The sequence below is a fragment of the Falco punctatus genome, assembly GCF_963210335.1.
Source record: "Falco punctatus genome assembly, chromosome: 11".
Taxonomy (NCBI): domain Eukaryota; kingdom Metazoa; phylum Chordata; class Aves; order Falconiformes; family Falconidae; genus Falco; species Falco punctatus.
The window spans coordinates 29,399,545-29,687,902 of NC_137591.1; the positions used below are offsets into that span (position 1 = coordinate 29,399,545).

The window sequence follows — 288,358 nt, forward strand, 5'->3', positions numbered from 1 at the left end:
TATCAGAAAAAATTTTTTGCACTGCTTGTAAAACACTGTGAAGTATTTTCAGAAATAATGCAGAACAAAGCAAATCTATCATGTCTTTTTTATTCACAGTTAACAAACCTTGTCCGAAAATCTAAGCATGTAATGTCTACTGGTATAAATAGGCGCAGCTCCACTGAAGGCCTTGCTATCCATTACTGAAGAGCTTTGCCATGAAGTAGGTTGATAGACAGTTCAGCTTTAGATTTAATAAATACCATTGCTTAAATTGCTAAAATAGATAAAATACACTGTTTTATAGCCAGTATTTTCAGAATTATTTATATAAATCTCTTGGGAATACTTTTGGGATAAGCAGAGCAGCAAGCCATCATCTGTTGTAGTCTATGTGTCTTGCTAAGTCTTTATCTGCTGGTAATCTCTTTGGTATCATGCTCCTGCATGTAAAGTGGCTTGTTGGGAGCTGGAGTTAGACTGAGTAAGTACTCTGATGTTATGCTCTACACCTGCTCAAAGGAAAATTAAGAAGCCAAATTATAATACAGTTGTTGTAACTCATTTTCAAATAAACAAATGTCTCAGGTACTCCATGTTTTCCAGGTACTGCATTTTTTCCTGTTTATCTCAAACATTATCAGAATGATCAAGTTCAGTTACAGAGACAGGACACGTAGAAAATGCTGATGTTAGGACTTAGCAAACACTCTTCAAGATCATTTACATAGAAAGAAAAAAGACAAAACAACATTTAGAACAACATCTACATCAGGTTTCAGTATCCTTTACTAGAACTGAGAAACCCATGTGTGAAATTAATTCAGCTTTCTAGATCCAAATTATCTTTTGAGCTGTGAAACACTTTCCATACCAATATAAATATTATGGGGAATGTAGAGACTTCCAAAAATTTCATTTTAAACAGAAAAGGTAATAAGGACATTTTCACAGCCTCATAATATCCATGCTGGAAAATCACTTTAGCTTTCATCAGAATAGTTTCTTGAAAAAAGAAAAAAACACAATCAGTAACTATATTTTTTAAAGTAAATAAGAAGTCATTCTGTATGGAGGCAAGGCTTGTTTCTTGAGAAAAATCATCTGACGTGGAGCACTTGGACTGGAAGGTCTAGTGTTTACAAATGTGTCTCAGCTGGAGACAGCTGCTGAACTTCTGAAATTTTGAAGAGATTTTTCCTGTATACTCTGGAAGGGCCTCAAAGTACACTCAGCAAGCAAATTCCAAAAATACAATGGGTGTATTCTAGCTAGTGTTCACCTAAACTTTTACTGCACCCTGATTGATTCTGTGGCTAAAACTGACATCTGTAAGCTAATTTTCATTTGCGTATCATCCTTTCCCACTGATATTCTTGGGAATTTGTCATTTGAAGATTGAAACCCGAGTCTTACAAATCTAAACCAGATGCATGCTAAATACATGAAAGGATGAATTCTCTGTTTCCACAGTTTTCTTTTAATTTTAAAAAGGGGACCATATATCATGAGGACAAGGAACTCAATCCATGGAATTATTTTATAAAGAGAGCTTCTGACTGTTAGGTTTAATTTTGTGGTTAATACTTTCTATAAATACACAGTGGTAAATTCTAAAGAGGTAAAAACATTAGAAGTAATCATTCAACACTGCTAAAATGTAAGTATGTTGCTTTACAGTGTCCTCTCCACCTATTGCTATATACCACGATACCTGAAAAAAACACCTGTGACTCAGAGGAGTATTACACCCTGAATAATTACTTATCCATTATAAATTATCCTTTGAGAGCTGCATGAAAAAACACTTTGCCACCTATAATTCTAACAATGTAGAATTGGAGTATTTTAGTCTATGCTACAGCTCATGATATCATTTTTGCCGACACACTGTAACAGCAACAAAAATTGGACAGATTTATTGTCTTGTTCTCTCCCTGGAAGAGAAGTGTAAATAAGCTACGCTGTTTTGCTACACTTTGTGTCTTAGATATACCTACACTTCACTTTTACTTTTCACTAGAGAAGATAAAATTGAAGAGGTACATACTGAGCTTGAGTCAGAAATTACAGAATTTCCCAATGGTCCTTAATTCTTACAGGGGTCCTTTCTAAGGTCTCACCCTGGCCGTCTCTGTCTCCTGCATAAATAAAATGTACCTATATAGCAGAAAGTTCCTTTGTGTCTAATAAGCATGGTACATTTTGCTTCCAGGACTCAGGTTTTCCTATAGAAATACTGATCTTGGATCGCAGAGTGACCTCAGCTAAGGACTAACACTTTGAACATGATGTAATACTCTGCAGAAAGGCAAATGCAGAGAAAGTTTGATGTGCTCCTTATTGCTTACTTTGTCCATGACACGTTTTCTTTTTTTTTAATAGTTGGCATTTAAGAGCCACTAGCTTACAACATTACCTGTCATAATTAACAGTCCCCGTTCTCTCAGCCTGATAATTTCTTCCTTTCATGAAGGCTGCCAGAACTGAATGCATGTTATACTTGGGATTCCCAAAAAGTTACACATGTATGGTAATTTGTGAACCCTGGATAGCATTTGGATACCAATTAACCAATGGGGCTAGAAACAGTACAGGGATGAGGTTTGGGACTGTCCGTGCAGGTCAAGGCACGATGCTGAGAACAAAAAGAGGTATCAGAAAACAGCGCAAAAGCCAAGACAGGGATAGTGCTTCAGTAAGTGTGTTTGTATAACAATGGGGGGATAAAGATGAAGGAACAGGAGATGCCTTTGCCCACATGGAAACTAGTACAGCTGCTCAGAGCAGCCCAATCGTGACTTCTGCATACAATCCAAGCAAACTGAATTTGGGAACCTCTGTCAAGCAATCTTCTCAATTATGGGCATACTCCAATAAAAATGGAATAGGATACTAGCACTGTACAAATAAACAAAGCATATGGAAAACACAGAAAATATGATAGCATTTTCAGCAATAGATGCTTAGCTTAAAACACTAATCTTAAAATTTAAGATATTTTTTATTTTTTAAATATTTATTTAAAATTAGAATTTTAAATATTATTTATTATTAAATTTAAAATTAAAAATAAATTTAAAAATTGCATTTTCGCTTCTAGCTTAAAGAAAATATAAAAAAATAATGAGGATTAGGAAGAACCACAGAATGGTTTGGGTTGATAAGGACCTCTGAAGATGATCTAGTCCAAAACGCTGCTAAAGCAGGTTCATTTAGAGCAGGTTGCCTAAAAGAACCACAAGAGAAAACTGTAAACCAAGAGAAACTAAAAATAGTGCGTTTAAGTGCTTTGATCTACAGACAAGAATTACAGACAAACTTCTTATCTGCATTATCATCATCATCCAGTGAAACCAGTAGGCCAATGCACTTGTAGGTACATAGAGTCATAGAGCGTGACAGTTTCTACACCAAAGATCAAAACATCACACAGGATTACTGATCTCCTGTAGCAGCGTGGTGGGCTTGCTGAGGGAAGAGGGGGCACCAAGGCCTTCAGGCAGCACTTGCTCCCCAGCCTGGCACACCATCACAATTCCCTCAGTCAGGGCCGTGTTCTCCCAGCTCTGCTCTCCACAAGTGAGCGAAATACAGCTCCCAGCACAACTGCTGCTGCTTGGCAGCTTCCCAGCTTGACTGAGGCTGGAGTGAAGATCTGTCCCACCTCTTGGGAAGGGAGGGCTGGCAGCAGAGCCCTGGAGGAAACTTCTTGACATCTTTACACAGCAGGGAGGCTTAGGTGAAGCTGGGAAGCAAATGAAACACATCTAACACCCTGTCACATGCTATGAGAAAGAGAAAACACCTTGTCAAATGAAGAGACAACAGGAGCTGGCATTAACTCTCCTTAGATGCATATTAATGCAGTGTACTGCTTCAGCTCTGGAACTCTATGCTAGAGAACAGGTAGTTTAGCAAATGAAACAAAATATTTTTTTAAGGAGTAGACACATACATGTATAATAGCAACATGCTGACAGGGAGAACAACTGCAAACATTAGCGTCAGTGATGCTTCACAGAATAAATTGATCACTGACTGGAGAAATTTCTTTCTCTTACCTATTTTGCATACAGTTCAGGTACATTATGCCTTCTGCTGTAGCATTTAATATAGGCTACTGTTGGACACAGAGAAGATCCTCAAGACTGACAGTCCTTGGTTCTATTCTTTGGGGGGTTTATTACCAGTTATTTATAATATTATGAATAAGTCAGACTGTATCAATTTTGTTTTGAAGCAGAGGGTGTAAGCATGTGCATATATAAAATTTATGTTACTTTGTATTTGGTAAAAGAACATTAAGAAAGGATCTTAAGAAAAAATTCTTCTGTTTCTCCCTTGTAACCTCTAATCCCATTTGAGTTAAGTGCTTATGGTTTAGATTCATACAGGTAGCAGACAACTTTCAAGACTTTTCCATTTCAATTTAATCAATTTTATTTCGGTTGGTGTATTTCTATTAAGGAACTGGAGACAGGTATTTAAACCTATTGCTGCACAATGAGCCATGAGAAAAGGGAGCAGGTTGGATGGATACTTATAAAGCAGGAGGTTTGAAGCGTACTGACAAGATATTACCCCATTTACAGCTCTTATCTGTCAAAAGCAGCCAGAACAGAATGAGGGCAATTAGTCTTACTAGCTGGTCTACTGACCTGTAAGAATAAAAGGAATAAAAATGCCAGTGTGTGATAAAGCAGGCAACACTTGCAAACCAGTAACAGAATATGCATAATAGCTCAAGAAACATCCTTAGGGGAAAAAAATAAAATTAACTTTATACTTCTGTTTTCATTATGAAAAACGTAAAGGGAGAGAACCACCAGCAGCTGTGTGGAATAGAGCTTGGCTTTTCAGGAAAATACACAGGGCCAGATCTTGCCTCCTAGTTCTTCACATGTTTTCTGCTCTTCAGGCCCATGGAAACAGGCCAGGAAAAATTAATCGGCGGAGAACCGTATTATCTCTTCTGCATAGTTCCCATGTAGTGTCTCAGAGAAAGACCATGCAGCTAGGGAGCTGGCTGGAAGAGCTGTCTGCCTGGGGAAAACTGTCCTTGACTCCCACAGATCCCAGAGGACATGCTAGATTTCAGTAGGACATCTCTTTTTTGTTGATCTGAGACGATCTGAGGAATTCCGTTGCTGAGATTTCCTTCTGTAGATGCAAAGCAGGGGCTGATTTGGGTGTCAGGGTTTTTACATACTGTGGAAGTTCTGGGCAGAAAGATGAACACCAATATAATGACAGCTTTCCTAAACCGAGAAGTACTGGCAGGTCACTGATTGAATGCTAGGTCATTGAGTCTGCAGCTGCCTCAGAAATATTGTAGAAGAGGATTTGATCTTGGAAACGGGGACAGTATAAAGCCCTGGCTTGCTCCCACACAACCCACTCCCTCCCCTATCTTTCACTGTAGGAGTTTCCAGGTGCCCAGGGAGGAGGAATAATGTCTTTAAAAGTAGGTGATCCCCTGCTTTAATATATTATGAACATAAAGCTATGATCCAGCCTGCTGATTTACATAAGACATATCAACCGACCAACCTTCATTTCAGTTTCCCATTAAGCAATACACGTCCTTCTGCTTCCTTTCCAGTGGAAAAATCCCATGAAGTAGGAGAAAAACATTCTGGAATTCGCATTGATAAATTACTTAAAGTGTCTCTCCAGTTGGGGTCTGGGAGGCATGTGAAAGGGTCATCGCCTTCCTGTCCTCAGCCCCTTGGGGAACTCTGCATGGCTTCCATGAAGTATCACTGGGGCCTCTCCCCTCCTGCATCATTTCCTGCTCCCTCTGCCAGGGCTCACCGAGACACTGCGCTGCCCTTAGCTCCCTCCCATTTGGCTACACACGAATCCCCCCTCCCACAACATTCATGCAAAGCGGAGAGGAACTACGGATGCGGTAGAAATGCTTCACTGTGCAGCACTGTCTGCTATCAAGATTATGTCTGGCAATTAAAGGGTGCAAAAGAATCATGCTAAACAGTGTGGCTGTTTTCCTCTCCACTCTGCAACATCTGCAGAGCTCCCAAGTGCATGAATTTGCAAAGAAAGATTTATTTTTTGGGGGTGTGTGTGGGGTGGGGGGGGTGGGGTAGTCTTAGTATTGGGAGACAGCTTGCAAATTACCTTTCCTCTCCTCTTACAATAAGGTGTTTTCCACAAGATTTTTAATTATGCTTTTTGCTTCCTTGTTTATTCTGTTTGGTCAAAAGAAAAATCCACCCTGGAACTTACAGAAGAGCAGGGGAGTTAGGGGAAAAAAATATAATTGAAATTGAATGAGATTTAGGAGACTTAACTTTTTGAAAAAGCTCTGCTCCTATTTGTATTGAAGTTGTTGTTGTTGTTGTTGTTTGCATCCTAAGAAAGAACGTCAGGAATCTGTCAGGTGCTTGCCGTAGCGAGCTGCCAGCTCACTGCCTAGCAACTCACACTGCGCAGGGATATCCTGGCATTACATACGCTGTCACCTCTCATCGTCTAATACTTGCCTTGATGCCGTCTCACTGGCTGACAGCATGTTGTTACATCAGGTTCCTCACTTGGGAAATACTGAGCTGCCCTTCTGTGTCATCTGGCCCAGTGAGGGCACCTAATGACACCAATATGAAAAGCAACATAATGGTTTATCTAGGTAGCAGATTTGCTATACTACAGAAGTCACAACGTATTTACACAGAATTTTATGTTAAGTAGAAAAGTCACCGTCAGCGTAAAACAAACATCAGGCTCCCTGAAATGTCAATAGGTATTTTAAAACTTATTTCTCAAAACTAGTTAGTGATTCCCTGTGAAAGAAAGCTATAAAGTAGAAAAAGACCCCAAGTGTATAAATAAAACCCTTTTGCTTTACTCACACAACAGCAGCTTGGTAGTGTGATTTGGTGATTAAATGGGGTAGGAAATCTGAGGTTCCAGCCTCATCAGTGACAGCAAGTCACATAGGGGATCTGGGGCCTCAAATGGCTGTCAGATGCTATTGATTGTCATCTTGCAGGTCATGGCTTCCCCCTCCCAGGGCATTCTGTTTCTCTGTTGTGATACAGTGGAACAGGAGGAACAAAACCAAGGCTCAAAATCCTGTATTATTTAAATCCTTTAAGAGCACATAAAAAAACCCTTGACTTGAACTCAGTAAATAACAACCAGATCTCAGAGGGCACAAGAAAGTCAGTTTTGAGGTGAAGGTCTTTGAAAAACCCACTGTGGTGTTTTCAACACAGCTGTGTTAGGGCCTTTTATTCCCAGAATACAAGCATCTCAGTAAGACTTGTAACTGTGACAAACAGCTAATGCTTTTTTTACTTAGGTCAAGAGTTTTGAAACACTGCCTTTAATGTAACACTGAAGAGATGACTTAAGTAAAAAGCATGCTAAATGAAACGGAGGCCTTCTTCCAGCTGCCTCTTTTACCAAACAAAAATCAAGAAATATACACTAAGCTTGTGAATTTTATGTACATATACAGCTTGGAATTGTTTCGGTGCACGTACATTTTTAATTGTCTACACATTTCTAGACAACTGTATCGGAAACGGGCAAGAATACAGAACCTTTCAAAAATGCAAGTCTTAATGCAGACTGTACCCAGGGGTGGTATTGTGTGCAAAAAATGGAGAACAAAATCTCCAGTTAACTAAGTTTGATGGAAAAAAAAAGCATCACAGAGTTAAAAATGATAAATGATTACGGAGATTGAGCAGCCCTGACACAGAGGAGGTGAGTTCGTTCAGAGCAAAAAGAGCCTAGCAGTCCCTGAAACCTCTCTGCTGTTCAGCTCAGTCACAGGCACAGTGGTTTTGCTGGTACGGCACAACTGGTTCCACACACACGCTAGACAAAAGAGGCAAACTGATTTAGTTAATGCCTGCGGAGTTCTATACAGGACCCTCAGACCTGATCAATAACTTTTCATCGATGAAAACCCTAAAACTCCTCCCAAAGAACACATGAAATCACTCTCAATGATTTTTTTGCTAGTTTGTGCATTGGGAACGGTATCAGTAGTGGTCAGGACCAAGAAACAAATCTTGCACATCAGAGCAGAAGACCGTCTGAAATAAGTTCCTCCATTCTTGCTAAAATACTGTATGCTCCAATGGGGCATGGAAAGCTAGGTAATTTTTAGGAAGCCAAAATCTACAGAATCCTAATTAGAAGGAATCGTCCTCCCCACTAATTATTTTGGAATTACTCACATATGTGCATAAATTATTTCTCAATAAGATGTCTTTAATACCGTTATTCTGATGAATGTCATGTGCACAAATAGATTTTCCATGGAAAAATTACATTATAGTCATAACTTCTGTATTAATTAATACAGTAACACAAATTTGTCAGTGATTGTGGTTTAATCTGATCCATTTTATTTAAGTTTGCAACCAGGCAAGTGCATGCGCTTGGCTAGTTATCATGTCTTAGCTGAGGCTATGGTAAAAGTTTAAAGAAAATACTAACAGGACCCTTGTGAGTATAACTCTGGAAATCAATACCCTAGTTCTGCTAGAAAATGTACCTAAATACCCTCTAATCAAAAAATAAAGCCAGATAATATAAGAATTTTCATTTTTAAACAAAGCAGAAACATGCTGTGATGCTATTTTTATCAGCATGTTCCTTCATTTGCTTCAGGAAGGTTTCAATGAGAACCCAAACACTGTCAGAAATGCATACTGTACAGCATTCGATGTACTTGGCACATCAGCAGCTCTGTAAACTCTGCATCACTTTCCCGAAGCCTACTTACCCCAGAGTATGCTAAAAGCATTTGAAGGGGTGCAGGAAATCATTATAGGAAGCGCAATTCTTATGCTTAACTACATACAAATGTGGTAGTTCATGTTTCATAGTCTTTGAGTGTGCTGCATTTAATACCTCAGGTACTTAGCTGTTTTTTTGTTGCAGTACTTCTAGTTCTAGACAGAAACTGATGTTAATCATTGCGCCTTTCAGTATGTTGTAAGTACATTCATATAGATGGCCGTTGTATGGTATATATTGTGGCATTTCTGGGAGACACATGTGGACATACACATCACCATTTGCAGTTCAGTTTGTAACCCATCACCAACATATTATTTTTTTATCAGCCTTGTTTTCAACCAGGGACTTGGTGGTACAAATAAGGGAGGCAGACATACTTGAAACACATAAAGGCTGAAGAATTATCCATGTAAACGTATAACATTTGCCAGAAAATAAATGCAGACGGTACTTGGACTCCAAATGACAAATGTGTCTCAGGGATTGTTCATCATTGTGCTGACTCAATTAACCTTCCAGTTCCGTAGAAGTTGGTTGGTTTTGAGCTTGTTAGTTAGAGAGGCCATCAGAGTTGGTACATCTCAAACCTGACCCAGCCACTGCATTTCAGCAGGCAGCCCACCATACCACCTTCCAGTCTCCCTCTCCTCTCCGCTCACAGGAGCGGGCTGGGCATTGAAGAAGAATTTTCCGCCTCAGAACCCTTTGGCATCACAGTGCCTTGCTGATGAGCTAAATCAGAGCACAGCGAAGTCCAGCGGCGGCTTGGCACTTGTCTAGACCCCCCAGGCTCCTCACCCAGACCCTGCCACGCCGCCCGGTCTATCCCCACAGAGAACAGATAGGCCTCTCCACGATTACTTGATTCCTTGTGTCCCAGACAGCAGATGGGACCCAAGGAACAAATTAAAGTTGTTTTAGCTGCAGCGGCCCCAGGGGATCTGCAGAACGCAGCAGCGCTCCAGCCATGCCCTTTTCACTGCCTGCCCTTTCCTGGGTCAGAGAGACGAGGGTAATTCCCAGCTGTCTGCTCAGGCTGTACGCTTTCCAGGGCTCTCCTGACACCTGGGAAACCTGCCTACAGCCAAACGGCTTTAGAACCGCTTGGCTTTGTCCCGTAATACAGAGGGTCTCGGGGCAGGATTACCCCTGCCGAGCTCTGCTTCCCACATGGCGTCTTCGCCTGTGGCTAGCTGCTAGCCTGGCTGAAGGGGGAAAACGTCTACACACGCCGACAAAGAATCGAGGCCGGGATGTCTGCTGTGCTCTGGACAGCAGGGTGACTCTGCTTATGACTGGCAGAGGAGTGACAGCTCAGGCTGGCGCTAAAATGCTGTGCTAGTGCATTAATAGATCAGCCACAGCCGAGCGCAGGCTGAGGTGTAAGCGCCAAGCTCCGGAGGCGAGTCAGCGCCTAAACGCAGGCTCAGACCTGCGCTTGGCAGAGCCTAAACCCAGCTACGTGGCTTCAGCAGGGACAGAACGTGGCCATTAAGTCTACCAAAAAATCCTGTAAAAATACCTGGCAACCTCTTGCTTCTTAGTTTAGCGTTAACCAAAAGAGAAAGAGGTAGTACATGTCTCTGTTGGCTTTTGCAGCTTTTGTTTTGTGCAGCTATAAAATTTTCCAACACTTCCACAAAATGGTATGAGGAGAGAGGAATACAAATATTCTTAAGCCATGCAACAGTAAGGACGCTCGTATGTTTATGTAGCTTTATGTATGACTCCTTGCAGTTTTACCGAGTAAGCTCAGTTGAAGTCCAGTTGAAGTCCGGTGCCCTTGGCTACTCCAATTGCTAACAGAGCTAACAGTTCGAATTGGGAAGCAATTTCCTACTGATTTTATCTTCCAAACTCTGAGTCCTCACATAGGTTACTGTGCTTCACCTAGCTCAGGTTTCAGAGATAAGATTTCCCAGGGTCCTTTCAGTTCCTGAAGAATCCACACAATTGGGACTACACCATGTTTAACTTGGAACAGTACAGAGCAGATTTTATACTATGTGGGTCACTCCTGTGATTTTTCCAGTTTGGGTTAACCCAGTTTTCAATGATTGCTTGCTTATTATAGAGAAAAATGCTCTATCATGAATAACAGTAACAAAAAGTTCCTTTATCTAATTTCTACTGCACTTTTAAATAAAAATGAAAGCTTCACAAAGTTCAGGTTCAAATAGCTAGTATCTGTAAAAACAGAAAAACGGGGTTTTTTTCTGTTGATCTTTTTTTCAAGCTGATCCAGAAGTGGTCTTCCCTGGCATTTTGTCCATGACTGCTTGGCTCAGAATCATGACAGGTGGTGGATCTGATGGCTTCTGACAGTGGATAATCTCTAACTCTTAGAAGCACAAGGATTTCTTAATTGCATAAATCCTTTTTTGAAAAATAAACTATAAATATTTTAAACAAAAGTTAAATGAACCGAAGCAACAAATAAGGAAATACAGAATAATAACACAGTAAGATTAGGCCTTCAGATGATCTTAAAGCTGTATGGTAATACAAGGGCTTTAACTGAGCTGTATCATATTAGCCCCCTTTTAACTCTGCTATGCAATTGCAATTACAAATAGTCTTAGAAGATGCGCAGATGCTCCAGGAACAAACTGGATTTTTGACTTGCAAAAAAGGATATTTCTTTGGCTAGTTCTGTATTTGCCATGCACTCTAATCTGGACCCGTAGCTGACAGGAGATAAAAATAATTGCATAGCTCAAAAAAGTCTTTTTCTGTATAGAGGAATCATCAGTTCACTAATGTGAAGTGAAATTAACAATTTGTCTTAATTATTTGATAGGGTTTTTACACTGTAAAACACATGACCAGAGCATGCTTGTTTCTCCAACCTGAGGTAATGCCGGCAGGCACCTCCTCAATAGAAGAGGTCTACACCGCTGGCTGCACGCCCTTTATGTGACAGGGAGAAGGCTGACATCTGAAAAATATCGCTGGAGAGATCAAAGAGGAATTTGGTAAGATACGTTATCCAGAACTAATGAGACTTCAAGACAGATAATACCTCAGTCCAATATTCTCGCTTGTAGAAGTTATTGAGCAATTTTAAAAGCATACATTCATGTTCCTTATACATCACAGCCATTCACTTTTTCACCTTTCTTAATAAAAAGGGTTAAAGTTGCCAGGGATGTTTAAAGTACCACGTACAATGCCACATTTCCTGTTGATTCAGATCCTGCCTCAGACAGGCATAAGGACAAACTGGACACAGCTAAGAACAGAGCACATTAGGTGGCTGCAGCAGTTCCATAAAAAGTATTTAACAAGAACCAAGAGAACAACAGTGTTTCTCGTTAAAAACACGTAAGTGTGTGAAGGCAGAACGCAAGTGTAGCTAAACAGAGGGGAGAAGTTTTATTTTGCAATGCAAGTGAAAAAAAAAAAAAAAACAACAAAAAACCACCACACATGGAAAGGGATGATTACAAGAGGTTCAGTGCCACGCCTGCAAAAAGCAAGCAATTTGCAGTAATGCATTGCACTCACTACAAATTAGAAAAGAATTTAAAACCAAAACAAATGCATGAACATACCATTTTCATAGTCAGAAAATGCTCTGTTTACAGTAGGTAGTATTTCTTCTTGGGTATCCTAAAATGTTTACAAAGTAGAAGAGGGGAAAAAAAAGCTTTAGAACCATGTAAGTAAATGAATGGGAATGAACTGAAATACAGCTACTCTCATGAAATGCAGAGTAATTATATCAAGGGTATAAAAATATTACCAGGGGCCCTACTTTAAAACTAAAGAAGCTCTAATACCCTTTCAAATGTGAGCATGTGGCGAGCCACACTCCCAAGAGCAGATGTACCTCCACAGGATTTGTAACGGCAGAACAAAAAGTCCCACATGTGCTGAGGTTAAAAAGCACTCCCCAGATAAAAATGATCAAATTGGTATACAAACCTGCCTACAGAAGAGGATGCAGAAGATAATCCTAAGGAATTTGATTATGTGCTTAAGAGCCTGTAATGCATTCAGGAAGTAATATACTACATTATTACGGGTACCAGTGTATTTATGTATTACGCAAACCCTCTTGGCACTGAAAGTTAACTTCAGGAGTGAGGTTGACCAAATGCTAAAATGAGGCTTTATTGAAACAATATTGATATTGACCAGATAAATTAACTGTCTGGTTCCTGTAATAGAACGTATTAAAAAAATGTTCATAGTTCCACTACAATAAAACCAGCTGGCACTGAGTATTTCTTCACAGGGCCAACTGAGAATACTGGTATTTTAAAGAGTCATTCTGGTGTAGCCTTTTTGACAGAGAAGCTATGAAAGTTGCGCTCACAACTCACTTTCTCAAAACCTAGAAAAAAAGCATCTCAATTATATATTGCATACAGTGGTACTAAAATAACAGTATGGTTTAAAAAATAAAAACATCCCTAAGATCTCTATCAATCAAAACACATATGTTTGGGGAACCATCCAGCAGGATTCCTGCCCACCAGCATCTGTATAAAACTGAGGTTTCTATAAAGTAGAGGAATACTTCCTGCTGTTGAGAAGAACCAAGGCTGTAAAAGCACATATCAGCTGTGAAATACAGGAGCTTCTAATGGCTTATACTTCCCCATAGTAAAATCCAAAAGCTGCAGGAAAAGATATTTATTTTTTTTAGAAATATGACTCAATACTATTATATCTTTCCTGAACACAAAGTGGTATGATAAACTCAAACACGAAATATAAAATGACTCAAGCTTATCAAAGCCTGGGAAAATAACTCCTGATGCAGTTACAGATTGCGCTGGTTTAGGTGATGGGGTAGAGGGAAAAACTCTCCGTGATGTGCTCTTTTACCGCAGGAAAAATGCCCCCTCCTCTATAAGGGAAAGATGATAGGAGTTGGCCTACCTACTTAACCTGGTCTGTCTCCACACACCATTTGCATTTTAGATCTCTAGTTACAGTCATTGTGCCATCCTCTTTTTATTTAAAGAATAAAAACCTCACCACACTAGTACCACTCCCAGCACCAGCCTTTGTCTGGCTAAATACTCACCCTGCACGCACTTGAATACATACAAACTTCACATTGCTGGGATGCTTCGGGATTAAAAAAAGTATGTGACTCGTCAACACCTAATGTCCACAGAAACAAATCCAACTGATCAGAAGATGAGTCTATTGTGTCCTGTAAGGTGCTTCCAACTCCTTTTCCAGAGATGGACATGCTGCTTTTGTTGTAGAGGTGAACGCAGAGTGAGGAAGGCATGTGGCTTCTGTTTTGGTAATAAGCGGTTTGATAATATGAGGTTTGACAGCTTATTTTTCAGACTACAACAGCCCCACCGACCACGAAGCTCGAAGGGAGCAGTTGCAAAGGTCCTCGAGCTATCCAAGAAAAAATGTATCACATAAGGCAGGGCAATTAATTGGCTGCTATATACATGTTTTACTGCTATATACTAAAAGTTATCAAGCATTTTTATTTAAGAGCATAGGTGTTTACTTTTAAAAGCAGTCTTTCCTTGGCTAGAATTGTAATGATATTTTTGCAAATGCCAAACACACACCCCCTATGTCACAACTGTTCTTTCCAACTTGGCTTCCGATTCTAAAGAGTATTTTTAAATATACACAATAATAGTGCTCTCTTGAAAGTGATTTTAAAGACCCATGAACCACATTGTCAGCCTGAAGGGAGATGAGGGAAGTAAAACTGAAAGAAATATTCCAGTAATAAAAGTTACAGTAGAATAGACAGCACAGAGTGCAGCACCCCAACTCTTTTTAGAGCTTTATCTGTCACAGCCTATTCAACTGTGTATCAGCACAAACCTTCTGTAGTGCTAACATACCCTTGCTGTCTCACAGGGTATGAGTATGTGCGTGTGTGTATCAAATACTTTCTTTTTCTTCAATACTAAAAGCAGAGAAAAATAAACTTTGAGAAACAGTGTTTTAGGATGCTGGCTCTCGAAAATTACTATCAGAAACTAAACAAATTGATGCCAGAACACAGCCCTGTGGAATTATAATCTCTCTCAGCCAAAAGGGTAAGATAAAGATGACCCTTCAAATCACCACAGAGAGACTGCTAGCACAGGTGCTCACCCACCAACTGACCCTCCTGCCGAGTGTTTGTGGGAAGCATCAATGATTTGTCAAGCCTAGAATGATCACGTGTCATAAAGCTCATCTGTTATGGGTACCTACTCGTGTTGCACTGCTAGGCAGAGAAAGCGTTTTCTTCTTGCTAAAAATACTTCCTTATCCTCTATAAAATGACAAAAGTATAACTTTGCCTGACCTATTTTTCATCCTTACTCATTCTGTGGAAAACTTGCAAAATTGACACCTAATTTCCAGGTGCTGTTGCTTAGCTTCCTAAATTATTAACAAGTCTAATTATTATCCCTTTTCATCATCACGTGGGACAGGGAATAGATGCAAAGGTTACAATCACATCACCCCTCTCATATCTGAACGTGTTTGATATCAGATGATCCCTCTACCAGTTTCAATCAATAATAAGTATTAAACATGCTTTTTTTGTCACAGTCTAATGGCAGAGTATGCTGGTCTACTCTAATTGTATCAGCAGTGGCCCAGGGCAGAGCGTAAAAAGTACAGAGGAAACATGGACCAAAATCAGGGATGTCTGACCTGTTTACTGTGTTCCGGGGTGGTGTCGGGTGGTGCCAGAAGTGGTTGGGGTGCTCTGTGTGTGCTGATGCTGACACAGTTTTACAAGAAAAAAGAAATGAGAGGAGCAGAGACGAGTTGAGACTGGTAGCAAGGTGTGTCAGGGAACCACTGATTAACAGGAAGAATTCTGACATCTTGAAAATACTCAGAATTACTTCAAAAGTGAAAACAAGGGATATTTGCATGCCACGGTATCTTCACAGCTGGACCTGGACCTGCAGAGCTGTGTCAGCAGGGCTTCCTATTAGCAACGTGGCCAACAGGAAGAGCTTTTCTGCCAAATTAGCCGCCCCATCTCCCAAGGCATGACAGACATCCTCATCTAGCCCTTCTGGCTGAGTTGACTGAAGATGTTCTGCTTCACAGCTGTTCATCAGCACCTGCCAGCTGGGACTTACCACCCCACAGATGGGCCCACAAAAGAAATTCTGTGAGTGTTCTCTCACCCTTTGGACAAAGCTGGAGGAGTTAGTGCTAACCACTTTCGTCAGTGCTTTAAATCACTTGATGGACCTTGCCTCAAGTGGGCTGGGGCACGATCTCTTCTGCATGCACATAAAGGGGGCTACATCCTCCAGGAGAAGAGCAAGCCAGAAGAGGAGAATAAGGCCTTCCATGGTCACAGCTGTTGGCAACGTGGATGTCTTTTCATGGCCTGAACGACGTAAACCCAGGTAACAAAAGTACATGCTGGTCAACAGTTGTACATCTATGCCTATTCCTGGCACAGCTATCTTAGCAGACCTTCACGGTGCTAGAGCCTGAAGCTGCAGCCCCTGATGGATCCAGCTGTAGCTGAAGATGTTTTTGCTCTCAGAGCTGTGGGACATACAGACGTTCAGTCATCATAGCTAAATCCAGCAGGGATCATTCAACAGAGCTCTTCACCACCAGGATTCCCATCTCAGGAAGCTCGGCTCACGAGTGTCACAAGCTGCTGGATTAGGGGGTGATCTGTGGCGTGCACAGAACAGAGGAGACAGCCCACCGTTCTGCCTTCGCTCTGCATCGGCCACTCTCCAGCAGAGGGGCGACGAGGACAGGTGGGGGCAGAAGGCTCTTAAGTTGCCATCACAGAAATGGCTGGACTTCAAGAGACTAGGCTCTGGTCTGAGCCAGCTGCAGGAAACCAGGGCAGTTCGCAAAACACCAGAAAAAGAAAACAGAATGAGATAAGGGGAGTCTGCAGGTGGAAAACAGGGAACTGGAGCCCAACTAAACGAGACGGGACAAAGAACGAGTTCGGAGCACCAAGTGAGCTGGATAACCATGTTTGCCCTCCTGCTGCCGTGCCCATCTGCTTAGAATTAGCTGTCAAAACAAGCCCTATTTTCCTTACGTCTGTCCCGATCCAAGCTCCCCTCTCGTCCTGTATTGATCCGGTGCTGTCACTCAAAATCATTTAGAGCAGAAAAGCCGAAGTGAGAAACAAAGCAAACTTACTCTTCAACGTACACATTCATCACCCTGATAAGTTTCTTTCCGCTGTATTTTGCATTCACTTTTATAGGTCAGAGCCTTCTGGCTGGTTTATTACAGGCATCTAATGACTAAAAAATGATTTTATATGACTGACTGCATTACAAATTCATCACAAGTCCTGGCTGTGTCTGACATTTAGGTCCAAACAGCTGCATACCGTTGGAGAACCCCCATCCCCCATGAAATACATTCGCTGACCTCCCCTTCCAGCAGAATGAGGCCATCAGCATAATGAGCTCTCCGAATCGATCCGTAAACAGCCCGATTCACAATTTTTCTCGATGAAAGGGAAGCTACGCAAGGAGCGGGTTGAACAGAAAGGCTTTCAGCTCCACCAAGTGGTACGGAGAAATTCCCAAACCATTCCTCTGCCATCCTGCCAGGGCCGAGTACACGATTTTTTTAAGCTGAGGGACTGGAGAACCTCTGCTTGGACACCGACGTGGTAGGGCTTGAGCTGTTACAGATCTGAACAGGATTGTTTCCTTAAGAGCCCTCAAAAGCTGGGGATTAAAAGTTACTTGAGATTATATACATCAGCCATCACCATCCTCTTTGGTATTGGCAAATTTTGAACTTTTCTCTTCACTGCACTAAACATCTTCCAACGAACCAGCTGACTGGGCATAGCACCATGGCCACTCTCCCTGCGGTGATTTTAGGAGTGATTAAGATTTAAAACTTATCTTTTCTAACTCCTATCCTGCCTTTAACCATTTATTTTTTTAATTATTTCTCTGATAAGACACCACTTTCCGATGTTAAGTCTTGAAACTACTTTTAGAATTGGGGATGCTTTTAAGGAAGGTTTTTCTTGTCTAAGTTTTCTAGAGCAGAATGGCTCTCTAAATGAACTTTACAGTTTGAATGAAAAGGACCTTGAGAAATTCAAAGCCAGCTCCAGCTCTGTTGTTTGGCCAATAATTAAATAGTTCACATCTGACCTAATTAATGCTCAGTTACACATCAGCAACTCTTAGGCTCTTACAGCATAAATTTGTGACAAATGAGGCTCAGGCAGATACCATCACCTCGCCCACCCCCAAATCCGCCTCATCCCCACCACCAGCTGGATGTGCTATGCTTTTTGGGAGGCACCGACTCTCTGGGAAACAGGTTCTGGGTTAGACGGACTCAGGTCCTGTAACTGTAAAACATTAGAAACCTTTATTCTATTTCTCATCACTGTTTCTGTCCTTCCTGACTGCCCTGGGTGCTGTTTCCTAATTTTTTGGAATTATTTTGCCTGTCTCATTTTTACCTCTTTATTACCTCCATGTCGGTATCATTATTGGGTTTATATTTACATTTCAAAGTGTTGAGCCTGTAGCATTTGTCCATGAGTTTTGAGAGTATAATTAGATGCAGTGCCTCATTTTCAGCTAAATGATCCAAAACATATACAAAATCTGAAATATGTTTTAAACCAATGTGGGCTGCATGTAAGCAAAACTGTTGGTTTTTTTTTTCCTGTCTGAAAAAATTCCAAACCTATTCACTTCAAGCATTCCCTTGTGTGCTTTCTCTCTCACCTATGTATAGAAGCCCATATTTATTTTCATTTTAATAACATTTTCACGACAAAACTGGTATGATATGTTTAGCTATCAAACGATATCACATTCATCAATTAAGGCTTGAAAATTAAACAAGAACAACACGAAAAAAAATTAGCCAGCCTTTCTTGTCCCACGCAAAATCTAACTTGTAGAACCGGTATTTCACATTTTATGGCAGCTATTTAATTGTTCAGCTCATCAGTGACAAAACCAGATAAAGCTAGTTTTATGTGCAGTAACGATTTGTACAACACATTGAGTAAAGCACTATTATGGTTTTACTTACAGGAGGAAGGGAAGTGGCCCATTCGTGCAGGCTGGAGCACACGTGCGTGAATTAACGTCAGTCTGCGAAGTGGCAGGAAGGTGGAGAAAAGGTGGCTTGTGCAGGACGGGCGAAATGAGGCTTCCCGAGGGAACCTGGAAGAGAAGGCTGTGCCCTGGCTGCAGCCATGCCCCCCATCCCCGCGCTGCTTCTGCTGCCAGCATCACCACCGGGAAGAGGCAGAACTGCCCCAGCTTGAATTCAGTGGGCATTTTATCATCAAAATAACTCCACTGCTAGCACAAATCTGTAATGCCAAGGGAGTCCGGACACCCCGCGCTTTGAAATAACACTCAGTTATCAAAGAAATCCATTTTCGTTGCACAGGCAGCCTGACTGCTCCAGCTCGATGCTGGGGCTCCGAGGCCTTGCTGTGGGACACCGCGCGGTGCCTGCCACCCTGGCACAGAGAGGGCACGTGGCTAGACAAGCTGCCTTCATTTCTAACAGCTGCATTCCACGTGTAGTACCGCCAGGTGAGTTAGCTTGGGGGTACCCGTCCCGGGCTATTCCCTGTGTCTTCTTTTGAACCTCTGCCCTGGCTGGATCTGGTAACCAGCTGCGTGGGTGAGACTCCCAGCACCAAACCGGCAGCGAGGCAAGCAGCTGCTGGAGTATTGCTTGGGGGAACCGAATGTGTGCCTTCTTGCTGATCTCGCCCTTCTTCTGCATCATTTAGAGAGGCAGGATCCCTACCCCTAACCTTTCTCTGCAGATACAACCAGCTGCCCATCAATTCGGGGACAAAGAAAAACCAGGATCACTTTCTGCATGTTAACCATGCCTTGAGGGTATGGTGAGCAAAGCCAGCAGCGTCCCTGTAACCCTTTCTCCCTCAACCCGTACCCATCTCCCTACCCTCTGATTAGTGCCGTTGGTGGTTTGGGAGATTCTTGTCAATTTAGAGTATTTTTATAATGCAGGAATTTTATTTTTATGGAAGGGTGTGTCCCCTCCTGTTGTATAGGGAAAACAAAACATGTAAGATACGGCAGGCAAATTTCTAAGAAAAAGGATTCTCTTTGCAGCCAAAACAGTTATTATTTCAGTCCTACCTTTTCTATGTCATATAGCAAAGCCAGAAGATAAATATTTTGGTTTTTACCCTTCTGTCACTAGAACAAACACCTTGTTTCTGATCTTTGATGAAATCTTTGGCAAAATACAGCCTGATGACAGCTCCAAATATTCCTTTAACACCCAGGAGAATTTTCAGGAAGAAAAAGACATTCAAAGCCCCCACCTTCCAAAGACGACCAAAACCATAGTTCATATTCCACTTGAGTTCTACCAGGTAGATAAAACCCTGGATAGAAACAAGCATCAAGCTGCCAAGCAGATTACTATTAGACCACAACTAACAAGAAAAAAAAAACCTCCAGCTTTTTTACCAAGTAGAAGTGAAGTAAAGCTGAGGGGCAGAAATGCTTTCATATTTCCATGAAACATTAACCTTCAAACATAATTACTACAGGCACTGAGATTGCACCTGAAGGCTGCACTGTTGGGGAGAATTGCTGTATAACTGGCCTGCAGGGCAAGAACGTGGCAGGTAAACAAAAGTAATGTCTGTGCAGAAATAATGGGATACAGGGCAGTGCATAAAAAGCGTAGCTCTAGGGGATGGAAGTGCTGTTAATGACAGGAGATTTTTGCCACCTTCCACGCCGCAGCAAAGGTGATGGTGACTTGTTTGACATTGCACGGTCATCTTTGAAAACAGACACTGCTGAAGCATAATAAGCTGGATGGGGGAGCATGAAACCAATGCTGTGCCTGCTTTTAACTTGTAATGTTGCGACTATTTTAATATCTGAAAAAAATAATTAAGCTAGATTTACTCTGAACACTTAACATCTACGTTCCACCTTGAGATCTGAGATTGAAGGAGCAGATGCCTCAGTCTCTGCAAGATTTGCAGCCCTATTGTGCAGATCCACGAGTTGAGAAACAGACAAAAAGATAAGCATCCAAAAATCTTGTGTGGTTACATGGTCCCTACCTCCTTCCTGTATTATCTGATATCTGTAAAACACAGTGACTGAGATTGTGTGCAGTTTCTTCCGATAATACGGCATGGGGAGGACAAGGCAGAACAATGGAAGCTAAAAATCAGCTTTGGGTGGCTCTGATTTCTGGACATTGCATTATTCAGTGTGATGCCCTTCACAAGGCTGGTACACTTATACGTGTATCAGGTCAGTATCTAGCCCAAAATAATTTCTCCTTCTTCAAGTGTCCAGGGTAGAGACACCTATCTAAATTCCTTGCACTTCACTACTCAGCCTGACCTTTAATATTACTCTACCAGCTCAAAAATGTCCAGAAGGTGTATGCAAATATAAAAGATGTGATTGTTAAAGCTCACATTTCAGGGAATGCAAATAAGAGAGAGAGGTGGAAGGGGGCCAGGTCTGTTTGGGGTGTGATTTGCAGAAGCACCTGAACTGGAAGATCCCTGTGCTGGCAGGCACAGGAGGAATGGTACAACACAAGTTGTGAACTGCAGCAATTTCCACCAGAGCTCTTCTTGGCCTTCCAACCTTTCCCCTCCTGGGATAAGTTTTGGGGTATGTGTCAGGGATTAAGGGCTCTGGCCAATACCACGTCAAAGCACAATCTATTTGAAAACTCAGTTCCTAAATCTTCTTAGTGAAAAATTACAACTTACAGTGCGTCATCTCTTCCCCAGCTTCTCCTATTATTTGAATCGTTTTTTAAATACAGGAAGAGAAGCAGTAATTTAACCAGTGCTGATGATTTCTAATCTGCTACAAGGAAAGACACAGCACGGGCTGAGCCTTCCCTCCCAGCCAGCAGCAGTCCCACTATCCCAGTTGGAATTTGCTGCTCTCCACATAATTTTTACTGTTCCGAAAGGGAAACACTTGTGGAGGGCCAGGCTGTAAGGTTGGGGCGCTCTGTACTGAGCGAGGATAGCTGGAAGACACCAGAGCACTACCTCTGAAAATAAACCTTGGGCCAGGTCGCTGGGTCTGACACAGAGGGACGTGAGCCTGTAGCTGGGATGTCCGAGGACACGGGTGCAGCACTGGACAAATGAAAGCATCAGGAAATACTGACTTGCTGTGCAATCCTGAGCAGGTCACACTGCCTCCTTGACTTGCTTTTCTGCCACTGTGAAACAGAAGCACTGTGGCTGCCAAAGCTCCTTCCCAGAATACCTGGTGAATACATGGCTCTGGAAACGGGAAGATTATATGAGCGCATGGAAGTGCTTTTAGTGTTTTAGAGGCAACATTACAAAAACAAGCTTTCTCTAATACTCCATTGAACAGAAAGGATTTCTGCTCATGACAGACCGAAGCTGCGTGTTCAAGGCTGCAGGGATAGCGCAGTGTCGCTTTGGATTTGCTTACGTCATCTCAGAAATCTGCATGCTCTGATGACTAGGATAAATTTGTGCTTTAAAACTGCTAATGCATCAGTCAGAGCTGAGCTCAGGGGGTTTATAGCGCTATTCTTGTCTGCCATTAACTCTGCAGGGGACTGTTCTGGCTCCAGAGACCCATGCTTGATGAGAGAGAGAGGTGCCGGCAGGAAAGGCTGTGACTCAGGAAGGTGTGTGTCCTACCTAATTTCTTACCTCCACAATCTGCAGCGTACAACCACGAACAAGAGTTTTGCTTCCGTGTTGATGTTCTGTTCCTGGCAAACTGGGTGCCTCGGGAGGGAGTGAATATACCGAATTCCCAAGAGGATGTCACTGTATCGTAGCTTAACAGAAGGTAAAGGTAAACCCCACAAAGCCTCTGCTGAGAACATACCACTAAAATCCTCAGATGCAGCTAAACTTCCTTCAGTCACGTTTGGATTTGTCCTGCTTGCCTGGCATGCATTTTAGGCTGAGCTGCAAAGGCCAGTCTTCACAGGGTCCTGCCCTCTTCGAATAACACACTGAAACGTGCGGTTGAAGTTCCCAGCACAACTGGCACCCTCCAAAATGTTGCCTGAGGTGGCACAGAAGCTAGAAAGTGTCTTTTTAGCCCTGTTTCCAGTGAACAAATAATCCAGCCTATGTGACTGCATAGTTCATTCTCCTCAGCATTTCTGTTGACTTAGAGCACATGGGAGGAATTAAAGTACCCAATACGGGTAACAAATCTCCATCCCTGCAAAGAAGATGCAAATTGCATAGTGTTCCCATGGCTCCAGTACGGTTTGCAGGGCTGCATGCAGAGCAGCCTTGCTATGCCTACTGTTTGGCTGGCTGATAGGCCAGGTGGGATTCCATCACCCATTGCTACACACCGGATCATTAATTATTGCATCCAAACCCAATCACAGTATTCTTACTGTATGTGCTTTTCACCAGTTTTCTTCCTCCCCTCCCCCCCGCCCCAACTGAACCCCTGTTCTTTTTATCCCAGCCTATTCAGTTAATTTTGCAAGATATTCTGCTCCTCCCGTGTTTGAAGGCTCCCAAATTTGCAACCTAAGCAGTCTTGGTAGCTCTTCATCCCGAGATCAAAATAAACTCTAAACAAGATGTCAGAACTGCAGGTTGTGACAATTTACTACCCTCCTTGTCAGACAGATTGTTACTCGCCTTCCAGTCTGGTAGGAATCTTCTCATCTCCGTTTTAAGCAACAGCTTTCCGTGTCTTATCCAGGATTTGTCGAAAGCTCGATCTGCTGCACAACCCTTATGAGAAAACCCCTGGCTTCCAAGCGAGAGATATTACTGCCCCTCGTGCACAGAAACACAGAGTTCTTTACTCACAGTCTCAACGCTTGATCTTAACTTGTTTGTTGGGTTGAAAATTTGTCGCAGGAATGTAGGTTGCGTGGTGAAGAACCTTCAGAAACATGGTGTGTGAAGGCTACAGACACAAACATTATCACTTCTTCCACCTCTCAATTCTTGAAATTTTTTCCTGAGTTCCAGGGTGATGGCCTTAAGGGCCCAGTAGATGAGGCAGGTTTTCACAAAGCAAGCGGGGACGAATTTGGATTCATCACTGGTCTATCCGTGTGGATCCTTCACGTTGTTATCTTGGTTGCTGAGATCTGCAGTCTTGGTTTAGTCAAAGCAAGAGAAGTCAAAGTAGGCCAAGAGTTAATTTAAAAAAAAACCACCCAAACCCAGAAACAAATGTATAGCCCAGTATCTACAAGGCATGGTAGAAACGCAACGCTACTCGTGTGCAAGGAAGAGCAAAGCCTAATGGTTTTTGCTATGTCTGTGTGAGGGTGGGAGGGGTGAAGTGGAGAGGGTCAGGCGAAACAGCCACCTCCACGGCACTAAACAGGCCTCTGTGTGGAAGCAGCAGCAGCCGATTTACCAAACCTGCGGGATTACAGCGGGATCTAGGCAGACACCTCGCCAGGACAGCACGACTTCCGCGGAATCAGCAAGAAAGGAAGTACACAAAGCAGCCAAGCCAAAGATAGAGCAAAACCAAAAAAGAGCAAACCAAAGGTGAACGTGCTGTGTCCCTGGGACAAATGCTGTTACGCTTGCAGGTCAGCTCTCCAGCTCAGCAAGCGTGCCTGGAAGGTGCTGTGTCATCCAGGAGAACGTTGAAGCAGAAATTATCAAGCCCACGTAAAAGTCCTGCCCAGTGATATGAAACAGAGATTAAAGATTGCTGCTGCTTCCCTGTGGCCTGCAGCAGCACGGCGTGCTATTGCACCTGGATCCTGGACTTTGGGATTGGGAAGATCTTCTGCAAGCATCACCTTCCCTCATCTCCCAACAGCAAGAAAATCTTTCTCCCTAATGTACCCACCCCGTGCAGTTTTTCTAGGAGATCTGGTAAAAAGATTTGTTCTCTGCACAGATGTGCCACTGGGAAGCTCCATTTCTTTGGATCTTTTTCCCTAACAGTTTCATACAGCTCCTCTTCAGGTTTTTCCATTTCTCCTTCCTAGGATATCTCCTCAAACACCCCTAAATAGCTGGGGGTAGGAGTCAAGCGTGAGGAAAGGAGTGGGAAAAGGGAGGTCAGTTGGAATACTGGATGCCTGTTGACTCCTGGAGAGCCCAAGTTCAGAGTGACTGGAACCCACAGTATTACGTGGTCGCTGTCGGGCAGCCCAGGCGCAATCCTTCACCACAGATCCCACTAGATGGTCTTCCCCTACGCAAAGGCTGCTGCTGCTAGGGGCTGTTTTGCTCTTTGTAGGAACAAGGATTACGACGTCCTTTAATTCTCAGCATGGTTTGTCCAACTCCTCCACGCTGATACGAGGACAGCCTGTTATTATTGCTGTGCGTGCACTCCTCATCTTGAGCTATTTATATACAACATCAGTGCATTACTGCACAGCTATTAATCATTAGCTAATTTTTCCTAATATATATCACTTCTGTAACAGAGAAATATTTCAGACCAGTCTGTGGGTGGGAAGGAAAGATTTGTTATTTAGCTAGTCAGCGGCTGCTTTGTCCTCCTTTTTACCTTCCCAGTCCTTCAGTAGGGCATAAATTAGAGGGCAGCGCGGGTGGGAAGTCTACGTGGACTTTGTCACAGTGACAGATCTGGATGTGGTCTCAGAGAAGACAGGCAGTTAGCAGGGATGGCCTAAGGCTTATGGGAAAGATGAGCATTTTACTGACTGCAATTCAAAGTGTATTGAATTGCAAACGCTGTCCCTGAGCCAGTTTGCTGATAATGCTTGTAGCTCTGGTAGCATCTGCACAGGTGGTTTTGCCCGAGATACTCAGCATACTTGTTTTTCATGCTGATAAGGGAGCAGTGGTTAAAGAAACACTTGTAGCAATGAGTGTGTTCGTTCCTGTCATGCATGCGTAGGACTCATTTATCAGTTTCATTCCAGCCTCATGCTAGTCGAGGCCTGTCCGATAGCTGTGGCACTTACAAGCCAAAAAAATGCAGTGGGAACCTAGAGGAATGAGAAACGAGTGGCCACACAGCCTGGTACCAGCGTGGTACGTACTCAGCCAGCCACTTACACATCTATTAAAGAGACTACAATGAAATTTTAAAACTCACAAATTACATATGGAGTCTTGACAATGAAAGTGCCAATCCTCACATGGAGTAACCACAGTCAGGTTGAAATAGTAACTCCGAAACTCCTCACTCACCAGATTTTCTCCCTTCAGCTGCTGGGGTGACCTTTCCCATGGGGAAGGCAGCCAGCTTGCCACAAACTGGGCTGGGGCCAGCTGTAAGTTAAGCAGATTCCACATTGTTGGACTTCTCCGTGTTCATCAGCAGCTGATGCAAGACCTCTGGGCTGGCATTCTGACAAGTCCACCGGAATGGGTTCTTTAGGATGATGCACATCCCGTCGTTGACCAGATTCAACTGCAAATGTTGTACCGAAAGGTACAAAACCTTAGTTGTCAAGATACATTTTCAAACTACTTAATTGCATCCTGCTTTGCGCTCGTGGGGTCGGCACTCAAAGATCTGCTGATGCCCCCGGGACTGTGGGGCGATAAAAGCCCTTTTACCTTACACCAGATAGCACAACGAACAGATCTGGAGCAAAAGCTGCTTTTGTTGTTTAGGATCAGGAAGAGGCTAAGTTAGCATTTTACTCCCTTAACCTGGAAGGGCTTGCATTGCATCACAGAATCATAGAATGGTTTGGGTTGGAAGGGACCTTAAAGACCATCTAGTTCCAGCCCCCTGCCCTGGGCAGGGACACCTCCCACCAGACCCGGTTGCTCCAAGCCCCGTCCAACCTGGCCTTGAGCACTTCTCACCACCCTCAAAGTAAAGAATTTCTTCCTAACATCTGAATCTATCCTCTTTTAATTTTAAACCACTACCCCTTGTCCTACTGTTACAGGCCCTATTAGAAAGTATATATACCACAGACCAATCCCCGTTAGAGAGAATAAATCTACACCATCATAGTCCCACACCTGGGAAAACTGCAGAGAAATGTGTGAATACAGGAAAGCTGCACAGAGCAAAATCACCAAGGAAACACCCGCTCAAGCCTTAGCCTCCAGAACAGCAAGACTGAAACCAGCCAAATACTCACATCCTAAAGATACTTAAACACATCCGAAATCAGATGCCCGACTATTTTTGAAGCAAGGCCTAGCCAAGCTCCTTACCGAGGGGACAAACCTCAGGGCACAGTCTCATTTCTGATCTTTTGTCTTTGAACACAGGAGCTGCAACCTGGGACAGACAGACACCCTCGGTGCAAGGGGGCTGCCCATCCGCTGGTGCAGGTGGCCTGAGGGTCTCCAAATGATGGGGCACACACGTTCCTGTCAGCTCATTCCTGTTCTGGGCAGCCACAAACAGCTCTTCCTTCTGCACCCAGCTCCTTTACCCCTCCTCTCAGCATCTCTGTGACTGATGGTGGCTGCTCGCTGAAGAGCATGGCATCTGGGCAGGAGGCAGCTGACTTCCACCCAGCCCTGCCAGTGCAGCCCATTCCTGACCCACAGCACTGCAGCCACTCCGGCCCGGGGCTGAGCGGGCAGGGACCAGCCCCTGCAGCTGGCTGACACGGCACAAACATCTGTGTAAGGTCTGGGACTGCCGCCCAGCGTCTTTTAGGAACTGCTGTAATCAGCACGCAGCTCCCAGAGGTTAGTGGCTAACAAGATAATTTTAGTAGTTTTGAATGGCACTTGAAAAGCCACTACCAGCACTAAACCCGTAAATGGCTCTTTTTACCCAGGATTTCTGATCTCTGAGGCAACTGATGCCTGCTCTTCACAGAATCCTCTGCTGCCCATAGATTTTAGCAGCTGACACAGGCTTCTGTCCCTAACCAGAACAGGAAATGCTTTGCATACAGGTGGGAGCATTAACGCCTGCACTAACTCTCGGGAGGACAGTCATTACAGTAAAAAACCCAATCTAGCCCTTCAGGAACATTTCCTAGCAGCTGTGAGACCACCAACGCGTTGGCAGAAGTCTCATAAAACCACGTCAGCCGTGACTGAACAGAGCATGGCTGCGCACGCAACGGCGAACCGCGAGCGGGACGGAGCAGGCTGCCTCCCGGGTCTCCCCGCCTTTCCTTTCCAGGCACTCAGCTTCCTCCAGCATCCCGGTCGTCAAGTCAGCAGTCAGGGCAGATGGACCTTCCGTTTTAAGCTCCCTATTTTGCCAAAGCCACAAATCTGGAATCTGCCCGCAGGAAATTTATTTCTTTCAAGACAAAAAACAACAACCAACCAGCCACCACAAAAAAAAAAAAAAAAAAAAAAAAAAAAAAGTTACTGCAGGAGAAGCAACCTCTCTGCCCTTCAGTCACCGCCCGAGGAGATGGATGTATTTTATCAGCTTTTCTAGCCTTACGGGCTGCTGTAGCAATAACTTTCCAACTGCATCCCAGCAGAGCACAGATCCTGGCATGGCAGGGAGTGACCTTTCACAGTTTCCCAGTGACGGAGAAAAATCTGAAAGGTAGTGCTCCACTCAGTCCTAGTTATTAAAGTCTTAATTGGGCCTAACTTCTTCAGCGATTCCTGATCCTAAAAAACATCCTGCAATACAAAAGAACAATTTGCGGTGGTTTCTGGTACTGACAGAGAAAGGGAAGTTGGTCCTCCTCTTTCATTGCCTTCCCACCAGGGGAGCCCCGAGTCCTGAAAAGTCCTTTAAAAGTGCTGGAGGAAGAACTGGTGCACACAGAGGTACTACTGGAGAGCAGAGCTTTGAGTGGTGAGACACAGCCTATGTAGCCACACCTGAGGTTAAGGGGAAAAGGGACACACATCCCGGGTACGAGCTGGAGGGCAGAGCCCTGTGTCCAAGGGGATGTACACTCCCCTGGATTTCAGCTAATTTGGAGGCTGAAATAAATTCTCTGGCTGTGATGAGAACCGAAATGCACCCAGCACCTTTTCAAGGCTTTCAGAAAGTAGGATTTTACCGGACATTCCTAGTTAGTGTCCCCGGTAAGGACAACTCCTCCTTCCAGAGACAATGCTGGCTCTGCAAATCCATTTTCTGCACAGAGTCAGCTGCTGAATGCGCACAGGGTGTCACAGTCAGGCTACCTGCCAGGACAGCTCCCTCGGAGAAGGCTTGCCCTCTGGGGATAAAGGGGGAAACCAGCAGGCAGCACCTTGCTCTGCCCCCCCTCCCAGCTGCCAGGTCCCGGATCAGGAGAGGCTGACCCAAATGCCCAGACCTTTCCACGGAGACAAAACCAGCCCCTCCGGACGGGAACTGTGGCTGCTGCTCCGCGGGGCGAGCTGCCGGTTGTTCTCCCTTATCCTGCCAAGGGCTCAGAGCAGCGTCTTAACTCTGAACGAGCTCGTGCCACCCTGTTACCCACACCCTGCTTTTGTGTAGCGGGTCTTGTTCAATCTCCTCTCTTCTACATCTCCGGAAGAGACGAACCTTTCCTTCTGCCTCGACCAGCACAAACAAGGGCTGTAACATCAGAAGCAGCGCCGGTGCTGAGCCTCCCGCCAGCAGTCTGCAGCCGTGGTAGGCTGTTCCAAGGCAAGTGTCTCCCAGGCAGGTACCCACTGCAGCTTTGCTGTGTTCAGCTCCCTTCCCCGGCAGGTTTCGCTTGCACCTCTAAATGCAAAGCCGTTTTGCATGACAGCTGCCTCTGGGAGCTTTCTAACAAGTTACACACTGGCACTGCACATACTCCCAGGAAGGACGGTCCCTGCAAGATACCACATGCTGTGTGTGGTACTTTGCATTTGTTTGATTACATTCATTAGTATTCAGATTTGCTTGTAAATATACTGGGCCCATAGTTCTGAAAATGGGTTTTCTCTCATGTGACTCTGAAGATCAGGAGATATAAAACAATAGGTAATTTAGAGAGGCGAGATGTATAGAATCGTAGAATCATTTAGGTTGGAAAAGACCTTTAAGATTATCATCAAGTCCAGCTGTTAACCCAGGACTGACAAGTCCACTGCTAAACCACGTCCCTGAGCACCACATCTACGTGTGTTTTAAGTGCTTCCAGCGACGGTGATTCCACCACCTCCCTGGGCAGCCTGTTCCAGTGCCTGACCGCCCTTTCAGTGAAGACATTTTTCCCAATACCCCCATCTAAACCTCCCCTGGCACAGCTTGAGGCTGTTTTCTGTTGTCCTGGTACTCGTTAAATGGGAGAAGAGACCGACCCCCACCTGGCTGCACCCTCCTGTCAGGCAGCTGTAGGGAGCGACAGGGTCCCCCCCCCTGGGCGGGGGATATACGCTATTGATACAGCTCCCATCAACAGAACAGCCGCTCCTACAGCAATAATGCATAAATCGGCAGTTTCAGGCAGGGTCCGTCACAGCACCTGCATGTTGTCCAACTTACGTGAGCTAAGTGAAGGGAGGGAAACAACAAAGGGTAGGGGTGGATAAACACGGCCTGCAACTTGGCTGAAACTCTTCCTCCTTCGCTGCATGCAGGACTTCCTCCTTGCCAAGGAAAATAGGAACTGCTTCCAGCATCTGTATCCTGCTGCAAAGAGAAGCCTGGAGAGTGGAGAAAAGGGGGTGAGGAGCATCATTCGCCTCTGCGCAGATCACATTTCATCCTGTCACCACTGTATCATCCTCCACTCCTGGTGTCAACCCCAGGTATCCGTCCCTCACGACCCCCCTCTCCCCAACAGTAACACAACAGCCCTTAGGGTCGTATTTTAGCATAAAAGCTGGAAGAACCCAGAGGATGCAGGGGACATCTACCCCAGGTGCCCTGCTCCCAGCAGCTACCTGAGGTCTGCAATATCGGCAATAATTTCCTCTCTTTCAGCCAAGGCTGCTCTGCTGCCGAGCTGGGCTAAGCAAGGTGCTGGAAAGGGGGTTCGGGTCCACGGAACTCGTGTTTCCAGTCGCATCAGCAGGACCGCACGTTCCCATGGAGCTAAGGACAAGGTACCCATACTTGCTGCAGGAAGAACTGATGGGTAGCCAGGTTTCGTGCCTACAACCAAGATATTTGATCTACCTCTCACAGCAAAAAGCAGGAATTTAATACATCTTCTGGAGACACGAGGATATTTAATCTGTGGGACCAGAACAAAGGTGAAGGACAGCAATGTGAGATGGGTTCCAGTCCGAGCAGAGACTCTCTTCTCATGAGACTTGTATCTCAGCCTAAGCAAATTGGTATTCCATCTGCTAATGGATTTAAGCATCAGCTGCTGCTTACTTAAAGCAGCAACACATGTTCTTGTGCATAGGAAATGATTAAAGGTTTTACACTTCCATCCTTTGGGCAGGAGGACTCTTGAAGGGGAGACTCCCCAGAGGAATTTCCCAGCTGGGCTGGAGCAGGTGAACTGCAAGAGCGACAAGGACAGGCGCCAGAGCCCCGTGCGCTTTGTCCAAAACGGCCAGAAATGGGGAAAGAACTTGCAGAAACGGAGAAAGAATTCGCATATTCACATACAGGATTTTTACTCGGTGGCACGAAGGAGCACACTCAAGGTAAAGGGGAATTCAGCATCCCCAGCAGGACAGAACACTTGACCATCAGTTGCTTTGGGACAGTCACCAAAAAGCCCAGAATTTCCACAGCTTTAACTGTATTATCTCAGTGTCGCCCTAACTGGCATTTGTGCAATGCTCTGGCTGCCTCGCGTCACTCAGCATGCCCTCCGGCCGTCTCCTTCCCCCAGCCCTGCCTTCCCTCGCCCGTCCCTCTGCCCCTTAGACCCCCCCCACGCCATCCCTCCCCAAAACCACGACAGCAAACACAACACTGATGTCACTCTGCCTGCTAGGGTCTGCATCCCACCCTCCCCCTCCCCTCCCCGGCTCCTGCCTTGCCTGTTCACACCCAGGCAGCTCCCTGGGCAGCGCTTAGCATCACCCCGGGGAGTGGGCGACTGGTGGGCGAGTGCCGAGAGAGGACGGGCCATGGGTGTGGGAATTTGCAGAGCCACCTCCTTCAGGGACGCTGCCAGCGCTGCCCTCGTGCCCAGAAGCATCAGGCACCCGCTGTTTCGGGTTCTGTATGGACATGCAGGGAGGCAGCTCTCGGCATGGAAAACTCACAGCCTAAGCAAGAACAAGGCAGAACATGCAGGGGGACTTGAACACAACAAAGCGTCGGGCCAGGGTGGAGGCACACGGTAACAACTCCAGGTTCGCTGTGTGTATTTTGCAGGCTTCAAAGCGATGGGAAAAAAAAGCATCACGTGAAATGAAAATACAAAGACTTTTAGCAAAACATCCCCTCGAGTACAGGTTTCACGCTATGACAGAGGTCTTCTCACTCGTTGAGATACAAGATTTCATACACGTATGAAGAATAAATATATATGGCTTAGAATCCAGCATTTTCTGTGAACTCCTCCTGTGTGCCCATGCCTCAAGCACCGCAGCGCTGGGCTGGTGCATGAGAACTGCAAACCAGGAGCTCCCCGAACACGGAATGTGCTGGTTTGGCATGAGAGGCATAAACACATCACTTAATACGAGGTAATTCTCTCTTTGCCTTCTTAGGATGTTATTATTATCCGAGGAATCCCATGCCTAGAAGCGGCAGAGAGCAATTCTCCGCGTCTCCACAGCTTGTCGCTCTCTCACTCCGCAACGCCAGCGATTTTCCAGGACAGCTTCGGAAAAGGCAGGCGGTGACCGGGGAGGCAGAGCTGCAGCACACAGCTGGACACCCCAGCAAACCCACCCAGCTGCAGGAACACCAGAACGGCATTAATTCTGCTGCTCGGCTCAGCCCTGCACCCCCGGGGGTCACTCTGGGAGCTCCAGGCGCCGAACGGGAGCTACTCCATCCCAAACGTAAGTTACACTCAATCCCCCACCACCCTCTGGAGTTACACAAAACCCAAGCACAACCCGAGGGCAGAAAGAGCAGAATTTTCAATCAGCATAGGTTTACTGAGTCCAAATTGTTTAAAGTTAAAGTTTATTTGTATTCTTTGTAGGAATATCAATAAAAGACCTCAAATGTATCTATATCTGTACATATTACAAGAACCTTCAAAAATTATTCACAGAACAAAAATAAATCTTCTTTAGAACAAACCCAGGCAATGAAATGCAGAAATGGATCTCAGAGACCAAACAGTCCAGTGCTACTAGCATAAAAATACGGCTTGAAAAACAAGTTTATTACTTTTTAAGATGTACTTTGTTGAAATAAAAAATAAATTATTTAGAGCTATCATTGTAAAACAGTTCTGTGTAGTAACACTCTTATTAAGGCCCTTGAGACAGAAAATCTATTTTTACAGGTAGGATTCCTGGCAGGCATGATCTGTAACGACATGCTTGCTCTCACGGGAGTTAACTTACTGTGGAGAAGGAAATACCTAAAAGCATCAGCCTAAACTTAACTCTTTTTGCTTTGTCAGACTCAGCCGGATACCTGTGCCTGACCAGGCTCCTCATGGATGGCAACACAGCTAACGGTTCAACCCGGACAGGGATTATTTGCCAGGAACGACACAGACATTTTTGCAGAACAGACAGAACTCATACACACACGGTGACCTTCGCAGATAATTACTGCTGACACATTGCACGGGCACTGCTGTAAAACCGATGGACTTCAATCATCGATGTTCAGATGAAGTTAAAAGCTGGTGGGTTTAAGCAAGCATTAAATCATTAAATCAATATATCATATTAGAAAAAAAAAAAAAGCCTAAGCCAACCCAAAGCAATTTCAAGAACATAAAATAAGACCCATTTCTTGGATGACTTATTAAATGGATACAGAATTTATTACTGGATACACCTCAGATTCTCTAACTAGAAAATACCCACATCCCTTCCCGCGCGCCTCGGGATCGCCTGCCTGCGTTACGCCACCGGAGAGGAATGTCGCAAACCGTGCAGCCGTACAAATCTGTGCTTTTATGTGTAGCTGCCCACTTTTAATGCACCAGAGGAGTAACTGTTGGTACTTCCTGGATGTGAAATCTATTTCCCTTAAAAAAAAGGTCCGAATTCCCGGAGTTGCAAAGGATGGGCAGTGACGGGATGCTACTGCTCCCTCGCCGTGCTCCCTCACTTCTCCGCCAGTGCCCAGCCCACACCATCCGGGCCACCCCTGCTGCACACATGCTGCAGGTGCCACACGCAACGTGGCAGGTGGCCATGGCGCCACAGAAGGCCCCTCCATCTCCCACCCTGCCATGCTGGCTCTGAGCTTCTAGCGACAACTCGGGAGCCCAGCTGCTTTTGGGGGCTGGGAAAAACCATCCCAGTAATTGACTAACGTGGCCAGCAAGGACCGAGACGCCAAGATGGGCAACTTTTCTGTTTCAGCCTTAGGAATAGATGAGAATTACTGCTACAGGCTATGAATTTTTTCCTGCACTACTTCAGCTGTTTCCAAATGAGAGCAGCAGCTCCTTACAACAGCATCAGACACAGCCCAATGCACGTGCTGGAAGTATGAACCAAACCCAAACGTCTCTGATGCTCATCGTCAGACGTCCTGCTAGTTGCTACTACCCTCACTGCTGCAGGGACCACGGGCTACTAGTCTGAAACCAAATGCTCTCAGGCCCCGTAGGGCCCTTGCTCCTAAACAGACAGGCCTTTTGGCTGCCACGTGGTTTAGTGCCACTTGGATTTTGTCAAACTGGATGAAACAGAAACTGGCATTTTCACATATTGTCGGCTTGAGGCAGCTTAAAATTTCTCTAGAAAACCGCTTGGTAACAAACCAGGAAAGACAGCTGCCAGCAGAACTCAGGAGCACAACATCTTGTGCTGCAGCTAATCAGTTTTGGTCTTGCAGCACTGCGAGCCTGCAACCTTCACCCCCTCTCGGGTTGACAGGCAGCTTCTCCTCTACGGCGGGAGTTAAGAGAGGAGCACACGTTGTACTTTAGAGTAGAAACTGAAATAGGAAAGAAATAACCAGCCTAGCAACAAGCTATGAGGACGACACCGATGGCTCAGGCTGTTTTAGACTAGCAGCTTTTCCCTACAAGCATTCTACAAGCTTAAGAAATACAGAGGAGAAGGTGTATTTTAGAAAGATATGTTACTGAAGACCTTGCCAAAACATACTGATCTTGGAGCAGGTATTATTTCCCCTCTAAAAATCAGGGCTGAAATGTTGCCCCTGCTGCATTTCTCTGCAGAAACCAAAATGGATGCTTTGGAGTCTTCAGCATCAAACCGCACAGCTCAGGCAGTGACCTCTGATGGATTACCAGACAGCTGGGGAGCTCCGGTGAAATGCACTTCCCCAATTAATGTTAGACCAACGCCACCAGAATGATGTATCTGCTTCTGCTGTGTCCTAGTCGATGCACTCCTACAGCCGCTTGCTCTTAGGTCCCCATCACAGAACACCCGTCCTCTTCGCACCGCGTATGAAGTGAGCAATGCACCTACCCATCTGAAAAGGCTACTGCTGGGGAACAGATTTCGCACAATGAAGCTGTCTAATTAATGTACACAGCGATGGGGAGATGCAGATCACACCAAAGTACTCAACAAAAAGGGTTTGCAAAGGTTTCTTGTAAAAGAGAGCTACTCACAAGACAGATCAATACAAACTCGATAGACTGCCGACAGCTGTGATGCATGAAGGGAGAAGGAAAGGAGGAGGAACTCAAAGGCACAGTTTGAGGAAGAACGTATCGGAAGCCAGCAATGACCCAGAGCTGGAAGACGGTTTGGGAAGTATGGAAAAGTGATCACTACTCAGGACACGCAGAGCACAGCCCCAGGTGCGCCAGGCAGCGCTGCCGCGGCTGTGACACACCGGGAACAAGCCAGGGATGCTCCTGGCCCGCGGTACCAAGGCGCATTCGAGCGGCCGGAGCAGCTCTCACCTGACAGGCTAAGCAAAAAAACGCAAACCCCAGCTTGCTGCAGCCAGGTCTTCTCCAGAAAGCCTTCCTGGGAGAGACGCATCCACGTTTCTCTTGTACATCCTACAGTGCAGGAGATGCAGTTTCTGTATTGATGCACCGTTAGTGACGTAACACACTCCTGTGATGGTGTTTAACTGGAGTATTGTGACACAAGAGTCGGGCTGAACAGTGACATACCGCGACAGTTTCATGGAGGCGAGAGAAATGCATCGCCGCAGACCAAACCAACCTGACCACAGGATGCCGAGCTGGGTCCTGGGCACTGCTGATCCTTCCTGGTCAAGGCAACACGGGTCACTTTCAGGAGGTCAAGAAATTGGTTTAGGAACGGTCACCTTTGTAATGTAGGGCAATTTTAGAGATTCAGAAGCCAAGGCCAGCAAGGCCGACCAGCTCCCCCACTCTGACCTTCCCGTACCGCAGGCTGTAGGGGTTCAGCCAGGTGCCCCCCAGCCACCTCATTAACTCGCGGCCTGACTGTGCCAAACACCCCCCGTGCCCAGGCACCTGCTCAAGGTCTTGTCTCGCTCTGCAGCCCTGCAGCCAACTCTTCCAAGCTCTCATTTCCATAACATGTTTGAATGGTTCATCACGCTCGCTATTATATTTCTACAATTCTGAAGTTCAAGTGCTGTCGCAATAATTTCATTCACTTTGTGAGTTTGGGGGCTAGAAACGTACACCAAAAGGTGAAAGTGAAGATTCACGCACTACTACTTGCTTCCAGAATCTAGGGCTTTAAAAAAAACAAACAAACTAAATATTGTAGCATTTGATGAAATCATGAGAATGGACGATACTGTGCCATTTACTGTTAATCTTTTACAGTTTGAGGACGTCTTTATCTTCCATGAGAAGGTCACTTTGTCATTATATATGCATTCACATACAGCCTGTAAGTATGCTTCTATGAAATGCAACTGGAAGTAATTGGAGATGAAAGCTTAGTCAAAACTCCTTAAGAAAAACCTGGTGTGTACAGAACTTCAAAATAACTCCTTTAAAGTATCCAGAAAAAGGAAAAAAAAATCAGTGGAAATGAAAGAACTTTTAACACAAATGTGCAAAAAGTATCTTTCATTGGAAGTAGACTGGCTAAGCTAGCAGCTGAAACAATGAAATTGAACAAGAGTTAAAAGACAGAAATCCGCTCGGAAAAAGGAGATTTTGCATACTTTGCTGGGCGTGGGCGCCTTGGGCCAGCCCCTTCCTCAGAGCATTAACCTGGCTGTTCCTGACGGAGCGCAGGGAATGAATTCAAGGTGCCACCGAAGAGGGGCATAGAGTGGGGGCTGGATAGAAATTTTTTTAAAAAAGTATTTACAGGTCTGTAAATTCTCAAAACAGAAAATATAAAACTGCATTAGAACTGGGGTAAAAAAGAAAGAATCCTACCTCGAAAAACTGCAGATTCCCTGTTTGATGGGAAGCCTGACTGTGTGCAAATGCAAGGAAACACGCTTGCTGCTCCAAGTTTTCACCTTGTTCAAAGAGACTGGCAATTTTTTGCCAGAGCCCTACTGAAAGTAGGTACAGGATCCAGCAAGAGCCCATTTTCTTGCTAAAAATGTTTGCTATCGAGTTTGCATTCAATTAAAGAACAGCTGGAGAAGAGGGGAATAACACCAGCAGATGAGTTTTGTTACAGAATTCATTTCACTGCTATTTCACTCCACTCATGTACTTGTATCAGCCAGCCTGATACATACAGCCGCTGCCTAATGTAACCCACTGCTGCTCGCGCGCTCTCGCACCCACAACACGCATGCACTCACACCCCCCTCCCTCTTCCTCCTCCAAGGACTGCAGTGCTTTCAACAAGAGAAAAAAAATAATAATAATAAAAATAGCAATAATTAAAAAAATCTACAGTATTCACTTCCTTTTGGTATATTACATCGGCATTTTCTGTACATGACCCAAGAGCTCCCTCTATTTACACAGTGATATGGAAGGACTTGCGGTCGGGAGCCCAGTTCTCCTGGCCTTGAGTGGGGAATCAAAGCCCACCTTTCAGAGTTCTTCTTGCTCTTTTTTTTTTTTTTTTTTTTTAAATTTTGTTAGCAGCATTATGTAAACCTGTAAGGGGAAGGGGGGGCTACGTTGAAGGTTTCTTGAGTCTACTCCCTCTTGCCCTTCTGGGGAGATGGCCGGCAGCATCTGCCCAGTTAGCAGCTGCTGTTTTTGAATTCACCATTCTCCGTGATGGAAAGCTTGGTGGGATTGGTGGGGGAGATGCCATTGCGGACTTGCATGCTGTAGCGCTCCTTCACCTGCGTCAGGGCACTCATCAGCCGCGTGTTGGCAGAGTCCAGGGACACGATCCGCTTCTCCTGCAACAGACACCCCACAAAGTCAGAGCTCCCTCGCCAGCGAAACGCCTTTGCCCCACAAGCCTGCTCCACGGGGAACCTCCAGGGCCCGGGGCTGTGACAGTGTCTTCAGGTGATTTCTAGGCAGAGGCAGCTTGGCTAACATTCTCCGCTAAGATGGGATGTCTGCCTCTTTCTGTTTTCTTGGGGTGACGCGGCCCCCACGTGCCACGGGCTTTCCCCCGGCTGGCCTGGCCCTCCCGGCCTTTTGGCGTGACGGGAGGTGACGGCGAGTCACAGTTACATCGCTGAATTGATCCGGTCACAGTGGCTTTGTCCAGGCAGCCTCCAGCCGAGGCAGATGGACATGCGCTGTTCAGCCAGCGGAGGGGAGGGGAAGGGCGTTGGTGTTAATAACAACGATAGCCAATTTAATTTTTTTTTTAATCTATGTTAGAAAAACAGAAACAGGCAGCAGAAAACAAAAGTGGTGGAGGTTTCATCTGGCAGAGAAAAGTGCAAGTGGTATCTAACGGCCACTGTCTCTGTACTTTGGATGGAGTGTGCTCAGAATAAACTCATGGTATGCTTGAAATAAATAAATAATAATAAAAAAAGCAGATAATGGCAGCCTGCAGTCACCAGCAGGAGTGAGGGTGCAACAGCAACATAGAGAAGAAGCAGCCAAAAGCTAAAACTAAGGGGTTATTTGAGGTGAAGGGGAAGAGGGCGGTGTGGGTGGAGGGGAGATGCCATCGACAGAACACAAGAACAAACACTGAACACACTGCTCCTAGACCCATTCCAGCTCAGAGGGCTCCCGGGCTCCGCCGAATCCAGGGCTCCCACACGCCCGTTTTGATTCTTCTCGCTCACAAAGTGCTAGCCTCTACTTTTAGCTGAAAGCTAAAGGAGGTGTACTAAATTTATAAAAAATAAAAAAAGCCATCAACAAAACCCAGCCTGCTAACAGCTAGATTATCTGCAGTGGGGTAAAGCACTAGGGGGTGGGTCGAGCCCAAGAGTTGGTGATACAATCAGAAATGACAATTTTCATCTTCCCTCAAAAAAAAAAAAGAATAGATGCAGCAGCCAAACAAAGAAGCAATAGAGATGGCAAAGGGTAAATATGCTCTCCATGCTACCGGCTGATTGGCTTTTTTTCTTTCAGAAGGAAAAACGTCTAATTTCTTTGAATGAAAAAAAGCTGCGTGCAGGAATTTTATTCCCAGTCCAGCCCACTGAGAAACAAAATGGAAGGAAAAACGATGCACAGGAGGCACAGACATGAAGGGATAGTTCAGACATACTGCTCAGGAGACCTAAGTGCTGCAACAGCCCCTTGAGATTTTGATCCCAGCGTATCAGCTGCGTGGTACATCAGTAATCGAGTCATGTTTGCTTTTCTCAGCGGGCTTCCCCCCGGGGGTAAGCGTCAGGGTGCAAAAACAAAGCAGAATTTAAGTACTGCTTGTATTACAGCCCTGAAGAGACCCAGCTCTGTAGAGCAGAGCAAATGGGGGAGGAGGCACTAGAAACCAACAGCCAGGCAGGCTACAGCCTGCCCCAGCACGTGCCCTGACCCAGCCGATGCGAGCAAAAAGAACAGACCACGGAGCAGGAAAAGGCCGTAGCATTCCCTCCCATGCAGAGATAAATCCTGCAAAACACAGCTCCCTGAGCAGAACCGTGCTCTTCAGCAACTTAAAGCTCCTCCTCGTTGGACTACATTTCAGTGGAACATAAAATTTCAAATTAAAATTTATTTCCAAAGAATACAGCTTTCCAAAGAGTTAAAAATTAAAGGCTGGTTATTTTCTGGCACTGATACGTGCTCACTGTGCCACTGTACAAAACAGCTGGAAATCTACACTTGGAAAAATCAATCTTAAAAGCGTGAGCTTGGTGAGTAGAGGCACCGTCTGGCTCAAAGGAAAATACAACCTAGCGGAGATGTCTGTAACGCACAGGAATTGGGCACACGGAGTGGGAGGAGCTGGAATGGGTAGGAGGTCAGTGCGCTGGGCCAGGACTGGGTACTGCTCAGCTAGAGAACTGATTGGGTTTACTTGCCTGTTGGAATTATCTCATCCCCATTTATGACCTGTAATTTAACACAGCGGAGATGTCACTTGCAATAGCAACTGGGCTAGTAACTCTTTGCAGCTCCGCTGCTCCAAGGAGAGCGTAGGCAGACCTAGCCCCTGCTCCCAGCGCCAGCCTAGGGGTGCCCAGCACGCACCAGGCGCTGCACGCAGACGGAGAACAAGGCTGGCCTCGTGTGTCGGCGCGGTAGCGGGTGCTGCACCCGACCACGACACGAGAGCAAATCCCGAAAAGCATCTTGTGTCCATCGATGTGACTGAGCACCAGAAGCCTGGGCTACCGCTGCTTCCTAGCAGCCACTGAACTCTTCGGGCAGGTGTGATAAGCCAGGTTCCAACTCCACTCCTGAAGCCTGACGTACAAAAGGCCCTCTCTTTTCTAGCTGCTGCCATATCCCCCTGCCAAACAAATCACAGACTAAGGAAAACCTTCCAAGCAAACTTAGATTGCTACAGACCCCAGCAGACGCTTGGGCTCCTCTGGTGTGTCTGCTCTGAATCCTTCAGCATTTTCCCCTTCCGCTCAGGTGCCCATGGAGGGGCGATGGCAGCTAAGCTTCCCCCATGAACTGCTTGGCCTTGAAGCAGTTGAGGTTTGCCGATAACCTTACCTGCCCTAGCGGCTAACAGCACGTTGGAAGAAAAAATGTCAGATTAAAAGAGGAATTGTTAACGCCACTGTTTTTTCAACAGTTTCCACTGCAGGGGATAAAGGATGCACCATTTGATCAAGTGTGATCAAGGAGCACACCCTCCTGGCCCTGAGGGTCTGACAAGCCAGCAGCAGTCTCCTCTGCCAGCTGGTGACACTGGGGGATCAAGCTGGTCCCTAACCTCACACCGAGCCTGCGCGCCTGCTGGCACAGCCAGCTAAAGGAAGGGCAAGGTGCTTACTGACACTCTCTCAAATCCTCCCTTCCAAAAATCACCTTTTGTGAGTTTGCTCAGTGCCCCTTTCACCTTCTTGAGGCAGCTGCAAAAGGCATCACCCACCTTCAAACACCAGGCTGCTGTCTGGATGAGCTGCCATTCCATCAGCAAGGTGCCCTGACTCTGCCCATCTCCAAAAAACCCAGCCCAGCACGTCCAACTTCTACTTCTACAGCTTACACTTGCCATGCTCCTTGATCAGCTTGGAGGCTGCTGTACTGTTCCCCTCCACCACGAAAAGTAAAAAATACAGTACCTGGCTACGTTCCTGTTGACCCCCCGGGACTGGGCTCTCCCACTCGGCATTCCGAGTGCAAGCCCTCACAGCCAGGATTTCACCCTGAGCTGCACCTAGGAAGGTTGGCTACACCGGAGCCTCCATGCAGAGCATCTTGCACAAGAACTAGGAACTACACATGGTGTAATTCCAGTAGGCTTTCCTTTTTATCCTGCAAGGCTAGGTAACAGAAGTGCCATGTAATTGTACACAAGTGATTTATTCAGATTAGATGGCACGGATCCAAAAATCCAGCTTTCATGAACAGTCTTTCTAAAGAACTGTGGGAAAACGGGCAGAGGCAGCAGGAAAACCAGAACTTTTCAAAGTATCAAAAAAGGAATCTGCTATAAATATCCTCCTGGTGTTACCAGGCTTTTTAAAACACAGCTTTTTTCTGTATTTTTTTTATTTTTCCCTACAGTTCCATGTGAGCTCCAATGTTTCTATTATTGCTGGCCATTCAACAGGAAAAAATAAGAGCGGCTGAAGGATGCCCTTTTGTGCTCACTGACACCTCTACTCCAATCCACCATCTTTAACAATGTTCAGCTGAGGCTCCCCATCCTGCCACGCTGTGGAGGGAGACAACTTTCTGAAATAACCTGGGTTATTCCTGAAACAGGTCACCTTCTTAAGGTGATCCTTCAAGGAAAGTTTACAGTTGGAACTACTGAAAAGCCCAGAAGCAGGGAAGACGCCCTCCAAACGCAAATATCACAAACATAACATGGCAGGCAGATCTCAAACCAGCCTCGGGTTCTCTCGACCAAGCTTTGCTCTCTGGGATCAGCACAGACACAGAAGAAAAGCTGGAATGATCCCACACAATACACCCGCATGCATTGCCCGCTGGGTCCCGCTTTCCACAGCTAACTGGTGTCGGCTGCGGCAAGCACTGCAGGGTTGTGGCAGCGCAGGCATTTCTCCGGGCCTGAGGGGGACGGTCAGATGGGGTGAAATGCCACACAGGACATTATACAGGGCAATGCTCCATCGCAAGCATTCTCTTTTCTTGACTCGAACGTTCAAAGCCATGCTCTTAGCTTGCATAGCTGAGATGCATGCACATGGCAATTTATGCTGGGACGAGGCAGAGCTTTTCCAGAGTTCCCAGCCCCACGCTTGGAACAATGGCTACACAATGCACCGCTCTTCCTTCACCCCCTTGGGATCTCACAAAACAGAAAAGGTTTTAGAGAAGCCATCAGTCCTGTGATTTGTTGTCAGGCTGTCTCAAAACCCAGTGTCAGACAGTGCAGCCTTTACGAATTCAAAAACCCAATTCTCTCCTCGGAGGCAGTAAGTCACATGTGCAACACCATGGGCCAACACTGGCTTGGGAGTTAGATACAACGTTGGGGGCGGGGGCGGGGGGGGAGGACAGGGGAGAAGAATGGGGTCCACGCACAGAACACTTGGTTCTTGGAGATCCTGAGCTCCTTACCTGCGCATCAATAATTTTCTGCTTTGCATCGATGACAGCTTGCATCTCTGCATGATCCTTCTTCAGCTCCTCTTCAACTGCCATGAGTCTGGTAAGCAAAGAGGTACAAATTAGGACAGCTGAACACTGTTCCAGTGTTTCAGGTACTCTGGCCTGTTGGTTTGACCTCTCTGCTTGTCCTGGCTCTGCAAGAGAAGAATTCTGCCGCACTCAGAAAAGCTTCTCTATCCATCTGACACTCCCAATTGCCTAACTTTGTCATTCTCAAAACAGACACTGCCAAAAATGCAACCGCTCTGAAAAACTATTGCCCCGAGTACAGATTGCAAACAAAGTAAGTAAAAAGACCCGTTATAAGTCCAACAGAGACCAGGGTTAAAAATTCCTAAATCTTTTTCTTTGCTCTCCTGGCAATCTAAGGCAAGTTTCCACACCTGCATCCCCATGTCTTCACCTCTAAGGCAGGACGGTATCAGTCCAGAGACGTCAGGAAGGTCACGCAACTACCTTCCTCAGCATCAAGGCAAACGCGCGACACAGGGGAGCTGCCCATGCTGCGCAGTCCCGAACTTCCCAAAGCCTCACCTGCTGATGATGCTTTTCATCTGGCTGTCCTTCTCCTCCTGTTGCCTGCGCAGTCTCTCCTCACTGTCTTCCAACCGAGACTTGTACTCCATCAGCAGCTTCTGCATTTGCTGCTCTTGCACCAGGAGCCGCCGCTCGTACTCCTCCAGCCGGCGGCTCGACACCTTCAGGCGCTCCTTCAGCTTCGCGATCTCTTGTTCATACTGCAGGTGGAAGGGGAAGAATCAGATGCAAAGGAAAGAGTCCGGATCCTTATAATCTGATGCTGCTGTTCAGAGGAGGACACTTGTTTTTTTAATGAAAAATAAATTGATGGAAGTAAAGGGAATGCCAAGCAAACAACCGTGGGCAGCCACGGACACGGAGCACGCAGCTCCCACGGCCGTTACGGTTTTCCCACCGTGCAGGGGGCTGCTCTGTAGCACAGGTAAAGCAGCCAGAGGGCTCCCACACTGCTCCTCAGCCCTGACCAGTAACATCCCCAGTTAGTCCAGACTCAAGCAGTTCCCAGACAGAAGCTGCCAATGCTGCTCAACTGTAAATATGTCCTGGGCAACCAGATTTCCAAAATGGACCAGTATGGCACCCAAACAACTCACTCTTCAGTACCTAATGAAGGTGAAACCACGTGTGAAGACAGAGCAAATCATTCACTGCAGAACAGAACCTGGCAGTTTACTTGGCTGAGGCTTTGTTCTACTTATGGTCTCTGTGGACAGTCACTTCTGCAGCAGTGCAATGAATCTCAACATATTCCACTTTGGTTTGGGTTCATTTGCTTTTCCTAACAATGCTGCGTTCCTGCTGCTTGTCCGCCAGATGTGCTCCTCACTCTCTGCCTTCTCAAAATACCAAACCTCTTACTAAACTTCGTCACCATAGCAGCATATAGATGTAACCGTGTTCGGAAAAATGGTATCTACTCCTGAAAGAAAATACGCTTTAAAAAGAGGGATCATGGACGTTTCTGTGTAGCCCAGAAATACTGTCCTACCTCGATGACAGGGATTTGCTGCAGGGGAAACCCAAGACAAAACCTGAATGCAGCTACTGACAAAGCCTGGATTGCATCTACAAAGCCTTGTACAATCACTGAGCATATCCTAAGCTAGACTCAGTTAGGTTAACAATTGTGTGTGTTTGGTTTTTTGTTTTTTTTTTTTTTTTTAAATGGACTTTAATGATCATAAAATGTTTTGCAAACATAGGAGAAAGGCAGTATGCTGTAGCTATAGTATTGTCATAAAAAAATAATGATCTGAGCAGGATCTAATACACTTAGGCAGTGTGACTCACGATGCACCTAAGTGCCAAATACCAGCCTGTCATGTACAAACTCTCAGCTGTGTCACTCTGCACCCATTTGACAGGTTACAGCCTGTACGTGGGTTAATCTACAGTATGGGATGCTGTACTACAGGTATGTGTGTCAGCAGGTACAGCAGGAAGTTACGCCAGTACAACCCGTGTTGGAAAGCACGGCTGTTGCAGCAGCTGTTCTGAACTCAGCTGTAGGGTGGACAGGACCAGCCCTCGAGATGGCTGCATACAGAATAAAATCTACCTTCTCAGCATGCTTGACTTCATCTGGATTCTGCTCTGCGTCCTCCTCTACTTCTTCGTACTGTCCATTATTGAGAACCCACGCAGCTGTCCTTTCCACCGGTGACATGGTGGCAGAGTCCACAGGTGACTGAACCTGCAGCAGAGATACCCATAAGCTTTTTTCACAGAAACTACACATAAATCAGCTCTAAGATCCAGTATATTTGGAAGAGAAAAACGACTGTTAATCCGTCCATCTCAAAGGATTCCCCCAACCCTCTCCTGCAGAGGTGCTTCATCCTCCCTCGACTTGGGACCTGCAGCCCCTCTAAAACCCACACGCTGGAGAAATGTTTCTTCCTTTCTAAATGAGCTTCTCTTTGGGAAAAATCCTTGTTTCCAAACCCTGTTCACATCCACCTTTCCCCTTTGCCAGACTTTACGTAAGGCTTTCTCAACCTGTGATTTCTCTCCCAAAGCAATCAGAGCGGCCCAGCTTCGCCCGCAGCCCGTTCAGGTACAACAGATGGGCTTCTCCGGAGCGCTGCGGAGCTCAGCGTGGGAGCAGCCGCCCCAGCCAGGCTGCAGGCAGGCTTTGCAACGCAGTGGGGGGCTGCAAGGCTTGCACGTGAGGCAGCACGGCAGTGCTTAAAAGAGGCAAAGAGGTGTAACATCAGCATTGGAGCACCGGTGAGTTTTTTACGTTTTTATATTTAGCTGGTCTGTTGTAGCACACACACCCAGGCAAGGCTGCGAAAGGCAGCCAGGGCCAGCAGTGCTTCCTAGGAGATCCATAAAGCATCACCGGAGGCTATCTATCCTCTAAGGGAATCCAAAAAGCCAAGGACGGAGACAAGAAACCCTCCGCCTGGCTGGGGAAAATATGGCTTGCTACAAATTCCAAGCGATTTTCATGGACAAAGACAAGTTTATAAGCACAGGAATTAGCATAATTACCGCTGAAAGAGCGACACTGTCTGAACTTTTTGAAAGACGCAAAAGATCAGCTTCCCCCTCAGTCCCAGCTGTGGCTTTTTTTTGTGCTGGAGCAGCTCTCCAGCTCCCTGCCTCGCTCCAGTACTGTACCGAGTGACACGGGCTCCCTGGGCAGGGCAGTTCTGAAGTCTGTTTCGGCGAGGAGCTCCTTGTGGGGCAGTACCAGCTTCGTTTACACCAGTCAGGCGAGGGATGGCATCGGCCTCCGCTTCGGTTTCTCTTGCTGGCGAGGCCAGAGGACCTGCCCGCAACGGCTCGGCTGCCCCGCGCAGGGGTGCCGACTCCAGCACGGGAACAGGCCTCAGCAAGGACGGGTGTAAAGGCCAAGGTGTAGGAATTAGGCAAAAATCCCTGGATTTCGGCAGATGCCTTTTTACTAGAAGGAAGTCTTCACAGCAGAAAGGCTAACAGCCCCTCTCCAGTGCAGCGTGACAGCCCGACAAAGTTCCTTCCTTAGGTTGTTTGAGGTTTTTTTGATGTTATTTGCTGTCAGGCAGCCACAGCAAGGGAAACTGCGGAGGGTGTGTGGCTCTGCCACCAGCAGGCTCTTCTCGGAGGTAAATGCTTTGGCTCTAGGAAATGCCAACAGCTATGGATGAACGGTGTCACCGCTCGTTGGAGTTATGGAGGGCTAAGCAGAAGGGTGACTAGAAATTCCATGGCCGGCCTTGTAATAGACTGCTGATCAGCAGCAAACCTTGCCAAGCAATCCTGCAGGCTGTAGGACGGGATACTTTCAGCAGCCAAGCTCGGAAAGCCTACAAAGACCAAGCGGATGGCAAGCACTTCACATGCTAATGGGTTATGAGTTATACTCTAATAAAGGGGGGAAAAAAGAAAAAGCCTGCTAGGAACGTGTATTAATTCCTCTCTTTGCCTCTCTTCCAAAGGAACACACTGACATTTCTGTTCCCACCTACCTACTAAATGGAAATGGAAGGCAGAAAGTGACCTCTCCCAGCAAACAAAGGGCCTAGCTCTATATTCAGAAACAAATGGGACTTGTAGAGAACAGAGTCCAATAATTATAACGCCCACAAAGCACGCCTAGAAAGAACATGCCCAGAAAGAACATGCCCAACTTCTCTTTTCTCCTTTTCTTTTTAAAATCAGAACAGAATTCCACAACATAATTTGCAATTAAAAGGACGCAATGGAATTTGCCTCCAAAAAATTCTGGCCATTCGATTTGGCACACTTCAAGACATTTCTCAAGGGTGTGGGGAAGGAAAGAACAAATTGATTTCTCTGAATAAAGTAGGAGCAAGTACTCTAATGAATCCAGTGGAAACAATTAGTATGGAAAGTAGAGTGGAAAAATAAGTGGAAGCACATTGCCTACAAGGGGGGGGGGATGGAGACTGCCCTGAAGCCAGTCACAGTTGCAGGCATCTATGAAGCTGAATGTAAAGAGCAACTGGAGAAGAGGGAAGTCTGAGACAGCCACTTTGATGCTAAACGAGCAAAGGTAACCGCTTTTCTTGGGGGCAGTTGGATAATCAGCAATTTCAGACAAGAAGAGCCGGGGGTTTGCAAAAAGCAACCCAACGTTTCTTGTAAACACACGCAGGGCAGCAGCCACCCACAGAAGGTGCACACACAGAGACTGGAAACACACCACCTGGGCTTTCTCTTCCTTATCCTCACGCCTTCAAAGCGAAGCCTTCTTTGCCTATTTGTATAGACACTTCCCCTAACAAGCCCTGAGGAAAGACACCAGCTGCCCAGGGATGCTGCACAGAACCACAGAAGAAGACTCAGCAGATCATACAACACAGGCTCACACTGGACGCCTGAGAACTGCAAAGGGAGTTCATCCTTCAAATTTATCCTTGTTACTGGCCTAAAAATTTCCTAGCACCTCCACACTAGGCTTAGTTGTATTCAATACACTTCATCTATCAACCCTTCTACACCCAGGTGTAAAACACACACTCCAAAGGAGGACACAAACATATACACTTCAAATAACATGCAACTACTTTTTTTTGGTATTCCTAAGTTGGCATATTAAGCTTTGCTTTGCGATTCAGTGTTTCTGGTCTCCTTGTACTTTAATGAACCTGAGGTATCAAAGTAGTTTTGAAGCCCCGATTGCTCCTGGGTTCCCAGGCATCATCCAGATTTTCCTCCTTTCGACTGTAACGTTCAGGAGTTTGCCAAGAAAGCTACACCAGCAGGGGTACGGGCAAAACCTTTGGCACAGCAGGAGCTCACGCTGGCAGCCAGGTTCCTCCAGCTTCACCTTCCAAGCCAAAAGCTTTTCCCCTTGCACAACCATGTCTTCACCGGCGCTTTTGCCAACAGGGCTACGTCAGCAAGGAGGATCACAACCTCCTGCTCCTTGCGGAGGAGTCTCAACCTCAGGGGCTACAGCCTTCTGGAGCGAAAGCCTGCGTGCAGAGCGGCATCCTTCCTAGAAGATCTCGTGGAAAGCCAGAGCTTAAAAATTTTCCTTCTATACTAGGTAAGGTAAATCAAACGTCACCACCTTTACCCTCACAGTAACCACAGAAGAACACACTTAAGCAGCAAGAAACAGCATCTGTGTCGCCTTCAAGAGCCTCACCTTGCCCCGCCAATACGTCTGTACGCACTTATATGACACTTCTAAAAACAACCCTCCGACCTGCAGATTGAGACATTTTCTATCTCTGCTGTAGTGCCAAGCGTTTAAATACTCATTTTCTCTTTAACATCAAACTGATATAGAAAAATATTTAGAAAAATATTTTCACACGCAGCAAATCACGGCAGGATTTAGTTTTAAGGTAACGGAATGCTGGCTTTTTGACAAGAAAATCTTGATTTACAGTCACCTATGAACAACTGCTAAAGTGCATTAGGAGTTGGTACATATAAGCATTCCTTTCCAGAAAGTGTTTGCATTATTCATAGTTTGGGATGAGTAATGAAAAAGCAGTACTTACCTGGGGACCAGCAACGGACTGTTGCTTCATGGTGAAATATAGATTTCTCCACACTTAAGATGACTGTACTACTTCATTATTTCTGCAGCAGTTTATTCTATGATATTTTATCTTTATTTCTGGTTTTAGGTAGCTATACTTATAAATTAGCACCACAGGGCAAACGCAGTCTCACTTGGCAATCTTAACTATGATTTGGTACAAAGCTGCTTCTGGTTGTTTTTTTTTTATTCAGGGAATTTTTAAACTTTTGTTTCTTTCAGCAGGCTTGCTGCTGTGTTAGTAAAGAGAAAAAAAAAATTTTTTGGATGTAATACAGAAGCATCCAAAGAATAGGTAAGCTAGGTTTGCCAAGCTTGTAAGGATAATGGACATGACTATCTCTTACACTTGCTACTGGCCACTTAGTGCCAGTACTCGATTCAAGTCCAAGGTCAAAAAGCTTTGCAGGTCACTGCAGCTATCAGCTCAACACCAAAGCAGAACGCGCCTGGAAAAAGGCTTCCCTTACCTGCTGCGTCTGCTGCCTCTGAATTGCCCTCACCTTCGGGACAGGGCTTTCCCTGGAGGACGAGGACTGCTGCCGGGACCGGCTCCCGTTCTGCATGGGTTCGGTCACCACGGCCCCCGACACGGCCGACACGCTGCCCGTGCTGCGCAAAGAAGCGCTGTGCGGCAAGGACTGCGGCGCTTTGGCCCTGGCGCCCAGCCCCGCCTGGTCCATTTTGCGGATCTGCGCCTGGCTGCTGCTGTTCTGGCGGGGCAGCGCGATGGGGACGTGCTTGTCCGGCACCGCGTGGCGCCGGGAGAAGTCCTCGCTCTGCGTGCTGCGTTTGGTGAAGTCCTCCATGCTGCTGTTGCTCGGCCCGCTAAGTTTGAAGTCTTCGCTGTTGCTTCGGCTCCGGGAGCTGGCAGTGCTCAGGTTCTCCAGGCTGGAGTCCACAGAGGCCTTGGGCAGCGGTGGGGTCGGGTTGTTGAGATGATAAACCGGGTTCTGGAAGGACAGAGGTTGGAGGCTGCCCTGTTGGTTCAAAGCGGGGTGCAGGGGTCTTCTCACCTGGGGAGCGCTCTGGGGTGTGCTCTGAGTTTCCCACAGCTGTTTGATGTTTGCCACCTGTGTGACAGAGAGCTGGCTGCCGGCCAGGCGCAAAGGCACGTCGTGCATGATAGAAGCGTGGTCACTGTGAGCCGTGTGAGGGTCCTGGAGGTCCATGAGCGAGATGCTACGTCCATTGGGCAAGATGCTTTCCCTTTCATCCTTATCTGAGTAGGTCATGCTCTGGGTGGATGCCTGCTGAACCAACAGTAAGGTCTTGCCCCTAAAATATCCATCTACGTTTTCCTGGGTTGGAGACTTCAGCTTATGCAAGTCACTGTGGAGTGGAAAGGAATCTGGTTAATTTTTAAGCAGCCAAGATCCTGAGAGATCTGTCCCAGAGAAGTCTTCCTCCCTCATTTAACCTCCCCCCCAGCTGAAAGCTTCAAGGAACCAGATTTCCTTTTACGAGCTCTCTGTGTTCGAGTCAAAACACACTCTTCCTTAATTACCGCTTCTCTTTGAGAACTGCATTTCATTCAAGGAGTGCTTCATCTTTATTTTTTTCACAGCTGAAATGCGAACCATTCCCACCGAATCCTCCCCCCTCTCTTCGAATCCTCCCCCCTCCCTTCTGTCTCCCAGCAAGACTTCAGAGCGGTTTGGATCCCATTTAACCCTTCACCAGCACTACGTATTGTGGGGGCCTAAACCTTCAACAGGAGTTGTGTGAAGGCTCCTGCAGATCTAGGTGTGAGCTGAGAGGGCGGACACTTCCATGTGTCCTGGCCCTGACGCCTGACGGCACAGGAACAACTGGGAGAGCCCAGTATCCAAGCTCTTTGCCAGTTCTGCCATGTCACAGCTTTTTGCTTCTGATTAACAGCTGTTACAGGCTGAGAAATGCTGCACCGAACCGAGGAGGGACTGGTTTTGCTGGTCTGTTAGTAACAAATTCCTCCTGAAGTCCAGTTTTTTCATGAGCAGTAATTAAGCAGCCCCATCACCAGGAGGAAGCACGAGGGCTGACTGCGCATCCAGGCGCTCAGACTGGCAGTAAATCGCAAAACTGGTTTTTCACAGCTGCAGACCCCAGCTCCCAGGGACATCTCCGAGTCCTGGGTAAGCCACAAGCTTCAGGTCTCCAGTGCCACCTTGTGCATGTCTTACTGGGACCCGTGACAACAGTCCAAGCTTCCCGCTCCTACTGGGAGCTCCTACTGGTCTGGGCAGGCAGCTCAGGTGATGGAGCACTCCACTCCTCACAGGCTTAACCACCCCCTGATCCCACATCACCCCTCGAGCTCTGGCTGTTACATACCCATCAGTGGGGTCCTCAAATATCTTCTGAAGCCCTGAGGAGAGACTGCCACTGACGTTTGGACTAGAGCTGTGCTCAGTGAAACGCCTCAGCTGCTGCTGTATCGGCGTAGGGTTGGCCATTGATTTGGTGATATCGGCAAGAATACGAGGAAGAGGTCCCAGTTTTGCCACGGTCGCCTGTAGGAAGGAATTTTCACCCTAATTGGACAACAAGCACCGCGACATCCGCCAGTTTTTTGATAACGATGCACAGAGGCGGAGGGGTGGAGGTGGAAGGAAGGAGGGTGGGTGGTTGTGTGCGGGTGTGCCAGGACCGTAATGCAGTGTTACGGAGCAGCGTAACCACGGCGACGAGATGGATGGAGGAGACGAAACGGGGTGCAGCAGACATTGAGGAAAGAAAAGGAAATAGAAAAGAAATTAGGATTGACCCCCAAAATTAAAAATCATGCTTAATAAAACAAAACTATTGCCATTCCAATGCAAAACTATCATGCAAAGCAAACTAAGTCCAGGGTGGGTGAGGTCAAAGTGAAAACTACAGTATCTACTCATTAAAGGGCATTCAAAGACTACAGGTTCAGCTAGTGGGGGAACTTTCCAGGCAAAGGGTGTCATGTGGTGAAGGAAATGCATGCCAACAGACAAGGGGATGCGGCATTCAGGGGGATCATGAGAGAAATCGCAAGGGTTGAGGGTGATGGGGAAAGGGAAGGTTTTCATTTCATAAGCCTTTTGCTTTTGGCATCCTACACTGATGCCGCCTTCCGCAGCACCTTTACAACCTTTGCATTTGGAGAGCAGCTCATGGTAACTAACACCAAATCCAAAGATCCATTTGCAGTTCTAAAGACCGGAGCTGGGCTTCTCTTGACCTACGCCTGACCGGCCTGGAGGGAGACGGCCACATTCCCTGCCCTGCTGGGTTTACAACAATTTGCAGAAATGGAGGATCTGGGTTTTTTGAGTGCTCGCTTTGCCTGTTCTGAGGCTGCTGACCCATCTCTGTAGCTGACTTTGTTGCTGCCTGTGACATTTTGAGTGTACGCATATGAGGGAAACGGAAAAAACAGGATCATAAATTGTTATCAAACTAAGATTAACTAACATGAATATATATTGCCTTTCTGAGTCAAGGACATGTCACTTTACTCTGATGCAACTGGCTCCGTTTTTCTTTTTTTATTTCAAATAATGTACTGTGAGAAAACAGATACACAACAAATAACTATTTTGGCAAACCTTAATGCAATAAAAATATTAGGAGCGCATTGCAATTCACCTCACTTCTCCAGTTTCAAAAGAAAGAATAATATAAATGGAATGTGGACGACATAATGCACCTCTAAAAGTTGAAATATGGAAGAGTTCCAAGCACTTACAATAAAAAAAAAAAAAAAAAAAGACAGACTTGCAGCTCCGCTTTTCTGGGTCTTATCAACTATCTTTGCTATCAAGGTTCTAATGATTTTGGATCCTGCAAAGGCACATAGCTAAGGAAATGCAAACTAGGGCCTTTTCTTATTCTGTAGCCAAACGGAAGCCATGCTTGTTGTTGGCAATGTCTATCGCTGCAGAACAGAACCTGGACAACGCGTGTGACCCCAGCACAACGCATGGCAGCAAGCACTTGGCTTGTGTTACAGGATAAAACGGAGTGGATCCAAGTTTTTACATGGCATCCTCTATGTATGCTAAAAACTAACGCAAAGATTGCGGACAGGAGAACACCTCAGCAGGCTTTGGATCAGGTCTTTAGTGAGAACAGTTCTGCTGGGCCAACACATGACCCCCCCGAGCCGGGCAGGGCAGGGCCTGGTGGCACCTTCATCAGCGTCCAAGAGGGCACCGCAATGCTTGCATTTTCTGCGCTAACACCCTCCCTTTTTTCCAGCTCGCTTACAAGCAAGGAACGGCTGCTCAGGGCATTCCAGGTCTACTCCTAAGCGCTGCCCTCTCCACCATTGAACACCCAGCCTTACTTAAGGCTCCGCCAAGTGTTTGCACGGCTGCTGAAGCTCAACCACTTCACATGCCCTGCTTCGGGCCTCGGTCCGAAATCAGGGGAAAAGCAATTGTGCAATACCATGATCAAACATTCCTCTCCAAAGCTGTTGAATAAGCTCTCCCCAAAGCAGGCTTCAGCTGCTCCCTTGATGTTTCCCAGTGTTTACTGTTGCTACGGGACAATCGCCGGATTCGCCCCCCGGGCCTCCAGCCTGCTTTACCTTATCGAGTTGGGACACAACCTCCCACAGGAGGGAATGCAACACCGAGAGCTCTCTGCCCAGGTCGATGTAGCCCTCAAATCCAGGCATGTTTGAGATGGTATCTGGATTAGAGATCTCCAGGAGAAAACGCTTCATTCCTCCCCACTCGTGTTCCAAGAAGTCATTCATGAAGGCCATATATTCCTCCTTATTACCGAACCTGCAAGAAACAGGGGGGGTGGGGTGGGGACGGGGGACGGTGCCAGGACCCCGTCAATAACCTCCATGCAAAATACAGAGCCCAAGTGCTTACAGACAATTACTTAAGTGCTTAACTTTAGAACTGCCTTTCTGAGGTCTGGGAGAAAAAAACCTGGATAATTTAAGAGGTTCATTGCTTTCTTGGAATTATTTAAATACTAGTAATTTACTGTTCATACTATGATCAAGGGAACAACACATCTTCCCCCGCCCGCCCCCGCCAGACACCCTTTTCTCTCCTTCTCTGCATCTCCTCCCCTGTAAAGGACATGCCGTGCCGTCTGTACCATTCAGTTGGAAATTTTGGGGGAAGAAAGGAGGAAAATCATGATCCTTGGTGGGAACGGACTTCTTTTCTTTTGAAATCGCATACACACTGACATGCTAATGGACGACTCCTTGATTTTATACTGTGTTCCCTCTACCGGATTCAACACAGCCCAAATCTGCACGTGAAAAGGAGAAGGTACCTAGTTCAGCACTGAGGTGTCTCAAGGGGAACAGAGTTCACATATAAGTGAGAAGTTTCCTACTTTCCCAGAGCTGACTTCAGCTTGCCAGAGGATCAGCTGCCTCCCAAAGCAGGGCTCGCCTTGCTCTATAGCAGCCCGCAGCGACCTGCACCCCTAAAAGCACAGACTTCAATTTGATTGCCACCACCTACTTAGCAAAATTGGCAAGATTCTGAATGACTTTCGCGATAAGCGTGAGCGTGCGAGATGTCTGGTCGTCGGGATACTCCTGCATGAGGCTGAAGAGGCTGGGGGACATGATAGCGGGACAGAGGAAGCGGAGGAAGAGGGAGGCACTGATCAGGCGCTCGCTGATGTCCTGTTTGCCCCTGCTCAGGCACTGCTGCTTCCAAGATGCAAACACTTCCTTCAGCTCACGAGGGAACACGCTGAAAAACAATAAAGCAAGAAATAAAATTTGTACGGGCAATGAGATGCAACAAGTTGAACTGGTGATCGATCACTCAGAAATAATTACTGGAGGGGAACATCAGCTTCTTCTCCCATCCCACCCCCCCTTCTCCCCCTTTTCCCTCTCTAGGCTAGGAAATGTCATTACGTGTCTATTCTTAGATCCCCATTTAATCTGGTGATACTTAAGCAGTCTTTGAAGCATCCCTTGTTCATATATGTTAAGTGAAGCCGTTTTCAGACACACTGATTTGCAAGCTAAGAACTGCTTATCCATCGCTACCCTGGAGCAAACAGCGGGTTAGAATATTAAAAACAAACTGAACCAAACCCATCTCCATAATTGAAATTTTTATTTCGCTTGTTAAGCTCTCTCAGTGCTTCATTCTGAAGCAGAAAGGCCCTCCTTTAGTACTGCTCTGAAACAAAGATGAATAGAAATCTCTCTGCCAACGTTTCCTCCCTGTGATCTCCTGCTCAATTCTACAGATGTAAAGGGTCTGAAAGTTTTCTATACGCATCAAAACTTTCAGCTTTTCATCCCAAGTTCAAGCTAAGCTGTTATCTTCTCACTTTATTCCCTCCTTATTTAGTCACAGCTCAGTCTGTGTTCCCTTGGCAGAGTATTTCAGCAGAAGCTCCTGGCAGGTACGGTGTGTGGGACTGGAACCCTTCAATTCGCACACAAGTGCCACCTGCAATATGCTGTCACACGTAGGAAGAAGGTAGCGAGGAAAGGAAATTAAGGCAGTCTCACAAGATAGATGGGTCTATGCTATTTCCCTAGACAACTGCTGTGTTCTCATCCTCTGAGAAGGAATGGGCACCCTCTAAGCCTATGACTTAATGGAGGAGGAGGGGAGGGAAGATGCCTCACCAGTAAGAATTGATAATCTTGCAGAAGGCCAGCTCACAACACATTTTCAGGTTGCTCTGATGATCTGCTAATTCACTGGATGAACATTTGCTGGGATCCACTTCACAGTTTTCATCTGACTCATACAAAGCCTTGATAAACTCCCCTGGACAAAGGGAAGAGGGTGACAAAACCAGGGTAGTTAGATGAAAAGCCTCCTTGATACACCTTTAAATCCTGCTTATACCTTTCCTTATGCCCTTTCCTCAGCAACAGCGTCTTCTGTTCCCTGTGTCTGCCATACAGCCTCCAGACACCAGATGTTGGGGACACGGCTTCCCAGGTCTTTCAGAACAGAGCACTCGCCGTACCAGATCAGACGACCGGTGTTCTGACGCTTCAGCCTCCCGTGCCCTCGCTGCCCCCACATACAGGTGCAGTAACAGGATGGCTTTGCTTACAAACCCTGCAGACACCTCACTTACAGCCTAAAGAATAGGATTTGACTTTTTATTCAAATTGTATTATCCACTATAAAATTATCCACAGTCTTAGAAATGAAGCTGTGCTCTTTTGTCTTCATAATTTCCCCAGGAAATGCACTTGATGATGCTATTTGCTTTTATTATTTCTAAATTTACCTTTTTTTAAAATTTTAAAAAGCGTCACCTTGCTCTTGAATACGAGTAATACCTGAGCGCTAGCTAGATACTGCTGATTTTCTCAACCTCTTTTATCAACCTCTTACAACACTTTTAGACTTGCGTGTCTCAAAATCCTTTGCATTTCTGTCATCCTCCTCTTGCAGCATCCCAACAGCAATGGGACACATAGAAAACCAGACAAAGTTTCCTTTGCTTGACACACTGGAATGAACTACTTACTACTTTTCCTTCTACATATGCTAGCACACCAAGTGATTTCTCAACTGCCCTTCACTAGGAAAAACTCTTTATTCATTCATTTAATGATGCAAAGTCTTTTAAGTTCATCTCCTCAAATGATCTTGCTGGCTTCGAGCTAACGCCACAAGGTTTGTTTGCACAAAAGGGTTTTGGTTTTTTGTCTGCCTTTTCATAAAAACCCTTAAACACCTCCCACCCCCTCTCCCCAAACCTTAAGTCAGCAGTGTTCTTGCAAGCAAAGCAGGCAGCACATTTTCTTAAGCTTTGTTTTTTATTGGGGTCCAAGAAATTTCTGCTGAGGGCATCTAGATCGCTTATTTGCAAAACTCTCAGCATCAGTTCTGTTGATCCAATTCTGTTTTAACTGTTGTTTACCGGATAATTTTTTTCCCCTTAAATACATTTGAACCTTACTCTTCGTGGTCCACAAGACCCTGCCTTAATCATATATTAAGATGCTCTGGCAGATGTATTAAATAGCTAACACCAAGCGGAATGTCGTTAATCCTTTCAAAGAACAGGGCATCAGAGGAAAATGACATTTAAAACTTGACAAAGAATTAGGCGGGTGTATTGTCACGAGCAACCTTGCCCTGAGCTACAGACAAGCTGGATGACCTTAGCGGGATCTTCCATCTCTCACATCTGTGATTTACAATCTTATCACTCAGCTTTAAATGATGTATTGGAAGTCATTATTTTTATGTAATTACTGCACATTAAGAGACTTGCAGTCAAATGTAATATACTGGTCCCACAGCTGATCGTTCAGTCTGCTGAAAAGCACAGCTCCGAGTAACACGCTGCTCATTTCTCCACACCAAGCAAGAGCCTAGGACTGTGACTTCTGCTCCGCGGTTCCACCCATGAGGATAAAACTACCAGAACAGGCTCATGACACTTAAGAAGCGGACAAAATGCACATAATCACAGACCTGACTGTACTGACCCTTGGAGCACTAATTTAGCCAACTACCTCCTTGATGGCTTGCCAGCATCTGGGATTGCTGAGGACAAGCGAGACTGCTGGGAAAGCAAGCTGCTTGCATTTGTGTGTGTGTGTGAAAGGATGTGGTGTGGGACTTGGCTTTGGCTTCATCTTGTTTCTCTTGTATCAATTTCCAAAGCTTTCTTCATCCAAGAAACAGGGGGATGGGTGGCTCATTGTGCAATCGTGGGTGACAAGGATTGTGTGGAGCTGGTAAAAGCTAACTGTAGCCAGGCTGCGAGTTTCTTCGCAGTGTGCCTGTTTTTGGTCCTCTTCATTGCACTATTAGTTGCACGGACAGTAATTTCCAAAGCGGTGGCTTATGACTAGAGCAGAACCTTTTGGTGGAGAGGGGACAACAATATGATTATCAGAATCCACCCTGGCACGTAACCACGAACATGAACACCCTGCGGGGGGAACGGAGGAGGACAGCACAGGCTGGCCAGACAGTTTTAATGAGGTGGTGAATAAAGAGCGCTTTGGATAAACACAGGCAGGAGGCTCCCCAGACAGTCTGCATCTTGATCTCCTGCCCTGTGCTGCTCAGGAGCCCTGCAGCCTCGCTCCCTCTGGCTGTGTGCATCCAAGCACTTTTGTTGGGGCAAGGTGTCAGTTTGAAAGGTTAACACAAATGTTAATGAATTAATTGCTCCGTGGCAAAGGTAAGGGCTGAGCAAGTCCAAGGGTCACTCTGGAATGTGCCAGCATTACCAACAGTCGTAGCTGAAGCATCTGGACATTGGTTTTCTTGTACTACCTGTGTTCAACCCAAGCGCTAGGGTGGGCATCTCACACTTAACACGTGTCAACACCACAGCTAACATTTGCTGTTAGCTACGACAAGTGAAAGAGCCTGACCAGAGATGCTTTGGTTGTCAACCAGATACCCCTGAGTATATCTAACCCCCTAGGTGGTGGCACTTCAGCCTAAAGTGAGCGCAGGAGCGTCTCTAGCAGAGAAGATCAGTGAAATACACGCTTCACATTCATAACGCTTTCTGAAATCTCTACCTAATTTCGCATTGCGCATCACACCAGATTCACTTCTGACACCACGACACAAAGCACTGGTCTCTATCCCCACTGGTGAACCATATGTCAAAATCCCTTTGTTTTCTAAGCCTGTTCATATACCAGATGGAACAGTCACCGTTGCCCACACATCAATTGCAGTATTATACCTCTTTATCGCAACTAGACACACAAAAGAAAGTTACCCGGAAAAACATAACGTGGTGATAGAAACTTTAAGAGGGACTCAGCTGTATCAAATTAAGTTTGCCCTGCCTTGGGCGCTACTCCTGCAGGCACCCAAGGGCATCTCCCTCTGCGTGGGGGAAGGGCTTCAAGAGGAAGCCAGCATGTATTTTTCTATCTGGATACCAGGCACCTGGGCTGAGTGCTGAGGCAGCTCCTTCCCATCCCACATACCTAGACACACGAAGCACCAGTCATGTGGCAGACAGTTTGGGATTAGCCCCTGCAATGCAAACAGGTGACAGACAGGCACTTTCTTACCTAGCGCATCGTGAAGATACTTCTGCCCTACCAACTTCAGGTATTCCTCTATAGCTTTGGTAGCAAGCGTGTTCTCCCTGAAGATCAAGACATCATGTTCCCCACAACGATCTACCTCGGACATCACCAAATCCGTCAAGAAGTCCTGAAGAAAAAGGTCAAATGGCAAGAAGTTATTTTAACCAGACTCAGTCATGCCAGGCTAACTGCAGAAGCCAAGAAGGAAGGATAAACACGGGAGCGAAAGGATTACCGAAACAGTTGCTCAGCTTGGGACAATGGGTGTTGATGCTACATATAGTATGGGCCAAGCAAACAGCCAGGGCTCCTCTTGGATTTATTATACTTGTAAAATGATACAGATCACAAATTATAAAGGGAGAAGCAAAAGTCTCTAAAACCTTTACGGCCAAACTTGTGTTTCAGTTTAGATCCTGAACAGAACCCCTCCCCAGTTTGTCAGTGGCTTTGTATGCTTAAAGAAGCTGTGATATTATATTTATCTTTTAATGCTGAATATTCCATACAAACTTGGATTTAAACACCCAAAATGGAAGTTACGCAGAAGTTCTTATAGCTTGGTGAAGTTTAAATAAGAAGAATGGCTTATATAAATTAAATTCACAAGCCAAAAGTGGTTCAAGATTTGGGAAAAAAGTTAACGTACTTGCTGTGGATCTACATGGCTTCACTTGAACTACATTCAAATGCCTGGGCAGCAGCTATCAGCAAGTCTTGGCTACAGCGAATAACCTCTTGATACAGGGTCTAATTCTACAGTAATACTTATTTCCTGAGTGATAACTTCATGTGAATCAAGGACACTCAGCATTTCACAAGAAATACTTGGTTGTTTGCAAGATCCAATTTCAGCCACTATAAAGTTCTCCAAGAGAGGAAGCATATTTCTCCTTTTATTTTATTTTTTTTTTTAACTGCTACAAAACAATAAAAAGGAACCTCCAAAAGCCAAAACCAAACCACCACCCTGAATTAGGGCTGAGTGATAAATGTGACTTGCTGGTTCTGCTGCAAACAGCAGCACCCTCCAAACAGCTCGAAGAGTGCTGTAGCAGGGTTTCATAACCCCATTAACTGCAGAAGCCATAATGCACTGCCTGCACACGACTGTAAAATACGTGGAACAAATTATATATGATAAATATAGATCAAAAATGCATCTAGTACTCTTGGTTTTTTCAATCCACTATTGCTGTTTCTTTTCAGCAAAATCTGAGAGAGTAATTTTTCACCTGGTAGAAACTGGGAACATCCAGCTGCATCTCCACCGATACAGGGAGAACTGGAAACATACTGTCTTTGCAGCTTTGGGTTATGGCAGCCTAGACTGCTCAACACCTCCAGTAAACAGAGGTCCAAATGTTCAGGCAACAGAAAAACGACGCTGTAACGCTAAGTTATCTACCCGTTGCAGCTAGTACTGCGGGAGTCCAGAACCTGTTTTCCAGCAGGATTTCAACACAGCCCTACAGAAGCTGTCTCAGCTACCAGCTTCTCTCAATCGACAAGTGACTTGGTAAGGAACGAGGTCCTATCACACACACTGTCACAGAGCACGAGCCCTCCCGAGACGTGTGGCAAGGGGAGAACAGTAGAGAGTGGATACGACTATGCCAACACGAAAGGATCTTTTTGGAACAGTTAAATTAGGCTGACCCTTGGATGTTGCTTATGGCCACCCTTCTGCATCTCTTACTCTCTAACTTGTGCTTGGTTGTGCTTAACTTGCTCTAGCTGGCATTACTGGAAGAAGCTGACTCCAGCTCGGTACTACTCACACACCCACTTGACAGGCAGCATCCTGATAAATCAATGCTTATTAATGCTTCTCAGAATTTCCCAAGACCTACAGGATTATTCTCCCACGATCTATTATAAGAAACTGAGGATCGCTCCAACTGCTGCCTCACAGAGACCCATCGGTGTGCACCAATTCCTACTAACATCCTTGGGGCAGGTGGGACCATCATTAACCGAGTATAGATTCTCCAAACGGCTGTTCAAATGCTGACTGAATCAATGTCAGCATTGACTAGCTGACTTAGCACCCTGCTACTCATTGTAGCAGAGATTTATTTACAGAAGTAATTCTCTGGTTTACCAATCTCTTGCTTACTTATCTCTTATCCTGTATCGTGATTTTAGAAATACAGAAAAGGTTCCTGAGTGAACCTCTCTGAAGTTCTCTGAAGAACCACACGGCAGTGCAGGTCCTCATTTTTAGAATAACACGAAGACAGGATAATAATATATAGTCCTCCTACTTGCACTATGTACACAGCACCTTTAATCTTTGTCTTCTCTCTCATTCATTGTTGGTACTGTGCCTGTCTACATGCCCTCCCAGTAGATGCAATTGCCCAAGTCTCTTCAAAGACTTCCAAGACCTTTTTCTTAGCCTTACCCCATCAGGCACCTTCTGCTGCTGCTTATGGTCGTGGGCTTCCTAGTTTCTAGCTGAAAAGGTATCACCTGCCAGCAGTGAGAGGGAGTCGTTTTGACCGGAGGTTTTTCTTACCTTAGCTCTCCCAGTGCTCTGCAGGATGTGCACCAAAGCACAAGCCATCTCCTCCTTGTTCCTGACGCTGATCACAGGTTCCAGCACAGAGCACAACATGGTGTAGTTGCTAGTAACAAACTCTGCAAATTCTTTGTACTGCTCCATGGGCAAGATGGTGATGGTCTGGTAACGGGATTTTATTCGAATGGAAGGTCCCCCCGATTTCCCTTTGTTGGGTGTAGGTGTGCTGACTGGGTACCATTTTTCCACGAACTGGCGCCCGGTTACACTAGCCATGGGAATGTTGACCAGGCCTACGTAATTGTTCTTGTCCTTTTTCTTCTTCTTCTCCACGTCCTTGTAGATGTGAACTGTGATGCTGTGAAGAGGAGGAAGCCCGCAGAACTCAAAGTGCTCTCCCCAGAAAATGTTATCTGCTTTTGTTTTGCTGGTGGTGCGGGCAAAGAGAGTGTCATCAAGGCACAGCTCACAGAAGTATTTCTTCTTGGGGGCCAGGTCCTTTGCCTCAATGATCCAGAGGCGGAGCACATTTTCAGCTCGACGGCAGTTGTCCTGTGCAGAAGAAAGAGCTCAGCTTTCATTCAAAAATCCCTAAAAATTGACTAATTTGTCCTCTAAAGGAGCAACAAAGGGCTGCCTTTTGTGCCCAAGGCAGGGACAGAGTCAGAATTCAGAATCAGATTCTTTGATTTTCAGAGATTCAGAATCTCTAGAAAACCAGACATTTTCTAAAATAGAGGCAAAGGGCTGTATTCTGTACGTCAAAGGTGGGGACGAGAACATTTTGCTTCTCAAAACACTGTATTTGAAACGCATTAGAAAACAAACACTCTGCACAGGAGCCCCTCCAAAGCTGCCAGCCTGGTGTGACACACGATATTGTTGACTCTTGCGAATTAGCTCCCAGAGCACTCGCTGTTGGCCTCTCCCTCGAAGGTTACTAGTATGCCAGCTACGGAGGTGACCTATCAAATATTTCTAGCTGATCAATAACTTGACCTCTCTTCTCACTCCGCCTCAAACTCCTTTTGGTTCCACCACCCGCCCCCCCCCCCCCCCCCCCCCGCCCAAAACTGTGCCCCCACAGTAAACCATGAAACCTAGGAAGCCACGTCCCATCCTTCTGAGACACACGGTATCAGAAACCCAGCCTGAAACACCAGCAGGCACCGGGGCAGGGATCAGGAAGCACGCCGACAAGTAGTTATTCATTAAAGGTTTGACCTACTGCACTCACTAAAATAGTACACAGCAGCTTTTGAGACACTGACGAGTGGACATCTCCCCAGACTACATTAATTGAGGATGCATCTGTGGGAAGCCCTGGTAGGCTGCACTTAAATCCAATCATGCCATCTCCATCCCCCCAGTAAACTGATTGCTGCAGTTTCTATTACCTTATTCGGCTGCACCGTCCTACGTAGGTTTTCCATCCACTTGTCCCTCTCTGCTGCGGAGGAACAACTGAAGCATTTACTGCCGCTAGAGTAGGTCACCTGGAACACACAAACAACAGGCTGAGTTCAGGCAAGCCTAGGAGACACTTAAGAGGCTGCAAAAGACAGGAAGGCAGATACACACAGCTTGAGCAGCAAAGTAAATATGAAAGAGGCAAGAAAAACAATATGGGAGCCTAGAAGGCAGAGAGGTTAAAAGGCCCACAAAACGCAGAGAGAAAAAAAAGTCAGTTCAAATTAATATAAAAACACATGAGAAGCACCAGAGGCTCCTCTTAAAGACTTTTAAACCAGGCTTTAATCAACCAGTTAGTTTATTTTTTTAAAAACACTTGTTAATTGATCCATAGCTATTAAATGCTTGCAGTTTTCCCTGGTAAGTCCCAGAGGCAGATGATTTGGTTACTAACAGTGTAAAGAGAGACAGAACTAACAATGTATTAATATAAGGCAAAACACACTGACAATGGTGTCTTCAGTAAATACAAAATATTTCCAAGGGTCCATACATACAGCAACAGTCTAAAACAAACCGAAGGAGTTGTGCTCTGCTCCGGCCCTGACACTTGATGCCATACACAACGCTGCTTTCACGCAGGAGGGAACCACCTGGGTTTCTTTCACTTCTATGTGGCCTGACAAGCTTGGTTTACTCTTTCCATTCATTTGTGCACACAATTAAAAAGCAGTTTGAAGCAACAGCCTCAGAGCTAAGTCACTGCCAGTTTTCTCACTCAACTCTCCAGACCTAGGCAAGCTGGAAAGCCCTTCCAACCAGAAGAACGAGACTGAAGCGAACAGGAACAGCTCCTGGATACATCCCGGGGGAGAAGAGCCAGATACGCTGGTTTTCTGCCAGAGCAGTTTTCCAGGTTGTAAAACAGATCTTTGTTCCAGAAGTTTAGATGCATCTGACTAATCCTGCTGAAGACAGACTGGCACCCACCCCTGCCACGATAGATTACGACGGCCTTAGATGCATCCAAATAGCACACACGAACATGCTGCTGGTCCTGCAAGGTCAGGACTGTGCTCAGCCAGCCTGTTTCTGAAACAAAACCAGGAGCCGTGTAGTGCTGAGCCGCAGTCTGGGCTGAAACAAGAGGATCTTTGCATCCACAGTGCAACGGATGCATCTGCAGTTACTGGAGCTTTTCCTTTCGCAACTGGAAAGCAGGCTGAGCTAATGGAAGGGGGCTCTGACTGGAAATCCCATTTCTCAGTTACGGTATATTTTCTAAATTTGATTTTAGGTGAATTTGGAGAGGATGAATACACAGCTTATCAGCAATGGTATGTTTCAACCATACATTTGCATGCAAACTACAAATGCTTAGGTATTTATCAAATTAAAGAGATTTTTTTCAATTAGAAGACGCGGTAATTGAGAAAGATTTCTCTCCATGGAGAGGCTGATGCCATTAGCCTCAAGGACTTGGAAATGGCATGCTGGTTAGACAGCCCCCACCCAAACCTCGGGATAGCAGCGGCTGCCAATCTGTTCTCCAATTACAAAGTCCCAGAACAGCGAACCCGCAAGGACTGAGACCGACTGACAGCATCTAATCGGCAGCGTGTTTGGAGAGCCTTCTTTACCTCAAAGCAGAAGTCTTGTCCAAGGATACTGCTGTGAAGTGGTTTGACAAAGACTTTTTCTTCTGACCCAAGATCCAGGGCCTCCACGGCGCTGCCTGGGCTCAGTAAAGACTCGTGGGAACGGGACTCTTTCAGCTTCGGCAATCCTCGTGACCTGCAGGAGAGCGAGGGGGAAAGGAAACATCATTTTTTTTCCTCAAAATTACCACAAGAGCTGGCAAGATCCCAGAGAAAGCTGCAACTTGGTGGTGTTGCTTCGGAGCAACTTCTACAATTAGTCTGTCAGCCTTATGAAAATAACATCAGGCTGGTAATCCCAGACTCCTAAGGAAATATCCAGCTACACCAGCCTAGGAAGTCCACTCCCACCAACCTAGAAATTGGAGCTGCCGAGCCATCAGTGAAAGAACAGCAGCACACCAAAAAGTGCAGAACTTAACTGCTGAAATTTAAAGAAAAGCCATAGATACGTTTGGATATGTTACTGAGAAGATTTACTGCTGTCTAGATTACCAAATAAACGTTGCGTATTAAGAGCAAAAATCACACCAATCTCTAAGCCAATGCAAAATGATAGCTACTCTCATTAGAGATGACACTCCGTCCCACAATACACTTGATTTTTCATAAAATTCAAAGCCTTTACACTCAAGTCAAATACACGAATAATTTCCCACTTCACAATGCTCAAGTCAGTTACCTTATACACAAAATTTAAATTTTGCATTTTCTTCTTCAGTTGCTTCTTCCAGTTTTAACAGTTTCCAATTTTTTTTTTTTGTTGACACCTCCATTCTCTTTTAACGTCCCCTCACTAACACGTACCGCTTCTTCTCAGCCCTCTGCCCTGTAAATCCCTGAGCTTCACCTGAGCTGGCACCTCCCAAGTTCACAGCACCTTTTCACCAAGGCAGTCTTCTCTTTGCCCCCACCGGTTTTCGAGTACTTCTCCAAGACATTCCCCTGCCTCCGCTATGCCGTCGCTTTTTGTGACCAACAGCCACGGCATAAAACGCACTCCAACACGTTCTGTACGCTCCCAATTCGATTCAATCCAGCATTTGTGCATAGCAGGGAGCTCTGCTGTCAGACAGCATTCTAAAACGTGCTCCGTTCATAGGTGACAGTGGTTTCACCTGTGCTCCTTTACCTCCAAACTGACACCTCGACTACACGCTTCTGCAATCAAGTCTTGTGACTTGACCTCCAGGCACAACCAGCACTTCTATACTTCAGAAAGCAAACACGACGCGCACACGCATCTTGTTTTTCCTCCAGCTGGAACTTGGTCAAGGCCTTCACAGATGACCAACAAGGAGGAAGAGCACAGAGTCCCGGCTTAGCAGAGAAGGAGCTGTTTCTTTAGGTTTTGTTAAGATACCGAGGCTCGTGCTGGTCCCTACGCCTGTTCTGTGTTCCATGAAAGCGTGTCCATAAATACGGCTGTACACCCAGCAAGGAAGGCTGAGCACGAGGAACAGATGTGAAAGTAGAAAGGCATCAGTTGTCTACACGTTACGCAGAGAAAAGTGAAGCTCTGAAACGATGCTCTCTCTCCTGTGTTTGTTTTCACAGTGTATCTTCTACTATTCAACTTCGAGTATCAAACAGAAAATGTTTAAAAATAATATATTTATGGAGGAGTAAAAACCACAGCTACCTCCAAGAGCTTCCTTAATTTTGAAAAATAAGTATTTTTGTATACCTCCTTCACATATCTTATACAAAAAAAAGTCCTCGCGTTTTCTATTCTTAGCAAAATCAAATCCCTCCTATCCTTGCGCAATTCTGTGGGGTAACAGAGAGGAAAAAAAAAATAACCCCGACAAATATTTGGAAAAGGCATCTTCAGTACTACTAAGGCTGCTTAACAAAAACCTGGGTATCACGAAGGATACATGTAAAGCAACAAGCAGAGCTCATTTGACTGCTCTTTTGTACAAAACAAAACGCCGAAGGTATCCTAGTAGATTCACATATGATAAGATCTATTAAACAGTAAGGGAGAACTTTGTTCCCATTTAATATATTGGATGACCTAAGTGCAGGCAGCAGAAACCTTTCATAAAAGGAATATTACAAAGACATTGATTTCAAATGCAAAACAGCAGCCCCGGTACAAACGCGTTGGCTGCACTGTGCATGCTTTGTTATAACAGGTTACAGCAGCAGCTGCTCCAACGCAAACCTAAAACCTCAGCCCTGTATAATTGAACACTCGCTGCAGTGAAGGTAGGGCAAGTCTAAAATAAACACACCACAATACACCGCTTTAATATCATCTCTGCAAATCCTCTCTAATTTCTCCTCTCAAGAAAGCACTGCTGAGGTCACTTGGCTTCTGTCCCTTGCCCAAACTCTCAGCAATTCCAGTCCTAACAAAGTACTTTGGTGCACAGCGGAGGGGAGCTGGCTGGGAGCCTGCAGCCAACTCCCGCCTTAGCTCCTTGTCAGGGAAGGAAAGCATGGAGTGGTCACAAAGCAGGGGAAAAGTAGGGAAAGAAAAATAATTACCAGGTAAAGGAGAAAGAAAAAAAGAGATTTTACAAATCCCAGTTAAGCAGCGGCTGCGCTCGGAGTAAGGCAAATCAAGCAGACCTACATGAAACAATCGTACAGCCACTTAGCAGCGCAGCCCCAAATCATAGCGGTGCCACATGTCACAGCCCTCCCTTGCCAGCTCCGTTCTCTGGGCTACATCTCAGACAGTAAATCCTGCCGGGAGAGGAAGAAAGGCACAGATATCCAGGAGGAGTTCTTCCTCAAGCCTTAGGTTACACATTTCAGGTGAGCATCATGCCAGGCAGATACGCTGGGACAAGAAGAAGAGTCACAGCTGCGCGGCGATGGAAATCTCTCTCCTCACCGGCTGTGCTCCCACCCGGCCCCACGGGTGACACCACCAGGCTCCCGGCTGCGTGTCACCATGGTGCAGCCTCCCGTAAGGAGATTAGGGGGGCCAGCAGACGCGGCAAAGGTGACCTTTCCAGAAAGAAAGAAGTCCCTCCTCTTCTTTCCCTATCAAGACCCGGACAGTTAAAGAGAGCGAGAGCAAGGGAGGCATCTCCCCAGCATGCCTGCGCACAGCTCTGGGGACAGGGTGTGGGCACAGGCAGGCAGGCACAGCCATCGTACCCCGTGCCTCTGCAGCCCGTCTCGCAGGCTACATCTTTCAGTAGCATCTAGTCTGCTTCACTGCTCTTCTAACGAGTTAGCTTTGCACGTCTTGTTGGGCTGCAGATCAGCTGGAGCACGGCTAGTTTCCTTGACTCACAGTCCTGGGGCAGAGGAAGGTCTATCTGTTTGAGCGGTCCCTCGAAGTTACCGTATTTAAAACAGCACAATGAAACGATTAAGTGGCTTAGAATTGGCACTTTATTATCCATAAACACCATGGCAGTGTCGTAAAGTTGTTGGTTAGATGCAACCACATGCATTTCCAAACGCAAGTACATGCATTTGTAAGCACCGTGGTATATATTTGATCTATTGATAGATCTGCAAAGCAAATCATTGACTTGTGCCTAAATCAGCAGCGTCCCAATCAATACAGGCAATAATTATGCAGAAATAATAGTCTTCTTCTGCTTTAAAACCTCATCTGATATTCTGAAGCTTTAAGTAACAATGAAAGAAAATTGCTTGCTGGCTTTCCTTCTGCATAGATGCCACTAACTTTCCAACGTCCAGCAAAGGGGCTAGATTAACAGAATCTTTCCTGTATTAGGTACGAAGCTACTGATAAAACGCATATTGCTTGGAGTCTCTGTTAAGAGAGAGGTAATCCCAGAGAAGCAGATTACTGTAAACAGGAAGATCACACATGCAAAAGGTGGGGGAAGGGTTGTTTGTACAAATCTGTTTCTGCTAAACAGCTCCATTAACAACACCAATCCTGTTTTAAATTACAATTAACCACCGATGATCAATTTTTTTTCCTGCTGCTTTTTCTTTCTACTACTGCAGGCAAGAAAAAAGATTGTAAAGGAACGACATACAATACAAGCTCAGAGCAAATAGCTACCAGCAGCACCAAACAATTCTTAGACAGGTATTCTCCATAATTTCTTTCCCATAGGAAAAGCAGGCGGAGGAAGAGCATGTCAGGGAACATTTTAAACTTCTCACCTCTTTTCACATGTTTTGGAGCACTGATCTTCAGAGCTGCATAATTTCCTTCTAAATCAGAGCCCAGGCAATGCCCCAAACCACTGGCCTGGCAGCATCACACCACTGCTACTGAAAAAGATCTCATCCACACCACCATCTTGCTGGCCCAGCCACAAGCTGAGCCTCTCTCCTTGCCCACCATAATTCAGTAATTTTCCACTACGGGAAGATTTTGGTTGTAAGCCGGGAACTAGCAACCTCTGTCTTTCAGTGGCTGCCCATGGCATACAGCTGCCTATTAGCCGACTTCTGTTATGTTCTCCTGTCTATAAGGCATGTAGGATAAAGGGTTAAAAATCCCAATTGCTCTGGTTATGAAGCTCTCCTGCAGATTTTGACCTATTTAAAAGCCAACCTACAAAGCACAAAAGACTTTCAATTACTGTGCTTACCAGGGAGAGCACTATATTGCTTGGAAAACAAGCCTGTGGACATCAATAATCAAAAACATTTTAAAAAAAAGTCTAGAAATGAACAACCAAGGAACAGAATCCCATAATCTGTTTCTTTTAGCGAACTGGTATGAAGGCAAAGAATTCTGAAAAGCATTTTTTGTTCAGCCCAAGCACCCGGCTAAAGCCATGCCTTCACTGGTCTTACGCGAAACTGTACGTCTGCATGCTTCAAATAATTCCAGCACAATACGCGTGTGTTGAGAGACACACCCCGAGATCAGAAAGCTGAATTCAATACTTAGCCACTCGCAAAGTCACAGGAGAGAGCTTGGACTGTAACGCAGTGAACTTTCTGCTCAGCGCTGGCCGACCTGGACCCTAACGTCGGCGACATCATCTGCAATACAGGTGCGCTCGAACCAGTGCTGCAGCATCAGGTTTCCCCATGCAAGTGTTCATTTTGCAGGCACCACACCCCACTTCATTTTCCAACTGCCAATTAGCAGAACATCCTATTACTTGGTCAACAATTCTACAAGTTTAACCAGTTTCATTATTAATTTTTCTTACAAATCATAAACTTAGGGTAGCTTATTTAGATGCAAGTTCTACTCCGCTGCAATTAAACGCTGGCTTTTTCCGAGCATGTTGCTTTAGCCTTCCGTTGAGATTCTGGTCCTTTCTTGCCAGGCCCTACCCAAAGCCTCATTGTCTGAATCCCGGTTTTGCAAAGCCCTTCCCTGCCTGCCTCCTCTCCCTACAGATCACAGCTTGTCTAACAGACACCTCATACGGCGCAGCCAAACAGGCTGCTGAATTTCACAGTGGTAGCATTCCCCTCACCCTACTGTAACCATGGCCTCTGCTATTAATGTTTCAAATTCTTTTGTTTTGCTGGACCAGAGATGCTTAACTGATTCTGTTTCATTTCACTGCTAAGCAATGTATAGGTGAACACAATGTGGAAGAGCCCGGGGTTTGCAGAAAAGCATCAGCCATGAAGAAGCGTGTTCTTATAAAGGGGTCAAGTGAGCGTGCAGGTGGGACAGAGGCATCTAACACCTAAGGTGAAAGTTTGTGACAACAGGCTTAACACTGAGAATCAGTTTTCAGTGAAAAACAAGCAACTGAATGAGGGTTGAAAAAAAACGGCTGAAAGAAATATGTTCACCAAAATAGGAGTGAGACGTCTCTCCGGAAACAAACCACTCCTCCCCTCTCCCCACACTCCAGTATGCAGATAGAAACAGATACGCTGAATGAATACAATCTCCGAGTGAGTCAAGCCTTAATAACGCGTTGTGTAACAAAGATTTTTATCCTTACGTCTAAATCAAGATGAAAATCACCACCCTTTTTTTGAAAACCGGTGTTAAGTTAAAATGAATGAATATGAAACACACAGCGAGATTTGCTTCTATTATTTATACGGTCTGTGCTATTTTCATACTACAAAGAAATCAGAAGGAAGGAGCGAGAACTTACCGAAAGTAGAAAAAGCTGTCGTTGGAACAGCGATAGCGTTTCACCATGAACCCCAGAGCCATGGCTACCCGCTTCCCTGCAACCTGCCGGAACCCATTCTGAGCGAGCACACAGCGGATCCCGTGCTCGTCTACGACTATCTGATAATGCCATAAAATGACTTTTAGTAAAGCAGGAGGATTCCCACGTGGCACTAAATCCAACAGGGCAAAACCCTCCCAGCTGTCTGCAGAGCTTTATTGCAGTCGCTGAGACCATATGCAGCCCGTCTCGACCATCTTCGCTCCCTCACCGTAAACAAAACTGAGGCGAGAACTGTTGGTCCACTTGGAAATACTCTCAAATTCCTGGCTGCAAACTGAAAAATATTGATTTGGTCCCTCCTTTCAAACGCAATTTTCCTTAAGTCTTTTCTCACGCTTTTTTCACATGTTTTATATATTACTGACACCGAGAAGATGTGAGAGACAAATATGTGGGTTGAAGAGCTCAAAGAATGCAGTGGGAAACAGGCTGGAAAAGCTGTAAAAGATGATGCGCTAACACGGTGCCAGATAGCCTCATGGTGAGAGCCGGGGATAACCTGGTGCGGTGCCGGACTGGCCATGTGTCTGAAAAGCTTCATTCACATCTGGCACCGGCCACAACCGAGCAGAGTCTAAATCTTCTCACGTTAGTGCCTTGTAAAGACAAACGTGGGTTTTCCAGTACAACAGACTACCCAGCAAACAAGCTGAGCCTGGAGCGACAGACGCGATGGGAATTACGGATGAGAGGGTTTGGATTTCTACAGGATGCCTGGCTGCTGACCCACAGCAGGCTCGTTTCTGGAGGGGCACCGCTGGTGTCTCCTCTCCCCATCCACTAACCTAGTCACACTGAAACAAAGTGAAGAGCCAAAAAAAAGTAGGTTGGCCAACTGCTTTCTGCTGAAACAGAAAATCTGATTATGAAAAAAACCTGCAACTTATCTCCATCACTCCTTCCTACAACATTCCTGAATCCTTTCTATTTTAAACCAACTCCAAACGGACAGCACCCATCCTCTGTCACCATCCAGCACGGCACGCAGTGTTACAGCATCCCAAATCTTGATGTGCACCGGGGTAACTAATCTTCCTTATTCCAGAATTTTTTAGGTATTTATCTATAAACATCTCCTGTTTCTTAACAGGATCCAAACACCTCAGAAGCATGAGAAAGCAACATGACAGCAGCCTCTATTTCCTTCTAATCCTTACAGGGTTTTCGTTTATAAAGCTGTATAATACTTTCTTTGAAGGCAGGGCTCTTGTATTTGTCAGAGCAAGAAAAAGTAGATGCTATCAGTTAACCTGGCCCTGAAAACCTGTATAACACCATGACATCACCTAGCATCACCTGCTTAAAATGGGAAAGGGCTGACTCACCAGCATAGGACAGGAAAGTTTCTACTGCAACCGATTAAGACTCATGCAGAAAGCAGGGAGAGCAGAAGGTGAGAGAGTGGCAATTCCCTCTCATGAATTAAGAGTCAGCTGCTACATGTTATCTTCTTTCAGGCAGAAACAGTTGTCACTGATTTGTCCCATTGGAAAAAATTCCAAACAACAGCAGAATTCTGAACACTAATCAATCTTTTTAGCCTCTATTTCTTCCAGCCCATCTCCTCCCAGTATACTAATCTGTTCCTCATCTTCAGCGCTTCATTCCCACATGGTTTCCGAGTTGTTTTTCCTGCTGTTCTACCCACCAATTGCAATTTCAGGCACCCTTAGATACAGAGTGAAACATATGGGAGGAAAGGGAGAAATTATTGGCAAGTTTCCCTTTACAGTGGAACTGAACTTCCTTTATGGTTTTATTTATAAAATACCATTAGAAAAGTAGTAGCTTTAACCCCCAACTTTCAAAGTTGGTATATTCAATTGGTGTGCTGTCTGATTAGACCACAAATGCAAAGAGAACTCCATTAAACCATCAATCTTGCCAACAAAAGTTAACTACAAGCTGGAGTGGTGCTGTTCCGCTTTCTTTCCAAAAAGAACTTTGCAGCAATTTGTGATGCTCACCCGCAGCACAAGGCTGCAAACAGAGCTTGAGGTGAGGCTCATGTTTCTGAGCATCAACACTCATTTGTACAAAGATTTATCTCCAAATAAACTTAATCTCCGCTTGCTTTCCACATAGCTTGGCTACTCCCAAATGGTCCTCCCTGCCTCAAAACTGTGCCCTCTGTTTACTTCAGCAAACGTACCTCTGAAAGGAGGAAGATCACATGGGCTGGTATCAAAGATGCTTTGTTCCATTAGTAGCAAATGATGGCATCAGGCCAAAAAAAACCCACAACAGTGTCCCATCTCATGCCCTGATGATGCAAGATGCACTGCTATAAGGCTGGCAGTGTAGAAGGCCTAAGGAGGAGGGTGACCAGATGGAAAGTAAAGAGCAACCGCAGGTTTGTCCCTGTCTAACATCCTGCACGTCGCTGCCTTCCCAGGGCTCTGTCCCCCAACCCTCTGCATGAACTCTGCCACCGGGACTTCTCAGCTCATTTGCATCTGGATCCTCCTTTTTAAATCCATGCCAAGCAGACTTAAGAGGACTGACAGAACAGACCAGCTACGTCTAATGCCACCACCACATGCAATGGATTTCATGCTTTGCAAGTCATCAGAGAAAATCCGCGTTTCATTCAAGTCTAGTTGACAGTTTGTGCCCACACTGGCAGGGAGCAGAGGGGGACCTGGTTTTAAAGAGAAGGTGGCTTTGCTGTGTATAATATCATGTCTTAAACCAAAGCTGCAGGGCTTAATTGTAGCTAAATTTACTGGCTTTCCCAGAATGACAGCATTTCCCTTGCACTGCAAAGGATGTATCATCAGTCCACATCCAGCATGAGTACCAAGGTAGGGAAAGACAAATACATTATTTAGAGCAAAGAGATTTTTTGCATTACAAAACTTCAGGCAAAGCTGGTTACAAACAAGGGTAAAAACAACAGGTACTTTATCATGTGCTGGCATTATTTAACACGCCTAGGCTCACTGAGTTGCTTTTCATAGCCACGTTGCAACTCCCCGAACATAGGGTTTTATAACAAAACTTAACTCAAAATAGACCGGGTGGACATTACTATGACTACAGGAGCAACATTATCCACATGGTTAGTTATGTTTGGTAGGCAGCAGTCTTTTCTGTAACTCGTGAGCTTAACAAGACCTCTAACATCCGAAGCCTTGCTATCTCCATGATTTCATGGTGCTGCCTTTCAGATGGGGAAGATAGTACAACTGATTGAAATAGCACAGCATGACAGATACAAATAATGAATTCAACTCAGCCAAAGGAGAAGGGAAAATGCACTAAACAATGCAAAAATCACAGAAGCCTGCCGTGGCCTTAAGTACGGGCAACCTATTTTTCACTCAGTCTAGTTCTCCTGCTGAGCTAGGTACATGCTCTGTGGCATGTAACAGAGTAATGTTTAATAAAAACAATTAAGAGACTTCACAAATAGTTAGGAAAAACTGCATGTGAGAGCTTTTGCTTGCCTCATATACAATCCATTCCCAGCCTGAACTGCCAGCCAAAAACTAAACAAGCAAGAATATACCAAATGGAGCACTAAGATGGTCTGAAGTTACCGTGATTTCCAGTTTCCTGAAGAACAGACCATCTGTTCATTGTAGTAACACTGCAGTAACTATACAATTGACTGACAACAGCAAGGATTCTTAACGAGTCTGAACTGCACTGCAGATCTCTGGGCTTCGCCAGTGCTAGCTGAACTGATCTGCTCACACCAGCACAATTCCTCCTATTCGGCCACTGCACTGATCTGCAGATTAAGTACTGCAGATATCAAGGCAAGTTTCTCTAAAGCTGATCAATCCAACGGTTTTGTATCATGAAATTTAAAGTCTGTGGCTTATATGAAACAGATGCAGAAAAAGGTATTGGATTCCATACGCTTAACCTGAACTTTTCGTCAGGTGTTAAGAACAGTAAAAGTTTCCAGTCCTGTGTCAGCAGTAGACTCTAAATAACTTCTAGTATAATAAAGTCAGCCCAGAAAACTACCCATGTGCCTGTAAATTTGCAAAGTAGCTCTGGATGAGGAGAGATTGTTTGGGAGATGCATTGAACCTTACCTGTCATCCGCACTGCGGAGAGATGGGAGACGAAAACTTGTGTTCCTGTCCAACTTTGACTGACTCTTTGTCCTCTTGATGGACCCTTTCAGACGTTTACTGAAGAAGCCCTAAAATGAGAAGTTGCAGAAGTGAAACAGGGAAACTGATGCCAGTAATAAATCAATCAATGCACTGTCATCAAGCCCAAACTCAGCAGCGATTCCTGCCGACAACGATTACAGAACGTGCTGTACTGGGATTCCCCTGAGCAGGAAGAAAGGCAGGGCTAGATTGTCAATGACAGTTCCAGTATGTGATAAATTCAGATCGCAGTAATTAGCACTACTGACATTACAAGTGCACTTCAATGAATTCCAGCTATTATACAAGACACCCAAACCCCCGCAATTATCATTTAAGAATTAGATGTCAGCATTTGTTCCCACTTCCCCTTTACAGGCCATGTTTTTAATTATTGGTCATATTAAGGGTACAAGATGTCTTTTATTATGAGCATCTATTGCACCCACAGTTGCACCCAGATTTCCCTTTTTGATTTAGATATAGCATGCTAAGTCTTACAATAATTGTAATTTCAATAGCCTCACTACCCAAAACTGAAAATTTCAAAAGATTTCACATGCTAGTGACTTCACATACCTGTTCTGGTCTTGCTTTGAAGCAAAGCTCAACTCAAAAAGCTACTTATGATCTAAAAATACTGAATCTTCAAGTCATCTGCCCTCTGAACTACAATTGTTCATCAAACAGTCGCAGACCAAAGCCACGTTAGTCGGAGGGAGCCGCTGGGCATTACCTAGCCAGCCTCCTGCTTGATGTGGGCACCTGCCAACAGCTGGTCAGCCTAACTCTGACTTCGTCTAGTTCAGTCTCAAAAAACCTCTGGCGCCGGAGATTTTGCCACCTCTCTGGGTAACTCAGTCCAGTGCTGCACAACCTTTCCAGTGGGGGGGGGGGGGGGGGGGAGTCCTTGTGTTCAATAAAAACTTCCCAAGCAGCAATCTTCAGCTGCTGCCTCATTACAGCATCTGCCACTGTGGGAAAAAGTTTGGCTCTGTCACCTTCGTAATTCCCCTCTCCGTTGCAGCAGGCTGCCTTATATCATCCGTTAGCAGCTTCTTTCCCAGATAAACAAGTCCTCAACCTCTCCTGATAGTTCTCTCTTTGTCGATAGCAAGAGCTACTGCTGCGTTACCAGTAGTGAAACACAGATACACCTGACCACTGAGATACAAGGGCTGCGTGCATCTGTACATGTGGGGGAACACGGAAATATTTCAGCACCTGCACATTTTGATTTCCTCCTATAGCCCTTTAAGTTACTTCGAGCATAATACACATTTTAAACAAACCAGACATACATGCACATACATTCTTTAGCATAATCAAACGCAGAGGTTCTTAATCCAACAGGGATTAAGCAACATTTTACTGGCTGAATGAGTTCTGCTCCTTCACGCAGAAGAGCTGCACCGGAGCCACCGCACACTGTGGGCTGCTGCCAGGAGACTCAGCAAACTCACCTGAGTGAAACCATGTTTGTTAAGAATATTACACACTGGTTATAGATTGGTAGAATCTGCTTAAAACGAATGTTCTTTTGGTGTGGGTTGAACCAGCAGGTTGCTTTAGTAAGGGTCTAGTAACAGCTATATCCAGCTGGCGCCAGCCCTCTCCCCCATCACCCGTGTTTTGCTAGGATAGCAGTCAAGTACAGCTGATTTCCAACACATCTGCAAGGCAAACCTCCACAAACTGCATTTGGGACAGGTGACAGATGCTGCCCACAGCTGCCTCCTGTAATACAGATATCAGCAAATTGGAGACATACAAGGTCTCCTGTTCTTTCCTGTGCAGGACACTGACAAAACAAGAGTGTTTTATTGGCTCCAGGTGACTCAGCCAGGCTGAAGTGTGTGACGCTGTTCATCTCAGACTCCTAAGAATTAGGCCACCACAACAAAAGATGACTTCATCTGTAATCTTTTACTCTGAAAAATCTCACATCTCTTTCACCTCTTCAGGAAGAAAATGTGGTTGATGGATGATTGGACAGGGTGCTACGTGATTCCTCTAGGCTTCATTTCCCCCAGAAGGCTGGGCCAGGCAACCTTTTGAGGTCCCTTCCAACCCGGGCTGCTCTATGATTCTCCAGTACTCAAAGGAAAGGGCTATCACCCTCTTCTCATCAGTGCATGATGCCAGGTTAATTGCTGGAAAATAAGTTGTTTCCAAACAGCAAAGCCTGCATTTGGTCAGGTTCAAGACACGTACAGTGCAAGCATCCCTAACCAATTTTCCAGTCCCATATGTGCCTTTATCTCCCCATACTTTCAGTGTTCCTTTTGCAACAAAATGTATTCTCTTCCCTTTGAACAAGCACACCCTTCAACCCCCCCCCTCTGCCTTTACTCATTCTGTTATGCTTCATCCCTTTACATTCAGTTTGTCCCTCCTTTCCTATACAATTCAATCCTGTATCCTAATCCTTCTTGAAACTGCACAGTTCCCCTCTCTGTACACACTGGTAGGTGGGTTCTCTCCCTCCTCGCGCTTGTTCTCACTCTGCTTCTCTCCACAAATGACCAAGCAAGTCCTGCTCAGCTGTCACTTGTTAAAATCCCACCAAACCCAGAGTTCCTCAGCCCCCCGCCACGTGACACCTTCAGCAAATGCAGCATGATGGCCCGGCTCCTCTCTTGCACGGAGATCTGGATGGCGATGCACTACTGAAAGCCTACCCATATCCAATACTGACTGTAGGATCCTTCCAGCACATGCAGATCATCCTCTCCCAAGTACCTATGTAGGAAACAACGTGCTCACACACACCAGAGCCTGCCACGCGCCTGTCCAGGCAGCACAGAAATTGGGATGCCCTGCGGGATGGTGCTGCAGGGGACAAAGGAAGAGGGAATCTGTTTGCTGCATCTGAAGGCAGTGCTGCATTTAAGGCTGCCCTTCAATTCCTGAGGCTTGCAGCCAGCTGGCTCCTCAGGGGTGAAAGCTGCTATGTTCTCCTGAAATAGGAAACAGAAGCGGAAAAGGTATCTTTTTCTAGATATCTAGATACTGCAAAAAAAGCCCACAAATCTACATAGCGTGCTGGGTGAAAAGGTACTGTCAAAAGGGAAGACGTGTTTTTAGCTGTGTGCGCCACTCAAACTGTACTGGTATTCCTGCACTTTTCTTGGTCTTGGTATTGAAAAAGTGCCTTTGAAAGAACCCTGTAATCAATAGATGCTCTTGGGCTTCTCTTGGGGCCATTGCTGGAATTCAAGCAGAGAATGTATAGCACTTTCAAAGGCACTTTCATATATTCTGACCTCTCAGCATAAAAAGTAACAAACCCAACTACAGGGATTCAGATCTGGTGGACCCTGGCTTCGTTCCAGTACCTCTCAGGCTACTCAAATTGCAAACACGAAATAACATGGTTTTCTCCCCTAAAGGGCAAATAAGACAAAGGTGACCCAATTCAGCAAGGGTCCAAAAGTATTTATATTGAGTCATTCCAAATCCCACTCAGAGAGGGACTGTGAATATTCATTTCTGTGTGCATGCACAATTTTAAATTGGCATTGCTTTAACATTAGTGAAACACGTTCTTGGTTTAAATGAATATAATCTACTCCCTTATGAAATAAATATACTATCTGGGGTTGAATAAGGCTATCCAGAGTCAACTATACCAAAAAAACCTGAAAAATTAAGGAAAAAATATACCTAAGGATAAAAATTATTCCAAGAGCGTACTTATTGGTCATCCTCAGAAGACTTGAAAATGTTTGCAATATTTGCTCTCTGCACCTTGCTGGCAGGTCATGCGGGGCCAGTGCTTACAGATGGACAACCTGGGAGCAGCATGAAAAATTCACGTGTGCCAGAACTGAGCAGTTTTTCGACTTCCATTTGCCAAAGGAAATGCTTTTAAATACTGAATGCAGATATAAAAAAGATGTAGTGATGAAAAATGGGCAACAAAACCATGTAACTGGAAGTTTTATTTCCTTTTCTTCTACAGAGAAGAAATCCCTGCCAATGCCGTTCAAAGGACAAAAGCACCCTTACTTCTTTTCCTGTCGCCTAGGTATTTCTCTTAAGGACCTATTTCAACACAAAATACACTGCTGTTTGATTCCAACACCTAAATGAAATGAAGTGCCTGAGCTTTAAGAACCATCATGGAATATTTTCAAGAACAGTGTGCATTTTACTGCTTAAGCAAACACCCTCAGACAGAAAGATATAAACTTATTACCCAAACTGGCAGAAGACGACTAAGTTCTTAATAAAAAAGTACAACATATTTGGGTAGGATAAATTATTTAGCTAGGATGAAACCTAAAAAGATCAGTACAGTGTAAAAGCAGTATTTTAAGAGGAGTCCAGCGAGAGAATAACTGTAAAAAAATTGCGCCTTAATCCTTCAAGAGACAGACTCGATGGTCCACACCTAATGGGTTAAAGCTCAGTATAAATTCCCCTCAGAACCACAGGTTGAGGTGAACAGGAATGGAAGAGAAAGCCAGGGAAGAGAGCAAGCGAGAGCACAGAAGCGTGTACTCAGCCGGGCGTGTGGAGTAGGTTCAGAGCAGGTTCATCATCTCAGCCAAAAGCATCAAACACTGGGGTAAGAAATCCCAAGGATACAACATCTAAAAATAATTCGATCCCACTGAGAATTCTACTCATCTCATTTGTAAGTTAAGCAACTCAAACTCTCTCCCTCTGCCAAGAAGAAATCGCCACAGGAGACGCGATAAATTCGGCAGGCGTCTGTAACCCCCCTCCACAGCTGCGCGGGGAAGGTACAGAAACGCCAACCCCCAGGTATTTTAAACTCAGGGATGGCCCTTGTTCAGGGCAGCTTCGGCTTTAGGGAATGCTGACTCCTTGCCAAAGATGACAACTGCGTGTCTGTCCTCAGCCTCAGCAAAGCGGCACATGAACCTCCCGACAAATGCAAAGACAGCCCAAACATCAACTGCTCGACTCTTCAACTATCGCTCCCCTACAGATGCACCGATTCTTCGCTCTGGAGAGAACAGCCCATGCATAATAAATAATGATTGTCTTTGCTGTTTTGAAAGCGAAAGGTTAATTCAGCCATGAACTAATAAAACTATATATAACCGTAACACAAATTATCCATCGACAGAATGCAACGATATTAGTGGCAGTTTCAAACCAGGGGAAAAGGGGCGACAGTGAAGGTCCATCTTACATACAGGGCTGTGGTTTGCAGCACTGCTACCTACATTATGTATTTCTGGGGAAAAACACATTGCCTTTTGGAGGCTTGCAACGCATCTTGAACAGCTATAATTCCAGATGAGGAGCACTGATGTATTATTAATAACAGCAGGTGGGTAACTTCATTTACAGAGTGGTGAGACTTGTTCTCTCTGAGGGGAAGGACTGGGTGGGTACAAAGATAACGCTCAAGTGACCACGGACGACCGCAGAACTGCCTCCCAACTACTGCGCGTTGTTGGTACACGAAGCATTTTATTTCTTAAGTTGCTCACAGGCAGCTATCAAGAAAAAAAAAATAATAATATCATAGCCAAGTGGAAATGCTCTTCTGTGCCAGTAACGTTGTAAAGCTACGGGAAGCAAAGAAGCAGGGGAAGATAGCCAGGTCATAAAATTGAAAGATAGAACTAGCAGGATATTCCAGGGATTAGGAGCAAACATGGTGAAGTTTACTATCCCCTGCAGAACAACAAAATGCCAGTGTAACTAGCAAAGAGGCGGAGAAGTTTGCTGATGAGCCCAGTAACGGTCATTACTAAAGTATTAGCAGTGACTACCTTTGAAAAGGCTCTCAGCCACTCACGCAGTAGAAAAGCAGATGAAAACAACCTTACGTACACCTTGGTGGCAATATAAAGAACAAGGCAGTGACTTACAACAGTCAAATTCCACCATCAACTCATCCAAACAGCGTGGCACTATGTCACTGAAGAGGTGGTTTATGCACCGGCAGAGCACAATAAAAAACATGTTTGAATGTATAAACAAAGGATAAAACACAATAAAAGTCAAGTGGTATTATGTAAGTCCGCCACAGCTTTCACACTAATGCACCACACTCTACTGATCTTTTCATCTCAGCAAGAAAACTAGAACAAAACTAAAACTCCAGAAGTATAAACTGATTAAAAGCAGACAAGAGGGGGGGATTTACAAATGATATGCTTTAAAGACCGACTATTTATTTTAGAAACAAAAGCAAGAAGGGATTATAGATGAATAAAACAAATAGCATGGAAATTAACTAAGCTCCTCATGCACCCTGTTACATAAGAAACCCAAGGGGCAATTTAACATGAGAGGCAGCACATTTCCCTGATTGTCAGGAGACCTTTTCTAACGCTATCTATAAATCAGCCCCTAGAATTCTCCACCGCAAGATATTATACAGACAAATTTTTTCAGCAAGATTAAAAAAGGATTATGTGTTTATATAAGGAAGAATAACATATGTAGCTGCATTAGTCAGGTTTAAAAATAACAAGCGTGAGCAATAATCATGCTTCAGGACACAAGCTGATCAACAGCAAGGATCAGGAAGATATTTTTCTCCTGATGGGACAGCACTGCAGATTTGGCCAGATAACAATTTCAACTTTCCAATGAAAAATTGTCTACAGCCACAGGAGGGAAGCAGGAGAGGATGAACAAGTTGAAGAACAGTAATAAGAAAACCAAGGAAACGGAAAGGACACCAGAACAGGGATACACTGATAATACATCTATTAATAAAATGGATCATAAGATTGCACGTACTCTGCATGATATGTAGTCAAAAGCACTAAAGGAATCAAATTTCCAAGTCACTGGGAATCATACTAAAATATTCATGAAGAAACAAGAGCTACCCGATAGCTGGGGAGAGCTACCTCAGCTTTTCAGATCACAATCCAGCAAGGTGTCCAGCACGGATGCGACCGGGAGCACCGAGCCCACCCGCCTCCACAGGGGCTGTCCAGGCACCAGCACAGGAAAAGAGCATCCTGAAAAGCCCCTATCCAGGAATTAAGGAAGAAAGGTCAGAAGCCTGTCTAGAGAAGAACAAAACAAGGGTGGCAAACAATATCCTGAGACATGGGCCACCTGAGTCTATCAGAGTGTTCAAGCAAACCACAGTTACCGGCTGAAGTCCGTGGAGAAGTGATGGCCTCCAGCCTACCTCACCCCGACTCCAGCGGCTGCATTTTTGCCTTTCCCTCACGTCAGGAAAGAGGCAGTTAATTTTCATGACCCCGGCTCTTTAGTGCCCTGGCACGCAGCCAGTAAGCAGCTCAACACTTCAGAGTACCTTTTGATAATACACCACATGCACTAATTAGAAAAATTAATGGAAACGAGCTTTGCCAAAGCTAGTAACACAAACCTGAGAACCGGCTGCAGGAATATCTAAAAAGAGTAATTACAACAAGTGATAAGGTATCAAGGTAGAAGAAAAGGTCCAATGGGATGCGGTAGGGATAGTGGCATGACTGCTTCTGTTTAACATCTTTGTTAATGATCTGGAAGAAAAGTTAAACAGCACATTAATTACACTGAGCTATATTAAATTAGGAGGTGAAGCGAGGGCCAGGGAGGACAGAGAAATAACACAAAGGGTTGTGAGCAATTAGAAACTGATATCACACATTCCTGTGAACTTTAGTACCAGAACTCGGCGAATCAATTGAAGGGAATTAAAAACAGAAGAGCAAGAGAAGTGATAAAGGGGCCAGAAGGACTGATTTGCAGAGGATGCATTAATTAAACCCCTGCATAACTTGAGTAAGCCATGATTTGGAGGTGAAGAGTAGAGTGAGTTGGTACAAATTTAAATACTATTAAACCAAGGACAACTGGAACGTGACCACTTATTTTTGTTCAAAGCTATATGCATTCATAGTTCCCCTACATTAATCGCAGGGGAATTAGATACTAAGTCAAGTTCACAGCAAACACGAGAAAAACATTCCTGCTGTTGAGGTCCACCGGATGGGGTCACAGACTGGATATACCCATCGTCTGACTCAGTGCTGTAGTTTGATGTCATGACCAAATCCTCTTTGGCAGAAAGGTAGTGTGAAGTTTATAGAGCCTATGAGCTGTATTACCCCAGGAGAAAGATGCAGATGGGAACTTGGTGAGCATCCCGGAGATAGCCAAGCACCCATTTATGCCTTTGACACAAAACCTGCAGCATAAGAGCCAGCATACCTAAGCAAACACATCACAGGCAAATAAAAAAAAAAAAAGCAGATTCAAACAAACACGTTATGCTAAGAAAAGAGTGGAAAGCGGAAGGAAAAACATTAGTCTTACAATAGGGAGGCGAGATTTGAGCACAGCCAGTTTTTCATGAAGGATGCTGCGCTGCCTCACGCTAACGTAAATCAACAATTCCATCTCTGCATTGGCGCTGAAGCAGAATTAAAAATATGTACTTGTGTGCCGTCAGGTCACACGGCCAGGAAAGATCAGACTTGTCCTAACCTGGCAGTGTGATGGTAGCGGAGCAGTGCTCTGGAGAAGCAACAATCTTGCTGACTGCATAAAAGATGAGGCTGGGCAGCCGCGAGATCTCATCAAGCTTTGACCTTCACTTAGGCTGGCTGCATTGTCTTCTGTTCCATTTAGCAGTACTCTTAAAGAGCAAAGAGGCAGACAGTATTTCTATAGATCCAATTATACTCTTGACTAGAAACAAACCATGGAAGGCAATCTGTAAGTATCAGCCTTCCCATCAGGTGCACACAGGGTTCCTATAAAAATCATTTTATTTACTGCAAAGATTGTGTTCTGGCTTTCCTATCTCATTTGCACTTGTTTCTTTGCCTCTTTCTCATGCTTTTTTTTTTTTTTTCTTTTTTCCCCCTAATAGCCAGCAGACATGGATGAATCATTTATTATTTGTAATAACAACTCACTAACTACCCTACCCCAAAGAAGCAAAAATCAGAGAGCACAATCCAAGGCTGAAGACTGGTTTAGCAATTCCTCTCTACCCTGCCACTGCAGGAGGTTTGAAGATTTTGATCTTCTCATATTTACCCTCGTCCCTCAATTCCAATGGTGGAGCGACAACAGAATACGGCAGGGTGCAACAGTGCAACCGTAGGGAACGGGATGCGCTGAGACTGAGATGCTCTGCCAGGACAGAGTGTGTGTGGGAAGGGAAAAGCTGGTTCCTCGCCCACCTATGCGTCATGATGCCTACTTCTAGCCAGTTCCGTCTGCCTTCCTATTTGTTCAGTCAAATGCTCATTATTAAAAATATGACTTTTCCTATCTATGCGTATCTATAAACATCACACATCTGTCTGTATGTGAGAAGACACACTTAGATACTTCCTCATTTCAGTTTTCCTAATTTTCATGCCCTTCCACGCTCTCCCTCTATATTCCAGATACACTTGGAAATTGTCAAACGGCAATTAACGCAACTAAACCTAGGTGGAGGCTAACGTTTAACTGCAGACAAGAATATTTGGGGAAATGGGGAAGAAAAAGAAAGGACAAGCAGCAAGAGCTCTTTGTACGCATGCCTTCTGCTATGCCATGTCAGCATTAGCAGAATCCACTTTATTCCCCTTGGTGGGAGATAACCAGAACACACACATTGCACATGCTGGTCCATGCGGTGGTTAGTCCTGAGAAAAGAGTATGTTTATAACCACTGAGATACTACTTTTCACACAATAGTAAGTTTAAACATTTGTCTTTTCCTCCAGTGCACATGCAGGAGGTAGGAAGGCAAATTTCCTGAATTTTACACCTCAGCCCCTCAAAATAAATCCTTCACTGACCACTGCCACTGAAGAGGCTACTTAAAAATGTCTCGTCAAGGAAATGTTCGCTTAAGGGCCATTAGGCTGTTATGAATCAAAATTCCAGATGCTAAACAAATGCCAATTAGCAGTATTAAAAAAGCAGATGCCTTGTTCTGAGTAAGTACCACTGCCTGGTGTTTGAAAGGAAAAAAACCTGCACAGAACATGCTGGAAGCCACCGTCCTATTGAGAAGACAGCTTTTAAATAGCATTTCTGAGAGGCAAACTTAAAAAGCTGTAAAAGCAACTTATTATGAAAGTCTCAGCATAATTTTCCATCGGTATGGAAGAAGGTTAAGCCGTCCCCTGCCTTAAGCTGCTTTCTGTTAGAAATCCAAGCAGTGAGGAGGAGAGGTATGGCACAGAGTCAGGGCCACGGCAAGAATAACTGCGACAGCACGACACTGCAGCTGCCTAGAGCCCTCCAACCTGCACCGTACGTGTCAGTGTCGGGAAAAATAAAAACACAGGTTGTCTTATTATTAGTCTCTTTTCTGTGTATGGACATGCGTGATACATATATATGTGTATGTATCATACATCCCTGTCAAATAAAGATGACCAAACACACATGTGTAAACCATTATAGGCACCTCTTACAACCTTCACCCAAAGCCCTTTCTTCTCAGACCGCTGATCCCAGACCTCCTCCATGAGGTGCCCAAGTCACCCCACCTGCTTCTGAGAGCTGGGAAATTCTCAACTTAAATCAAAGGAAGAAACACCATTCCTCCCCACCTTATCACCCACCTCTTAGATGTATGCCCATCCACAAAGTTAACAGCGTATTTTATTTCGGTAGTTTTGGCTTGAGCTCATCTGTATTCTTAAGCGACCTGATTGCAGTTGGCTCTTTTAAACAGAGCAGAAGTTGGCACGTTTGAAAACGGGGTGATCTCAAACCCCCACCTGCACTGCAACCTGCTAAGGAGTAACAGCATACAAATGGCTTCTTCAGAGCAAAACCCCCAAAGCCTGGTGCCCGCGAGGAAGGCAGGAGGGTGCATTATGCTCCTGGGTATACAGGTGGCCAGGCGGACAAAGAAGTGCAATACCAGCCACGCGTGGCACAGATAGCTTCTAGTTTTTTTTGCTGGTTTATGCCCAAGAAGGGCAGCCGTATACTGCTTCCTCAGCCTATTTGCCAGAGTCCTCAAAGTCCTGAAATACACTGCCAGGGGAAACGAGAAACATTTTGCAAGGTTCTTGCTTTGAAAGGGAGCAGGAGCTAAGAAGTATTAAGAGGACTGTTAGAGAAGAATTAGAGAAACATCAAAACGTTACTTAAAAGATAGGATCAACATTAAAAAAAACTGTGCAAAAATGAGGAACAGAGAAAAAAGGAGGCATATGAAATAAACAATACAGACAGTAATCAAACACTTCTGATCTGTCGCTTGCAGTTGTTAGACAAAGACTGTGACAATGTATAAGAGGCTAGGGCAATTACTTACAGATGAAGACAAAGACGACAGAGAATTTCTTACAAAGGAAGAGTCCTTAGCTAGGACTTTTGAAGGCTCTCAGAGTTCAGAAATCCTCCTGGAACTGTGTGGACCATGGGCTCAGCATAAAAAGCTCAGAACTTGACATAACAGAATATTCTTGTGACAACTTCACATGCAACTAGACCAAGACCCTTTTCCCCCACCAATTATCACCCAGAAAACAGGTCACTGAAGCGACAGAGGATAGATAGTTCACAGAATCGCGAAATAGCAGAGGTGGGAAGGCACCTCTGGAGATTGTCTAGTCAGACCCCCTGCTCAAAGCAGGGTAAGGGTAAACGAGAGCATGATGCTTAGGACACTGTGTCCAGTCTGCTTTGGAATGTATCTCCAAGGATGGAGACTCCACAACCTCTCCAGGCAACCCATCCTGTGTTTGATCACCCTCACAGTGAAAAAAGGGTTTTCTTCTGTTTGAACAGAATTTCATGTATTTCAGTTTGTGCTCACTGCCTCTCATCCAGAGAGCCTGGCTCCGTCATCTTTATTCTTTTCCATCAGGTATTTATACACATTGCTAAGATTTCCCTTGGAGCTTACTTTTCTCAAGGCTAAGCAATATATTCTGCTTTAACTGCTACTTCAGGTATTTTTTTGAACTAGAGGAAAATGTGATTCGTGGTATTTCAATAGACATTAGAAGTTCAAGTTTTATTCTGACAAGAAAGTCTTTACAAAAGAAAAATTCTTCACAATGAGGATAGTCAAACGTCAGAACAGGTTGTCTAGCAAAGCTGTGCAATCTGCATCCTTGGAGGTTTTCAACACCTGACTGGAGAACACCCTGAGCAATCTGATATAAATCGGTCCAGCTTTGAAGACAGGGATACATCAGAGACTTTCAGAGCTCCCTTCCAATCTATATTATTCTATGACTTTGAAAAGTGACCAAGTGTGGAGACCCTGCACATCTAATTGCTTCCTCAGTCCCTTTTTCAATTCCAATAAATCACAAGTTTACTGGTTGCTTTAAACACCATATATTCTATACACTCTGACCAATCTCAATCCTTTTGTAATTTAAGTGGCTGTCATTAAACTCTTGGCTGTTTTTTATTTTATTTTTAAAATGACACAATGTAGTATTTAATGAAATCCAAGTTTCACACACATTTGGATCTCAAGTGAGCTAGGAAGTGTACTTAACAGGGACAAGTGCTATCTAAAGCAAAGCAAGAACTTACACACTAAAGTACAGAAATGTACTCATGTCCACAGAAAATATACAAAAACCCCCAAGGTTCACTAGACAATTCTTCTCCTGTTTTTCCTCAGGTTTTAAACTAGGCAGATGACTTGCCAAAAATAAAAAGAGGGGTATGAAAATATTTGTAATATTCAAGTTAGATATTTTAAACCACAAATATTGTTAAAAAATTACCGAGCACCTCATTTTAACTTGAAGCATTTGCCCTCAGTCTAATAATAGAAAGGCCTTTGTGCTCCTGGATACACTGACCAAAGAGTGACACAAGCAAGAAAATCCAGACCCCAGCTGAAATTGCCTCATGCAGACCCAAAGCCAACCAAATTAATGACAAAAGCTGAAGAGCTAAAGAGCAATTACACACCTGCACAAATTTCATCAGCTTCTGAATAAACGATAAAGCCATTTCAGTTTTCTATGTATTTCAATGGCACAAGGGAAAAAACCCCAACACGCTATCACCAAGCTAAAGGAACTTTTTTCCCTAGTCAAAATTGAGTGTGTAACGCAATCCTTGGCAGCAACCTCAAAAGTATTTATATAGGTCGCTGCCCACATTAACAATGGTGTTTCACTATTTGCAATTTTAAATCATGGCAATGAAAATAAGCAAGTTACGGATTTACCAGAAACCTCATTGATAATACATGACAGTTGATAACAATACCTCTTGGTCAACTGGAAATATTAACTAAATACCCTTCCACCCCGCCCCCCCCCCCCCCCCCCCCCCCCCCCGAGCTTAGTTGTACACTGTGATATTTTAATCTCCTCCTATTCAATTCAAAAAAATTCCTCTTTTGCAGGAAAGGCACACTTACTGGCACTTTGAAAGGAGAAGTATTCGAAGCATCCATGGAGTTGGTTTTCTCAGAAGTGCTGGTCCCAGAGATGCTCCGTCTGCGAGGAGATCTCTCGGCTGGGACCTCTAAGGAAGAGAAGAAAAAGAAGGTGAATGGGTGCCGGGGGGTGGGGAATAATCAGGTTTTATGCTCTATAGGACAGACGCTGCAAAGTTTCAAGTGCATTACACTAAACTGCTGAATGACACACACCTATTTTTCTGTCTCTTATTTACTTCCTAAATCACAATGGCATTTCCACTGACATTCAAGGTTGTGAATCTGACTTGACTCTAGGCAACAGGCAATTAAAATCAAAAAATGCTGGTAAAGATCAATACCCAAACATATTCAGTATTCTATTGCTGTTTGTGAGAGAGCATTTAGAGAACTTTTTTTTTTTTTTTTAACATAAGCAATGCAGTAATTAACAGGTAACTAAAATCAAGACCCAGGGAAGCTAATTTTAGTCACAGCTGAATACAATTTGACAAAGGTCAAAGTTCGGTCTTATATGATCACACTGCTTGCTCAAACCACACTACCAGCAGAAGACATAACTGCCCGGGTAATATGACATATAACTCTCTGCAGATCAAAAAAAAAAAAAAAAAAAAAAAAATAGGTCAACTTCTCATTCTGGCAATATGACCTTACTAAGATACGACTTTGGCATCTTAAATCCATGCAGGCTGATGTGACTAGCACAAATATTCATCAAAGATGCACTTACATCTTTTTCTAGTGCAAACACTAGCATAATAGCATAATAAAGTATACACACTATTAAAAACCTCTACACATACACACATATGCTGCACATCCATGCATTTTTGTATCTAGCTAGAAACACATAGATATACATACAGATACCTTTATCGCAACTGCTGCCCATCTCCAGCTCAACAGCCAGACTTAAAGGAATCCAGCTTCACAAAACATCCCCCAACGCGGGGAGGGATAAAAAAAATCACTTCCTAGCAGAAAGTCCATTGTTATCTTTGGAATCTTAGAGAAAAGGAGTAAGCCGTGACTCCAGACAGTGACATTTTGACTCCTGCCGTTTTCCTTTCAAGAGACAGATGCAGCTTAAACTTCCATTTCTGGCCGCCTGGCCCTGGGGATCCGTGCTACTTCCACTTAAGAGAAAGCTGGGTCTCTGCGTTCCCCCTCCCTTCCCACAGCTTGCAGAGAGCGAGCGAGCGAGCGAGCAAAAAAGAAACACACAGGACTGCAGCTATTCAATCAATCGCTCCGACTGCACATCCTCATTAGTTACTTTCAGGCTATTAACAGACGCCCAACTGCCGGCTTCCCTCTGCTACAGAAAATTTCACCGTATATCCTGATTCACAGCAGCAAAAAAGGTTTCCAGAGAGAGACAGCCAGCTGGTGCCACGAGAGTAGTGTTTTCCTCAAAATAACCGAAGAAAAAACGAGAAGAGCCTTCTTCGGGGATAACATTACTTGTGATGTCTTTGCATACCGGCTTTTGATTTCACCAGAGTTATAATACGTGTCTCCCACGGATGCGTGAGGCACGACAAAATGGAGCATACTGAGCGAGAGGCTAAGAAATCTGGACCCTGCAGTATTAGTGTCTCACTCTGGAGATATTTATCTTTTAACAAACCAAGCCGCTAACGTTCAGCCTCTTCATCTGCTTGTAACCATCCATAGGGAAAGAACCGCTAAGAGGGAAACAGCCTCCCAAACTGGGCAAACCAAGTCTAACGCACAATGTAGTTGCCACTGGGAAATGGGCAGGGCAGAGCGGCTCGCTGCCGACCCCGAGGGCAATGCACCAGTAAATCCCGGGCTGTCAGAGCTCGCCCTAACTGCCAGAGAGCAATACCACTTTGGGGGAGACTTCTCCTTCGGGCTGACGAGCAGCATCAGGCACTTTTACAGCCAAGGAGGCAGCGCCTGTTCCAGAGCTGGAGGGTAAGTCCCCGTCAGGGCACCTTTAGAGAACAAAGCGCTGGAGCGGGGCCAGTGCTAGACCAAGGTTTTTGAGTAACGGTCAGTCCCGCCATCTCAGGGGCCTTTGCAGAGGCCGCTGGTCTTATCTGAGGATGCTTTCTTTTGTACCACCAGCCTCCTCCCCCTGCCTCTACAAAGGGAAACTTACTTTCTGCAGCACCTGTAAGTACTGCTCTCCCAGAGAGCTGTATTATGTTGGATTTAAGTGATCGCTTCTGCTGTTCTCACTGTAAATGCCATGAAAGCAAACAGCAGTGATATATTCACTTGGAACTGGGGATAAAAGCGAGCATCTTTTATTTTACATCGAATAGTAATGTGTAACGTAATAGGTTTGGCTTTCTCCACTCCTCACACACAGGAAATCACATCAAAGCTGCTTCAGTCATTTAACACAGTCCGTTAACTTTGCTGAGTCATAAATGAAAACAGGAGCCTGAATTCCCCACTATTTCCAACAATAGGTTCTGCAGAAGGGGCAGTTTCGGAAAAAGTTTATGTTTAAACCACATGGAGTTGAAAAGCTACAACAAGGAACACTCCTGGCTCTCCTTGCCTTCCCTCTTCCCCCCACATCCACCCAGCAGCAATTCAGGTTCTCTGCAAACAAAACACTGCCATTCCGTCGATAAAAGGGATTTCTTCCATTCCCACACCATCACAGACATGTACCAAATGGGGACGGGAAAATGAAATATTCACAAGGTGCCTCCAATAAACTAAAAATAAAACCACCTTTCCCTCTCTTCTCCTTCCAAAAAACATGAGAAAATAAACAACATGCTCAGTCCCCAGGAAAACAAAAAAGACCTAGATATAGCAAAATTGTCGAGACATGTTAACTGGAAATGAAAAACTAAAGCAGCCTGCTTATGATGCCTGTAGAACAGCATTTTTGCTGAGTCGTGCAAAAAAATCTATACTGTCACCACCAGGCAAAAAAATTAGACAGTTCCCTCCCCTGCTCCACAAGTAATGCTAGAGGCTACTCTTGCATAATCTTCACCTGCTGTAAAAATCGATGCACCTCTCATCGGCTTAGTATTAAATTACAACTGCTTCCTCCATTGCTCACTCTCAGGGACCAAGACTACAGATAAATCACATTGTTTCGATGGATAAACAATCTGAAAACCCTTTTCACCCACTCTCAGTTTTGGGGAAGAAAAGGAAAAAAACCCAAAGCACAAACGCAGAAGGCAGGCAGACCTTCCCCTCTTCAACCCTAAACAAATAATCCATCAAACAAATTCTAAACATCCCCGTGGGACGCTTTCTATTCATCACCTCATATATTGGTGATAGGCAGTAATACTTAAGTAAGTAAATATTTATGCAAATAAATATTTACACACTACATAGTAATAGTTACAAATTAGCTGAGCCAATTACTCAGCAATGGCAGGTGCCTCTGACGAGGGAACTGCCCAAGGATATAATGAAGGTAGGTCTCTCTTCACATCATATTGCATCACTCTACCCTCTGCAACGCCAAAGCCTGTTTTGCTGGCCAGAAGGCAGGTTTATGTGAGACAGTTGCCACTTACTACTCTGAGTAGTGGTGATCTGCCACAGTGGCATAGCCTCAACGACCTCCAGTCAGTATGTGGTTCTTGGGCTTGATCTGAATTCCCTACTGCTGGGTGCTCTGCCCATTGGAAGTCCAAAACTTTGCTGTTGTCAGAATTTGCACGCTGCTGTGAAGAGGTTTTTCTCAGGGTGGGAGAAGCAGAGATGAACCACACCTCTCAGCTTTGCAGTGGACAGTGCTTGCTACTCTATCTCCTTTTCTCTGAATTAGAAATGGATTGGAAAAGAGCAGGAAAAACAATCAGGAGCAAAGAAACGTCCTCAGGGGTTAGTGTGAAAAGAATTAAGTTACTGAACTTGCAAATAAGGTCACAGAAACAAAGACTGCAAAATCACGGACATCCCTGTAAAGGGCAATGCAATGAAACTACTGCACAGTCTCAGCGGGACTCGCATGAAGGCTGTGGCATCTTCCAGAGCAGGCTCGTGCTCCCCCAGGACCGGCAAGAACATCTCCAGATCCAAGTTTCTGGACTTCGTAAGCAGGAGGTGACCCTAAAGCAGTCCCAAAGACCTACCTGGAGATGCAAAGAAGGGGTAAGCACACGGGCACACAGAATTTGTCTGTCCTTACTCATAAGGGGCTGGGGCTGGTCTCCGTCACAGTGACCAACAGATCAGACCACCTACTCCAGGCTGGCAGGTCCTATGTTTCTGTGATCAAGTTCTCAGCCCGGTCATGTTCTGCACGCCACCCTTTTTATCAACTGTAACTTTTAGTATTTTATAGCAATCAATGAAAAGTCACAATCAATAATCAAAGTCATCATTTTATCAGTTGTGACTTTTAACAGTTTATAATAATGCACAGCTTCGCGCTGCCCCATTACCTGCTACAACATCCTTTGCTCTGATGCGCAAGAAAGATTCAGATTTCTGAAAGGCTACATTTACCATCCACTGGGGAAAAAAAAAATCATACTACTGACAAAAAAATTAGTATTTTTTGCCAAGACATAGCTTCTGTTGAGAAAAAAAATAAAAATAACCCATCCTCAAAATAATTCTCCAAATACCTTCCTTTGATATCTGTGTTATCTTTACTAGGAAGGGGACAGACCGCTGCTGTGTATTATCTGCTGGTTAGGAAAATAAAAGAAAGATATAATCACATCTCAGGGATTAGGAGTTCCTTGTGTTTTGTCTCCACGCATCCCAATATGATGGGCCTGTGACTAGATGGGATAAAGAATATGAATCATAAAAAGAATCAACTCACTCTGCCTCTCAAGTCTACCTTAATTACAGACACTGGCAAAGTACGGAACCAGTTCAACACTACCAGCTACCCAGCCAGAGCCAAGCATCCCCCAGGACTGCCTCTCAGGTGTACTCGCATTGAAATTTCGCCAGCTGAAACCAAACAACCCCCACCCAAATATTTTCACCCCCTGTATAGAGCTAACTGGGTACTCCCCAGGAGAAAATGGTAATTGCTGCTGGTCAGAGCACTGGCCAAACCATCAAGCAACGCCGCCACTAACCTCTTGCCCGAAGGAAGGCTCAATAAAATACACATACTATACGCCTTTTTTTTTTTTTTTTAAATACTGTTTTAAATGTGGTAGCACTTAGGCAGCAATAGTTAGCACAGCAAATAAAAGATCTAAATATTTACCTTTTAGCTCTGCCATTTTAGAACGTCATCTGCCTAGCTGGGTAATTATACATTTCAGATAGGGTGATGCCACCAGGATGCAGCACGCCAGACTAAGCAGTGAGAGCAGTGAGTGGGTACCACGTCTGCCCAAAGGGTTCCCAGTCTGAACTTGGAACAACCAGGCACAGCCAGTGCGACAAAGCCTGTGCGGGCTGCAGGAGGGATGGAGGATGTTAAGAATAAGACCTGCAAATTAAGTGAAGTTACCCTTTACAGGCCTCTGGGGTATTATTTTTTAAATACTTAACCCCAGATTAATAACTGAATCCTAGGCGGTGAAAGTAAGAGAGTATCTTGAAGGAGTATTTGGAAAAAAATAACATAATCTTAGATATTGAAGATTTGTAAGAACAGGAAAGATGAGTGTTTCTCCCGAAGGTGACAGAGAGGAGACACACTGCTGGGAACGTGGCAACGGACTGGAGAGGACTGAAGGATTTCCAGGCCTCCTTCAGCATTATTTACTACTCTGTCAAAAGGCCAATTAGTCTCACAGATTAACTACAAAAGAAACACACAACAGAAACCTGCAGCACTTGACTTCTTGTGACTTAGTATTTCCTTTACAAACAGGCTTACAGAGTTAATGGGCTTGAATCTAAGCTTGGAAGAAGAGCTGGGAGCACTGATGGGTTTGCCGGTGCAGTTTTTGAAGTTTTTGAAGAAGATATTCATACATGTAACCACCAGTCGAGTGGTTTACTGGAGAGACAAACAGAGATTCAATAGTTGTTTCAAGGGACAACAGAACTACAGAGCTTGTTTCTTATTTTACAAAGACAGTACATGAAAACTTTTATAGCTTGTAGGGCAAGAAAACAAGCCACAACAAAGATACTGCCTTTCTGCTCTGCTACATTTTTATTAACTGTTTTTATTAACTGCATTGTGAGTTGCTGATCACCTACCACAGCACATAGTGAAAGTTGTGCACTTGACCCTGATGGTTTGGTCTCATCCTATATGCAAATATTAAAAAACCCCTAACGTACATAAGTAATTAAAAACTATAGTTTTATATGCATGAATGAATGTTCATCAAGTGTGAATATTCAGTGCGCTGCAAATTCAAGTACTTTCATTCCAAATAAAGCTACTGCATTGAGCCTGTTAGAAAGGGAGTATCTAATTCCCTTTTAAGCCTTTTAAAAAGAAGTGGAAAAATAAATAAGCATTTCAACAAGTACAAAAATTGAACATTCTCCAAGGCGGTTTATGATACATCAATACAGCATATACATGCAGTAACATTATGGCATTCACAGCTTCCTTACACAGAAGAGACTATTTTTGTCTCATTGTCTCTTTAGGGTTGTTTCAGAGCGCTCATGTGACAGCACTAACGAGAAAGAGACCTCGTTGGGTGCCGTCAGTATTTACTGTTTACTTCTACCCTGGTAAAAATACATACCAGCTGACAAAATTAGAGACGGTAATGAAAAGCAGACAGAGAGAAAGCATTAGGAATAATAATAATTATTATTATTATATTAAGAAATGTCTGAACAGCATCTTTCAGATGAGTACTTCTCAATGAAATAGGAAGCCTCATATAAAAATAAACAAAACCATTAATATTTTATCTGGAGTAACCATTTTGCTCACTTAGGGAGAATTCAGACTTGGGCCCAATTTACAGACTGTCATAAAAATGTAATTAAATGCCGGTGTAAGACGATTAGGGCAAAAGCAAAATAGACTGGGGGGGGGGGGGGGGCGGAGTTTAAGTCCTGAAGTCCAAGTTGATGTTCTGACTAGAATACATTATGCAAATTCTGCAAGGTATAACTTAAAGGAGAAAACTGAAATTTGAAGTGACAGGTCTTTCCCATTTATTAAGACAACTAAGATGGGGAAAAAAAGCCACAAGAAGATACATCAGAAAGAATACAACCAAGTCACATTATACTGAAGTGCACAAAAGCTACCAAGCCCAGAAAGGGAAATACAAAGGAAACTCTGCAAAGCTCGCTGGCTATAGAACTCCATCATCAAACAACTGTCAGATACCAATTACGATCAAAACCTCTCCCAGTCCATTAGCAAGGATTTTAAAAGAAGATACAGTGCTTTACTAGGGATTGAGTTGATCAGACAAGTCTTGCGAGATGATCCAAGTAAATATCAAAGATTTTTAATTTACAGACAAGTAATTCTGTTGGTGTTAGACACTTGCATTGTGCTGGCATATAAAAAAAAAAGTGTAATCGAATTAGTGGCCAGCTCAGAAGATGCATAGCAAGCAACCTAAATGACGGTTTAAGTCACTTAAAAGACATTTAAGTCATTGATTCCTAAAGGACTTCACAGTCTGAAAGACAACATGCAAAGCAAATGAATACACAGAGAAGGCTGGAAGAAAGGGCGTGAATGCCATAGGAGATGATAATTTTTGGCCTTCAGGTATTGACTCTTACAATTTCTTTTTGCAGAATGTTCTGAGGAAACTGTACGTGGCATTTAGTGAGTACAGCATCAGCTGTTATTACACTGATGCATTCGCTTTGAGGTGGGGGAACGAATCCTCCAGCTCTGCAAACCTGAGTCAGAAACAAAACAGATGCACGTCCCTAAAGTATCTTCTGCACGATGAGTGTGGCCATACAAAATTTGGAATAGTTGCCCCTTTTTAACCTCATCAACCTCTGAAGCCTGCTTTAATGTTTGACTCTACCCACGGCAATACGAATTGCCTGGACAACTGCACCAACACAAAAGCAGACACCAGGAGCTACTGCACGTGACCTGGAGACACTGATGTCCTCGTTAGTTCCTAATGATCTTGGACTGCCTCTGCTAATTCAAATTACCTTGTGTTTGCTGCAGAGAGATTGCACACAGACAATTAACGCAGATCAGCTGATGCATGGTAACTTGTTCCTGCAACATAATTTGTTTAGAGGCTTACGACTTAGAGACACACATGAGCATGATATCAATATTTATTGTTATCATTATTGAACAACAGCCTTGAGCCATGGCTTTCAAAACCAATCTTTTTACCCTCTGCTTAAGGGCTGTGAGTCGAGGCATTCTCTAAAAAGCGATCCTTTGCTCTGGTTATCGGGATATTTTCACAAGTGACTGGCTCCTGGATGCGTCAAAGCTCAACAGCTCTTCCCCATTCCTCTAAGGCTGCTCTAAGCTTCAGCACCTCTTGTTCACTGTGGCAGGATTTTGCCCTTCAGCAATAGGAATTATTGTTATAAACACACAAGAAGAAAGTCCCAAGGTACTGTAGGCATCTGAGGGATGTCACTGAACAGGAAATACGGCCCCAGAGTTACACCACCATTGGGGAATAGATTTCTCTTTAAGATAAAAGAAAGCAAGAAAGAAAGAAAAAAAAAGATAACTTAAGTACTTGGAGGCAAAAAATGCTACCTTAAATAGCTCAGCTTTATGACACCCTTCATACTCCGGTCTGAATAAATACTTCCTCCTGGTGTTGCTGGGGTGAGATTTAGGACACATCTTGAGGATCTCTTGGTTTGGAACAAAATGTGAATGCAGGCGTAAGCGTAACGAGAATAAAGTCAGTCTCTTGAAGAGCAGCACCAGTGCCCAGCCCATGCATACTCTCATCCCAGTTCACATCTGGTACGGTATTCCCAAAGACAGCCACAGCACATCGCGATGTGGTGTTAGCAAATCCAAACAGACTCCGCGGGAGTCCCTCACCTTCCGCATCCTGTACTGTTCTGGACCTGTTAAGTAAGAGAACTACTTACTGTAGAGAGACTAGCGTAACCTCCGCCTACTGAGAAGAGCACAGCCACACCAGGTACCTGCCCGTGGTCTGGATGGAGGACAACACGGGGGAAAAAATGGCATCTGGATTGGCCGTCACCTACTTGACTTACATAGCCCATAATGCTGACTACTGTATCAGGGGGGAGGGGGGACAAAGACGACACATGAGATGAACATATTACAGCAGGTATTATACCAAACATCATTTTAAATAGCCCATAGAAAGGAAAAGGGGCATACACATCAAGCAGCCCAGCGGAGCAACTCAGTACCTAAAAATTATCAAAACAGAACGAAAACAGGCTGCATCCTGAGAACAACAGAGACCGTTAACGAGAGAGACGGAATGATTTGTGAAGATGGGATTAAAAGAACAAAAAACAAACAACAACAGCTTGACATAGCGACAGCTCGAAGGAAAAGATGAAACAATAATCAGCTTCGATGTGTGAATTCTGCTTAAAACATTTTCAACCTCTTAGTGGTATTTAGGCTGAACTATAAATAAAAGAATAGTTTTATTTTCTACCTGAATGCCATTAAACTAGTGTGTCAATATGCAGAAACAGAGCACGGGATTGTCTGATAGTGCTTCCTAGATTTAATTTCTAGGCTACAGAAGTACTTGATCCCTTGGCTGAAACTTTTATTCTAAACGCATCTAAATATTTCTCTTCAGAGGAAAAACTTCCAGCAGTCTCCTCTGCTTTATCTTAGTACCATCACACAGTTGAGAAGTTGTAGGCAAGCCGACAGAAATGAGTGGAATAGCCTGAACACAGGGATTGGCTCATCAAATGGCACAGAGAAGAAAAACAGACCGGTAAGTAACATAGTTCAGTCCAGAAACGATTTTTCTGCATGGCACATGCTCATTTATAACTCGACCTTTAGCCCCGTATCTTTGAAACTATTTCAGACAGGTTGTACCCAAGTTTAATTAACAATTGCATACCACTCAAAAAGCTTTTAAAAAGAGTAAGGTCAGGTAACTGAAGGACTGAAGAAATCAAGCACCAGTGAAAGCAGTAAAGGCTTCCCAGTAAAGTGTTAAAAAATAATAATAATAATACAGTTAGTACCCTACCGTACCAAGAAACGAGAGAAGGCTTTTCTCATCTTCTGTGCTGCTATCCAGCCATTCGGCCACATCACCAGGAGAAAGAAGACTCATTCTCCAGCCAGAAAACTTTTCCATACAGAAAACAGTAAGTGAGCGAAGCAGGGTAGGAAGGGTGGGGAGGAGCTGATGGTCTTGGGATTCCAGTACTCCAGTTATTGTCTACACTGACAATGTGGGAGCGTGATCCTGCCCAGTTCCCTCAACCCAACACCTGACAGCCCATACTGACCAAGCAGGCATGGGTGGGAGCAGTAAGTGGGATCTGCACTTGGTTGTCCCTTTGTGTCAGGTTTCAGTCCAAGCAGGAACAGAAAGAAGGCAAAAAAGGGGAGCAGGGGAAACAGAGGCTTTAAAATCCAAACGAGGTAGCAGGTTATGATAGAATCAGGTTAAGTAAAAAGAAGAAATAGGTGTCAGTGCTGAAGAAGCTCAAATAAGTCAGCACAATAGCTCATCAGCTAAGTGTAATATATCCCTATCGTTCCTTGTAGTGTTGGCTTTGTTTGGAGGCTCAGGTATTATGCTTTATGCCAAAAGAAAAAACAGCCAGCTTAGAGACAATTTAAATACCCTCCCATGACTGAAGAGCCTGCATTCCCCTGTTTACAAGCCCTTTCCTGCTCCAGCTATTACAACAGTATCCCAGCCTTTCTTACAATGAATTTGTTCATGCAATGGCAGGTTGATCAATCTGCGACTAGGAAGCTCCCACCCCTCCCTCTCCCCTCCCTCCTGCATGGCGGCGGCATTGATCGGCAATAATGGAATCTGCCGCTGCCTGCCAACAGCAGCATTAGAGCGGAGGGAGCTGCTCCTCTTCATCAGCGCCAAGCGTGCTGCCTCCGCTGCGACAGGGCAAACCAGAGAGGCAAGGGCAGAGCAGCGCTCTTGGGGGCTCCGAGAAGTCACCAGCGCTAACAGCCGGTTATTTATTTAACAAATACAAAACGCAAAAAGATAAATGGGAAAGAATTCTGCTCTGTCTAGACAGCGAGCTTGCTCCGCACAGCTTTGCAACGAAGACTTGTCATTGTGACTAGGAAGGGTCACATTTAATTGTACAGGATTTATAGCATATGATTTATTCTACACAAAAGAGCGTTTTACAGGTTTACACATGCACGAACAGAGACGAATCCCGGTAAGTGAGGGACTCCTGGGCCCCACAAATCAAAATTGCCTTTGTCCTCAGGGGATGGAGCTGATGCTCTGATCAAACTGCACTCTTTAAAGAGACAGCTGCCTTTTGTTCACCATTTTCTGAACCTGTCTTTATTGTAAATAATTTATACAGTTGCCAATCCCTATTACAAACAAGGACACTTGCTGACCGCTGGCTAAAACCCAAGCCAAAATGGCAAAACCAAAAAGCCATTAGATCTGCAAAGCAAAGAATTAGATAACAACCAACAAATGAAGAAAAAAAAAAAAGAGCCATCAAGTCCCAGCAGGGAAGAAAATTCCAATTACTAAGACAAACTGTAGCAAGTATTGTTTGTGCAGGACAGATATTTTCATAAAACACCTGCCAAGAAGGGCAGATGCTCTACAGAATTCACAATTAACGCGGAACACAGGAGAGACAGTTCAGGAGAGAGGTACCACAGCAGCATGGAAGACTTCACTGAGCAGTCCTCCTGTTCACACTGAAAAGGTACATGCCTCCACCCTCAACATGAACAGAGGGATGAAAAACCAGAAACATTTCCTACATCATGTAAAATGCCACGACAGAAAGACATCACTGATATTTCCCATCTCTGCAAAAAATAGCTGGGTTTTTTGACAAAATGAGCTTTTCCAACAAATTTTACTGTGCGTGTGTGGGAGGATCACATTTTGTCCAACTTCTACAAGTAGAATCTTTTTCTTTGAGTTAATACTGTGCAAATTGATGACATAAATCTACTTGCAACAAGAACGGAATTAAAGAACTTTTAGAGAAAGGATTAGACAGCTATTTTATTCTGCCTGGATGGTAGAAGAAACAAAAATTTCACCTCCTTCTAGTTTTCCTTGAAACAAATACTGTGCCCACAACCTGACTATCCTTCCTTTAAAAACCAGTGTAATTTGCGATGTTAACTATCAACTCCATAAATAATAGGTTCTAGAGAAAACAAAGTTATGAGTATTGATTTCCCATGAATGCTTACCAATTTTGCATCATTTGTAAGAGTACAGATTGCGTACAGATCCTGTTTTCCTTCCTAGCTGCCTCATCTTATATCGTAATTTAGCTTTATTCATCCTTTTCAATGTTTTCTAATGTACATGATAAACAGGGGGAAGTATATTAAATATCTAGTATGAAAATGGCTTACGGGAGTATTTTAAAATAGGGGGAACATTAAAAACTTTGTGAAAATATGGAGGCAGAACTGGCAAAGACTTTAGTCAGGAGGACATAATGAGGAATGGAAAGGGCACTGAAGGTCTTCATCTGAAGACTCCTCCTGTGCATTAGAATTCCTGGGGCAACACACAGAGGGGAAAAAAGCTGCATAAATACTTCCCTACTATTTATCTCCTTTTTGTGTGGTTTAACAGGTCAAAGTATCATGCAGGAAGCCTGTCTGCAGTGGACCGTCAGAAGGTGGAGACAGGCATCAGAACCAAAGCATGAACTGAAAAGTCCTTGTAAGAAAGTCAGTCATGAACACACCCCCGTCACAAATTCAGGAAATTTAAAGCAAAAGATAGATGCAGAAGAACCAGCAACATTTAGAAACCACAAATCCATCACCTTTAAAAGCCGAAATAATGATTACAATAATCTAACTTGACTTGAAACACCTTTAGAACATCACCCAGTGACTCATCCATTCACTGCATTATGTCTAGTTGAACACAGGCACATCTTCCAGGAAAAAAAAAAAAAGAAAAAGAAAAAAAAGAGCGACACATCCGATTGTAAACAGACACGGCAAAGACATAAAGAGCCAGTCTGTCCTCTTGGTAAGCTGTTCCAATGGTTAACTCCACTCATCCTTAGCAATTTGCCCTTAGTTCCAAGGATTAATTTATCAAGCCTCATCTCCCAACCACTGGGCACTAGCTGACATTTGTACGCGTTGATATTCTCTGTTATCAAACTCTGGTATCCGAAATGTCCTCCCCATTTACATCCTTCTAATACCTAGTTTCAAACAATCACTTCAAAAATATGTTGAAACTCCTCTGTAGTGTTGATTTTATTTTTTAAACCTTTTGCTGTGCAAGAAAAGCAGAGACTGGACTTGCTCCACAACTGCAGGAGGGATGTAGGGCTGGTCTCCCACTGAAGCTTGCCACAGGCAGAACAAACACTGGAAATAGTTTCTTAAATTTGTCTTTCTCCATCCTAAAGCAGGTCTTGTCCTCTAGAGCTTACCAAAAGCTTTCAGTCTTGTCTGAATTTTGGAGGCCAGCCAGGTTTTGAGATAAGCTGTAAGTAAGTATGAAAGGAATATTCAAAACCTAACTTACTTCCATGCCGTGAGACCCACCTACACGGAAAAAAAAAAGTTTGTTGAACCAATGCAAATACAGATTCAAATTGCTCAACCAGAGTGGAAGCATGCAAAATGTGAAAATATAGAAAGGTGGGGAGATCAGTAAAGCAGTAATAAAAAACAAAACAAAAGCGAGGAGTAAGCAGCAGTTAATCTCTGCCCTGAGAGACTGCTGCTTTCCAAAATTAGCACCAGTAGCCATACAGAACATCAGGTGAAAACATGAGAAAACTCCTTCAAAGTGTTTGAGTTCACCTCCCTCATCCCCGAGTTCCAAACACAGACGAGTCCACAAAGCTGAAAATTAAACCAAGCCCTTATGTTTTCGAACCTCTTACATAAATGAATTATTTAAAACTTGTATACATCCCCAACTGGTAATTCTTTGCAATACCATCAGTGAATGAGCTTCTGCTCCTTTCTGCAGTTGCCAGAAATGTCACCCTCCTACAGTTATGATTTTGAAACCTATGAAGCTAAGCAGCTTTGCCATCCTGTGGATTTAAAAATTAGCATTCTTGATAAGTGAAACTACACAGAAGCACGAGCGCTCAGAGTTTTCTACAGAAATTTTAGTAAATGGTAATTCATAATATATGCAAATAATAAAGCACAGATGCCTTCTGATGCAGATGCTTTGTAAGCACAAAGTCGCAGCAGTATTATAAATCATAATGTATTAATGTTCTCTGCATGAGGCACTTAGAAGAAGAGGAAAAATGGATCTTCCTTGCACTAGGGACAGACTGATGGACTGATTGATGGATATTGCTATAGTCAGTAGATGATGTCTTCGCAGCAACATACATTAGACATTGTACACCCAAGTCATTCTTATTAAAATGTTTTACACTTAATTGAGGAGTGGATAAAGACAGGATATTTGTGCACTTGAAAAATGAAATGCTTTCTTCAGAACAATGTTTTTCACAAGAAACAGGCAGGCAGAGTACATATCAAATAGCGTGCTGAGGCTGCAGCACTAGTTAATCCACAAGAAACAATGAACATCCACTTCTCCAACTCCTGGATCAACGTCATATGCACCAAAGCTGTTCTCCTCTATACCTGTCCGTTCGGAAAAGTTATCCGAGTCACTTTGCCCCAGAAAAACGCAAAGCAGTAGTAATGCTCCAATCCTATTCAACGGCACAGCACGGAACAAGCAAGCTAGCTTGAAAATAAGTTTCCCAGACATCTAAAAATGTCAATTCTATATGCAAAAGGCTCTGTTTCCTGCATTAAATGATTTTAAATGCCTTTCTGTAATGAAAGTCATTTTGCTTTGAGAAGTGGTATTACAATACAAGAGCCTTCCAACCACACTATAATCTAGTTCCAGTGCATCCAGATGGACAACGCCAAGTAACTCATCTTGTGTTATAGAATCATGGTGGAAGGATTCGCAATTATTCTGTGACATAGATAACTTTTTGGCTTAAGCTATGTAAGCAAATCCAGTGTGTAATACTGTGACACAAACCTATGAACAAGCGATGAATAGCAGAACAGAAACATTCTGTTGCAATGTAAATCAATCGCAGATTTACGTCAGACACAAGAAGATGTGGATAGTCCTGTTGCAGCATGGCAAAGTACACGCACAGCTCTTTTTATCAGAAAAGAAAAATAATATTGATGGACACTCAGGCGTCTCTAAGTAGTCCATTCTGTTGTGGAAAGTGAAACCGTGCTGATGAAGTACCAGCCCACACATACACATTATCGTCTAGTACTTTATCCTTTCAGATTGCTTAATGAAGTGAGTTTAGCACAGTCCGTGATCTTTAGCACTCCCTCTCAACAGCTCTCATCTAGCTGAAGATGACAACCTCTACATGCCACAGCACTGATGCAATGTTATCTTTTACCAGGGTGATAGCTCTCCTTACTTTCCAGCGTGAACACCACTAGCCTTCCCAACCCAACTGAGATCAGAGATGTTAATCTAGTGGTTACTCAGGAGGGAGGCAGAGCAAAGAATGTCCTAAATAACAACTGCTGGAGCAGCGAGGAACCCAGGGGCAGGGGAAGCTGGGCCTGCTGACAGCCTGTAAAGGTAAAACAGGGACAGAAAGGTTTAAAATGAAGGTGAGAAAAACAAACCTTGATGTTTTCTAGCATGTAACAATACAGGCAAGAGCTCCCATGGACAAGTGACATCAAATAATGTCAGGAAGCTATTTCCACATTTAGTTTTGACAGGACATTGGAGACAAACAGGTCAGCAATTGAAATGAAAATTTAAACTAAACCCAAAGGGGCTAGCCTTTATAAAGCTCTTCCAAGTCCATGGTGCCTCCCTAGCAAAATCACCTGGCCTCTTGGCTGGCTAGTCATTTTTCATCTTTACGGAAAGCAAGCACCAAGTCCCTACCACCAACTCTTCAAAAAAGGCTAAATACATAAGTCTAGTCACGGGCCTCTCAGACAAAATTCACTTACACTCACACAGCACAAAAGCTGGCTTATACTTCCCTTGCAATACAAAGATACACCTAGCTGCCTACATCAATGCTTCAAAATCTTTTCCATAATAGCAACCTATGTCTTAAGGGGTCTCTCATTACATTGTGTGTCCTTGGTGCATATAAACTATTCTGAGCGTACCTTAGAATTACAGACACGCTTTTCAGGTTAAAGAAAAAAAGCTGTCAGAAACCTATGAAGCTACTCGCTAAGGAGGTGAATTTTAAACTACTTTGAAAACAGGTCTTCAGTTTTTACATAACGTTTTCCTCCTGAACATTCTAACACAACATAAACAAGGTGGCTTTTTTTAGAAGGATGCGTGCCCCGGTTCCCTCTCTAGATCCCAGTACCGTGTTTTCCTGGTGAAACTGATGCAAGGCTGTAATGCTGTAGGGGCTGGAGATGAATCCCTCACGCTGCTGACTGTACCTGCCCACAAAATCAAGTTTTGCTGAGTCTTAAGAATATACACCCCTATACTTTCTTCCTTCAGGTTGTATTAATAAGGAGATACTTGAGGAGAGCAGGAAGACAGGGAATCAAACCACTAGCTGAAGATCAGAGTGAGCGAGACATGTACCTGCACCCACATCCCAGAGAATGTCCAGCACATTACAAGGGAAGAAACTTGGCTTTATCTAGTGGCCGAGGAGGCAAGCACAGAAGAACCCAAGCACACTAAGAACCATCATGCCGCTCATGTACAGCAAGAAAAATGCAGTCCTAAAAGATTTTAAAAATACTACTGTAATTGAAGAATAAGCAAGTTACTGTGATTTTGGTTCTTGGGCATGGTCACCCTAAGCAAGCCAGTTCCGAGAATCAGACAGGGAAGTTTTACTACTGTAGGTCAAACCATCCTGTTACTGTTGTCCACTTTCCCATGGAAAAACACTTTGCCAGCGTTACAGAGCAGTGACCCAACCAGAAGTGCTAAGAGCTCTGACTCAAGTGTTTCTGCTGGGGAAGACTGTTGCATTTTCAAAACTTCACTGATGAAGCAACCATGCTTAAAAACATATTTTTGTAGTCAATCCAGCTTCAGGTATCCTCAGCATCGCCAAGAGATTCGGCCAAGTTATGCTGCTAGCAGGATGGTAGTTTGTAAGTACCTATTAATGACTACTCTAAAAACATTAAGCTAGTTTAATTCCTAATTAGGGACAAGACATTATTTACAGAGTCATCCAGCCTGAAGTGCCTTTCCAAACTGTGCACCCTATGCCTCATACGAGCAGAAATCCTGTATTAAAGTATGAATACATCCAGCTATATATTTAACGAGTAGTATGTAAAGACCACTTAATTTCTGATGCTGGTATTCACACGATGACTTTTTCCCCCAAGAATGTGTTCATGAAGAATACCTTCTACGTTTTTTCCCTCCAACCAAAACCATTGGGTGTTCAGAACAAAGAGCAGACTGAAAATGTCCTGAAAACACAGAGCTGTGGAAACAAAACAACCCCCACACTTTCCCAGGTTTTCCAAGCACAACGACTGATATGGAAGCCCTTGCTCAGTAACTGTAGAACTGACAGCTTGAAATGAATTGAGTCTCAAGCACTTCAATTTAAAAAAGGATTTCTGAGCTAGCATCTTTGCTAGAAGTGTTATGTTAGCTCTAAAGCTATTTAGCATTAGAAATGTTACTTTAATGCTAAGACTGAAAGAAAAATAAAGAAGCCCCGAGAGGTGCCAAACCTTCAAGAATGGATGAAGAACATTAAAACGATAACATTCAGGATCTGATCCCCTGCCCACTGAGCCCAGTTATATCATCTGCTCCACACGTCTGAAGATCCAACCCAGAAATTCAAGAGCTCTTCTGTCTGTTATCTTAGCATGAAAGAGGAATGGGGAATGATTTTTAATTATTTTTTTCAAGTTTGATACTGTGAGGACTAAACCGGCCAGGGTCTCAAGGGATGTTGTCATCACTCTGGTTTTCTGAATAAGTATTTCCAGGAAATGCAAACTTCAAGTACAGCTTAAACATGACCAAAACAACAGTCAACAAGAAGGAACACTATTTTTGTAGAGCTGCTGGAAGGAAAATAGCAAAACACCAAATACAAACATTTGCTGACAAAAAAAGCTTCCTTCTATTTCCCAGACCTGCATCACTTAGCAGTAAGCCTAGAAAAATCAACCTTTCAAGGAAGGAAGCTTTGCTGGCTGTACTTCCAAGTCTCCCAGGTATTAAGAAGAAGAAAAAAAATTAACAAACTGCCCAGAAACCACACAGTAGGCAGGCAGCAAGCTGATGTACCCGCTCCCCCTGCCCTGTCTCTTAGAAAGGCACAAGTCTTGCTTTAGCAGTTCAGGTACAGCACCACTGCTATTTCACTGACAATCTTAAGGAGCCTTCAGATTTTATCTGTTATAAATCATTGTAAAGGGGCTTTATTAGAAAGACAGACAAGGAGAAGCACTTAACATATGATGGGTTTATTGGAAATTATATTGGAACACCATGGAACAAGTATCTTATATTACAAGCACTGGCAAGAATTATTTAACTGACAGGGAGAGGCACGATACAAAGGGTCAGGAACGTGACAGGTTGTTACTATCCTTGGGGACTCAACTGCTTGATCCTCTGCACTTCAGGACGCTGACGTGCTATGAATTGTCAGAAAGAGAAAACAAGCAGGCAGGTTTTTGTGGCAAGGGGACACCTTGCACTAAGCTACCCTTCAAGTTCCTACTAGGACAGCAAAGCACTTCCCCATGAATGCTGCGGTCAGGCATGGAAAAGGAAAACAACTTCCCTTGCTCACCCTGCAGTCCCCATAGTTTGCACAACTCGCATCTGCCGATTTTTGCCCGAATTCAGAAAAAGGTGCCAGTGAAAATTGATTAAAGGCAGTTTTGTTGGAACACTACCACCATTCATGGCGGTCTCTATTATTACTTTCCGACCTACTGTTTCTCCTTGGGCATATACTCTCAAGCAAAGCAGGGGAACAGCCAGGAATGATTTTTCTTATTTAGACTGAGTTATTTGGATGACACCTCCAACAAGCAAACAAATGAAAGAACCAATTTAGTGAGGGCTGGGGTTTGGGTGGCGGTTGGCCTGGGGTTTTTTGCCTTCTACGACTGGACATGATCACAGAGATAATAGAGAACTTGAATTTTGAGAAAAACAGTTTCAGATGAGAGAGAGAACTAAATGTCTTATCATCCAGTCAGCAACATTCTGGTGCCATCAGAACGTGTAAGACCCACACAGATGGCTTCAAAGGATTTTGGGAAGTGATTCAACATGATCAGTATATGATGTTCTACTGACCATACGACTTCTTAAGCTTCTGGTCAGATCACGTAGGAATTGCCACACCACCCCATCAACTTAAGCATTAGTTACCCTCTTCCTACAAGGTTTAGTACAAGGTAACAACTTTATGTAGCACTCCCACAACGAGTTCAGCCTGCTTGTTTTCAGCACAAACTAAACACCAGCGATTCTTGCAGAGCAGGGTTGAGGGTGCTGTGCCAACAGGGAGCTTTACTCCACCCTGAGGTCACTGCTTGCTCCCTTTAGATGTCAAGAAACCGCAGCTTTGCCGACATCATCAGGTGGGAGTTAACTCTCCTCGATTGGCACAGACGCCAAAAAAAAAAAAAAAGGAAAGTAAAAAAGACTAATTCACAATAACCTGCGCTTCTAACACCAGATAATGAGACAGAAAACAAGTCTAGTAGCCCACAAGCATGCAGCTTGCACTTACCAGGTATGCAGCAGCAAAGCAGAACCATTCTGGAGAAGGAGTGATTACAACCAGCAACATGATTTCCTACCCCTGCCTATGGATCATGTGGTCTCCCTCCCTCTTACTACTCACTTCCACCTGTGTTTATAGGAATACTACGTTAATCTCTATGTAAGCATCAAAATAAGGCAACTGCCAAAGCCCAAGGCCTTTGCAAACACTAGACATCAGTACAAGAAGGGCAGTACATGAGGGTTTGTTGTTTTTTTTTTTTTAAACTGTTCCCAAATTAGGGACCAAATTGAATGGTGCAACAAGGAACCACAGCAATGTAAGACACTGTATAGTCTGGGGAATTTTTACAAGGACATACCAAGTCCTCCATCTTGTGGACATGGGCTTAATTTCTGACTGATGCAATATCTTAAAGATTCTTCTTGGACAGTCTGGTGAGAGTTGCCCTGGAGAATATAGCTGACATTTCAGAGTGACCTTAGGACATACCAGGACAAGGCTTTCACATGCTCTGAAAGCTGGCATTAGAACCACGCTGCATTTTGTACCTTTGGCATTTTTTCTGTAGCCATTATGCTGGATTCAAACAGATGTGGAGACCATTACAGCCTCTATTCAAAAAAAATGACCTGGCCTTCACAGTTTGAGCGTGACTGAGCTTGCAAATCGGACTGAAGTCTGCTCTGAAAAGGATAAAACCCAGGAGGAAAATAAACCAAAAAAAGTTAATATTTCCACCTCCTCTTTTCTAAGCCAGACTTGCATTTTTGAATGCTGGTGGTTGATGGCACTTTTGAAGGTTGCCCGAAGCCTACTGTAAGCAAGGCAGCAGCGGAGCTGCTTCACTTCGCTTGGCAGGCATCCCAGCACAGCAGTGCCCTCCCAAAGTCCCTGCTGAGCATGCTGCAGGTGCAGGAGAGGAAAAACGCAACGCTGTGTGTCATCCCAGCAGACCCACTGCCTGACTAAGGATTCAGCTATGGAAGGAAACCCTGCACAGGCTCACCATAGCTATCTGGCTGCCATCACCTGCTCAGACAACCAGCTACTGCACAACTCTGCAACCCAAGTTTTGCAGTTATGTACCACAATTTCGGCACTGTTTCCCATTAAATCCGTAACATATACAGTCAAAGTCTGACGACCATTTAACAGTGGGGACGATACTGTCAAAACTGTAAAGCGCTGACTGCAGTTGCATCATTTGCTTGCTGACTTCTTATGCAGATTTCCCTCTCTCTTACTAGAAGCAGTCACCCGTATATGCAGAATATTAAATGGAAAGGGATCATTAGGTCTCCCTTCTGCCATTGGCCCAGTTTCAAATCCCACCATTATTAGCTCTCCTAAAAAACATTTGTGCTGTCTGATGCCAATTAGCCAAGAAAACTAGATAAAAGGAAGTATTCCCTTTGTGGAGAACTAACGCTTTGAAAAGGTACATACCTCTACAGGCTGGAAAATTAATCTGTCTCTTGATGCCCACAAGCCATTTACAAATGCTGTCCATAGCCTGGCTGCATCACAGAATTCTCCGACTTCCAGTATTTCATAGCTGGTGCAACGCTTACTCCCAGAAAACGGCAAGGAGCAGGTCAAGCCTCAGTATACCAGAACGCCCCTTCCTCCTGCTAATGTATAAATGAAGCTGATTTGTTCCCATGAGTTTTAAGGACCTGTGACAGATCTTTCTGACAGAAGTCGCCTCAAGTATCCATTACAATTACACCGTTTTCCCCTCCCCACAGATTTTAGAGAGAGAAGGAACGAGAGCACCCATGGAGCATCGGATAAAGCTAGGCACAACATGAAGAATTTGCAGAAATGTAAGTTGCTACTCACGTTTGCCACCGAGAACTCCCCAGCATTGTACTTTTAATTCACTACCCTATTAACATGTTAATTGTATGCAAGAGCCCCCCAAAGAGGCAGGAAATTCTAAAGGGTACCTCCTGGTAACCACCCCAAAATCACCTCAATGAAACTTGGAAGGGACCGGGATTGTGTGGCCTTGAGCTTTTCTGATCAGTTTGCCAAAAGTTTTCTTGTTTTTGAAAGAAACACGTTTGTCCAAAAAAAACTAAGGCAGAAGGTTTTCATTTTCTGATCATGCAATTCAAAAGCAGCTGCAGAACAGCCTCATTGGTTCAGGCTAACAAAAACACTCTCTCCAAGTTAGCAAATTAGTATTCTCCCTGGTCTACAGATGAGGAGGAAAATGACAAAGCAGGACTTCATAATTGGTACCTATTAAAGAATGTTTCCAAGGTAGAAAACAAATTTCAGTCGAGAGATTCCATTCCCGGTTTTCTTAGACAAAATTTATTGATTTTGTAGCTACTAAAAGTGTTTCTATCAAAAGGCATGAAATTTAAATGCTTTCCAGCTTTCTATCACTTAACAATACATTTTAAGACAAAGGCTGCTAGAAAAGCAAGCAGCATTACTAAGGCAGTGCCCTTTAGATTGAAAAGAAAAGAAAAGAAATCCTCTTGGTTTTGTGAGCAACCTGTAGGATTCCCTGAGCTGCTACGATTTATCATCACTTGCTGGAGGACAGGAAGCAAGGTTGGCAATATCATATGCTGAAAACACCACGCAATGCCAGCCACAAGTAAACACTGAAAAATATTCCTGCAGTGTGCCCTTGAAGAATGATGTCTGGCCTTACCCAGAAATCCAATGTCATACAAAAATGTACTGACTTATGTTAGGTAAGTAAAGGCTTTTAGGGAGAGGAAGAAAAATAAACTTAATGATTTAAGCAGCAATAAACTAAATCTTTAACTTCGACAGCCATTACAAAAATTTGTTTCTCATCTTTGCATCTACATGAGGTTTGAATACTAGTATCTGATTGCTGTACCAGTGAGCAGAAAAGCACAATAATCCACTTTTCCACTGATAAGATTAAATTCATGTAAGTATCTCTTTAAAAACCTGGGTATAAAACTGAAAGAACAAAGAGTTGATAAACACATGCAACACAGAAAAAAACACCTTAAAATGTCGAAGTTGCTTTAAGTCTTGTCACTTTACATTTCCAGCAAAATACCTACGTGCCTCCTACCCAGTCCTGCCTCACTGGAAATCCTGCAGCAATTCAGTCCCCTATTTGCATGGACCGTGCCAGGAGGGATCTCTCTCACCTGGGAACTGCATTCTGCGGTAATCCTAATACCTCTACCATGGTCCTGCCACCATGCCAACCAGAAAGCCTCTTGCACGCTTCACTCCCGCGCTCCGTGTTCTCTGCCTCAGCCGGTTTGGAATGCAGAAAAGCCAGAGCCGAAGCCCGTCAGAGGCAAGACTCTGTTCAGCTCCTTGGCTCAAGTTGAACAATAGCCGCCCTTCGGTCGCTCGCCTTCCCTCGCAGCGCCTGGGACGCACGTCCTCCCCGCGACCAGCGACATGATCGAGCCGGGATGGGCAGCCACTTCATTTTTTCCTGTCCCAAGGGAGGCGGGGGGGGGGGGGGGGGGGGGAGCCGAGAGGCAGCGCAAGCACTCGGGGTGGGGTGGAAGGGGGTGTGGGCAGGAGGAGACTCCTGTTAAGCAAAAATATGTCCGATGCCGAGAAAATCCAGCGATTCCAAGCAGCTGACTTCAAGTCTAAAAATCAGTTAGAGGGAAACTTAGGAGGCTGGTAAAACTGCATACACTGTCCGGACTACATGCAGCCAAGTCAAGATGAAAACACAGTTTTGCCAGCTGAACAAGGAACTACGTCTGAACGTGCCTGATAAAACTGCACTTTATTTGAAGACCTTTTCCCACTGCAAATGTTTCTACAGTTTAGGAAATATGCAGTACCAAAACAAGCCCTGGAGAGTCACTTCAACAATGAACTCCCCCCCCTCCCGGCTTTGTTTCCTGCACTGCCTTCCTCCCCCCCCTTTAAATTCAATTTAAGATCTATGGCTTTGAAAGTGAAATGGTGAAGTCTGATACCACAAGTCTTTTCCTGAGCTCTGTTCTTTTTTATTTTAGCAGTGCTGAGAGCTGAACTTCCAGGTATAGCTCTGGTCTAAAATAAAAAGACAAAAGCTGCTCTGTAAGGCTCCAAAGCAAAAACATACAGAGTTTGGTTACTGCTGCCATTGTAACGTCCCTTATCCATTGTAATGCTCCTGCTGAGAATAGCGTGTCAAGTTGGATCAGTTTAAAAGTCCACGGTTTTGATTCCCAGCAGATCCCACCTGCCAGTCGGGGACCAGAGCAGACAGGCACGCACACAGGAGGAATGCAAAGTTGTTCAGCCTGTTGCTGAACAGGCTAAAATTGCTCGCGAAGAGCCGAGGCTGCACGCTCCCTCCCACCTCCTGCAGTTCGTGAGCGTGCATGCGCCTGTGGGGCTGAACACACCTATCTTACTCTAATTTTGCCACTTGTTTGCAATAAGGTATTCTCCTCTGATTTAGTCCTTTTGTTCCGCTAATGCTACCCATCTCCTTTTTTTCTTGCTGGATTACTTACGATGAGCTTCTGCACATTCTCTTAGGGAACAACCTCCCACTCCCTCACAGCGTTTCCCCGGAAGAAACAGCAGCTTCGGTCACCCTAGCCCCTGCCAAGGCTCACGTGAGAAATCTGCCTGAAAAGCACAGCGTAACCCTTGGGAAAGAAACTTGTTGAATGCATGCTCAAACAATACCGACTGCAAAATAAATAATAGAAAATTATACTTGCTCCCTTGTCCTCTAAAGCTGATCACTGAACTATACGGAGGGATCTTGCACCAAGATTAGCGCTAGAACAGAACAGCAGCTCAAAAATACCACCACCCCCCTGCAAAAAACCCAACCCTGTCTAACAGCAGTGTAAAAAAATAAACAGACAGACAAATTGGTTTGACCTGCTGCTTAGAAATGGCCAATTACCGGAAACGGTAGGGCAAAACGGTCTCATGATCTCAGTTGAGCCAGATTCTGCAAAAAAGCAGTTACAGCTTATAAGAGATCGCAATCTCCTCTCTCTTACCACCCTTGCTCCGCAAAAAACCCAAATACTATGGTAATTATATAGAACACCTCATTCCAGAGCGCTGTACCACCTACATTCGCAGCACCACAGAAAAGCATCTTTCTGGAGGGTGGAGCAACATCAGACAGTTTATGTATACCACAGAGCATGATAGAAAAGATGGAAAAATTAAGGACTGGGACATTCAAATTAGTCTGTACATCCCTTCAAAGAGTTCTGATTCTTTTATAGGCAAACCCTGGCTTTTTTTTTTTTTTTTTTTTTTTTCTTTGTCTCATTACATTTCTGGGTTTTGTTTCCATGTTTTGCTTTTTCATTTCACATCATTTATAATCCTTCATGTTTTAATCAGGTTCAAACAGAAGGGTTAAAACTTTGGATCCATCTCTGAAATAAGGCCATAATGTGCCTATTTCTTCCAAAGAAGCCATTTTTAGTGATGTGGGAAGATTAAGTCCTGGTATCTATTTTTGTAAACGCTAAAGCTTGCTGTATTGACCTCAAAAAAAGATTTCTGAAATGCCAAAGGAGCCGTCCGGCTCAAGCAAATACACCTGCTGAAGACTTAGGAATAGACACTGAATTTGGAAGATACTAAAAATAAATAAATAAATCAGGGTGTGGGGTGTATGGCGTCGGGAACACAAACCATACAAGTACTCTAGAAACCTACCCAGCCTCAGGAATTTGAAATGCAATTTGCGAAGTCTAGGAATAAAAGTTATTTCCAAAAGACCATGACACTGAATAAGGATTATAAAATGAAGCCCCTGATATTACCATGTGACTTTTGTTCAAATAACCAATCTTCTGACAAATGTTAAGATTCCACTTCTCATAAAAAAAAAGGCCTGTTAAATTGGAAGAACAGGAGGTTGCCTCGAATATCTCAAGAAAAATGTCAGTGCAATGAATTAACTAGTTCCCGGCCAGCTCCACCGCCTCTGTTCAAACCAGGCATGGTCACAGCTTGTGACTCCGGAGGCGGCTGCAGAAGAAACCTATTAGCAGAGCAGAAGCACTAGTGCAGAACAGATAAAAAGAAAACAACTGAGGCTTGGACCTTTTTTTTTTTAAATAAAATCTAAATTTTACATGTAAATCCATTTCTTTTAGTATAAATCATTTACAATTAAAGGCAAGATGTTGACTTAAGGTCTGTCTTCCTATGATCTAGCTGAACTGCTTAAAATTAGAAATACGTATGGGAACACTCAGCTTGCAGAAAATTTTAGAAACTGCAAATTAGGCAGGGAAAGAAGCTACTAGAAAAATGTTTTAATAAACATTCCCTTCATATATCCAGCATATTCCAGATTATCTAAAAACCAGCTGTCTGTATTCAGCAAAGTTTACATTACTTTGATGCAAAGGACTCAGAAATTAATTTAAAAACTAAACCACATCATTAGGTTTTCTAACATCTTAGAGGACTATATTTAAATTTTATATTTAAATTTATAAATACATTTATATTATTGTAATACATGCTGACTATAGTGTCTTTATCAGGAAAAAGCACTGAATTCAGCTTGTATGCCTGTATTGATCACATTACCACCAAGAGCATGAGGGAGAAGTGATGCGACATGAGGATGGTATTTCAGTGTGGATCCTCTTTTTTCCACAAATATTGGGACTGCTGGCAGCACAGAGAAAAGCGGTGCTTTCTCTACATGCCCACGCATCCAGAAATGCCACACTGAGCCCCAGCTGCCTCCAAGGTACCCTGCATAGGTGCTGGCAGCAACTGGAGGCTCTCTGGGAGGAGAGACTGGGGCTGCCCCAGCTCGGTAATGAAGGTGTGAAGGTGTAAAAAGGGGCAGGGGAAGGTGGTGGTTCAGGTTTTGCTCCTCCAAACTTGTTGTAATTGGCAATAAATGAAACTAATTTTCCCCAAGTCAAGCCTGGTTTGCCTGTGACCATGACTGGTAAGTGGTTTCCGTGTTGTTCTCTTGACCCATGAGCTTATCGATCTTATCTTCTCCCTGTCCTGTTGAGGAGGGGGGTGAGAGCGGACAGCCAGCAGCCAGCAGCTGGCCCAGGTCAACCCACCACCAGATGCTTTGCCAGGAGCAGGAATAAAACATCTCTTCCAAAATCCACGTTCTCAGAAACCCACCAAAAAAACATTCCTTAAATCCTTCCTGTTTGCTCGTGGGTGGAACGGTTAACACCTCACCCTCACTGTCAAAGCAAGACCAGAGCACTAATCCAACACCGACCAAAAGTGACCGTCTGCTAGAGGCTCCGTGAGTTTCCCAGCCTTTAGACCAGCAATCCCCACCACCACCTGCAGCCAAGGGGTGAAGTAGTCGACTGTAAGAGCAAGCCCTAGTTATCTGCACCACATTGGCATCTTTGGGTCAGCAAGCTTGGTGACCACCGCTGCTCTAGACCTTCCTGCTATCGTTTCAGCCCATACATGCTACAGAGCAGTGGGAAAAGACCATCGGTGAGGAATAAGTGAGATGACCGGCGTTTTCAATGGTCAGATTCTCACCTAAATGACATCTAACTTGCTGGGAAAAAAAAGGTTGCTAGGTCAAGAAAATATTTACAGTTCCATCTGAGATTTTTTCAGAAAAAAAAAGGGGACGAAAATTCAATTCTTCACTGGGTAATGCACAAGATAAAGCAGTCTCAAATATGCATCAAGAATTATTAGCTTGTAGCCAAAAGCACTTTACTGGACACCGAGTTGAATCTTAATGGACACTAATCACTGCTAGAACGTACGGTCCTCTCCATCTCCAAGGCAGCTTTTGGGAATTGGGGATTTGCTTGCGACACAGAGGTGCCTGTTAGAAGAGTTTCTGATGAACTCCAGCAGAGTTCAATAGCCCACTTTTCCTCTGTGGCTTTATTATTTTTCTTTTAAGTAAATTATCTCTCTGCTGTGCTGCCAAAACATTTTTGTCTGTTTTGCAGATAAAAATCACGGTTATAATTCTTTCCTCCCCTTGCGCTACGGAAGAGTGATCACTTACTAAAGGGGGAGCAGGTTAGCAAAATATACAGTTCATGCTTGGGTAAGTCGAATTTAATACCTAAGCCACCTCATACATTATGAGCCTTTTTATTTATGCATCAATAAAATGTAGTTCACCCACAGGTGTGTCACCGCCCAATAACGTGTAAATATCAAAAGATGGTACAGGAAATACTGAAAACTCTGCTTCTTTTATTTATTATTTTTTTAAAAAACTCTGCTTCCCAGAGGTGTCATGGAGATTAATTAGCTCACGTTCATAGACTATTTTGAAGATGTAAAAATATTACTGCCTGATGGAAAACAAATCTCCTGAGGTCTTGCATGGAAAAACCCAATATATAATTGACAATGGATTTCTTACCCCACTACAGCAAGTTCTACCATCCTCAACCAGAATTCATTAAGAAAGAAAATCCCCCCCGAATTTTGGGTCTTAAGGCAGCAACGACAGAAAGTTCTGCAGTACTTCTAATGCAGATGCACAAACCCCTTTCACTGCATACCTTCAGAGACATTTCAGCACGGGCAGCTCAGATGGAAACCTGCCAAAGGCCACAACAATCCATAATGCCAAAACAAAAATACACGGATTCACAGCGTTTCAGCACTCCAGAGATAAGATACAGGGCAGCTCACTGATTATTATAAGTTCAGTACCTGCCAGCCCTGCTTGTCATAAGAATATCCAACATATCATGACATGGAGAAAAGGGAGAGATATGAGAGGAGGAAAGACCTGTTCAAACCTCCTAGGAACAACACAAAACCAAGGGGTGGGGGGAAATACGAAAAAGCAGAAGTGACAGTCCCAAACTTCATTAAAATAAAAACATGTCGTGGTTTTACTACTCAGCATAGTGCGCTTATTTAAAACAAATCTATTTCTTTACAGTTCCTGGAAGTGTGACTCGAATGGTCCTCCAGACGGTCTCCGTGTTTTTCCCACTGTTTGTACAGGCTTGTCCATCAAATATTGTGCATGTATTTTTCTTGAAGTTTGGACTACAAAAAGATTACAGAAACACATGAATGCTACAGAAGTGGATGAACTCGTAACACAATGTATGCATCGCCAGCATGAGATACGGAACTTTAGGCTGTGCCTAGGACAGAAGAATGTGCAACCCTAATGAAATAGTATTCAAAAGCGAGGCACGAGCCCTAACTGCAATGCACAAAGACATACCAGAAGTAGTTCAAGTAACAGGAGCTTTAAGAATGTGAGAGCACAAACTTCAGCTGTGGCAGAAGTGGGTAGTAACCCAAGCTCTTCTGAAAACCTCACACAGCCCTTGTTCAAACCTCTGCTGCCCTGGCTCCACTGTTACCGTAAGTGCACTGGCTAGATCAAAGCTAACAGAGCAGCTTCAGATTACACCCAAGTTACACTCCGGGCTGCTACTAGGGGTGAGCCCAGAAGGGGAAACCATTTGGCTCTCCTACTGTCCCCTTAAGCAACACGCTGCCACCACCTCCTTTGCGTTGGAGCCACCACACAGCTGCAGGGTTATTTGGAACACCTACCAGGTCAGATTCAAAACTAACCCTTCAACACTTACTGGGACGTGAACATGATTTTGCTGCGCTAAGTCGAACCGATTCACCTGGCAAGCACACAATGGAACCAGCACCAAGAAGGGTGGCAAAGCAGGGACACAAGAGCGTGTACACTCCGGTGCAATGGAGATAATTTTGTATATTTAATTTCATAGAAACTTCAAACTAGATGCACTTAATCCAATTTCACAAATATTTACATTATCAAGCATCAGATTATGCTAAAACAATAAACTGATCAGCAACTAATTCCATAACCAATACCGAAGTCTGAACCAGATTTAATTACATCAACATTTTAAAATTTAATTCAACAGTTCAAATTAACTCCAGACAACCCTTAAGATAAGGAAAATCAGGCTGTAGGAAGAAGGTTAATTCTCCATTAAGTGTTAAGTCGGTTGTTACTGAAGGAAGAAAGGCAAGTATACATGGTTGGGTGAAGTGTAATTACTTCTTACCACAAGATCAAACAATTATAAAAGAGAAGCTACACAATTTAACAACCCGCAGTAAAGTTCATGCATGATTTGAGGTAGATTTCTCTAAAGAATTTCATAAATAAATTTTTATTATTGTTTTGAGAAACCAAGGAAAAGGATAGCTTCCTTCATAATAAACCAAAGTTTGGTTAGAACACAGTCAACAAATCTGCCCTAGATGGTCCAAAAGCTTCCCGTTCTCAGCAATTACGCCATTGCACAGCATACTCTACTTATAAAGTGTTTCTATGCTCACATAACAACATTTTAAAACCTCTAAAACGATTTTTTTGTGTGCTGGAAGTAGTAGGCAGGGATGTAATAATACATTTCCAAGAGGAAAAAAAAGAAAACCCTAACGGATTACGTGTCAATACTAGAAAGTTACGATTATGTGTTCATACCCCTGTTAATCCCTGCTCTAAAAAGGTTTAAGATCTAAACAGATAAAATTTGCTTCATGATGAAACTTGGCTTTCAGTACAGATGATCTCTGTGCAAGGGAATAAAGTTTCAGCAGTGTTCAGAACAAAACAAAATTCTTTGGCTTCACTTGTGTTATAGAAGAAGAAAAAGATAGCAGCTTGGCGATTTTCTGTAGACAAATAACTTCAATTGCCCAGGGGGAATGTCACTGAGATCCAGGCATCCTGTTTTGTTACATCTAGCCTCCCTGGAGTCAGTTTTAATTTCAAGCAGAGTTGTCTAAATTCTTCATCCTTCCAAGGCAGGCAAATTGCACTGTACATTGTCCAAATTTCAGATTACTTCAGGGCTTTCCCCAAAGTTTCCTAACCTCTTTTTTGGATGCAAAAGATAGCAGGACACTTTTCACACAGTAAATTTTTCCCTGTGTAGACTTTTGTTCTTTAACAATGCCCAAAAGCAGCTGTATTTCACAAGAGATTTTTAAAAATGCAATTCACAGTTTGCATTTATTTGCATTTTGGGATAGAACACGATGGGTAAATAATGTCAGCTAAAGACAGTTAAAGTTTTGGAATTCCAATTGATCTTGGCATAGCTACAATCCCTACTAATCATACCCAACAGTCGCAGCACTAAGAGATGGTAACCCAACGCACTAGCACAGAGGAGCAGGCAAAGGATAAAGTCTTTAGCAAACCCTGGTCTGCGCTGTGATGTGAGCCAAAGGCTTCAGACCTCAGCTCACAAAAGGCTCCCACGCATGGCTTCTGGCAAGTGTCAGGGCAGGGCTGAAGAGCCGCAGGGCTAAATGCATGCAGTGCCCACCTCAGCCTACAGAAACACAGCCAGCGCTTCGGCCACCGCCAAGCAGGGTCAAACCACACAAGTGCAGAACGGTGCTTTCCGTACTGATCTCATTAGAGCATGGTACAAAGCACTTACAGGTCAAAAAAAAACCAAAAACAACAAACCTTAAACCGCTCATCAGGGGTTGCTAAATTAAACAATAAAGGCAACGGACAGTAACGCGCCTGATCCTTCAGACTCCCGGCTCTGCAGAGAGGCTCTCACACGTGTATATTGTGGACGTATATACAAACATGCTTGTGCAAGCCCGAATCGGGCAAACCCAAAGACTTGCAAACAAGTCAGCACATCTAAATCCATCTTCCTGCCAGAGATACTGCTATACAACACACCCCTCAATTAGAGGGCTAAACCCAGAGCTCTATTTTGCATCCCTGCCATGCATAACAGTTGACAGGAGACGGCTATTTTGCACATAGTGACACAGTGAAAAAGCAGACAGTGCTATTGGGAAAATTATTTCATCAAGACACATCATAAATCCCTACGGCTGAGATACAGGGAGCTGTAAACTGCATTTGTCATCCTCACTTTCTAACAAATATTCTTTGTAGGGAAAGTTCAGTGGTGGAAGGTGAAAGGACAGCCCTGTTTTCAGCCCACAGTTTTGTTAGGAGTTACAGGAAGACCATTATTTCAAATTCCTGCACTTCCCTCAATAGATCTTTACCAAATATGTAAAGATTGGTGCATTGCAGATTCTTTCATCAACCAGGTCACAAACAACCTCTCTTCTTCCAGAACAGACTATCCATCCCCACCCCTATCCTCCTCCCCTCCAAAAAAGTAGTCGCCCTTTTCAGGTATTCATCCTAAAACATTAGCGCAGGGATTGTAATTATGTGGTGAGCACACAGTAAATCTATTTGTTCTTTCATCACTAAGTGCTCATTCCAAATGGAATGCACAGAAAGCAAGGCTCAGCTTCCATTGTTTTAGTTGCAAACAACCTTGTCTCAGAAGCAGCAGTTACTGAAGTAACTTAGAAATCTTTTTAGCTAATGTTTGTTCTCTCCTGCCAAGTTTTTACCTGAAGGAAGAGCAAGGGCTGTGTATCTTCTTGGTGCAATCCCCACGTAGGAGGGCTCGGCAGCAGCTTGCAGGAACTCTTAAGAGGTACATGCCAGACAGCAATGAAACCAGACGTCACTTCACTAACCTTCTGTCGCTCACTCCATTTTCAAGCCTCTGGACGCAACCTTTTAAAACAGTACAGAGGCAGGACTCCTGCACAGCTAACGGGTCACCTGATAGCAATGCAGCATGGATCTGGCACCAAAACAGACTGATGCTTCATTTTTATCACTTCTTCCCTTGTTTGTGTGATCAGAGCATCTTCTCTATTCAGTGGAATACTTACTGAAAAAATGAGCTTGAGGGAATGCAAAGGGGGTGATCACTAAAATGAAAATCTATCAACTGTGCAATGAAGCCAGAGGATCAGGAAGTTAAAAAGTCATGTTTGAAGATCAAAATTCCATCTTCACCAAATTTCAAAACTGTACATGTAGTTCACCACAGTACGGAAGGTATATTTTGTTTATTGGCTCTAAAGTATACTCCTGAAGATGCTTAGAGATCGAAAATTAATTTTAGCAGCCTCGGTCTTTCTGAAAAAGGTAGCGATAGCTGAAAACTCAGTTTTCACAATAGACTGAAACTCAGTCCTCTCACTTAGGTGCTTAACTTGAAGAAATTCAGGTTTGAAAAAAAAATCCGACTTGGGTGATTTACCACCGAGCTAGAATTCCCAATTAAGTGCCCCCTCTAACAGCTGTGTGATCAGGAAAGTCAGGGTGGCCAGTTTCCTATCTATTTGCATTTTAGTGCTGATCTCCCAAGCAGAGGACATGTTGCAATACTGTTTTCACCAGAAGTTGTGCAGTCTCCCTCCCGTACAACCACTAGACCATGCGTTTTTATGAAAGTTGTAGCAACTCAGTACCTCAGAGATCTTTATCTCTCTGAAATTCAGTATTTCTTGGCTGGGAGAGACTAACTATGGGAGAAAGGGACACACACAGATACAGCATCAGTTTTACTTCATTCAAATAACAGGCTGTAAGCAACCACAGAAGCTTCTGCACAAGACAAGCTACAGTTGCTTTATGACGATCGGCAGGTAACACACATGCTGGGAAGAGAAAGTCAAAAAGTGATAGAGAGCAAAACTGAGAACCAGTGAAACGCTGGCTGTAAGGAACTCCCGGTGGTTATCTCATCCTGTTTTCCACCCAGAGTGGGGCATCACCTGATGAGGTCAGCTGTGGCTTCGTCCAGCTGAGCCATGAAAGCCTTGAAGGATGGTTTCTACAACCTTGCTTTAGTGCTAGATTACCCTCCTGGTGCCAAACTTTCCCTTAATCTCTCAATCTGAACCTCCCAAACTTGTGGCCATTCCCCCTTGTTTTATCATCTACCACTACCGGGAAGGGTTTGGCTGCATTATCGCTACCTCTTTCAAGTAGCCATAGACTATCACATCACTCCCTTATAGCCTCCTTTTTTGCCAGCCTGAACAAGTTGAGCTCTGTCAGCCTCTTTTCATGGGTCCCCTACTCCTGAACAGAATGACCTTGGCAGATCTCTGCTGGACCGTCTCCAACCTTCTTCAAGTGGTGGGCCCAACACTGGACCCAGTATTCTCGGTACGAGGCAGCAGCATGACCACTCTGCCATCGCCACGTTGCTGGTTGCAAAGGCGATCTCCACAGAGACATCCTGAGAATGACAGCTCACCAGGGCACGCAAGATCTGTTCCAAGGAGGAGAACAGATGATAACAGCAGGTTGCATGGATCAAACTGTACCAAAGGATGGCGAGAAGAGCTGCAATGTGAGTCAGCAGCTGAGTAACAGCTATTAATGCCCTGCAGAAAGACCAGTTGGTTCTCTGATATGAAATATGAAGATGACTCCAGCACAAAAGTTTGGAAGATGAGCTAGAGACCTGTGCAAGGGTGAATAGACACTGACATGCAGTAGACACTGTATGCGCAGAGCTGACTGCGTAGAAGCTCCTGACAGGTGTAAGTCTTGCTTAGCCAGATTGTCCTCAATCTTGGTGGCTGTTCTCTCTCCAGCCAAGAAAGGGGAGTATATTTTCAGGGGGGCAGGGAAGGAAAGGAAAAAAAAAAAATAGAGGAAAATAAAAAGAAGTGGCTGCTTTAATTATGTGCTTCCCGACACTTTTGTCAGCAACAAAGTAGTTTAAGGAGTCCCTGCCTTCTCTCCTCTCACCTTCGGCTGCTTGTTTCTATTGCAGAACCATTCCAGCAGAGCTCCTCATCTTCATGCCCCATTAATACTGTTTAGGACAATTAGATCAGCGAGGGCAATAGTCAGCAAGCACACTAGTATTGAGTGTGGGTAGAGGGTACAAATAATGTTTTCCCATTGATTAGACCAAGTAACTGGACAACACAACCCAAAATTTCTCATTGTTAAGTGACTCAAGGTGAGGACAAAACGAATATTTGCAAAGAACATCCTCACCTCTGACCTGCTTTCAGCAATCTTTTCTCAAGAGCCTTCATAAGCAACAGTCACAGATGCGACTGAGAAAAAACAGGGTTAACTAGTTTCAACAAGTGAAATGGTCTTTATTTTCTTCTCAGGTGACTTCATCTCCAGATGTAAAAAGAAAAACCCATTTGCGTCAACACTAGCCTTTCTAAGCATCAGAGAATCTCAAAGAAGTCTCTCCCTGATGACGCTCTTTCCTAATCATTTAACAATAAATTAAAAAACCAAAAAACAAACCCCAAACTATTTCCCCACTTTCAAACTCTCCTGATAATTTCACATGGGCAGGCGAAAAATCCCTTATTGATGCCACAAAGATGCACTCAGATACCAGAATCAAAAATTTCACTAGACATTCTCCTTAACAGGTCTTATTTAGTGTGAGCAGGTGGCGAGAAGGAAGCAGAGTAAGAGAGAAGAGGATTATTTTGGGAAAGGAAGCAGTAACTGTTACTAGTCTGTCAACTAGCATGAATGGTGGAAATCTGAATCATGCTTTTACTGCATGAATGGTTAATTCTGATATGCTCTTAAAAATGTGATCCTTTACAAAGGATGTAATCTTCCTGACACAAAAAAAACCCTGAAGAGCAGCAGGATCCGAAGCAGAAATGGCAGCGATAGAGTGATGGACAAGCTTCAGTTTTCTTTATCTTAACCCCTCCCTACAACATTTTAGGTGCTGGTCTCCAGGGCCTGGATCACACTTGGTAACAGAATTAGCCCATTGAAAGAAATGCCTGAAAGAAGGAAGGAGGCTGTCAGCCTGGAGTTAGGGAGAAATTACAGCTGCGTTTCTAGCTTCCCTGAATGGAAGCACCTCTGAATAAGCACTGCCAAGATGAAATCCTAGCAAGTAAATGACATATCTAGAGCGTGCCTATTCACTCACAGAGAGGTATTAATACAATGGTACAGATTACACACCATGGAAATTTCATGGCATATCTTCAACGTACAGCTTGCTGACACAACTCTGGGTACACTGTGCCTTCCAGACAGGAATTAAGAACCTCAACATCAGAAACAACGTCTCCACTGTGCAAGCAGAGGGCAAGTTCCTAAGCTAGCAGTAAATGGTGAGTATCCTCTGGAGTTACAGTTTTTAAATGATCTTTTCACTGTTTAAACAAGTCACTTTCTATCTTGTGTTGTATCTCTGTGTCCACCCCTCCGGCTCTCATTCAGGGGTGACCACAGTGGTTTCTGCCTGCATGGAAGGGATGGCTCAGCTGCTCTTGCAGCAGCTGCTGAACCATTGCAAATTACAGTTTACTGTACTGAAGTATATGGAAATTGGTGTCTATCTTAGTACGTGGACTGTAAACCATGGTGGTTCAGCAGCTGCCTCACGAACAGCTGAGCCAACCCTGCAGCAAGGGTAAAAATGAAAGAGACAGCAAGAATGACTACAACAGCCCTTGGGTAAAGCACACTTGACTTAATGTTGACCTTTGGTGAGTTACACATTTCTTGCTTCAACTTCTCAGCTGTAGCGTGGGTAGTTTCTCTCCCACACACTTCCTAGGAATGGTGCTGCAAAGATGTGTGCACAATGCTATTAAAAATGCCACAAAAAAGAACGCAAAATGGGTGCTACTGCTGATTATACAAAGCCCCTGAAGAACACACACCATTCCAGTTCCTCCATTAACAAAAAGACTGACCTTGTACAATACTCTATATGTTTTGTACAAGGTATAACTATAGCACTACAGATGCAAACGAGTTCCATCACCTGATTTTTCCCCTATTATTTTTTTTTTTTTTTAAATCAATATATCACAGTAAGGTTGCCATACCTCCCTTTAAGGAAAAAAGGAAATGCCATTGCTACGCCTTAACCTCTGCACTACAGCCAGCCCTAAGTAGTTCTTATGCAAGTAGTAATTTCAGATATCATCATAAGATGCAAGGCCTGCTGTTGCCATGTTATGCACATGCTTCCCTAGGACAAGCTAGATATTCTTATCAGCTCTGCATAGCAATTTCTCAGCTAGATATTTCAGCTGCCTCTGCTGCGCTTTTCAGCTTTTGGTGTCCATTCCAAAGCTATTTTAGTCCAGTTGTTATCTGTACTGCTGGTGATACGTCCTGGCTGCCACCATCTGTTTCTTTCTTTATAAAGATGTTCAATGGCTTCCTTCACTGGTTTGTCCCCTGGCTCAACATCTTGACACAAAGCTATTCCCCCTGCAACCTACTTTTTTCCATTAGCAGGAATTCTGTAATCATGCAAGAAACATTTCTAACCAGGATGTGAAAACAAGGGAACTACCTAGGGTGCTGCAATCAGAGATTATATATAACCTTCCCTCCTGTTTACCCTCATCCTTCCTCACAGTACAGGCATTGCTCAATTTTTTCTCCAGCTCTTGTCTGTCTTCCCCTCCCACTGCATGCCCACTTCCTTTAGCTACACACTTTGTGACATCTATATTCACTGAAGTTGCAGCTCTCATATGGAGAGGACCACGCGGATACAAGTTTTCCTTGTACTTTTAATATATTCTTGTCAGGCATACATGAAGTAGCACACTAAAAGATGCCACATCCCCCTTAAACTCTACCAAATACACATAGCAAGGCATATACCCAAATAGCACAGTCATCCATTCTGTATGGAAATTCAAGAAAAATGAAGAAGGTTACAAGGTTACATTTAAAAACGTAACAATGGGATTTCCAGCTATTCAGATGCTCAGGGAAATCTAGAAATTCTTGTACAATTTTTTTTTTTCACATGGTATAGAAAAAGAAGGCATTTAAAACCTGGATTTTACAGGTCTTTCTACCTTGCAAATAATATTCATTGCCTAGTACAGACTGGTTACAATATGATTCTTTATTCATCTCACTAGCTACATACTGGAGTAAGTACTTTGCCTATAATTCCATGTAAACATGTTTAATACTGGTTTTAGTTCCAAACGAGAATGAGTATTTGTTATATGGCAAAAGAAGATGATAATTTAGATAATTTAGAGCTGTATTTGAAACGCCACACACAAATCCAATAGGAGTTCTGTTCACAGCACTCATCCGCAAGTACTTAGCGGTTTTCCCTCCTAAATCCCCAACCTGCCCTGTTTTTTTTCAGACTTCTAACCCAGGAATCAAATAAATCCAAAAAAAAAAACCCAAAACCAACCAAGAATGCTGCCTGCCTTCCTCAAATAAGGAAGAGTTAAGTAGTGTTATTGGCAAGTATAAATAAGCAAGTACTACAGTTTCAATGTGTTAATTAGTTATCTAGAAGAGCAGGACTTTAATTACTTGTGTGCAATATACTCACAGAATAAAATTCTTTGGCATAAAAACCAGCTGAGCCTGTGAAATGAAAAATACTATACCTGCTCTTCACCTTTGTTGATAATGTTATCAAGGCTGCTTTACTATCTAGAGACACGCTGCTTTTTTCCTTATAGCTCACTCTCTCCCAGGATTGGTATTCTTTTACAGCTGAACTGAGGAAGAATTGCTCCTACATTCAATCAGGCTACGTCAAGGAAACCTTCTTGCATAGATTTGGAATAGAAAGAGGAATTCGCTTGTGTGTGGTTGCTGCCTCCATTCACTTTTTGCTTCTTCTGGAAAGAGCTGGAATAATGCTCTTTACGCAACCACAGGTGGGGTGGAATAAAGAGGGGGAAACTGGGCCAAATCTGGACTTGGGAAACTACTGTAACAGAACTTTTCTTTGTCATTTCTAATACCTGCCCTTTCTTTTGCTTTTGCTAGATTTCAACATGTATAATTACAGCCAACAGCAGCAGGCAGTTGGTCAGTTCTTTTAGGAACTGCGCCCTGAACACACATGAGGTAAGTTACAGAAAAACCTGTTACCCAGTACTTGTTAGGAAAATATGAAGCAAAGGACATTCCAGAGAGACTCAAAAGCGAGGCAAAACATAACCAACCTAATAGTTCTAAAAAACCCCAGTGGGAACCACTGATGTCTATCTGCAAAGCTGCATTCCTATTGACCTGCGTTCAGGAGCTCTCCGTTGCAAACCCCAGGGCTGCCAGGTATACCAACACAGCTACAAACCTTCCCGCCTGCAGGTACCCTAGAACAACCTCACCGATGGCTGGATAAATCCTGGTGTTTGGAAATTAATTTTGCCAGAGGCATTTACAAACAGCACCACCGTCACAGGACCTCCATCACCACCACCTAGCTGCCACGCCACCCACCTCTGCAGGCTCCTTTGCAAGGAGGCTGCCTGGCAAGCAGTGTCTGCTGATAGAGCCGGCGGCTATCAATTAAAATTAATTTATTGCTGCCGAGGTTTGGACTTACCGAGTTTGGCGGCCCCCTCTGGTGGGTACTCGGGGAACTGGCCCTCGGAGGGGACACTCACTGTCCGGCGCAGGCAACGGCCTTTGGTAGCATCTGCCTGCGGTTCCTGGACCCCATCCACAGGCACCTGCACAAAAAGGTTGACGACAGCTGTTAATTTGCTAATTTTTCATCATACTGATAAAAACCGGCTGGTTTTCAACTCATCCAGTAATAACTTCCAGATGCAGTTCAGCCTTCCCACGGCATCGCTGAGGCTCACCGGGAAAGCACCGGAGCGGTGGGAAGCGGTGGGCTGGTGCAGGTGTGCAGCAACCCGCGCCCCAGCAGCACCAAGTCAACGCAGCCGACCCATCTGACTAACAAGGCAATCCCTGCCTTTCCAAACTGGTTCTCCAACGCCAGACCCACTGCTATCCAGCCTTGCCCACTTCCACGCTGGGAAGTCAGGCGAGAGGCTGCTGGTCAGATAGCTACATGTGAAACTTGGAGATTACAAAATCGTTTTTACAGCCTTGGCACACATTCAGCAATCAGCTACAGCATGTCAGAGGAAAACGGGCATTCTGCTGGTCATACTGGACACATGGAGAAGGGGGATATCTTCTATGATTAAGTCAAACTCATCCTCAAAGTGGGACCTCGGAAAGCTCTAACAAGGGCTTGGGGTCCTCACTATTCCACAGTAACAAAATTCTGTACGCTAATTCTCTTTAAAAGCACTGAATGTATAAAGATCTTGTTTCTCTTCCGAAATTCTGGCAGAACTTAAGCCCGCAGGGTTTGCTCCCTGCCTGACTTTGCCTTTAAACACCTGCCTGGACAACTGCGTTGCTCGAGAGGTGCTTATGCTAAAAAAAAAAAAAAAAAAAAACAAAAAAAAACCCAAAAGTGGTAAATTACGCTACCTATCACTAAGGCTGCAGGGCATTCAGACAACAGCTAAGAGCAATAAAAGAGCCTAAGCGATACAGTCTCTTTGTCCAACAGCACATATGTCTGGGAACAAGAAACAAGCCTGCTGCACTCCTAATCCAATCCCAAAAAACTTACAAAGGGATGTGGAGGGTAAGGAAGAGAATCTAATTATTTTTATGAATTTATATGGACACCTTTGTGTATCCTGATTTTGTTTCTATGATCAGCATGAGCTAAATCAAGCATCAATTAACTTGCATACAGAAAAACAGAAAACTTCAGAGAGCTACCTGCTCGCCAGAGGTGCGACTCCGATTGCCCCAGCATGCAGACCACCGCCTTCCCCGGGTGGGCAACATTGCTGCCCAGCAGGAGGAACACTTCTGCTTTACCATTCTGAAGATTGTACACATAATTCTGAAGAAGTTTCCAAGTCAAGACAGCGAAGGTCTTTCAAACTGGCGAAAGGCTGGTCACCAAAGACTGGAGACTGCAACTCTGGAACTGTCTGGCACACCAGGTTCTCTGCCCCTGGCAACTACTGTTTCTCCAGCTGGGTGGCTCAGAATGGGCAGGCAGCTGGGGCCAGTACTGTCTTATACAGTGTTTCTGGGCCCCACGCAGCCCAAACTGGCACGGGGAGGGGGGCAGCAGTGGGATATGATGGTGGATTAACAAGTCCAGATTGCATTTCCATCTCTCAACACGAGGACACCCCAACCGGGGAACTGGGAATTCCCCGAGCCTGCTGGCTGGTCCGCGTGGCTGTTGGGAGGAAGCCATACCCTGCTTCTTGCTGGCCTGCCTGATAACCATGGCTGTGACCATGGCTTTGCAGGTCTTTACGTGTTCAGATATTAAGTTTAGCTCAGTAGTAGTGAATTACTCTGCTGTCATTTTGACCGGGATAATTGTGCTACCGAGTTAACTGCATTTCTTGTTTTAACAACCCGAATAATTATACTCCTGATGTGTATTTGTTACCCCAACATTATTTTGAGCTAAATTGTTTATCCCTGAAGCTGTTAGACTGGTCTCTGTTACTGTATCTGGAACCTGTAAGTTGGCGGGGCTGCCTTAAGCCTTCGTATTCAACAGCTGGAAAAACCCCCAAGGATGAAGGAGAGATGTAGCATCCAGGGGCTGGAAGCAAGCACAACCCCTCAGCGCCCAAATCATCGCAGCGCACTTTCGACGAGGACACTGGCTTCAACAGTACAACTGCAATGCATGCAATTCGGCTATTTATTTTCATATAGGTACGTAAAAGACAGCTTGCAGCTAAAGCAATAGAAGCCCTTGTCTTATTTCCTGTGCTGCTTATCCTTTCATATCTTCAATCATCTCGGAAGACCAAGTATTAATAGCAAACAAAAAGTTATTATTCATTTTTACTGAAGGTTGAAAAAGATGCACAAGATACTGTACTATTTTAGAAACAGGCCACACTACAATGGCTCTCACAAACTAGTTTCGGCATTTCCTGACTTTTAAGCACTTAACATTCTCTTAAGGTCATTTTTTAATGCTATTTATTACCAGGCTGGTCTATTTGTCTCCTTCAAGCAGTGCTCATTTTTCAAAACAAGTTTCCCAAATCCCTAGTGGTTATTCTGTTAGGGCTATTTTCTTTGCTGGTAGATTTTTACAGCAGCTCCTTTGCCGAATGATCTCCGTGCAAAAGCACATTAGGAAGTTAAGCAGAGACTGATTTTGTTAGTTTGTGCCACATTCATTCCATCAGGTTCACATTGTAGATTTTCAGTTATCATCTGGAGGCTCCATTTAGTCTTACTCCCTTTTAAATGCTCTTCCGCTCCATCACGTCTTCTGCCTCTGCTGATTTCCTTCAGAGCAGTTTTTTGGTGGGATGCTGTGAGCTGTGTTTCCAGAACAGGTATTACCAGTCACACCACATGCTTCAGCATACCTTAAAAGCATCGAGCTACCACCCCGCGATCCTCCTTTCGCAGTGAACTTGTTGTATCTACACCCAGCTGCTAGCTCTACACCAATACAGCTCCTGCAGGGTAAATTTCTCCACTGTTAGGTATTTTTTTTTTTTTAGCTGAGAAATTAATAATAGTCCCTTTTCTTTCAAGTATACCTCTTCAGTATCTGTGTGTGCTGTCAGACAGGTGATGACACATTCTTTTAATCCATCAACATAAAAAAAGCACTACTACCACCCTGATAACAGAGTATGTAAGAACAGCGACAACAGCCAAGGGGACGCTATGGATGTACTGACTTGCTGCTGAGGGTGAGGAAGAGAACGGTGAGTGAGGCCACGCTGTCCTTTGTGTCCTTGGGGAAAGCAAACAGGCTGCAGCACACCGGCATCGGTGTCAAAAACAAATCTACTTCTGCATACCAGAGATAGGATTTATCTTCAAAGAGGAACTGAGCCATTAACAGGAAGACTGACTGAGAGCTCAGGTCCTAATTCTGGGTCACTTGGCCTTTTGTACTTAACATTTTGCCCAGACTAGGAAAACACCGTTAGGTGTTTACACACCAAAAAAGGTTCACGGGTGTAGCTATGTTCACCTAGCACACGACACTCCACTCCAGCAAAAGATCTGCTTTTGTTCGTGTATTTACAGTGGCTTGAGAGAAACCTGATACTGTTTTATTTCACTCAATAATTCTATAAAATGTACAAGGAGCAACATTTTAATGCTACACAGCTTGACCTACACCAGAGAATATGCAAACATCCCACAAGTTTATTGACAAGGTTAAAATAGCCAAATAGCTAAAAAAGATCTCCCTTAAGCCTGCCTTAAGAGTGCCGTGTTATTTTAAGTAACACTCCTCCAAAACCATAGTCTCAGTCTATATTGATAAAAAAGAACTAACTCCAAGACTGCAGGACCAGTATTTATTATGTAGCATAAGATAAGCCTGCTCTTAGAAATACCACTTCATGAAGATGGAAGATGAGCTGGGCCAGCAGCTCTGCACTCTGTGGGGCTGGACCCAGTTTTAAACAGGTGTATGAAGTGCTCCAGGAGAGGCCAAACTGATTCACAGCTGGGGTGGCACCAGAACACAAGGAAGTGCACAACTAAATACTGTGTAAACACCAAGTCAGACATCTGCAATCTTTCCGACCCTCCTCCAGCCCCTGCCATTCCAGCAAGCACTTCAGCAAAGGATCAAAGAGAATACGAAGTCTTGCAGAGTCAGGACTCTAACAGCAATTCAGGCTTTCAGCTCTTTTTTTATCCCCTCCATCCACGTTTGTTACCTTGTTCTTTGCCCTGCTGAGGCTTCACCACTTGGGATTCATCTGACCCTGAGCCAATGTGCCAAAGATGCTGATTCAGGGCTGGACTCCAAGTAGCGTCACTCTGGGACAAGAAGGTACGCAGGGACAGTCCAGCTGCCGATAATTTTGGCAATCCTGACAATTTTATCACAGGCCACATTTCACTGGCCATTTTCACAATTTAATGAGCACAGGTTCAGAGCTCAAACTCTAAATTCTTGAACACCATCACAGCTCACCTGCCACTTTGAACATGCTTTGTAAGTATAAAATGCCTTTTTTATAATATTATTTATTTATATATATATATATAAAACAAAATAAACATATAATAATAAAATTCTGGTAGATGATGAAGAGATTTCAGAAGAAATAGGAATAATAGCTTTACAAGCATGTAGTGCTTCTTAAAGGCAAACAGAGCTAGGCTTTTTTAAAAAAAGAAAAAATTTCTTCATTGCAGATAGATTTTTCAAGATGGGAAAGACTATCCAAGACAAAAACTTGAGAACTGGCAACCTCTTCTGATCTAATAGTCGGGAACTTTGGAATCTTGTCAACAAAACAGTTAAATAATTCATTTAATTTTTACCTTCCTCCAGAAAGTTGTAAGCTGGCTAAAATTTTGACATAGAAATCCCCTTTAAAAACATTGCCAATGAGCATTTAATTTGGCCTTTTGGAAAATAAATAATTAAATTCATTTGGGAATTGAAGCAAATATTTTCTTACAACTGGGTTAAGCTTTGACAAACTCCTAGTTACAGGTAAAACATACCTGCTCTAAGACACCAATGTGACGAGCCTTTTGAGAACGGTAGTGGGCATTTCTGAAGACGCTCCCCTGGGGCCCCACGCATCAGTGTTTGCTCTTGCTGTTTTCTCTTGGGATCACCGCTGCCACTCCACTTCTGGTGTCAGTCACGGGAGATGGAAGAGCAGGAAACTGCATCAGAGATTACCTGCTGCTAGCCACTGTCACAGCACCAGTAGATCTTGTCACAGCAAACGTAGGTCTTGACTATCCTTTGCCCTCGATAAAAAACACCTCTAAATCCCAAGAAAGATGAGGGTTTGGGTACAGGGAGAAAAAAGGAGTCTAACACTGTGAGAAGTGTTGCTCATCTTCATTTCCAACTGAACATAAAATTAAATGATTCTGCAAGATGTGAGCCAAGCTAAAGACAACTAAAAAGCAGCCCAAAACCAGATGCGGCTATTTGTCACATCCCTCGTGAAAGTGCTGTGCCATGGATTATCCAAAACTATTCTTCATAAACACTGACTCATTCCCTCTCCCTGTTTACATGGCACTGATATTACAGACACTTTTACTGTGCCCTCACAGCTCTTACCCTATGGAACAGATTTCACAAATGATGAAAACATCTAAGTCTTCCTGACAGCAGGAAACTGTCTTCCTCGTAAAAAAAAAAACCCACCTGATCTGCAAATGAATCAATCTAGACCTGTTCTCCTAGTCTTGGAAGATGGTGCTAGGTATTACCACACCATGATGTGTTGTAGTAATTGCACATCTCCTGTCACTCATGATACCATATTTGCAAAATCATCTCTCATGTCCTTACAGAGATTCATTTTCTTTCTACTTACTTTTTGGGCATCACTCCCTTCCCTTCATTAATTATCTCCATTATTCAGTCTCACCTATTTTCATCTTCTAAAGTTGACAAGGTGTCAAGTAATTAATATTTTTCTACACTGCACAAAGTGCCACTGTCAGACTACTGTTGTCTAAGTAATTACAGATATTTCTGAATCAAGTTGTACGCCAGAATTTCCCTGATTTCCAGCCTACTCTTGTGCTTGCACAGCACAAAAATCTCTCTTGCACATACTCCATCTGAACTGCCTTGACAATAAATCCATAGTGGTGGGATGTTATAAGAATAGAGTTTTCTTACTGCTCCATTTATTTCCTTCCGTATTGTTCCCTCAGTCTTAAAAATCCATGCAATTCATAATGCTGTATTTTAACAGCATGAACTGAAAGAAACCAAACTTGGCATTATACCTGAAACAATCAAGAAATCCTTCATGTACCTGTTTGCATTTTGTAAATGTTTTCCTACTCTCTGGCTTTGACATACATACTTGCATAATGATTTTTAAAAGTATTATTAACATAAAACATTTCTGCTCCCTTTCAATTTCATACAGGCTAAGCTTCTTGGATTTTTAGTCCATGAAGTAACAAAGCAGATGCACAGAGAATAAAATGAGATGCTTCAGACTTGAAGTTTTCAAGTTACACCAGCCTTGTGATGATGCAAGTGCTCTCCTTCAGCTGCAAGAGCATTCTGCTGTTAACATCTCTTCCTTCTTCCCCCACACCCACCACCCTATTGATGGGTATCATTCTGTCCCTCACATCGTTCCTCAGATTTCTCAGATCCTCTTCAGCTGTCCAAAGATATTCTGAACTATCCACTCTATCAGCAATTTCCACGTTCAGAGCAGGAACCTCTCCATCTTCAACTTCTGCTGCCTACCACCTTGCTTTGGGTTAACAAAAAACCTCCTCCGGCATTACCTTTCCAATAATTTTACTCTAAACATCATCTCCAGTTTTCTCCTTTAAGGAACCTTCCCCTTCCTCATTCACCTGGTCTTTTGCTTAGGCTCCCTGTACCTGTGGTCCCACCCACGTACTTTTTGTGATCCCCTTCCTACATACTTTTCAATCATTATGTTCTTCCCAAGTGTCTCTCCCCATTGCTGCCTTAGGCCTTTGTTGATTCTCACTTCTAGATCACATTTCACAGAGCCTCTTCCAACTCTGAATGACTCGCCAAGTAAAATTTAACCAGGTTGCCTCCTCTTCCCTTTCTCAGGAAAGCTACCAGGGAAACTTCTGTTTCAGAAAAATTAGAAGGAGGTGCAAATCCAAAGGATCAGCTCTGTGCCTCTCTCAACTTGCAGTTCTACTCCTATAGGTTTAGTGTTTCTAGAAGGGATTGTACGTACACTGCCATGTGCACAGGCTCAAGGTAGGACGGCCTTTTATTTTCCTACAAAGTACTCATGACTCTGCAAGGAGTTCCTTTTTTCCTTTCAGTTAACAGTAGTGACAAATTACTTGGAAAATCAGAATGGCAAGTCTGACTCCAGCTACTAGCTTCTGAAACAGATCACACTGTCAGCAAGCGGAGTCACACCTGCACCAAAGGCATGTCTGCTTGGCCCATCTGCATGCAGCATTTCCCCAAACAAGTGGTTCCTCATTGTGATAATGCGGGCAGGCTCCTTTGAAAGCACGCTGCAAAGATTTACTCTACTGCTTGATTTTTTGGCGCTACTCTGTACTTAAAACCCAGGTGCTGTATAGCCTGATACTGAATTTCTCCAGCTTCTGACAAAAAAACAGAAGTGTATTTAAAAATAGTATATAATGACTTAATACACCAGTGATGTATCAGACTTCCCATATTTTCTCCTCAGGGTCTAAGCAAAAGACTCATCTTACTCCCAGCAAAATGCTTTCAGCTGTACATAGCAGGAAAAATTAAAAACCCAGAAGTGCCTGATTATCACCTTCAGTTAATTATTTGTGATATAAGCCAGTGTTGTTTTCAATTGCATTTCTTTAATAAGATGCATTCTCTTAGCCCAGCTGTGCTGGTACAGTACGGTTAGGAATAATTCTCACATGTCCTTAAGTTTCTTGAGTATATATTTTAATTCATTAGGTGACAGGCCTGTCAGACTAGGAAAAGAATTACATAGTAAACAAACATCATGATCCGGGCCTTCCATTTTCCCTGTGTTTGATCACCGTATCTCCTACATATTAGCATTGATGTTGTTCCCTTCTAATAACTCAAGTCCTTCTCTAAAACCATTTCCTCCTACTCTCCCTGTACCAGGAAATATTTCAGCCTTTGTAAATAAATCTGATCACTGATGAAGATGAATATTTAGTGTTACACCAGAAACAGGTCTCATATTCTCAAGCCTGCACAAAGCCAAAAACAGAAGCTTCAAAAGAATCAAGAAAAACCAGAAACCCTCAGGTTATCTCCAAGTGTAGGGAGCCATGGTATTAGACCCAAATTCACGAGCGTTTACATGTAATAAAATCTACTTCAGTAATCTGAAAAGAATCCTATTTTATAGCACCTCCTGAAATATTTATTGTTAAACAGGGTAAATCTACAGCAGAATAATTAAACAAACAAACAAATCTAGGAGCATTATCAAATGCTTCTAAAGCTCATGTATTCGTGGCAGTCTGTAGACATCAAATATCACAAGAAAAAATATGATAGCGTAGTCTAGGAGAAGGGGATTATCAGCATTTGTTTGTTCAGCATTGCAATTAACTAAAACATTCCTGTTCTTTAACCACATTGACACTACCTTCATGGCTAGGCACAATGCCAAGTACTACATGCTACACACACATACCCACCATACACACATTAATTTTATAATTAAAGCAAAGATGGTTGCAATAGCTTTGAGTATCCACGTCAGGAGGCACCCAATCTTCCTTGCTGCATCTAGCAAGGGAGGGCAAAGCTCTGCCTCAAACAATTTACCCTGTGACAGCAGCAAGGTGAAGGTAGCACACACCTTCTCTGCCCAGCAGTCCAACAGAAACACAGACAGACCCCTTTTTCCCTACCTTTATGTCTGCACCGCCGCGAGGAGGTAGGTTTACATAGTTGTGGTAACTTTAACTACTGTTAAAAGCAGCAATAACACAGGAAGATGTAGCGACAGACTTAAACACAGGCTGTAAAACTCCAGGAGGGAGTTCTGGATGCACACAGTTTGCTGTCACCTCTTCCATGCAACCAGCATCTGGACCAGCTGGATTATAACCGTGCACGCCCTGCCATCCATACATGGAACAGGTTAGCTCCCCTTTCCCCTCCTTTCACATCTTCCGCTAGACTCACAAGCAAAATAAAAGGGAGATGAAAAAAGCTGCCTTTTCATTTTACCGATAAAGGCCAGAAAGTAAATTCTGAGTAGCCAACGTGAACTTCTCTCACCTCTTTCTCCCTGTTGAGCAGTACCAGCTGGCTGTCTGTCAGGATGCAGTACTTCCTCTCCCATGTTGTCGTTTCAGTGTAGGGGGACTGGCCGCAGGACAGTCGGTGTGTAGGTGGTCCTTTCACATCTGTGAACAGAAAACCGTGATGCCAGAAGCGTTAGCATATGTCATGAACCTCCTCCTTTGCTTTTGCTGTTCTGCAGCTAGATGCGAAGCAAAACTGCAATCCGTACTTCACAGTGCCTGTTTCAGCACATTAAAAGACAAAATGCTAATCCTGGGAGGCACCCATGTGGAACGCTATGTGAGGTACACTATGAATACTTATCTATAGCATGGCTTACAAAAATGGCAATACTCAAGATGAATATAAATGTCTTTGTCAAAGACTGAAATACAACCAAAAGACAGGACGAAGAGCTCTCGTGAAAACTTAATCTTCCCTCCGCTCCCTTCTCAAAACCTAAAAGGGGTAAGGGCTTTCAATGTGCTTTAAATCTTAACAAACTAGGTTATTTGAGACTAAGTATAGAGAGACATAGGAAAGCAGATGGGGGTCAAGGAAGGCAGACTTGTAAAAAGGGGGGGGGGGCAGAAATTAAAGGGATGAAAGTTTAATTGAGAAGTGCTTACTAGCATCCTTTGGTAGGGAATCTCTTTGACTGAATTGTGACAGATAGGAGCCTTCCAGCATTTTCATTTAGCCACAGCCACTATAGTGAAAAAACCTCGAAGAAACCAACCAACTAACCTAAAACAAACAAAAAAACCCACCACACCACCCCCCAAAAAAATCCCAAAAAAAGCCCCCAGAACACCACAAAAAACCCCCACCATAACCCAAACCAAAATCCAACTTGTTTGGCTCTCAGCGCTGATCTTTTAAAAATTATTTTTAAAATCAATTTCCCTTAAGTCTCTGTCTTGAGCTACGTATCACATCGCACCTCTCGCTACCAAGAAGTTTCCTCCAAGACTGGGAGGGGGAAGCACATGAACAAGCGCAGCAGACAGACCGCACTGCCCAGCAGCCAAACCCAAAAGCAGAGAACGCCATGGAGCAGCGAGGTACTGTCACTGCGATGAGAGGACTGGGTGCAAAGGCGGCCACCCTGGGAATTCAGGTTGTCAACTTATAAAAATCTCTTTAGAGCAGATAGCAATGCTACATGAATAATAGACAAAAGGTGGTATGCAACAGAGCCATGGGTGGCACCATTTAAATACATTTAGAGAACAGCTTCAAGTCATCTCTTTCTGTTTGAGATTAAGTTCTGGTTGCTTTCTAACATTAAGTTTCGTTTTTATCTTGCATTTTAGTTTTATACAACTTTACTTGCATCGATCTAAAAAGCAACCGTTCTCAATGTACATGCTGTAGACTCCTCAAGTCCCCGGACGACCTCTAAGGGGTCTAAAACAGACGCTACAAAAATCCCGGGAGTTGCTGCAGAGGCACCTGGGCCCTTCTTCACGTATTTCAGGAGCCCGTTAGGCAAAATGGATGTTGAAAACCATTTTAAAACCACGTTAGCTTCCTTTTAGTATGCAGGCTAACCCAGTACTCGCACAGAGCCAAGCACAGCTGCTTCTCGTACCTTCTACCCAGCTTCACCACTAGAGGCCAGCGAATCCTCAAACACCCAGCACCTCCCCGGCTGCAGGGAAGAAGCGGTACGTACTAAGTCCAAACGCGAGCATTAAGCTTTGAGTAACCAGCCCCTCCAACCGACCGCACTCCTTGCAGACCTGGTGTATGCCAAATCCCACTTCACTGCTAAAAAAGCTGCAACATCTTCATGCTCTTTTGGCCACAGCAGCTTTTCCTCTGCATGTAAAGGAACGCATCGACTTCTAACGCTGGAGAATTAACTCAAAAGATGGCTTTCAGTACCTGTTTCAGCCTGGTATTGCATTAGGATTTTTGTGATCACTCAGAAAAACGCTTGAAGCAAGCAATCTCGTACTTTTAAGCAAGAAAAAGAAGAGGACTGCATGGCTAACACTGCTCTGAATAACAAATGCACCTTTGCTCCCTTCATTTCACGTGAGATCGTTCAGGGAAAAAGCTGCAAATCAGAATCAGGCTCCACACTGCTACCCCTCCTAACAAAGCTTGTGTTCCGATAGTGACAAGCAACACCATGTGCCTTGAAATTGCCCGAAACTCTGTTCAGGTGTAACCACGATTAAGGGAAACCACCACAATCTCTGTGAAGCAAAAGTGGATTTGTGTAAAATGCTGGAACACAACTTTCTCACAAGTTACGTTATTTGTCCATCTTACAGACATTAACCCTCCAGGTAGATTTCTGGCACAACTGCCACTCCTATTTATCATGGCATCCAACCAAAACCCTGACAAGACACAAAACAAAACCACTGTTGTTCCTGCTTAGACCTTGGTTTCCCAAACAGCAGCTCACAAACCCTACCCATGCCTAAGCAAGACAAACCTACGAGCAACGGGGCTGACAGAGGGAAGACGAGCGAGCAGGATGAAGCCACGAGCTCCCAGCACAAGTGCGCAACAGAAATGGGAATGCCAGAGCTCTAGGGATTCAGTCTTTTGGGTAATGAAAGCACATGATAAATCACCAAGGGAATAAAAGGATGAAGGCATGCCCTGTCCTGCTTATGTGGGTGGGCTAGCAGCAAGAGAGTGCCTCCAGCTGCTATACTGAGCGACAACCACGTAAACTATATTTTGAACTGCTGGTAGACTTTCTCATGGCAAAAACCCAAACCTTCTGGACCATTAGCTCCAACGCAGAATCTACAGTCACGACTCACCCAGCCCCAAAAGACTTTAACATTATAATTTCTACTAACTACAGGCCTTGGCAGGATACCATCCAACTGATCTACGGGCTGCACAAAGGAATTAAAGAACAGAACGACTTCTTCCACTGCAATAACAACTCCAGGACTTAAACTGAGTCATCAGGCGCTGCAGGCCAGCCACGACTCTGCTGCCAAGTGGGTTGGCTACGTTGGAACAGCTTTCCACAGGCTGCTGGCAGAGTAACATGCCATCTCTGTCTGGAGCTGTCTATCACCACTAGAGAACACACAGCGTTAATATTTTGTGTTTGTATTGGTATCCTTTTGAACACATGTTGGGACACAGCCCCACCACCCCTGCAGGCTGACCAAGCAATCTCTTCAAGAAAGAGGAGCACTTGCGAGCTGGTTTTCTGATGTAGCAGATCCCAGGACTTCAGTCCTCTCCCCAAGGCTGATGGTGCAAGCCCATCTTGAAAACTAGGTGGATGTTGAATACACATTACAAGAAAACTCACTGCAACAAAAATTGCAGGATAACTTGGGTGCATTTGTCCCACCTATTTAAACTATTTCTCGCCTAGCCCTCCTGCGTGGTTGACCTCTTCAGAGCCTCTCACAACAGCTGTAACTTCAAAACTTACTCTGAAGTATGTTACCAGTTTAGACTGAAGACTCTTTGGGACTTTACACAGTATCACATATACACTTGGTCACTTCACAAACCCTGTTCTGCTTTCCGGTACTCTTTATCTTCAGTTTTCAGTTTACATTCTTGGCTCCAACTTTTCACGTGAATGCAATAAAACCCACCAACTTCTTCCACTAATGCCCCATAAAACTAATTTACCACCACTGTTTGAATTGCTGCGGAAGCGAATGGCAAAAGTCCATGTGTAACTGGGACCCCTTACGCTTTTGGGAAAGGCCAGAAAAGTCAGGGCTGTCCTTTCCCACCTGGGGGCTCATATAGGAAGGCTTGTGCTTTGGAGGGTAACTCACTGATGAATGCAATTTTGGGCAGGAGCTGCAGGAGAGATCAGGGAGGTGCATCTGAAAGCTCCGAGTGTGCAGATGTTACACGTGGGACAGGCTCATGTAGCCACACACCTAAATATGCAAGTTCTGGTGACAGAAGATTTCTTTCTCTGGTCTGATGCAATCTTTTCCATTCTGCATCACTACAATGAGGCATTCAAGCAAGCAGATCAGTTAGTCTACACACAGGATTAAAGGTCATGCCTTATGTGCCTTCAAATGCTAATATCAGTTAAGTAACAGCTTGGAAAAAATCCCCTTTTCAGTACATCCTCCCCTGCTTGAACTGAGAAGCGCATCGCTGCCCGCCTGCCACATAGCTAGTTTGGAAACTGCATTGTTTTTCCTCAGGGGTCTGAAATACTATTAAGCATGTTATAAATATTCACAAAGCTCCATTTCTCTCAGCCAAATGACAACTCGTACCTTATTATTCTTTAACTACAGAGCTTATTTAAAAAAAAAAAAAAAAGGGGAGGGGGGGGGGAGGAACAGTTATGCCATAACCACCTAACAACAATAAAAAAGTGTTGACTGGTGCAGGGCAAGGGAACAAGGGAAGAAGCAGCCAGCCAGTTCCAAGCTGATCCCAACAGAAAGACTAAAACATTTTACAAAAACCGACAGCAGTTCAGCAGCATTTAGGGAGTAGTACTACTGCTATCAGATGGGAACATCTCTGAATCTTCCATTGCAAGTATGCAACAATTATTTTTATAAAAATTCCAAATCCATTTGCCAGTGGAGAGTATTTTCCAAAAAGCAGGCAATGGGCAGAAGCGGAAAATTTCCAAAAGATGAGAGGCATTTCAGTATCATTGAGTCCCCATTTAGCTGTCGCTCTTCTACAACCAGAAGAGCAGCATCTCCTCTCCTCTTCAGAGCTAGTGAGAAGCACAGAATTAGCCGAAATCAAGCCAACAAAACTACATTAAAGGTAAATTTATGCCTTCGGTCTCTTTGCCAAAAAGTGCTCTCTACCTACCATCAATAAAAACACAAATAAACCTCTATCCCAGTGATGACAAGCTCAACCCCTGGCACATGTCAAAGCTCCTTTTTTGAACCACACTCTTCCTACGGTGAAATCAAGGGCTTACTGAAGTACTTGCCAAATTTTCATCAACTTTATTAGGGTCCGTATTATGTTCCTAGTATTTCCAAAGAGGAGCTGCCAAGCAGCTGAGTAACTAATGCAGTGGCCAAGTCTGTATGCAGGGAGGTTTTTTCCCCCCCAAAGAGAGATTAGTAGGAGCCCTAACACCTTTTGACAACAGGTCTACTTGCCCAATGTCTGTGTTTCCATGGTGTTTTATGTCCTTACCATAGAGACAGGACTCAGAGAACTTTAGGTAAGTGCTGTTGTCTGAGAGCTTGTCAGTACCCCAACCTACCCAGCTGTGTGTGACCACGCAGTCCAGCTCAAATAATCAGTCTGAACCTTCATCAAGCAGTTGAACAGAAGCTGAAACAAGCCTTACTATTGACACGAAGCTTCAAAGACTAACAGCAATTAGAAGTCTTCCCCTAAACTTAGGTCTCTAAAAGCTGACTAAACTCATGACTCAAAGGAAAGACAGGGCAGAAAGGGAAATATACCACATCTCAACATGGTTCATTCCCTTAAATCTGCATCTTGTAATAAGGCAGGATTTCCGCAGAAGAAGTCACTAATGTGTGTGAAAATAAACAGCAAGAGCACAGTTACATGACATACAGCTGTGTGTGTATATGCAGCTATTTCAGACAGCTGCACGACACTCGGATGATCTGCAGGATCTGGATTTAGAACAGAATACAAGCGCCACTGCCCTCAGAGCAGAGGCAGGCGGTGGAGCAACCCTGGCTCAGCTAAGAGAGGGACAGTCTCTCCACATTTACACAGAGCAGATGACGACAGAGGTCAGTTACTGAGGGTCTGCTAGGAAAACCACAATCAAGACAACTTCCACTTTTCTCTCATGCTGATATATATAGCTTTTGTTTACATTTCTTACTACTCAAACAACTCCCAGCCATATGCAATGGTTTCTGATCCAAGCAGGACTACAGACGAGACGCTATCAGAAACAACTGTTTAAAGAAAACCTATCATGATGCACAAATTCACTTGGGAGAAGGAGGGGACACTCACTCATCCTCCAAGTTTGTACAGACAAGCATCACAATTTCCCAACACAGAACGTACAACAGTCACGAATAATTGTACAATACGATAAGGAAATTTCAGCACATACTCTGTGTGGTAACGCAGAGACTCACATGCTACAGAGAAAACAGGCTGCTCTTAGGGTTGATTTAATTCTCCTCCGAAGCAAAACACACTTAAGAGACTTGACTAGTACACATTATAGAAATAAAACCAGGAATCCTGCCATTTTATTTCAAATCACAACATGGGCACAACAAAACACAACAACTGTAGGTGTTCTAGGAAGCTTCTTGTGGCTACTGTGAGATACAGCATTGCTCACTTGCCCCTCTAAATCACTGTGTGGCACGGCTCCATTTCATTTAAGAGGTACCTACATTTTCGTGGTCAGCAACAGATCTCTCGGCTGAAGTAGGTGTTATTTTAAGTGTAGAAAGCATGAGCAGATCCTTTGGGATGAGAGGCACGCTATTTATGTAGGATGTTATTACAGCGGTAAGTATCTAGTGTGAATTCTTTCTGTTATATTTAATAGCTGCACTCAACAAACTTCATTACACATGCAACGACTAGCCCTCAATCCAGCTGAACCCAGTTGCTCTCCTCTGGCAGCTGCATCCAGCGATAACCATATTCTTGCGTGGAAACCTAATCTTGCGTGCGGGTAGGAGGTAACGAAAGCCTAGTCAAACCATCAGATTTCAGAGATCTCAAAAGCTCTCACGACAACTGGCTACAGCCAAAACGCTACCTGGAAAAATCTGTTTTGCACAGATTAAAGCCATAAAAGGCTTAAGTAGGTGAAAATGGTATTTTAGAAGCTGGCAGAAGCCATGACCGGCACCATGACTTTCTCAGATCCCAACGTATTTGGCACCACAACATGAATTCTTCACAAGATCTTTGCTTCTTCTAGTATAGGCCAATGTTGCCAATCTAACCTATTAACTTTCTGCTACTCTCTTTATTGACTGGCAGTGATCAGGCACAGCCTAAAAACTGGTTTTCCATTATCCCAGTAGAGAACCTCATAAGGCACAGACAGATTCACACAAAAAACCTGCTCAGTCAGGTGCAGTTGTCCGGCCCTGTACCCTCACGGAAATACCACTGTGACAACTGTTCTGCTTCTTCTGTGTGCTTCCATTTCCCTACCATCAGTATGCCAACTCTGGGTGAAGGAACCTCTTTTAAATTCAGAAGTGAGAAGTCTGAAGCTTTCTGCTGCTCACTGCTGGGTAAGGTTTTGAGGGCTTTTTCCCCTCCTCTGAATGAGGACTGTATGTCTCTTCTCCAAACAGGTAAGGGCACAGCTTTTTTCCACCAGCTGCTGGAAAGCTTTGATGAAATCTGTGGTGGGATGGGAGAAGGGTCGCCTTTCTGCTCTTAATTTCTCAACACAGAGAAAACAAGATTAACCTTTAAAGCTCAAGGAGTAAGCATCAATGTTTTGCCTACTATCAAAGATACCAGCCAGATTCTTAAATTTCCTACAGATTTTCAGCATTAAAAAAAAAAAAAAAAATACTGTCAGGAGCAATTTTTATGTGGGAAGGGCTAAGCCATCAGAGTAGTGAATATCTAATAGCCAGCCAAGGGCTGTCTCCTTTGCAACTTGCAGGAGGCAAAATACAGAATGCTACTGTACAATGAGGCCGGCATCTCCCAGAAGGATGAGCTCTTGCTGCCTCTCCTCTCTGTTGCTGACATCATTCCCACTCCTTCGTTCCTTCGCTAGGAGAGATCTGACTTGTTTGTACAAGAGACGGCCAGCAGTGAGCAAGGTACAGCAGGCTTACTCCCCCAGCTGAGCTCCCAGACAGCTCTGCCAATTTAACTTGGTCCCGACTCAGTACATCTGCCCCATACTTGCAACGTCACCACTCTGCTCAGTAGTTTTCACACCAAGGCTGAGACTATGGTAAAGATCAGCCAAGATCTCCCCTCTCATTTCCCTCTAACACATGCAATTCAAAACCTAAACCTTTCCCAAGACCTGTGCTATCACATTTACCACCCTCAGCCCCTAACATTTGCTAAAAGGGCTCAGTGTTCCCCGGTACCCAAGCGCTCTGCAGAAGCTCAAGAGCACAAATTCAGTTAGGCCACAACCATGCAAGCAGTTTCACCACAACTTACTTTTCAAAAGGGAAAATCATGGAGTTGTTCCAAAAAAGAAACCACAAGTCTTAAAATCTTACGAGTAGTTTAGCAAGCAGATGCTGAGTGTGCCAACAGTCTTGAGCTTTCTTGCAAAGGTCCTGAAAAATGAAAGCTAAGGAGCTAGCAACAGCAGCAAAAATTAGGTATAAAGCTAAAATTGGCCTGGCAGGGTAATTCTGATTAGAAAGCAGAAAGCCACACCAGCACACTGTCACCGCACTGTCACCGTGCAGCTTCTTTGAGCAAAAGGTGTGGGAGCTCTTAATAGCAGTTTAACGCTGCCAATTAGCTTGAACACTGCTGAGCTCCTCTAAGCTTCTTACATGCCACATAGCTGATTGCTAAACTTACAAAGGGTAATTGATCCTCACTTCCCTCAGCTGCACCTCTGTCCCTGTTCTCATGGTCTGTACCCAGCCAGGTTTGTGAGAGACGGCGTGAAAAGATGTGTCTATCAGAAGACATCAGCACCTTCTTGAATGGATCAGTGCCAGCGGGCTCAAATCATGCAGTCACCCCCGCGCTTCGTAGCTCGACAAGTGGAACCAGAAAACACGAGCCAGTCAAGGTGGGGACCTTACAAAACATGCAGGTGTGCTTCATGCTCAGCCCAGCCCTCCCATGCGCGCCTGCAAACAAGCAGCTCATTGTGCAGCCCTGTAAATCGCATGACATCACCAGAACAGAAGCTGCTATCTGTGTAAAAACACAATTTGGTTCCCAGGATACCTAAGATTTCAAATAATCCACAGTTGCTCAAAGCCATCACTGTGACCCTTCCTACCATACTAAGCAGGTTTTCCTTCCTTCTTATTCAGTTCTCGTTCCCTGCCCTGCTCAGGACCACTCATCTTTGCTCCTGAATATTAAGTACATTTTTCTCTCACAGTTAAATTCCCACTTGGCCTACAAAACACTTTGGAATCTCCAAACAGAAATGGTTATTACAAACCTGCAGAGAGGATTATAAAAGATTACATGTCCCTATTACATAGCTGCCAAGTTCTGAGAAGATTCTCAAGTGACACTTCTCCCCAAAGCAAGGAGAGGCTTTCGTGAGAGGTTCAGGAAGCAGAAAATAGAGAATAGCAAAAAAGTTAATTATTCGTGGGAGAAAATAAATCTGCAGTCTTTCCTCTTAATTTATGCGTGGTCCTTTTCTTACCCAGCACTATACCCTTTCCCCTATTCTTTTCTCCATAGCGCTCGCTCTCACCATCCCCTAATCTCCATCTTACAGCCTCTTCAGCACCAAGCACCCAGACTAGGCTGTTCCCTCTTCATCCTTTGCAGCAGTGCAGGAAGAAGACAAGAGGGAAAGCATCCTGAACTTAAAAAGGACCTTGGCCCAAGGCAGCTGTGACAAAACCAAAACAATTTAAGACCAAACACTGCTTAGTCCCTGCACATTTTTTGGGTGCGCAAAAAAAAATGTACTAGTGTACTTGCAGTCAAAGCTAAACACGTGTACCACAAGCAGCACACAGAGCTGCTTGGCAAAAGCACCACTACCGAAAGTTCACAGACAGCTTTACCCCCCTCCCTTGCCAACAAGGCATCAACCAGCTGACATTCATCTGTCACAGACCAGTTTCAAGTGAGCAAGACCCTTTTGCCTTCATCTGCCAAGGAGGGAGCTATGGGAAGAGCAAAGGCAGAGAAGCATTTCTGCTGAGACAAGAAGCCGCCACAGGAACAGCCAAGGTGATGAGATAGTGACCACAACAAGTTCAAGATGAACAACTGAAAAACAAAACCACCATCTTTCAGGCTTTCACGTGCAGTTTGGATTACATCATGCAGGCTATTTCTTTCAGACATTGTTATCTTTGGTTTTCCTTCAAGAAAACCAATATATTCATTGTTACTGATCTGAACAATCTCAGCCCATAAACTTGAATTTCTCAGAGCAAGGGCAGGATTGCTGAATCCCTCCTCCCTTAAACCTACTTCTACAGAAACACCGTCTCTGTGGTTTCAAAAAACCAACCCTCTCGGTGTGTGGTGGTTTTCATGACGAGAGAGAAGAATAAAGGAAAAATAAAGAACAAAAAAATCACAAAGCTCTCGGGTGATACTCTCCCCTACCTAGGGGTTTTAAATGCTTGGTCACCCTGCCATCGCTGCACAGCCTGTTGCTGCCGTACTCTGTCAGCTCTTTTCAGCTCGAACATTTCTCGAAGCCTGAGTGTGCACACAAGCTATTAAGTGCTTCTTTTGGCTTTTCTTTTGTTTTGCTTCAACAAACTTTTGGGGAAAGAGAATACAGGAGTTGTGACCACTGCTGTTGTCTTAGACAAGTTTATTTCCCTTGTTGAAGGGTTCACAGGCCACTAAAATCTACATCTACTGCAATGATGTGCTTTTTGGTTTTTGCATATTATCCAGGCCATCCAGGCATATAGACTAAACTTAGCTTTCTTATTTTAACCACTTAAAACAAATGACTTAGTAAGGGACCACCTCAAGGGATTCAAATATAATGTAAAAGAAGCCCTCCAGTACTCCCCATGCTATTGAAAAAGACCCACGCTCCTTCCTTCTGGCATTTTTAAAATGTTTTCAGAAGAACCTGGAACCAGCTATTACACACCATTTCGTTGATTTGACCTACTTAAAAACAAAACCCCATACAAAAGCACCAGAACACTCCTCATTCCATTTTTCTCCCTAATGTCTGAAAAGTCTTCATACATCTCAGTAATGCAATGCTAATATACAAGGGACTGGATATTTTTTCATCCTTTAAAGGTAGTTCAGACACAAAACTTTAGAGGAAGGAGACCAGAGCTTACATAATTGCAGTGGGGATTCTTAGCCATATTTAGATTTATGCAAAGAGGTGTCTTATTGCAAATAATCTGAATCCTACATTTAATCCAGTACAGCAAGGTAATGACCTGTAATACCTCTTTTATCAGCTCTACTCTTTAACCTTCAGCTAAAGGTTATATGAGGTTAGCTTCCCTTTGTAATTTAACCCAGCTATTGTACCTGGTCTTAGGGAGGGAAAGCTGGCTTTAGGAGAAAAATCCACTTTGGGTAAGTGTAAGGAGGTCACCACCAATGTGGTCAAGGCAGGACACCGAGTCGCTGGCTCACAGCAAGGTTCAGGAGCCTTCCAGCTCACAGCTCTTTGCTCTCCTTATTGCTACATGATGTCAGTATTCGCAAATTGAAGTTCAATTTTGTTCTGAAATCTCTGAATACAGCAGGTGATTTCTTTCTTCTTGCTTACTCTATATGGTGTTGAGGGAAACTGTGAAAGAAAGAGGCAACGTGGGAAGAAATAACAGTGCCAGGGCAGAGAAATTGCAAGTGCTAAGCTAACACTGTGTCAGGGGAAATACATTCTCATAGGCCAGCTCGGTTTGGACACCGTAGCCATGCCGCAATCAAGGCTCCCGAGATACCACCAAAACAGGCGGAACAGGTTTACTATGCTTTTGGCAAACCCAGGTAAGCATGATTAATGTATCCTTTGATGATGGGCTAGCTAATTAAAAGGATCGGTAGCTAGGGTGCAGTATTTCAAGTATTCTTCAACTGGGTTTTCCCTCTACTTGTTTCCTTCTCTCTGCAGTCGGCTCAGCTATGAAGAATAAAGGCAACCTCACATCCTCAGCCCAAACACCCAAAAGCCCACACCTACTTAGTACTCCCTCCTTACTCCTGCTATGTTAACCGAGACCTGCAAAATACAAAGCTTGTGAGGACAAACCCTTTTGTTATACACTATGCTGCTTTTTAGCTGACTTATCTGATGCTCGGTGGTAATGCCACAAACCCCCTAAGCGCAAACATACACTTGTTCCCAATGCCTTCCCTGCCATGTATTTTGCAAACTCACACCATGAAGCCCCCCCAGCAAACCCAAACCCCCTTCTATCAATCAGAAGGGTAAAGCCACAAGTGCTCATCTCCAAAATCCTAGAAGAACAAACGAACCCAATAAGGATAAATAACCAGTGGGGAGAAAATGTCTTTCCTACAGCAATGCTAAACAGAAATGTATAGGTCACAACCTTGCACAAACAGGACTGATAGCATCTAATTAGCAGTCCTGCTGCGCAACTGCATTTTGTAACAATAAATCCAACCAGGTCCGGAGGAGTGGGAGAAGGGAATCTATATATAAATATAGTAATTTTCATCCAGTTTGAAGAGATTTGCTTTATGTTACTGTTCTGTGGGTTCCCCCCCAGTAGGAATAATCAACCCACACAAGTGATTCTATGAGTTATTACTGAAATTAATTTCGCTCCTATTGGGAAACAATTTACAAGGAGAGCACAGATTTTTATTAATTAATTTACTTTTAAATCGAAATACTAAGAATTCTGTTTGCTGCCAGAAGATGGGTGGAGAAGGTAAGGAAAGTTCACATACCCAAGAGACTTATTAACTAGAACCAACTTGGACAATACATTTGAGAAGCATTTCCTTCCAGCTACTGTAGATAGCTCTCCTTAACATGCCTTTACTTAAGCAGCCAATTTTCCACCACTGAGTACAATGAGATTTCAAAACACACACGAAACCAGAGTATAAACAGACACAAACAACCACTTGGTGATATAACAAAAGAACATACAGGGCGAAAAAATCGAGCTTCTCTATTTTCTGCCCATTATAAAGTATCTTGGCATTGGAAACATATTCCACTCCACACACATCCACCTTTTTTTTTTTTTTTTTTTTTAAGTGACAGCATTGTCACAAAATACCCTGCTTAGCTGTCTTTGCAATGGTGTTCTTGAACAAAAATTAATTCTGGGGGTTGAGGGATAAATTCCACCCAATATTATCGTACAGGGAATCGCATTTCAGATAAAACAAGCAGCAGTTGATAAAGCATGAATGAAGCTCAGCAGCAAAGACAGCAGGAGGGAGCGGTGAATCAGGCAGAGCTAGTCCACACTAGCAGTACAAAGCAAGAACATCTAAAATTCGTATGAAGACCTTGTCACAGACAGCAGGAATGACAAACAGATGAGAGGCAGCACCAAAGAGGGAAAGATTAAGGAACAACTCCCTTTTTCCAGAGTTTTAGCTTGGTAAAAGACAGGCGGTGCTGCTTCCACATCGTTAAGAGCTGGATGGTACCCTGCCCCCAAACCCCTGACGGATGTCAAACTTATTTTGGTACATCTCTGGCGATAAAAGCCACGCATGGCATCTTGTTCATTTCCTCCTTACTACTTAGTCTGCCAAAAACTTTAAGCTCTGCCTTCCTTGCCACTTCTACAGGCCAGTACTATTTATTCTGCTCTCAGTGACTAATGATGATCATGCACATCCCTTGTCTTTGTAAAAGCCTCTTTTAACAATGGTACAAGAACTGAAAATGGTATCTTGGTACCTGGAACTAGTTTTGCTAGCCCTGAAGCAATCAGACACGATGATGAAAAGAAAAGGAGGGGGTGGGGGGTGGGGGAATCAATTTTTCTTTTCCAAACTGTCATGTGATTAAAATCCATTAAAATGCAAACAGGCTTGAATTTTATTTTATCCATCAGTGGCCACACTTCACCGTCCCTGGGCTACGACTGTCTCTTTGTGAATTCTCTGCACATAGAGGAGTCAAGCTCTAGGTTTAGGAGCGATCAATCTAGTAAACCTTGCTAAATATATATGTGTGTGTAAATTTTATAATGACCTCCATTTTTCATGTTGATTTACATTGATCATTGAAAAGTACTTTCAGGTTCATGTTTGCTCATCTCCGAATAAACAAAGTGAAGGCTGTTGGGTATCCAAAGACAAATGAGACATTACAGATGTAGACAAAACCCATCATCACCCTGAAAGCATTTCTCTCTGAAATTATGTAGCCATGCAAAGTTATTCAGAGCAGAGATTGCTATATGTGTTTTCAGTTCAGCCTGGGCCTGCTGGGGGCAGGGAAGGAGTGTGATGAGGCTCTATGCTGTCACTTTTTTCCCTTCCATGTACTCAACAATTCAGAAATATATGACTCAGTACGGATGTTTTTCTTCCCCTTGCATTCTACGGTTTCCATTTCTCAGGACACTTCTCCTTAAGCCCATATGTCTAAGTTCATATATAGCACATCTACCCAGAGTTTTCCCATTAAAATAAATTCATCTACATCCATTTGAACATGCGATTCCCCATCAAGCACAACCACGTAAATTAAATACAGTCAGTGCACCAGCTGGGTTCATCCTGCACAGGAATACTTCTTTTCTCATCTGCAGACTCTGTCCCCTTTTTCCTCAGCAGAAAAACAAGCCCGTTTCAGGGACATACAAGTCTGGAGATATAAATTATAGTTTCCACAGTAACAGTAGGAAGGTGTCAGAAGTCTGGGCACATATGCTGCACAGCACGGCTAGGCTGTTGTAGAGCTAGCATCCACCAAATTCAAGATGCTACATACGCACACAATGAATTGTTTTGGTTGCTGCACAAACACAAATTTCTCAATTAGTACATTTGGGCCATTCATGTCTTATGTTAAAGCAACTCAAAACTCCAGCTCTACACATATGACTCCCCTCAGACAAACCCAATGGCATTTTATAATTACATTTAAGGGCCCACGCTTCTTTTTATAGACATGTAGCATTCACAGAAAGCTCAGAAGAAACTCCACAATGAAGAAGGAAAAACATATTTCCTGGAAAGAAGTTCTCCCCTTTTGCAGCTATTAGAGTATATCTAAGCAGGAGCTAACGATCCATCATTGGGCAGGTTTTGTGGCAAAGTGCATTGAGCTCGCTGCCGCTGGGGATAAGTCAGCTAATAACTACCTTGTTAGCACAGCTAAAACAGTGGCTGCTGCACCCACATCTCTGTATGTGGAAGGGAAGGGAAAAAAGAAGGAAAAAAAAAAAATCACCAGCAGTGCAGTGTCAGATATGGGTGAGCCTAAGAGCTAGGCCAGCCTGGGAACAGTACAGGGAGCGCCTGGTTATCATCAGTGCGGGGCTGCCCAACCCTGCCGTGTGCTCACCAGCATCCAACGCGCGTGCCCGAGGGCACCAGCCTGATTTTGGACACATAGAGGATTTGCGTCTGCAGGACCAAGACAAGGAAAATTTTGTACCATCCCTTACTGACATACGTCGGCTTGCTCTTTCCCTATTGTTAATTACGTACACTGCTACTCCACTGACTTTTCTGAAGTACCAGCGTGACTAGCTGAGCTGTTTCCTTGAGATTATGTATTAACAGCAAAAGATATATAAACCTCTTAATGCCTAACCCCACAAAGTCACAAGGGCCTCACCTCCCACCTGATAAAGCATTCAACTTTCCTAGGTGCCCCGTGCTTTCTACAAGTCTGGATTAAAAGGCTTTTACTGACATAGGTCATCACCAACATTGAGACATCATAAATAAGAGTCAGATCTTCATGACAGTTACACATGCGAGTGGGGGTGGAAGTCACAGTCAGGAATCATGAAATCCAACCTCAAGACATGATTCAGCTCTGGTGCGGCAGACTCGGAATGATTATCCCTTCCTCTCCCATTCCTTTTCAAAACATCATCCTATTTTCAGTAAGAAGTCTCGGTATCATTTAGTACCACCTCAGTAAAGGAAAGGACTTTCATTTCAAGGCATCGGTAGCTTGAACTATACTCGTTTTATCAAGGTACAGGAGGGCTGACAGGAAACCTACCGCCGACCGCACTGCAGCCAGACGCCGGCCCTTGCTCAGCACCACACACACTCAGCAGCCCCAGCCTGAAAATGCTAGCGTCTTAGCATATTAAGCATGCAAGCCTTCATTGCTTTATAAAGCTCGCAGAGGAACTGGTTACTAAGGCAGGCTATTTATACAGGACACAGCCTATATACTTGATCAGTAACATAAAAACAAAAAGTGTTGCTTGAGTGAAGATGACTGTAGGCAACTGGGACCTATTCAGACCTGGGTATTCACCTTCTTCCCCTCACATGCAGCTCATGCAGTGGCACTACCTGGAGCAGTGTTGTTGACAAAGCCTCTTCTCATGTACAAGTGTAGCCAGAGCTAACAGCAGTGCTGAGGTAGATGGAGACACACCGCAAGAATTTGAAGTTTGGCAGATTTTTTGGTAGCAATTTATCAAAACTGCTTGCCAAAGCATCTGTGTTACTAAATGACTGTTGGAGCAAAATTGCTCTTCAGAGTGACATTAAAAGGGCTTTTATTTTTCTATGAAAACGCATTGTAAACTCGTAAGACATAAGTAGAAGAAAATCTACAGTGACACATCTTAGGATGAGTGAGATGCAGCTAGAAGTCTGACCATCCCATCATCACAGAAGTATGCAATAATCTCAGAAGATTTAAAGGTTTTACTCGGGAGTAGTCAAGAGTATGGGATGCAAGAAACTACTTCAGCTCCTACAAAACATGCAAAAGCAGCTAAAGTCAGACATAAAATGAACAAGCAGGTCTGCTTACAACTTGCCATTGGACTTGGCAGTGTACTTTCTTGTATTTCGCTTTTTAGGAGAGATTTGTCTGTGGCGAAGGGAGAGGGAGGATGAGGAGAATCAAAGAGCTTTGCAACATAAACAAATCTCAAAAACTAGAATTCGAAAACCATATAAAGACAAGAAACTATTAAACCAACACATGACTGATCCCCTAGGTCTCAAACCTATAGACAGCTTCAATAGCGATGTGTGGTGATAGCTGACAGAAATGCACGCATTTGAGCTGGAGAAGTGTGTTTGCTCACTCCCTGTTCTCACATACCACCGTCAATAACCTGGCTCCTCTCTGCATCAGTTTTTCAGCAATCTGTTTTTGAGAAGGACGCTCCTATACCAAATGCATACATCAAAATGATAAGCACGTTCCCTGCAAGGAATAAGAACAGTGAATGCATGCTCTCTAAAACATGAGCTTCTTTGAGAAACTAGCTATTTCAGTAATTTTTTTCTCTACCTTCTCTGTACAAAATATTTTCTAACTTCACTTGAAAAAGCGGTCCCGTAACTCATAAAAAACGCTTTCGCCCACAGAAGACCAGATGTCTAGCTTCAGTTCTCCTCATAGTAAGAGCAAAACCACTGAGAGGACAGTTGGTTTCAATGCTAACATGTCAAGAGTTTTGTGCTTTAGCCTGTTGTTTACACAAACAGCTTCCTTTAAACAAGTGATGTTTTAAAGGATTATGAAGTATTTATTTCAGAAAGGTCTAAAGAGTCTCTTGAGTAACTACCACAGAGAAAGTATCACCACAGAAAGCACAAGGCTAAACAATAATACAAGTTAATTAGTTAAAGCAAGCCATCAAGTGACTCTGTAGTAGAGCAATGGTATAAATAAGGACACAGATATAATCTTGTGTGTTTGTTTACTTCTAAAATGCCATTGCTTTGAGTCCTAGATCACATACTGTTAGCATTACAAATCTATACCATTCATTATTGGGTGAGTGGGGGGTGGGGGGGAAGACCTAAACCCCAAATAATTTGGGTTTGTTATTTCAAGGAAAAAAGCGTCATCGTGCCTAGGAAGTGCTCGATGCATGCAGGCAATTTTCATCTCGGGCCAAGTTCCATTACGGGCAGCATTTGTGGAAATGCAAAACCAGGAAGCTTTGCCTGAAGAAAATTCTACCACGGCAGAACTTACCCTCTCACTGCAGTCTACAAATCCATGAATCTCAAGAATTCAGGTGCCCATTTCCAGTATCGAATAAGCTTAGCAGGGACTGAGCCTACCAGCACAGCTGAAGCCCTGGGTACAGTTTCCCTTTCTGCACACTGACAGCTGTGTTTTAGGCCTATCTTTAAGATGAACACAGAATTTTGTGAAAAGTCTAACACAGTTTCTTTCATACTTTCTAAGCCTGGGCTCGCTTACCCCTCAAGGGAAGCAGCAGCGAGCAGCTGCCCTCCGAGGCTGGGGGCTGGGTGCTGACGTGCCACAGCCAGCCCCTAAGCCCAGCGATATCTCCCACTGCCCCCCCAGGATCCTGCCCTGCTGGGTCTCGCAGTGAAGTTTCTCTTCCCAGAGATCCAACAGTCGAAACGTGAAGCTTTGCCAAAGACTCCAGATCCAACTGCTCCAGACATAGCTCCTCCTCTGAAAAGCAACAACTGTTTTTTTCCTCCTCCAGCCATTTCCTTCTGACCCTGTCTGGCCTGTTATCAAAGGAAAAGCTTCTCCCACCAAAACCCCAGATCTTTACTTCACCAGGAGCCCTTTCTCCTAATCTCCACGCTTTCATACTTTGGCTGCCTCTAAGAAAACTGCATCTCTTCAAACCCCTATCACCCTGCAAAGAAAATACAGGAGACAAGTCATCTCTAGGACACAATTAACCCCTTTTCAGATTCATTCCCACGCAATAACTTCTCATGATCAAGGTAAATCGCAGGTCATATTCTCGCATGTACCAGCTGTCAGCCTCCTCTGCACAAGCAGCATGAAGTCCAACATCCCAACAGTCCCACGGATACGGACCACAAAAACAACAAAAAGCAACCTGGAATGCAAGACTCTGCCACTCACTTGTATGATTTCACGAGTCAGAAAATAGCTCTTACAAATATAAATGTCCTCATTCATCCCACTGAATGTTAATTTTTGGATTCAGAATGGTCTGTGGATTAAAGACATGAAAATCAACAGGCAAGACTAAAACGAGTACAACTACCTGCTTAGACACACCATTCATTAAGTGTAATTAAAACCAGATAAGCATAATTTTATTAGCTTCAGATATTACGGCTAATTATTTTAAGTTGTGTTCAGAAACATTCAGCTGAGCAGTATTAACCTATTGCTCACATTAAATGTTACAGTGCTTGGGATGAACCAGGCATGGCTCCCCAGCAAGGGAAATCCTCTGGGGTGCAGGGTGGTGGTGGGGTGTTCAAGTGCTACTCAAAGCTGCCAAATGCCAGAAACGCTCCCCTGGCCATTCCCACCCCCCTGTGACTATCAATATACCACCTAACACAGTATTTACTCCCACAAAGCCACACTACAGATTAAAAAAAAAAAAAAACCAAAAAAAAAAACACACAACAGACCGATACCGGACCACAACATGTTATTTTCATAGTTACGACTCTATAACAACAACAGTCATTTTAATGCATTGTAGGGATTAGGTATAAGCAGCTGTCTTGTATCTGTTCTCACAATTAAAAGTGAATGAGTTTTAACATTAAGACTACATCTTGCAACAAAACACAGGGGATCGTAGCAGGAGGCAAATAAATTGACATTTGCACAGCACTTCAGCAAACACATGAATTACAGAGTAATGTAATTACTCGACTGTGTAAAAGTCCCCTAATAAAAACCCCACCAAAAATCAACTACTGAAGAGCAAAAGAGACTTGGGAGTGTAGGAACATGAGTCAGTAGAAGGGCTTCTAAAATGAGAAATTGGTTTTTAAAATATGAAAAGAGTAAATCTGCTCCTATGAGTAATAAATACTAAATTCCCAACTCAGACAGGAAGAAACAGTTTTGTATTTTGGGAATCACTGAAAGAAACTGAATGTGGTACTGCCTTGGCTTTAGTTTGAGTTATAGATGTGAAAAAACAAACCTCTAAGTAAGTTTATATGGAAAGACATAAGAAATAGAATGTAATTAATCTATACCGTAAAGATAATAAAAAGAGTATATAGTTTAAATACTTCAGTCAATTATTAAAAAACCAAAATTAATTCCAGAAAAGCAAGGATATAAAATATTCTCTCTGACTCTAGGCACAAAAATAAAATGAATTAAAGCATTAAATCAAACTTAAAAGACTGAAGAAACATATCTTTACCCAGGTGAAGAAAGAAAAGGAAAGAATTCTAAAGAAATGTCTTCTATGATAAAAGTTGTAAAAGAGAAAGACCGTGAAAGCTAAAAGTACACTCAAGTGAAAGAGGTGTTTACCCTCTCCCCACCCCAAACCAAAAGAGAGATACCCAGGGAAGATATAGGTAATTGATTCTACTGAATTATTTTGTCATCAATCTACAATTAAACACTGCCCTGAGACCCAGATAAGAAGGAACAGTGAAATAAACGTTACCTGAGAACTCTCTCACAAATCCATTCTCAACAGTGTTAAAGGGTCACTGGAAATAGTCAGAAATAATCCAAAAGGCGCAGCAGCTCACCTGCAACCTTGGATCCAAGGCTTTGTCTGTACAGCCCCTTCCTTACCTTGTTTCTACCAAAATCATAGTATGTTCACAATCAACACGTTTATCAGAACGACACTTCTCCTTCCTCCAGCCAATACATTTACTAGAAATTGAAATGCTCTCAGATTTCTTAACTTACAAATAATAACAACTTCATACTGAGTATATATCCTTTTACTTTCAGGCTTTGCATGTGCTAACGCAAATTCTGGTTCAAAATGCCAGGCTCTAGAAGCTGTCAGAAGTCAGCACATAAGCCCCAAAAGCTCTTCATTCCCACCCGGACCGGCCCAGGCTTCTCCGGTGGAGACCCCTGGAAAGAGCTCTGCTCTTCCCACTGACTGCCCACTCCATGTCCTCTTTCTCCTAAAACCTGTGCCGTAGCATGTCGCAGAAAGCATGCTACATGCTTCAGGGAGCCTCTGCATCTTGCCAAAGCTCTGGGCAGAGCCAAAGGAGGCAGCTCGCCCAAGGTTCAGCATCCTTTCATCGCCAAAGAGGATGCCTGAGTCCATGCAGCAGGGCTTTCTACAGCCAAGAGCCGATGAAGCAGTGTCTGAACATGCTTCCTAGACTGTGAGACCAAGTGGAAAATATTTATCCTGATATTTTTTTCCCCCCCTTTTCTTTTTAAATCCCACTTCCCTTTTCTCAGGTTGCCAAAAAAACCCCAACTGATCCTCTTCGGGGAGGGTACAGCTCCTTGAAGACAGGAACTGCCCTTTCGCTAGGCTTACAAAGATCAGTAGCAACCTCCACCGATCGCGACACAAACCCCTGCAGACAACTCAGCCTCTGTAATTCTGGTGCAGAGATGAAGCGAGAGGCCAGGCAAGTGTTGGAAGGAAGATAATCTTTTAAAAAGCTGATAATCTGCAAGTACTTCAGAGGAAAATGGAAATACTTTCAATGAAGTAAGCTTGTGGAAATAAAGGGCTTGGCCCCTTGCACAGAAGGGAGACAGAGAGCATGCCTCTAGGTTCTCCTGGATAAACTCCAAAGCACGCCTCTCCCACTGGGTATCTAACAACATGGAAAAGGTCCTCTGGGGTTTGGGTTGTAGTGACAAGAACTTCTGTCCAAATAAATGTTTCCTGAGAGACCTCTGATCAAGCTCTTCCAAGCCAAACAGTTTGCATCCTTTGGAGAAACCCCATGCCTCACACCATCTCCTGGCTAGTAAAGTGCCTGAGCACTTCTACCACAGACTTCAGTTGGATTCCCAAACTCTGCCTCTCTTGGAGAGGAAAACAGAATCCATTTTCCTGGGTTTTTTCCTGAACAGTGGACAGGACTGTAGGCACGGGAAGATACCTTCTGCCTGCCCAAGCACCAAAACTGGTGGTGGAGAGTTAGTGACCCCCCTCCCTAGAACTAAACTTGTGTGGTTGTGGAAGGAGAAAAGATCTGATCGCTTCTGAGCATCTAGACTGTGGTTGAAGAACATGATAGACTAAGCATAGTTCTCTCACTCCTTCTGCCTCCAAGCTATCTCCCTCAGACCTGAGATCTTACCCCTAGGAGCTCACAAGCGGTGCCACTGTTTTATCAGGTCTCAGCCTACAGCACTGGAGATGCTACACAGCAGCTCCAGCCAATTCTGGCAACAGCAGCTCTTCTTTAAGGAAAGATAAAACCAGCGGTAAGCAATTAGTTGTCCTATGGCTACATACCCCACATAGCAACACGTCTTACAAGGTGAACTAGTTCTCTTAAACCTAAGCTGTTGTCTGCTTGAAGATCAGAGGCTCAGCCATTGAGAAGGCAAAGGCTGAAAAGAAATTCGACAGAGGTGTCCAACTCACCAAAAGCTCTGTGGTCCTTGACAGCAGCCCAAGCAGGACCTGGCCGATTTTGTGGGTGATTGCATCAACCTTGTTTCCCCAAACACCTTCCCAGCTACGACTTCCTCCCTTGGGAGAGTTCTGACTTTTAATCTAGTCTTACTGTTCTTCTCTCAGTTCCTGAACTGTGACTCTCTCTGCAAAACCAGTCTTGGCAGGCTCAGGCAGAGGTTTGTCTGACCCCAAAGAGCCAAAAAGCTCTGACACTGTCCCATATAACCAACATGAAGTATTTACCAAGTGGTAATAATACAATACAAATAAAACAATACAAATAACCCTTTTCCTCTGCTTTACTTTTCACGCTACTAAAAGCAAAGCATCCCAGTAATCTAGTCGACTGACAATACTTTGGAATTATGAGAGAATCTTTTGGTATCAAAGCATATCAGAACTGGGGGAGAAGGAAAGCACAGCATGCTCTGCCCTTCACATGACGTGACATTTTGATCTAAAACGCTTATGTCACATAGAATACCCTCCCAATACTGCTTGCTGACGTATTTGGCGGGCAGAAGAGAGCAAACAGAACGTCCCAGTCTGCCATAGCAATTCGGCCTCCCAGGAAGTCTCAACACCAGTGGAAGCCTGCAGCAGAAATTCTTGTCTCCCCTCTAGTCATTCACGTTAGAAATAAAAACCCAAACCAAACAACCCCTTAACAAGAAGCCACCAACAGAAAAAGAAAAAGAAAAAAAAGTAGTTCTATGAGCTCTTTTCCCCCCCTATGTATTCCACGCAATTTAACAAGCATCATCAAGCCGAATTCCAACTGCGAAAGCTCTCGGAGAAAACACAAATCAGTGACTGTAGGTACTTAGATTTGAACAGATACCTGAAGCAACATGACTGCTTCCAGCACCAAACGTAAGCTTGTCAGGGACATTCCACTGTGACCGAAAGACTGAAACCCCTGCAGACAGACCATATTATTCTTTCACTACTACTACTACTAAACTGAGGGTTTTTGAATAGTGATGACTTGTCCAGCAGTTACAACTGGATCCAGATGTTACTGAGTTTTAATACAATAATCTGGAGGACTCTGGAAACTTCTGAGGTTGTGGGAAAAAGAAAGGTTTATTTTTTGGTTTTATTACAAATTTAAATTTTGTGGAGTTTTTCAGAGCATCATCAGTTACCCTGTTCAGGCTGGGTAGCCCATTAGAAAGTTCCAGGAAAGACCAAGAGAACAGAATGCAAATTTCTCTCCTTTTCCCCCTATTTTTTTTCTGCTTTATGAGTATTGTTATCAACAAGGTGCATTTATGAAATCTCAGACTAGCATCTTGCTGACCTCAGTCCCAGCTGGCTAAACCTTTGCAACACCGCTATCCTTGGCATCTACCAGAGACCAGACTCTGGTATTTGGTTTTTATTTTTCCTTAAAGAAAAGCTGCTCTTGCCAGAATTTAACTGGTTGATTACAAAATGGTGAATCTAAGTATGAGGAACTAGATCCATTTCGCTGTCTTGAACACTGTTTAACAGACAGCTTGATTTCTCTCTCTTCCTGGTACTTCATTTACAGTAGCAGGCTGCATATCCCAGTCAGGGCACTGTAATGCCACGGAGGCTACCATGCCTGCAGGACTGCACCCCACACACAGGGTGCATTGGAGAGAGAAATGCCACTGCTTCCACCTTGCTTTAAAGATGCTTGCTTTAAAGGCAAGTCCGAGTCTTTAATCACACACCCCAAAACATCTCACACCACTTCCTTACCAGGAAAGGCCCTTTTTCAGTCGCTTTTTAAAAAGTCAGATACAATATCAGAGCACTGCCAACGCCATGTTAATAAAACCAAGTTAAAAACCAGTTTAAATAACTATCATATGTCTCCTGTTACACAAACAGAAGTAGAACAAAACAAAAATGAGTTCATTACCTGTACTCAAATCAGTATCATTATCGTCTGTCTTCCCTTCATGGACTGACTCATTGCCAGGCTCCCCTTTTCGACTCATTATCTTTGAGAAGCCACTTGAGAGAGAGGAGAAAATGCCACGGATGAAATAGCCCTGCTGTTCAGAGTCCACTGAGCGCACGGCTTGCAGAAATGGCTTTGCATGCCTGTTTCCAACATGTGGCATGGGTTCAGACAGAGAGCGGTTGAAGGGAACACGAAATGGTCTAGTCCTTGCCTGGAAAAGCATCTCTGTTGGGTCTTTGTGGAGATCATCAGTGCTGGTAGCATCCACGCTTGCAGAACTTTTGGCAAGACTTGGATCACTGCATTCCCCTTTCAGCCTGCAGGAGCTCTCTCTTTTGCTTATCTTCCAGGGAAGCCGAGGATGCATCTGCCACCTGTATGCTCCGAGAGGTTTCTCTGGGTCAGAACTCAGTTGTTTATTCATCTTCTTGCTTTTCATTTGGTGGTACCAATGATAACCCTTCAAAGCAGCAGTGCCAGCATCTTGTTCCGACAATGATCTTCTGAAGGTCCTGGGAGAGAGACTGTGGTGCTTTTTGAAAGAATTCATTTTCCACCCCTTGAATTTCAGCTCTTAACTTACATTCCTTGTTGCTTAATAATCATATAGCCGTAGTCCCTCACCATTTTAAAGCCCCGGTCACTCTGCTCACCACTGTGAGCCACAAGCAGAGGTTCTTCCTGAAGATCTTGACCATCAGTCCCAAAACCAGGTCTTTCTACATCTCAGCAAGAAGGACATGCCCTCACCTACAGCAAGCTGACTTCTAACAGTACATGAAGCCTTGCTAAGCTTGCTGATGCTTCCTGCACTGCCACATTTCTGCACCAAGCTTTTTCAGGAAATGACTAAAAGAGCCCAGCCATGAAAACCCACAGTGGTGTTCTGCACCAATCACACTTCGCTTTTTTCAGTCTACATTAAAGATTTGGTTAAAAAAAAAAAAAAAAAAGAATACGAAAGTACTTCTCTCTAGAGTCACAGCAAAGTCAAAAAAGCGTTAAAAAAATTACAGTACTCAACAGAGTCATGCATGTTATGTTCTTCAGTTAAATAGTAAAGTACATAACTACACAAATAGTTAAGTATAAAGTAACAAACAACATAAAGATGATTCCTAGAGTTTATATTTACCACAGGTACATCGTATCACTTAAGAAAACCTCAGAGTTGCCTTTTAGAGAGAGGTAAAATGGGCAGAATCATCAGAAACGAATGCTGGAAGCCCCAGAGAGGAAGGCAAACAGGAGGAATGGAGTAAGGAGAAGAAACACTGCAACTTATGTAGGAAGAGTGTAAATACACTGAAGGGAAATAAGTAAAGGGGAGGAGAAAAGGGACAGAGAGGGGTGGGTGGGACATCACCAAACACAGACCAAAGCAAAGGGAGGGTTTTGAGGCACGATCCTCTCGTAAACACAACAGGACAGCACGCAGATTTTCATTTTTCTCCTCCCCCCCCCCCTTTTTTTTTTTCCTTAAAAACAACATAATGGGGCTTTATTTTTATGAACCTAGTTGGAATACATGAGATGGAAAAAATAGTCCTATCTGTTTAACCAAGAGGGGAAAAAAAAATTCTTGCCTTCTCCACAATTTAAGAAACAGCTGACTATTTTAAAATCTCATAAAGAAAATATCCGCTGGTGAACTCTGATCATGTTTGCCAAGTTTTAGACCAGAACACTTAAATCTCAAGTCTACTCAAATCCCTGAAAATAGGGGGTTTATAATGGAAATGCTGACAGACCTTTGGCAATCAAGTGACAATGAAAGCTACTTCTCTGCTTAAGGAAAACAATAATCTGGCCTGGCAGACCAATAAAGCTTAACTGACCTACTGTGGGATCTGCCTTTAAGCTAGGCTGCATTTGTCAGCCAGAGTACATTCCTGACAAATGCAGATGCAAAAACTTCCTTACCTACGTGTATGCATGGAATAGGGTGTCACTGCTCCCCAGAACAGTCATGAAGTTACCCAAAGACTTCCATCACATCAAGAAGTAATTTCTCTATTCAGCAGCAAGTTACATTTTACAATTAGAAGCAAAAGAAGTGACTATCTAAAATCACCATGTTCAAGAAGTCACAAAAAATAACCTCAGAAGCAAAAACAGCTCAGACATCGCAATACAAATTCTGTATCAAAAATAATGATGCTGACTTTTGTGCTTTGTAGAAAGTCATGCTGCTCAGAGCATGAGTCTTAAATGACAAAATACACTTAAACAAGAACACTGCTACAATTTCCATCCAGAGCAACGATCTCAAGGATGCACAAGGAGCAGTGAATACATACAGAGATACAAGTACTCCCATCGCAAAAATGAGACAGAGAATTCACCAGGAAAAAGTTAGCTGGCTCTTGTCTTCTGTTTCTTGATCCCAGGGGACTTGCATGGGTTGAGTTCTTGTAAGTAATTACTGACTTGCCTCTCATACGCTGCTGGCAGCTTTTCTCCTTCTCGATCCTTTTCACAAAGCAGAGGCCTGGGAGTGCTAGTTTCTGAAGGCTGAAGCAAACACAGCATCGAGGACACCAACTTTAACTGGGTCTACTGCTACTAGGTCACCCACCCCTTTCAGCAGCGGGTCCTCGTTTTCCACGTTAAGCCTTTTACTACTAATGTGGCAGCAGTGCTTTGAACAAATGCTTTGAATTAGCCAGTCTGGTGAAGTAGGCTTTGTGGAACTTCAGAAGTAAGTATGAGTAAATACAACAGATGATGATGTGGTTCACTCTAATGGCACAAGCCATAATCAAGCAAAGAAAACTGAGAATGTGAGGCAGGTTTCTGGTCAGCTCTCTAAGCCTTGCTTGTACAAATTTCCACTAGCACATCTACATCTACTTTTGATTTAGGAGCATGGAAGGGCAGGAGAGGACAGAAAACGGACAGACAGTCTGTTCAGCTCAGCAAAAGTCCTCCTGGGATTTGCTTGTTGTAGGCTTCTAGCACACTTTCTAACTCCTGTTGAAATGTAACAACCAAGCTGAGCACCCATACGAACCATGTTCTGAAACAGCGTTTTGAAAGCACTTATCTGCTGTATCAGCAGACTCAGTATGATCAACAGGAATAGCTCAACTCTGATAACATAACACCAGCTGCGTCAACATTATTCTGAATCCGGGATTTATTTAGCACAACCACACTTTGGACAGAACAAAACTTCAGGTGAGACGCTGTCTTTGCATGAGCACAGAGGTGAGCACCAGGCCTGCTACTATCCTTGTTCTTTTTCACTGCCATCCCGTGGACACCTGGCTGTATGGAAAGATCATTTCATCTCCTTCCCAATACAGCTTGCATTGACACCAATTACTGACTTACACAGACCACCCATTTCAGCAAGGGAACGCACAGAAAGATTAACCATGTCTCAAGTTACAGCATGAAGCGAGGTGCAAAACCAGTTACGGGTTAACTCTACTCAAAAATATTTTTATTGGTGTGGCCAGGGATTGGACCACAGTTCTGTGCAGACCTAACAGCACTGAACATGAAGCCCAGGAACATCAAAGTCACAGTTTAGTTTAAGTTTGAATAATGTTAAGAAGGGTCTTACTTTTGACTTCTGATTTCACTTTTGATTTCACATTACCGCTGCTCAGGCGCAAGTTTTTTGTGATCAGAGAAAACGGTTATCCAGCTGCCTCCACTTAGCTGAGGTTTCACAGTGCGCTCTCTACAGAGGGCAAAATGGTCTTTCTTAAAGTGCTTCCAAAAAGGCATATAAGGCTTACATGTTTGTTGACATCAAATCACTGATACACAAGTTTGCTTAGTCTACCAGTAAGACAATTTTTTTAATTTCTACCTCAAAAATTTTAGACTGGGCTTTGAGTCAAACTGGACTGACTCTTCCTTATATACACAGCAGCAGCAGCAAAGATACTGCCCAAACAAAACCCCTTTCTCTATACTAATTCTGTGCTGCTGAGTTAAATTGGTCTCACTTGGCTCCAGCATTTCTTGTACAGATAACACGCAAGAGACTAATTCACATAGCAGAACTTTCTCCTTGACCCGCAGTTCAGCTACTTACGCAAAAACTCAAGCCCTTTCAGAGCAGCAGTTTAGCTTGGGAAGCATTTATACAGTCTCACTTTAACGAAGAAATCAGCTTACAGCAGTGACTAACATATTGGTTATGCAAGATCTCTAACCATACAGAGCCACCCATTCAACTGTCAGCAGGTAGAATAATTTCAATGGAAGAAAAGAGCTTGTCAATTAATTTGAGAAAGCCTGGAGTATCTTCCACTTACACCTCCTGTTTTTAATACCTACTGCATAAAAATGTGATCCTCTGCTAGGAAATTTCCTTCAGAAGTTATTTTTTTGGTAATGTTTGCAGTTATTTGTGCCAAATCATTCACTTAGCTTTTTCAGAAAATTACTATTTTCTTCCTAACAATCTAGTCATTCAGTTACCCACTTTGACATGTTTAATAGCATATATTTCACTACTCCTAGATATTTAAGTAATTTATGCACAAAATGCAGATTTGCTATGTTGGAATATAATTGTATTTCAGCTTTAGGATAATATTGGAAAACAATCTTTCTTAACTATATAACAATATTTCACAGAAAACGTACACAAGCAGCATTACATTTTCACCGAGCATATGAAGATAATTCTTTGGCAACAGCCCCCTGCGTGGGCAGTCTGCTTTCCACCATTCGGCTTTCAAAAAAACCTACCCATCTCTGCTGCATGAAGCTTCAGAAATTCCTCAGAGTATCTCTTGTTTAATAAATACTATCAGCCAATTAACAAAAAAAAAAAAACCACAAAACCCCCAAATGCTTCATTGCCAACCAGCTGGAGGGAGAACTTGTCTCTGATGATAAAAATTAATGTTTAATGCTCTCTCTCTCTCTCTGAAAGCTGTCTAGTGCTTGAGTAAAGGCACTACAACATGTAAAATTTTAGTGCATCTTTAGCACAGCTTATATTGAGAAAAAGAGTAATTGAAACCTCCCGTGACTAAACTACTCCATTTCAAATTAGTTTTGGACCAAACACAAATGTAGCAGCTTCTCATTTTTTAAAACATTTGCCAAGACATGAATGGGGAAGGGGCAAAGAGAAACATGTTTTAAAAAAAAAAAAAAAAAAAAAAAGGAGCAAAAACCCAACCCAACCCCCACACAACCACCAAGACCCACAACCCTGAACATTTGTGCAGCACACTTGGGTTTTCAACTGTCTTCTCCTCTAAATCATAAAGACAGCAGGTTAAGAAACACCGGTTCTACGAAGATCCCAGACTAAGTCACCAATTACCAGCCATCAAGTAAGTTCTTTAACATGCAGAGAAGTAAAACAAATTGCACCCTGCACCCTCCCCAGAGAAATCAGAAGGGATGCAGTCATGCAGGGATCCTCAGTTTTGCAGTCTAGCTACACTTAGCTCTTTTCCCCTTCAAAACTAGCCCAATGCTCGCTGCACTGGAACAGGTCACGAAGGAGTAATCAATATATAAAGCAGAAACCATCACAAAAGTCTTCCAATTGACCCAACTTGACATGGAGCTAAAGGGCACAGAAGATGAAAGATTTTTCCTTCCCTTTACAATAGGGACTTTTAAAAATATTAAGTTTTGTTTATGCAAGGCTAAGTAATTAATGACCTAACATCCCCTTCCCATCTCCTATCACTGAGATTCATCTGTTTCCCCCTGCAACATTTCCTGCAGGTGGATATCACTTTTCCTCAGCTCGGTACAGACCAGTGCACCTGACTTACTCGACCGCTTAGCATGTTGTGCACAAAGTTATGCCGAGGACAAATGAAACAGCACCTTATCAACTGTTGCGTTTGGGATTAGAGTGGCTGGAAAAGCAAGGAGTTTGCTGGAGTTTGGAATTGGCATGGCTGGAACACAGATAATTTAACTGAGCCAAATTAGAGTTTCTCTGAGCAAAGCTGCCCCGTTTATCTCACAAGCTTTGAGCTGGCAATGCGTATCAATGACCACACAGAAGCTCACCTGCCCCAGATAAATCAAGGAGGTATGCCGTCTTCACCATCACTATGCTGAGAGCGAAATGCATTTATGAACAAGCTAAATAGCGAGACCAAAGCACTTAAATACCAGAGAGTACCGCAATTTCCTGATCCGAAATTGCTGTGCCAAGACACGTTGTGCTGTCATTGCCCTGTGTTTCCAAGCCTTTTACCTTTCCCTATAGGCAAAGCCGCAGTGATGCCAACTGACTCGGCTCTGCATTTGTGGTGCTCTAGTTTCTGAAGGCAGGTACTGAAAAACTCTTCCAGATTTCTGCCCCCTCATTCCATAGCAAAACTTCTACAATTTCTCTGCTGATACAAATTCCCCGCTTGAAAATCTTCTGGCTTCATTTTTCCATGCCATTCCCGTGATCTGCATGAGAAGCTGCTACAGCCCTGACAACTGAGCAAAGCAGTGAAAGATAATATAAATTTATGAGATGCTGGGTTTTGGAAGGATGCCAGGAAAAGTTAGCAAGAAAATCCCATTTCAATACGTTGCCAATAAACCTGTAGAACAGCGATGCCAGATTTTAATTTCACTAGCAATCTTTTGTCGTTGTTGTTGATGACAAAACGCAGCTCATGCCAAGTTTGAAGGGCCATAAAAACATACATTTAAGAGCTAGCCAAGCGCGTACAGCGGCTGAGCGAGCCCACACACAGCTGCGAGCAACGCCACCCTGAGCCAGCCAAGTATTTAGCAACATGCACTGGTGCAAATAAACAAACGTATAACCTGAAGGTAAACACTCTGGCAACTACTTCATAGCACAGAAAATCCTAACAGTAAAAAGACCCATCTGCAGCGAGTGGCGACACTTGCCTCAGAAATTTGTAGACACTTGCAGGTTTTCCGTCAGGCAGGCAAGCTGTTGGCCCCGACCTGCGACACTGCTGCTCGCACAGGTCTGGCTCCTCCGTGGGCTTACCACCATGCCCAGCTGTGAAGCCACCGACACATACAGGAAGCTCAAGCTGAAAGAAACCCTCTGGAGTCACGGCTGTAGCTCCTAAAGACAGACAAGTGCACTGACCTACTTTGCTGCCAACTTTTGCAAGACTGTCCTTCAACTATATAAGTAAAAAAGTGCTTATCCCCACTCCAACATCCATTTCTTGATGATCAGATGTTGTTCTTGGCACCATGTGAAATACACGCAAGCTACTGATTTAAGTTTTTAATGCTGTTTTTCAGCCGGTAAAATTACTTTTCCATCACCTCATTCCTTTTCCAATTGAAGTTTTCTGGACTTTTTTTTTTTTTTTTTTTTTTTGGGGGGGGGGAGGGTGGAGGCAGCCAGGGGGGAAGCATTATTCCCAACATCTTAAAGCAGGGGGTTACCAACAGAACACAGTTTTATTGCTAGATGTGATCCCTGCAGGCATCAAACCAACTGCAGCTTAAGTATTACCAAGAGGAAAAATAGTCATAGTATATACGCATGTTAATGGATAAACACCTAAAAAATGGTCTTGGTAACTATGCCCAAGTAGCAGGTGCATATATTCAAACTTTCCAGGCATTATTTTTATGTAACTGTAAAAGAAGCACATCCTTGGTGCAGACTGTTGCAATAATAACACCTACCAACTCTACTCTCCACCAATGATATTAGGCATTGGGTTTATAATTTCATTCTGCACGTTTTTTTTAAAAAAATAACTGTTCTAACTCTGTTGGCCTTGTTTTGTCATGCTCTTCCCTACAACAGAGTGAATAAACTACTTTTATTTTAGCAATTCCTTCATGCAACACTTGCTTTGTAAGTGTATTTTAAAATGTAGTTTCTCAAACACTAGAAATCCCACTGCAAAGCCAACTAGCTGCAAAAGATAACCCCCAATTAATTGACAATACTTTCCAAAAATCATTGTGTATCAATGTACTCTTATGGTATAAATAAGGAACAAACTTCAGCAAAATCCATAATTATAATTCTGGCATTTACCATATAAACACCACAAGTAGTAGAAATAGCCTTGTCCCCTGCCATGACTCTGACCCTTACCCTGCACTGGTGTTAAGCAGCAAGACTTTGTGATAGCTGGGGTGGAAAGATGGGTAGCAACAGGACATCAGAAGAGAGGTTTTTCCAATGCCCTGTGCCAAGCACTTACTGTTCTGGAGTCTGGTTTACTGTTAGAAAATGCCAACAGGCAGACCCGGGGGTTTCCATGGCCAAACTAGCAAGACTTAAGTCTAGCCTGTGACAAGAAAGTGAACTGTTAGCTCACACGAACAGAACTATAGTACATTTCTGAAGTACCTAACACCCAAGATGTTTAACGCGTATGGAATCCGTGTGTGAACAGAAGGAACATGACTAAACAAACTTTAATTTTTGAAATCACCAAACACATACTTGAGTTGCCGAGTTGGTTTTACATCCAGTCTGCATAGGGGTTCACAACAGCACTGATATCCAGTGGGGTTTCTGCCTGCGAGACCAGACAGTGTTAAAAGCATGAGCCATGGAGATGGGCACACAACCAACCAAGAGCAAGAATTCACAAATCGAGAATTATTTTAGGCTCTGAATTTAGGCAGAGAAATACCTTAAGCTGTATGAGAACTAGCCTAACACCCACCCCACAGCCTGTCCAGAAGACTGTATTAATATTAGCAAACTGAAGCGCAACAATTGACAATAAATCAGCGGTGTGCAGGAGTTTAAATCAAACCTTCATCTAAATGGAGAAATGGATCACAGGGAAGAAAAATAAAAGATGCCAGTATCTCAAAATGCCAAAAGTTTGCAATGAAAACATTTAGTACCAGCTTGGAAAGACAGTCTGTGTAAAATTCCAGTTGCTGTAGCACTAACTACTACACACCGCATGGAGAAAGTTTTAAAAAACCCAACCAAAACAGAAGGAAGAAATAAAAGGGTGGGGGCACGATTATTACATGTACATCACCTTCTAACCAGAAGAGTTCTTTCTCCACAGGTTGTCTGTCAGGAACAGTCTTGAATCAGTGCAAAAGCCAGAAGTCTGGGACAGTGATGAAGCACTAAGATGAAGATATACCTTCTGCCAGCCCGAGCCAACTGTGAGACCAGCGCGCCAGGGCTGGAAGCGGTTTCACAACAGGCAACAGCGTGCAGAGCCAAAAGATGAAGCAAGGTGACCTGCAGGCACCAAAACCAGCACGAGACTGGGAGAAAGGAGCACACCATCTCTGACTAAATCTGTACCTGTGTTTGTAGTTTAAAGAATGATTAAGGATGTCCAGTATAGGACATTCCTTGTGATAGCACCACATGATCTCCGAGTGATTGATCTGTCTGTCCTACTACTGAGCCTGAACTAAGAACTGAAATGAAATCCCTCAAAAGTTAATAATAAAATGTGTCTGATGGCAACATGTACAAAAGAGGCTTTCCCAAAAAAAGAAAGATATCAAATAATTTCAAGCTTTGAAGAGCGAGGAAGGGAGGGAGAGAGGGAAGGAAGACAATTTCTCTTTCAGAGACTATGTAGGGAACAAATCTATGGCACATGCACACACCTCCTCACTGCAGGAGAAAACAAAAACCAACCAACCAAACAAAAAAACCCAAAACAAAACAGAAAACAACCTGAACGTTGTGAAAAATGGATTTGCACAAAGCAAGAGTTATTGCATCTCAGGCAGAGTTCCCACCGTTAAAGGAAGGAGGGCTGCTCTCTGTGTCAGCTGGGCAGGGAGGCGGAAGCTCAATCTTCCAACTGCACACAACAGCGAGCCATGCCCACAACACAAGCACTTCATTTGTATTTTGTGTCTTCTCTTTTGTTATTACTGTACCAGAGACTACTTCTCTTTCAAGTTCCAAAATTACTTTGGTTTTGTTTCATGAGGTGTGAATGCTGGCTTACCGGATGACAGAAGTGCCTATTTCTGAGGTCAATCCTTTCTAAATTGAGCATGCAAAGTCCCATTTGTAAGTTTGCACAAGCAGCACTTCCAGTAGACAACTACTGTTCAGCAATCTCTTCAAAAATAAATAGTCTCAGTTATTTCCAGCACAAAAATTGGAAACTTTAAGCAAAAGGTTTAACTGGACCAGGGAAAAACCAAAACCAAACCAACAAAAGATTCCCAAACTGCATGCTCTTGCTTAGAGCAAAACCCTCTCCAGTGGGCATCTCTTAAATGCTTTTTATTTAAACCCACACACAGTTCTGTACAAGCCACTTTAGGGTGCTACTATCACAGCCATCACACCTACAAAGCAACCAGCTTTCAGAAAGAAGCCACTAATTGTCCACAAAAAAATTACTGCCAGTCCTACGAAATGACCTGCCAACAGCCAGATGCACCACGGTCATGGGAAGCAGCAGCTTCACTTAAGTTTTCTCCCACCCTCTCAATGCACAACTACTATCAAAAAGTTACTTGATCAAAACATTCCTCCTCAAACTACTGCTTGAGTGCATTTCAAGACCTTCAGGTTTACTCACTTCATCAGCAAAAGGGAAAATGAGCCGCTATTTGTAGTTTTACCTTGACCACGCTAGCATTGCTAGTAAACCACGCTCCATCCTCATCGAGCGGTGCACAAGTGCTGCGGACAAAGTCCGATTCTGAAACTGCATCGTGAAGTTTCAAAGCAACCGGCCAACAAGTCCAGAAGTATTTGCTCTAAATATAAAACACAAAGGCACTTTGGGTTTTATAAATATGTAAGCAACGACCAAGGCTAGACTAAACTAATGAACGTGTGTATTCCAATTCCAACAGACAGGACAGCGCTCGTATGGCTTCACTTAGTTACTTCTTACAATCTATGACTTATAAAAAGGTTTTTACACATATGAAACACTCATATACCAGTGAGACATAAAATCAGGATGTAATCAAATCTCTACAGTTTTATGTACAAATCCTTCAGGACTTCAAGCTGCAAAACTTGAATGTGAATAATTGCATCTATTTTCTAATAAAGACCATGTGCCTCAGGAGTCAAGTACGCAAGTTTAAGAGCGCTGCATAATATTTTTGGAGGTATTTCTATTTCAAATAAGCAATCCAGTTAAGCAGAGATAAACAGGCACACACATCAGGGACCTTGTTTAAACAATGCACCAATTATTGTGATAAATCTAGCTGCCAAATCTAAATATAGACTTTTAGGAAAAAACAATGGAGTTTGAGTAGGAGACAGACTTCTCATATTTACTGTTTACCTAATTATCCAAATGAATGTGCAATTTGGCCTCTCTCCTCTTTTCAGACTGCATGACCACTCTCCCACTCAGAGCCAAGAGAGCTCTGGCTGTTACTGGAAACACAGCGTGATCCGGCACATTTGATGCTACGAGTGCACTTGGTGCAATTTCAAAGCTTGCATCACGGTTTGGGTATGTGCGTACTCCGCTTCCCCCAGACAGCCCCATGCCTGACACAAGGCAGATAGGCACCGCAGGACTGAGTCACAGCTACAGAAACAGCCATTTTTAATTTTTTTAATATATCTTTTATTTTATTTTTATTAGATGAAGGCATGGGGGGAAAGAAAAACCCCATTCCAAACCCACTCGAATTTTCCAACTTTGGGTGTCCAAACAGGAAATGAGAGGAGGAGGGGGAACAAGGAGGAGAAAGTTCTTTTATTCAGGGTTGTATTTTTAGACTATTACTAGTTTTGTTTTGTCATTCTGCTACAGAAACTAGACCTGTGTGAATTAATGTAGCATTATTCTTTCTAATTTTTGCTAAGTCCATGCTGCAGTATTAACCTAATCTCCTTACATGGGACATGGCTGAGCATTTGCTCCCCCAGCCCTGCTGGAGCTGGTGTTTTTCCACCACAGATATTTCTAACTGCAGCATACATCCACCCATACATTCCCTCTTCCCTCAAACCATGTAGGAACAAGTAGAATTCACTCCTTCTGTGTTAGGAAACAAAATCTACATATTGTGGACACTGAACCCAAAATCTTGAGTTGTTCTGAAGCATACTACTGTAATGTGATTTATAACCATAACGTATAGAAAGGAGCGCTGCTGAAATGCTTTTTCTCCTTGCTAAAAATACTCCTGACTTACACTGCCTTTGCCCTTCTTGATCTATTGATATTTATGAAAGCAAAGCTCAGTTTTGCTGGGCAGGCTGAGGCTAGAGGAGAAAAATCTGTGCCTGCTATTGCCCGCTCTTATTTTAGTTCTTAACAGTTATGTACCACATTTATTCTCATTGTTTCTAAACAAGTTAAAACTAACTTGTGTTTTTTTTAAACAAGTTTCTCTCCCCAGCTGTCATTGCTAGGGTTATTGTCAAACTATTTTTTTATTTCCTTTCTCCATGCTTGCACAGCACAGGCCAAACCCATTTGCAACTTCCCTCCCTAGATGCAAGTTGCCATGCTTAGATCAATTATACAGAAATACAATGACTTACAGTAATCATTGGGGAAAAAACAAACATATGGAGCTCAACTTATTTATAAATATCTTCAAAAAGGAGCCTGGAAACATTCCACCCTGGGCTGGTGATGCGTGAGGCAGAAGTGGTGGGGAGTGGCAAGGGAAGAGGCAGACAGAACAAGGATTTTTTTTTTGTGTGTGTGTGTGTGTCTTAGTTTTGTTTTCTTCTTTCCAAAAAAACAAGAAAGGCCAGGAAATCCTCCCAATTCGGTATTCCCTACACCCCCATGTTAGATGAACACAAGACCTTTGCTTCCTGTTCCTTCCTTACTTCACAGCAAGCCGATGTCAGATCTCCCTGGAATGCTACAAACAGAGAAAAAGCCCCGTAGGTCAAACCCTGCGTAAGGGTTATACTATTTGTTTGGGTAACGTGCAACTTCTTTTCCCATACTAGTGCATCCATTGTTTTAACTATGAAAACCCAGGTCAGGTCTTGAGGTCTGTAAAGCTCCTCCTACACGTTTCATCTTTAAAACAAAGATTAACCAGCCAAATCACCTGCAAAAGCCACAAGGCTCTCCTCTTACCACCGCCAGCTGGAAGAATTTCGGGGTAGAAATGGTTAAAAGGGAAGGAATGATGGAAGGAAAAGACTCCAGAGCTCAGCACAACTTTCTCCCTACTTGCAAGCCCACTGTACGGGAGGTCAGACGGACAGGGGACCCAGTTAGATCTGCTCTTGCTCACACCCGATATGGAAAGGTAAGAAAGGTGGCAGAACACGCTTCAAAGCCTCCTTGCCAACCCACACCCTGGGGTCCCGCTTCAAAGCGGCTGTGCCCTCTGGTACCCAAAGGCACACTGACGCACAAACAGCTTCACGCTAAAAGATGCTGGTGGCACAGGATTAACACACCGTTTTGAGACTTGAGGAGAAGTTGCGTGGTTTTACCATCATGTAGTTGGCATGATTTCCAGCAACAGAGGCCAAAAATCACCTCCCTGTATAAATATACGTGTAGGGATGCGAGGACAACTACAACCAAAACAAAATCAAGTTTTTCCCCTCTGAAAAGCTGTCAAGCATATCAGGTCCTTCTTTTATCTTCTTGGCTGTCTAAAAAAACTGACAGAAGAAAACTGATCCTTACTCTGGAATAAACTGGAATAGAGGGGGGGGAAAAAGGTGTAAGTCAGAGCTTATCTTCTTAAAATACAAACCCCTGAAGGAATATAATTTGCTGCAATTAAATATAAAAAGACAACCCTCAAGATAAGCCTTAACAAATCACCTTAAGAGTTTAATAAGTTGGGACTGGTTTGGGGGATTTTTCAACTGACCTGTCAAACCCACTTTTGAACTTCTCCCGACTGATGAACACAGGAGCCTGAATAGAAAGTGTGCAAGACAGTTCCAGGTGCGCTGAGATAACTTTTTCAATAAATAGGTTTAGAATATTTAATTCTTAAACTAGCACAGGTCTCAGCTTGTATCATGCATAACTACTCTAAACTTCTGCAGAGCGTGATATACTCATCTACCAGACACACTGACATCCACGGCAAGTTGAGTATCCTGCCATCCAACTTACTGACTCAGGCTCTCACAGATGAAATTCTTAATGCCAAACGGCTTGAAAAGAGCTGATAATACTATAGGTATTTACTGTCCTACAGTAAATACACCATTGCTTCAAGACTGGTTTAATCGCTGAGATTTAAAATAACCCTTATGCACTTTCATTAAAAAAAAATATCTAAGAAGCTCTCTTTTGAGTTTCTCTTTCTTTTTTGAGTGACTAAAAATTCAGATACAGGATCTCCTTCCCATGCACAGAAGAGAAGCTCTTTTTTCCTGTATTTTCTTACTGGCTTTGTTCCATACACAGAAAGATGTTCTCTCCAATGACCTGAGAAGTGGTATGTTCTGTTGCCAGAGTAGATACCAGGATTCATTGTGTACCCAGAAGACAGGTTGTATGATCTCCCATGCTTTCCCCCCAAATCCCATTTTGCATTTCAGTGTGCCTAAATCAAAGCAGAGGGTTTTTGTCAAGTGAACAAACACTCGCATTTCCTGCCAAACCACTAAACCGTGTTCAAATCTTAGAACGTACACCCAATTTAGCATGTCTTAGTGGTTTGGGGGGAAATTCAGGTACGCAGAGGCTGAGTTTGCAAAGCTGAAAGGGTCTGCTTGACAGAAGGAGGATCATTAAGACTGTCAAGTGCATGAGAGAATCAACGTGATATTTACTACCGCATCCTGGATTGCAGAAGTACAAGCAAACACAAGCAAATCCAAAGCTCATCGCTCACGCCAGGCTGCTGTTGTACCCTGCAGAAGCTCTGGCTATGAGGTGACCTTGTGAAGCATTTTGCTGTTCTGAGCTGTTTAAAGGCTTTCTCTTTGGCGATTGTGGGTTTGTAACTCCACAGTTTAAGGTGCCACATCCAAGGAACCTGTAAGCAAAGATGGGGAGAAAACAGGCAAATACCGCTTAAGCTGAATTTGTTACTGAAATCAGTCTACAGTAGAATTTCAAGTCCACAAAAAGTTTTCCAGAAATAGTGCAACAGAGATGATTGCACATCAATTCCTTATTCAGAATCTTTCTGCCACATTCACTGGAAAAACAAGTTAGTTTTATTCCTATTTTCCTACTCTACTAAGTCTTTTCAGTTAATTTTTCCACTCATTCTCCTCTTTGCTCTTCCCATGTGACAACCAAACACAACCAAGAGATGGATTAAATCACACAAGCTTTCTTGTTATACTCCCTGGTTTTTTCACAGCTGAATAATCCATAATCGATTCCATTCCCATTTAAAGGGATTTTAGGAGTTAACTTCAGTGATAAGTAATCAGGAGAGTTCCCCCACCTGCAACTCTTCTTTCAGTCCATTTTCAAAAGTCCTTCTTATAATCACAACTCTATAGACTATCAAATTAATTAGTTCGGATTTAACAATGCAAAAAGTATCTATTCCAACACTAATTTAATTTTTCTCTTTTTAACGCTTCTAAAAGCTGGCAATGAGAGGAATATTGAACTGAGACCTTCAGCTCCTTTACCGTTAAGATCTCTAAGTTTTGTACGAGACAGTTAAGGGAATTTCTGAATGAACAAGAAAGTGGCAATTTCTAGGTAATCCTAACTAAAGCCAGGGTGGGGAAACCACTGCTCTCACATTCTTTTTCTATTATTAAATGCAATATAATTAAATGCAAGGATTCCTAGTAAAATAACTGAAGCCAATCACCACAAACTACACTACTGGGAAAATTAAGCAGAATGAAAAACCAATGCAGCAATACAAAAGAGGTTAGAGACACACAGTTTCTCACTAAAGAAAAAGGACTAATGAATGTGTATTTAAAACTCAGAAATTTAGAGCCTGGAATAAGGGGGGGGGGGGGGGGGGGGGGGGAAGGGAAGGGCATGACATAGAGAGGAAGGGGAAGGGAAGGAAGAAACACGAATTATCTCAAGATCTTCACTTCAGAGATACCAGAAGCAGTGAAGAAGCACCAAATAAATTCCACTGCAGGTTCTTCTGACACAGATAGGTCTAACGCTGCCCTTACCTGGCCATAGGAATTTGACGACTGATGCAAAGCTCTTGAAATCTGACAGCTAGAAAGCTGTAATTCAGCAAGGGAAGTTATTTTTGAGCACTTACTCAGGAAAAAGCTGAATTTAGCTCAGAGAAGAACTAGCTGTTGCCTGTGATTGCCCCAGAAAGTAACTGGTGATGTCAAAAGATGCATACAGGGGTTTTTAACATTTTGAAATTTACAGACACAAGCAGGTAATTAATGTTTGCACTTTTTCTGACTAGCCTAATTATAACTTTCAGCCCCAAAGCAACTTTCAGTATTAACAGTACTCCAAGTTTAAATTCACTCTTCCTTCTACTTAAACTATCATCTAAATGTTCTCTCTTCTCAGGCCCAACTAAGGCTGGAAATCTAATTTTCAAGACTAATTATCCCCTTCACTGCTATCTGATAACAACCCTTAGGACTGCAAATTTAATCATGATAATAGCAGAATATACTGACAAGAGAACCTAAATGCTTCCAGTGTTTACACCAGCAGCAATAATTGGTGTTTATTCACACTGTGGTAGTAGTGGAGAGCTGGTTAGGGGAAGGCAAAATAGCTTCATGCCACAGCTGATACTACAAACTTTAGGTGGATTAACATGGCAATATTAAAAATAAAACCACCTGATTATATTTGGAAATTAAGTTAATTTAACATGGATAATGAAACATTTAAGAAAACTTCCCTGTTCAGAATGACAATGGCTTTCCTCTGGTACAGCTTAATTCAGTTCAGAATTAATTCTTTGGAAAACATCTATCAATCGTTAAAAAAGCCTGTCCCAAAACAGCTGGGATATCTACAACCTGTGATGGAGGGGAATGCACCAACCTCCAAAACTCAAAAATACCCTTGGCAGAGTGCTCTGTCTACTGAACTCCTGAAGCAGAAATACAGGGAGGATACTAAAGAGTATTATTAGTCCAGTTTTTGAAGCTGGAAATAATACTACAGTGTGGAACTCTTAACTATCCTGTGGAGAATCTAAGCCCGAGTCTCCTACAGAGCTAAAAAGGAAAGCATGGTCTGCAGATTTGTCAGAGAATACAACATGCACTCTGAGAACGAAGAAATACCCTGTTTTGTCATGTCAGAAAGGGACTGCAAATTTAATTCCACAAAGAAAAGTGATGATGAAACAATATAAGTAGTCTTGTTGCAGTCCCTTGGTTATTTGTAGTGGAGATACAGAGATAAAAGTTTACTTTTTGTATAAGGCATCTTCAAAGTCAGTATTAAGTGATTTATTACTAATGACCACTTTGCTTTTTAGAGGCTAGAATGTTTTAATTATTTAAAAAAAATAAATATATTAAGCTCCCAGTAAACAGAAATAGGAACTTACACACACTCTTTAAGATTTTGTACTTAAACTGCTTAATTTCCTCTCCCTCCTGCAATTAATCTGTCTGCAGAGGAAAGCACACACAACATTCTGTGCTTCGCTAGGTTGATAAGAAGCATGAATATACAATGTAATGCCACATTATTTTTAAACAGGTTTTGGGTTTTTTTTCCTTTAAGAATATTAAACGACTTTCTGAAGACAGGATTCTGATGGCTCCATGACTGAAGAATACAGTATTCCTAAATCCAAACCAGGCTTAGAATACTTCTGACACCTGTATGGCAAGAATTTCATTAAGCAAGATGCTTTCGTTAGTAATTATGTTCTACAGCACGCTCACTTGAATGGGCAGCGTAAGTGTCACTGCACTCAGGTGATTCAATTAATACTGAAGCTCCCTTAGCCATGGTGCTCTGATACGGCAGCTTAATGGCTACTATCTTTAAAAGTGGCACTATTTTACATATGGCCATTTACTGTAAAGGTCCCCAGTGTATCACCCTCAGTAGTCTCAGATATAAAAGATATTCCTCATGCTTAAAAAAAAAATAATCTTCTGAGGTACTGGAGATGCCTGTTAGACTACTGTTATTTACCTGTCCAAAAAAAGTAATACAAAGATGGTGCAGCCCTGAAGGCTGTTACTTTTCTGCTATTTGAGAGGTTTGATATGACAACTTTAACTTCTTCTTAACAGCTTCTTGCATAACCTTCAGGTAATACAGCATTTGTGGTGATGCAGCTGAAATAATGGGTGTCACTTCAAATGTTAACTAAAAGGAAATGCAGCATATAGTTAGAAAACAAAGGATACTGCTTAGCTAAAGTCCTTCTTTATAAGTTTTTGCAACTTTATTGTAATTTAACGTGTTGAAATTTTATAAGGCAAAGATGTTAAAGAAAAGCCATTTTCAGTGGATACAACCATCTCTCCAGCTAGGGCATGGCTCAAGCTAATTTCAATTTATCTCAAATCCAAAAAACAATTTGCATTTTCTCCTGCAGCTGTAGACCAACAGACAGGCAAATTAAACAGTTTTTAAAAGTAGCAGAGATCTCAGGAGAGGAGAGATAAACACAACCGCATTTGTTAAGCTGGCAAAATGCCATTTGCCTGCTTTGACCATGACTTTTTATAACCTTTCTGTTTTAAATAAAGATCAAAACCTTAGGAAGTTCTGTTTCACCACCACTTCACAAAGTGTTCACAAGTTCTTTACTATAACCAACCTTAAACATATCTATATAGAGGGACCATTAAAAAGCCCCACCGTCTCCCAGTAAGCGGAATGTAACTCCTGCTGCAATAGCCTCTTGACTATGTCTGCTCTTACAGAGAAGTCGCCACTTAGAAGTCCCTTCTAAAAACTGATGTTCCTTCCTTTAGTTAGTTAATCTCAAAACCTCTGAAAGCTGCTGCGAGTTCTTGGTGGTAAAGCAAATACATAAATTTGAAACATACAGATCCAAGATCGCTTTCAACTACCCTGTAAGTAAATCTCTCACTAGGAAGTAAGACTGAAAGAAGATTATTTTTTTCGATGGTATGAGAAGAGTGGTAATCAGACACAGACCCTACACAGTAAAGGCAAAATGCTTATCAGCCTCTTCTCCTGCAGACTTTTCTTCTGCCAAAATTACATGCGATAACACAGAATAAAGTCTAGATCTATACCCTTGCTGCTCCTCATAATTTACACACCGGAAGATAAATAGTGGAAGTGTCCTTTACACTGCTCTATGTTTTCTTCCTGTGCCATTTCTTTTCCCATCTGACCGCTCATTGCAGTGTTCCTTTTATCCATGCACCAGTATGAAGATCTGGCAGCAGGCTGGGATTATGGAACTGAGGTCTCAGCATCCAGCCTTCCCCAAATGAAGAAACCAAACTAGCTTCAAGCACACACTTTCCATGGGGCAGAAGGTGTGTTTGTATTTCTACACCCTGCCCAAATAGTTTTTCAATGGGTATGCCTCCTCTGGGGTCACCCTCCCATCAGTTGTGTTTCATACCATTCTCCTAGCATCCTAAATTTCCTAACATCCTGCAGGTATTTAGAAAAAAGCATTTAACACATCCACACAGTGTAAATAATTAAAGTAAAACAAACAAACAACCCCCCCAAAACACCCACAACTCCAGAGACTCTGAAATCATGCTAAAAGTAACCGACCCAGAACTTACTACGTGTTTCCCTATGGGCTATGTTTCCCTCATCAAGGAATTGTGCTTTCAAACGCTGATGGTCTGCAACTTCTCTGAAGAAATCTATGCAAGGTAAATGCACGTTTCAGTCATTTAACACCTGCTAGACTTCCCTACAAAACCCCTTCTACATTAATTTGCAGATTGCCTGTTTTTCAAGTGACATTTCAGCTAGAATCATTCCAATCTCCTTATCTCCGAAGCAAGGAAATGCATTTATTTATTTTTATCCAGTTTCTTTTTGTAAAGACTGGTTAATTTACCTGAAGCCCCAAGTTATTTACAGAGAGATCTGGGAGATCTCCTCTTCAGTTTGCTGTATTTGTCACGCCACCTCTGTCACAATGGAATGAAGGAGATTACTCTGTTTCAAGTGGTATCTCCATTTTTCCTAGAGGCAGAAATTCATGGTTTCTCAGAAGTCTTGGGTGAGCAAAGAGAGACTAGTAAATTCGGGGCTAGGAGGGAACAGATTGCCAACGAGATTTCTTCCCTAGCAAAGGCCAAAGCAATACTTTACACATTCAGCCTGTAACTTCTACACAAGAGACGCTGCTTACATCTGTGTCTGCACTGTCCCCGCCACAAACACAGGCTCAGTTGCAGCCTTGGGACAAATTAGCAGCAGCCAATAACTCACACAAAAGTCGTGTTTTCCAAGAACAACATTTCATTAAAGTTTATATATTACTAAAATCGGCATTGCACAACCTTACCACATGGTTCCAGTTGTGCCCTCCTGTCCTTACCAAACCCTGGAGCAGAGAGAAGTTGCTCTGCTTGGGGAAGGGTTGTTTCGGTCTCCCGTAACTCACCAAATCAGTCCTAATTAGTCCTAGTTATCAAAGAGCCTTCTGCCCTATTACAGATTGATTCACTCAGAGATGCCACTGCCAAAATTGTTTCCTGCTGTGGCAGTTTATGATGTTTGCTTTGCAGTACAGCAGCATGAAGAAAGGATGCTTGCACCAGAAAGACACAAGGCTAATAAAATAAATTCCTGAAATGTAAGCCAGCCTCTTAAAAACACTCACCGGGTACGCATATAATCACACTCTATAATTACTGTAATTTGCACAATTAAGAGCTGGATAAACACCATAAATTTAAATGAAAAAACCTCAGGCACAGGCTGGTGCTGCTACTGGAATATTTTAAAATCCAAAATATACAACACTGCTGACGACGATTTCTGTAACCACTGCAACATGAGAGCACCTTGCTGAAATCCAGTTAGGTACTTGCCACCACTTCAAAAGAATAAAAATAAAGCAATAAAATTGTTTCTCCTACAGCTTACTTATGAACATTGTTTTCGTCTCAATCTCATCTTTTGGTACAGTCACAACTGACGCAACACTTTACACGATGCTGGTCTCCTGCAAGCTCCCCACTCCTCCCCGAACCTCCCAAGTTAAAAGCCATCCTACTTACACGGATCGCTGCTGTTATTTAGCCCAGCTAAGACAGAAATCCTGGGGCTGGCTAAGGAGCAGACTAAAAGTGACCGTGCCCCATAACTAGCACATTCCTCTGGAGAACCACCTTCTCCACAGACAAAGGTTTTGGCATTTCCAGGTAGCCATCTCACACTGGAAATGGAAGAGGAAAAACAACAATACCCAACAGCTCTCTGCCTGCTACCACGTTCCTCCTCCTAGGCACCTAAACCAACACTTTCTGATCAGTTATCTTTCCCATCAGGCAAGATGTTTCTCATACTCACCACTCAACGGCTTTGTCTGCACTAGCACCTTCCTCACCAGGCTTGCCATACTGGAATTTTTACCCGCGTTGTCTAAACCTGCTCAGGACCAAACTGGGTGGAAGAGTTAAAAAAACCCGTCTGCATCTAGTCCTTGCGTCTCCACTGGCCCCTTGGCTTTTTCTACTGAGGCTGCACAGCGTCTGGATGAACAAGGCTGAAACACACACACACACACACACACACACGTGTGCACGCACACGCACAGGAAGCCTGGAACCGAATCAGTATTAAACTTAGTGACTTCCTTCTTCATGCTCCAGTATCTCTGCTGTAAACAAGCACTGCATATTAGCTGAGCGAAGCCGAAGAGTCCAGCGGAGAAGGACAAAAGAAGGGAGAGGCTCCAGCAAGGAATAACTATTTTAAATACACAAACGTCTTCCCATCAGATTAAAACTAGCTTTCAAATTAGGCAAATTCTGAAGCCATTGTTATGACAGAATAAGTCAAGACAAACAGGAGACGCTGCTTCCTCCTCTGGAGAGGTCTCCTGGATTTCCAGTACGAAGCGTCCTGTAAACTTTCCAAGTGCCTGAATGAAGGACTTCAGAAGCATCTGTATCGCTTCAGGGACAGAACACAAAACGAGGGGGAGACAGACGCAGAAATGAGCCCCAGAAGAGGCACCACCAGCTGTAACTGCTGCACCTTGCAATGTAGGTGCCATGAACGAGTCAGGGGGGGGAACCTGGCTCATGTCTGTGTCAGACCACACGGCCAGGACTACCAGCGCTGCCCCACAAGGCAGCCACCAGCTCTCAGGAGCAAGGTCAGCCTGGCAGGAGTGTGTGTGTGTACAGGGACTAGACCGGAGTGAATTACATCCTCTCCGATGGTGTTTCATGAACAGCCTGCTTCTGTTTTGAGACACCTTCGCCTCACCCCACAAAGCTTCAGGCTCCCTTAGTCTTCAGTAGGCTTTCCTCCACCATTTTGAGGCATTTAATTCATGGCAGCTCTACCTCAGAGCAAACTGGAGAACAGATCCACCAGTGTCCATCAGACATGCCATCAAACCCTTCTGCACAGTCCCAGAGGGCACTAACATTTGCCTCACTGCTGGCCACAAATGCTCTCTTGAGAGATAAAGACAGCAGGCAGGTCAAGTTCTCCAGATGCAGAACGCTCCAAACACAGACAACAATGGCTCTGACTGCTCTGCTGGATCTCCAGCAGGCTCATGCGCTTGGCAGGGAGGATGAACAAGGGCAAGCAGAGCCCAGGAGAGAGATGGCAGCAGCCACTTCTGCCTACTGCTGCGCTCACATATGTCCTGCTGCAGACTGTGCCAAGCTGGGTGGCTCTGGAAAGCATCCTACCTGGTCTGTGGAAGGAGCCAGCCAGACACAGACCACTGCCCATCCTCCCCAGCTGCAACAGGCTGCAGCAGCAACCCTCCAAACCTGCAAGCCTGCTGCCATCAAGGAGGCTGGCTGCATCCAAGCATCCTTGGAAAAAGAGAAAAAGGAAGATGGACTGGGCAGCTTTGGTCCATCACCAAGTGTCAGCCAAACAGTGACCATCCTCACCCTTGGCCAGGACACAGCCATAGTGGCCTTTCTGCTTGCAGCAGCCCAGCTGCTGGAAAATGCAAGCCTGTTGGACTTCTTCCTAGGGCAGGAAAGGCCGAGTTGCATGTGGCTTCACAGCACGCGAATTTTTCCCTTGTCTCTGACAGTATACCGAAGCTATAGCAGTTCTTGGTCTGGGATCTTCAGCAGCCAGTAGCTTTATTGGTAACACTAATGAAATAGTGTCTGACCACTGCGGGCTTTCTCAAACTAAGTCACACAGTGGCCAGCACAAAAGGCTGAGTGAAAAGAAAGCTGACAGCTTGGCAATACTTGGGGCTAGGATGCTAAGTGCCTGTCTGAAAAACCTGCCATCTTATGCCTTTTCAGACAGACACGGTATTTATCTTTCTGACAAAGACCACTCATCTCACAGAAGAGCTTTATTACATCTAAGCTGAAACACTGAAAGATCTGCAACTTCAACAAACATCCTTTTTATTACCATCTTGCAAAGTTGGCTACTAAAAGATCCCCCATTTTTTCTTAATATGGCAACAGCAGATTCCACAGTCCACCTCTTCTCTTCTTTCCACCTTTTCTTTCAAGGCAAACCAAATTCTCACAAAAATAAGCTAAAATTAAATTCCTGATATCCTTTAAGGCCTGTGACTGCAAGATCCAGGGGTTGGGGTCAAAAAAAAATGAGAGCTGCTCTTAAAATCAGACTTCACATGAATCTTCCCAGGGTACGTGGGACAAGTTTCACAACAACCCTCCACATAAGAGAGAGAAGTCCGATTACAGAGAAGCAGGGGAGCACAGGGCAAGCAGTGTGCAAGCTCGTCAGGCCTCTGCTAAAGGGTGGCTTCTCCTTCTTCCACTGTCCAAGCTGAAAAAGCAACGCATTTTTATGGAGAAACTGCACACGGTTTCAAACCTTAATTTCCATTTAACCAGAAACAACGTGCTAGCATGTAGGAGTTTGACAGAGAAAGCCTCCCTCTGTGCTTGCTCCCCTTGGCCAGCAGCAGCCACCCTGCGTGCCACAGCTGGCCCGTGCCCTGCCAGAATTCTTAACCCAGACGTTGGCTCACTTCTCACTCTTCTCTCCTGACAGCTTCCAAGATACAGGCAGGGAACTGGCCATGCAAGTTGTTATTCTGGCAAACTCTTCTTAGCTAATCTTTCAAGCGGGCCCTGTGATCAACCTCTATCTATAACACGATGAGTCAAAAGAGGAAAAAAAACCACCTAAACCCAGAACATTAACTGTCTCCAACAACAAAATGTGAGTCCACATCAACTGGACTTAAGACTGCCCAGCCATGCAGACATATACCATGCCATAGGACTGTGCCTGGATACATACGTGCACATCCAGGGACAGCACAGGACCATCCCCATGGTCTTGGGTAGCCCTTGAGAGGTCAGGAAGCTCACAGCTCACCTTGTGACCGGCACCAGCGCCAATACCATGCAAGTCTCATTTGGGAAACTCATCTGTACACAAGATAATGTGAGGTTCGTGTAGTCCAACATGCCAGCTAACTGCCTCAATACAAGTGTTTATGTGCACATCTACCCAAAGACATCCAGAATTTCATTGTTCAATTGTAATGAAATCACCGCTACAGTGCAAAACACAAATCATTTCTTTAATAGGCGTCAGCAGAAGAAGGCTTCACATTAACGCCCTCATCTCTGCCAAGTACTGAAACAATTACTGCATGAATATTAACAGGGGTTCCTTGGCAGGATGATGCAATTATCACAGAGAATCTCAGGAGACACTGCAAGACTCTGCACGATGCCTCAAATTTGTATCAATTTAAAGAGCGATTACTTCAGGCAGCAGAGGCTCCTCAGCCTGGTTACAGAGGGGGTTCCACGTAATAAAAATAACAAGCTCCAGGATGAGATGGCTTGGGAGCAAGGGAAAGAAAACACTGTCACTTCCACCAACTGCACTCTGAGGAGACACAGCTCTTCATGTTTTCAGAAAGGGCAAAATAACCATAGCAGCTATGCTGCTTCTCACAGCCCATAAGGAGAGGAAAAATTATTTTGAATGTGGTATTTATTTAAGGTCACATAAAAAGAGGAGTCTGGCCAGTTAACCCCTTGAACGGGTTTTCTGGGATAGACCAACACTGTAACATACAGAGATGGGAACGGAGAGAACAAACAGCAGCACCCTGACTTCAGACCAACAAAACTGTGCTTAAACCCTTCCGCTGACTTTCACTCAGCCCCGCTTCCCTGGCATTAGGGGCTTTCACCTGTTACACACCAACCTGACCAGTATGTTGTACACTCCTGTGCTAAAAGCTGATTACAGCTTCTCACCTCATTCCAGAAACACAAGGAGTTTCCGCAGCTGAGCCGGCCCACGTTCATGGCTCTCTTTCTTGGCACCTAGGATTTTCAAACAATCTTCAAAGATTTAATACTTTAGTTTAAAGCTTCACAAGCAGCACGTTAAACCTGGGCATCTCCCCTTCATTTGCCATATGATTATTGAAAGTTGCAGTAAAAGCTTGTTCCTAACAAAACATACCGTCAATCATATTTTTAATATTACATACAAAAACTGAAATTAGAATTTTTGCTTCAATTACAAATATACTCAAAACCAGAAGCTATCACCTTGGGTAGCTTGGATTGCAGGATACATTTTAAGCTTGGGATCTCATATTTAAGATACGTGATTCTGGATCAAAACAAAGAGGGTGTTAAGATTCCAGGTCACATTTGTACTAAGTATCCACTAGCACCTCCAATTTTACAGGCTTTACCAGAAAGGAAGGACATCCTCTCCCCACCCTTGAATACTGCTCCTTCTACAGACTCTTAAAAAAGAAGAAAAAAAAAAAAAACCAAAAAAGAAAAGCTGACACCCAGTACAGTGACCTGATGTTTTCCATGCATTTGCCCTCTGATAAGCACAAAAATGCCTTCTGCTGGGCGTTTTCCCTGTTAACCTTCCTGACCAAAAACATTAATGCTCAGAAGAAAACAGAACCTAATGCAGTAGGTAATGATACTAAATATAAGCAATGAGTCAAATTACTTTGTTTCTCAGGCATTCAACTTCACAAGTTGTTTCAGAAGTTCAAAAACACAGTCCCTGCACAGACCTAGAACAGCCGACCATTTCCCATTTTTACCTTTTTTTTTTTTTTTAGTTAAATTTATTCTTAAAAACAGAATCATTACAGAACTCTGTGAAACAGATGCGGTTCAGGCCATTTTTTATAGCAGTTGTTACTATGAAAAAAGCCTCATCACCAGCGACCATCTAACAAAACATTATTACAACTGGCTTAAGTAAAGAGAAAGGAGGTACAGAAAAAAGGAGGACAGGGAGCATCCAGGAGACCGCTGCGAGTCCTTTCAGAGAGCTCCAGCCACGGGTTTGGCAACGAAGCCATGGGATCATCGCGTGCACTGCTGAGGCAAGACAGGTTAATTTGGTTCAGATGGCCGTGGCCGGGCACAAAGCGGAGCATGCAATGGGGGAGTCTGCTCCCTGACTCCACCAGCTCCAGCACAAGGACAGGAAAAGTCCAAGGAGTTCAACCACCCTGGAAAGCAAAGTCTTGAGGCTGGCAAAGTGACAAAGCCAGCAGGAGATGCTTCCCGCTATGCGAAGGACAGTGGGAGGCTGCTTTTGAAACCGAAAAGCACACATATTTTAAAAAGGAGAGATTAAATACCTAACAGACAAGTCAAAGGAGGAAATCAATGATGCATTAATAGTTTCAATCATTCTCAAAGTATTTACACAGTCTGCATTCAAACACTTTCTTTTAATAAACAAAACAACAAAAAAACCCAACGGATAAAAGACCTGCTGGATTACTTAAAAAAAAAAATAAAATTCACATTCACATGTCCTTTTTTTTCCCTCTGAAGTTTATCTCTAGAGATATTCACCAGTTCCCCAGCTCCCAGCCCTGCAAATTGTGTCCAACATGGAAAAATCATCTAATTGAAAAATTCAGCTTTTTAAGCTTCTTCAGTACCATGTGTCTCTGCACATTAACTAGGAATCAAGACAGCCAAGGAAAAGAGCACTGAGACTACATAGACTGAAGATCACTATAAATTTGTCTCCAGAGATGGTCTTTATTGGGGAGCAGAAGTATATTTATTTTTACGTCTAAATGCCAACAGCAGCTCTGTGTGTCTGGTTTGCTTTAGCAAAATTTGAAACACAGGAAAATTATCAATAACTGCAGGCATTACTAATGCTGCCATGACTGATATAACAATAACGCTTTACAAGACATCTATAGCAAGAGGCGGTGTGTGTGGGGAGAACCACAGACGCTTCCAGAAACGTGCTGACAAAATGACATTGTTTTCTTGAATCCAAGATGTCAAAACCAAATGTCTCTAATAACCCTTGATAGGGAAAAAAAAAAACCCCACACTGTAGAGAAAGTTGCAAACATGGAGTCACCCTCTTCTACATGCAGCATGAATTCTCTCCAACAGAGCCCATCATTTTACCTACATCTTACTGTCTGCACAATTGAACTTTACCAGCAGCTCAGCAAGTTCTCAGTACAGGGCTGAGGTTCATCCTCCCCCCAACAATCATGGCTTCACCATGGCTGTGGAGGCCTGAATGTGTGTGGTACAGTTCTCGCCGAGGTTTCCAAGAGCTGTTTTGCCTCTATTTTTTCAAACTTCAGGCTCATTCCCAAAACAGATCTCCCTTTCTTCCCCGACAACCCAGCTCCTCCGGAAGAAGTCGCCTTCTCCCTGCAGCTTCTCTCACCCATGCTTTGCACCCTTCATAGTAGGAAAAAAACCAAGAGGCCAGGAAGATGAGGCCAGGTCCTCTGACAGCGGGTTGTGGAGGTCAAGTACAGTGAATCTAGAAGAGGGGATCTCATGTCTGTCCTTCGAGAAGTTGTTGGGATCTGCAGGGCAATCTCTGCAGCTACAGGTGGCTGCAGAATGGAATAGGCAGTCTGCTACTGCATGCAATTGCCTGTTCTGCCCACACACAGAACCTGCAAGGATAAGGCAAGAAGTTCTCCCCCAAAATATATGCTACACTGTGACAAGCATTTCTCACCTCTAGCACATCATCCCTGATGAACAAATTAGGTTTACCAGAGTTAAACCTTGAGTGAATGACCCAGAATCAAGACAACTTATTGGAATTTTAAAATTAACAGACATTTACTGGAAACTGAACAACTAACAGCCAGTGGTTCATTCTGCAGGTTAAGGTGCTTTTAAGTGAAATGAACAATGAAGAGATTACACCTTCCTAATCAAGCCACACATTAGAAAAATGTAAGGGAGGAAAGAAGGGAAGGGGAAAGTCAGGGAGGCTGAGGATTGGAAGCTAAAAAAAGATCAGGTATCTGCAATAGATTAAGTGGGGAGAACACAGAAGAAATGTGCACTTCAGTTTTGTCTTTACGTACTCTCCTGGTCCTCACACAGGACTTTGCAGTCCTTAGCCCAGTGTAAACAGATGTACATAAGCTGAAAATGGACACAGCATCTCTCTAGAAAAGCAATTTGGGGTGCGTTTGAGACAAGTGTATTTCTATCACCCTGTGTTCAGCACAGGGAGGAAATGCTGTTTGCACCTGCAGAACATCCATCTCAATTCCGATTGCTGTTACCACAGGACTGTTCACGGTTCTTGCCACCGGCTCTGCTGGGAGGCGAGATTAACAATTTTGTTCTCAGCCCCAGTGCAAAGAAAAACACGTCAGACCTTGCCTTACCCTGCACTCCTTTCGGAGGAGGATCTCCAGCCAAAGGATTCTAGAAAGACAAAGGAACAAACCTTACTTCTTGGTGCTCCACATACAGAGCACACAATTCACTAGTATGCTAATAAATTACCGATTTTATTACAGAATATTGCCAAGTTAAAATAACAAAACAGCACTATTACTGTGTTAGTAAACTACCTTAACTTTCGTAACCGTGCATTTTGTTATTTATAAAGTAACTGAATGTAACTGGAGCTTTCTCTACTCTGCAAGGTAGAAGAGACTCAAAGATATCTACCTCCCTCATTCTCAGTCACCCCCCCAGTGGTATCAGACTTAATCATTTGCAGTTTTATTGGTAACTCCTGAAGCCTGGAATAGGATATCGACATCTGCAATAAACCTCAGAGAAGGAGGCAGATGTTAATTAACATAAGGATTTTCTTTACCAAGACAGCCAGCCAACCCAAAAAGAAGTGCCATTTTTTAAAAACCTTTCTCAACACCTAACAATTTGTCTCCCTCTCACCTGCTTAAAATAATTCTCATGGCTCTTAAAATATTAAAATACTCCCCTAAGCCTTAAGGTTAAGTTTTAAACATGCAAGAGGTACAAGCCCTTTTGTCTCCACAGCTCCCACGCTTGTCACCTTTCCAGGCAACTGCATCCCTGAGACAGCTCACGGCCACCAAAAGCAGGGGGAGGAAGAAAAAACAAAACAAAACGAAACAAAAAAATCCAAGTCCTACAATCCGTGCACCCCACCAGCAGTTGCAGGTCACTCCTCAGTACTGGAGCATCCCTCTATCCTCCATCTCCAAACCTTCATTAAAAGGGACTACTGAGCTATGGAGCCAGTATAAAAGGGGAAAAAATTCTGGTGGCAGGGAGCTGTGATGCTCTTTAGTTATTATGAAACTGCTCCAGCACATAATAACCATCAGAACCACACTCAGGATGTGGTCCCCAAAAGGGGCTGTGGGCTTACGGCAGAGGACGGTGCAAATCCACCCTCCACCTAGAGTGATCCTCCCAGCAAAAATTTGGCAGTGAGAGAGAAGCCAGGGTGTTTGGGTCCTCCAGGACAGGAGAAGAAACTGGCCAGTCTCTGCCTTTCTCCTCTTGGGATCTCCCTCCTCCCCCACCACAAACCAGACATTTTTAATCGCTGCGACTACATATGAGATTGCACGCCTTCGCAGTTGGCAGACAGCTGCCAGAAACCCATTCTCAAACCCTAAACTTAAGCACGCTCATAAGGAAAACAGAAGAGTTCAGAACCGCATGAGAATCTTGTAATTTGCTCTCTGAAATAACCCTAAAAGCCCGTGGCAATCCACGTGCAAAGGAATGTATTTTTCCTCATAAAACCTCAAATGAGCATTTCGATCTCATGTCATCATGGGAATCAAAACTGCCATTTCTGAAAAATCATGGATTTATATACATTGGCTGTGTGAAAGTCCAAACGTGTAGTTAATGAAGCAATTGCTTTTCCTTTAGTAGAACAGAAAGGCAGTCATTTTCAATTGTTTTGCACACCTCTTCCTCATCTGCTTTCCTGCAGAGATCTTCACATGAGCACACGCACACTCTGCCACAGGGCAGGCACTTGTCTTTTAGAGTAGGCAAGAGGAAAAAAAAGCTACAAGATGTTGTAGCCCAAAAAGTAAATTACATCTTCACACCAGACTCTAGCTGTGTTACCAAATGAAAATTAGCGAATTTTCCCCTCCTCTATGCTTGTCATCCTGGGCTTTTGTTTGAACTACAATTCAGGAAAACCCACTGACCTTCCTCACTGGCCTCCTCTTCAAAAGTTTGTCTGGAGAGGGTGAAAGCATGAAGCAGGAGAAGTATTTATGAGATAGACGCTCATTTTACTGAAAAAATTAGGAATATCTTTATGCATGAGCAACAGTTGACTCGACCACAGTCATTGCTTTCTTGTGAGTCTAACTATGAGTCAACAGTTGGCTGAAAAACTTCAAGGTGCAGCTGAGTGTTATGCTGAAGTCGCTCAAGTTTTTCTAAGAGGGGCTATGTTAGACATTTGACAGGCTGTGGGACTGCAACCAGTGGAAGTGGTACACAGCTCAAAATTTACTTACCGAGAGAGAAGCCTTCCCCACAACTGTAAAACACCTCTAGGATACCATTTTCATGAAAGGCAAAAGGCACTCTGGACCCTCAGAGCATGGTTTCAAATGCTAATTCACCACTGACATGTCAATAACCAGCTAGAATAATTTGTGCAAAATAGTTTTATGCAAAATGGTTGTTTTAAAAGATCGGGGTAGGGTGAGTGAAACCCACAAATCCTCTCATGCATTTATTCTCCTGAGTAACGCACAAACTTGAAAGTTGGGCAAGGGGACCAGAGAGATTGTCCCTTTGTCACAGAGAGAAGAGAAGGCTTGGCCTCTTGGTGGCAGCTGCTGAAAATCTTTCCAATTCTCCATGGACTGAAAAAGAGCACAGGTGAAGACATCACCGTCAAAAAAATATGAGTTTTGAAATAAAATTCAGCAAGAAGGCACATCGCTCCATGTTAGGCAGCAGTAAGGGAGGGAAGCACACAGACAAAAGAGACAAGATAGACCATGGACTATAGAAGGAAATGAGAGAGGAGGAAGAAGAGCAAGAATAAAGCCAGACTGGTTGTTTTGCGGATGGGAGAAGATATGAAATATAGGAAGTATAATAAGCAAAGTGTATATAACTGTTTCTTTCCTATAAAACCGTATGGGACAAGATCATACAGGTATTTTTCACCACAGCTAACAAGCACTTATCCGCAGGCTAGTAAGCATCAGGTATATTTCTCCAAGGAATTAAGGAAATACTTGTATTAAAATTAAAAATAAAAGAGAATGCTCACTTAATCTGCTATGTGATCTGAATCCCCATTTATAAATGGCAGGGACTGGAGACAATGAGAAATTGCTAGATTACACAGTCCTCTGCAATGCAGTTAGCAACAGCTGAGGGGTAAAGTTGGAAAAACACCAACGGACTTAAGAATGCCAAATTAAGTTTGCTTGCACAGTTGCTGCTAATAAAAACCACAAAGCCTTTCTCTCTGTCTCTGCACTGCCTCATTCATTCCACAACATAATACTGAAACAGAACTAAAATCATGGAAAAAGCCTAAGAAAAAAAATCCTGTCTCAAACATCGCCAGTCTTCACTTGACTGCAGGGAATGGAGCCGCTGCAAAGCCAGGTACAGCTTCACGTATGATCCTTCACCAAGGATTTTCGGTGAAGCCCGTTCCCAACACAGGCAGCAGTTCACTTGTTACTCCAAGTGCCAAAGACAGAAACACACACATCCCAGCAGGAGAGAGGCACTTCGGCTTACAGCACTACATGTCATTTCAAGCCAATGAAGTCATGACAGAGAATCAGACAGGAAAATATTTTCCTACTATCTCACAGATAAATGGAACTTGCTAAAAATTTATTAGAAGGTCTGCTGGGAGCTACAAAAGTTTCTTCGTTTTCTAGAGCCACAAACTCCTCACCAAGCACGAAGGTGAGGTGAATGAATCTGCGATTCACAGAGAGCGAATGTAAAGAGATAACGCGCACTGAGCTACAGAAGCCACCCTGTCGGAGCTCGGTAATTACATGAACGAACTGATCTATTAACAGCGAGTCTAACTACAGCCCCCCAAGGGGCTACAACTCAATCAATGGTATTTTGAAAGGAAACGTTGCTCTTGCAAGGGAACTGCAATGGCAGAAGGGAAGACTAGCCATGTGGTTATCAGCCACAAGATACTACCTACTCATGGAATAATACATCGTGCTATTAAAAAAAAAATAAATACAAATTACACTACAAAGAATTTTATTTCCAACAGGCCACATTTAGAAGTACATCAGTGAACTCTAATTTGCCTTTCCACAGCAGATTAGAGATAGAAATTCTCAGCTTGCATCTAAATCAGAGGGTTTCCTAACTGCATTAGCAAAGTAAGAATTACAGAGCTATACTTAACAGTTTTATTGTTGTGAAAATGATTCTGACTTCAGAAGGCAGCTTCTCCTGAAGTAAGGAAGATGTGTCAGTGAATTACTCATACCAACAGCCCTTCGACAGTTAACCCTACCTCTGGCACGGGGAGAGTTACTACAGCAGCACAATGAATTTTGTAAAGCAAACTAATCCCAGGAGCCCCCTAATAAAATTCCGATGTAGCCTAAGGAGTCATCCTTCAAAGAAACACATTTCTGACTGTTTTCTTGTGGAAATGGCACTGTAAAACAGATATTTACCTTCTCAGGTCAGGCTTACTGCAATTAGTCAAATATCTGCATGTTTCTACAACTTCAGATTAATTCAGTTTTATCTTAGTCATACACTTAAAGACCATGGTTCTGGAGAACAGAAAATATTTGGGAAAATATTTCATTTTTCTAAATATCACAATTCCTTCTTTTTATAAGTACCCAGTATGTAGATATCATCAAGTCTGCACATGGCTATCATCCCTTTTCAAACACTCCATGGCACAACATACTGACTGATCTTTCACAAATAGCAGTTCTATTTGCATCCTGGCCATGCTATGTATTGCTCTTTTTCTAACAGTGGTTAGAGAAAAGGAAAAGCTTCTCCATTACTCCCCTTTACAATGGGGAGAAAGAAAAAAAAGCACCTATTAGGAGCTGCTCTATCTATATTACATGCAATTCAACACACAGGAAAAGCCCTTTGAAAAGGAGGAGGATTATTTGCATGTAGCAGAGACCAAGCTGTCAAAAAGCAAAGCTAAGGAAGGCTGCACAAAGATGTGACGCTGCATTCCTTGGAAGTGCTATCACTTTATTACCCCTCTCTTCAAGGAATTTGGCAAAGCTGCAGGACTTACGAATCCGAACGAAAGGGAAAAGGGATAAAGAAATGAAGGTGTGGCAAACAATAGTCAAAACCAAGATTATTTGCAAAGGAACTCTCATAAATAAACATGCTTTGTTGCCTGCTTTTTATTTTGCATCTTTCAGATACCTCTTTGCTTATATTGGTGCATATGTTTGTTTTTTCTTTATAAAAAAACTGAAAACTGCACACAGCTTGGACTGTCTCTATGACAGTGTAATGCTGTATGAGCAGTGAACAGCCACAGGCCAACAGTCAGCAACTTTAAACACAGCTGGCATTAGGGATTCCACAGACTGTGGCCTTTTTGTTACCAGAGCTGAAGGACATGAAATATTTTATCTCATTTGACTAACACATGTTGCTCTAGCATACTCACATCTTACGCAGTCTAAGCTTTCAGTCTGAAATAGAAGTTTTAAAAATTTGTATTTTTATATATCCAAAGCAAACAAGCATTAAACATTAGTCCACTGGGGTAAACAGCCTGGAATGATTGCTCTGATGATACTTTTAGGAAGCTAACATTTCATCGGGTTTGTGGTGAAGCAGGATACTTGAATTATAAATTGGGGTTTTTTTTCAATCAACTGTTTTTGTCAGATCTGCTCCAAAAGAAAACACAGGCAAGACAGAAAAGCACCCAAAGAATCTATTTGAAAGATCAGGTAGGAAAGGAGTAACAACAGGTGTTAAAGAGAAACCTTTTCATTTCCCACATTGAGCAATGCTGGTTGTAAATAAAAACAAAAGTTTAAAAAAGAAAAACATTGCTCTAAACTGTCAAGCATTGCTTTATTCAAACTGACATCAGTAAGAGAATTGTTGAAATGCCCAAGTCAGGGCTGTGCTCATATATGCCAATGCACCATAGCAGTAGGTGCCTGCATAGGAAGGAGCTCCACTCCATGTTGCCAGTGGAAAAACCACCCTAACACCACCTCCTCCCAAACACACTCAGTCTTTTTTGAGTAAATAAACTCAGAAAGTAAAAAACCACCGCAGTCTAGTTTTTTGAGTAAATAAAATTACAAACACAGCACCCACACCTTATGTTATTGAGGATGACCATCTCCACATACAGTTATTTGGCACATGGAAGCCACAATCATAAATTATGCTTTTACTAGACCTGGTTTTCCTTTTATCTTTAGTTACACTGCACCACCATCCAGGGCTCTCTGGGAGGCTCAGGCTCCAAGATCCAAGGGACTGCCTTACAGTCTGTAAGGCTTTTCTCCTGCATAACACAAATCCTCGAGCTTTCAGCCAGTCATCCTTGTGCCACAGCCAGCTATTTTATTCATCCCTCTAAGATGAGCATCAGTAATACGCTTACACCAGATACACTTTAGACCCCATACACGGGTAAAAATCACAAAGCAGGACATGGATATGCATAAGCACCTAGCCTACAAACCTTCTGGGACTAGTGCCAGTTAAGAAATGATAGTAAGAACAGTTTTATTCAGCAAGGAAACTTAAATCAGGTATACAGGAAGCCTTCTTGCCTGGTTCGCTATTTAGGCACTAAGTCTAGACTGGGTATTAATGCGTAAGACTGAATTCTGCATGGCATCATGTTCATAAAGTCCATAAGGAAAATCCCAGTTTGAAAACTAACAATCAAATTCAAGATAGTTGTAAGCATGACTGTAAAACAATAATGCCAAGGAAGAGAAAGGGATACAAACATTTCTCTGAGGCTAAATATCGAGAAAACTGTCAAGGGAGTCTCTCCTTCAGTGAAATCCCTCCCTTAGTGTAGAGGACCACTTCAAAGCCAAGCTACCACTCGCTGAAATTCTTCAATTAAATTGGCGTAGATACTTCGAAATATGCTTCCAATAATAGAAACTGGCCCTGAAGGCTCCCTGTAGAATTACTTTATTCAGATAACCAACAAAATAAAGATAGGTGAAAAACTACCAAGAGCAGCACAAATATCCTAACTTTAAAAAAAAACCCAAACCCAACACTTCAGCCTTCAGAAGTCATCTTTCTGCCTGCTCCGAAACAATAGGACACTGTTCTCTTTGTACTCCTGACACGTTTTATTTCAACCACCACACCCAGTTCTGGGAAGGGCACTACGATAGCGCTGATTTGTTTGCAAGATGCTGCAAGGTGAAGTCAAAGTTAATGATCCCATATCCTGTTTAATTTCTTTCTGTTTCCCCCCCCCCAGATTTCACACTAGTAAACACAAAACCAAAAATTCACTCCCATATGTGCTAAAAGGAAAAGGGTGAAAGGGGTAAAAAAAAAAAGCTATCCTATACTAGCCACTGATTAAAAACCAAAAGTAACACTGAAAAGGAGTGTAGCAGAGCTCATGAATAGCAACGAGCAGCTGCAGGCAAAAGAGACTCAGCAGAGTCTCTTGGGATCCATGTACTCTCCAAGTTAACAGGGCACAGGGTACGGCAGCCCAGGGAAATACTGCAGCAGAGTTTCCACCACACCGTCTCACCAGTGCATCTCAGCCTCAATTGTCACAAGCTTCAAAGCAAGGAAAAATTCTGTCCTCCATACATTTGAGACTCAACCTTTGCAAAATCTACAACCGTCACGTAACTCTTGTTCAGTAGGGAACAAGTCAAAAAATCAGGTTTGCTTTACATACTTCTGATGGTTGTTGGGTGTAATACCCTGAGCTTATTTTCACTGATGACCTAGACAGACAAATTAGACTGACACAAATCCAGACTACATCAAAATAAACCAGTGCACATATTAGGGAGGGGTTGGGGGTAGTGGTGTACAATATTTAAATATTTAAGTTACACATTACAATGTACATCAGGTCCTCCACCTAAACTGAGGACTTGAAGAGGACAAGCAGGTAACTTTTTTAAAAAATCTGTTTTGTGTTATGATCACCAAGCTGGCTACTCAGCTAGAACAATAAAAGGATTCCAGCCAAATGAGCATTACTTCCTCCAGCCCGTCTTTTAAAAATTAAACTCTGTGAAGATAACGACAGTCATGCTCAGTGCTAATTATAGCAGAAACATTATAGTGGCTAAAAAGGCTAAAAAGAGGTGGTGGGAAAGGAAGGAAGGTAGCTTAGAGGAAAAAAATACAAACCAGGGAATGGCAAACCTGTCACGTGTCTGTCATGCTTCGCCTTCATGCAGTGCTCACAGTAAGATGGAAGGTAGGAAGCGCATAAGCTTCCTTGGGACAATGGAAGTCCCAAACCCTGAGGAGCAGTCAAAGACTGAGTGAAGCCCCACAAACGCTGTGAGATGCAAAAAACCAGCAGAAGTCTGAGTAATGTACAAATTAAGTGGAAAAAATTAAGGAAAGCTTCTTACCCTGCTTTTTATCCCAGCTGAGCGTACAAGGGGAGAACTATCCTGCTCCCACACTTGAGCCCAACTTCTCAAAGGCCAGCCTGGACAGAGGACAAGTACGAGGCTGTTTTATTTTAGGGTAAAGGAGACTGTTGCCCTCAGCAGTGATTTTAGCAATAGAAGCAAGTAAATGATAAACCTAAAGAAATCCCAAAGCCAGCGAGCCCTGTGAGGACAGGAGAGCATGCCGCCAGGCTCCTGAAGCTGCCGAGGAAGAACCTCATTTTCACATGTAATGTGTACTTGCATTTTCTTGTTTTGTGATTTTCTTTCTAACCCTGTAATCAAATGTTTAGCAGCTACTTTGACAGTACACATACTACTTTTTCCTTCTATTCCTAAACTTTGGCTAGTAAACAGGTGATCCAACAAGGAGAGACTACTCATTTCTTTGGGAGTGGCAAACTGATGAACGGAGTAAAATTCACAACAGCCTTTGCCCAGCACTAAAAGCAATGTTACTACCTTTCCTCCCAGCATGACTGGCTGTGCCCTCAGGCTGTATCTTGAAACCACCTCATCCCAGGATCAGCAAGTGACAGAAGCGATGTGAGTGTAGTCCCTGGCTCAGAAAGCATCCCTTCACAGCAACTACCTATGGCATGCACATGTGGTACAGCTCTGTCTCAAAGTCCAGAGGACAGGATGAGAAGCCTCTAATTAAGCTTTCCAACACAGCAGAGCATGTGCAGAAACTCCAACTTAAAACCGTCACTTACAATCTTCCCAAACCGACCAGAGGACCCAATGCAGGCTGTGTTGTTCAGGATGACAGTGCTGCCCAGTACCTGGAGGATGCAGAGGAATCCAGCAGTGTGAAATGAACATGACTGATATGCGCCCACCCCAAAAAAAAAAAAAAAAAAAAAAGTGCAAGCTATTTTTTCCCTGCACATACAAGTGGCTGGGAATTAATAACTTCTCAAACCTACCCACACACTAAAAACTGTCCTTGTTTAAAAGATTCCTCACAGTTGCTACAAGGCAGCAACAAAGTGGATATAAAAGTATTGCAAAAATCACTGTAAGAAGAAAAACTGTCAGCAGAAAAGATACTGGAAAGCTACAGAAAAGGTTTCAGTCTTATTCATACTAGTTACACAGTAGGAGATTTCCCTCCTAATATTTGTAAAATTGGAAAACAGAAGTTTCACCCATCAGTGAAATCAGCACAAATACTAAGGACTCTAATCTTTCCCAAGCTAAAAGAAGTTTAGCTCCATGCCAGCTAGGTTAAAAAAAAAAAAAGGCAGGTTTGGTTCAAGGATGCCAAATCAAACCGTACAGCATTCAAACAAACATGTGTCTCCAAGCTGAATCACATTATTATTTCTTATTCCCTACCGGGGATGGGGAATAATGCTCAAGAACAGAGGGGAAAAGGAGTTGGGATAAACATTTGATCCCAAAAATAAAACTCAAAATTCAAACAGACACCTCAATTTAAGAAAACAATAATTTATAAACACATCCTTTTGAGAGAGAGCGCAATGCTAGCTCTCCTCTGAGCCTGTAAGTCAACTTGCTCATTTGTTCCCTGCACTTTGCCTCAAACAGCAGGTGCAGCCAGGTGGACTACTGGTATGAGTCCACAACAAAATGCCATTTATCTTTGCAAATCCTAATATTCACCAATCCACCTGCAGATGAAGCAATAAATTTTTTGCTTCCACAAACGGAGGGAATGTTATTTAAATCATGATACTATTCAAGTAAATCCAAGACAGATGGGCCAGGATTCAGGGACAACTGAAGTTGCTGTGTTTATGATAAGGGAATTAGAGTGACAGAAAGCCTCTTCCTGGGAAATGTGGGATCTGGTAGATTTGCATTTGCTGCATAAAGGCAGCAAATGCTCTACAAATACACCATGCAGGGTCAGTGAGCCAGAACAGTTTGGAGGTAGTGGCTCAATCCTAGAAGAGGGCACCCAGATATCCAGGTAATTGTTCTACAAAGCACCATCCACCAGAGTCTGGCAGGTCACCGCAAGCCAACCTGAAGGAAGTTTTTGACATACCTTGTCTACCTCTCGGTTTCTAGAAGAAGTGAGAGTTTGGGGAGGAGACAAGTGGGAAAGAAAATACCCCAATCTCCCAGACCACAAGCATAAGAGAGGAAATACAAGTATTTTTTCCTTTAGCATGTTAATAGCGATACAGCGTGTGTGTGACCCATCTACACCAAGCAGACACAGAGCAATTAAAATGTTACCATCTCATACAATCAAAATACTGTTCAATGAAGACAGGATTAAAACATGTTGCATCTGTCTCTAACTTGGCTACAGGTAGATGACTTCGTTAGGGATTTTTAGCCAGGAGAGTCAAAAGTGTTAACAGAAAAGTGGACCTGGTATCCTGTGACCAAGGAAGCAAAATTTATCCACTTCAGCAAATGTTGACAGAGCCATTACTCAAGCAAGGCTTCAGATAAGTCACTACTAAAATCTTGAGCCCGAACAGTGAACTGCGGGGGTCCCTGCTCTTGGTTCATCTACCACAGCTGATAATACACCGGGGGTGGGGCGCATGTGTGAAGGCAAGCTTGTATACACTATTACTACAGAAAGTAGATGCACACAGGCTATATTAAGAGGACATCAGAAAACTGGCATTTTTCTGATAAGGCTGCTTTTTTTAATGATGCTCTATGAAAGGGCGATCAGATCAACAAGGCTGCAGGGCAAAAATGAAGACACCAAGACACCAATCGCATCTACAGTAACTTAAGGCAGCTGCCAAAACTTACTTAAAATGTTTAACTGGACAAGTAAAACTATGGTAAAATTTAACCCAGTTCACTGAACAGGTCTGTACAATTTCAGGCATAGCAGCAGACACCGTGCATCTTTTCTGTCAGGCTGTCAGTCTGCTCTCTCACTATGTATCTTCAAACCCAGACATTGGTGATTGGATGCTTACTGAACTTCTAACAGGGCATTTTATTTTCCCACTTGAGAAAAAGCTTTGAGCACAAAACCAAAGCAATTGATTCCTTTACACTCTGCCTGTTTCTTGCTTCTCACTTAGGCATCACCCTTTGAACTTCAGCCTGGTGGTAACAGTAGCATCAGCATTACTAAAGGCTTAGAGTTTGCAAAGAGAAAGACAAACCTTTTTTTTTTCTGGTTTTCTTTTTCATATGTGGATGTATTCAGAGTAAATGAGGAAGAAGCTGAGATATTGCAAGTTGAAACTGAGGACAGAATAAGCACGGAATGAATATCTGTTGCATAGCTTAAAATAAACAAAAAATGTAGCTGCCTGATGGTCAATTTTCAAAACCAAGCAGATTTTGTCTTCACTAGCCACGGATTTCTCTCCATATTAGGTTAAAAAAACCAACCAACCAAACAAACAAAAACCCAACATTCATTTCTATAGGAAATGAGGGTCAAAACCAATAAAATCAACAACTTTATATTTGAGCATAAACATACTATTATTGGTACTCCAAAAAGCAACTTTTAAAAGCACGTTCCTCAATTCCACATGACAGCTACAAGGCACATAACACCATCCAGAGGGGCAGGGTCAACAGGCAGTGGCTGCTTCCTACCCCAATCGCTAGGAAACAGGGCACGTTTAAAATGCTGTAATACTTGTACCTATTTGTATGCCTCCACTGTTTTTACATGACAAAATTACAGCTAAAATAAAAAAGCAATGACAGCTCAAGTTTAGCATAACAATCTTCTAAACCTGCTTTCATCACATCTCCTGACTTAATGGTTGGCGTGACATGCCAGAACTAAAGGAGCTGCTTTGTCTAATTATCACGTCTCCTACTGCGTTTTCTTTGTCTTCCTCAAACACTTCCAAAAAAACCTAACATTGCTTAAAATTCCAGTGCAAGAAGCATTTCACCTTCGCAGCAAAATCTGTTTCTTCTGGTCTTATCAGTATTGTCATTAAAGGTGCTTTTAGCTCCTATCTTCCATCTTCACTGCTCGTATCCATGTTGATGTTGAAACACTTGAAGTGTGTACCAGGTCACAGGCTTACGCATCGCTCAAGTTTCTTAGAACTTAGAAACAATTTCTTCCTGCAGCAACGAATGTGTTCCTCTTTGCATCAGACTGGAATTCCAGAGCCTTTTTGTTTACTTCCTGATTTGCACACTATCCTCCACCCCCCATTTTTAAAATAGTACAGTTCTGGGAATACATAATTTCTTAACAAGGTGCCACTGAAAAACCTCAATATAGCAGCATTACTGTCACTTACCAAGAACCAAGAAGGAGCTTCAAAAAAAAGAAGAAAAAAAAAAATCAAAGCATATCTAGATTTTGCTGTCTATCCTCAGTACTAATGAATGTAATCACCGCAAAAAAAAAAAAAAAAAAAAAAACAAAAAAAACAAACAATCACACATTTTATCCATGCCTTATTTCTATTACAGAGGGTTTGATAGGCGATTTTAACAATTACTAACTTATTCTTCTGCGGTTTTCTTAGGTCAGTAAATTTAGCTATTGCACTTAATGCATCTTGTTTTCAAAAAAGGCATGCACATGTGTGTGTCTCAAAGCATAACAGCAGGCAACAGCAGGGCCAGACAAAGGATGGGGGGGAGGCAGGCAGGAACTAAGGGTGGAAGAGAGACAGGTTAGAAAAAAAGAATAATCAGGTTTTACATAACTGGCATTCACGATTAAGCTAACATTTTGCTGGGAAATTTTAATTTGGTTTCAAATGCTCATCTAGCCTTCCCATCGAGAGCTTTCAAGACCTCTAACTGGAATGCCACACCTTGCTACCTGCCGACAACTAGCTTGGTAGAGAGCGGGGGACAAAAAAGACACTTGAGGCAAAAGGAGAAATATTCAAAGCTACTGATGGGGAAGAACACTCAGGAAGCAGGAGTGTTGAAAGAGATGGGGTAATTGTGGACAACATGCTGAACATGAGATTGTTAGGGAAAACTGAGCCAGTAACTTCGACAGGTTTTGGATGCAAATAAAGGATCCCAGCAGATGTATGTTACTATCCATGCCTAGATCAGTACAGTATAGTTTTTGGACATTTCTAGAGAGTTGCTCACGAACTGAGTGAACAAAAGCAATAGCAGAATACTAAGCTGCAAGACTAAATGTAAGTGGTGCAAAAACCCTGAAACTTTACCAGCTTCTAAGAAGCTGGAATTAGTTTTGGGTTCTGCACAAATCCCTACTAATTTCTGCAGTGTAACAGTGTCCTACTCCTACTTTCTAGATTCCCCCAACCTTTCAGTTACAGCAGTCAGCAAAACACGAGGCTTTTATTATTACTGTAAGCAAATAACAAACATACCAAACAAAATGCTACAGTGCAAGCCTTGTTTTTCAAGGTGTTAGATGCTAGCTACAGCAAGTTATTTTCTGGACACTTGAAAGATTTACATAGAATAAATACAACGCGACTTTTTTGCATTTACCTATCAAATAAAATTAGAAATACGAAAGTCTCAATATTCCCCCAAGTATTTTCCCAAAACAGCTTAAATGTTAGCATAAATGCACTGAGAGAAACTGCCAAAGCAGCATAACCTGAAACATTAAACTAAACTGGAAATACCTATAAGCATTCTTGTAAACAGATCATGCATGGATGATGGGGATAAAGGCTGCAATGAAAGAAACTTACTGAAATATTCAGCTGCTAAGGATATGAGGGAAGGAAAGGATAATATTAAAATGTTTATTATGGTAATACATAGAAATTAATTTGAAAAAAAATCAGCTCCTACTATACAAGCCTTATAATGAGCTTATAGCCTAAACACTGATGCTTTGTCAGATTAAGCATACTTTCTTCTTTTGTATTTTATGATGTGATGTAGCTACATGCTTTTTTTTATTTTTTTTCCCTTTAAAAGACATCTCCTTCAATATTCTATTACCAGAGAAATACGGCCAGGAGACAGAAATGTCAGCCTCTGAAAGGCAACAGGATTTAAAAATGAACTGAGGGGGAAAAATATCCAGTTATCTGTTAATACATTACTTCCCCCCCCTCCCCAAAAGTTAATGTCATTTTACAGTTCAGAACTTGCTAGTGTTGGGTTACAGAGATAACAGGATTTACATGATCATGACAATTTTTAAAATACCCCATCACTATTACTAAATTTTACTTGTCCTGCAGACAAGTCAAAGCAATTTTCTACTTGTCAAAGATGATAAATCAGTTGTCTGGTGACACTGACAGGTGGATTTGTCAAATCCCCATTGAAGTACTTTGGTTTCTGCTTTCAGGCTGCCTGTGAACTCCTGAGAGTGCAGTAACACAAGAGAAAAAAAGGAGGGATTAGGAAGAGTTTAGGTTTTTAGGGCTGCTGCTCATTTCCCCATCTTTCTTGGTATTTTCTTACTGCTTTTCCTTTAAAGTGAGTGTACAGAACGCAGGTGCTAGGTTTTATTCTAGCACTTCACCCACAGAATGCCAGTTAAAATCAGAACAGTCAAAAAAACCACAACCACACACTGCATTTGAAAATGTGTTATTTTGCTTATAAATACCACCTTCTCTCTTCTTTAAGGCAGAGGCACACCTTGGGAAAGATTTAATTAAACCCCACTTCTTCTATCCACTCTGCCACTACAAACTACTCAAAAGAAACAACTGGTATTTGAAGTAAGAGAAAAAAAGCAATGGCAAAGATGTGTGAATGGAAGTGCATACCTTGTGTCTACCAGCCACAAAAACATCCACCTACTAATGATCAAGGTGGAAATGTTCTAGTGAAGTATTTTAAGTGCTGACGTTAAATAAGGTTGACAAGACATCCAACATAAATTCCTCCCTTTTTAGCCCTTCCTTCACAAATTAAATTACAACAGTGTTAATATGCTACTTGGGCTGCACTTCTAAAACCGAAGAAATTGTGCTTAGGACCCCATGGCAGGTGTACCATAGGCACAGACTCATTTTGAAAAATCATTAGCTATATATTAAATATATAAGAAATCAGAAAAACTTGAAGAGAAAATGGCTTTTCCTACTACCCTCAGAAGTAACACCACTTGGCCACAGTGCTTCTCCAGCGACGATTCCCCAGTGCTCTGCAGTGAGCTTCCACCAACCAGATCCAAAGACCAGACAAATGAAAACAGCAGCTCACATTTAACCAGCAGATATGAAAAGATGAGAAGCCTCAAAGTGAAGCCCAGAGGCAGTGTTTCAAATTGAATCCTCCTCCTGAGCAAGCAAGCCTGTTGACAAGGCCTCTCTCCAGGCACCACCTCCTCCTGCAGGCTTTCCATATCAACTCTGGAGTAGCAAGGTAGATCCTGGAGTTGAGTTTGATGTCCAAGGCTTGCTCTGTTTCATCTCCAAGACACTGCAGGTATGGCTTCCCTGGGGTTGTACACAATCTACTGCACCTGGTACATACTCCAATTTCTATTAAAAATATTAGGAGAAGCAGCAAGAAATAGTTTTTCATCTTGCTATACAAAACGTAAGCTGCTTCACAACAAAAAAAGGTAACTCCCTACTCACTAGACTGTTCTTCACTGGAAAACCTGAAAAGTTAAGATTTTGCATTTTATTTTCTCTCTCTCAGCAAGGAATTCCAAAGAGCTTGCACATTTGAGATGGACAATTGGAACTGGTTTTGCTATGTCCCAAGGTAGCATTTGTATTGTTCCTCTAAATTTCCACATTAAATCCTCAACATAGAAACACAGCATAAGGACATTGTAACATCATTTTGACAGAAAGGTAGCTCATCCTTATTCCCAAGCTGTTTGAAAGCATGTCCTTCCTCCTGCATATTGTGCTCAACATATAATAAGTGGTGAATAAGACATGTCTGGCTGCTGACAAAGCTAAACAAATCGCCCAGTGGCAGCATGCAATTCACTGTATCCCCATTTATCCAGGGGGCTGAGTTGGAGCCGTCTTTCCCCACTGTAAGCCGGCAGCGTGGAAATGATGACTATCTGTTTTAGAGGCTACAAGATGAACCAAGACATTTGGTATTAGTGTAACGCAGACACAATTCTAATTCTAATAAAGTAATTTATTGGAGCTGCTAAGTGCAGCTGTTCTTCCCACACTGTACTGCGAGCAGCAAGAATGAAACTGAGGGGTGAGGCAACGAAACCAAGTGGGAAAATGAAATAAATCATTTGGAAAACAGATGGATGGTAAAAATGGTCAGCCCTTAGGCTGAAGAGCTACTCTAGATCCTGCTGTTTTACATTACCATTAACTTGAATCTAATTGCCATCTGGGTAAGCAAGCTACATTTTAAAAGACACATGTAAATTAAACTGCAGTTATTTCCAAAGATAAGCTGTCACTGAAATAGTACACTTGCCAGAGAATCCAGAGCAGAGTTGCTCAAAGTCTTTAGAGGCAAAATGTCCCGTCCGTCCCCCCGAAGTGCCATCATTTCTTCTTAAGAAAATTTTATTGAGGATTTCTTCCTGGCATGAATAATTTATGTGCCTTGATATTCTTAATATTAGAAAGACACAATTATGAACAGAACAGAAAATAACTCTTCAATTTTCAAAGTTGCTTCTCATTCAGGCTGCATTTGTACTACTGGGGGCGGGGGGAGGCGCGGGGCAGGCAAGGAGAAGAATCATGCTATCCACTCTCCACTGCTCTGTTGTCAAAGGCAAATTGAGCAAAGCATAGAGCCCACCAGCATCTCTTTCAATCCTAAACCAGGAGCATTCAGATTGCAATATGGGTTTCACGAATACAAAAGGGGAAAAAAATGCAATGGAATAATACCCACGATGGCTCATCAGAATATTAAGGAGGCTGCAGACTGTCAGAGCTCTGGAATCAGATGCTGATAATTTATCAAAGCTCCTGCTCAGCTTCCAAGCAACAAAATACATCTGCACGTGTTGGAGAATAATTTGCATTGTTTCCTATCTGCTGATGAAAGACAGTATTTTAAAAAATAAAGTATAAAAATCAGTAGCTTTCACTCTTTTCACCTGCCTTACTGGATATTTCAACCAGAGAAAAAGAACATCCTAAAAAAACGGCAAACCACTGTAAACTTTAACATCTCACGCCTCTGGACTAGTGTGGCCTCTGTACCGAGCTTGCTTCCAAGAAAAATAGCACCACCCCCCTTTCACCCAATATCCTGCTGGCAAGAAACATGGAGAAATAGCTGGTCTATCCAGCAATCTACTGGGTAACACAGGTTGCCACCAGACTGCAGCTTGCATTCGCAACATTTGCTGAATTCTTCATTTTCTCACCAACCACGTGCAGTTCCCTTCACCTCAGAGCCCTGGTAACGCTCAGTCCGATGCCCTAGGCTTGCCTTTTGAGGCAAGAGACTCAAACGCAGCTACTTTTAGCTAAATTTTTAGCCCCTTCAACTCCTCTAGCACTCCCTTGAGAAGCATACCTCTACCTCACGTTCCTACCAGCCCACATGCCCATGTCCAGTTAAACATGACAAAGGCAACAAGGAAAGGCACAACGTGTATTACTTACAACAGTGGGTGACAAGAAGATCTTTCTCCTCACATGCCTTCTTACCTGCACCACCAGTGAACATCTCTTGCTAGTTTAAGGTCTTCACTCATCTTCTACTAAAGGTTTTCTTATGAGGGTTCGGGGCACTGCACACTGAGCACCAGTGCAGTGAAGACAAGTTCATCTCCAGATCCTAATGGGATCTGGACATCACCTTTGTTGAAATTCCTTTGACATTTACACACACACACAAACTATTTCCCTCGTGGTTTTCTTTGCTGTTCCAGGCAAAAACTGTGCACTTACAATTAACAGCATACTCATTTTATAACAGAAGCACACGCACAAAAGATCTGGCTACTCTTTGCTGGCAACCAAAAAGCCATCAAGGTTCCAGGAAAAAGACTGGTGTGGATTTTTTCTGTAGCATAACCAGTGTTTATACCAACATGACACTTGAGTGCAATGGAGCAGGGGGCAAAGCAGAAAGTCTTATGAGATTATGATTACAAATGCTAACCTACGACCACTTTGTGAAATTAGAGAAGCGAATTATTTTTTTTCCGATGATACATAATACCTTGAGGTATCAATCCCTCCACAAGACTTAGCTAAATGCCATGTATCTGCTTAAAACTGCACATCTGCATCATATTAACCAGTTCTTTAAGTGTCCCCACAAATAAGTAAGCACATACCTCATGCCCCATATAAAAAGCAAAAGCACCACTAATTGAAGAGAGATACAGCTAAGCCTTGAGCTGAATCACCACCAGTGGAAATTACAGAAAAAAAAAACCACAAGGAGCTATGCTAAGGAAGAATACCCCTGAATGAGCAAAAGGAGTAAGAACTGGGATGCTCCTTCCTCCAGCTGTGCAAGTGCTTAAGTAATAAGCACATGACATACTGCTGACCCCTTGCAAGGACAAGACGCAAATGCAATGCCTTTGGAGTTACAGGGCTAACCAATTCAGTCATGAGTAATGAGAGCTCCAAGGAAATACAGCCATTTCCTTCCCTAATTCTCCACAAACATCCACCTCCAGGTGAGTCTCAAAATGACTAGCAACAGGGCTTAGTAAGGAAAGTACCTAAGAGTCACTCATGTCATCTACCCTTGGTGTAAGTGGAAGGCCACTCAGTCAGGTCCAAGTTTCCACCTACCAGTATTAAAAACCGGCTAGTAAGCTTTCAACATTTCTCATGGATGGCACTTCCTTTTGGAAGGGAATGAAAAAAGCAACCTTAAAGCGGTGAAAGTAGGTCACCAGAAGCCACATCAATGGAGTATGGAAACAAAACAGGGAGGGATACTGTGTCAGCTATAGAATCGGGTGGTTATTATAAATGGACATCAAAAGTACGGCTAGAACATTTCAACTGGTAAGCCATTCCATGGATGAAATACAAGTACACAATAAGTGACACACTACAGCATTTCCTTTGTAATTCTCCTGCAAAGCTGCTCGAAGTTTTATAAACATAATTGCATGCTTTTTAGACTGAACTCATGATAACCCTTCTAAACTCCATCAACAACAATAGCAACCTTGACAGCAAAGATTTATATTATTGGATATAACACACACTCCCAACAACCCCCCTCACCGCAGTTTTAATTTAAGATCCATCCCAAAGTTATCTTAGAGCCATCTAGGTACAGATTTATCTGTAAACAGATGTGGTGGTTATGTTCTACAAGTGGATGGATGTCAGCCAAGAGATCTCGTGGCCTGGACAGCGGGCCAGCGGATACCTCTGCTAATCCTGCAGAGCTGGCTGTCCAAGGTCGTAAGCCCAAACGCACAGAAAACTAGGGTCCATCAGTCCACTCTCAACTTTTTTCCCCAAAATGTTAGTGAAACATCACAGCTAATGTAACCTGCAATCACAGCAAGTAGTTTTTCAGCAAGGAAGAAGTAGGTCAATTTAATTCTTGGCAGCTATTTATAGGAACACCTACCTACTCACACGGGAAGCTACCTTAACTCCCATTAGAGCACTCTCTGTGTCCAGGCTTCAAACTCATTCAAAGCAGAGAGATGGACCACTGCAATGAAAACAGTTACTGTCTCTTGACAGTAACAACTTCTGCACTTCAAATTCATTGTATAGACAGGGCTTAAAATATATTTTAAAAGAAATGTTTAAGTCACAATATAGAACTAAGGAGATAACCTCTTTCTAGTTGCTTAAGGATAATTTGCAATTGCTTTCTGGCTCGTATAGGTAAAAATTACGCATGACTGGATGCCTCCTCCTTCAGAGCATTAAGTTAAAGATGGCAGGAGAGCTATTAAACCCAAATTAGGAAAACATACAATTTGAGATAACTGGCCTAACACCCTATGAAGTCAGGATCTACATAAATTTGAGACACAAGGCTTCAGGTGAATGTTGCTCTTGCACTAAACATTTATCCTTGATAGTTGTACTACATTTTCAGACAGAGTTTTCTATTTTCAACCTTTTCTATTTTTTAACACAGAAAGAGTCATGTGTTCTGACAAAGAAACAGCAGAAAGGAAGTTGTGCCGGTATAGGGAAGATTAATGCATGCTCATACCACTTAGCTATTAAACTATTGTTACTGCATTCCTCTCAAAAAATTTTTTTCCATTAAAGTTCCAGATGTATTTTCATATTTACAGCATGCAAACTTCTCCTTTCCATCACTGGGCTGGAATCAAAAATATTCATTTCCCTCTTATCATCCTTCCTTTCTCCTACACATTCATCATTTCAGCGAACAGAGGCTGTTTACTTCACATTCCTGACTTCCCTATTAGCAAGTCCAAAAAAAAGAAAAGAAATTAGAGCGGAAAATGCTTAACTTCCGTCTATAAAGCTTGTCTAGGCTGACAAAAAAAAAAAAAAAGAGGCTTTCTTCCTTAATTTGATTTAATGGTTATAATGACTTAATGGTTATAAATTGAGAAACTAGCAGCAACTGGAATCAGAATGAGAAGAGTTTGGTTTGAAACAGCCTCAGTTCACACTGCTTCGACACTACTTACAGACCTTGACGTGAACAACCACAGGGGCTTCTTTAAGCAGGAGTCACCAGCCAAGGGCATGTGAAAGAAAACTGACATAAATATTTATGGCAAGACCATAAAACTTTTTTGCTACCTTACTATATGGGATATAAAACTCATTACCTCCAAGGAGTTCAGGCCATTTGAAAACTTCAGTGAGCAAGGCCTTAGCTAATGGAAGGAGTTAAGGAAGAAGCCCATGAAATCCATTCAATGGGGTAATCAATCACCCCACATCTCACCAGCATCCTACACAAGTGCTGCCAGACAGCAAGAGTGAAAGAGGGTCCATAAGCTTATGCCACCTAGAAGATAAATCTTCTCAAGACCGATTCAAAAGGATGCTGGGTTTTTTAAGTACTACTATTTTCTTTAAACACCACAGCCTTTTGCCATAGCTCTCTATTTCTGTTTTGGTGATACCACTCCATTTTTCCTGATTTCTTATTTTCCAAGAGACTTATCAACTACCTACCATGCTTAACAAAAAGATAGAAAATAGTTACAGAAACCTACCTCAAAATAGCAAATGCTTGGTATTATTTGATGAGGAAGTCTGATGATTTCTTAGCAAGCGTGAGCACATTGTACTTTTAGCACGTGATGTACGTGTTCCAGTATACCCAGGCAAGCTAGGAAAGACAGCAAAGGCAGCAGCTTATCTGTACAGCCTGAGGTATAACCTCATAATGTAAATAAACATCTTTTCAGGAAGCTTTTTGTCTCCTCTTCTTTCATAGTGCCTGTACTGCACTGTACTCTTGCATATCAAGATAAAATACCGAACTAACATGGAAAACTACTATGGATCAGTCAACTGTTGGCAAAGCCAACACAGTGGCACAGGGTCTCACATGCCATGGAAAGGATGTTAGAGCTTCAGGTGATTTAATCCTTGCTCTATGGTTTTCCAGTCTCAATCCACAATATATTTTCCTCCCCCAGTCAACAGTGAAGTCACCTACTTGGAAATAATGATTCAATCGAACACCTTGCCCTGTCCACAAATTAAGGTAATCAATGCCAGCTATCCACACTCCTACATACCAGCAGTCCAGCCTGCTATCACTGTAATGAGATAAATTTATTACATTTTGAAGGTCAACGGAACTTCACCATTGGGGTTTTTGGTTGGGGTTTTTTTAGTGGTCTTTTTTTGGGGGGGGGGGGGGGGGGGGGGAGACAGGGTGGGCAGGGAGTAGAGCAGACAATCAACTGAATGAAAGCTTCCTCTCTGAGAGCATCTTGCCCCACTGACCTACAGATCTGGCAGCTAATAGGGTATTTGAGAGGATTATTAATAGTCACAAGAGGATCCAAGTACAGTAGCAGGCTTAAAGGTATCCCAAACATGAAGCAGTGCAACTCAAGTATGCAAGCAAAGCACTGTAGATGTCTCGGGAGATCTGACCTCTGTTGCCAAGTTTCTCCTAAGTCCTTGGGCAAGTTATCTGACATACTTGTGCCTCGTTTCTTCACCTTCCCAGCTCACAGCAGCCCTCTCAAATAAAACCATTAATGCTTTGGATGCACTGACATGGCAAGGCAATGAATGGTGAAAGTGGAACTGATCCTTCCTTCTTTTACCCCAATGGGCAGCAAAGAAATTGCTAATAGAGCAGTCACCATTTGCTGTGACAAAATGGTACCCAAAACTGAAGCAAAGTGATCATTTCATTCCCTAAAGAATTCAAGAACTGGATTCAGCCCTCCCAGCCACTGCTATTTTCCACACATTTTCCTCAAAGCCTCATAGGATAGGCTGTGCTGACTAGCACAGCATCTGTAGCCTATCTTGTTGAAACGGGTATCAGTGTACTAAAGAGTCAGCTAAATGAGGGTGTGAATTACCTCTGCTTATCTCAAGCCAATCCACTGACTCAAGTAATGAGAAACCAGAGAAAGCAAGCAGGTTTTTAACTCTACCTGCCATACAAGTACCAACTATGGAAAAGAAAACCCTAAAGAAGTACCAGTCCCATTTATATTTCCTCCAAACCCTCACTGGCAAAAGGAGATGTGTTTCCTAAGAGGAAAATGCAGCTACACTGTTATATTCCATGTAGTCACTTCAAGTTCTTCTGTGAAGGATATCCCAAAAAACGGATATGGCATAAATTTCTAGGCTTTCCAACTTATTCAGCCTAAACAAAAACACTGCTATTCTAGAGCTGGGGGGCATCAGTCCTCTTGCAGGAGAGCTTGAAGCCATTAAGGGTGCAAGCTGGCTCACTGCCATCCAGCAACAGCTCAGTCCCACCAACCCCTACCAAGGGTATTTCCTCCCATTCCTTCTCACCTCCACACCAGTAAATACTTTGTCCCTGATAAAATGACAAAGCTAAAGGTGCTGCATGCAAGCAATACAACCACTTCTCATCTGGCAAGGTAACACTCCCTCTGGTGCTGGCCAACCCAAAAGTGCTCTGCTGGCTACCAGGCCCACAAAAAAACACTGCCAGCAGGAGAGACAGGGCAGCACAGCTCCAGACCAGCATTCCTCGAGCATTAAGCTTTGTCTAGAATACTGCTAAATTGTCTTTCATTCCTTCGTGCCAAAAACCCCACCAACCCAAACCCTAAAAACAGCCCTGACACAAAACCTCTTCTCCCAAAGCCATGGATCGGGGTGGTGGGCATCCAACATCTGTCACACCTATGCAAAATGTCACTTCCTAATTAGTTTCTCTCTCCTTATCAGAAACTTCCAAGTCATAAATCCAAGTTCTCATCTTTTACAATACCCTGCCTCCCCGCACCTTGCTAAAATTCCCTGCTACTCAGAGCATGGAAAGCTCTCTCAGGTAATGCTACAGTATCTATTGTCTACCTGAAAGAATTTTCTATGCTTTTTTTGTACCATCCAGATTGGGAACGGGACCGAGGTGCAGAGGTTCTGCTCAATCTTTTGGACTGTTACATGAAATCCTAACATTGGGAAGGATTAAGTCCAAGAGATGGGTGATCATTTTTAGTCACAGGTTCCCAAACACTTCTCATTCTCTCAACCACAGTACTGATTCCATTCCCAGACCTCCTTGGAAGCAAGGACTCAATAGACACAATCCCCTCCCACCTCCTGATACTCTGCCACATAATCCTCCATCCACTTCCAAATACATTTGCCATTTTTCATCTCTGCCGGTTCCTTTCTTCTATGGTCCAGGCTACAAATTCCAGTAGGCAAGCAAAGCAGCCTCTGTCTGTAAAACGCCAAGCGCATCTACCGTGCAGTACTGCGTAAATAAAACTAATTATCTTAACACAGAAGGAAATGGGGCTTTTTCAATTAAACCGCTAATGTCCAAGAATGCAGACACAGCACCACAGGAAGGGAAAAGGTGCCTGCAAGTTTTAATCAAGCCAGAAACTAACAGAGAAGCATATGCATTCTTATGCAAATCTACACCAGACGCATTGCACATCTGCTGAAATGGGTGTCGTTTTCCCACAGTTTGCAGAATTAATGTGTTTAACTAAGTGCCTGCCAGTTCTTGCAGTGTAAGAGCTAATTTTTAATAGGGTATTCCCAGCTGTAAAAAAAAAAAAAAAAAAAAAAAAAAAAAAAAAAGTAGTCTCTTTAGATAATAAGGGATCTAAATCCAGGACTTGGTTTTACATTTACTTAAGTGCAAAGACCCCCTTCACCTCCAAGAGCTCATTACTTGCACTACTCCAACTTGCTTTATAATTAAAAATAATCCTGAAACTTGGAGAAGAGCCTTTCTACAGTTTCGTGACCTTTTGAAACACCATTAAAGAGAATTAACAAATGTCATTCCCTCCTGATCACTTTTATAAAGGCCTTCTGAGATTGGGGGGGTGTCAAAACACACAAGAGGACTTTGTGAGAAGTTTACAAACCAAAACACAGTAATTTTTTTTTCACTTGGTTACTTTCCTTGCAGATACAAATCTTATTTCCATGACTACTATGTGCTTTTACAGAGGATTTTGAAAGAATTCAGATGAGAGCTTAACTCTGTGACCTTGGGGCTAAAAAGGCATACATGCCAGAAAATGCTGAAATCTCAGCTATTTTTTAAAAAAAACTATAAATATCGGTTGAAAGGAACCCATGATCTCATAATAAGTCAATGGGTCACAGTTATGCTCCTCTTATCTTCCCTTTTTTTCCTCTATTGTTTAAAAATAGGAAACAGCACCACATGAAAATGTTCAGCCAGAGATAAATAGTGTGACTGAAATACAGGAGTCAGGAAACTACTGTTTTAAAATAATGCCATCCTCATTTTCCCTAACACACTCTAATATTGTTGATGACTTCAAATATTTAAGTGACTTAATAAATTAGTAACCTAGGCAACATTTGCAACAACACAGGCAGCTGAAAGAACCCAGCTAAAAACTCCTAAAAAAAAAAAAATTGTAAAAAATCCATTCGTGAATAAATTAACATCCATGTTCCTTAAAAAAGGATGGGCAAACAGACTGAACGTCAAAGGGCTAATTCTGCAATAAAGTTTGGGAGAAAAGCAACAAAGAAGAAAACAGGCCATATCCAGCCCCCAGCTGCACTCCAAATCACCACTGCAAATACCCAAGAAAGTAAGCAGACACGCCATAGCTGTGGTAGCAGAGGACTCCTAATTCACCCCCTATGCACTTGCAAGAGTTCCCTGCAGTCAAAACCAGCTATGAGAGCAGCTGTCATACAGCAGGTACGAGCAGATCACCTGTAAGAGCACTTCAGTCGCATCTTTTGATATTCCCTGCTGCTGGCTGGCAAGGAAAAGCAGTATCTCTGTCCACACCTGCCTGTTGTTTAATCTGTAGCAAATGCAGTCAATTAAAACTTGTTTTTGATTAAACTCTACCTTTTACAATGGGGCACCAACCAGAAATCATTGTTGTTTATCATCTCAACAAAATGAAAAAAAGCTTTCTGCTTCCGTTATTTAGCATTTGTACCTAATGCACTGCAGCGGTACCTGAAGGTGTATCACTATAGCAGCACTGTCCAAACGCATGGGAAATGACATTTCCTGGCCCAACAAGGTTTATCCTCCAAGCCTGCTTCTGCACCACCTTTCTAGGAGAGTTAAAAACAAGCCTATTGATCTAAAGGGAAAGAAATGCTCATGAACGCTTCCCAATACAAGGCTGCCTGCCCAGACATGCTGTGCAGCTCTTCAGCTTCCTTCCAGCTTTCCAAGGGTCTCATCTGCACCTTCAGCTTATCTCCCATTAAGGTCTTCAGAACAGCAAACGATCTCCTGCAAGGAATTATGAGCACACATAAATGCAGCGGCAGACAGTAGCCCAGCTACGCTACCTGCACGCATCTCAAGAAGAAAACCCTCTACAGCTGTAACAGCCACCCCTCAATTATATCAGATTGCCTTGCCGCTTCAACTTGTTATGAGTGTTTTTTTGGTTTTTACATTAAATACACCCTTCTTACCTACCCCTTGTTATACAGCCTCCAGATTACTTTTTAATTGAGCTTCTGGAGATGAGTGATAAGGTTCTGAAGTGGAGGACGCTATCCCCCAGCCTGCTTCAGGCAGCCTCGGGCACCCGCAGCAGCTCCTGCACCACCGCAATGAAGATGCCGCCACCTGGTGGGATCTCCACCGGCTCGGGTGGACCCTGGGGAGGGTCAAGGCTCTCACTCACCATCCTCCCATGAGCACCTCGGAAAAAGCTGGCCAACAGCACGAGCAGCGCTGGAAGGAGGTGATGTGCTGACAATGACATGCTATTCATTATCAAAACCTGTTGCTGCTCACCCCAAGTGAGATGGTTTGGAAATGGATAATCTTTGCATTTTTAGGTACAACTGCAAGCAGTGGAAGAAGAGAAAAAAAAAAAAAAAAAAAAAAAAAAAAAAAAAAAAAAAGGGAGGGATCAAGCTACCTACAGAGCCGCACAGAGGCAAGCTGTACAGAACCAGAAAACTCTGAGAACAGAGTTGGAGTCATTGATGCAAGAGCTGAGCAAAGCAGATGATAGATTGCTGGAATGGGTAACTGACAGAAATTGGGCTTTTGAACTGAATTTCACATGATTAGGAGATGCTCCTCTTCAGTGCTCGAGCCACAGCTATTTTTTAATCTCCACATGACACTGTGCGTTGCTGTGGCTTCAGTCTTGAGCATGAGTCTAATATTTTCTGAGGGCCAATACTTAAAGGCCTGGAACTCAGGTCTGAGGCAGCCAAGAGACGTTTCTGTCTGGTTGCACTGGGTCTAGGGCTTTTTCTGCAGTCAGAGCCAGCAAAGCTCTGCCTGTAGATCAATACCCATGAAAAAACATGGAGCCCTTCAAGCCTGTGTTTGAAGAGCCTTCTCTTTCTGCCAGGAAAGAAGGGATGAGGAGGCTCATTCTGGCAGCGAGGATTGTCTCCAAACTGCTCAGAGGATTAGAGGACAAGGTGATGAAAATGTCCATGTCCGACCTGCGCTCACGTTCATACAACTGCTATCATCTTTTAGCACCACTGCTAAAAGAGAAAGACATTTCCTAGTCCAGATAAGGCCCAGAGCAACAATGTCTATTTGTTGGATGAACATTCAAGAACACTCTTCCCCATGCTGTTTTCTACATATTTGAGCAATTCCCATTTTGAAATTTTAGCACGAGCGTTTGCCCTGAGCTTAGAGCATGCACATTAGAGACTAAATTGACAACTTCTGTTACAGAAGTTTACAACCTGTTTAGACACAGACTGTAAGTCAGGCAAAATCCAATTCTGTCCCCATCACATGCAACACTTCATAACAATGCTGCGATTCTGGCTTTATAATTCATTGCTACAAAATCCATGAATGTTCAGTCAACCACACCAAGCAATATAATTGCTCTGTTTTCACAGATAGCACTGAGAATGCTGTAAATGCAGTTACTCCCCTGCCTCCTCCTCCTCCCAAAGTCTGTTTCAAAGAGCAGAGAAAAAGACCTTGAAACACTGGTGGATGCTTTCAACAGTCAGTTATCCCTTGTACACAGAAAAAAAATCACAGCATTAATCCAGGCAAGCCACCTCTTCCCTCCTACCCATTACACACACACCATCAATCTGAAAGAAAGCCATCATCCAGAACACATGTTGATACGGTATTTTACAGAAACATTAGATGTGTGTCAAAACTAGTTCTTGGAAACATCATCTAACAACAGTCACATGATTCATGTTTCAGAAGCAATTAAACCTATCACTCTGACAAGCAAATTTACTGTTCCCCTTCACTATTCAAACATCAGGTTAGAGGAAACTGCTTATGTTACAAACTCTGTCCTTCAGTAAGGAAACTGTATTTCCATGGTTTGATAATGTCCTTGCTAATTCCCTTAACTAGAAGCTGCTGAACCTCCAAAACGCAGAATGAAAAAGCTAGACTTCAACTACTGCAGCTAACGCAGGAAATGCAAAAATAGCCAGACTATGATTTAGATCTCGTAGTGAAGTCAGACAAGACCTCAGTGTCACACTGAAATCACATCCCAGACATTGTAAAGTCCTACTGTATTCACATCACTGTCATACTGCTGGCAAGCCACAGAGACCAGTAATGATGGTACTTTACTACTAAATTCTTTTCTCTGTGCTTACAAAGTTTTACTGGCTCCGCAACCGGACCAGCACCCCTCATGCCAATAATTAACTCCTTAGATAAAGACAGAGTGGATGGCGCACCACTGTGTAAGAGAGATGCACAGAAAAACAGCCGTCTTTAAGCGACTGCTGAACTCCTTTCTTTAAAATGAGCGATTCCACTCCCTGAGCCATTTTTCAGACAGTCACCTTTCATTTGGAACAACTCTGCAACGCAGCAGTCCACGTTCCGTAAAGACACATAGAAAAGAAACGACATGACATCAAAAGCTGCATTTCTTGCCACGCTAGAAAAATGCTTTGCCACTTTTCATATGCTAGATATTCCTTCCCTCCCCCAGCCATTCATGGTGAAATAATTAGTGTTAGTGTTCTCATTGTTTATCAGACAATACAGACAATAAGGCTAAGCTTTCTGCTCCCGTTTTCTTTCCCTGTGCTGCTGTGGTTCCTCAAACAACTGTGCAAGGCTTTACTTTTAATCCTATAAATAACACTTGTCACTCATAGGTTTGTAACCCATATTTAGTTGTGCACAAACATGGCACAGTTTCAGCTTGATTCATTGTCCACAAACTTCTCCAGATGTGTTCATGCAAGAAAAAAAGGCTAATAAGCAGGAGGAAATAAACAAATACTAGCTAATCCGATTGCTATTTCATAGGGAAGAAGAAAAGACACTAACGCATCAGATTCTTTATGAGGGAGAGAGATAATGAGTTGTTTTTAAACACAGACTAGGAATAATTAGTTATTGTCCTTGGGCTACAAGATGTATTTTTACATGCTTGAAGTCTATGCTGATTTTTATAGCCTGTGAGCTAGCTGCCCTGTCACAGGGAATTTTTTTCCATTTATCTACATGTTAGCATCAGGCTACAAACACAGCACAACATGTGACTTTATCAACAAGCAATGTTTTTTGCTGTGGCTAATTTTGAAACCGCATTCCTGCTTCCACTCATACAAGATATAACCTTGGGTAACAATCAGATAGGCTGGTGCCAGACATCCTCTTCTTAAGTACAGTCTCATTTTACCTTTGGTAAGTATTCTAAACAAACAAACAATTTGAAGGCAATCTGCTCTCTTAGGAGCTTCCCCTGATAACAACAGAGAGAATTTTATTATTTTTTTTTTTTAGAAAGCTGCATTTTAGAGTCTCAGCATTAGGCTGAGATTAACAAAAGCAAGCCGCAAAGAAGCGGCAAGGTAGACACGGTGGAAACTACTAAAAATCCCAAACTTCTATTACAATTAATTGCACTAAGTATAACTTTGCTCACTGATGCACCAGACAGAAAGCAGACAGACAACCTCGTCCCACTGCACCAGCTTTTCAAGCTTCCAAAATAAACACAAAGGTCTTTGCACAGACTGTGCTCTCCAGAAAACCTGCAGCTTGATCTTCCTCATCTGATACGTGCAAAGGCTAATGCTGGTGGTACTCACAATAATTAACTGCCATCAGCCGAGAAACCCGGCAGAGTTGGTGTAGATAACTTATTTATGTCATCTGTGTTTCAGGAACAATGCAACCAGTAACAGATCAATGATAGGGGTAACTGAGAGCATTTGCTTCTAGTTGTACAGGCCAGGGAAAACCTGGAGAACCTCCCTGGGGTTCAGGGCAGGGGAGGAAGATGACAGGGACAACCAGCAGCACGACAGGATCTGATGTAAAAAAGTACCGATAAAAGAAAGTGTTTTTACAGGTTCTCTCTCCATCGTATTAGGCAATGGTAACATGAGTAACTGCCCCTGCAGACAAAACTGCTGCCTTTTCAAGGATGGACCGTCAAATTTGTTACAGGAGGGAAAACAAGACACTGTCTGCAGCGATCTTCACTCTGAAACGTGGGAGTAATTATCGTTAGATTACCAAGACAAACAAGAGGGAAAGACAAGGAAAAGATAAAACAGAATTTCCACTATTTAGGTGCTGATGGAGAGATTAAGCCTGACTGCATTTCAGCTGGGAGCCTAAACAAACCAGAGGCCCGGTCACATAAATCAAGCTAGTTTTAAAAGGTTACATACCAGGGAGAGTTTGGGAAAGAAGGGGAAACAGCACTGGGTCCTGTACGCCGGCCAGACTGCCGGAGATTTTAACATCCTTTTCATAAATAATAAAGGTGCCAATTTAACTCCCACCAGCAAGTCTGGGGCGACGGGACCCACCGTATCAGTCCCTCCCAGGCCTTCAGTCCCTCATTAATACTAATCAGAGCCGGCGCTGGCAGGCGGCGAGCGCTCAGCCCGGCGTGCACCCGCATCCTGTACTTGACTCCCGGCGACACAAAAGGTTCGGGTGCGGATGCCCGGCTGCTCCCGCCGCCGCAGCCCCCCGCGGGTGCCGGCTCCGGCGGCGGCTCGGCGGGGCGGGCTGCCTGGCCGGGGCACCGGCGGGAACGGGGCCGCCGCGGGCACGGCGCGGGCTGCGGCGGAGCCCCGGGATCCGGCACCGCGAGAGGGGCGGGGAAGGAGCCGGGAGCTTCGGCAGTGGGGAAGAAAAAAAAAAAAAAAAAAAAAAAAAAAAAAAGAGAAAGAAGTTAGGGCCAGGAAGTTTTCCGCCGCTCCCCACTTCCAACCTGCCACCGCAGCCGGCAACGGGCCGCGGGCCGCACCCCCCCCAGCCCAGCCCGGCCCTGCCCTGCCCGGGGGCCCGGGCCCGCCCCCCCCGGCGCCCCCTTACCGTAGACGCGGACCCAGCCCTGCTGCTGGCAGACCGACTCCAGCAAGACGCGGTCCAGCGCGCCGCCCGCCGCCTCCAGCTCCTCCGAGCCCAGCTCCGGCTCGGCGAACGCCTCGGCCGCCCAGGCCGCCGGCTCGGCCGCCGCTGCGGGGGGCGCCTCCATGCTGAGGGGGGGCACCCGGCACCGCCGCCGCCCGCGCTGCGCCCCGGCCGCGCCGCGCCTCGCTTCACCTCAGTGCGCGCCGCGGCGCGGCTCCATCCCTCCCGCCCCTCCCCGCCCTTCCCCGCCTCCCGGCCCCCCGCCCCCTGCGTCAGCGCGGGAGGAGGCGGCGGCCGCTGCCCGCCCGCTCCAGCGCCCGGCGGCGGCGGCGGCTCCACCGCGCCCTCAGCGCCGGCGGCATCCCGGGCGAGCAGGCGCGAGCAGTGGCGGGCCGAGCGCCCGCGCGGACGGGGCAGCGGTGGACGGCGGGGCTCGGCCAGGCCAGAGTAATCGCCCGCCGAGGCAGCGAGCCGGGACACACACCCCCACCGCCCCTGCCCTGAGGGAGAGGGGGCGGCGGAGGATGGCGGGCAGCGGCGGCTCGGCTGCAGCCCTGCGGCGGCCCTCCTGCCCAGAACCGCTTCGCTACGGCCGGGCTTCCCGCGGCGCGCCCCGAGGGGGTTCAAAATGGCCCTCGGCGGGGGGGTCCCCTCAGGCCCGGCCCCACCGGCGGTGCAGCTGCCGCCGCCCGGCTTCCCGTGCCCGGCGGGCCCGGGGGGGGCGGGAGAAGGCTGGCGGGAGCGAGCCGGCCGTGCCCGCAGGCGGGGGGAGCCAGCGGGGGCCGAGCCGCGGGCGCCGCAGGGCTGCGGCCCTTCGACCTGCCGGCCGCCTCGCAGGGCTTGGGGGGGGCGGTTGTACCCCGGAAAGCAGCGTGAGGTGGGGGGTTCCCCCGGTTCAGCCCTTCTGTCAGCGTTTGCACCTCGGAGCATGCCTGGTGCGGGCTGGTAAATCTTTCATGCGCTTACGCAGTCCGTCTCTTTCAGAGACACTTGAAGCCGATGTGCCGGAGAGAAAGGACGACGGGCTGGATTAAATCCATTTCATTTAGGCGACTTGCAGGTTGCTTTTTTCTGAATGTCCATTTACTGATCTCCCCGAATACACCAGCTTTTAATTTTCTGGGGTTTTTGGTTGTTTGGTTGTTGTTTTTTTTTTGGTGAAGCTCCCAGTGCTTTAAGGTACACGTTCTTTAAAAATCCAGAATAAAATACCTGTGAATATAGTGTGCATCCCACAACGCTTTTTAAATCGCAGTATTGTAACTTGAATTTTCAGGGAGGGTGGTCAAAGGGTTCAGCTTAATCTGGGTTCTTCCCTGTAATCTCTTGGTCTGAGTTTGTGCCTGTCCGTGATCAACACGATCTGGGTAAATTCATCCCAGCGTGCAGATTCAGTGATTAACTTCCTTAGCAGGGGCTGTGTCCAAGGGACTCATCTCCTTACACAACTTCTGCATCGGTACAAAGGGGCTAACAATTTGTCTTTATTGCAATAGCTGTTGCATTAGCGTGGAGCTATAGCAGTTACGCTGCCATAAAGCTGCTTTAAACTAGGTACGGCTCCTCCACTTTCTAACCGTGCCGTGTCACCTTGTTTTATTTTGTGCTACAACAGAAAAAGAGGGTCCACACAGCGAGTTACTGCAGCTCTGTTGAAGAGCAGTAACTTTCCTCTGAAAAGTCTTAACTCTAAGCCCTGCAGCTCTGCCGAAAACTGAAGGTTTGTCTTGGGAATTCCCAAAAGTTCCTCTTGGGAGCTGAGGATTTGCAAAGTAGCAGTGAACAGAGCCCTCCTGATCCAACTGGGTTGGAGTACTCTCACACTGGTACAGTCGCATCTGCGATGGAAGATGTATTAACCATTTCAACAGAGAAAAAAAAGTCCTGCCAGCCCTATGATTAATTGATGAAACCTCATTTCCTGTGGGTTTCTCTCTCATGCTTGACTGAGAGCTTGACCTGAATCTTGCCCTACGACTGGGTCATTCTCTACCCAGTTGGGAGCCCTGTTTTCTGAAACAGGATGAGTTTGTGTTGCAGTTTTTTCATTGTATGGTGGGACTATGCACCCTGCTGTGATTTCCAAGCTGAGTGCAAAAACAAAGAAACCTCCTTCTTCAAAATGTTCAGTTGTTTTGTGATTGGCGGAGCTGGTGTAGCCCAGTTTCCTACAGATCCATACCTCAGCCTGGCCTGGACTGCCTGGTATCTAGCAGAGGGCGGGGACCCTCAGTGGTGAGGCTTGTGGGAGCTCTCTGCGTTACCTTGATGCCAGTTTTCATTATTCTTGCAAGGACTTAGTTTGCTCTTGGGCCTTTATCCCTCTGTTTGTTTTGTTGGAAACACACCAGCAAGTTCCGTGCTTCCTTAGGTTGCAGGAGGTGGGACACAGGATCAGGGCAAAACAGAGATTCTGTGAGCTTGATGGTGTCAGCCTCAGTTCTTTGGGAAATAAGGATTTTATAATTACCCCTATAACCAAGAAGAGTTAAACCAGGCTGAAATCTGGTAAGGATTTGTCCCTCCACCACTGTGACCAGCATGGGGCAATTCTACACAGTTCTGCATGGAAGCAGCACAGCTGGGGCACCCAGTAACCTCTCCTGACTCCTTCACACCCCAAAACATGCTCTGCATCGTGGTTTCCAAAGGACTGCGAGCTAAGGGTATGTGGGCTACTCCTTCCAGAGCAGACTTCTGCATAAATTGCCATAATAATACTGCAAAGCAGTAGGAAACCCAATTTTTCCCTCCTACACTCTCTCTGCTGCTCGTTCCCACTGGTGCTGATAATACAACATCCGTATTCTCCAAGTTTATCATTTAGTGGCCACAATCCAATAAACTCTTCAAAGTTTTCCCCTCCTACTCTCCCCGCAGCCTCCTTCTTGCCATCAGCCTCCCAGAGACTTCTCCATCCCTCACCCAAGTCTGGGATCTTCACCTGCTGCAGCTGCAGGGAGCTTGCACAAGCAGCTGCAGGGGGAAAGGGGGATGGAGCTGCTTTGAGGAGAAGCGGAGCTGGCATGTTGCGAGGGAAGGATGTGGCTGCTAAGCTACTGCCAAAAGGGGAAGAGTGGAGTTTTAAAAAGCTACCACACAATCCTGGGATGACAATTACTCAGGAGTGGCGCAAGAGACCAGCAACTGGTTCCCATCAAGTGAGGACCGGTTGTATCTGCAAGTATGATCAAGCCATCCTAACAGCAAGGTCTGGAATGACTGGATAGTGAGGTTTCTGAAATACACGTGGTAGCAGAGAACAAAATCCATTCTTCTGCCTTTATTTGTGGGGTTTGGTAAATATAAACAATAATAAAGAGCAGAGACGACTAAAATAGGAAGGCTGGTTTTGCAGGCATGACAGTAGCAAAAATAGACAGATTTTATAAATAAAGATGTCCTGGAAATCAGAGACTTCTGAGTTTCAGGCTGCTCATCAGCTCAGCTGTTCTGGCTGGGGTCTTCTCTGCCAGTAGGGCACAGGAGATTTGTGCAGGTGTAAATAAGCAGTAATGTAAGCCCATGCATGAAATTCCATTCGTGTAAAACAGCCCCATTCATTGATCAGCTCGTGGCTATCACGTTAACCCACGTGGTTAAATTAGGGCTGGAGGTTTGCTCAGAAGAGGTTAAATCAAAGTGTTTGAGGACAAGTGTATTTCCACTAAGCCGAAGACTGCATGTGTTGTAGAACAAATGGAACCATGTCAGTCTGACTTGAGAAAATAAAGCTTTTGAGCTGACCTTCTTCCAGGAGAATGAATTTGCATCTTCCGGAGTGAGTAAGTCTCACTTCAGTGATCTTATCTCAACAAAAGGCAATAATAAAATGAGAGGACATGGAGGAGGGTGGTGAAGGCAGTGAAGTGATGGTATAGATACCGTATGAGGGGGAAAGACTAGAAAAATGAAGAGACTCCAGTCTGGAAGAAGAAAACCTTGGAGCAAGCGAAGACTGAGAAGTCTGAAGAGGTCCTAGAGGTCTGGTGGGGACCCTGTTCCTCACAACGCAGGAGCAAAGGAGCACGGAGAGAAACGTTCAGGAGCCGGGTCTAAAGCAAGCAAAAGGAAATACTTTTTCACACAACACATAATTACATTGTGGAACTTATTGCCACAGGATGTCATGGAGGCCAAAAGTATAAATGAATTCCAAAAAAAAAAAGGATTACACAAATTCATGCAACCTCCGGCTCAGGAAGTCTCTCAACTGCTGATTACTGGGAGCCGGGAGGGTATGCTGGAGGAAGGATCACTTTATCCTCTCCCTCTTCCGATATCCCTTCCTAAGCATCTGCAGCTGGCCACGGCCAGGCACTGGTTATTGCCCAAGGTGAACGTTTATTCTGAGCCAGCCTGGCAATGCTTACATCCTCCTGGTGACTCCCTATGGATGGAACCTTAGGGACCAGAGGCACCTCCTGGCCGCATACACGACTGACCCCTAATTTTGTTACCTCCAGCCTGCTGCGGTCCCATTGAAGTCCACCGTGGCCACTCTTTGCTGATTTAGGCTGGTGTAATTGAGGCCAGATTGAGCCCTGAAACCTTCAGAGAGACTCTTCCGCTTTCCGTGCCCCTGGGATTAAGCGCTGAAATCTCCGTGCTAAAACCTTCTTTGAACAGGGATGGCAGATAATGCGCAAACTGATTAAAAAAAAACCAGCACTGGGGAAAGTTAAATATTAAAGAGCCAAGGCCCAGTTATAACTGCTGCTGCCGTCCCTCCTTCATCTCCTGCCAACTGCCTCCAGGATACATATGCTGACACTGAATTTCTACCTCACAAAAGCGGCCGCAGCATGGGCTTTAAACTCGGGCCATTAATGCCGAGATAGGAAGCAGAAAAATAGAACAAAGGCAGCGAGGGGCTCTTCCAGCTCGCACCCACCCCAACCGTGCTCGATCCATCCCTGCAGCATCGCAGGGTGGCTGCCCTGGAACCCCCTGCCCCAGCGAGGCATTTTCCTTCTCCGGTGTTTTCTTTGACTTCCCAACATTAGTAGGTCTAAAATATTTTGCTGCCTGCTTAGCCCTGTTGTAACTAAACTATAATTTTCACTAGCGGGGAAGAGGGATTTCAGAGAAACATCTGGTCTCGTTTCATCAGGATAACAGCTCTGTCTCTATTTATACACAGCCAGGATCGTTGTAGCTCTCAGCTGTTCTTCACTCGACAGCCCCTTTCAAGCTGCCGTGTCCCGCTCGGTTGGGGCGGGCGGGGGGCTGAGGCCAGCCTGCTGCCACGTGAAACAGGAACCCGGCCTAAAAATGGGGACTTGTGAGAACTTGTCCTCTCAACACTTGGCGCTCGCTGTCTGCCGGGCTGGTGACAATGTGCCTTGATGGTTGGGGCTGCTCCTGTCCTTCCATCCTGGTGGAGAGAAAATGAGGAAAACCCAGCTGATCGGGAAAATAGTAGCAGTTTGTTCAGTAATCCCGGAGATTTTGCTGGGTGAGGATCAGGCCTGCGATCAGCTAACCTCATCGGTCTGAATAAGCCGGCCTTGATAGCCTGAATTTTCCTCTGAAATCCACATTGTGATTTCAGAGGAAAATCCAGACCATCGAGAAGCAACCAACTGGCCCTACCTTTTCTCTACACGTTGTTAACAAACAAACTGTGACCCTGCAGAGACATGGGAGGGTCAGAGACTCCGCTTGGGAGGGCGGCATGTCCTACTTAATTCACCACGGTGGGAAGAATCCGCTCTGCTGCCTCCACTCCAGTGCTCACAAGACATCACATCTCATTCAGCATGTTTAAAAACCCCTCAAGTCAAATGGTTGAGTACCTGGAAAATTACCAGACCGCACGTTCAGCAGCGCAAGTCGCTGTATAAAATGAACGCCCATCTCCTGAATAATGATGGCATGTAGGTCGGCATTAATCATCTCGAGAAAGTCTACCCACTGTCCTGCTTTTCCCTCAAATGGGCTGTTCCTCTCCTCCCATCCCAATCTACTTCTAGCCCTGCGTGCCCCCAAAACACAGCTACTTTAGCATCACTCCCTCTCCTCATTTCAGGAGATCTGGACTAGTTATTAATGATTTTCTGATACACAGCTATGAAAGGAGGAGCCCCTTGGACACACAGATTTTTGTAACCCAGATGAGACCAGCGTTTTCCAGATGCGACTATTGATCGTACTGAGGTTGCAAACTCCCTGGAGCAGGATTGAATTTCACCCTGCATTTGTACTGTCTGATGGGAACCTGCCCCTTCAATATACCACTTCAAAATACTGTTCTCGGCAGTGACCTGAGGTTGGGTACATCAATATTTGTTTACTCAGCTCGGGTCTAATTTTCATATGCGCTAGGTAATCCATCTGAATGCAGCAGAAAGGGCCACTCCTGCCTGAACCATCAACCAGGCGGAAATGTGCACCCTTCCCAAAACACCATCCTTGAGGAACAACTCTTGAGGAAGGAAATTTGGCACAGTCTTGGGAGAACATGGTCCGAATATAAACCCTGGTGATTCTGTGGACACTTGGGGTGGAAGCTTGACCGTGTGAGCTCTTCCCTTCCATGACTTTTCTGCTTGGGAAACATTTTTATTTTTTTTCTTATTTAAGACAGTTCCTTTGCAGCACATTGAGTACTTTTGCAAACTGTGTCAGAAGCACGCTAAACTGGCCAATTTCTGTCTAATTGCTGAGAAATGTTCTCTCACCCCGAGCAAAACTATGCAAAGGAGACTAGCAGCATCTTATCCTCCAACAGGATGCTCTTACAGCGAAATCTGCCTTTGTCCCATCCCCTTTATAAAAAGCAAATGTGAAGGCATGTGCAGCACTGACCTTTTCTCCCCCCCCCCCCCCCCCCCCCAGGATCTGGGGAGGAGGGGAGTGGGGAAAGGCTGGTGCTGCAATATGAAGTTCTGATTTGGGATATCTTTGCTTTGGGCCCTGGGGTGTGAGGTTTGGACACAAAACCCGAGGAATGGCTGGATGTGGCCTTGCCAGGGTACCTGAAGTCTGATCAAAGGCACTCACAAGTCGGTGCAGAGCCCCTGGAGAGAAGGTAGAGGTTCCTCTCTGTCTGCTGGAGATGCTCAGATCTTCTGCTCTGGCAACATGTCCCCTTGCCTTGCAGGTCAGGAATATCCAGACACAAAAAAAAAAAAAAAAAAAATAATCCTTCAGCTTGTCAAAAGCAGTCAGATGGCTGTAAAGCCCAAATGACACACATTTTATTTTTATTTTTATTTCTCTTTTTAAGAGCGGCTGCCTGTCTGCTGCTGCCCCTACTTTAAAACAAAATAATCAGCCTCCAGCAACCTTCAGAACAGATCTGTAAAACTCTCCAACTGACTCTAACAAGCAAAGGCAAGACTGTGACAAACCTGCCAGCTTTTCTCTTCTTGAATTGGATCATCTACAGGGAGCACAGACTGGCATTTAAGAACGTAGCCTTTGAACTGGTCCTTTTTTTGTGCTAAAGCTGGTCCCCGGGATATTGGGGAGGTGACGACAGCAGATGCTGTGATGAGTCAGTGCAGAGGAGGCTGTGGGATGGCCATGGGGTCAGTGAAAGGGTACATTTGCTGGACTGTACTCAGCCAAAAAGGTCTGGGTTTTATCTTTGGGCAAGAAGCGAGGCCAACAAGGAAAGAATGATTTATTTGTCCCTATTTTTCTTGTCAGACTGCAGGTTACATGACTTGGCATGAACTTTGAGAAAATAATCGCTAGTTTTATCTACATCTTTATGAACACAGGCTTCTTTTTCAGGGCTGCCTATATTATTAATTTATCCAGCTTCTTTCTACTATGTTATATATTATATATAACCCACCAAACAGATGGGTTCCTTTCCTTTGCTCTTGTGAGTGGAGACAGATGCAAATGAATAGGCACTTATGCTCTGTTGTGTGGTTACCTAGAGAGGCTGTTGTTTGCAAACAAAGGCTGTACCAGGACACAAATAGCTTCGTTTGGTGTAGCCTGGAGATGTACTTCATTAAAAATACTGCTGTGGTGTCCCCCATGCTGCCCTGCAGTGTTTATCATCGAAGCCGAGCACGGCGGTGGTGGCAGCATCCACCAAAGCAGAACTGATCAAGAGCACTTGAAGATGCTGACATTTCAGAAGAAAGGAGGAGCAAAACGTATCAGCTCCCCTCCTTTCCTCTCCCAGTTCTCTAAGCTATTGTTTCTTTAGATGTCTGAATAAGTAAAGGAAAAAACACTGCTCCAGAGCACAAGGCAGCCGTTTTATAACAGCTCACATACAGATACAACATCCAGCTTTCTCCCCTGTGAGCAGACCCAGACAGTTGATGCATGTTACCTTGCACCACAAACGGTAGCGGCTCGTGGTTTCACAGGGACTGGATGCCAGTTTGGGGAATTTCCTCGTAGACCACATGGAAGTAGTAACTGTAGCTGCCAGCTCTCAAAGCTAAGTCCAGCCCTGTCTCCTGCAGGGACGGCACCTGCAAAAGATGCTGGGATGGGGATGCATCCCTGCCTGTCACCTGTGAACCTCCTGGGAGCAGAGCCTGCCCCATAGGGTTGGTTGCCATGGTGGGTCCTGGTCCACAACTACGCATCATGGTGACATGAATAAGATATCAGCGTAGTTGTTGTAGACTGTCCTGTTAAAAATGCAGAGATCACTAAAGCTATGTGCCCATGGTTGTCCAGGTTCAAGCTGCATTTAACGTAAAATGTAGGAATCTCAGAGTTGGGTAATAAAAAAATCTGAGTCTCAGAGCAAGAATTGCCTTGTGGTGGAAAATGGCTGTGTGGTGAGGGTCACAGCAGCCCTTCAGCCCAGAGTGCAACCAGGATTTAGGGTCGCAAGGAGAAGATTCAGGACATTGAAGTGGTACAGAGGCAGACTGAAAACCATAAAAACATCTTGGGCACTTGAGAAGAAACACCCAAACAGACCTGCCTCCACTGAACACAAGTTTATAACCCCATGACAATGGCAACAGCCACAGTCAGAGCAATGATGTAGCTTTGTGCTACATTGTGCTTTGATGCGCTGTGTTCTCTCCTGAGAAGGTCCAGGCTCAGTCCCTCTGCCTTTGTTTTGCCTGCCAGGCTCTGCAAGGATTTTGGTGTTCTCTTCTGCTGGGTGTCAGTACTTGGCTAATTATTCCATAGAGAGGCACAGCAACATCCCTCCAGCAGCCGTACCTGCTGCTGTGCCTGTGTGGCATTTAGGGCATCAGATGTACTACCTCAGTCAATTAAAAGTGTCCCAGGAAAAAAAATACTGCCATTTCATTTCCACTTTTCCAGGAATAAAGCATGCATTTGGAGTGCAGATGACAGCGGTGCCATCCATGCAGGGGGGGAAGAGATCCTTGAAGGTGCTGAGCAGCCAGGAGCAATGCTCAGCAGCTGCAACACAGGGAGGAGGCAAGCAGTGTGGAACGATACCATTTTTACAATCCCTATTCTGCCCTTAATTACAAGCTTAAGTGATGGCTAATAAAGATGATCCAAAACAAATAAATTGAGCTGCTGCTCTAATTAAGCGGCTTTTTCTGCATGCAACGAGCCAGACCCATCTGTGTCGTAGTTCAGCAGAAGCCAGGAGGGTTCCACGAGGGATTCATCTGAATTGCATCTGAACTGCATCAAGGAGGAAAAGGCAGCGCTGACCATTACGTTTCCTACAGTGCTAAATCAAGAAACACTGGTCTGTCCCCCAGACAGTCATCCTGGGCAGGGGCACAGCCATCCACATACACTTCATTTGATTGCATCTGCCTTTATAGCAAGTACATTAACATGAAACCTTCCGTTGTTTACGGGAGGGATGCAGCGACTGTTTTTCTGCCCAGGTAATACTGTAACAGTAACACTTCATGGCTGTGCCCATTTTTTAACCAGCCCCGTACGGCAGAGACAAGAAGCGATTACTGATGGACGTATGCTTATTTGATGGATGAAATGAGCTGACAGATTCCCTTTGGCAAATTGCAGCAAAAGGCTTTTCAAGTTGTCCACTTAATCTCACAGGTAAGGGCTGATACCTGGGAAGAGCAGATGCAAAGGACAAGGCATAGAAGCGCCCACGCTGTGACTGCCCTGCATGCTGTGACTGCCCTGTAGATATACAGCTCTAATTTCAGGAGCCTGAGCTCCCAAACCACTGCTAACGCTCCCGCAAGCCTCCGCTCTCCAGATGTGCAATGCCCAGTCACCTCTGTGGGTACAGTTCAAAATGTTTAGGGCTCCCTGAGCTTAAGTGCAAATTTTTGCCTGAGAAATACTGAGTATCTGGGAGACACGTAGGATATTATATTCCTCCATCCTCTGTACTGTCCATGGAAGGGTGTAGCCTCAGCGCCATATCTTCTATGACCACAGCTGATATTTTAAAATCCATTTACCCCAGAGAAAAGCCAGTGCGCGATCCTTTCATAGGACTCCTATCCAGGCTGTATATGATGTCTTGTAACAATGTGCCCCAGCGTTTCTGAAAATGGTACCAGCGTTCAGCCTGAGCTTGCTTTCTTCTTCATGTCACCACAACACACCAGGGCTAGTGGTCATGACCCCAGTAAGAAAAGCACTGTCTTCCTAAACTATTAAACACCAGTTATTGGAGCTAATCCTAGAAGAAAAAAGGGGATAGTGAAAATCTCATGCCCATTCAGATGGAGGGCACTCTGTGTTGTGCAGCATCAGCTGGACCTCTGAGACGGTGCCCTGCACAGATCCCATCCATCATCAGTCCTGTCATGCTTTGGTCTTAAGAGCTCTTGCAGGATTTTATTAGAAGAAACCCCCTCTGTTCCTCATCCCAAATGCCCAGAAAAAATGGGTGGTCACATGCAAACATGCCGCTTCACTTTAAGGTAAAGACAAGGACACGCAGGTAGTGTGATCACCGGTGCCAAGCAGGAGCTGCCTCTGGTACAATTAGCCAGCAAAGTTTACCCCGTGCCATGGCATGGGCTGGACAGCCACATGGTGCGTGTGGCACAGCACAACCCTCTGCCTTCGCAAGGTAACTGCTATGTGGACCAGTAACTACTAGACACACTGCGGTCTTCCTCTTTGCGCCACAACTGTAACAAATAGCCACACTGATTTCTCCAGACCCAAATTTATCATCTCACAACTCCCTCCCTCATATGCATTCCCATCCGCCTTCCGGACAGGGAGTTATTACAAGATATTTCAGCCCAAGCAGCACACTATTTTCTCTGAAAATCATGTACAAATGGCAGAGCAGCTCCAAAGCAGGAGATTACCCAGGGGAAAAGGATGAGCTTGTGGTTAAACCATGGGATGGAGAGTCAGCAGATCAGGGTTTCCCATCCCCTGGCTCTGTGAGCTTTGACTCAACTCGTGGCCCATGCATGTTTGGTTTCCCCATCTGGAAAGCCTGTGAGATGACACGCTGCGATGGCAACACACAGCTGTTTATAGCTGCTGGGAACCACCATGTGCTCCTGCAAAGGCACACTCTCTCACTGCAAAAAATCAAGCCTTCAGGATGCAAGATGCTCCTCTGCAACATTTTCCACCAGTGTGGCTCACCAGAGCTGCAAAGATCTACTTAGATATCTCAATATTGACCCAATATTGAAAGCATCAGTGGGCACTCAGTGCCCAGTCCCTGGGGGATGCGCAGCCACAGGCACATAGGTGGCTGTACCCGGGGAGCCGTGCTGTGGGGCCACCCTGCTGCCTTCCCAGCTGCCTCCCGAGGTGAGATGGGGCATGGGGAGGGGGCTGGCAGGCCCTGAGCCACCTTTTCTTTTTCCCCCCATCCATTCCTCTCTCCCCTTCAGCACCCACTGCCTCCTGAGGGGCAGCTCAGCCCCAGGGCAGGGCTTCCTTCACTTCCTCACAAGCCCAGCACTGGAGATCTTCGTTCCCACACCACCTTGCTAGAGCATCCCTGAAATCCTCCTTGGCTTTCTGTGGGAGGGCTGTATGCTATTAAGTCATACCTGGTGAGAAGATGGGACAGTTTTACCTCCTGCAGGCTCTTGCGTTTCAGGATGGGTATCCAGGAACAAACCTCCTGGAGAAGAGGTGCTCAGGGCTACCAAGCCACACTGTGCACCAAGATGACAAAGCCCCTGGTCAAGCAGGATGTTCCATCCCCTCCTGTGCAGCCCCACCAGGTACAGTGCCTGCTGCAAAGGCTTGTGGCATTTGATGAATCCCCGAGAATAATCTAATGCCCCTGTATTGGAGAAGTCAAGTCACGTTCCTCAGGGGAGCTTGTACCTGCTCTGCTCTCAGCTCCAGGATCTGTTGTTCCTCTGCTCCCTTCATCATCTGCTTCAGCACCCTCTTCTCTTTGGATCTTTCCTGCTGTCCTTGTCCCCTCTGCAAACACTACTGCCAGCGCAGAGGCCACCAGCTTCATGCACTGGAGAAAGCCCAGCTCTGGGAATTGGACGGTACCTCCAGCCCCCTCTGCACCTCCTCTGCCCTGTCCATTTGCCCTGAAACTCTTCACAGCACAAGGGGCTGCCCCTTTTTTGTATTCGGGCAACACCTTACAGCAGCGTCAGCCCTGCTTTCAAATCAGCCTCTTAATGCTACATTAGCAAGAACAATAGTGTCCCCTCTCCTGGCTCTTTACAAGGAGGGTCTTTGCCTCCCATTTACAAGTGTGGACCCTGAATGTACACAAGTGACGTGTCCAACATCTCCAGACAGAGAATCAGCAGCACAGCTGGAAGATCTCCAGTGAAGCGGGCTAAGGACAGGACATACAAACAGACAAAGGTTATAGGCAGGTTGCAAAAGGTATAGAAGGAAAGGGGAAAGTTAAACCCAGGCTGCAAGGCAGGGTGGTGTTCAGATCTGACCTCCACTGTCTGCCAGCCCACCCCAGCATACAGCCCCACCATGGTGGTAGAGTGTTCAGTACGTATTTGCCACGTCCTTGAAAGGGAAAGAGTTTGAAAAATTGTTGGGCTCCCCCCCCCCCCCCCCCCAGTTATTTGTGCTGGGGAAAAGGGATGACACACTTAAAACCCACAGGGCCTCATGTACGTGCACCAAGGAGATAAAAAAATCCACTGATGTCTCCTGTAATAATCAACATAGACAGAAAGAATGAACATCCTCAACTGAAGCATAGCACACAACTGTCGCAGCACAATAGCTGCTCCTCAATACATGCTGTCCATTTTCCATCAGGTCCCATGGGACAACATCTCAGGGGGGAATCCACACAGCCAGCACAAAACCAGTCACTGTCCCCAGTTTCATCTGCTTGAGACTGTGACTTATGGAGAGCATCGGTGCCTCTGAGAGATGGGACAGGTCAGCGTGGCAGCTGGAGAAACCAGGATTTGGTTATTCAGCCTTTGCTGCAAACTCAGAGCAGCGCCTCTAAAACGCTTCTGCTGCTATGGGATGGGAGTTAACGTTCGCCCCCTTCTCTTTTGCAGGTCCCTGTGGGTGTCCATTACTGGGGGCTAAATTAACAGCTATCTTGGCCTGCCAGGGACTGCATCAGGAAAACCATGTTCTTCCTTTCACTCCTGGGGAGAAGGTGACTGATCTGTGCAGAAAGTGTAGAGTAACTAAAACTGAAGTATGAAGTTCTCGCTGGGTTAAGAGCTGGGAAGGAAAGGTCACTGCAGGTGAAGCAGGGGTGCACTTACAGCACCTTCTTAGAGCCAACGAGACCACCACATTTTAACATCCTCCCTGAAGATACTCAGTGTAAAACATTTTGCATTTTCAAGGTAGCCTGCGAAGAGCACTCACGCTAGTCTGAGGAGAGCTGCAGTAAATATTAAACTTGCCTGAAAGCTGAGAAAACCAGAGCATAGGAAGATTTGGGCAGGGCTGGGCTCTTCTGTCCTAAGTGCAGAGCTGCTCAGTGCTGCAATAACTTGCATAAGCACGAGGCACCCTAGCACCGTGGGCAGGGGTGCCAGCCTGTCCCCGGGCACACATGCCACCCTGGCAGCAGACACAGGGGCTGTTCCCCTGCTGAAGGCATGTCCTTGCCCCTTGCAAAAAACCCCGCTGGCCCCCAAGCCCCTGCATCTTTCAGTGCATGGGTGATGCTTCATGCACTAAGACTAAAAATTTTCCAGTCCACGAACGCTGTGTCCTGTGCCTTGATCACAACCCTGGAGTCCAAAGGCGTGAAAATATCTCCTTTCCTCTGCAAAAACGTACTGGTATTATCAATTAAAATAAACCCACACCTAATTGAGCAGGCGGTTGCTGTCTGCTGGGCTGATGCTGCCATCTTCTGCCCACCCAGCGCTTTGCTGCCGAGAGCTTCCCCAGCCCAGGGACCTGCCCATGTGCAGGCAAAGGAGAGAGGGAATGAAAAAAAAATAATGCAGGAATGTAAGAATTTAGGAACAGCCTCATGGTCCCTCACATCCACTGTGGATGGAGATCCAGAGGTGCGCCATGGAGGTTGTCCTCTGCACTGGGGCTGTGGCTGGGAGTCCAGGGTGCTGAGCCCTGCCAGGTGGAGAGAGAAAAAGCTCTGCGTGAGCAATCACGTCCAAAAGATGAAGGGGGTAAATACATGCAGTTAATGCAGTTGCTAAGTGGACTGTTATTAGAAACAGCTTGAGCTGTTCACGGTTCTTCCAGAAAATGCAGGAAAATCAAATGTTTAATTCAGAGAGAGCAGCAGAACCATACAATTTCTTTCCTGACACACATCCAAAAAGGGTTGGTTGTTGTTTTTTTTTTTTAGCAGGGATACAGAGTAATTGGTGTGACTGGCACTAAAGCTATGGTGGCAGAGTGTGTCATTGATCAGAAGTTAAGGATACAGAGCATTTGTTTTCCAAAATCGCAAAAGACTTTTTGTCTCTTTGTTCAGGGCTTTAGTTCTGCCAGAGCTGCTGCCTCACAACCCTCCAATTACTTTTCCCCCTTCCTCTGGCACCGCTGGCAGAGTGGGATGCTTGAGGCGAGTTTTCCCAAACAGTGGGCTGTTAAAAGATGCAAAAACTGTTAAAGCAGATATTTTCACATACCAAGCCCCCGCAATGCCTTGCCACAGGTACAGTTTGGCAGAGCTTCAGCCCCATCCTTCCTTGGGATTAGTCTTTTTGTGGGTCTTTGTAGGCAGATGTGGTGGCAGATCCCTGAGGATGCGGTGGCATTGCCACCTATGGCACAGCCTCGCTGGCTCTAGATCGTAGGGCACGTCTTCGGCTGGGGTAAGTGACAGCAGCTCAGAGGCAGCATGTGAAGCATAACCCCAAACCTGGGCATTTCAGCTGTCAAAACGTTGTGGCATCTTGTCTCTTCTGCACACCTCTGTATAAGCCGGGGCAGGTCATTTCAGGTTTGTGCCTTGATTTTCCCTCACTCTAAGCAGGGGAGAAGCGTGCAGATCCCATGGAGGTGAGGATTGCACAGCATCCAGGTGGGATGTAGCCAGCGAGAGACATGTTCAGCAGCCCCAACCTGTTGAATTTCAACAGCATTAAATTGCCAGGGGATGCAGGAAAGGCAACTCAAACTAACCCCCACCAGATACAGCACAAGCTTTAAAATTGTTCAACATGAACTTTCTTCAAAGAATTTGACATTCCTGGTGAACCTGTTCATTGCTGAGAGACTTTATACACCACAGGCCACATGCAGTGGTGAATTAATTCCCCGTTCCCCAGCTGGGAAGTGTCCCGAGCAGGTGACATGGCATAGCTGTCTCACCTAAGACCAGCCTGCTGTCCATGTGTGTGTCTCCTGATGCGGCCCTAGGGCAGCAGTTCCAGTTTGGAGGAACTGGCTGAAATGCAGAGTTCTCTGCTCCTCAAGTATAGAAGCATCACTAGACAAAACCATAGAGGTTAAGCAACTTCCCGATGTCCACACAGAGAGACAACAGCAGAGGTGGGGGCAGCCTGCAGAAATCACGTCTACACCTCGATTCATGCAATCCTCCTCCCCCCGCCCTACAGCAGAGGCAATTACACGGTCTGTCTGAAGAGTACAGCAGTGACATTTTCTCTACAGCCTGGAGTTAATGTACTTCTGCTTGTAAAGTCAGCCAGCAAATGCAGATGCTTGCTTAGCAGATGATTTCGCTTTGCTACATCAAAGCTTTGGGCTGGGGCAGAGCCAGCCTCCTGGGTTCAGCTGAGGTGGGGAGGGGACCTTTTCTCCAGAGAGGTACCCCTCAGATAGCTGTGGTACCCAGCACATCCTTGACGGCGGGAGGGATTCTTGTGGCCTGGAAACATATCGTCCCTTTCAGAAATCAACAACTCGTTTTTCTGCTGTGCCATGTACATATACACATTTTAAACACATACGGAGGAAGAGCTGGGTCACCGGCTCCAGCTTCCCATTTGCTATAAATAAACCAAAAAAGAATCATACCTCCAGCCCAAGATGCTCTGTGCTTCCCTAAGAGCAGCTTTTACACGAGGTGGTGGGTTTTCCTTTGGTCTCAGGTGGTAGCAGCAGCTGGAAGTGACCCCAAGTATGAGCTGGCCCTGAAAAGCAGCACAAGCCATGGCAGGACCACAGCTGGAGCAGACAGAGGAGGTGAAGATGCTTACAGGCAGCAGAGCAGTTGACGTGGCTGCTGAGGCCATCAGCAGGGACATCTCCAAGCCAGCTCGGCAAAGTTGCACTGAAATGAAGGCCCTGCCTTATGCCAAACCCATGTGAACGCAGGTGATGCTGTTGACCTGTTTGAAGGTTTTGCTGCCCCATGGGGGAAGGTTAAGTGAACCTGTTGGGCGCTGTGTGCAGAGCTGCAGCACAGGGAAGGCTGTTTTAGGGTCCAGATGCAACATCTGTGCTTAAGCTCCCTGTGCACACAGAGGGGGTGTGGGTGGGATAGGGCTTTGCCTTGTTACTTTTTTTTGTTTAGGTTTTTTAAGTATGCTCTTTGAAAACTGATGCCAAAGTACAACACTCCAGACCAGAGCTTTTCATACCTGAAAGCTCAGCATCCGCAGCAGTTCAGCCCTCCTCAGGGTGCAAGTACTGCCTCAAGACCAGGTGCAAGAGCCAGACTAGAGGTGTCTTTCCTCCCTCTCCCTGCAGTTTGGTGTGGGAGGGCAGGATTGTGGGGATGGATTTTGCCAGAGGAAAAATCCCCTCGGTTCCCAGGAATCTGCTGCTTCTAAAGAACACATCTGCCACGAGAGCATACTGAGTCCATACCAGGAAGATGATTTCCCCATTTTTTCCTCTATCTCATCCATTTGTCAGTGTTGCCAGGAGGGAAATATCCACCCCCCCACCACCGTTGGAGCAATCTTCAAACTAGAAGAGGTAAGCAAGAAGCAGATTCCTCAGGATTATTTTAGCAAAGCTCTTTTTCTGTAGGTAGAAACAGGTTTTTGTGTGCAGTTAGACTCTGGCACAGAAGCCTCCAGAGTCCTGCTTCTCTAAGACACAAAAATATTAAATCAAGAAATCCCATTTTCCCCTCACCCTTTTTAATCTTCTTTCACTGGGTTTGAGCCAGGGAGGCGTGAACTCCCGGTTCAGTACTGCAAGGCCAGAATTGCGATGTGCTCAATAGCAAAGTCATGTAAAAACTGCTCACTCCCATACCAAAGAGTTTGTGTTCTTAAAGAATAACGTGCTGGATAATATTTTAGAAGTGGATTAGCGGATCCTGGTGTGCCTTCATTTGCATTTCCCCCCTGAGCACCTCTGAAGGTGTTCAAAACATTTTTCTCATTTGATGGTATTTTAATCCTTAAGCAATGGCTCAGCTCCTCAGAAATATTTACATAGCCACCATCCAGCACATTCAGGGACGTAAGGCAGAAGAATACCCAGAAGTATGAGTTATTGCAGTCCCAGCTGTGGATCCCAGGGATGGAAAGCCCAGACCCAGATGCAGATTTCTCCCACACATCCTCATTCTGTGCCTTCCTGCCCTCATGGCCATCACCATAAATGCTCATGGCTTTGGGTTTGCAGGTCGCTGAAGCCTTCAACCAAGTGCTCCAGCACAGGGTGATAGAAAATACCAGAAGTAAATGTGCAGTTTCCCCAGGACTCAGCCTCCTGCTCTTCCCGTGCCCTGAAGAGGATATTCTCCAGGACCAAGGCAAGTGGGCCAGGGACATAAGGTGGTTATGGTGGCTTAACAAGTCGCTGCACATCAGTCGAACAGGGGTACCATTGGTGGCTGCGTGCTTGTAGCCTGGCTCCTTGCTAGGCTTAACCACCAGCTGGAAAGGCTCCTGCCATGGCTCAGAGCTCTGCAGCCCAAGTCAGAGGGGGAAGCTTTTGCAGCTCCGCTTAGCTGCATGGCTGACGCTTTGCTTCACACCTTCGCACAGCTCAGGGCATCCCATAGTGGTCAGGGGTTTCTTGCACCACCGTGCGTGCGTGTACCGTACAGTAAACCTGAGGTTCCCTCAGCATCAAGCTTACCTTGTGAATGCCCTCTGTCACCACAGCTGCAGGGCCAGTAATTTTGTCCAGGTTGCGTAGACTCCCAAAATCTTAAATACATTTACACAGCGCTCAAAACCTGACCCAACAATGTTTCTTGGTGGCAGAGGGTCACAGATACGGTCCAGATGTAAGCTGACTACTCGCACAGCTTGTCCAACCCCACCAGTAAGCTATGGGCCACTTTTCCCTTTTTGACCACAACCTACTATTTGGTGTTGGCTGTGGTCATTGGTTATGGGAGCAGAGGATAGCAGCTCACTTCCAGCTTCTTTTTTACAGTTGGAGCTGTGCAAGGAACAACCGAGGCTAATCAGGGTCTCACTGATGCCCGTTTAGGAGCCACTGCTGTAGGACATCAGAGCAGGGCCCCACCGGGCAGCTGGGTAGCAGCTTGACAGAAAGGTTTGATCTGAAGTGAGGACCAAAATGAGAAAGGCATGGGTGGAGGGATAAAGGTCTGCACGTATGCCTTCAACAGGGAATGAAGTCGCTTGCCCATCCTGCCTCCAGCAGTGACCAGCAAGGAAGGGAGACTGCTCTCCCACCTTCCCTCCACCTCACCCACCACATTCCCAGGCACTTCTACCTGGGGCAGAGTGTGCTCTTGACCATCTTGGCTTATCAGTCCAGCTTGGTCCCAGGAGGGGCCATTACAGATGCCATTCCCTTCATAAGCGTTACTGCGAACTGAACGCCGCTGGAACCTGAAACTCTGGTAACAAGCTGGTTCTGCTCTTTGAAGCCTATCGAGAGAGGCTTGAACTACAACAGGCTGTGGAGACACAACAGTCCAATGGTTTCATCTGACAAAACTAAAATTTGTTTGTGCTGTGCCCTGCAGTTCCACCATTGCATAGGTTCCAGCTGCACAAGCTGCTTCAGCATTGCCTCCGATTACAAAGTGCTTCCTCTGCTGCAATAACCCTCCTGGCTTTCTCAGCGTGCCTTCATTGTGACAGCGACTCTAGTCCTGCTTTGCAGTGCCTTAGACCCTGGAGGAAGTTATTTAACTCTCATCCATCCTTTAAAAAGCTTTGCAGATTCATCATATTATGCACAGCTTCTCATTGCAAAAGAAAAGCAGTGGTTTTTTAGATTATTTCACTGGTAATAGCAGAAAATGGCCTATTGCAGCAAAGAATTTGTCCAAATCAGCTGTAAGCTATAGCTGTCCTATAGATAACATCCAGCTCATTTTAGTGTCCTGGAAGCACTCTACAAGCATCCACTATTGAGGCATCATTGCGCTTCAGGTAAATGTGCTGCTTAAAGATAGCACTGAGCATAGACCACTGAACAGGGGGCTCGTTTTAGGTGTTCAAGCCATCCCCTGGGTTACGGGCAACACCTAAAGTTAGCAGCCTGATAGTAGCAAAGTAGTTAGCATGATGATAGAAAAGAAAAAAACCTTACTCTTTTGTACCCACTGAGTTTCCAGCAGCATTTAAGGACTTAAATACATTACAGCTAGGTTACTGCATTTAATAGTTTTCAATCATCATCCTGCCATCAGTTTGCTTTGTTGAAATAGCATCGTTGGTGCCTTCAGGTCACGCTGCAGGAGACCCACATTTTAGTTATACACTCTGCATACAGAGACCTAAACAAACTGATTTTTAGTCTACCTGACAGAATTTTTTTTAATAAATTATTACAGTTACAAGTCCCTTATGACTGAGTGCTCCTTACCTTTGTCACATCTTCTCTTGATCTTTCTTTGCCTAAGTAGAAGAGTCTTTGGGCCTTCAGAGACTGCTGTATCTGACAGCCTCATCTCTTCAAGGACAGGGAAGCCATTCAAAGGCTTCTCTTCTTACAAACACTTCAAATAAAATAATAAACATCTTCATTATTTCAGAGCTTTGGATAATTTTTCAGATTTTAACCTCTACTTTCAAACATAATATACTACTTCAAAAAAACAATTTCACTATAGCATCTTCTTCTACAACAGCTCACCCAACAGCAGAGACACACCTTACCTTGCCCCATCCCCCCACAAGCCCTCCCACTGTCTCTGAGTGCCTTAATAAGCTTTAGTGTCCTGAGTGGCCTCACCTGAGCATCCCCACCCATGGGTCTGGGGCCCTATATAAGCTCAGCCTGAGGACTTTACTTTTATCTTGAGCTGTATCACAGAGATACTTTTTTCTTAGTGTAACCAGTCTGGCCTTAGACCTTGCTGTTCTGAATAAAGCTAAGTGTGTTTGAGCTGGGTCACTGTCTCCAGACCTGATTCTGATTTGCCAGGTGGACTTCAGACCTACCTTGTTCTTCCAGAAAGAGCTGGACCTAGGGGCTTTCAACATTCTTCCCTCTAAAAAGAGGTAAAACCTCCTGAGTTATTCATCTTTATAGTCTAGCGTTAGCAATTGAGTGATTGTTCTTCTTCCTGAAGATCTTCCACCATCCAGGTGCTTCTCGTATAACATCTTTCCTATACCCTAAGCTGTTTGGTTGTCCTGGTGTCTTCCCTTTGCAGCAGGAGCTGTGGCAGTGCTGGGATTTCCCTTGCAATGGCTCTGTGGGGCCCGCTGCCCTTCTGCACCCCCATTTGGGTGGGGGGAAGCATTCTTAGGACTTATTTCCTGGGTCATCTCCTGCAGCCTAGTCCTGGTGCCCTGCGAAGAAGCCCCCAGGTACTGCGAGAAGGTTGTGCATCCCACCTAGACTTCAGCCCGCTGAGCTCCTTGACAGTGGGGGTGTCAATAAGCTGGTGAGGTGCAACAGTGGGTATCTGCTACTGCTTGCTGAATAACTTGTTGTTGCCTTCTCCTGGATAGATGCTAGCCAGCTTCACGCTGGGGTAGCTGAGCAACTGTGGGAAGGAGTGTGCTGTTGACCAGGTTCTATCACATTCCTGCTAGGTAGAGTTAAGTAAGGGGGGAAAAAATTGTGACTACCCACAGGGTGTTGCCTTCCTTGGGAACCGTGAAGGATTTCTTTAGCTCTTCAAAATGTCTGCAGTTTTAGTACTTACAATCAGCAAAAAATTGGAGTGGAATATCAACAGAGCACAGCTTTCAAAAACTCATTTTCTTTTTCCTTTCAAGCTGACAATAGGATTTTAAGAAAAACCTTGAATAATGGATATACTTTTGAATAATGGATGTTTCACAGCCAAAGTCCCTTGACTTTTCTCTCTGTGCCTGAATGAGAAGCCTTTTAATTGCACAACACGTGGAGAGGAGGTACAAAATGATGTGTGTCTTGCGCTGCTGATTAACTGATGCATATGCTCCCATTAAACATTCAGAGATGGGTAAGTGTATCCCAGCCTGAAGCTGTATGTTATGCACGTTGGGTTTTTATCAGCTACGGATCTGGTTTGAGATGTTTTGCATTTTGCCTTGTCTCTGTCATGGCTGCCCCTAATTTTCTTTTTTTTGTGGGCTGGATCTGTCCTGCTGCTAGGGAGACCTTTTTCCACATGAAGAGCTTGCACCTTATGCTCTGGGCTCATGCGATGTGGTGTGAGGTCACCTTGTGAAGAAGCCTCCTGAGGTTAGACCATGGAACAAATTTTTGAATAGGGTTTTCCAAAAAAGCAGTGCTTAGGACAAGGGTTTTGCTGAGAGGGGATTGTACCTGGTGAAAGGGTTGTCCTGGTGTCTGTGCCAGGCTGGGTGCTGTGCCCTGGTATGATGGTGAATCCGCCATGTGTGGGGCAGTTGGAACCCCCTGCAAATTAGCTGTGGGGGATGCAGGGAGGGGAATTGGCGTGAACAGCAGTGGTACGGGTCTTGGCTGCTCTTATTCCAGCATGCTGCTGTCTGTCCCTGGAGCTGGCTCTTCTCCAAGTTAATTCAGCTGTCATAAAAGTTTAACTCTGCTGCAGAAGGGAAAAGACAAGTCACTGTGCCCCTGAAAAATGTAAAGGGTGGCTTTGGGGTCAATGAGGGGTTTTTTTTTGTGTTCTTTGTCCTCAGTTTCCCCAATTCTTGGTGCAGTGCCCAGCACTTTGGGTGAGCTCAGATAGGCTCAGCTGAGTGAAACCTTGCTGTGCTAGTACTTCGCTAACTTTTGTCTGCACAAAACCCACTTAAAACAAACTATGATCCTATCAGCTCTTCAGTTTTCTTCCCAAGCACGAATCCAGCCAAGAGACCAAGCCTCGATGAACCAACTCTGCTGGAGCCTGGCTCTGTCCTGCTCCCAGCCCTCTGCATCCCGGCTGCGGGAGACCGGAGCCTCAGCTTACACAGAGAAATCCTGCCAGTTTGGACTGTTTTAACTCTGGACGTTAGATCACGGAAGACCTACGGAGACAGCTTGTTGGGGTGGTGCAGAGGGTCCCCTGGGCTCCCTGGTATTAGGTCGTTCCCTTCACTTAGAGCTTTTTGGTGATCCTTGCCCCTGTGCGCACGGGAGGCTGCCAGCCAGGTTTCTGGCTTTAAACAGGGCTTGTTTTCTCTCAATTTTGCAGCTTCTTGCCTTAGAGGACAGCTGCAATTTAGTTTTATTTCGCAAAATTTGACGTGACTCGAGACTGTGATTTACTGGCCTTGAAGGATATGGTTTATGTAACCGTGGAGGGCATAAGTGGCTTTTCACGGTAGAGGAGTCATAAATTGAGATGAAAAAAAATGAGGGAAATGTTACTGTCCAACTTTACAAGGTAGCACTAAGAACAGGACGCAGTGAAGCCATCTATAATTGTCAAGGGTCTTTATTGTCCCTGATTGCGTGTAATAAAGCTCCTGAACGAGACCCATGGCCTCAAATATGAAGGCAACCAACATTCAAGTGTCTGAAAAGACACAAGATGGCAATCTTTTCAAAAGGACACCCTGGAATACCTTGGGGTTGAAGATTTCCAAGCTATCAGCTTTCCTTGCTCTGGCAATTGCTGGAGACCCTGGGAAAGGGTCTGGCTCCAGCTTGCTCCCTCCGTGGCCATCAGTAAAGGAGCCCGAAGGTGTGAGGTGGAAACCTCCGAGGGCATCCAAACAAGCAGGGCTGGTAGTCCTGGCTGCATGTTCTGATCCAAACAAGAACTTGGGATCCCTCCCCTGCTCATTCATGGCACGTACGCTGTGAGGTGCAGCGGTCGTAGTCACTGTTGGTTTCTTCTGGGGCTTCTTTTGACATCTGCTTTCCCCTCTTTGCCTTCTGTCCCCTCTGTATCTTCCAACAGACACCGATGCAGAGGGACATCTCATATAGCGAGGAGATTTTAGATAAGGCAGAATAACCTCCTCTTGTTTTTTTACTTAATGGCACAAGAATAGCTTCAGAATTCGCCTCACTTAAAAATTAATTTCCCCCGGTTGAGCAGGGGGTGGTGTGGGGTGGGTGGAAGAATTACCTCTGCTTGGTTTTCAGTGTTTGCCTGACAAATATTTCCAGACTTCTTGGTTTTATATGTTAATTTTCAGCTTAAAGGTTGTAACGCATTGCAATGTGGAAAGGCAACAGGGGCGGTGTGATAGTTTCCAGGCTGCTCGTCCTCGTTTTATCTGCAAATGGTTGAATTTGCAATGTGTAATGATCTCTGTAAGGCAGTTAGCAGCGAGATAAACATCAATTTTATGGCTGGGAAAACGTAAGGGGTGTTGCACAGAAAAACGAGAGGACCTGAATACTGAAAGCTCTCTGACCTCAGCACAGTTGGGTTTAGCTCTTGCAGCTTGGGTTGGCCCCTCGTGCAGGCAGGCTGAGCCAGGGGAGATGCCCTGGCAGAGCCCACCACAACGGGATGCTGCAGCAGCAGCACAGCCTTTCCTCTAGGGATGGGGGATGCAAGGACTTATTATTCACAGCCAAAAGTTAAGAGGTTTTGCTGGAGTGGGAATGAAGACAGAGATTTCAAATTTCTGGGGGGCTTGCTTTGCAATAGGAGCTCACGCGGAAGGCTGGAGTTACCTTTGCACGGAGCCAGGCTGGGGATGTGTACAGGACTCCACGGACGGGCTTTGATTTCCACACATAACAGCTTTTTACAGCACTGTTTCTTCATTGGACAGCATGCGGGGTGTAAAATGCTTTTTCTTAATTTGCTGTATGCTGAATGCCTCTGGAACGCAATTAATATTCTTGTCTGTCTCAAAAAATTAATAGGCGTGTCTGGAAGTTGCTAAGCGTACCTGTGTATGTGCAGGGTGGTGGTGGGAGGGGTGGCTCAGTCCCTTGAAGTTGAAGACAACCTAAGGTGGGGAAGAAAGGTGCAAAACCGTGGGTGAGACGTTGCTGCGGAGCGGTGCCATGCTGGCTGGGCCAAGTCCACACGATGGTGCTAATGCAGCGGCTGCAGGTGGGAGCAGACACGATCCCAGAGCTCCAGGAGCCACCACCTTCCTCCCACGGAGATGTCCCTGGCCTGGAAAGGCCCCAGATGCCACCCCCAGCTGGAGCAAGGGCTCTTACCACTCCTTCCTTGTAAGCCTGGGAGGAGTGATCAAGCTAATTGGTTAATTAGCTGCCATTGAGACTGAGGAGGAGGGCTCTCCCCATGCCGCTGCAGGTGCTCAGCCTGCCTGGGAACCTGAGCTCCTGGGTGGTTTTAGTTTTCTTGGTCTGTGTGAGACATGGAATACGCTGTCAAACGTCCCCAATGCTGGCAGCATGTTCAGGGCTGGTGTTCTCACTGTATAGAATATTTACAAAGAGTTTTTGTGGTTTATGTAGCTGATTTACTACTTACATTTCTGCCTTGCAGATGTGATGAGAGATGAGCTGGTTTCAATTTTTTAATCTTGACTGTAGCCAGCCCTTTCGATCTCCCCTGCACTGTGACATGATGCTTAAGACATCTCCAAAAAAAAAAGTGTGCATTTATATATTGCTTATATATCTAGGGGGCTAAAGCTCAGAGATGAGCTAAGCTTCCTATCTGTGCCATTTAAAAAAAAAAATAATCTCATCTCAGAACCAATTAGAAACAACATAAATCACCTAAAAATAGCTTCAGGTACCGAAGCCACCTGGCTTTCTCCTCCTAGGTTATGAGGATTTCTGATGAGGCTTGGCTAATTATTCTCACCCGTTGGATTGCGGGGGGGACTGGCCGGGGTGTCTGGGGCTGGCTGTGAGCGGAGCCCCAATGCGCTGTGCAAACACCTGGAGGGCATGAAGAAAAATGTTTTCCACCTAATCTTGTTACTGTGACAACAGCAGTGAAACCTTTTAAAGCAGAAAAATACGCTTTTTTAAAAGCAATAGTGGTGTCCCTTCAGCTCTGTCTGACAAATGCTATCTGTGGCGTGTGCTGCCTGCTTAGCAATAGTCCTGTAAGCCGGATGGCAGTCCTATGGCACAGAGCTTGAATTTCCAGGAAAGCTATGAATCCTTTTAAAATAGAAATTTCTTGGCTAGAAGCAATGTAGTTAAAGGGTTACCTTATTCTTTCCCTTTTTCTAGCCCATCTGGTCCTTTTATCTCTGTTTTTTCTTCCTTCACTTTTCATTTCCCAGCTCCTTCCCCTGGCTCTCTCCCTTTCCAACACACTTTTCTGCTTTTTTTTTTTTTTCCTTTAAATTGGTGTTCCCCAGCTGTCCATTTTAAGCCACTTTTGCTACAAGCTTGACATTGCCGGTAATGTTTCTTGCATCTCCTTCCCTAGCATGGACCGGTCCAGAGTTTCCACTCATCTCAACCACAAGCATCACAAGATGCAGCTGCTTTTCCTCGCAACCCACATCCCCTAGGTTTGGGTGGCGACAGCAGCCTGAGGAAGTGGGGCTGCTCTCAGCCTCTGCGTGAGATGCTGGTTGAACCCTTGCAGGTTCCCAGTATAGATTGATGTAGGTGCTAGAAAATGGGTTGGAAATGTCCAGCAGTCACCCTTTGGCTAGAAAGCTAAAACGATCAGCCAGCGGCCAAGCAGAAACCTGATACCTTTATATATTAAGTGGGATCCTCATGGTCTCCAGAGATCCTTTCTAGCTTTCCCAGGAGACCTGACCCATCCATAAGAGAGCTTTTACTGTCTTCAAAGCCTCCCAAAGTTTTGAAGAGCAGCTGTGAAACGGGTGGGAGATGCTCGGTGTCGTTTTGCCGAAGCAGGTTGGCAGCACAAAGACGGCATTTCCCCGGTTCCTCTTTCTCCCAGTCGACATGGCTGGGCGTGAGGGATATTTTTTTCTTTGAAACCTTGAATTCTGCAGAGACCGAGCACTTATTTCTTAGGATCACCAGGGAAAATTTCTTACTCTCCCAGTAGGGTGGAAATTTCAAGGTCTGAAGCTATAATATGTGTAGTCTTCTGACATCATTAAGATAGGCTTTCTCTGACAGTGCCACCGTGATGCAAAGCATGCCACCCTGCCCGTGAATCCCGAATCAATTGGTGTTGCCCTGTCACGGTGGAGGTGCTCACACAAGGCCAGGCAAAGCTGGGACTGTGAAGGCGTGAAAAAAGGGGAGGAAAGAAAAAGAAAAAAAAAAAAGCTCTTTTTCTGCTGGCATCCCATATTCACCCGTGCTGCCCTTGGGATGAAATCTGACTGCTGACGCTGGGCAGATGGGGGGGCTGGGGGTTGGGACCTGTGTGCGCTTTGCCAGGGAAAGAGGGAGGAGGTGGTATGTCACTGGGCTGCTGGGGGGAGGACACTCGGCTCCCTGTATCTAGCTTTTACTGTGGCTTGCTATGATGGTTTGCCTTGATTTACTCCATTTTTTGTTCAGGGTGCCTGGGGGAGTTTGGGAAAGGATTTCCAGGCAGGATTTGCTTATAGAGTGAGGCCATTGCACTGCAAGGACGTTGGTGAGGCAGCGCTGGGGGGGACCCCACCGCCATCCTGGCTACCTTCTGCCTGGTGGGACAGATGCTATGTGCTTGACCTGTGGCTGGATCCTGCTTAAACCAACAGCTCAGCCAGCAGGTTTTATTTATTATTTAGGGAGTGTGAGGATGTAGAGAGGAGGATACTTATGGCGTGGTTTTTTTTTTTTAAAAAAAACCACAACCTGCAGGAGAAATATCTGGCTTTTTTTGCTCTTGGAGTGCTGGGTGCTCCATGCCTTGGGTGTGAGGAGACAAGTGATGGGGAAGGTGACCCTCAGGGTGCAAGGAGCGGTGCACGAGCTACTGGGAGCGGTGGCTGAGTGCGGCGGGGGGAGCGGGGGCTGCCCTTTGCCCCCGGGCGGCCGGCGGCCCATGTGGCAGTGGACTTTGGCAGTAGCACCCAGGCGGCGGAGGACGGGCCTGGCCGGCTCTGAGCAGGTGTGTGGGGGGCAGGCAGTGGTGGGAACCCCTGGATGAACATTAGGGGGGCCCTCGGAGGGACTGGAATGACGGGTGCCTGGATGCTTGTGCCTGGGGGCTATTTAGGGCAGGGATTTAACCCTGGTTTTGCTTGGAAAAGCCACAAACTGAGCCGCCCCTGTTCAGTGTCTTCCCCCAGCTCTGAAATTACCCCAAAGCGCCTTAAACTTTGAGTGTGGGAGGGGTGACCTCCACGATGGGGAGGTTTGTGAGCTGTTACGGTGGGGGCATGTCGGGTACTGATGCTGCAAGAAAATATATGGGGGACTTAAGGGTGGCACCCCCCTGGCAGCTGGGGCTTCATCTGTGTGTTGCCTTGGGCTGTCCTTGGGCTTTCCTCTTCTGTGTGGGGCTGTTGTAGATCTGATGTCTGCTTCAGCTACTGTGTTCTTGAAAATCCCTGTTCCAGGGGATTCCTGGACAGAAGAAAATCCCTGTTCCCCCCATCTTATAGCTCATGCGAGCAAAGCTCCCTTTCTCCCTGCCTCTGTCCCTACTTATTTCTTCGAGAATAACTCCTTGTCCTGCTTGTAGCTTTGCCAGCATCCCTCCCCCCACCACGTGTGGGGTTTCCTTCCTCCCTTTACCTTGTCACAGAGGTAAAGCTAATTTCTCACCTGCCCGGGGAGGCTGTGAGCAGTGGTGCTTTGCAGGGCTGGCTGGGGGTGCAGCAGGCTGCTGCCCCTTGCTCCAGGGAGAGCTGGATGCCCGTTGCTTTCAAACCTGGACCATTTCATCCCGGTGTTTTAAGGGGAGCTTCAAGTGCAGGCAGATGTGGAGATGGCTTTTCCTTGCCTCTGGGCATTTTGGGAAGGATGTTGGGCTTCCAGAAGGCTCCCAAAAGCAAAGAGTAGGTGGCAACAGGTTTCATGGGGGGCTTTGAGGGGGACAAAAAGCTGCTGATCAAACACACTGTGACTTATCTCGTTGCTTGCAGGCCGCTAGAGCCATTCGGGACTTAACCTCCCCTCCCACCCCAAAACCAGAGAGGACCCCGCTGGCAAGTTTGCCATGAACCCCTGGCCCCCTGCCTGGCCACCCCAGCCCCGGGGGAGGCAGGCAGCCTGGGGGGCATGGGGGGAGGCTCACCAGGGCCCCAGGTGGCAGCTTCTCCGCGCAGGACTCCCGCATCGACCCGGCTCTTGGGATGGGGGCCAGCTCCCCGGCCACCCCTGGGACGAGGGCCACCCCCCCTGGAGGGACACCCACAGACCAGCGTCCCAGGCTGAGCACGGTGACAGCAGCTGCCCCAGGAGGCCGTACTCCAGGTGAGAGCTGCCCAGCCTTGTGAGGCCGGCGCTGAGCCTCCTCCGTGTAAACCTTCTTAAAATAAGATCTGACCATTTCACTGCTCCCGTGCACTTGCGGCGTGGGTTCTGCCCTTGTCACCGCGCAGGGGAAACTGGAGCAGCCTCACGGAGACAGTGCGTGATGAATTGATGTCCAGCTACCAAAGCAGCCGGTGACACATATATTCAAGGCTGCACAGGAGTTGCAGCTCTGATTTCTTACAGCTGTGGCTTTCTGCAGTTGCTGTTTTATGGGCTTTGTCTCGGTCCGAGGTGCATTTTTCTTGAAGGTTTGATTAAATGCAGTTCTTTTTTACTAAGTGCAAGGTGAACAATAAAAATACAAATGGTAATATAGGAGCAAAAGGGAGCTTGCAAGCTCAGCTGTTGAAACAGCAGAGGGTGGGAGGATAAAATGTGGATGCTCTCGGTGCTGAGAGCGCTTTGGGCACTCCAGCAAATTTTGGTCGATTTGCCTGAGTTATTGCCCCCGGTGAGTTACGGGGTGGGCGCACAGGGATTTGTGCTGAGGTGTGATGCTCATGCTGGGAAGGGGGGTGTTGCAGGGGCTGGCCGCATCGCTGTGTAAATCCCGAAGGGTGAAGGTATGTGAGTGCCGGGTGGGTGGCTTGGGCTGGGCTCTGGCGCAGGGGGGGAACCGCTGAGCTGTGCGGTGGATGTGGCAGCTCAGAGCTTGGCAGAGAAGGTGGTTTTGGGGGATCTCTTCTAAAATGTGGGCGAAGGTTGATCCCCATGACAAGTCTATACCATTGAGCTGAAAGTGGGCATTGCCTGAAACTGCAGTGCACAGCTTGCTCGTGGATGGGGGTGGGAAAGTATCCAGCCTCCTGCTGCTCCTTCTGGGCGTGATGCTGGACCAGCTTCTGGCCCTGACACTGAGCAGGGGACCTGGCTTTATTTCCATCATCTTTTTGCCTCCAAAGGTCCCATCTGGGGCATGAGACTAACCCTAGAGGTGGTCCAGAACGTGCAGAGGTGCCAGCTCTTTCTCAGATTAGGTATGTTGTGTGGCATTTCAGGCAAGGATATGGAGACTCCCACCGGCAGTATCCAGCAGCCAGCTACGGGGATGACTACACCTACCAAAGCCACCAGCGGCAGCCGGTGGCCTGGCAGGATGACAGAGGTATGGGCTTATCCTTTGGGTCTGGGGATAGAGGCAACTTGCAGAAGAGACTAGGCTTTCTCCAGGATGGGTGGTTCTCCCAGGGCTTGCACATCTCCAGGGCTTTCTCCTGCCTGTGCTCCTGGGCTGCTAGTGCTGTTCTCTCCGTGCAGCACTGCCCTTGGTTTGCATTTGGGAGACATGAGCAGGAACTAGGTGCACCCAAGGCAATGTTTGATCTTAACCTCCATGGATAAAAAACTGCCATTCCTGGTTCCAGGCTGAACGCAATGTTGATAGTGCTGTGTGATCGGGGTGGCTGGGGCCTCGTTTTTCTGTTTCTGGAGTTCCTGGGCTGAAAAAAAGGGGAGGGAGGAAAGAGGAAAGGACATCAGTGCGGTGTTGGCAAATGTGTACGGGGCCTTATCATACCTCCAATGTGTTGGGCTAATTTGGAAGCAAATGGGGTGTGCATGGCAAATTGCCTGACTCATTGCTTTTTCTTTTGCAACTTCATTATAGCTTGTTGCTCTGAAGGGGAAATGCTAAGTCTTGATTCTCTCTCTAGACCTGAGACAGGGAGAGCCTTATGGCAAGAGTACCAGTTACCAGGACCAGCACTACTACAGGGGTTACCACCCCAACCTGGCCACAACCCCCCCGGGGCAGGACAGGTAAGGGTGGGGAGTCTGGGCATCACCTGATACAGCCGCCTGCTGCAAAATTAGTGGGTTTGTGGCTGGTCCCCAAAATCTCTGACCTTCAGGGTGTTTCCTTTTGCTCCTGTCTGCAGGATGCAGACCTACGAATCCTACGAGGAAAGCTCAGTCTTGGCTGTCAGGAAGGAGCGGGAAGGGGGAGAAGCCCTCAACAGCAGTTTGGGGGAGGCTGGTGGCCAGCCCCAAGAGGTAACATCAGGGTGGGCACGGATGGAGGACAAAAGGCTTCAGGATCTCCCAGAGATATTTTTTTTAGGAGCAATCCATGTCTGTCCCCTCCAGCTGGGAAGGAGGCTGGTTGCCCTCAGTGCTTAACAGTCTCTGGGGATTATTATAATGGGTTATTAGTGTTTCTGAACTCTCCATCTGCTGGGCTGTCGTTCCCCAGGCATGGGGCTGGGCACTGCTCCCACACCGGGCCAGGAGCAGGACAGAAACCCAAGCTTGGTGGGATGCTCTTCTGCGTCCTCCCTAGGTGGTTGAAAGCTGTGTGCCACCCAGCTCTGCCCACCAAGTCCTGCCCCATCACACCGGTGTCCCGAGCACTGTGTTTTGCCAAGAGCAAACTAAAGGATCAAATCCAAGCTGCTGTGGTGGTTTTGCTCCTGCGCAATGTTTTCTCAGGTTCCCAAGCCCTGCCTGCTGGCTGTGTTGAGGAGTCTGTGTTAGGGATGGGAACCAGTTGGGCTAAACTGGTGGCTGATGTAAATTATTTTAAACGCCGTTGGGTATGGCCGGGGTACGTGCCATGATGCACCTAAGATGCTGAAGGGTGTGAGCTGCTCAGCTGTGCTGTGCTTCTTCCACCGGGCACTTTCATGGAGCAGCAGAGTCTGTCCCGCTGCCCTGGGAGCAGAAAGGCAGTGGTGTCCCTCGTTTCTCAGCCAGGTTTGTGTTCTCTCCCTTCCTAGCAGCCCTCGGGCCAGCCCAGCCTGCTCCTGCAGTACCGGGAGTCGGGGCTCAGCTCCAGTGGCTATGAGCTCAGCCAGTACATCCGTGACGGTGCCGACCACTACGACCCTGTGCTTTCGGGGACCTGGAGCCTGGCACAAGCAGGTGAGGTGCGATGGGGTCCTGGCCCCCTCTGACGAGGTGGGAGCATGGAAAGAAACGGCTGGCGGTAGGAGATCTGCTGTCTTGCAGCTTGGTCCTTTTCCTGGAGGAGGTTGTGCATGTACAAGGCGTGACTGGGGGGCTGTGGGGTGCGTGGTCCAGTGGCTCTGCCCTGGCAGGTATAGGAGCTGCCATGCATGCCTTCTGCTTTAGGGGACGGTTCTTGCATAGGGGGGGCACTGCAGGGTTACCGAAGTTGGGGGGGGCCCGTTGGAGTGAGGTCAGGGTGAGGGGACTCATGGTGGCCTCTGTGTCATTGCAGGAGGGCCCTTGGTGTCCAGCCCGGCCCCGGTGGCCCCCCGCAAGTTCTCGCTGCCGCACACGGCGGTGTGCTTCGGCGCCGGAGGCCAGCTGGTGCTGGTGTGTCCTCAGCATCCTGCCGAGGGGCGGCTAGCCCGTGTTGAGCTGCACAGCCTTGAGGTATGCCACGGCCTGGCGCCGCAGACCTCTGTCCCCTTGCTGGAGTGGCTCCTTCTGCCCTGAGGGATGACAACACCATTTGCCACCCAAACAGCCTCCTCAGCCTTCCCGTCCCCTGCTGCCATCTTGTCTCCGGCCCACGTGGACCTTTGCCTCTGTGCTGTGCCAGCCTTTGGGCCCCACATCCCACCCCTTTGGCTCCGTAACCCTTGTCATCCGTCACCTGCTCCCAGTGATCCCTTCCGACAGGGACAAACGTGGCCTGTGCATCTCTGAAGGGTTATTCTGGTCACCTCTCTGAGGTGCTGCACTACAGAGTCCGTGCGCACCCCCTGAGCCTGGCACAGCATGTCAGTCTCCGGTTTGGCCTCCCAAACGAGGCAGATGCCATCTCAACAGGCACTTCTTTGCTGAGTGAAAAAGGAATGGACCTTTTGGGGGTCCGTGTGATGGTTTAGGGTCTATGTTTTGGGGTTACCTTAAGACAGCACAGAGAAGGGGTTCACCAGCCCTGCTGAACCCTTGGCCAAGGCACTGAATTTCAGCCAGCACCACTGGAGCTGGCTCGATTGCTGGAGTCCGGCTGCTGAATTTACTCTTGTTCTGTAGGTGATGCTCCATGACACAGAAGAGCTGGAGGAGCTGAGGGCCTTCCCGGGACCCCTGGCCAGGTACGCTGCACCGGCAGGTCTGGGAGCTGTGTTGTCCTGGCTGTGCTGGCATGGCTGGCCTGCGAGCACCTCTCCTTCGGGAGGAGACGTGAGCTCAGGGCAGGCTTTGGGGTGCCCATGGGCTGGAGATCTGCAAAGGCCAAGTCTGAGCTCAGATGGGGAGCCCAGCCCCTTCGCTGCGGTGTAGGTTGGTTTGGATGGTGGGAGGTGGTTTCTTTCACTATCCACAGGCTGTGGGTTTAGTGTGGTTTGTATGCCTGACCTTATTTTGTACTCATGTCTCAGAAAACTGATTTTGGGAGATCTCTTCAGATGTCTAAACCCTGGGTCAACTCGCGGTTTAGCTTTTCCTAAGGTGGTTGTCCCCCGAGACAGCTGAGCACGGCAGGGTCAGAAGCAGCAAGTGCCTTCACCCAGCGTGAGCCTGGGGCTGAATCTCGGTGCATTGCAGCAGGTTGTCTCTGCACTGTGCTGCTTACACTAGCATGTCTTCTGGTCACTCGTAACCAGAGCCGGGAGAGAAAAGGAGTGTGCAGAAAGAGGAAAACCGTTTACTGAGCAGAAGGGCTGCAGAAGCTGGGTAGAAGACATGGAAGTTACCACTCGTGCTGAAAGGGACACGGAATCTCTGTCGGTGTGACTGAGCCAGGAACAGCATCTCTGTCCCTCTCCCCTGGCTGATCCTGTCTCTCAGCCACCCTTTCTTTCCAGCTGTCTGACTATTTTATTGTAAGATGGCAGTTCTGCCTGGCTTGCACGTAGCTTAAATGTTTCTGCTGCTGCTTCAGACCCAAAGGGCTTACGTGGTCACAAGTGTGTCTTTCTCCCTGCACTACGCCAGTTAAATAAAAGATGCTGCCTGTGCGTGCGCGTGCTCCTGCAGCCTGGGACATCCTGGCTGTAACAGCAGCAAAGCAAAACCGAGGTTCTTCTCAGATGGATGGATGAAAATATTATCAGGAGGGCAGAGAGAGGGTTTGAGATGCACTCCGCATCCCTGAAACACAGAAATCTCCAAAGAATCGTAATAATGATAGAAATTAAGCATTTTTGAGCTTGGTGTGGCCAATGTGGTATGCAGTCATTGGCACTGGGGGTCTTCTCCCCTCCATCTTTCACTTTGAATCTTTTTTTGGCATCCCCATCAGTGAACCTGGGGACACCTTGAGTCTGAATGATCTATAGAATCGTTTAGGTTGGAAAAGGTCTTTAAGATGTCCTAGATTGCTTTGCCTTGGGTTTCTGTTGATGTCTGTCTTTGCTGCTGTAGGGAAGATCTGCACAAGGTGGATGTGATCACCTTTTGCCAGCAGAAGATAGCCACAAGCTGTGATCTCTCAACACAGAGAGGCAGAGATTCATCTCTTCTCTGGAAGCTCCTCGTCCTCCTCTGCCGGCAGAATGGGGTAGGTGTCCTGCAGAAGGGGCTGACCCTTTTGATTTTAGAAGTGAGACAAGTTATATGCTCCTCAGGTGTCTCTTGATCCAGTTGGTATTTCCAGGTGGGGTGTACCTTAAAAGCTTCCCGTTCCCATAGTATTATCAATTAGCTTGATACTGCCTGGATATTTGGAGCAAACCCTTCTCCACGATTGCTTTTCATCCCTGTGAAATACCGACAACCCAATGCCATAGCAGCCGTGAAAGGGGCTGGTGCCACCTTCGTGGGGGAGCCAGCACTTATGTAAAAGAGGATTATTCCCTTAATCCAATGAAATCCACCCAATCTAATCCTATGGCTGCTTGTTGGAAGCAGCTGGATACGATCTTCAGAGCAAGTGCTGTGAAGGTCTTGCTAGTTGTGCTGACTCCTTTGCCCTCCGAAACCGTGTGCTGGTGGCCGAGGCTGGTCTTGTTGGGGAGATGTGCTAGGGTGAGGGTACGTGTGTGAGGGGGTCAGACTGAAAGTGCCATCAGCCTTTGCTCATGGGCCTCGCTCCTCCCCTTCCCTTTCACAGTCCATGGTGGGCTCAGACATCGCTGAGCTGCTGATGCAAGACTGTAGGCACCGGGAGAAGTACAAGAGGCAAGACCCCATGGCAAACCTCCTAGGCCTGACAGATGATGAGTGGATGTCGCGTCAGTCAGGGGCGCTGGACCTCATCACGGGGGAGGTCACTCCTGTCGTGGAGACGCAGGCACAGATAGTGGAGAAGTTCACCAAGCTCCTCTACTATGGCAGGAAGAAAGTAAGTGGTGAGTGGGATCCAGAAAACAGGGCTAACGCTTTTTCTTGGCCACTTTGACTTCTTCAGGCAGGTGTTAAAGGGAAGAGTGGTCAAGAGGTGCCTTGTGGTTGTGGGATCAACACTTCAAGTTGTGGTTGTACAACAGGGCTTATGGCAGTGATTTCCCACCATTGGGAACGAGGATGGGGCCCCCGGTGAAGACAAGATGCAGAGGCTTTTACCAGCGTTGTGGGTTTAGTTGCAGCTATGTGACCTCAAGGGATCCCAAAGGCACAGAGAGAGCGGAGGGTTGGATGCAGAGAAGCTTGTGTGCCCAGGCTGGGGTCCCACAGAGGTGCTATCAGGAGCCAACAGGCGGCACAGACCTGGAAACCCGGGGAAGGCAGTATTGCTGTGAAGGTTCCAGTTCTTGTCATCATGCAAGGCAGAAAGGGGGTCTTTGTGAACGTGGAAGAGTTTTTGGAGGGTATTAGTTAAAACCAGAGCAGTTATCTGGGCTCTCCTCTGAGCTGGGTGAGCAGAGGGTCCCTTGGAAGTGGAGGAGGGCTGGGAAGCAGAGTTGGTGCAAACCCTTTTTCTTCTCCACCTTGGCTGCAGGATGCACTGGTCTGGGCCATGAGAAACCAGCTGTGGGGCCATGCCCTCTTCCTCTCCAGCAAGATGGACCCTCGGACCTACAGCTGGGTGCTCACCGGGTAAGCTGGAGAAGCTAAAGCAAAGTATGATGCTCTGTGACTGGCTTTGCCAAGCCTGTTATCCTTTTGGACGCCCTCAGCCCCAGTGCACTGAAAAAAGAGCATTGATTTCAGCTGGACCCTTTCAGAGGGGGCAGAGGGAGGAGAGGAGCCATCCATCTGGGTGGGCCAGAGTTCTCCAGGCTTCCCGATGGACAGGAGAAACCAAGTGGGGTCTGGAAAGCGGAAGGAAAGCCATTCCCTGGAGATGTGGGGTGAATTTATCCTGAGGCTTTGGCTTTGCCCTTGCTGCTCTAGCAAAGGTAGCCGCTGGGGTAGGGGGAGCTGAGCCATCTTCACTGTGATCCAGCCTGATCTGAGCTGTTCTCCCCACTCCTATGGCTGTTTTCTGGTGGAATTAATGCACTTAGTCTGGATTGGGTTGATCCCTTCAGGGAGAGTTAAGCAGAAATTTTCTGTCTTGTGCAACCTGAATCATTTAAAGGAGTTTTTATCTGCCGTTGTCCTGGAGACTTGCCTGCTCCTGGAGGTAAAGCAGATCATCAGCCTGGTGAGCTGATGATCCTTTCTGCCTTCTCCAGGAAGCCCCTCGGGACACTGCTTTCCTGGGGCATTTGGGACATGCACTTGGAGGCGAATGAGGGTTGGGGGTCCTGGCACAGCAGCCCTATCTCTGCCGTCTCCTCACAGGTTCACCAGCACGCTGGCCACCAATGACCCCCTGCAGACCCTCTTCCAGCTCATGTCGGGAAGGATCCCTCAGGCAGCGCTGGTCTGTGAGCAAGAGCCTGGCCCCAGCATGTGTACCCCTGTGGTGAACACCACCTTGTGTCACCATCCCTGCTCACCTTTGCTCTCCTCTTCTCTCCCTTCAGTGCTGTGGGGATGCTACGTGGGGAGACTGGAGGCCTCACCTGGCCGTGATGTTGTCCAACAAGGTTGGAGACACGGAGCTGAGCCATCGAGCCATTGTCACATTGGGAGACACTTTGGGTGAGCCGAGGCCATTATGAGCAGTTGTGTTCCTGCTGTTGTGTAAGGGTGGACACATGCGCTGCCACCGTGCATGTCCACGCTGGCATGGATGTACGTTGGTGCCGTGGTGGGGTGTGCACGCCTGTCCCCCTGGAGCTGCAGTGCCCGTGCGGTGGCAGGGCTGAGGCGCTGATGGATCCTGCTGCCCTTTGCGCTGGCAGATGAGTCGGGCTCAGGCACTTCCATTAGCTGCTCCTTTGGAGTGGAGACCCCTGGAGCGGCTGGACCCTGGGCAGGGCATATGTAACTGCAGGGACTGAGACTTGCTCCCAGTGATGGGGTCTTTGGGGGGGTTCATGCCTGTAATGGCACTCTGCAGAGCTGGAGCTGCACCCTGCCCAGCTTCCCCTGGTCCTACCACTGAACTGAAACCTGCTCCTAGGTACAGAGAGCAGCAACTGGGGAAAACAGAGAAAAAGCGGGGAGAAGGGAGGGATCGGGGCCTGCGTGGACGGGGGAGAAAAGTGGGGCAGTTGGGTTTGGGTTTTCCTGTGAGCTTGGGAGCCTCCAAAGCAATGGTGACCTCCCTTAGGACTAAGTGTTTGTCTTTTTTCCTCCCATCCAGCGGGCAGGGGAGCCGTGGAAGCAGCTCATTTTTGCTACCTGATGGCAGATATTCCTTTCGGTTACTTTGGGGCGAAGGCAGACCGCATGGCTCTGCTGGGCAGCAGCCACCGGTAAGCGAGCCCAGGGGGTGCTGGAGGTGGCGCTTTTGCCACTGATGCGTCCGTCCCACCTTCTCCCCATCCCTGGGATCTCACTTTTATGCAAAAGAAATTCTGGTTTGTGGGGATTTACTGCTCCTAATGTGAGCTTTGCTCTGGGCCTCTCCAGCTGCAGGCTGGCACGGCAGTGGAGCTGTGGGTCTGCGGGGGCCGGGGGGCTGTCTGGGGAGAGCGCCCTGCTCTTGCTTGCTGAACCTACCCCTCTCCTCTGCAGGCAGGTATTCACCCAGTTTGCCAGGACGGAGGCCATCCAGCGGACGGAAATCTTGGAGTACTGCCAGCGGCTACAGCAGCCCAAATCCTTCCTGCTCCCCTTCCAGGTAGCAGAGATGCACAAGCACATCTGGTGCAGCAGCTCAGACCCGTCCCCAAACATGCATCCGTCCCCCTGAAGCCAGGGATTCAGGCTGCTCTCCAAGGCTTGTTCCCTCACCGGGCTTTGGGAGTGATGGGGAGGCTGCCCCAGCTGGGGGGTCCTCCGGGGCAGGCCTTGGGCAGATCTTGGGGCCATGGCGTGTTTGATCAGTGCTTGCTCAGCTCTGGTTGCCTTCCTTCTGCTGGGGTAATGGGTAGGCTTTTCATATCGCCAGCAAGCACCAGGCTGCTGCTGCCTCAGGCATTGCACAAAGGGGCTGGATGAATGGAGGTAGTTCCTTGGCAGGCTCCCCCCATCGCCCCTCGGCTGCCTCTGGGCTGGCCTCGTGACAGCGTGTGGCTGGGGACCGAGGCAGGATGGCCCCGTGGGGATGGGGGGGCTGCCCCCAACTTGCAGGTGACCTCTGGGTAATGAGACCCAGGGTGCTGTGATGTGCCGTGGCAGAGGGGACCCGCAGGCAGAAGCATCTCCTTGCTCATCCGTGCCTGCCCTGCTTCCCTTTCCCCAGGTGTACAAGCTCCTCTATGCCTCTCGCTTGGCCGACTACGGGCTGCCAGCCCAGGCCCTGCAATACTGCGAGCAGATTGCCACCGCGCTGCTGGGCCAGGGTCTGGCCAGCCACCCCCTCCTGGCTCAGAAAGTGATGCAGGTGAGTCTTGCATCCCGCCCCCCACCCCCCCCCCCCCCCCGCCTTGGCAGGGTGCGATGCCCGGTCAGGACCCGGTGCAGTAGGGAAGCATCCTCAGGGTTTCCTGGGGCTGCTTGGCAGCTCCATGTAGCCTCCCAGGATTTGCTGCCTGGTATATGCAGAGTACAGCAAAACCAACACCTTCATGGAGTCTCTAATACCCAAGGATTTAGGGTAGAAAACAAAGGAATTGTGCTGACTGCCAAGTAGGAGCAGAGCTATTTGGAAGCAAAGGATGTTTTTCATTCTGGAGAGGCTTTTTGAACTTACAAATGGCACAGACTTAAGAAGCTGAAGTGTGAGTGCTTGACATTTCCCCTCCAGCACATCATCCCATGATTCCATTTACCTGCCGGAGGCTCTTTTGGGGTGACAGTGAATAGGAGTATGTCCCAGCTTGCAGCACGGAGCCCAGCTCCTCCACTTCATGACCAGGGTGCTGTGCCAGGGAGGGGTGAAGCAAAGTGTCCCAGGTCCCCTGGGCAGGCTGGGTTCGCAGGACAGTGGGTCTGCCCACTCCCTGCCCACCACCAGGGCAGCGCAGAGGCTGCTCAAAGCCTTCCTCCACCGGGAAGGGGCCAAAAGCTGCAGTGCTTTGAGATGAGGGGCAGCAAGGATGCCCTTCTAAAGGAGGTGCTGCAGAAATTGCCCAAAACTTGGCTCGTGCAGCCCCCGCACCCGATTGTCGAAACCTATTTACTGCCTAACAGCCTCTCAGATCTGCTGTTCTGCTGGGAATAATGCTTCTCCTGGGAGAAAACACTTTCATCTGAAAAACTAGTGCATTCGTAGATGCTCTTGTCTTTGATGTTTTAGACTGTGTTACAAATTATGATACACATTAGTGTTTGATTAAGACTTCCCCTCTTTTGAAGCTGGGGACGATATACAACCAGGTGCTGGTTCATTAATATTGGATCAAAGTGCACATTAGCTTTTGGATTAAACATTCCCCCCGTTTAGGAGTAATCATGCTTATAATTTCCTTTTTCCTGCCATTGATTTAGGATGAACAAAAGTGCATTTGCAAAGAGATGGGACGGTGGGTCTGTAGGTAGTGCAAGCTCCTGGCTGGGAGCTGGGTTACTGCCGTCCCTGTCCCAGGCTGGGCTCTGGCTGCGCAGGTCCTGTCTTACTTTAATCCCCTGGAGCTGGGAAGAAGGTTTTGTGCTGGTTTGGACTTTGTTGTTAAAAACTTCGGAAATAGGAAGAAACAGACAATGGGAACTGCTGCGGAAGGGATAGCTGAGACCTGTGGGGCTGCGGAGGGCGGCTGAGCTGCGAAGTCACCTCTGGATGGCTTCTGGTGGCCCTTGATGCAGCAGCCTTGTAGCGAAGTGTAGAAGATAAATGAGTGTGAAAAGCTGGGAGGGAGCTTGATAAATCCCCAAAAAGTGGGTCGATAGCAGTGAGAGAAAATTCAGTAAAGACCGGATGAAGAGCAGTGCTTTGAGTGTCATCTCCCCCCATCCAGCTGCCTTAAAACTGGACCCTTGTCTAAGCAATTTCTCCAGACTGGGATTTATTAGCTCTGCAGGGAGCCCTCCATTTCACCCTGGGCTGGTGGGATGGGTCAGCCCAGAAGAGCCTCTTGCTCCGTTGACAGTAGCTGGAGCCCCATGTTGTTGAGAAGGCTGCAGTCAGGGCAGCAGAGACCCTGTTCTTGCAGGAGAAATTAAACATGCGGCAGCAATACTGCAGAGAGGGACCTGGGGGAGATAGTGAAGCATGGAAAAAATACCAAGCAGCAACATTACAGGATGCTGTTGCAAAAAAGTTTAAAAAAAAAAAAAAAAAAAAGCCAGTGTTAATAATGTTATTCTGGGCTGTGAGAGCAAGAATGGCATGTGTGCAACAAGGAGGTGATAATCCGCCTCTGTTCAGGTCTTGGGGGTCTTGGCTGGGGCACTGTGCCCTGTTTGGGATGCTGCACTCGGAGACAGGGCTAAACTGGAGCAAATGTAGAAGGGAAGAGCTGGGGTGATAAGGGACTGAGGGGAAAATGACCCTCGAAGAAGGCCTTGGGGTTATTTTTTCCAAGCAAGATATGCTGGGGGAGGGAGGGGTACGGGGGATGTGATAACAGCCCTCTGGCGTGCAAGAGGCTGGTTTTCAGGGGACGGTGCCTGACTGTCCCCGCAGCTGCCATGGGAGGAGGAATAGAGAGGCTTAATTTGCAGCAGGGAAGATTTCACTTAGATATGAAGAAAAAACTCTTTAGCTCTGAGGACATTAAGCTTCAGGACAGGCCTGGGAGGCTGTGAAATCTTCTCCTTGGAGATTTGTAAGTGCAAATCAGACAAACATGGGCTGGTATGGGCACACAGGATTTTCCTGAGCGTTGGTAGATGGATCAGGTAACTTCAGAAAGTCCCTCCCAGCCCTGCATTTGTGTTGTTTTCTGTGTGGTGATCAGTGATGGTGATGCTTATTGCAAAGCCTGGGGAGGAAACAGCCAGGTGAGCCCTTAGCTCCCACCCTGCCAGCTCCCATCCATCCTCATCGGGTAGGTAAGGGATTGATGCACAGCTCTGGGAGCTGGGCTGTTTCCAGAGCTCCTTGTGGGTGTCCTGCAAACCTGTCGGTGCCCCAGGCTGGCTGTCAAGTGGAATTAAAGGTGCTCATTTTCCTCAGAGGAGGAAAGGATGGTAATAGTTACCTGCCTCTCTGATGTGAAGAGCATCTTTGACATGGGTACTTTGACACCTCTGCGGAGGTGGCTGAGATAGCCCTGCTGGGAGGCTCTCTGTGGGGCACGGGATGGGCCAGCACTTCTCCGCGGCAATGCAGGAGGGGGAATAAAACTTGCAGAAGAGGCTGGTGTTACTTTTACCCCCGTATTATGAACAAGTGCAGCTCTGCTGCTCTTTTCCCCTGGGTCTGTGTGCCCTGCCCTGTGCAGCTGCTCTAGGTGTTGGTCTTTTCCCTGTGGAGCTGAAATGTGTAATGAGCCCTGTTGCCCTCCTGGCTCTACAGCTAGCCGAGCGGCTGAAGCTCTCCGACCCTCTGCTCCTGGAGATGCCGGAGCAGGACCAGCCCTTGGAGCCTGACTGGCTGGTAGAGCTCCGAGCCCGCTGCCGGGAGCAGGAGGTAAGGAGGAGCGGGGATGCTGGGGGGCAGCCAGTCTGGGTTGTGGTTTGTCTGCAGGAGCATCCTTCTCTGCTCTGAATCCAAGGGCATGGGCATGGAGATCCGAAGGGTGGTGTTACCCAGCTGCCTTTCCCCTTGGCTCTGAGCTCAGAGACATGGTCTGTGCTGTGGGACCTGCAGCTTCAGTGGGAGCGGGGCGGGTTGCGCTGCCCGAGGGTGTGAGCAGTGAGGGCTGCAGAGCTTTGCATGGGGCAAAACACTCCTCGCCTTGGCTCATGGAGGGCACTGAGGGGCTGGTGGGTGAATGATGATCTCCTCTTGCAGTGAGGGTGTTGCAGAGGACACTGCTGGGGCATCACCTTGCAGATGTCTGCTCTCAGGTCCCTTAACTCTATGGTCTGGTCCTTGGATTAATGCTCTCCGTTGAGGTTTCACATCTGCTTTTGGTTCTGTGCCCTTTTCTGTCATTGGTTTCACCTCCTACCTGCTCTCAGCTGCAGCTCCTCTCACTTGCTGGCAAAGAGCTGTGACTGTGCTGGTACAGGTCTCACCTGGGCTCTGGCAGCCCAGGGTGGGTTGTGAGCCTCACACCCACGAGCACCATGCTTTTCCTTACATTGCCTTCCTGGTATCCTTAGTCTTTGCCCTGTGCCGTCCCCTTTTCCATCTGTTTTATCACATTTTCTAACTCCTTGCAGGTGGAAGATGACCTCCCTCCGGAGGTGGCGCCCACCCAGCCTGAGCTCTCCTGGACTGCTGCATCGATGGCAGGTAAAGAAAACGACACAGTAGGTGGCAATGGCTGCCGAGGGCTTTTCTGCACGTGGAGTTGTGCTGCCATGGGCTGGGAGGCAGCTCCCTGCTCCCTGGAGTATTTCTTGTCAGCTACTTCTTGCTCCTTGCGTCTGCCCCAGGGCTCCAAGTTTTGCTCCTGCTGGGATGCATCCCTCTGGTGTGGGGCTGCAAACTGGGGGGCTGATGCTTGTGCCCTCCATATGAAGGCTGAGTAATTGGGCTTAATTACCACAGCTTCAGGAGTTCCCTGTGGGTGCCATGGGAGGAGAAGGGGGTCAGAGGTGGGCAGCTGGATGAAGCATGTGTCTCCCAGCTGAGCCTTGGGGGAGACAGCCCAGTTCCCAGGCAGTCCTCTGAGGTGCAAACTGGAGCTGAACTAAGAGGATTTCACACTTTCGGAGCAAAAGATCGGGGCAGGAGCGCGTCCCTCTGGGCACTGGGCTGCAGCATGCCTGTCGGTGGGGTCCCAGCGTTCCCCCTTCCCCACTGCCTCTGTCATCCCTCTGCTGCACCTCGCAGTGACCCTCAGCGTCCCCTCCAGCCACAGTCCACCCAGCGGGTCAAGAGTCATCGACGTGAGGGACAGGAGCCACCCCTGGGTGACTCTCTAAGGAAGGGCTGGAGAGTTTTCCTTTCCTAGCTGGGTGATGGATCCATTGGGATGTCCCATCAAGGAGAGGTCGGGGCTGGTGAGCCATGGGTGTTGCTTCACAGCCGCCTCCATCAGCAGGATGCCCCGGCACAGTCTGCTCCTCCTTGCTGCTGCTGGGATCTAGCTTTCTGCTGGGAATGCTGGCACCAAAGGGTGGAGAATAAAGGCTGATGCAGACAGGATAAAACATGACAAATTCCTCCAAGCCATTTCTTCCTATCAGCTTTCCCTGCTGCTGCCAAATTCCTCTTCAAAGAGCTCTCCTAGGCAGTAAAAGGATCATCAATCCTGATTGCCTTCTGCTGCTGTGAGGGCTGAAGCTATGATCATCCTTTCCTGGAAAAAAGTTGCAGGTATGATGGGATGGCTTCTCTGAGTGGCAAGGTTTGCTCCGTGGGGTCTCTGCGGCTCATTTCCCAGATGCTTGGCCCTTTTGTTTGCTGAGGCCGTTCAGAGTCAGTATCCAAGGGACCTGCCTGCAGAAAAAGCTGGCTTGGTGCTGAATTCATCCATCTCGGAAAGACGGATCCTGAATCAAGGTGCCAAACTGGGATCCACATGATCACAGCAACCTCCCTCTCCATCCTTACAGCCTGGGCTATCCTCCCTGACTTTTCCCAGTTGAACCTGCCAGACGGAGTGGAGTCAAGCATCCATCCTCCTCCCTGTGGACTTTGAGCATTTCCAGGCTGTGTGGGAGCTGCTCCTGGGTGTGACGCCAACCCTGAGCAGGCTGGAGGTGATGCTGGCAAGCAAAGCAAAGGATTTTGTAGCACCACACACAAGAGGTGCCATAGCCTGTCCCCAGGCTCAGACCCATGGGGTCTGGGTCCTGCCTGGCTGTGTTTCATGGTGGTGGGAGAGAAACTTCCCGGTGCCTGGCATGTTTCTGGCTGAAGGCTGCAGAGCTGGAACAAGCAGGACACGCTCCCGGGACCAGCAGCAGTGTGCTGCCTGCACAGTGTCTAACATCAGACAGAGCAACGTGTGTGCGTATTAAAGAAAACAAATCCCACTTGTTCAACCTGCCTTTCAATTAAAAAAAAACCCCACAGCCCTGAGTAAATCTGCCAAAAGCAAGGAACTCATCCATGGGCACTCCTGTGGAGCGGGAATGAAGGCTGTGGCTTCCTGGTGGATTTTCTTTCCTGCTCAGGGTGTGCAGCAGGAGTGGAAGAAAAGGCTGGAGGCCCTGGGCTCCTTTGAACTGCCGGCATGTGCTGCTCGTGCTTGGTCCCTTTGCTTCCACAGCATTCCCCTTCTGAGTTGGTTTGCAACCTGAGGCATGTTTGCAGATTTCCCCCCTCCCCGGTCTCTCACAGCCCACCTTCCCTGCAGCCTCTAACAGGTCCCCACTGCTGTGCCGTGCCCTACCTTCCCCGCCTGCGCGTGGTCCCCGGGGTCCCTCCTCACCCCCCGGCTCCTGCTGATGTATAATGGAAGAGGAGGATTCTGTGCAACAGCCTGATGAGACTGTAAACACTGGAGTAAACTCCTGAGGTGTGGGTTTTGTGGGTAATTTTGGGGTTGTTTGGTGTTTGGTTTTTTTTTTCAGATGGAAAGCCTGGCCCCAAGCTTTCCCAGAGCAAAGGCTACCAGTATGACTACCAGCCTGTGGCACCCCAGGGACCCAGCTCCCACGAGGATGCGTCCCACTGGCTCCCAGCACCTGCTCAAGTCACAGCATCACCACTGCTCAGTGCTGGGCAGGAGCTGCAGCCCCCCATGCTCAGCCCAGGAGCAGGAGGGGTTTCTGAGGACCCCTCCCCGCAGGCAGTCCTGCCGGCAGGTAAGTGCTCCAGCCTCGTTTCTCTACAAAAATCCCTGTCCGCAGTGAGTTGCAGTGGGATGGGACATCCCTTGGGGAAGTGTGATCGCCTACGGTGTGTGTCGCTTCAAACACTGCTCCCTGCTAGTGCTGCCTTCACCCAGCGTCTCGTTTCCCTCCGACCTTGCCCCAGACATGGAGCCGTGCTGGCCCCAGTGCCCCCGCACATGCAAGGTCCACCACTACCAGCCACCCTGGGCAGGTGGGTCTTCATTTTCACAAGACCTTGCCCAAAGCAGCAAGGGAGGGCAGCCACGGGGAAAGGCAGCTTCACATCCAGCAGCATGAGCTGGGTTTTTGGGATGCACCAGTGCAGCCCTGCAGCTTCCTCCCTGGTTCTGGCATTGGCTGGGACAGGGACCAGAATGGCCTTTTGCGTCTCTTGGAGGGGACATCTTGGCCATGCAGCCTTGCTGTGGGATAGGGTGATATCTCTTTCTCTGGAGACCCTCAAAATCAGCCTGGACCCGATGCTGTGCGATCTGCTCTGGGTGACCCTGCCTTAGCAGGGGGTTGGACTGGATGATGTCCAGAGATCCCTTCCAACCCCGACCGTTCTGTGATGGAAGCACTGAAAATACCTCTGACAGAGATGGCAGGAGCTCCTCGGGCCAAGCCCTGACTGTGTCCTTTGCTCCCCAGGAGAACCTGGGGAGCCCTGGGGTGCCCCACTGTCCCCCAAGGAGGTGCAGCCATCCCCCCCAGCAGAGCAGGTGAGTCGGAGGGGTCAAGGAGACCATCCCAGTGGGGGCCATGGTGTGATTTGGGACTCGCTGGCTCATCCTTCCATGCACTTAACTCACATGGAAAAATCCCATCGTGGTGCCAGCTGTCCCCTCGGGGGACCCTGCTGGTTAGGGTAGCCCCCCTCCTGCCTCTGGAGTGCCCAGCTGCCTGCTGCACCCTGCTGAGGGGGCTGCTCCTCCCCACCTGCTGTGCAAGGGTCAGGGGGCCCTGGGGATGCTGTCGGTTAAGCCTGGCACGGAGGAGTCCCGGGGCCACTCTGATGCTTGGGGTGTCTGCTCTGGGAATGCCGTGTGGCAGCTCCGATCTCCGATGCCAGGAGGGGTTAACAGCGAGGACTCGGACTGTCTCTGAGAGCTCCACTGTCTCCTTGGAAGATGACAGTCAGCCTTCCTCGGAGAGCACGGCTGAGGACACTGCTGAAGAGCTGGCACCAGCAGAGGCGGCGAAACTGGATGAGGACAAGGTGAGCATGCTGATGTGAAGCCTCGTGCTGTGAGCTTTTCTGTCCCTGATGCCTGTCATGCCTGCCCTGCTCCCGGCGGGCATCTGGGTGGCCGTGGCATCATCCCCTTCTCATCCGTTTCCACTCTTTGTGACAACCTTCATTTCCCAGAGCTCTGGATTCAGGTGGTTTGGCTGGTTTCGGTCAAAGCCCACCAGGGAAACTTCTTCCAAAGCCACATGTGAGACTGCCCCAGACTCCCCCCTACCAGGACCACAGGTAGGGGATGAAAGGCTCTCCCGTCCCTGAGTGACACCCAGGGTACAGCAGTGAGGATGGGTGACACCTCCCCCATCACCCGCTGTTCCTCCCTCCATCCTCGCGCAGGTGGCTGGGCTGTGCCATTGCACAGCTCGTCATGGCCGTAGTCTGTGTGGGGACACAGCGGGACCGGGAGCCCTTTGGGCCGGGAAGTGAATCCTTGATGAATAATAATTGTCAATGTATAAAACCTCTTTGATCCGGGAGGTCCTCCCAGCACTTGGTAAAGTCTGTGGGGACCGCTTGCCCTCCGCCGGGGTGGAAAGCAGCAGCGGCTGCGGGTGGCACTGCTCGGGAAGGGTTTAGGAGCTGAAGGGAGGGAAAACCCCTGGAAATGGAAGAGCAGCAGAGAGGGGGAAGCAGCCGTGCATGGTTATCCCGGTCCTGGCAGAGTCCTCAGGGTGTCGCATCCCCGACTGCAGGCTGAGGGTGGGCTTGGGGGCAGATGTTGGAGTGAGATCCTCCCCTGGAAGTCTCCTGTTTGAGAATGACCTACAACCCCAGAGCAGGAAATTTTGGGATAGTCTTCCAAAACTAGCAGGAGATGAGGAACAGAGGGGGAGACCCATGGACCCTGGTGGCCCCTTACACTGTACACAGGCTTGGTGTCCAGCCTCCTGCCCACTTTTGAGCTCTCCGGGTGGTTTAGCTTTGTGACAGGGGTTGCTTGTCCTGACTCTGGAGACCCCCTCCTTAGCTCAGTTGCCTGCAGCTCTTGGGGTACCTCTCCAGCAGGATGGGTGCAGAGCAGTACCCCAAAAGTGTGGTGCAGAGGTGCCACCGTGCAAGGAGCTCCTGCTCTAAATGGGTGGATGTGGTTGCAGGACCAGATGTCTCCATCCCCATCTGATGCCCCTCTCGCAGCTGGGACAAGCCCTTCAGCTCAGTCTCCCTCCAGAACCCCTGGTAAATGCCGTGCGGGTCCCCTTGCCCTTCTCACCTTCAGCCTCTTAGAAGCTGCCCATCTAAATTTTAATCTTTTGGGGTATTTTTTTCTGGTTGCATGCCCCAGGAGGAACGCACAGTGTTACTCTGGTGTCCGTTGGGATGAAAGGTTCATGGGAGATGGATGGTGGGGAGTCAGTGGGAGAGCAGGTGAGGAGAGAGGTGTATTCGTGCATGATGGGGGGGCTTCCATGGCACCCCTCTGGGGGTGGCACTGCAGTGGGGGGTGGATGTTATGTTTCTCTCCCTTCACCTCTTCTAGACTGGCTGCCATGAGTCTTCCCCACTGGTCAGGACCATCCCGCTCTTCAACCCTGCCCAGGTCTCTCAGGTGAGCGCATCCTCCAGGTGTGGAGAGGGAAAGGGGGGCGGCGGGGTCCTGGCTTTGGGGGTGATGCCAGGTTAGGGGGGATACAGGGGGTGCCAGCCCTGGGTGTGTGAGGAAATAAATTGGGGGAGGACAGTGATGGGGGGGGGGAATGGGTGATGGAGGAGGGGAATGGGGGAAGGGGGGGGGATGCTTGTGGCTGCATCCTGAGGGTAACAAATCCACATTTTTGGGGTACAGCTCTCCTTTACATGGTCTTTCTCTGCTTCCCAGCTCGCCGCTGCCTCTCGACCCAACCAACCCAGGCTGCTTTCACGCCGTTACCCCAACCCCCTGTGAACTGGGGGGGCTGGGGTGGGTACTGGAGAAATCAACAGTGCTGACTGGATTTAAACCAAAATGGTGTTTGTGATTATTTTGAAGGGGGGGGGGGGGCAGAGGTTGGGCCCGTGGCCCCGGACGATGCATCCGCATCGTCCGGGGCCACGGGCCCAACCTCTGCCCCCCGGTTTTGTGAGTGTTAAAGGTATAAAATGATTTAAGGGGGGTATAAAATGATTAAGGGGGGGTATAAAAGGTATAAAATGATGATTTGGGGTGATGGAAAAGTTGTGTCCGAGGGGAGAGTAGTCTGAATTCGGTTGTATAAAATGATTTAAGGGGGGTATAAAATGATTAAGGGGGGTGTCAAGGGTATAAAATGATGATTGGGGGTGATGGAAAAGTTGTGTCCGGGGGAGAGTAGTCTGAATTAGGTTGTAGGGCCCGTGCCCCACCTCACCCATTGGACTCAGCGATCGCCGGCCGTGAGTCTGTCTCAAAGCACCGCGGGGCCACGAGCATCCGCCGGGGGTTGGGAGGGGGCGGGGCGAAGCGCCCCTCCCCGCCCCCCATGGACCCACGCAGCTTCTCCTGCCCAGGACCGGCCCGTAACGCGACGCCCCCCCTTGCTGGTGGCTCACCCGCCCGTCGCGGGCGGGGCTCTGCGGGAGCCGTGGGCGGCCCTTCCCTCAGACCTTCCCCGAGGCGGGGCGGTGGGGTGACGCGCACCCAGTGGGTGGCCTCGGCGGTGAGCTTCCCCCGGACGCTGCGACAAGAGGCCGGTCGAAGCCTTATATAGAGCTTCGCTTCTCCCTTCGCTTCACGGTCAGGGTAAGCCGCCGGCGCTACCCAGCGTGCACAGCGCTGCATGCTAATTTAGACCCGCCCCTTCATTGCAGGCGGGACTGCAGGGGGTGTGCATGCCCTCGCGGCCGCCCCGAGTGGAAGGTAAAGCCCGGCACCGCGGGGCCCACGCGTGACAGCATACGGGGACCAAGGGCTCTCGGTGACAGGCTGTGGGGCTGGGGGTCCTGCTGTGACAGGCTGGGGGGCCCACTCGTGAGGAGTTGTAACCTGTCTGTGACAGGCTGTGGGGCAGGGAGCCCACTCATGAGGAGGTGTAGCTTGTCTGTGACGGGCTGGGGGCCCCCTTGTTACAAGCTGTGGGGCTGGGGCCCAGTCATGAGGCGCTGTAGTTTGTCTGTGACAGGCTGTGGGGCTGTGGGTCCCACTGTGACAGGCTGTGGGCCCACTTGTGAGGAGCTGTAACCTGTCTGTGACCTCCTGTGGGGCTGTGGGCCTGCTCGTGAGGAGACGTAACCTGTCTGTAACCTCCTGTGGGTCTGGGGGCCTGGGAATGCACTTGTGGTGGGCTGCAGGGCTGAAACCCACCTACACACAGGGGCTGGAGCCCATCCGTGACAGGCTGGGGGGGGCGAGGCCTGTTTGCAGCAAACGCTGGGGCCAGGGCCGCCTCGTGGGCTGCGGGGCCAAGACCTGCTCGTGCCAGCCTGTGGGCCGGGTCCCGGCTGCCTTCAGCAGGCCCGGGGAGGTGCTGTGAGGGCTGGGGGCAGTGGGCGAGCGTGTGGGTGACTGGCTTGAAAATGCTTCCCGAAGCGCTCTGTGGCGCTGGAGCTGTTTGCTTTTCTTCTTAAAGATGGCTGGTGAGAGCGATGCCAGCTCGGGGCACCTGGCTGGGGCCGTGCTGCAAACAGGCGCCCTGAGCACTGCTCACCAGGCTTTCCCTCCTTGCAGGGCCGCTTGCCTCCGGGTTTGGCTGGCATGGCTGCGCAGGTGGAAGCAGCTGACCGAGCCTGGGATGCTGTGCCGGCCTGAGTCTGCCTGATGCAGTACACAATTCCAGTGGGTTTCCTGGGGTTGGGGCTCCTAGTCCTGGGATGCTTCTGACTCTCTGGTTGTGGGGAGAGGGACCCCCAGGCTGCGCTGGGGCTGTGGCCCTGCTGGGTCTCCTCAGAGTGCTGTGTGCTGTAGCCCTGCGCCCGTACACCTTTGTGTCCCTTAGTCCCAGCTGTGGGACGCTTTGGGCAGCAGTGCTTGTGGGGCAACCCTTTGTGGGGATCAATATGATGCCTTTTTGCCTTTGTAAGGGCTTTTTGCTGTCCTCCAGTCCTTTGAGCTGGTTTAAAGGGTCTGAGCCGCCTGCAAAGTCCTCACCTTGGGCCTGAAACATCCTGCTTTTCTGAGACTAAACATGGTCTGTCCTGTTCCTCAGTCAGTCTGGGGTTTTTTTTGCAGGAAAATGAGAAATGCATGAGACTTCTTGCTTGTATAAGCTTGCAGATCTGGCAAATACTTTTAGAAATAAATCTTGTGCTATTGGGATCACTCCTCAGATCTTTGCTTTCTGACTCTTCTCTTGATCTCCCTGGGGTTATAAAGAGTCAGGTAGCAAAGTTTTTCTGAAGTAGAGTGCGCTGCAAATCCCTATAGGAGAGGTAGCTCAGTGTGTAGCCATGCATGTGGGGGTACAGGAGTTTTCTTGCTTGCCTGTGATGTGGCCTGTTGCACTCTGAGCCTTGGTACTACAGGGTACGTAGATCAAAAGTTGTAACAGAATTAAGAGGCTGAATCAAGCTTGCCTGGTGCACACCCAGTGTGTGTGAGTTGCAGCATCGGGCTTCAGTGAAGGAGCTAAAAAAAGAAGCTATGGGTGATGTTGGTGGCTTCTTGCAGCAGGTAAGGGGTCTCTTCCTCAGTGAAATGGGATCTTCCGTTAGCTTCTTTCCGTGGAAATGTAGAGGTAGGGCAGTTAGCTATCTGCTGGAACTCAAGGGCTGGAGGAGCTTATTTTTCCTGTGTGGCTTTGATTGTGAGTATCCGGGGGAATCTGGGTGCCTTGGAAGTTTGCCTGTGAGTTGCTTTCTTGTGGCCTCCCAGTGAACTCTCCTGAGAGCGCTGGAAATGCATTAACCTGATGCTAATTGTTACTCTGACTGATAGCAGCAATTAAGGTTTGTAATCTGACATAGTCTCTGCTATATGGAGTGTTGTAACTGTTGCCTGGGGGAGCTCTCTGCTAAAATACCCTGAGCTGGGATGCTTCGGGAAAGCCCTGGGCTGCTCCTAAAGGCTACCAGCTTGTAGAGGGAGGTGTGTTCTCACTGAACTGGGCTAACTGTGCCAAAACCATTGTGATTTACTTCAGAATTACACACCTGATCTGCTGGTGAGATGTTGCTTCCCTGCTTCCCCGCTGCCCAGCAGCATCCTGCTGCCCAGCCTCTCCCGGGCAGGGCTGCTGAGAGGAGGCATTGCCATTACCCGGCTTTGCAGTTTAGGCATCTGCTTCCCAGATGCTTTCAGTAATATGTGGGTCCCGTTGGGCTTGGCAAGGGCCATGCTCATTTAGAACTGTTATTTATTACAAGAAGTGCAGGGTGATGACCCTGTCTCTGTCCCTTCAGCTCCCGTTGACATCTGTGATGCAGCTGGTCTTAAAAGGTCACTCATTTCCCCTTGCTTAATGATCTACTGTATAAAGAGAGTGTTCGTTGCTTGCTTTGAGTGTCAATGGGACATGAATATTAATGAAACCTCGGTGGTCCTGTGGTGCTGTCATGACCATGGAGGGCTCATTTGGAGCTGCCAGGCAGTGCGGGGAACTCTGTGATGGAACGATAATAAAGTGTTCGTGAACTCTGCTTCGAGGCTCAGGGCTTTGAACTTGCAGGCTCCTGGTATGGCAGTGTTGAGAACTGGCTTGGTGTTTTCTAAAGCAGGCTCTTGCCCAGCAGTGTGAGCGTTAGCAGGGGAGGGACTCGTGGGGGTGAGTGCTGCAGGTATGGCAGAGTTCATTGGTTGAATCTTCAGGTGGCAGATGGTTTAGTTAATGGCACCTAACATCCTCCAAGGCTCTGAGCTGGGGTCGGGGCAAGGGCAGATGCGATGTAAGATCTCTTAAAATGGCCTCTTTGGGCTGCTGGTACCAGGTGGGGAATCACCGTAAGGAATGGGATCGGGGCTGTTGCGTATATAAAAGAGAAGAGCATAATTTTGAGTCTGTGGGAAGTGAGCTTTTGCTGCGTTAATCCAGGCAAGTCCCTCCCAGCCTCTGCTACCTGGTGTGGTAAAGTCGGGGTAACAACTGAGGTCTGGTAAATAAAACAGCTGGGTTTGGAGAAATGAGTTTTTTTGCATACTAATCTGGAATATGTTATACAGTGCATTGTGCTTTTAAACAGGGTATATTTAATATCTGTGCTTGAATGGGAGCAAAATTGCTCCCCAAAAGATTAACTTGGAGAAAGAACGCCAGATTTTGCTCTGATCCCTTATGTAGCTTCTGAAATGACCTCGGGTCAAGCTCTGTGGGGTAGACAGCTGGTGACTGTCATTTTCCTATCTGTGGAGAAGAATCTGCTTCACTCCTGGAGTAAAGACCTGACTTGCTCTTGCTTTTGCTTACAACAGTGTCTTCTTCCCCTCCCAGCTTGGATGTTCCCTGGCTGTAGAGGTCATGGGAGGAGCCCTCTGTAGGGATTTCTGCTGGATCAGGGCCATAGGACTTCAGCAGTGTCTAGCTGTAGTAACAGACATTAAAATATACACATCCTCCCTCAAAACCTTCATATACCCTCAAAACCTACCTGCCGGAACTGCTCCTTGCTGACCAGGTTTTTGCACCATGCTCTATTGCTGTGCAGGCCCTTGCTACACAGAGGGATAGTTCCAAACTCCTGATCAAAAGGAGCATTGCCTTTCCTGCAGATCCTGCCAGGTGTGGCACAGATGAGCTTGTTTAGGTTTAAAAAAAAGGTGAGTGTTGGCTTGTGTCACCTCCAAGCTTATGGCTGCTGGGGCTTAGCCATGTCAAAAGCCTTCAGCATCCAAAGTCTGCCTGCATTCTGTGGAGTTGCTCACCTCCTTCACTTAACATCCCGGGATGAAATGCAAAGGTGGGAGCTGATGGCTGTGTGTTAGTTGTTGTTACAGTGTCTGGCAATCTCTGTCAAACTGGTTTTGTTTTACAATAAGTGAGGTATGAACAGAGTAGAAGGCCAGTCATCCCCAAAAACTCACAGGAGAGCTTGGCTGGTGTAGAGGCGTTGTGTGCCCAGGGAGATGGCTATCAGTTCTGCCACCTGGTTAGCCACATGGCCTGGGAGGGTTGTGGCAGAAGAGGAAAAGGGGCATTTGCCATGGTAGGAAGACCAATGGGCTGCCTTTAGGAAGGGTGCAGGATGGTTTCATACTTCCTTATCTTTGCTCAGGCATGCTGGAGATCCCTAGTCCCCTAACAATGGTAGGAAAGACTGACCTACAAAATCCTGTCTGAGCCTGTGCCCACGCACCAGTGTTTCTGCAGTACAATCCACGTGAGTAAGAAGCAGGAGGGGCTGCTGCACCTGAGGGACCTATGCCACTGCTTTTGGAGATTTAAAGTTCTGAGTATTACCTTAAGCATGTGGATTATATTCATGGAGGGGAAAAAAAAAGTTAGAATTCTTTGTCAGCGTAGGGTAAAAGCGTCACCTTTCTTGACATGTTTGTCTTAGGTGGAGATTGTATCCAGTGGTAGGATGAGGAGAAGTTGCATACTGTCTGGTGTTAATTACAAAGGGAAAACCACATGAAAATCAAGTGAAATTGCATCCTACTGCATTTGATATTCCCCGAGTTGAAGGCCTCAGTACATCTCATTAGTTTAAAAACCCTGATGGAGAGAGCTCAGCTTCGAACAGGAAATTGATATGACATTGAGACCTGGGAGAGGATTAGCTGCCTGCCTCTGAACTTGGCCAGAGGAGTTGAACATGTAAATGTTCCCATAGAGCAGCTCCCTGTGAGAAGGCATGCTAGTTAATTAAGGCCCCCGAGACCACACAGTTGCAGTGAGGGAGGGGTGAGGTCTATGTGCGTGGAAGGCCCTGCTGCCGTTTTCTCTCTGCGGTGGAAATGCTGCATGGGCTATATAGACAAGCCAAAAGCTTTGGGTGTGCGGGCTCTGCTTGGATGTTGGTAAAAGAGAAGCTTTGTTATACTTTGCAGGTGCTGAGTTTGGATTGCACTAAACAGAGTATGGTCTTCTGGGACTAATGTGGTGGCCCATCTGGCAGAGGTGTCTACAGAGAGTTTGTGGCTGGGAAGTGAACCTGGGTTTGGCCCACAAGTGACTCGAAGGCTGACTTTTGTGGCAAAGAGCTTGGTTCCATTTTGGGACTCTGCAGAGATGCTGGGGGCCTAGCGCTCAATGCCAAAGCACATCTGGTTGCTGTGACCCGGCATCTTTGCTCTAATGGTAGGAAAATTGCAACACCAAGGAAGTGTCTTCACTGTGTATAGAAAGCTGCAACTGCTTTTTTTAGTGCTTGAGCTGACAGGAGACACTTGCCAGGGAATGAAGGCAATCAGATACGCCGTGCCTGTCAATTTGTACTTGTGAGCCTATCTGCTTTGGGCCCTGCTGGGTTTACCCGTCTGATGAAGCGTTTTGTAACAGCCGTATGGTGAGAGAGGATATATCCCATTTTCTCTCACAAACACCAGCCGTGCTGTGTGCACTCTTAAGGCGAGGTGCTAATGATGAAGAATCCATGGCTCGGCAGCACACTGGGGCTTTCAGCAGTACTTTGCTCCTTTAGAAAACAAAATGTGTTTGTGGACTGACTGTGATCTGTGGCAGGTGGAGTTTGCAGACCATACCACTGTCATTGTGCTTCTCATGTGTTTGGAGGGCAGTTTCTAGCTGGGACATTGCAGTCCCTGAGCAGGATTGCTGGGAGGAAGGCTGGTGGGACCCTTTGCTTCCAGTGGGGTGATGGAGGCTATGGAAGCCTGCAGGGATCTGGCCGTCAGCATGATGCCTCTGCTTTGGACAGAAACCCCTGCCCAAGTAGCCAGGAGGTGACAATCTGCGCATCCCTGTGCTATAGACCTCCTCTGGGGAAAATCTTGTCTCTTGTTGATGCACTGGCCTGTGGCAGGCTGTGTGGTCGTGTAGGGTCATAGATCCTCACCCATCCTCTGCCTGTGTGTGTCTCAAGCCCTGCTTAAAATAAAGACCTTCAGGTTCTCCAGCAGAAGAACAGCACCAGTGAGGAGCCCCAGAGGAGAACCCTTGTCCCAGCACGCTGCATCGCTCACACTGATGTTGCTACTGGAGATGATGTTGGCTGGAGCAGGGAGCTGTGATTTATATTAACTTGATGGTGTTGCAGCTTCCATGTGAGGATAGTCTAGATCAGGGCTCACCAGCCTGGAGAAGACATGAACAAGGAGGACTTCAGAAATCACTTGTAAAATTACCCAAAAAGGTGATTAGGAGGTAATTTTTTGTTGTTTTCTGCGGAGCAAGAAGCTGGGACTCCCTCCTGCAGATAGTAGACTGCAGGTTTAAATCAGACAGCATTATATGCTATGTGTGGCTGGGAGCTAACTCAGCCCTGGAAACTTGTTGACCTGGGATGCTGTGGAGGCCCAAAATTATCATGAATCTTTAAAGAGGAATTTAGCAATTTTCTGGCAGATAACTCTTGATGATGGGCCTAAACACAGCCCTGGAGCAGTTTACAGCTTAGGAGTTTGCAAATGCTGGCCTGCTAGGAGCTGGAGAAATGTTCTGGGAAAATACCTCCATGTTTCACCTTCTGTTCATCTCTTTCCATTAGCATCAAGCTCAGTTGCTGTTGGAGACAGGAGGGTGTATTAGAGGGACCTGTGGTCTCTTGGCTGACAGCTGTTATGAGTGGACAAAAGTGGATAAATGACCCTACCACGCATAGTCTGAAGTAAGACCCTCCTTTCTGGGAGACTGTGATCAACAGAGTCATTTCAGGTCTAATGCTGGCGGTGCATGTTTCTTGGTGCAGGCAGATGCTTGAGTGACGCCTCCAATGCCCACGCCTGCCTGTGCAAAAGTTGAGGCAGTGTTTAGGGGGTTGCTTGGTGACAGTTCTTCCGGGCAGGTTTGAAGAATTAAGCAGTAAGGAGGATTAATAAAATCGTATCAAAATATGTAAACATATATATCACATCTCTTTGATAATGAAAGAGCGGTTAATAAGTATTTGCAATCAACATTGCTACCTGGAAGCTTCTCAGAAAGCATTTCTGAGGCTGCTTAAACAACCCATTCATTTCCATCATTTTAACAACCTGTTTTCTCAAGGCAATTGAAATCACTTGCTTAAAGAGCTGTCTCCCTTCCTCCCCACCTACGACATGCTCCATTTTACTAAGCCTTTGCTTGGTCTCTGGTTCCTGGCGGTGTCCTGCATGGCTGGGGAAGATCCTAGACCTAGTGCTGGCTGGGTTCCTGCTCTGCTGGAGATATTGGTAGGGCAGGTGGGCAGCCTTGGGTGACATTGACTAGCTGGGTTATAATCACTCACGTGGAGATCCCTATCCAAAAGTCAGCACAGATGGGGAGTCAGGAGCTGCCTTGATGCACAGCCTGGGTGTATGTGTGTCATTTGAAAACACTTGTAGCGGTTGGAGGAGCGCTTGGTTTGGCAGCTTTGGGAGCAGGGCACTTTTTTTGCTATCCTGCTGAAGCAACACTTCCCACTGATATGTCCTGAGGGCTTGTAGGACACTTTTGCTTAGCCACCCAGCCGCTGTGCCTGGGGCTTTCAGTGCCTTGATGAACTGTTGTATACATCGTGGTTCTTCTCTGGCATAGAGAGATGCAGGTCCTGTGTGGGCATCACGTAGGTATGGATGACTTCTTTCTTCAGGCTGTCAGAGCAATATTTCTTCCTCTTTATAGACAGCAGTGTGTGGGTGGGTGTCTGGTTCCCAGAGCAATGGTGTGCCACCTTGATGATTGCATGATTAGTTGGGGTGATGTGGGAATAGTCTAGATCTCCACGATACCAGTCCAGCAAAGGCAGAGAGTTGTCTTGGTTCTAGCATAAATGAGTGTTGGGCCTGTGCTGCTTCCTGAAAGAACTCTGGGTTAAAATGTTGCTGTCCCACCTCCCAGCCTGGGCATGTCCCAGAACAGTGCTTGAAAGGTCAGCGCAAAAGGTGGGGATGATCCCTGCCCATTAACAGTGGCGACTTATTTTGGTTAAGGAAAGCTGACAGGTTATGAGCGAAAGCTTCAGCTTCCAGGGCTCTTCCCCACATACTTCTTGTGAGGATTTCAGTGCTCAGGCTGTGCTGCTGCTTTGCCTTTCCATGAGGCCTGGGGAGCTGGGAGCCATGTGGCTTGTGGTGTTCCACTGTTCTCTGGGGTTATTCCCTGTCCCCCTCTCTGAGGACATGTTTGGGCTTTGCTTTGTGGGATAACTAATAGGGCTGTCAGACCCCTTGTCCCAACAACCTGAGAAGATAAATAGTCCAACATGTGCAGCTACCTTCACAGGTCCTGAGGCCCCAGCAGGAACCAGCACCATGACAGATGGGCTGACAAGCAAGGCTGACACAACTGGGTCAGCGCAAATGTCGAAGGGGTGGATGCTGTGTCTCTGTCTCCCCTCCGCTTGGCACCCCGGTGCCTCTGGGCCAGACAGTGGCCACTTATCACCACCTCCTTTAGTGACTGCTGTAAGCTGGCAGCATGAGAGCCTCATCTAGAAGACACTAGTCATGGTTCTAATGCTGCTCTGTGGAGCTGCCATCTGTCCTCTCCTTGGATGTCGCTGCCAGGGCAGCCTGGGAACATAACCCGGTGCTGATGCTCTGTCAGATAAGCATCTGGTTAGAGTGTGCTCTATGCCTCTACCTTCCCAGCACACTGTGGTGCTGCCTCCCCTCCAAAAAGGTGAGCTTCCTGTACCTGCATGTATAGATGTGTGTGTATATATACTATTTTTAGATAGCTCCAACTTTGTTCTTTGTGGCTTGAGGCCTTGTCCTTTTCCTGGCCTCCACAGCCTCAGCACCTCTCCTCTCTCACCCGGGGCCAGCTTGTGTGCTGTGGGAAGGGTTAGTTGTTTGGAGAGGACTGTGCAAATAATAGCATGAGTGTCTGCTTTTGTGGATGGGTGAGGAAAATTTGGCAAGACTGCTGTGAATGAGTCTTGTGAGTGTCCTGGAGCGGTGAGCTGAGAGCCCTGAGCCAGTCTTACTGTGCAAAATCCATTAGCCATGAGCAGAGCTGCTTCTGGGCTCAGCATTCAGTACCTGTTACGGGCTGAATTAGTCCTTAATTTCTGTCCCTTACCGTTAAAATGACTCAGACATTTATTTTTGAGATGGGGTATTGCTTTTGACTAAGTACCCTACAGCCATGGCTCTACTGACTATTAAATTGTTCTTAGAAATGCAGTGATCGTCTTGTCTCGGGGTGAGTGTAGGCTGGTGCTGTCAACTGCGTGTTGCTGTGAGGCTAGAAGAGGTGCTTTGCTTTGCTGTAGGAAAGCAAATGCTGAGACACATCTGAGGACTCGATGGCTGCAGGTTTAATAAGATCAATACCACCTCTGCAAAAGATTACATGGTATACTAGGCAGCAAATAGACCACTTCTGCTGGATTTGGAAACCATTTATAGCGTCTATTAGGGATGGTAAGGTAGAAGGAACGTATCCGGAGTGAATTGCACAGACGCAGTAGTCGAGACTCCCATGTTAAGGGTTTTGCAGTCTATTAAAGAATGAAATTAAAAGCAAAATAAATGAAAGTTTTGTTGAAGGAGCTTTACCTGCAGCCACATCATCAGCTGACATGGCAAAGCTGGGCTGTGGCACCTTTCTGGCTGCTTCTGCTGCCTGTAGAAGGGCTGAACCTTCTAAAGCCAAGGTGGTGGCTTGACTGTGCCTGAAGGCTGAAGCCTCACCCTTGCAGAAAGAACAGAGGAGAACAGAGCTGCCTGAAAGATCAATGCTTGCTCCCATATATGTTGGTCGGTGTTGCCTCCCTGAAGCCTTGAAAGGTGTTGGGAAGGGGGTGTCTTATCAGGCTTCTGCCATGACAGAGAAGAGCCATCAAGAGGCAAGCTTAAAGGTCCTCTCTGCTCCCACCCAGCAGGTTGTTGGGTCTTCCACCTCCCAGTTGGCAGGTCAAAAGGCGTCTTGTGCTGTGGAACATCCCTATTTCCTCTGCTCCATCCCTTGTGCCATGCCACATGCTCTGCAGCCAGTGTTAATGGTGCCACCATACATGGCCCACAGTGGGCTGGCTTGAGTTGAGCAGCTTTTGGGAACAGCTTCTCTGGGCCCAGGCCACTCTGTTGGCCTTGTCTGAGCTGCCCTGGTGCTGCCATCACCTCATGTGGTGTCCCTTCAGAATAATTAACTCTAATAACACATGAGAAATAGCCTGCTTGGTCACCTTGCCTGCTCGTGGGGAGCGAGGCAGGGTGCTTGGCTCCTATCATTTCTCTGGTGTTCTGTCCAGTCTCATTTGAAATCCCTTCCAGGATGAATTACAGTGCTCTAAGGGAATCTGCAAAATAGGATCACAGGCCAATTGAATCCATCTGCAAAGTGCAGGAGGATGATGTATCACTGTACGGATGAATTCCAGCCCCCCCCCCCCCTTCATTTTAAAACTCTTTAACCTAGTAAGAACAACAGATACTTAAGGAATAAGTTCAGTGGTGTAACGAGGAGCTGGATCAGGCTGTGATGACTGAAAGTGAGTGATGCAGAAGGGAAGTTGATGCTGAGAATGTACGTGCCAGCAATGGGTAGGGATTTACATGGCAAATGCTGCTGCCTGGCCTGGTCCCTTTGAAATGTTATGTGAGTCTCGGGAGGCTTTAGAGACAAATAAGAACTTGCCTAAGTCAGTTGAAGCCGTTTCGGTAGAAGTCATGCACGTGCTGTGACCAACAATGGAGATCTTGGGTACCCTGGACAATCTCAGGCAGCTCTGTGAGCCGACATGAGGGCAGCTGAACGCAGCCCTTGGGCTCTGAATGAGTGATTTCTGGCTGCCTGGCCTTGGCTGTGCTCCCCAGGGAGCAGCAGCTCAGGTCGCTCACCTCTGCTCTTGGCCCTGGTGTGGTTGGACTGCTGAGGAAGGACTTGACTCCTGTGCAGTTGGGGTGGATTGAGTTTGGCCTGGTGTTAGCTACCAAGCCTCCCTTCTCTAGCTGCGATGCTCCAGCCATTGCCCAAGGGGGAAGGGAAATGAGTTAAACCCATCTTCAGACACGTTTGTATTGATTCTGTCACTTTCTTGCTGCTTGCTGACAGGTGATGGATGGCTCATAATGCAACCGGCACAGTACATTACGTTTCCCATCCAGGGACTCCTAAATCATTTCAAATTTTCAAATTCCCTAATCAATATTTTATCAGTAGCAGAAGAAAGCGGAACGAACCCATTTCTCACGAGGTAGAAGAGTGAGTGTGTGAATGCGTGCCTGCACATATATAGGCATGTGAGTTTGTATATTTATAATCGCAACTAAAGCACTGTTAGTACAACAATTATAATACCTGCAACCATAAAAATAAATATAGAAGTAGGACCAGGAGTAATGCTAACATTTAAATGACTTCAAGTTAAAGTAAATTAGAGCTTTGGGTTTCTGATTTGAACGTGTAGGATTAATGCTTAATGGGGTTTGAACTGGTCTCTCAGCCACTCACTCCATCCCTCAGCAGGGTGCAGGGGGGCCAAGGCAGATGGAAACATGCCTGGGTTTTGGGGGAAGGAAACTGGATTTGCAACCATCTGTAATGCAGTGGGGCTCAGATCTGTCACCTGCTGCTGAAGCAGTAACGGGGGAATGTCCCTAGCAAGCTTGTCTGGCATTAGATTATGTGGCCCAGGTGGTTGTTTGTGTGAAATTTTAACTGAGCACAGCGTTGCTTTCTTGGGACTGAAGTGCAGTGGCCGTGGTGTGCTAGCTCCTCGTGGATGCTGTGGCACTGGAAGACTGAGTGGGAACGTGCTTGCAATCGCGTGTGCTTGAGCTGGTCCTGGGCAAACACCATGTGTCTTTCTGCTTCTCTGCTGGCAATTTGCTGTTGCAGTAGGCTGTGGTCCAGGGCCAGGTGTGGCAGGACCCGGTGTGGGGGGGTGAGTGAGGCTAGAGAAAGAAGTACTGCTGTTCTTCAGAGGAGATGCAGGTGGGCTCTTTGATGTTAGGCTGAAGCTGCTGGTTTCAGACTGAGACCCAGGTTCAGTGACTTTGCATGTCCTCCACACTGGGGTACCTTCACCAGTAGCCCCCAGTTCCTTCCTGTCATCTGGCTTTCTGCCAGGCTGTGGGATGGAGGAGCTCAGGGAAGAACGGAGCAAATTCCTGTTGCTGTAGGAGGGGAGGTGGCACAGGGCTTCACTCCTGCCCCTGCAAGATGATCCTGCTGGGGTAGCTCAGCCAAAGGGAGCAGGAACGTGCTTGTCTGCCCCCAAGGTGGCTGCTTTCCCCAAATCCTCCCTGTGCTGGTGGCCCTGCATGTGTGCTCCCTGCATCCTCTGACCTCTTTTGTGCAATGGTCTTTCTCATTTGAATTGCCTATTCTCTTAGACTGGTTTTTATTTATTTATTTTTATTCCCAGGCTGGATGTTTTCCAAGTAAAAGGTTTATTCTTAAGATGTTCCCCCGCCCTGAAGAGAGCCTCCAAACAGCACAGATATGAGGCCAAACATAACCCTCCTTGTTACCGTCACCTCTCCTCAGTGTTTGCCTGGGTGATCTGGTGTTGTCTTTGTTTCTGAGTGTTGTTTCACAGCTCAGTTGTAGCTTGCAGCTGCCATATGCAACATGGTGTAGCTTGCAAAGAAGAGAGCAGGTTTACTGGTCTTGGGATTGTGCAGCTGAAGCTCAAAGGAGGCACTTGCAAAACCTGTGCTGGCTTTGTGGCCCTGTCTCAGGCTGCGTGGGGACCCTTAGCCCTTTTGGGTGGCACAGACAGTGTAACAGGAGAGTCAGACTCTGCTGGCAGAGGTAGCTTAAGCTGTTGTGTATAGAAAAAACTTCCTGCTTTTCCATCCCAACCCCTACACAGCCTTTCTTAGGGGGAGAAACACATGCTCTTTCCTCAATGCAATAGCTGTCTTACTACCAGCAGGGAGGTATTGTACTACTACATTTCTTGTACCAATATTTTTCTGTATATTCAAAGTTTTCTGTGGGCTCAATCTCGGAGACTGGATCCCAGCTGTGTGCTGCTGGGTGCCCATATGTAGGGGCAGTATTCTCTCCCCATCATTACATGCTCTGTCCTGTCTGGCAGGGATGGGGAAGGCCTTTGGTTTTGCTGTCCGGACTGCTGCCTTCCCCAGAGGCACTATGCATAGCAGGAACCAGCCCTTGGCTCTCTGGTTTCTCCGCAGAAAGATGCATGGAAATAACTAATTTCCTTTCTCTAAAAGCTTGGGCCTGAATCTGCTAGAGCAAGAATCCTTCTGAAGGGTTCCTGCATGCTTCATGCCCATCTGTATACCGGAGGCAGGTTGTAAAAGACTTTTTTTTTCTTTCCCTTGGTTAAAGAAGAAAGACTGACTGAACCAGGAACAGCTTACTGTTTGCTATGTCATTTAACGGTCTTGTGGCTGTTTGGACTTGGATCTGAAAGGCCTGCAGTGAAGTGGAGCTCTTTCAGCCACACTGTGCTGGGCAGTCTGTGGCTGTGATTCCTGGAGCAGAGCAGGAGAGAGGAAAGAAGTTACTGAGGTGCCTCCCAGAGAGACAAGGTGTTTGTCATGTAGCTGTCACCAGCTGCTCTTAAAGGCAAACTTTAAGGTTTTCAAGGTTTTTTTTAAAGGTCCCCAGACTACCTACTGCCTTGTCTCTTTAATATGCTATAGCATGGATTCAGTTTTCCCCGGCTGCTTTAGTGTTAACTTCTTATTTTGATGATTTTTGAGGCTACGTCACGTGTTTCACTGTGAGCGGACAAGAGTCAGACCCAGACGTTGGCGCTTCACAGTTGCCACCTTTGCCACACATGTACGAGTCCCTGTCAGTAGCTGATCTAGACAACTGCTGCACTCAGCTGATAAACTCAGTCCTTCAGCAGAAGAGGTAAAGCCCATTGTTTGGGCACAGATGGCCTTAAATACTGTCTCCCAGTCTGAGATGTTCTGAAAAACTGTGTACCTGAGAGAAAAATGAGCCTTAGCATCTGAAAGTTTGCTGTGGAATTGTTTGTTGCAGTTCTCATCTTTATGATTGCTGTGCCTGGGAAAGAGGTGAGAAGCTGGGAGACTCTCTGCAAGCAGCATAGCTCAAACAGGAGGGGATGGGATGAACTGGCTCCCTAAAGGGCAGCGCCTTACACCCATTTGTCCTTAGGATAAGGAGCGTGTTCAACCCTGAAACCCCAGGACACAGCTCCATCCTATCTCTTGCATGGTTTAAAACATACTTGGGAGTCCTGGAGGGATCTCGGGTTAGGAATGGGATTTATGTCCCTCAGGATAGAACCCTGTGGCAAAAAGGAGATCTCAGCTTGGCTCACCATCTCCCTCGGCTGGCAGGGCCAGCTTATCTTGTCCCTTGTGCAGTGGGACAGAGCTGCTTGTGATGGTACAGCTGTGGTAAGGACAGAGGCCTCTCCTTTTCTGAGTTAGCCCCGTCCTTTGTTGTGCTTGGGTAAGGAGGATATGGACTGAAGATACCCAGAGAGTTTGTGACAGAGCTGGCAGATGTCAGCCTGACCAGGATATTTGGCAAGGGAGTGAATATTGGGTAGCTCAGAAACGCAACACAATGGCTCTGAGTGGCTTTCAAATGAGCTGTGGTGGCACCAAGGGGGAATGCCCAGCTGGTTTTAATAGCTGGCTTACAGAAAGTCCCTTGGTTCATTTAGTGTGTTTTTTTTTTTTTTTTTTTTTAAGGGGTTTGATGGGGGTGAAATTCTCCTGCCTGATCTGGATCTAAGCTGGGTGCTGATACACAGAGCTGTTTTTCCCTGCCAGCCACTTCTGCCAAGCCAGAAATAGCATGCTGGAATAAGCTCACCATAGCGGCATTTCTCATTCAAGAGTTAATAAGCTTTGAAATTGGATTTTAATCAACGAATCTTTGATCCTAGGCACTAGAGCTCGATTAGGAGGGTCTAGTAAACCAAGTTTCATCTTCTATGCTGTCTTTTTTTTTTTTTTCCCTCCCCCTCCCAATCTAGTAAAGAAAGGGCTGGGAAATGTTTTAGCATTTGAGGACCTGCATGTTTTAGGGTTTGTGTTGACTCTGCTCTTTTGATTTGATCCATCCCATGGATGAATGGAAAAACTGATCTTTGGACACTTGCTCTTCCAAGGCTGAAGCCCATAAATGTGTTTTAACAGCTCTTTTTGATGAAAGTGCTGGAGCTTTTTGAATTCAAACCTTTGTCAGAAATCGGATGAGGTGGGACAGGGGATAGAAGATCTGCTGTGGCCCTAACCACAGGGGATAGAAGATCTGCTGTGGCCCTAACCATATTCCTCCTATTCCCAGCATCAAAATAGGGTACCATGAATCCTACATCCAACAGAATCATGAAACAGCTGAGGGTGGAGGGACCTCTGGAGATCATTTAGTCCAACCTGCCTGCTCAAAGCAGGGTCAGCTGAAGCAGGCTGCCCAGGACCACATCCCGTCAGCGTTTGAATACCTCCAAGGATGGATGCCTCTCTGGGCAACCTATTAAGGTGTTAGATTGCCCTTACAGAAAAATAAAAGGGTCTTGTGTTTAAATGGAATTTCTTGTATTTCAGTTTATGCCTGTTATCACTGAGAAGAACCTGGCTCTGTTGTCTTTACTCCCTCCTATGAGGAACTTATGCACATGGATAAGATCCCCCTGAGCCCTGTCTTCTCTGGACTAAACAGTCCCAGCTCTCTCAGCCTGCTCTTGCATATTGGATGCTCCAAACCCTTCATCATTATGGCAACCATCTGGTCTGTCGCCCCTTTTCCCCTGTTTGGTATCATCTGCGGACTTGCTGAGTGTGTGCTGTATTGTGTTATCTTAAGTCACTGACGAAGGTCATTAAAGGCCCTTTCCTCCTCTCTTCCTTTGGGGATTTTGCCAGGCAGCACAGGTAACTAAAGCTAGACTTCAGGATTATGCAGTTACACTTCCACTCAAGTATGGATTCATTTCAGATCTCTCCGACTTGTTATTTGGCCTCCTCAGAAAACTGAGCAAACATTCCTGTCTTGGTTTACCCTCCGAAGACTTTTCTCTTGATCAGATGTGGTAGAGGCTGAGTTTACTTTTTAAAGCCATATTTAGATTCTGGTGCACAGGCACCCATTTCCTATAGAAATACTGAGTTAGCGAGCTCCCTGGGGACTAAACACAGTTCTTCCCTGTGCTTGTGTAATGGTCAAATCAAATGGGATATATTTCTTTGAGCAGCAGAGTAACCACACAGAGGCACGGCACTGTATGCTGTATGCACTTACAGGCATGCTGTAGTCTTGTTGTCTTGAGAGCTGTCCCAGGCACTGCTGTTTTGTTCAGGGTCAGGGCTAGACTTTCTAATGAGCACCTCTTTCCCTAACATCTCAGCACCAGGCTGTGGGAGAAGTGGTACAAAGGCCTAGGATGGTCCAAAACCAGATATGGTTTTGGATTGTCAGTATATTGTCACTGATGTGGTGCTGGGCAAACCAGTCATGCTGTCTCAGGGCAGAGCCTCCATGTGTCTTTGCTCTCCAGTACTTCCGCTAGCTGTTACGGAGGATGTTTTATTTCCCTTGCTCTGGGCTATGAACAACTGGCTAGACATTTATCATCTTTCCTCTGAGGAAGGACAATGGAGGGAACGTAATGGTCCTTCCAAACACGCTTTACAACGTAGAATATCTCTATCCAGTATAAAACTGCCTTAATGGCCAGCTTTTACTATTTCTGATACTTTTAAGGGGAGTTAAGTCCTGCTGTGGTACTTGCCAGGAATATGAACTGTAGTATGTTAGCTTTAGGGGTCTGTCCAGCCTGTGCTAGTTGACAGGTAGCTTGAAGGGAAACTGGTCTACTGGACAGGACATAGCTGGCCCTATGGAAAACGTTGTGCTTAGGGTGAGTCAGCTTCCCCTGGAGGTGATGCTTCCAGCCAGCCAACCACAGCCACGTGATAAATTAAAATTGACATTAATCTAGCAAACCCCAGGCCAACACAGTTAGCAGAGCTGATTGTACCAAGTTGTGAAGAGTAATGAAGTTAGCCTGGTTAACATCCTCTAAGGGCTGTGGATGTTACAGACCTGGGGGGTACTGATCCCTAAACCTCCTCAAGCTGCAAGTGGGTTTTAGAGGCCCTCAGCCGGGCTGATCCTCAGAGGGGAGTCTAGAGCAGGTTTGATGCCCCACAAAGTGGCAGGCAGGGTCCCAGAAGCCTTTCCCAGAGCACGCTCAAAATAGAGGGGTCTTGCCTTACGGAGCCCCAGCAGTGAAGAGAGGATGCCCTTGCACAAGGCAGTCTGCGGAGCCTTTCTGAGGTTTCCTCCTCATTAGTTTTCCCTTCTTACTTGCTGTTTCTAGCTAGGGCCTAATTGTTTGCTGCTTCCCTTCAGATGAAAAGCCCCACTGACAAACCTCAGTCCTTTCATGTGTTAGCAGAGACCGAAGCGGTCTCACTCAGGTGGCATTTGGTGGTCAGTTATTTTGCAAAGCTTTTTGGAGTGAGGTTGCCAAATCCCGTAACAGCGCAGCAAGTCTACTGTGTCCAAACAGCATCTCAGGACTCAGTTGTTCCCCAGGCTCTGTGAAATGTGTGAACGGGCTGCCAACAGCCATGGTGGTGGGTGTGAAGGCCAAATCATCCCACTGTCCGCTTCAGGGTGTGTGAATGTTGCTTTGACCTTCTTAGGGCTTCCCATTGTGCCTGATTTCTGATGGGGCTCTGTGTCCCCCAGGTTGTGTCCAGCTCTCTTGCCCACTTGACCCCATCAGTGATGGCTGAGCATGGAGTCTTGTTTGGACACTGCTCCTTGTGCTGTGGCAGTCATCTACTTTGGCATAGCAGAATGGTCATAGCTCAAAATAACTAGGAGAGGGTACCTCTCCCTATCCCCTCCTACTAATCGTCTTCTCCAGATGGCCAGGATCTTTTCTTCTTGTTACTGCCAGTCACTGGAAAGACTATAATCACTGGAGATGCCCCTCACTGGATATGTGCATATAGAAGGGACACTGGCTTTGGGGGAAGCTGTGGAATTAATCTGTCCTAGCTGGCTAAACTGTCCTCTATAACTTACTCTACAATTACTCTATAATTTACAGCCACAGTGTAAACCAGAGAGGTGGTATTTCATGTCTGCTGTCCTGACAAGTGAGGTGATACAGGAGCTTGTGGACACAAACAGCTGTTTTCTTCTGGAGAGTGACCCAAGTTAGAGCCAGCTGGTGAGCACAGCCCTGTTTTGCTACAACTTTCAAGGTTTTGAAATTTTTCAAGATGTTAATTGGATGGAAAGGCTTCATGTCCAGTCAGTTGTTTTCTCTTTTTTTAGGAAGGGGGAAAAAAAAGCTAAAAGAATTATTGTGCTGGTAGAAGTAAGATACTGATGGTCATGGAAGTTAGAGGTCACTGGCATCTGAGACATGAGTTCAGAATACAGGAGACCCAATTTTGGGTCCTTGCTCCACTTGATTTGTAGCAAACTTTAGCTTTTTCTTCTTGCATGCAGCCTAGGGAACCTCTGATTTGATCTGTGCTGTCAGTCCCCTAATCTTCTTCACCTAACATTATCGGTACATCTCCTTGAAAAAGGTTGGCAATATTGAAATAGCACTTTTAACTGTCTTTTTCATGGTTGTGTTGTATTGTGACAGGTTTGCATATGATTATGGGAACTAGTAGGAGGATGCTATAGAAATGCTATATGCTGTGATCGTGCAAGCCTCAGCGGCGGGGAGGAAGAAGGATGGAAAGCTATTGTAAAACCATTGCTCCGCAGGGAGAGGAAAGCAATTGCCTGGGACTGTTCTGAAGGACTGGTGCTCAGCATGCAGACAGAAGTCAGTGTGTCGTTTGCTGCGGTTTTGAGGTGGGTCCTAGGGGTCTAACTGTGATCGTAGAATCATGCAATCATTTAGGTTGGAAAAGACCTTTAAGATCATTGAGTCCAGTTGTTAACCCAGGACTGTCAAGTCCACCACTAAACTGTGCCTCTAAGCACCACATTTACATGGGTTTTTTAATACCTCCAGCAATGGTGATTCCACCATGTCCCTGGGCAGCCTGTTCCAATGCTTGGCAACCCTTTCAGTGAAGAAGTTTTTTCTGATGTCCAATCTAAACCTCCCCTGTTGCAACTTGAGGCTGTTTCCTCTTGTCGCTTGTTACCCAGGAGAATAGACCGACCTCCACCTGGCTACAACCTTCTTTTGGGTAGTTGAAGAGAGTGATAACGTCCCCGCAAGCCTCTCTTTGTCCGTGCTAAACAACCCTAGCTCCTTCAGCTGCTCTGCATCAGACTTGTGCTCTATACCTTTCCCCAGCCCCACTGCCTGTCTCTGGACATGCTCCAGCACCTCAGTTTCTTTCTTGTCGTGAGGGGCCCGACACTGACCCCAGGGTTCGAGGTGCCGCCTCCCCAGTGCCGAGTGCGGGGGCCGGTCACAGCCCCGCTCCTGCTGGCCACGCTGTTTCTGGTACAAGCCAGGAAGCTGTTGGCCTTCTTGGCCACCTGGGCACACTGCTGGCTCACGTTCAGTTGGCTGTTGATCAGTGTCCCCAGGTGATGC

General features: G+C 45.4%; 3 protein-coding genes across 11 annotated transcripts; 2 read left to right on the forward strand and 1 right to left on the reverse strand.

The window, feature by feature from the left end:
* Positions 1–32,604: 32,604 nt before the first annotated feature.
* Positions 32,605–222,612, reverse strand: RASAL2 (RAS protein activator like 2). Of its 9 annotated transcripts, none has more exons than XM_080406580.1 (19): positions 219,685–222,612; positions 136,054–136,181; positions 126,841–126,967; positions 87,872–87,978; positions 74,491–74,600; positions 64,308–64,461; positions 62,652–62,750; positions 61,252–61,806; positions 58,713–58,857; positions 55,320–55,464; positions 54,184–54,420; positions 53,277–53,478; positions 51,047–51,246; positions 49,201–50,062; positions 44,783–44,917; positions 43,219–43,421; positions 42,634–42,721; positions 39,948–39,978; positions 32,605–37,895 (listed from the first exon to the last, which is right to left on the reverse strand). In XM_080406580.1, the coding sequence occupies exons 1-19, from the start codon at positions 219,845–219,847 to the stop codon at positions 37,753–37,755; spliced, it is 3,834 nt and encodes a 1,277-aa protein (XP_080262706.1). In that variant the 5' UTR covers positions 219,848–222,612; the 3' UTR covers positions 32,605–37,752. The 9 variants fall into 9 exon arrangements, with proteins under 9 accessions (XP_080262706.1, XP_080262709.1, XP_080262704.1 ...); XM_080406583.1 differs by lacking the exon at positions 219,685–222,612 and adding an exon at positions 181,380–182,083; XM_080406578.1 differs by lacking the exon at positions 219,685–222,612 and adding an exon at positions 160,057–178,251 and having other exon boundaries at positions 51,047–51,225.
* A 9,098-nt stretch (positions 222,613–231,710) lies between these two features.
* Positions 231,711–243,723, forward strand: LOC308071782 (quinone oxidoreductase-like protein 2; the record flags this gene model as incomplete). Its single annotated transcript, XM_080407714.1, is given in 5 exon segments — positions 231,711–231,836; positions 233,121–233,151; positions 233,154–233,270; positions 236,550–236,822; positions 236,825–243,723. Coding segments are annotated over 5 exon segments (723 nt in total). The 3' UTR covers positions 237,001–243,723.
* A 2,411-nt stretch (positions 243,724–246,134) lies between these two features.
* LOC308071328 (protein transport protein Sec16B-like) lies at positions 246,135–267,906 on the forward strand. Its single transcript, XM_080406605.1, is given in 24 exon segments — positions 246,135–248,562; positions 249,624–249,730; positions 250,278–250,383; positions 250,503–250,617; positions 251,343–251,484; positions 251,804–251,961; positions 252,571–252,632; positions 253,903–254,038; positions 254,591–254,821; positions 255,419–255,516; positions 256,207–256,288; positions 256,392–256,509; positions 257,117–257,228; positions 257,495–257,596; positions 258,097–258,301; positions 261,317–261,430; positions 262,129–262,201; positions 264,433–264,666; positions 265,348–265,418; positions 265,769–265,915; positions 266,066–266,173; positions 267,040–267,422; positions 267,425–267,491; positions 267,762–267,906. Coding segments are annotated over 24 exon segments (3,294 nt in total). The 5' UTR covers positions 246,135–248,305; the 3' UTR covers positions 267,828–267,906.
* The last annotated feature ends 20,452 nt before the right edge of the window (positions 267,907–288,358 follow it).

What these genes read in the sequence shown, in the direction of transcription:
- RASAL2 (XM_080406576.1), bottom strand. Translation starts at nt 160,651, where the DNA reads ATGAATTCTTTCAAAAAGCACCACAGTCTCTCTCCCAGGACCTTCAGA. An exon ending in TGCTCAACAGGGAGAAAGAG is followed by an intron (nt 126,968 to 136,053) that starts GTGAGAGAAGTT and finishes CTTTTTGTGCAG; the next exon opens with GTGCCTGTGGATGGGGTCCA. An exon ending in AGAGGGGGCCGCCAAACTCG is followed by an intron (nt 87,979 to 126,840) that starts GTAAGTCCAAAC and finishes TCTCTTCCTTAG; the next exon opens with AGGTCCCAGCCGAGAGATCT.